The sequence below is a fragment of the Carcharodon carcharias genome, chromosome 10, assembly GCF_017639515.1.
Source record: "Carcharodon carcharias isolate sCarCar2 chromosome 10, sCarCar2.pri, whole genome shotgun sequence".
In the NCBI taxonomy this organism is placed as follows: domain Eukaryota; kingdom Metazoa; phylum Chordata; class Chondrichthyes; order Lamniformes; family Lamnidae; genus Carcharodon; species Carcharodon carcharias.
The window spans coordinates 143,542,497-143,797,650 of record NC_054476.1 but is presented as its reverse complement, the minus strand read 5'-3'; the positions used below and the strand labels follow the sequence as shown (position 1 = coordinate 143,797,650).

The window sequence follows — 255,154 nt, the reverse complement described above, 5'->3', positions numbered from 1 at the left end:
ATTCACGAGACTCATTCCTTTGGGGGGCCGTGGGCTGTCCTGTGAGGAGAGACCAGGCTAGTATTTCCAAGCATTTACAAGAATCAGAGTTGATGCCGCTCAAACATTCAAAGAGGGTTTATCGGGTGGATGCTGAGGCTGTTTCCTCTTGTTGGGGAATACAGAACATGGGGGCATGGTCTCAGAGTGACAACCATTTTGGACTCCGATGAGAAATCTCCTCACTGCATTATCATTGAGTATTGCCATTGATAGATCAATAGATTTGAAAATACTAAGGGATTAAGGGAGATGGTGATAGCATGGGAAGGTGGAGTTGAGATAGGCAGGCTGAATGGCCTCTTCCTGTACCTGTGTAACTGGCTCAAGGGGCTGAATGGCCTCTTCCTGTACCTGTGTAACAGGCTCAAGGGGCTGAATGGCCTCTTCCTGTACTGTGTAACAGGCTCAAGGGGCTGAATGGCCTCTTCCTGTACCTGTGTAACAGGCTAAAGGGGCTGAATGGCCTCCTCCAGTGTTTTACCCTTGTCGAGCAAAAATCTATTGATCTCAAATTTAAAATAGTTAATTCAGCTCCCATCTACCATTTCCTTTCATACCTTCAACAGAAACCATCTGCTCCTGGGGATTTACCTGTCTTTTTACTGCATCACTGTTTCTATAGGCTTTTTTGCTATGTTGCCAAGAGTGAGTTCCACATTTTGGTTCAGGTATATTATCCTGTTCATCTTGTCCGAAGATTGACACAGTGCCATTATTCAACTTATTATTCAACTTGTTATTTCCTTATCCTCATTAGCTATGTTAGCGACAGCTGATTTTAAAGGACCCAAACAGCCTTTAAAAAGCTTTCGTCCTCTATCTCGAGGGCGATGGATAAATGCAGAAATGGGGAGGGGAGGACAACTGAGGGGGGGTATGGGAAGGAGAGAGAGAGAACATTCTGAAATGAGGGTGAGTTTTAGGGGCAGACGAGGACAGTGACATTGTCAACAAACCCAATTAGATTGTTCAACGGATATTTAACCCTTGAGGAACAGGGGAGGCCATTTGGCCTGCTGTTGCTGTTCTGTAACTCCATACACTCTCCTGATCCCAGGTGTGGTGGGCTGCTGGGGTCCGGGGGCTGCAGATTGAACCTTCAATCCTCTCTGAAAACTAATCACTCTCTGGTTATAGCTGGAGCCTGGAGTTCCAGAAAACCCACAGTCTGCAAGTTTATCTCCTTTTATTGAACTGACCATTATAAATATGTTTTTAAATCTTTGCACTATCCCTGAGTTGTATTGTTAGTGATATATAAATGTAATTTTTGAAATAGTATCAGAGCGTCTCTGTTATAAAGATTAATTAAAAAAATTGCAAACAATTCCAAAATTTGTTTTCTTTCTCTCTATATTGTTCTAGACGATGACTGTCTGCTCTGCCCGGGCGTCTGCTCTGTGTCCGCTCTGCCCGTGTGCCCGCTCTCTGCCCGGGTGCCTGCTCTCTGCCCGGATGCCTGCTCTGTGCCCTCTCTGCCCGGGTGCCCGCTCTGTGCCCTCTCTGCCCAGGTGCCTGCTCTGTGCCCTCTCTGCCCAGGTGCCCGCTCTGTGCCCTCTCTGCCCGGATGTCCGCTCTGCCTGGGTGTCCACTCTGTGTCCTCTCTGCCTGGGTGCCCGCTCTGTGCCCTCTCTGCCTGGGTGCCCGCTCTGTGCCCTCTCTGCCCGGGTGTCCGCTCTGTGCCCTCTCTGCCCGGGTGTCCGCTCTGTGCCCTCTCTGCCCGGGTGTCCGCTCTATGCCCGCTCTGCCCGGGTGCCTGCTCTGTGCCCTCTCTGCCCAGGTGCCCTCTCTGCCCGGGTGTCTGCTCTGCCCGGGTGTCCACTCTGTGTCCTCTCTGCCCAGGTGTCTGCTCTGCCCGGGTGTCCACTCTGTGTCCTCTCTGCCCGGGTGTCTGCTCTGCCCGGGTGTCCACTCTGTGTCCTCTCTGCCCGGGTGTCTGCTCTGCCCGGGTGTCCACTCTGTGTCCTCTCTGCCCGGGTGTCTGCTCTGTGCCCTCTCTGCCCGGGTGTCCGCTCTGTGCCCTCTCTGCCCGGGTGTCTGCTCTGTGCCCTCTCTGCCCGGGTGTCCGCTCTGTGCCCTCCCTGCCCGGGTGTCCACTCTGTGCCCTCTCCGCCCGGGTGTCCGCTCTGTGCCCTCTCCGCCCGGGTGTCTGCTCTGCCCGAGTGTCCACTCGGTGTCTGCTCTGCCAGGGTGTCTGCTCTGCCCGGGTGTCTGCTCTGCCCAGGTGTCCGCTCTGTGCCCTCTCTGCCCGGGTGTCCTATCTGTCCGGGTGTCCACTCTGCACCTGCTCTGCCCGGGTGTCCGCTCTGCCCAGGTGTCTGCTCTGTGCCCGCTCTGCCCGGGTGTTTGCTCTCCTTGGAAGTACAGGACTGAAGGTGTTGTATCTGAATGCACGCAGTATACGAAATAAGGTAAATGAGCTTGTGGCGCAGATTGAAATTGGCAGGTATGATGTGGTGGGCATCGGGAGACATGGCTGCAAGGGGATCAGGACTGGGAGCTAAACATCCAAGGATACACATCTGATCGAAAAGATAGGCAGGTTGGCAGAGGGGGTGCGGTTGCTTTGTTAGTAGAAATGAAATTAAATCGATAGCAAGAAACGATGTAGGGTCAGATGATGTAGAATCTGTGTGGATAGAGTTGAGGAACTGCAAAGGTAAAAAAACCATAATGGGAGTTATGTACAGATCTCCAAACAGTAGTCAGGATGTGGGGCACAAGATACACCAGGAAATAGAAAAGGCGTGTAAGAAGGCAAGGTTACAGTGATCATGGGGGATTTCATTATGAGGTAGACTGGGAAAATCAGGTTGGTAGTTGATCCCAAGAAAAGGAATTTGTGGAATGTCTACGAGATGGCTTTTTGGAGCAGCTTGTGGTGGAACCCAGTAGGGAACAGGCAATTCTAGATTTAGTGATGTGTAATGAGGCAGATTTGATAAGAGAGCTTAAGGTGAAGGAACCCTTAGGAGGAAGTGACCATAATATGATAGAATTTACCCTGCAATTTTAGAGGAAAAAGCTGAAATCAGGTGTAACTGTATACAGTTGAATAAAGGCAACTACAGAGGCATGAGGGAGGAGCGGGCCAGAATTGACTGGGAGATGAGCCTAGCAGGAAAGACAGTGGAACAGCAATAGCAGGACTTTCCGGGAGTAATTTGGGAGACACAGCAAAAATTCATGCCTAGGAAGAAGAAGCATTCTAAAAGGAGGACGAGGCAACCATGGCTGACAAGGGAAGTCAGGGACAGCATAAAAGCTAAAGAGAAAGCATACAATGTGGCGAAGAGCAGTGGGAAACCAGGGGATTGAGAAGCCTACAAAGACCAACAGAGGACAACTAAAAAAGAAATGAGGGAGAAGATTAAATATGAGGGTAAACTAGCCAGTAATATAAAAGAAGATTGCAAGAGTTTTTTTAGATATATAAAGAGTAAGAGAGAGGCAAAAGTGGACGTTGGGCCGCTGGAAAATGACGCTGGAGAAGTAGTAGTGGGGAACAAAGAAATGAGGAACTGAATAGATACTTTGCGTCAGTCTTCACAGTGGAAGACACGAGTGACATCCCCAAAGTTCAAGAGAGTCCGGGGGCAGAGGTGAGTATAGTGGCCATTACCAAGGAGAAGGTGCTAGGAAAACTGAAAGGTCTGACATTGGATAAATCACCTGGACCAGATGGATTACACCCCAGAGTTCTGAAGGAGATAGCTGAAGAGATAGTGGAGGCGTTAGTCGTGATCTTTCAGGAATCACTGGAGTGAGGGAGGGTCCCAGAGGACTGGAAAATCGCTAATGTAACCCCCCTGTTTAAGAAGAGAGTGAGGCAAAAGACGGGAAATTACAGGCCGATTAGCCTGACCTCGGTTGTTGGTAAGATTTTAGAGTCCATTGTTAAGGATGAGATTTCAGAATCCTTGGAAGTGCATGGTAAAATAGGGCAAAGTCAGCATGGTTTCATCAAGGTGTGGTCATGCCTGACAAATGTGTTAGAATTCTTTGAGGAGGTAACAAGTAGGTTAGAGAAAGGAGAGCCAATGGATGTTATCTACTTGGACTTCCAGAAGGCCTTTGACAAGGTGCCGCGCAGGAGGCTGCTCAGTAAGATAAGAGCCCATGGTGTTAGAGGCAAGGTACTAGCATGGATAGAAGATTGGCTGTCTGGCAGGAGGCAGAGAGTGGGGATAAGGGGGTCCTTCTCAGGATGGTGGCCGGTGACTAGTGGAGTTCTGCAGGGGTCAGTGTTGGGATCACAACTGTTCACATTATACATTAATGATCTAGATGAAGGAACTGAGGGCATCCTGGTTAAGTTTGCAGATGATACAAAGATAGGTGGATAGACAGGTAGTATTGAGGGGGTGTGGAGGCTGCAGAAGGATTTGGACAGGTTAGGAGAATGGGGCAAAGAAATGGCAGATGGAATACAACATGGGGAAGTGTGAGGTCATGCACTTTGGCAGGAAGAATAGAGGCATAGACTATTTTCTAAATGGGGAGAGAATTCAGAAATCTGGAGTGCAAAGGGACTTGGGAGTCCTAGTCCAGGATTCTCTTAAGGTTAACTTGCAGGTTGAGTCGGTAGTTAGGAAGGCAAATGCAATGTTGGCATTTATTTCGAGAGGACTAGAATATAAAAACAGGGATGTGCTGCTGAGGCTTTATAAGGCTCTGGTCAGACCACATTTAGAATATTGTGAGCAATTTTGGGCCCCATATCTCAGGAAGGATGTGCTGGCCCTGGAGAGGGTCCAGAGGAGGTTCACGAGAATGATCCCAGGAATGAAAGGCTTAACATATGAGGAATGTTTGAGGACTCTGGGTCTATATTCAATGGAGTTTCGAAGGATGAGGGGGGATCTGACTGAAACTTACAGAATACTGAAAGGCCTGGATAGAGTGGACGTGGGGAAGATGTTTCCATTAGTAGGAGAGACTGGGACCCGAGGGCACAGCCTCAGAGTAAAGGGAAGACCTTTTAAAACAGAAATGAGGAGAAGCTTCTTTAGCCAGAGAGTGGTGAATCTATGGAATTCATTGCCACAGAAGGCTGTGGAGGCCAGGTCATTGAGTGCATTTAAGACCAAAATAGATAGGTTCTTGATTGGTTACGGGGAGAAGGCGGGAGAATGGGGTTGAAAAACTTATCAGCCATGATTGGATGGCAGAGCAGACTCGATGGGCCGATTGGCCTAATTTCTGCTCCTATGTCTTATGGTTATGGGTGTCCCCTCTGCTGAGGTGTCCATTCTGTCTGTGTGTCTGCTCTGCTTCCAGACACCGGGCACCATCCAGCCCTCTATGTGTTGTGAATGAAGCTGATTTTCCGCCTCCTGCAGTTTTGTTTTCTCACTCTTCGTGTCTAACCTCTCCATCCCGCTGGGCATGGTGGCGGGAGGGCACATTGTAGAGTCACTTGAGTCCTGTGCCTGGTTTAACACCAGGGGTGCAGCATTGTCATTGGGATTGCGCCTATCCTGCACTATCTCAGAGCCAGACAGGGAGACACTTTGACCCTCAGAGTCAGCAGCAGCGCTGGGGAAACTCCCTCCAAGTTTGTTTAAATTTTTGGATTAACGAGCACCAAGAACTGGAGAAAATGAAAGTGAAAATAAAAGTGAAATAGAGCCCGAGAGAGACTGAGAGAAAGACAGAGAGAGAGAGACTGACGGAGAGAACAGAGAGAGAGATCCTAATCTAAAGGTAAGATATTGAGGCATCAGAAATTCAGTCCCTGGACTGGGGATGGGATTGGATTATATTTTAAATGTTTAAGTACAGAACCCTCTACAGGAAGTGGGCCTCATAGTGACAACAATGAGCCTAAACTCCGAGATCTCTGAACTGTGTTGAAGAAACACAGTAATCACATTTTAAAAATTCTTTCTTGGGATATGTGGGTGTCACAGACGAGGCCAGCGTTTAGTGCCCATCCTATCTGTGCAGGGCACAGGGTGGCTGTGCGCCACTTTCTCAAACTGCGAGCAAGTTTGTCAGGCCTAAGAGAGTAGTTCAGAGTGAAACATGTTGGTGTGGGCCCGGAGCCACAGACCGGCCCAGGCAGGGGAAGGACAGCAGGTTTCCTTCTCTAAAGGGCATTAATGAACCATTTGGGCTTTTACAACAATCTGACTTCACAGCCACTTTGACTGAGAGCAGCTTACATCCAGAATTTTTTAAAATGGAATTTGAATTCACAGTCCGCCCAAGTGCTGTGCCCTCACGCCTTCCAGATTATAGTCGAGATCTCCAAATTAGTTCAGCAACCTAGCTGCTACACTTCATACCTTGTTATTGTGTGTGACTCTATAAGTTTATATAAGTGCACACAGTTATACGAGTGTGTGTGTGTGTGCGTCTGTGTGAGACATCCTGGCTATGAGCAGATGTGCAGTTCAGTGTGAATAGTGCACGAGTGTGAGTATTAATGGTAATGTATGGGTGTGCGTGAGTATATGTATGTGTCTGTGTCAATGTCTATATGTGTGTGTGTGTGTGGGTGTGTGTTTTTATACACTTGCATCCTGCTATGTCCTGATATCTGCTCATCCTGTTTTGTGCTGTTTGGTGTCAGGTTCTGATTGTGTGACCAGTGCCTCCAGTGTGTCCCACAGTGCCTCCAGTGTGTCCCACAGTGCAGCTGAGAACGATGATGGTGGTGGAGGATAAGGAGACAGTTTTCTGCAGCAACTGGTAAGGAGGTGGATTGATTCAAGCTCTCACCCATTACCTGTGACACTGTGCGACTCTAATATCCCCTCACAGTGTTGCCTGTGAAAACCAACCAGACCTTTCTCATTTCCCCCTCTCAGTCAATAATATCACTGCCAACATCTGGAGACTGGATTCATCAGTTCGATGATGGCACAGATTATCAAATGCTTTGAAAACCTGGAATTGTGTGTGTATTGAGAGTACCAGAATAGGAACGTTGTTGAGTTAGAATTGTCAGGCGGTGTGATGCTGTTTCTGTGTCATAACCTCTCCCTCCGACTTTCTGCTGCCTGTATCCTAACTCAAACCAAGTCTCATTCACCCATTACCCCTGTGCTTGCTTGACCTACGTTAAATCCCAGTTAATCGATGCCCCAATTTTAATATTCTCATCCTTGTTTTCAAACCCCTCCATGCCCTCACTCCTCAGTATTTCTGTAATTTCCTCCAACCTCTGAAATCTCTGCGGTCATCTAATTCTGGCCTGAGCATCCCTGATTTTAATCACTCCACTGTTGGCGGCTGTGTCTTCAGCTGCCTGGGTCCCCGCTCTGGAATTGTCTCCCTAAACCTCTCCTGCTTTATGTCGTTCTTTACATTCTATCTCTCTGACCATGCTTTGGGTCATCTGTCCTAATATTACTTTACGTGGCTAGAGATTTTGCTTTATAGTGCTCCTGTGGAGCATGTTGGGACATTTATACATTAGAGGCGCTATATAAATGCAGCATGTTCTATGAAGCAGTGATTGCCTGTCAATGGGCACTTGTTCCATATTCTGTCTCCAAGAGATTAACAGTTCCCACAATTACAGCCAGAACCTTTACACCGTCTTAACAGACCAGAGGGGGAGATGAGAATTATTTTTACAGCGAGTTGCAGTGATCTGGATCACGCTGCCTGAAAGGGCGATGGAAGCAGGTTCGTTAGTAATTTTCAAAAGAGAATTGGATAAATTCTTGAAGGGGAAATATTTGCAGGATTATGGGGAAAGAGCTGAGGTTTAATTGGACCGTTCTTTCAAAGAGCTGGCACAGATACAATGGGCTGAATGGCCTCTTTCTGTGCTGTATCATTCTCTGATTCTTAATACTCCGGGACATTCTGAGAAACATATTGACTTAATTTTGAATTGTAGTCAGTGTTGTTATGTTGATCAATGTGGCAGACATTTTGTGCACTGCAAGCTCCCAGAAACAGGAAATGAGTGATCAATCATTTTTCAAGCACTTGGTCAGGTGAACTCTCTATTCAATGAGCAAGAGCTCGAGATCCCTATTGTGAACTGGAGCCAGTATTACTCTGACCAAGAGCCAGCAGAGTCATAGAACAAAAACAAAAATGCCTGGAAAAACTCATCAGGTCTGACAGCATCTGCGGAGAGGAACACAGTTAACGTTTCGAGTCTGAATGACTCTTCATCAGAGTCATGAATGTTGGCCTCCCAAGATTGACATCACTGTGTTTACTCTGTTGTTCTGTCTCTCACTCTTCCTGCATGTGTATCTTTGTCAATATGGTTCTACCCTGTCTCTCTTTCACTCTTTCTGACTGTCTCTCAAGCTCTATCTCTATATGCTTCCCTCTTTATGTCTTATGTCTGTATCTTCTCCCTCCCTCTCTCTCTGTCCTGCTTTCTCTCTCTGTCTGTGTCTCTCTCGCTGCCTGTCTCTCTCTCTCTCTCTCGCTGCCTGTCTGTCTCTTGCTGTCTGTCTGCCTGTCTCTCTCGCTGCCTGTTTTTCTCTTTCCTTTTGTCTCTGTGTGTATGTATGTGTGTGTGTCTCTCTCTCTCTCTCTCTGTGTATCTCTTTCCCTCTCTCGGTCTCTCTGTCTGTCTCTCTCTCTCCTTTTGGTCTCTGCGTGTGTGTCTCTCTCGCTGTGTCTCTGTGTGTATGTGTGTGTCTTTCTCTCTGTGTATCTCCTCTCTTGCACGCTCTCTCTCTCCACGGACACGCACTCACTCTCACACGCACTCGCTCTCTCGTGCTCTCTCGTAGGTGTTCCCCTTTGCCCTCAGAGCACCTCCCCATACTCAAATTTGTGACACCAGAAATTCACACGTGTATGGCTTGAACGGAATGACCAGCGAGACAAGTTTCTTCTGATAATTCACAATTGCTTTACTGAATCACCCACAACCCCACAGTACAAAACCCAAAATTTAAAACAACCTGTTCCCAGTACCCAACACAAAGACACCACGACTCGGTTAAACTTAGAAAAACACCACATCCTGTCCTGAAACCTTAAGAAAAAATCTTCAGAACAACATCACCCAAGGAATGGCTGAAACAAGTTACAAGGTACTAGCAAAAAACACCAGATTTCTGCCCCAAACCTTCACAAAACCCTCAGACCAATATCACTACGATTTGGATGAAACTTACAATCCACAACATGGCTGGTCTGTCCAGTGTTGACTGTAGGACTGTTTTTTTTTGAAAAATATACTTTATTCATAAAATATCTGGAAGAACATTCCAAAACATTTCAAAATCATCGTCACAAAAGTATAATCAGATTCAACTTTTACACATGGATTGTGAGGTGCATCAATACAATCTGTAGGACTGAGTCAAAGTGACCAACCTCAACCCTTCTTCCAACTGCAGCCCAGATGCTCAGATCTGCTCTCTATAATAATTTAACTCAGACATGTCAAAACATATTTCCTGTTGTTCCAATATCCATTCAGCTGATTCCATGCAAAGTCCAGACAAATATAATCAGCTCCTGCTGGTTGAAACAATACAGGGTTTTCCATGGAAGATGTATCCAGAAGAATATTATCGGTTCTCATTACATGAGCAATTCTCCTGCTGCTTGAAGTGGCACAGTAATAGCACAGTAACAGCACTTGGCTCCAAAGTTAATGAGGGTTTGAATGACCCTATTCCAGTTCTATTGTCTGTGGTGGTTGAATAATTCTTTGAGTGTAAAAGCAAAAAACTGCGGATGCTGGAAACCCAAAACAAAAATAAAAATAAAAATACCTGGAAAAACTCAGCAGGTCTTGCAGCATCTGCGGAGAGGAACACAGTTAACGTTTCGAGTCCATATGACTCTTCAACAGAACTAAGCAAGAATAGAAGAGAAGTGAAATATAAGCTGGTTTAAGGGGAGGTGGGACAGGTAAGCTGGACAGAGGGCCAGTGATAGGTGGAAGTAGACAAAAGGACAAAGAGGTGTTGAAGGTGTGTCGCATTGATAATATGCCCTTTGTGCCATTGTATTGTGTAGTCAGACTTTCTTCATTGCATTAGTCAATGTTCAAACCCTTTTGATGAGTCACTGTGTTTTCACTAAATATCCAAATTAACCTCTTGCTGCTCAGCCCTGTACTGCTGACTGCAGCTTATCTTTTTATAGTTCCAATCATGAGGTCAACACATGTCCGTGGGTTTGAAATGTTGTTCCATAAATTACCCAGTTGGAGGGGATTTTGATCCTACATTCTCTCTGTGTGTCTCTCCCGCTCTCCCTCCCTCTGTTCCTGCCTCCCTGACTCTTTCTCCCTCACCCTCTTTCTCCCTCGCCCTGTAGGTATGTCCCTGAGAGTGTTACCAGACAGAAGACAGATGCTCTCTCAATCAGTGGGAGATTCAGCTCAGGGTCCACAGATGCTGATGGTCAGTTGCAGGGTGTCTGGGTCAGTGTCGCACATAATTCCTGCCCGAGTGCATCTGGGAGTTTCACAGGAGATCGAGCTGTACCAGAATACGATGACCAGTTAACCTGTGTTTTCACTCTGCAGTAAGAAGGATGTGGCCGCCTCGAATTATCCCATTCACGAGATTCACTGCAAGCGATTCATCCAGCTGTGTCCACTCTGCAATGAAGCAGTGCCGACAGCAGAGTTACAGGAGCACAGAGAGAGAGAGCACAGACAGGTCAGAGACCAATAACACACGCACAGGTAGCGAATGACGGCTGACCAGTACTCAGGCCAGAATTTTATGTCTCGTGGCCAGGCGGGGGGGCACACGCCCTGAACAGATGTGCAATAGCGTGAGAAGACGTTGGGCAAGCGTCCTGATGTCATCCCATGTGCAAACAATCTTCAGGTCGGTGGGCAGGCCTGGGTGTCAAAGCTGTGCCCGCCAACAATTAAAAGGCCATTAAAAAGCCAATTGTACTCGATTTTAGGTTGCCCGCGCAGTTTCACGCTCGTCTCATGGGCAAAACAGGCAGGCAGGCAACCCGCTTTTAACAAAACCTCATCCAAGCGCGGGATAAAAAGGGTCAGCAGCATTGCTATTGTGAGTAGTGAGGAGTCTGGGAGATAGTTTGCTGCTGGTTACTTATTTGAACTTGACAGCTTCTTCTCTGTTTTGAGCTTCATTCTTAGCATTCCTAGGCTTCATTTCAGGACTCATTGGTGTCTCCAAGCCCCCTGGAGAATTTTGACCATGTGGATCCTTCCAGGTATCAGACACCCTTCTGTTATCCTGGTAATGGGGATTGTGGCACCTCCCCTGAGGAGGAAGACAGGGGCAGAAGGGAGAGGAGGCCAGGTGCCTCTATGCACCTGAATGGACAAGGCCAGCCAGGCTGAGCGAGCAGAGGATTTGCAGTGATCGCTGGGTTCCCCAGCGTCCAGGGTGCGATCGACTGCACAGATGTGGCCATCAAGGCGCCAACGGGTCAGCCGGGTGCCTTCGTCAATGGGAAGGTCTTCCACTTGATGAACAAGCAGATAGTTTGTGACCACAAGATGCAGATTCTGCACGTCTGTGCAAGGTACCCTGGCAGCTCCCATGACACTTATGCCCTAAGACACTCACAGGTGCCAAGGCTGTTCTCTGCTCCAGCCCGACTGGATGGATGACTGCTGGGTGACACGGGTTATCCATTGAAAAGGTGGCTTATGGCGCCTCTCTGTCACCCAAGAACAGAGGCAGAGCAGCGTTATAATAAAAGTCATACATCCACAAAGGCGGTGATAGAGAAGACCATAGGTCTTCCGAAAATGTGCCTCCGACATCTGGACCATTCGGGGGAGCATTACAATACCCCGTAGAGTGGGTATTACTGATAGTGGTTGCATGCTGTGCTCTCCACAATCTAGCTGTGGAGGAAGAGGCAGCTCCACAGGCCACACAGGATGAATCCAGTGGTGAGTCAGAAGAGGAGCATGGTGAGGAGAACACTGAGGGCATGGAAGCAGTCCTCTGGATTCTTCAAGGAGGCAGGGAAACCAAGGATGCCTAGATCCAATGCTTCTTCAGCTAGGCTGCCAAAGATCTGCTTCCACCTCATGCCAGGGTGCCGTCTCCATCCCAAATGTCTGAAATGACCCTTTCATTTGAATCCAAAGTCCACTCAGTGCCTGTGCAATAAAGTTTAGAGCCACTCATGTCTAGCATTAGATACTGGCATGCCCTGCATCTACAAAACAAGTGAAGCATGCTCAGGCCATTAAGACAAAAGCAAATTCATATCAAATGAACAGAACCATATATGGTGTTAATGGCCACACCAGTAAACATATCTACAAAACATGGCAGAACAGAAGGTCACCTATGACCAATCCCTCTTGTGCACATGGTGCCTTAAACTTGCATTTGCGAGTGCTGTGTCTTGGTGACCCCGACACCCCCTCACCGGCAGCGGCATTGGAGGCAGCCTGCTGATTGTGCTGTCCTGTTGGCCTTGATGACTTTGGCAGTCGTCCTCTGGCCAGTGGAGCCTGTGTTGGCCCTCCCTGGGAGGGAGCAGCCAGTGCCATGGCTGGTATCTCCCCAGTCATCGCAGCTTCATCAGATGCCACGGTCACTGGCAGAGGGGTGGAGGAGCTACTGCTGTCATCCAGGGCATCCTGAGAGGAGCCTGCAGAGATGACAAACAACTTGTGCACCAATGTGAAGTTGCTCTGGACCTCCCTGCTTGCCATTGATGGACAGGCACCTAGCTGGGATACTGGGTGCCTCATCCATCTCCCACACTGGCACTGACCACCTGAGGTCATTGCCTGTGTGAGGACTTGCAGGTTTGAGTACAACCCCAGGAACCCCTGATTCTGTCCCTCGAGCTGCCTCTCCATGAGTGTCATCACTCTCTCAATGAAGGAGGCAGTGCGCTCGGCCATGAGGGTCAACACAGTGCTCATGCTCCTCATGGACTCCTCCACAACAGGGACCATGGTACACATACCTTCATGGACCTCCGCAGATCCTCCCGCACATCTGCTGGATATCCAGCATCTGCCACCTAATGGATGACTCCAGAGGCTCATCATCTGCCTTCGGTTCAGCATGGTCCTGGTCTCCAGCAGTCCTCCTACTGCCGGCATACTGGGCACTCACTGCCTTTGCCTGCTCCTTGAGTGAGTGTGAACTGCCCTCACCGCTGTGCAATGACATTCTAGCCGACAATCAAATGTCTACTGAGGTACTGGCGTCTGCGCTGGTGCCTGGTTCAGAGAAAGGGTGTGATGCGGGTGCGTCAAAAGCCCTGTGGTCCTCTGGCGTCAAGGGTAGCTCTTCGGGGTCCTGCTTTTGAGTGCATACTGGCGAATCTAAGGGAGAACAATGACATGTAATTAGTTTAAGTCATCACACTGTCACTGTGCATGCCAGGCATCTTGGTGGCACAATGGTGATCTGCATCATGGTGCCATCATCTTTCAATGATCAATGGGGAATCCGGGTTTCAGGCTCCCATTGATGATGAGATTACAGAAGAATGTTTGCACAATCCGACACTCTCACCTCTGTGCATTGCACTGTTACCTTCGTCAGGGAGCCCTGCCTCTCTACGACCGGCTGAACAAGGTGGGTGGTGGATTTCCAGCTCCAATGCATCTATTTCATACCTCATCGGGCTTAGGAGGTTTGGGGAACCTCCACTTTATCTTGACCTCTCGATGGTGTTATGGCTCTTGTCCTAAAAGGACAGAGGAGCATTGATTAGTCTACTCTCTACCTGAAGCGCCATTGCAGCCTGGCCAACTCCACATGAGGAATACCTTGCAAGGCACCTCCAAGTCGTGACCCTCAACCCGAAAGGCACTCAGTCCAAGCAGCCAGAGCTCACCTCTTTGGCTGGCGCCAGTGTCTGTGACAGTTGGCACTCAGACTCTTAACAGCCCTGAGCTCCACTGGGGGGGGCCTCTCCACACTGATCCATGCCAACTCGCAGCCGATCATTGAACTTTTGCAGCACTGCACCCATGTGCGCTGCACAGCATGTGCCTGCTGGCCTCAGCTGCCACCTCCTCCCAGGCTTTTTTGATCAAGTGCGGTGGCCTCCTCCTGCCATCGCTGGGTATGCGAGAGTCCCGCCTGACACCCACCTCCTCCATGAGGACCGTGAGGCACTCGTCCAAGAAACGGGGGGGGCGGGGGGGGCAAAGTGCCCACTCAACTTGCCCTCCCGCCTGATGTCTTCAGCCACCAGTAAATGAAATGATTTCCTGCACAGACACCACAGATTCTCCCCTGGCAGCCTTCAGGGAGCTGCCTCTGCCAGTTTTAAAGCACCCACCGGGTCGCCAATGGACCCGGCACCCGACAGGCCCCCTCCCCTTCCCGACCATTGAGAAGACACGTTTCACGCTGGGCGGACCTTAATTGGCCACCCAACGTGAAATCACGTTTTCAACGCAGCTGTGGCCCAGGAGCAGATTCCACATCCACTTCCGCTCCCGCCAACTTGGCGCACACGCCAAGTGTGAAATTCAGACCCCTCTGGGTCTGGGATTGGCAGCATGTGCATCCATGTCTCATTCTGATTTCCTTCTTCACTGCAGGTTCAATGCTCCCAGTGTCACAAAAAATTGGAACACTGCAAACTGAAGACTCATGAGGTGAGGGATGGTTTTCTTGTCTCTTTATCTGTGCTGTACCTGTCCTGGGAGTGTTTGATGGGCCAGTGCAGAGTGAGCTTTACTCGGTATCTAACCCCGTGCTGTACCTGTCCTGGGAGTGTTTGATGGGGACAGTGTAGAGGGAGCTTTACTCTGTATCTAACCCTGCGCTGTACCTGTCCTGGGAGTGTTTGATGGGGGACAGTGTAGAGGGAGCTTTACTCTGTATCTAACCCCGTGCTGTACCTGTCCTGGGAGTGTTTGATGGGGGACAGTGTAGAGGGAGCTTTACTCTCTATCTAACCCTGTGCTGTACCTGTCCTGGGAGTGTTTGATGGGGATAGTGTAGAGGGAGATTTACTCTGTATCTAATCCTATGCTGTACCTGTCCTGGGAGTATTTGATCCTCAGTACTGAATGGTATCTGGGATCTAAGTGCAGAGCTAGGTGTTAGAATTGTGTATAAATTGGTGTAAGATACAGTCTGATGCCCAGGTGGGAGGAGAGCCTTCCCTAGCTTGTGTCTAGCCCTCGGTGTAATTGCCATTTATATCGTGTCTTAAATGTTTTTTCACGTCCCAAGTGATAATCGCTTCACTGGAGTGATTATCAAATAAAATTTGACACTGAGTCACAGAAACAGATATTCGTACAGTTGACCAATATCTTGGTCAAAGAGGAAGTTTTATATTGTTACGATCGGTCCCCGGGCGAGGTCTTCCTGAATGGGACCCCAATTTCGTTATGTTCCCAGCTGAGGAGCAATGAACTGACGACCCTTCTTTATTCAAATCAACCCCCCCACCTGCCCTTGGTTGGTCACAACAAGGTTAATTTAAAAGATCCCTTCCCCCTTGGATACCTTTTCCCAGTCCATATGTATTTTTTCTTAGGAGGAGTCAATTTAACCAGGTTTTCTTGAGTCAAAGAAAGAGTAAGTTTATTAATTATTAAAGACCCCAGAAAGATCATAAAAACACAACACACATATACACAACTCAGAAATGAGAAGTTAATAGTCCAAATAAAAGTCTTTTAAAAGATATACAAATCAGTCTTTGGCTTGTTCGTGAGGCTTAGATGGCAAAACGCTGTGGCTGCTAAGCTGGGTGATTCCAGCAGAGCTGGCTTTGGCAGTTTCACAGTGGGTTTGGAGACATTTGGTTCTGCAGGTTGGCTGAAGAAGCTGTCCTGTTTTCTTTCTGATTGTAGCTTCTGCTGCCTTGCCTCCAGCAACAGACAAAGAGAGAGAGAGACTTCAGCTGCAACTGCCGGGGTGATTAGTTGATCTTCTCCTTGCTGTCACACACACAGCACACCACCACTTAGCACACTAGCACTGCTCTGCAGATAGCTTTTTTACCCATTTTTCCCTGTGTATTCCCATAAGAGAAAAAAACCACGTCCTGCTGCCAGAATCTGTTTCCTTTGATCTCTGACCATTTTACACATTCTGAGATGTGAATCAACAGGAGATGGATTTTAGATGACTGCTGAGATATAGTAATCAGTCTTTTGTCTCTGCAACCACAGGAGATTAAAGTTCAGTCTTTTGTATCTTTTCTATCCCCCCTTTCAACTTTCTCTGCTTGAAGAAGGCCATGACACCTTTTCAGTTGTGACATTCCATGCTCTGTCAGGACAGGTCTGTCAGTATAATCCACATAGGAATTTTACAGAAAGTGGTCACTTTACATTATCAGCCACCTTTAGCTCTGTGTCCTTGCTTATATTTCTTTAAAAACACACACGTCTTCCTTAAAAGCTCAATATGCTCATTTGTGGCTGTAATCGGCTTTCCCTGACAGTATCTTAAAGGAAGAGAGAGTTGTCTGCAGGCTTAGGAAAGGAATTCCAGAGCTTAGGGCCCAGACAGCTGAAGGTACAACTGCCGATGGTGGAGTGATTAAAATCAAGGATGCAGAAGAGACCAGAATTGGAGGAGTGTAGAAATCTCAGAGGGTTGTGGGGCTGGAGGGGATTACAGAGATAGGCTGGGGTGAGGAGGGATGACCAGGTGTCTTGCTTCCTCAGGATGAAGAATGCACCGAGCGACTGCTGAGATGCCGCTTCTGTGATCTGGAGACTCCATGTCGCACTTTACCTGAGCATGAAGAGGCATGTGGGAGTCGGACTAATCGCTGCCCAGACTGCAGCAAGTACATCATGTACAGAGACCAGGAATCACATGAGCAAAGTTGCCCGAGTGTGCAGAACGCAGGACAGGGTACGCAGAGAGTTTACATTTCTATAGCGCCTTTAACAACTAAGGGACATCTTGAAGCATTTTCCAGCCAATGAAGTATTTTCAAAGTGTAACCACTGTTGTAATGTAGGAAACACAACAGCCAGTTTACTCATAGCAAGCTCCCACAAACAACATGTTAAGCACTGACCCTCCGACAGTGCGGCGCTCCCTCAGCACTGACCCTCCGACAGTGCGGCGCTCTTTCAGCACTGACCCTCCGACAGTGCGGCGCTCCCTCAGCACTGACCCCCCGACAGTGCGGCGCTCCCTCAGCACTAACCCACCGACAGTGCGGCGCTCCCTCAGCACTGACCCACCGACAGTGCGGCGCTCCCTCAGCACTGACCCTCCGACAGTGCGGCGCTCCCTCAGCACTGACCCTCCGACAGTGCGGCGCTTCCTCAGCACTGACCCTCCGACAGTGCGGCGCTCCCTCAGTACTGACCCTCCGACAGTACGGCGCTCCCACATTACTGCACTGGGTGTGTCTGCCTAGGCCATGGGCTCAAGTCACTGGAGTGGGATTTGAAACCACATCGTTCTGTCACAAAGCTGAGACACGCTACCCACTGAGGCCTGGCTGTCACAGGGAGATGCCATCAGGGTCTGGGGAGCTTGAATGCCTCCTGTTCCACTAGGAAGCTGAAAGAGCCACTTGCCTTGTGGAGCTTGAGGCTCCCACCGGCCTGTCACTGCCCATTTCAAACACAGTAGCAGTAGATTTCAGTGAATTTGAAATGCAGCTCCTAATTGTCCTGCGGGTATCCCATTTGAAATTAAGGTTAAGTATCCTGTCTGCCCACGGCGAGACACGCCAATTCTCACTGCTGTTAAATCGGACTGCGCTCATGCGGTAGATTGTAGCCACTGTCTATCCCACTCAGAGCCTCTCCTGACCACCGCCACAGGCGTCAGTGTAACACAGAGGGAGAGCAACAAAAGTTCACCTGACTCTTTCCTGAGATGAAGGGATTGTCCTCTGAGAATCACGGAATCTTAACGGCACAGAAGGAGGCCATTCGGCCCATCGTGTCTGTACCGGCTCTCCAAATGAACATTATGACTTAGTGCCGTTGCCCTGCCTTTTCCCTGTACCCCTGCACGTTGTTTCTATTCAAACAATCATCTAACGTGAATACTTGGAATTCTGTAGCCCAGGGAGCTGTGAATGTTCAATTGTTGAGTATATTCAGGGGAGAGATTGATGGGTTTTGGACATTAAGGGAAGCAGGGATAGCGAGGGAAGGTGGAGCTGAGGTAAAAGATCAGCCCTGATGTTATTGAACGGCGAGCAGACTTGGGCTGAATGGCCTCCTTCTGCTTCTAATTCTGATGTTTTTACGGCTTCTGCCCACATTTAATTTGTCTGTGATAAAAGCAAAAGACTACAGATGCTGGAAAAAATAAATAAATAAATAAAAGAAGGGTCATACGGACTCGAAACGTTACCTCTGTTTCTCTCTCCACAGATGCTGCCAGACCCGCTGAGTTTTTCCAACATTTCTTATTTTTATTTAATTTGCCTGTGTTTCCTCTGTTTTTAGTTTCTGCCTCTCTGACGGGGGAAACCTCCAAAATTCCATGCGAGTTCTGCAGAAAGATGTTTCCTAAAGATAAGATCCTACATCACCAGGTGAGAGAAGCTACAGCCAAATAACAGGGCCAGAATACAGGGGGAGTGAGACTGGACAGGGCCAGAATACCGGGGGAGTAAGACTGGACAGGGCCAGATTACTGGGGGAGTGAGACTGGACAGGGCCAGAATACTGGGGGAGTGAGACTGGGCAGGGCCAGAATACCGGCGGAGTGAGACTGGGCAGGGCCAGAATACAGGGGGAGTGAGACTGGGCAGGGCCAGAATACCGGGGGGATAGTGAGACTGGACAGGGCCAGAATACCGGGGGGGGGTAGTGAGACTGGACAGGGCCAGATTACCGGGGGAGTGAGACTGGACAGGGCCAGAATACCGGGGGAGTGAGACTGGACAGGGCCAGATTACCGGGGGAGTGAGACTGGACAGGGCCAGAATACCGGGGGAGTAAGACTGGGCAGGGCCAGAATACCGGCGGAGTGAGACTGGGCAGGGCCAGAATACAGGGGGAGTGAAACTGGACAGGGCCAGAATACCGGGGGGGTAGTGAGACTGGACAGGGCCAGAATACCGGGGGGTTAGTGAGACTGGACAGGGCCAGAATACCAGGGGGGTAGTGAGACTGGACAGGGCCAGAATACCCGGGGGGTAGTGAGACTGGACAGGGCCAGATTACCGGGGGAGTGAGACTGGACAGGGCCAGAATACCGGGGGAGTGAGACTGGACAGGGCCAGAATACCAGGGGGGTAGTGAGACTGGACAGGGCCAGAATACCGGGGGGGGTATTGAGACTGGACAGGGCCAGATTACCGGGGGAGTGAGACTGGACAGGGCCAGAATACCGGGGGGTTAGTGAGACTGGACAGGGCCAGAATACCAGGGGGGTAGTGAGACTGGACAGGGCCAGAATACCGGGGGGGTAGTGAGACTGGACAGGGCCAGATTACCAAGGGAGTGAGACTGGACAGGGCCAGAATACCGGTGGGGGAGTGAGACTGGACAGGGCCAGAATACCGGGGGGGTAGTGAGACTGGACAGGGCCAGATTACCGGGGGAGTGAGACTGGACAGGGCCAGAATACCGGTGGGGGAGTGAGACTGGACAGGGCCAGAATACTGTGGGGGGAGGAGTGACATTGGACAGGGCCAGAATACCAGGGGGGAGTGAGGAGTGAGACTGGGCAGGGCCAGAATACCAGGGGGGAGTGAGACTGGACAGGGCCAGAATACCGGGGGGGTAGTGAGACTGGACAGGGCCAGATTACCGGGGGAGTAAGACTGGACAGGGCCAGAATACCGGGGGGGTAGTGAGACTGGACAGGGCCAGATTACCGGGGGAGTGAGACTGGACAGGGCCAGAATATCGGTGGGGGAGTGAGACTGGACAGGGCCAGATTACCGGGGGGGTAGTGAGACTGGACAGGGCCAGATTACCGGGGGAGTGAGACTGGACAGGGCCAGAATACTGTGGGGGGGGGAGTGACATTGGACAGGGCCAGAATACCAGGGGGGAGTGAGAAGTGAGACTGGGCAGGGCCAGAATACCGGTGGGGGAGTGAGACTGAGCTGGGCCAGAATACAGGGAGAGTGAGACTGGACAGGGCCAGAATACCGGGGGCGTGAGACTGGACAGGGCCAGAATACCAGGGGGGAGTGAGACTGAGCTGGGCCAGAATACAGGGGGAGTGAGGCTGGACAGGGCCAGAATACCAGGGGCGTGAGACTGGACAGGGCCAGAATACCAGGGGGGAGTGAGACTGGACAGGGCCAGAATACCGGTGGGGGAGTGAGACTGGACAGGGCCAGATTACCGGGGGGGTAGTGAGACTGGACAGGGCCAGATTACCGGGGGAGTGAGACTGGACAGGGCCAGAATACTGTGGGGGGGGGAGTGACATTGGACAGGGCCAGAATACCAGGGGGGAGTGAGGAGTGAGACTGGGCAGGGCCAGAATACCGGTGGGGGAGTGAGACTGAGCTGGGCCAGAATACAGGGAGAGTGAGACTGGACAGGGCCAGAATACTGGGGGCGTGAGACTGGACAGGGCCAGAATACCAGGGGGGAGTGAGACTGAGCTGGGCCAGAATACAGGGGGAGTGAGGCTGGACAGGGCCAGAATACCAGGGGCGTGAGACTGGACAGGGCCAGAATACCAGGGGGGAGTGAGACTGAGCTGGGCCAGGATACAGGGGGAGTGAGACTGGACACAACCAGAATACCGGAGGTGTGAGACTGGACAGGGCCAGAATACCGGGGGAGGGTGGGTTGGGCCTAACAACAGGATAAGATTTGTCAAAACTCCAGATTTGTCCTGGAGTCTCCAAATATTGAAGGTTAATCTTCAGGACTCTGAAAACAACCCAGGAGAAACATGGTAGGGGCTTTAAAAATATTTTTAAATAGTTTAATTTTTAGTTACTAAATACTAGCACTGGGAGAAGACTGAGAGTGGAGAGTCAGTCAATCAGGGAACGAAAAGTCTGTCGACAATTGACCCTGGGAAGTTGGAGCAGAATGATCAGAGATTTGAGGCAAGGGCAGGCCAGCAAGCTTTAGTGAGAAGCTATGGATGGCGTGACCTGAGATCCAACTCTCTCTCTCTCTCTTCACAGGATGGATGCCAGCCTCTCTCAGGGTTGGTGGAAAGGTTTCGAGCTTCCCTATGCCAAGACCCTCCACCCTACACCCCCTCTACCTCCTACTCCCACCTCCCCTCTACCTCCTACTCCCACCTCCCCTCTACCTCCTACTCCCACCTCCCCTCTACCTCCTACTCCCACCTCCCCTCTACCTCCTACTCCCACCTCCCCTCTACCTCCTACTCCCACCTCCCCTCTACCTCCTACTCCCACCTTTTTGATCCCCCTTTCTTTAGCCCCTTGCCCCCTCACCAGCTGGGTGCTCTTCCCCTCTCCTCACCAGGAAGCACCACCTTTGGCGAGAGTGAAGATTTGGATGAAATTGGTTGCTGTCAGATCTGTGACTGTGCTCTCCCGTTGGAGCTCCTTAAACAACATGAGGTAAACAGTTATCGGGGCTCCTATATCACTTTGATACCATTTATAACTCTACCTTAGAGGAATACATTTAATCTCCAAAATTACTCAAATCCCTGAAAACTGGTAAAGGTGAAAGAAAGATTAGCATTTTTATAGCGTCTATTGCAAGCTTGGAATGTTCCAAAATGCGTCACAGCCAATAAAGTACGTTTGAAATGTAGTCATTGTTATAAAGTAGCAAAGGCAACAGTCAGTTCGTATAGAGCAAGATCCCACAAGCTGCAATGTGTTAATTACCAGCTAGTGTTGTTCTCTCAAGGATAAATATTGACCAGGGAGATCTCCCCGCTCCCCCTGCTTTTCTTTAAAATTGTAACCATGGGGTTTTTACTGACACTTTAACAGTGCGGCACTCCCCCAGTACTGACTCCCTGACAGTACAGCACTCCCTTGGTTCTGACACTCCGACAGTGCAGCACTCCCTCGGTACTGACCCTCCGACAGTGCAGCACTCCCTCGGTACTGACCCTCCAACAGTGCAGCACTCCCTCGATACTGATCTTCCGACAGTGCAGCACTCCCTCGGTACTGACCCTCTGACAGTGCAGCCCTCCGTCAGTACTGACCCTCCAACAGTGCAGCACTCCCTTAGTACTGACCCTCCAATAGTGCAGCACTCCCTTAGTACTGACCTTCCTCCGACAGTACGGCACTCCCTCGGTACTGACCCTCTGACACTGCAGCACTCCCTTGGTACTGACCCTCCGACACTGCAGCATTCCGTCAGTACTGACCCTCCAGCAGTGCAGCACTCCCTTAGTACTGACCTTCCTCTGACAGTGCGGCACTCCCTCAGTATTGACCCTCCAACAGTGCAGCACTCACTCAGTTCTGCACTGGAAGGAATCCCAGTCACCCAATAACTAGGAATTTCTTCAGTAGGTTCAGGGCAATGAATTTCTGGCTCTGATTACCTGTCACAAATTCACTTCATATTTTCTCTCTCTCTCTTTCTTTCATGAAGAAAAAGTGTCGATTTTTTGATCAACAGCGGAAGAAAGGAATGAGACAAAAACCGATTAACGAAAGCGACCTCCTTTAAGGTTGGACCGTTCTCTGCATCAGCTCAGTATTATTGCTGCTGTTGGCACTTTTACCAAAATACATCATCTCTGCCCACATCTTATCAACATCTCTCTGGATTCTTGGGGATGAGCCAACACATTCCAGGGGATTCTCCCTGTTCAGTCATCCCCACTTTCTGGGGTCATTACTGGGTGTGTTTGTGCTATAACAGAGTTGGAGCAGCTCTGTAGGCGAGCTGTAGATTTTGGAGAGCTCTGTATCCATTGATGACAGTGCAACTTCGAGAAATTGTAGATGTTAGAAACGCCAACGGGGCAAAGGGGGTAAAACTTTAGAGGCAATTAAGGCCAATGAGTTCTTAGTTGGAAAGACTCAGCCTACGAAGAATAAAATCCAGGGAAGTGGATGACTTGGGGAGTGGAGTTTGGAGAGTTAGAAGGGAAAGGCTGGTACCCGAGTCCTGATACTAGTTCATTAATGCACTTAAACATACTCCGCCTTGGGTCAATAAACCTCATTTATTTTAAGCACTGGTCGCCCTGTCTAATTGACCACTAGGAACAGGTGGAGGCCATTCAGCCCTTTGAGCCTGTTACACAGAAACAGGAGACCGCCATTCAGCCCCTCAATGGCTGTTACGAAGGAATAGGAGGAGGCCATTCAGCCCCTCAAGCATGTTACACAGGAACAGGAGGAGGCCCATTCAGCCCCTTGAGCCTGTTACACAGGAACAGGAGGAGGCCATTCAGCCCCTCCAGCCCACCATTCAATAGGATCAGGGCTGATCTTCTACACTCAATAACAGCTTCCCACACTATCCCCATATCCCTGATTCCTCAGTCTCCAAAAATCCATCGACCTCTCAGTCTTGAATAGATTCAGTGACTGAGCATCCATAGCTGTCTGGGATAGAGAATTCCAGAGATTCACAACCCTCTGTATGAAGAAATGTATCGTCATCTCAGTCCAAAATGGCTGACCCCTTATCCTAAACTGTCCAGCTGAGGGGAAATGACCTCTCAGTACCTACCCTTAAAACTCCTTAAGAATTTTACATGTTTCAATGAAATCAGCTTACCTTCTTCTAAACCCTAGGGTATATAGGTCTTGTCTCCTCAATCTATTAACATATGAAATGGGAGCAAAAATAGGCCATTCGGCCCCTCGAGCCTGCTCTGCCATTCAATAAGATCATGGCTGATTTGTTTGTTTTTCGAATTCCACATTCCTATCTACACCCAATAACGTTTGATTCCTTTGCCTAACAAGAATCTATCTACCTCTGTCTTAAATACATTCGCTGACCCAGCCTCCACCGCTCTCTGGGGAAGAGAGTTCCAAAGACTCTCGATCCTCTGAGAGAAATTATTCTTCTCATCTCAGTCCTAAATTGGAAACCCCTTATTTTTAAACCATGACCCCTAGTTCTAGTCTCTCCCACACGGGGAAACATTCTCTCAGCATCCACCCTGTCAAGCCCCCTCAGGATCTTATAAGTTTCAAAAGAATCACCTCTCATTCTTCTAAACTCCAGTGGACACAGATCCAACCTGTCCAACCTTTCCTCGTAAGATAACTCCCCCATCACCAGTGTCAGTCGAGTGAACCTTCTCTGAACTGCTTCTAATGTAATTATGTCCTTTCTTAAAAAAGGAGACCAAAACTGTACACAGTGCCCCAGATGTGGTCTCACCAATACCCTGTACAACTGTGGCAAAACTTCCTTGTGTTTATATTCCATTTCCCTTGCAAGAAACAACAATATACTAACTTTTTGGATTCATTTACCAGACACCCAGATCCCTCTGTACTGCAGAGTTCTGCAGTCTCTCGCTATTGAAGTAATATGCTGCTTTTCTATTCTTCCTGCCAAGGTGGACAAGTTCACATTTTCCCACATTATACTACATCTGCCAAATTTTTGCCCACTCACTTAACCTATTTAAACGCTTTGTAGACACTTTATATCCTCTACCGTAACTTACTTTCCTATCTATCTTTGTGTCATCGGCAAACTTAGCAAAAATACATTTGATCCCTTCATCCATGGCATTTATATAAATTGTAAAATGTTGAGGCCCCAGCACTGATCCCTGTGGCACGCCACTTGTCACATCTTGCCAACCTGAAAATGACACAGTGACACCCAAGTCCCTCTAAATGCCAACATTTCCCAAACTCTCAGCATTGAAAAAATATTCTGCTTTTCTATTTTTCCTACCAAATTAAATAACTTCACACTTCTCTGCCTTATCCAGCGTTCCTGTCCACTCCTGTAACCTCTTTGCAAGCTCCTTACAGTTTACATTCTCACATAACTTTGTTTCATCAGTAAACATAGATACATTACTTCAGTCCCTTCATCAAAATCATAGATATAGATTGTAAATAGCTGACGTCCCAGCATTGATCCTTACAGTACTTCATTGATTCCAACCTACCAGCCTGAAAATGACCTGTTTATTCCTATTCTGTTTTCTGTCTGTTAACCAATCCTCAATCCTGCTTATATATTACCCCCGATCCCATGAGACCTAATTTTGTGTAATAAACTGCTGTGTGGCACCTTATTGAATGCTTTTTGAAAATCCATGTATAGCACATCTACTGATTCCTCTTTATCTACCCCATCCTCAAATATACTCTAATAGATTTGTCAAACTCACTTTCCTTTTTATAAATCCACACTGACTTTGCCTGCTCACACTATGATTTTCTAAGTGCCAATCACCACGTTACTAATAAAATATTCCTGCATTTTCCCCGCTACTAATGTGAAGTCAACTGGCCTCTAGTTCTCCATTTAGTTTCTCCCTCCTTTCTTGAGTAACATGATTACATTTGCTACCTTCAATCCACAAGGATCATTTCTAGAATCTAAAGAAATCTGGAAGGTCACATCCAATGCATCCACTTTACCTGCATTTACCTCTTTCCAACATCGTGAAGTAGGCCATCAGGGTCCCAGGGACTTTGTCAGCTTTTGGTCTTGTTAATTTTGCCAGTACTGTTCAGTTATTTATACTGATTATTCCAAGTTCCTCAATCTCACTAGACCATTAGTTCCCCACTATTTTCGAGATGTTTTCTACCATGAAGACTGATACAAAAGTATTTGGGATTTTTTAAAATAACACTTCTATGAAGCCTTGGAATGTTTTAACATGTTTAAGGCACTAACTGTGTAAATATAAGTTCTTGTTATTTAATGTCTGCCATTTCTTTATTCCTCATTATGATTTCTCTGGCCTCTAAGGGACCCACATTTATTTCCACTAACATTACATACCCGTAGAAGCTTTTACAATTTGTTTTTATGTTTCTTATTAGTTTACGTTCATATTCTCTCCCTTTATCAATTTCTCAGTCATCCATTGCTGAATTCTAAAACTCTCCTGAATCAATTACTGACCTATCGATTACCCCCAATGCAGGGTTACGATGTGGAACTACGCCGAACACTATCAGAACTACTCACCAATTGTAGAACGTGGAAAAACATTTGTACAATGCAAAAAAAAGATGATGGAAGGTCTAATGTTCCATATTTAAAACCGTAGCTGCAACATTAGTGAAACTTTTCATTATTGAAAGATGAAGTTGCAGTTGTTAATTTTGTCCAGAGTGATTCTAACTCTGTTGCTACTGAATAGATTCTGATCACAATGTTTTGCATTCCAATGCTCCCCTGGTCTGCCTCCCAGCCTCCATTAACTTCAGCTCATCTGAAACTCTGCTGCCCCCACCCTAACTCACACTGAGTCTCATTCACCCGTGACACTCTGCTCACTGACATACATTGGCCCCTGGTCTAGCCGCAACTTAATTTAAAAATTCTCAACCTCGTGTTCAAATCCCTCTATGACACTTCCTACCTTGTAATCTCCTTCAGCCCCAAGACCCCTCCCCAAGATCTCAGCGTTCCTCCAATTCTGGCCTCTCGCATATCCCCCACCTTCCTCGCTTTCCTACTGGTAGCTGTGCCTTCAGCTGCCTGGGCCCCAAGCTCTGGAATTCCCTCCCAAAACCGCTCCACCTCTCTCTCCTCCTTTAAGATGCTCTTTAAACCTGCTGCTTTGACCAAGCTTTGATTGTCTGTCCTAATCTCACCTTGTGTGTCTCAGCATCACATTTTATTTGATGTTGCTATGAAGCGCCTTGGGACTTTTCTTCTATGATAAAAATGCTATATAAATACAAGTTGTTGTTTGCCATTGGACTGACTGATGTAAGGGGCACTGAATAATGGAAATCTTGAAATGAATGTGAATACTTCCTGCTCTTCCCTAATCGTTTTAACTGAAGGATAGACAGGGATTTGAATGCCTTTACAAATTGCAGTGAAGGTAATGGGGGGAGAAAAGTCAAGAGAAGTCAGACACTTGCCTGGGATGTAGTAGGTCCAACTGGCGAATAATTCTCACCCGATCTATAACATTTCTGGAACTTAATATAATGTGTGAAAATGTAACCTGTTGATTGGGCGAAAGTGTTCTTGTGTCTAAGGGACAGTTAGTTTGTTCAGATATCTTTGTCATCTACTTGATTCCACTTTCTTCAAAGGGGAAATTAAATGCGAGCCCAACTTGAATCCAGCCATTTCCTGCCAACTGAGGTGGGTTAAAATGGTGGGGTGGGGACGGGGTTGGTTTTGGAGTGATTATGGCATAAAAGGAGACTCTGTGTCAGAAGATCATTGCTGCTTTCAGTGTACCATTTTTCATCACTTGTAATGAGTAATCCTAAATTCAAGAGAGGGAGAAAGCTCCAAATAAAACAGTTCCAGTCCCATGATCACTGAAGGATTTAGAAAGAATTGAAAATAGAAGGAAGCTACAAGGAAGTGGAAATCTGTCCATGTAGAATTCATCGTGTCCTTTGTGTCCTTAGATCACTAAGATTTTTTTTCTCTGAAGAAAGAAATTCAATCACACCAGGCTAGGACTTTAAGGGATCTTTAATAGACATAATTTCCTACATGGATGAAAATATTGTTGGCTGCATACCTTATCCTGTGTATTTTTTAAAGCTAAATAAATACAAATCGTGATTTTAGCCTGAATCAGTTTGGTTCTCAGTTATATTTCAGGAGTTGAATGGACAGGTGATGTGGTGGGAATCCTTCATAAACTCCAGCCAATGGAGCTACTGCACTCTAGGGGACCTTGCGAGCCCCTGGAATATTGAACTGTGCAGCTGGTGATGTGGCTGACCGGCTGATACAGATGTCAAATGGAAAATAGTCAGGAAAACAGGTCACCAAATCATTTTCCTGGGATCCATCCATAGTTAAATCGGACAAGCAGCAGAACCACCAACAGAAATTAGCTCCTTGGGTAACGTTGTCACCTCTGAATCAGAAGGTTGTGATTTCAACCTCCACTCCAGAGCCTCAAGCACAAAAACTAAGATGACGCTTCCAGTGCAGTACTGAGGGAGTTCTGCACTGTCGGATGTGCCATCTTTCAGATAAGATATTAAACTGAGGCCCTGCCTTCCCTCCCAAGTGGACGTAAAAGCTCCCTTGCTCACTATTGGAAGAAGAGCAGGGGAATTGGTCCCCAGTGTCCTGGCTAATATTTATGCTTAATCAACAGAGAAGGTGGTACTGTCACTGGACTAGTACACAAAGGCTCAGGCTAATGTTCAACTGAACAAGGGTTCAAATCCCACCACAGCAGCTGGTGCAATTTAAATTCAATTAATAAATCTGGAATTGAAAAGCTAGCCTCAGTAATGGCGACTATGAAATCATTGTCGATTAACATAAAAACCCATCTGGTTCACTAATGTCCTTTAGGGAAAGAAATCTGCCATCCTTACCCAGTCTGATCTACATGTGACTCCAGACCCACAGCAATGTGGTTGACTCTTAACTGCCTTCTGAAATGGTGGGGTAAGCCACTCAGTTCAAGGGCAATTAGGGAAGGGCTACAAATGCCTACATCCCAGAAAAGAATAAAGAAAAAATCATAAAAAGAGATTTTCTGGGCGTTATTACATTGCTATTTGTGGGATCTTGCTGTGTGGAAATTGGCTGCTGTGTTTCCTACATTATAAAAGTGACTGCACTTCAAAAGTACTTCACTGGCTGGAAAGACCTTTGGAATGAGTTGTAAAAGACACTATGGAAATGCGGATTCTAATGTATTTGCTATTCTAAATTCACCCACATGGTTTCAGAGTTCCCCGCGGTGTAAAGGTCATTTCACTTCTCTGGGCAGGTTTGGAAGATTCTGTTTGTGGGAAGAACAAAGTTCCTCATTGCCATATTGATGTCACAGTGACTAGCAACCAGAGGAAGTCTTACCTGGTTTATCTGCTGGTTCTACTAACTGTGAATTCAGACTGGCATGTTTGTTTGTGTATTCATCTGCACTGAGTATCCCACAGAACATTATGCTGTTCCCCAAGTAACTCTCTCTGTTCTTAAGAGTCCAAATTACTTTCTTCTCTCTGGTCTAAAATAGGGTTAAATATTGGCTGGCCCAGTTTAAAACACTTTGTGCACACTGGATTTTCCAGTCACATTATGAGTGGGGTAGCGCAGGGTCATGGAGGGTGGGGGACAGAGGGGTAGTTGTTGGCTGGAAGCCCAGTGATTTCCTATGTGAGAGTATTGGTCAGGTTTTTTTTTGTGGGGGAGTGGGGGGGCAGAAATTAAATACTGAGAACACTGCTGGGAACAACACCTGGGAGAAATATTTCACAGGAGGGGAATTAAACAAAGCCTTTCAAAAAATTTCTTTGAATAGTTTTGCTTATTCATTTGGACAATATCAGAGATGGGGGAGAATTACTGGTTGACTGCATTAAAGAATCATCCAATTAGGACAGCTTAAATGTGCAGGCTGTGCAGCCACTGGTGAGATTGTGGAGACAGGCCTCCATGTGGAGTGGCAGGTCAGATGACCAATAGCAAGAGTGAGGGCGGGGTAGTCGGAGGCAGGAGGTCATGTGATGACAAAAACAGAACTACCTCCTATTTTTACTTAGTTCTGTTGAAGGGTCATGAGGACTCGAAACGTCAACTGTCTTCTTCTCCGCCGATGCTGCCAGACCTGCCGAGTTTTTCCAGGTATTTCTGTTTTTGTTTTGGATTTCCAGCATCTGCAGTTTTTTGTTTTTAGGTCATGTGATGAACTCCACCTCTCCTGCCAGACAACCAGAGTTGCCAACTCTTCTACACAGGATGGAACCATCCCAGATTTGTTCTAGGTGCAGTCGTGAGTGGGAACTGCCGGCCGCAATGGCGGCTTTTCACATTATATCGTCCCAAACCCGCCGCATTAATTATGCATTCCCGGGAAACACACCGATTCCATGGCGGGCAGGCTCCAATTCCCCCACCATGCCATCACCTCGTCGCTTCATCACGCCAGGTGGCGTATTTAAAACACAGCCGCATTCAGCGCTCCCAGCCCAGGATCGCAGCAAAGACTGCAGCCCTTGAGCGCCTTTTGGATACCCTGGAGGCTGCTGCGATATCCTCTACCCCCGCTCTGGCCACAGGAGGGGCAGCAACGTTATCACTCCATCACTCCACGTCATCACTTGGTAAGCAATGGTAGTGGGATCAGTACTAATGCTGCACAGAAGAGGCTGTCCATCCAATGCAGAAAGAGGATGAATGATCTCATCCGTGCAGCCAAGGTATAACAACCATCTCATCACTCTAAACTAAAATCACTGGCATCTCACTCACTGCCAGCTCAAGGAACATCACTATCCATTTCCACACACATACCCTCACATCTCCATCTGGCCTCATCTCCTCTGGAGACTGCTTTCTCAGCCCTCACCATCTTGAGGCCACTTGCACAGATGAACATGTGCCCCCACACCTACCCTGAGATACCCCCCTTCCCCAGTACGGCTCTTGTCCTGCAGCCTCTTCCCTTGCCTGAGGCCACTTCTCCCCTTTTCCCAAGCAAGACCTAGCCCTGCAGCCATTGAAAAGCCACACATACACGCGCTGATCTGGTAGGTAGAGACCTGCCCGTGAGCCCCCCTAAAAGCGATGTGGTGCTGTCTGTGAAGCCTGGCACTGATGACTGAGTTCTGCCCGAAGCAAGATAGGCAAACAAACCTCAAAGTCCCGAGTGAGGTACAACCAGCCAACTGCGTGCCTTCGATATACTGTTGTGAAACACATCAGCGTGTTTTCCTGGATGAGTCCAGCGGGCTGGCCTTATAATAAAATTCTGATGTTTTACAATGAGGTTCCCAACATCTGACACCAGGAAATGCAGCCCGACATCGGTGGGCAGAACGGACCATCGCTAACTGGTTTTACAATGTCGTGAAACTGATTTTGGGCCTTCTCGCCATATTGTCTGCTCACACCACTCAACACGCCCAACGCTGACGGGCACAGAAAGTCCCTGCCACAGTGTGAGTTTGACTGGAGACTATGGCCACGAACAAGAATTAAAAGTCGTGAATTAATTTTATTTTAAATGGATTTTTAATATTTCTGACAGTTTTACATAGATACATTAGGAAGTGGTGTAGCCAACAAGCAAAGGTAAAGAAATTAAAGTAAAAGCCAACCTCACTGTGTTATAAAGTGTTATTTATGGTACATTAAAGCAGTTTGCTTACACAAGCAGTCCCGACAATCTCACAGAGCTGTGCGGTTCTGTATTGCTAGAAGTGATTGATGGAAATGGAGTTCCTCAGATTCATACACTGAACATCATCGATGTACAAGCTGTTAGTCTTGACTTCAATCTCCTCCTCTAAAGCCAACTGATTCCGTCTCAGGCCCCTCAGTTCGGCCTCAGCCTGTGCCAGAGTCTCTCGTAGCCTGTACAGCAAAACACTCAGTCCCACCATTGTGTTTTAAGAAAGTGAGTAATTCCTTCCCAAAACAACACCTCAATTCTCAAAATTAAATCCTGATCCACTTTAATTCCAGCACAGGGTTAGAGAAGAGCAAAGCTCCCTTTACACTGTCCCCATCAAACACTCCCAGGGCAGCTACAGCACGGGGTTAGATACAGAGTAAAGCTCCCTCTACACTGTCTCCATGAAACACTCCCAGGACAGGTGCAGTACGGGGTTAGATACAGAGTAAAGCTCCCTCTACACCGTTCCCATCAAACAGTCTCAGGACAGGTGCAGCACGGGGTTAGATACAGAATAAAGTTCCCTCTACACTGTCCCCATCAAACACTCCCAGGACAGGTAGACACGGGGTGAGATACAGAGTAAAGCTCCTTCTACATTGTCCCCATCAAACACTCCCAGGACAGATAGACACGAGGTTAGATACAGAGCAAAGCTCCCTCTACATTGTCTCAAACACAGGAAACATTTACAGCATTATGGAGAAAGTGCACAGGAGAACAGGACTAATAGGAAAGCTCTTTCAAAGAGCTGCTGCATACAGGAGCGGCCAAATGGCCTCCTTTCTGTGCTATATGATTGTAGCCGTCTACCAGTAATGGTGCAGAGCTTTTTATGTTTCACTTCTGTTTCTGCAGTATGGGGGTGAATCAGAATGTTCTCTCCCCCTCTGAACGCCATGCCTATACTTTCAAATTCAACAAATCTTCATCTGATGCTTGCTCCTCAGTCCCCCACCCACCCCACCCATAACCAAAGTTCTGTAACTCACCTGTTCACATTATCCGTGATCTCTTTCACCTCACTGATCAGCCGATACTGTGCTGAGTCTCGGACTAGCTCCACATTCGGCCGTTTAGTCCGTGTGTCCAGGCGTGTCTGAGCCACCATCATGGGTCCTTCCTCATCCATGATAGCCTTTTTCAGCAGGTCAATGTTCTTTTCCTGAGATGAAATCTCATCCAGCACCTGTGGAAGAGTGAAAGCTCCATAAACACAAATAGCACGGAAGCTCAGAAGTGAATAAAATTGTTCAGAACATCACTGCATATCTATTAATGACCTGCACTTGGTCCCGCATCACTTCAAAAGTTTGCAAATAACTCAAAACTTGGAAACATAGTAAACCTCAGGAGAACAGAGACAGACTGGGGAAATGGGCAGACACATGGCAGATACAGTTTAACACAGAACTGTGAAGTGGTACATTTTGGTAGGAAGCATGAGGCTACAATGTTAAAGGGGTGCAGGAACAGAAAGACCTGGGGGTGTATAGCCACAAATCTTTGGAAGTGGAAGGACAAGTTGAGAAGGCTTTTAAACAAGCAAACTGATCCTCAGCTTTATTAATAGTGTCACAAACGTGTATTTGTGATATTATAGGTATTATAAAAAAGCTAATCTTTCTCATAAATGGACAGTTTGCAGCCTTAGAAATTGCTGCCAAAATTCACCTGGCCTTCTATAAATGCAATGTGGTCAAGCTTGTAGAAGGCTCCAAGCGGATTGCAAGCAGACATATCCAGACATTTGAAATTCAGTGAGCATGATGCTGTAATGGTATCATCGCTGGACTAGTAATCCAGAGACCCAGGGTAATGCTCTGGTTTAGCTTGACCTGGGTTCGAATCCCACCATAGCAGATGGTGGAATTTGAATTCAATAAAAATCTAGAATGATGAAACAATTTTGTAAAAACCCATCTGGTTCACTAAGTCCTTTAGGGAAGGAAAACTGCTGTCCTTACCTGGTCTGGCTTACCTGTGACTCCAGATTGACAGTACTGTCTCTTAACTGCCCTCTGAAATGGAGACTTTGTATGCCATCAAATGAAACCGGATGGACCTAGGCACTGGAAATAACAATGGCAAACTCAGCTTTGTCGACCCTGCAAAGTCCTCCTTACGAACATCTGGTGCCAAAATTGGAAGAGCTGATTCACAGACTAGTCAAGCAACAGCCTGACATATAGTCATCCTCACAGAATTATACCTCACAGATAATGTCCCAGATACCACCATCACCATCCCTGGGTATGTCCTGTCCCACCAGCAGGGCAGACCCAGTAGAGGTGGCGGCACATTAGTATACAGTCGGGAGGGAGTTGCCCTGGGAATCCACAACATTGACTCTGGACCCCATGAAGTCTCATGGCATCAGGTCAAAGCAGGAGCAAGGAAACCTCCTGCTGATTACCATGTACCGCCCTCCCTCAGCTGATTAGTGCTCCTCCATGTTGAACATCACTTGGAGGAAGCATTGAGGGTGGCAAGGGTGCAGAATGTATTCTGGGTAGGGAACTTCAACGTCCATCACCAAGTGTGGCTGGCCGAGTCCTAAAGGTCATAGCTGCTAGATTGGCTCTGCAGCAGGTGATGAGGGAACGAACAGGACAGAAAAACATACTTGACCTTATTCTCACCAACCTGCCTGCCACAGATACATCTGTCTATGACAGTATCAGTAGGAGTAACCGCCGCACAGTCCTTGTGGAGATGAAGTCCCATCTTCATACTGAGCATACTCTCCATCGAGTTGTATGGCACTACCACTGTGCTAAATGGGATAGATTTCGAACAGATCTAGCATCAAGACTGGGCATCCATGAGGAGCTGTGGGCCATCAGCAGCAGCAGAATTGTACTCAACCACAATCTGTAGCCTCATGGCCTGGCATATCCCCCACTCTACCATTACCATCAAGCCAGAATATCAACCCTGGTTCAATGAAGAGTGCAGAAGGGCATGCCGGGAGCAGCACCAGGCAAAAATGAGGTGTCAACCTGGTGAAGCTATAAAACAGGGCTACTTGTGTGCCAAACAGCATAAGCAGCAAGTGATAGACAGAGCCGAATGATCCTACAACCAACAGATCAGATCTAAGCTCTGCAGTCCTGCCACATCCAGTCATGGCTGATGATGGACAATTAAACAACTGACTGGAGGAGGAGGCTCCACAAATATCCCCATCTTCAAAATTGGCAAAGCCCAGCACATCAGTGCAAAAGATAAGGCTGAAGCATTGGCTACGATCTTCAGCCAGAAATGCCGAGTGGATGATCCATCTCGGTCTCCTCCAGAGGTCCCCAGCATCACAGTTGCCAGTCTTTAGCCAATTCAATTCACTCCATTAGCCAATTCAATTCACTCCACATGATATCAAGAAACAGCTGAAGGCACTGGATACTTCACAGGCTATGGGCCCTGACAATATTCCCGCAATAGTACTGAAGACTTGTGCTCCAGAACTTGCTGCATCCCTAGCCAAGCTGTTCCAGTACAGCTACAACACCGGCATCCACCCGGCTATGTGGAAACTTGCCCAGGTATGTCCTGTACACAAAAAGCAAGACAAATCCAAACCAGCCAATTACAGTCTACTCTCCATCATCAGTAAAATAATGGAAGGGGTCATCAACAGTGCTATCAAGCAGCACTTGCTGAGCAAAAATTGCTCACTGACACCCAGTTTGAGTTCCACCAGTAACTCAGTACAGTCTTGGTTCAAACATGGACAAAAGAGCTGAACTCCTGAGGTGAGGTGAGAGTGACTGCCCTTGACATCATGCAGCATTTGACCGAGTGTGGCATCAAGGAGCCCGAGAAAAACTGTAGTCAATGGGAATCAGGGGACAACTATCCACTGGTTGGAGTCATACTTAGCACAAAAGAAGATGGTTATGATTGTTCGAGGTCAATCACCTCAGTGCCTAGTCATCGCTGCAAGAGTTCTTCAAAGTAGTGTCCTCAGCCCAACCATCTTCAGCTGCTTCATCAATGACCTTCCTTCCATCATAAGGTCAGAAGTGGAGATGTTTGCTGATGATTGCACAATGTTCAGCGCCATTCACAACTCCTCAGATACTGAAGCAGTCCATGCCCAAATGTGATCTGCTAAAAGGAAGTTCTGTCGAAGGGTCATGAGGACTCGAAACGTCAACTCTTTTCTTCTCCGCCGATGCTGCCAGACCTGCTGAGTTTTTCCAGGTAATTCTGTTTTTGTTTAAGACCTGGACAATATCCAGACTTGGGCTGATAGGTGGCAAATAACATTCACGCCACACAAGTGCCAGGCAATCACCACCTCCAACAAGAGAGAATCTAACCATCGCCGCTTGACATTCAATGGCATTACCATCACTGAATCCCACACTATCAACATCCTGGGGGTTACCATTGACCAGAAACTGAACTGCACTAGCCATATAAATACTGTGGCTACAAGAGCAGGTCAGAGGCTAGGAATCCTGCGATGAGTAACTCACCTCCTGACTCTCCAAAGCCTGTCCACCGTCTACAAGGCACAAGTCAGGAGTGTGATGGAATGCTCCCCACTTGCCTGGATGAGTGCAGCTCCAACAATACTCAAGAAGCTCAACATCATTCAGGACAAAGCAGCCTGCTTTATTGACACCATTTCTACAAACATTCACTCCCTCCACCATCGACATACAGTAGCAGCAGTGTGTGTACCATCTGATGCACTGCAGGAATTCACCAAGGCTCCTTAGACAGCACCTTCCAAATCCACGATGACTACCATCTAGAAGGACAAGGGCAAGAGAAAGATGGGAACACCGCCACCTGGAAGTTCCCGTCCAAGCCGCTCACCATCCTGATTTGGAAATATATTACCATTCCTTCACTGTCGCTGGGTCAAAATCCTGGAACTCCCTTACTGAAGCACTGTGGGTGTACCTACACCACATGGACTGCAGCAGTTCAAGAAGGCAGCTCACCTCTACTTTCTCAAGGGCAACTATGGATGGGCAATAAATGCTGGCCCAGCCAGCAAAGCCCACATCCCAAGAATGAATTTAAAAACAGGTAAACTGCAACTCAATTACAATGGCTTCCCAGGAGGTGTGGATAGCTCTTTCCTATCTTACCTAACCTGGAAGAATGGGAACCATTAATTTAATGGCTGAGACATTGAGAATGTTAATGACCTTGGCTAAAAGACAATGGATGGGACTATGCCCCCAGACCTGGGCTAACCCAATACTTAATATGGAGGTATGATTTGATAGTTTAGGATAGCAGCCATTTTGAGCATAAAGTCTGGCTGAGAACAGCAATTTTGTGCAGAGAACCCAGGGGGCCTCCAGAAGACAGTTCCAGCCATAGCTCTCAGCTGAACTGATTGTGAACAGCATGTGAGAGCTGGGTTTCTCTCTGCCACCGGGAGTCACAGAGGAAGTAGTCCAGAAATCATCACTGTTCTGCTGAAGAAGAAAGCCAGTTCGTCTTCAAGTGTCGTGCCGGCAGAACCAGTAAAAAGGGGCCTTCACTCGCTCCCCAAAACTGCTCTACTGACTGAGCCAACCTCAAGAGGCAAATACTGACTAATTACTACAGAAGCCATTACAGCTGCTGAACCAACTCTTCAACTTCGACCCTTCACTACAGACAACCAAAACTTCAACTGCAAGCTACTGAGACTGATTTAAAATCTCACCTTTATAAGTATCTTTTATCCTTCTCTGCATTTGTATTTGTATCTCAGTTGATAACTTTATCGCTTTTACTTAAGTCACTTACAGCAGTCTATTTGCAATGAATGAACATTTATCTTGTTTAAGGGTAAAGCTTTGCTACTGGTTATTTCAAAATGTAATCACTTGCAAGTTAAACAAGGGGCTACATGTAAACACACACAAATATTTGGCTCACAGACCATTTTGAAGCAATGCCTTTTATGTGGTCATGACAAGAGGCCTAGAATACAAAAGTAGGAAGTTGCACAAATAGATACCTGCCTGAGCTCAGCAACCACATGGTGTAAAGTGTAAAGTGATCTGCCTGAGGGCACCTCCCTGCTCATTTCTCCTCTCCTCGCAGTCTTGGGCTTTCCTCTTCAGTTGCTTGCAGGAGCCTCCTACTTTCAATTTCAAGTTGTTTAACACCATCATTCCCTTTCTCCGTCTTGGTCTCCATCCCTCTAATCTTCCTTCAATCACCTCCTTCAGCAAGTCCCCATGCCTTAGAAATGGCCAATCGAACCTCGTTGCCTGTTCTTGATGATGTTTCACTGATGATCTTTCCTCCTCCACCATCCTGAGAATTTCTTCATTGCTCTCATGTTCTGGCCAAGTGACCCGCCCCATCCTGGCGCGGGTCAAGGAAGTAAACCATTGGTTAGACCTCAGTTATTGTGTTCAACTCTGGGCATTGCACTGTGGAAGGATGTCAATACCTTAAAGAGGATGCAGAAGAAATTTACTAGGATGGAGCAGAGATGAGATTGGAGAAGTTGGAATTGTTCACTTCAGATGGAGATGGTTAAGAAAAGATTTAATAGATGTGTTTAAAATGATGAAGGATATTGATAGAGTTTAGAGGGAGAAGCTGTTTCCACTGGTTCAATGGAAAGTGCAGGAGGGCATGCTAGGAGTAGCACCAGGCACGTCGGAAAATGGGGTGTCAACCTGGTGAAGCTACAACACAGGACTACTAATGTGCCAAACAGTGAAAGCAGCAAGTGATAGACAGAGCTAAGCGATTCCACAACCAACCACCTGGAAGTTCCCCTCCAAGTCACTCACCATCCTGACTTGGAAATATATTGCCATTCCTTCATTGTCGCTGGGTCAAAATCCTGGAACTCCCTCCCTAACAGCACTGTGGGTGTATCTACAGCACATGGACTGCAGCGGTTCAAGAAGGCAGCTCACCACCACCTTCTCAAGTGCAACTAGGGATAGGCAATATATGCTGGCCTGAACAGCGATGCCCACTGGGGTGTCAATTAAGTAGCATAGTGGGGTTGTTATGGAACTAGTAATCCATAGGCCTGGATTAATGCTCTAGAGGCATGAACTCAAATCCCACCATGGTAACTGGGGAATTCAAATCAGTATTGCTAAAAAAGTAGACAGGCTGTTGAAACTTTTTGGCTCATCAGGACAGATGCAAGAATGCCAAATCTCAAAGGGAACAACAATTTATACTGCATGAGAAAAAGGTACTGAATAGTTGACTCTGATTGGCCGAGGCATTGTCATGGGGAACGAAAATTGAAATTTAGTATTCCTGTGATTCTGTCCTGATGAGTGCAAGATAAAAAGCTTTGACAGCATGTGTCTTTTTTCAACAATGCTCAAGTTCTTTATTACCAAAAAACTAAACTAGTCAAATCTGGAGGTGACAAGAAAGAATGGATGAGGATTTCAGGTAAGCTGAGGCAAAGCTGTTTATAGACAATGTTACAGAGGTGGAACTGGATGGTCGTAGCGATGGAGAGAATATGAGCTGCACCCTCCTCACCCCCACTGAGTCAGGAGTTGCCATGATTGGTGTCTCCATGACAACAGAGACGTTACAGGCACCTGCCTTATTGAGATGCTTTTCCAGTTTGCATTTTGCATCTCTTGTTTCTTGAATGCGGAATTTAAAGGCACGATTCACGGCCTCCACTTGTTTCTGCATATCGTCTGTTGTTTGTGATAAGATGCCATCAATCAGGGAGCGCATTGTAGTTGAGTTATTTTTCTGTTTGTCAGCATTCACGATATTTGTGTTGGTGAAATCTTGCCACTCCTGAGAGGTGACCGAGCTGTAAAAACAGAGTAAAGATATTGAGGATGGAACACCAGAACAGAAGGCAGCCATTCAGCATCTCGCTCCTGTCATGTAAGGACAGGTGGAGGCCAATCAGCCCCTCAAGCCTGCTCCATCATTTGGTTAGATCATGGCTAATCTGTCCCTCAACCCCAGCCTGCTTGCTCCATGTCCTTTGATACCCTTGCCGAATGAAAATTTAATTTAATTCAGTTACTTTTATTATCTATACAGGGATTTGTTTTGGATACGTAATTTTTAAAAAATCAGTAATTTTTAAAAAATGTAAATTAATAATAACAATAAAAGAAAGAAAGTTACCCTATCACAGAGATCTAGCTTTAATTAAACATATGTGTTAAAAACTATTTCAATGCATTAAAATAATCAGTCAGTGAGTCCCATCCTAACTGCCTATCTTCATCCATACATCAAAATCCTCTTCAAAATTCTCATATAGAATGGCACAAACAAGTTCAAGAAGCAATTTGTCCTGCATCTGAGTGATTGTAGCCTTTTCTCTGAACACATCCAACAGTGATACTGAGACAAGGAGTGACCCTCATTATTCATGACCCTCTCAACTTTCATCAAAATTCTTAGAGAGCAGGTTTTGTCAAGATCTGCTCATCAAATACCCTTCCCAATCTTAAAATCTGTCTTAAAAGCCTCAGCATCCACAGAGAGTTCCAGGTTACCCCTTATGTGAAGAAGTGCTTCCTGATTTTGCTCTTGAATGGCTTGACTCTAATTTTAAGATTTTCCCCCTTGTTCTAGATTCCCTCACTATTATCCCACTTTACCCTTACTTCCTTGAAGATACTGACAAGTTGGGGTAATGAATGCAATGAGTTATAGAATTGTACAGTGGTGAAGGAGGCCATTCAGCCTACCATGCTCCGCTGGCTCTTTGACAGAGCTATCCAATTAGTTCCACTAACCCCTGCCCTTTCCCCACCCCTGCAATTTTTTTTCATTTTCAATTATTTATCTAATTCCCTTTTGAAAGTTCCAATTAAATCTGCTTCTACCGCCCTTTCAGGCAGCACATTCCAGATTGCAGCAACTCGCTGTGTAAAAAAATTGTACCATCCCTCTGGTTCTTTTAGCAATGATCCTAAATCCATGTCCCTCTGGTTACCTACTGATCCTTCTGCCATTGAAGATAGTTTCTCCTAATGTACTCTGTCAAAATAAATCTTCAATGTCCTGCAATACAAGACAAACAGTAACCTGAAAATGGGGCCTTTCATGAAATTTGCATCTTGCTTCAGTTGAACACTCACCTCCAGCAGCAGCAGAACACCCACCATTACCCCTGTGTCTTTGTCAGGAAGATATAATAATGTCCATAGCAGCTGGTTTGAAGGCTTTGATGTAAACATGGTAAATATGGGGAAAATTTAGAATGTAGCGTATAAAAGGAAATTTGCATTTTTTAATAAACTAAACTAGATTGTTTTCAAAGGAAGGGTGAAATGTGTCACCTAGCCAGGTGAAGTTTAGAAACAGCATGTTTATTTTTCCCAAAGATTACTGCTAAAACTTAGTGCTATGAGAGATTTTTATTATCAGGGAGATAAAGTCCAAAGACATAGTGAAACAATGGGTATTTGCATTCAAAGAGGAAAATATGTATAAAGGAGTGAAGGCTGTGTGTAAGGGTAGGCAGTCTATGATTCAACAAGTGTGAAACATCTTCAGCCTGTACGTATCAAACTGCTGCCTTCAGGGACTGAAGGTAAGAGAACACACTTTGCATTCGATTGTTCAGGGTATTGTTCACTTTGCCTGGGTCTTTTAAAAATGTGTCTTACTGTTGCCTTAACAAAAGTATAACTGGAAGTCAGATTAAGTAGGGGATTTCGAAATTATCAAACTAGTAATTTTTAGATCTACGTATGTATTTAAAGTCATTCTTCTATTAATAAATGTTTAATCTAGTTTTGTATAAACCTATAAGACCTGGTGGTCTTATTAGTACTGAATTTAAGGCATGCACCTCGAAATTTATGCAATTGGAAAACAGGTTGTGGCAGTTCTTTCAAGTTTCCCTTTGGGATTTGAACAACTCAGCATTTACCATCGGTTGTGCCATAACAGTCATGCCAATGACCAGTGCATGTGACTGAGAGTAATGAGCTGGTAATAGGTTTTTTAGTGGTTAACCCACCTTAGGTTAATCAGGAAGGTATTCTGTCTGATGCCACCTAAGAGACATTTGTCAGGAGGAATCATCCCTCCTTTCTGTTGCAGAGCTGGCAACTCCACATTACTGGAAGGAAGGGATCATTCCAGCTGCTGGGGGAAGCAACACCTCTGGGCACCAGTGTTTCTGGCCTTTTCCAGGCACCTGTGTGGAATGTAGAGCTTGGTATCAATGGGATGGATTCCACAGCCTAGATCCCCTGAACACCAGATCAAATACAAGTCACCCTCCAATAACATAGTTATCACAGTTATTACCACACACCATCCTGCCTTGGAACTATAATCACTGTTCCTTCACTGTCATCGGGTCAAAATCCTGGAACTCCCTCCCTACACCACATGGACTGCAGTGGTTCAGGAAGGCAGCTCACCACCACCTTCTCAAAGGCAATTATGGACGGGAAATAAATGCTGGCTCAGCCAGCAAGATCCAAAGAATAAAAACGGTCACTCTGTCTAGAGTTCCAGCTCATTAACATAGGTTTATATTTCAGGCTGTTGCACAGTGAGAACATTAAGCATGCTTACTTGCCCTCGATCCTGACCACATTAGGCGAGTAGTCAATGTTTGGAGAGTTGTTGGTCAGATTGGCAGTGAATTTGTCCACTTTCAGAGCAATGGACTTGTCTTTCAGATCCTTCTCCAAGTAAAACTTAGCGGAACGATTTAACCTGGAGGTTGAATGAAAAGAGAGTTTAGCAGAATTTTTTGCAAGTTATTACAGATGCGGAAAGAAAGGACTCATTAGGAAACAAGGCAGCCAATTTTTATTCAGCAAGATCTCACTAACATAATGCTGATGATCAGATCATTTGTTTCTTGTGAGGTTGGTTGAGGGATAAATGCTGGCCACAGGACTGTGGGGGAACTCCCCTGCTCTTCTTCCAATAGCGGCTGTGGAAACTTTGACGTCCACCTGAGAGAGCCAAGGAGCCTTGCTTTAACAGTTCACCCAAGAGGCAACACCTCTGACAGTGCAGCACTCCCTCAGTACTGCACAGCGAGTGCCAACCTGGATTATGTGCTCAAGTCTCTGGAGTGGGACTTGAACCTATGACCTCGTGACTCGGAGGTGAGAGTGCTAACCATTGAACCACAGCCAACACCTTCAAAACATTTTGGAGGCAAAACTTTTTGCTTCCTGCCCACTTCCCCAATTATTCTTTTGTCAATCCCAAAACCTACTAGCCTGAAATGGAGAAGAATTTCCAATCAGTAATCAGGCCACTGTTTTTGACCAACACATTTCTTGAATAACCCCTCTGGGTTATTATGTTCTCCCGGGGGCCCTCCCTCTCTCCCTCTCCCCCACAATATGGCCTGTAATTCCAGAACATCCTGTCACAGGCCACTGTTCATCGACCAGCAAGAGTTCACTGACCTGAGCTGCTCCTCTGTTTGATCAATGGTGCGTTTCAGCAAAGCCATGATACCCTGGATAACCTCAACTTCCTTCAGCAGTTCCCTCTCCACCTCATCATGCACCAGATCGATCCCAACTCGCTTCGCTCTGCAAAAACCATCCAAAAAATATACAGCTTATTGGGAAAGTTGAATTAGAAAATTCATGCCCTCTACCAGCTCAAGGATCTGGAGCTACACCAGTCCCAGGCCAGACCCGGGATTTCATTCGTATTGTATCTGAATGAGTGCAGCTCCAACGACATCCAAGAAGTTCAACACTATCCAGGACAACGCAGACCACTTGACTGGCACCCCATCCACTACCTTCAATATTCACTTCCTCCACCACTGACATATAATAGTACCAGTGTGTCCTATCTACAAGATGCACTGCAACAACTCACCAAGGGTCCTTAGACAGCACCTCCCAAACCCACGACAACTACCATCTAGAAGGACAAGGGCAGCAGACACATGGGAACACCACCACCTGGAAGTTCCCCTCCAAGTCACTCACCATCCTGACTTGGAAATATATCACCGTTCCTTCACTGTCGCTGGGTCAAAATCCTGGAACTCTCTCCCTAACAGCACTGTGGGTGTACCTATACCACATGGACTGCAGCAGTGTAAGAAGGCAGCTCACCACCACCTTCTTAAGGGCAAATAGGGATGGGCAATAAATGCTGGCTCAGCCCAGCGACGCCCATATCCAGAGAATGAGTAAAAAATACCTGGCAGGAGATCTAACCCTCACTGCTCCTGATCCTGAATATCATTCAACACCTCCACTAAGAACTGTGTCTGTGGACTTTGGATATTGAGTGAGAGTCTAAGAAAGGAAGAAGTGATGACTGATCTGTATCTTTACTCTATCTGCACTCTCTGGGGTCCATAATCCTAAACCTCCTTAACCAACAAAAATAAGTCTTGGTTTTGAAATTTTCAATTAACCCCCAGCATTAACAATATTTTCAGGGAGGGAGTTCCAGATTTCCAGTCCCCTTTGTGCGAACAAGTGTTCCCTGACATCACCCCTGAACAGCCTGGCTCCAATTTTAAGGTTCTGCCCCTGATTCTGAAACCCAGCCCCAGAGGAAATTAGTTTCTCTCTACCTACCCCACTGAATCCTTTAAGCATCTTCAACAGCTCAATATGATCACACCTTAATCTTCTATACTCCAAGGAATAAAAGCCTAGTCTATGAAACCTGTCCTCATAATTTAACCCTTTTAGACCCAGTATCATTCCCCCAAGTCCATTCCATTAGCTTTTTGAATTATTGTCCACCAGTGATTTCTGTACTTGGATCCCTAAATCTCTCTCTGCTCCTCCGTAGTTATTAGCTTTTCATCATTTAGAAAATATCCTTGAGCTATCTCTCTTAGGCTCAAAGTAGTTAAGAATTGGCTGCAATCGCCTCATGGTAAGAATATTTTGCTAAAACAGCCTGAGCCTGTCTGTAAAAGAATGGTAACCAGTGCTAAGCATGGGGTGGGTGGGGGTCTGAGGCTGCAGCCCAATTCTGGGACACGAGACAAAGGGAGAAAGGGATGGGTACAGGTTTTGTTTGTGGTCTCCAGATCGGCTGAATATTTCCAGGATCCAGATTAGGTTACGGTCTTACAGCTCTCCACCTCCCTCACCAAACACATCCTCCATTCCTCCGGCTGATTATGGGCCAGCTGGCAGTCCGTACCGATTGAGAAGACACTGCTGAGCAATGCAGAGAAGAGCATAGTAACTGTCCAGAGCCTTTTCTAGACGTGTCTTTTGTCCCTGTAGGAGTTCTGTCTCATCTGAGAGCTCTTCGAGTTTGGTGTTGAGCTCTTTCTCCCAGTAAGTGATCTCCTCAATCCTCTGATCTACAGCAACAACAACAGTGTGTATTTATGTAGCACCTTTACATCATAAAATGTCCCAAACTGCTTCACAGGAGCATTAATCAGACAAAATTTGAACCGAGCCACATAAAGAGATATTAGGTGAGAAGACAGGTGACCAAAAGTTTGGCTTTAAGGAGTGTTTTAAGGGAGGAGAAAGAGGTGACGTGGTTTAGGGAGGGAACTCCAGAGCTGAGGGTCCAGGCAGCTGAAGGTGTGGCCGCCAATGGAGGAAAGATGGAAATCAGGGATGCTCAAGCAGTCACAATGGGAGCAGTGCAGAGATCTGGGAGGATTGTGGGGTTGGAGGAGGTTACAGGCTTAAGAAGGAGTGAGGGCATGGAGGGATTTGAAAACAGGCTGTGAATTGTAAAATCAACGCACTGCCGGAGAGTGAGCCAATGTAGGTCAGTGAGTGCAGGGTAATGGGTGAACAGGTCAAAAGGGATGAAGACACATGAGACTCAGTCCCAGGCAGTCCTCAGGCCCAAGGTACTCAGAATGAACTCAGAGTTAACTTAATCCCACACAGAATTGTGATAACGAGAAAGGGAAAACATTTCCATGCTGTACAGAGCAAAGTGTCCCACATCAGGATGTAACAGAGCTGAATTACCTGGAAAAACTCAGCAGGTCTGGCAGCATCGGCGGAGAAGAAAAGAGTTGACGTTTCGAGTCCTCATGACCCTTCGACAGAACTTGCGTTCGAGTCCAAAAAAGAGTTGAAATATAAGCTGCTGATGCTGCCAGACCTGCTGAGTTTTTCCAGGTAATTCTGTTTTTGTTTTGGATTTCCAGCATCCGCAGTTTTTTTTGTTTTTATTTTTGTTTTTATGTAACTGAGAGCTCCCTGGTCTACTGATCAAACAAGCCACACTCATTGGTGCAATGCTGCAGTGGCTGTTTTACTGGAATAATAATCAAGAGAATGTGAGTTCAAAGCCAACCATGGCGGTTTGAGAATTAGAATTCACTTCAATAGATTCTGGAAATAAAAAGCTGGTCTCAGAACAAGTGACAATGAAGGTGTTGTAAAAATCCATCTGGGTCACGGATGTCCTTTAGGGAAGGAAACGTGCCGCCCTTACCCTGTCTGGGCCGATATGTGGCTCCAGAGTCACACTAACATAGTTGAACCTGAAGTTGCTTTGCTACGCGATAAGATTGGAAATACTAGGAGACTGTCTATGGGTCTGTACTTGCCCGCGGGTCAGTGGACATACAGAATGCAATATTGCTAAAAAATTATCAAAAGGGACATACCGAGCTTTTTGTTGACATCTCGCTGAGTTTTCCTCGTGGAGTTCTCGATCTGGTCCACCAGCCTCTCGCTCTCCAAGACCAGGCGCTCCGATCGTGAGCGCTGAACCTCTGCATTGTTATAGCGGCTTTTGTTTGACAAGTGCCATTCTTGGGGCAGGAACTTGGTTCGTGTCTGGACCAGTTTGGCCATTGTCCCCTGCTGTATGCTGAAAACAAGCGATTCGCTCTCTAATTATTATTCAATCAACAATAATCATTCTTTACATTTATTATTTATCCATGGTTTTATTTTTGGTGAATGGGGGGAGGGAGATGTCATGAACCTTCTGCTAGAAACACCAACAATAACTCGCATTTATATAGTGCCTTTAACAGAGTTAAACATCCCAAGGCATTTCGGAGATGTAATTATTAGCCAGAGTTTGACAGCGAGAGACATTAGGAGAGATCAGGACAAGAAGTAACTCGTAGCACAGCCTGAGGGTCAGGGGTTTAGGCCAGGCGCTAGGGTGAGAGGTCATGGGCAATCACAGTGGAGGGGGTGGTCCCCAGGTGTAAAGGGAAAGAGGCAGCCTCTCTGGTATGAGGGACTGTCCCGGGGGTCAGGGACAGCGAGTATCAGTCTCCAGGGTGGAGGAGCGCTTGTCCCTGGAGGGGGAGGGGGAGGAACACCTGTCCCTGGGGGTGGGGGAATCACCTGCCCCGCGGGCGTGGGGGTGGTGGAATCAACTGTTCCAGGGGGGGGGGGAATCACCTGCCCCGCGGGCGTGGGGGGTGGGGAGGGAATCACCTGTCCCCGGGGTGGTGGGGGAGGGACTCACCTGTCCCCGGACTGGGTGTTCCCCCCAACCCCCTGTCCCCGGGCCTGGGTAGCCCCCTGTCCACGGGCCTGGGTAGCCCCCTGTCCCGCTGAAACTTGCCTTGGGAGCCGCTCTCCTCCTTCTTTCCCTTCTCCAGGTTCGCGCAGCCGTGGTCGCCACCGTATCAACAAAAAGTGTCGCCTGGCAACCGTATCCAACGCCGCAACCGCCGCCATGATAACCGAGCAAAGCCAGTGGGCGGGGCCTCACCATCGACCAATAGAGATGAGGGGGCGTGACTTGTTGACAAGGTGGGAATTTTGAATCTGAAAGGGACGGAGTTCAGCTGAAAGTCTTTGGGACATTTTTATTTTCTATTTGTGATTGTCCCCAGCATTGCAGCTTTACTCAGCTCACAGTAGCTTCATCTCCACTTCAACTCTCAATCAATTAATGATGATTACTCTGACTCCAGACTCAACCATTTTAATTCTCTCCTGACTGAGATCCAGCTGTACGATCTCTAAATATGAGGACATCCAAAATTCTGCAGCCCTTGTTCTGACTCACATTAAGACCATTTCACCAATTAATCCTGTACTTACTGACTTGCACAGCCTCCCAGTCTGGCAACCTCACAATTTTAATATTCTCACCTTCACGTCCAAATTCCTCTATGGCCACGCCCCTCCCATCTCTTCCATCCCTACAACCCTCCAAGATCTCTGCGCTCCACCAATTCTCACCACTCAAGCATTTCAATCACACCACCATTGGCAGCCATGCCTTCAGCTGCCTGGGCCCTAAGCTCTGGAATTCCCTCCCTAAATCTCACCGTCTCTTTCCTCCTCCTTTAAGGTGCTTCTGAAAACCTGCTTCCTGTCCACCACCCCCCTTCTCCACCCTGAACTCATTTCAGATTAAAGAAAACATTTTTGGAAAGATGTGGTTGATGCCCAGCCTTATGATCAATTGTCGTGTAACAAGCTGGAATGGTTCTGCATATGATTCAACCACCAAAAATGTTACTAGCCATCGCTGCATCAGATATTTTGAGCAGGAAGAAGTTCCAGTTTCTTTTTTTTAAAGTTTGTTAAACAGAACCCAACTTCATTTCGTTATTGAATTGAATTGATAAAATATGCATTTAATGTTTGAAATTAATTTAAATTGGAAGATAACAATTAGAACTACAAGTAAGAAACTTCTGAATAATTTCAGTAAAGAAAGCTTTCATAACAATGGCAAAACACTTTTTGGTCTGGTACCAATCTAGAACAAACCATCATCTGTGCTAAGTTAGCTGCCTGAACATCAGTGGGCTTACCAGCATTGCTAATCAAAGTTGCAACTTTCATTATTACTATGGCTTCCTGAGCTACAGGGGAACTATGTTAAGAACATAAGAAACAGGAACAGATTTGACTACTTGGCCCCTGGACCCTGCTATTCAATATGATCATGGCTGAACTTGGGCTTCAACTCCATTCCTGCCCAATCTCCATATCCCTTAATCCTCTGACAGACCAAAAATCTGTCTCTCCCAGCCTTAAATGTATTCAATGATGAAGCATCCACAACCTTCTGGAGTGGAGAATTCCAAAGATTCACAACCCTTTGAATGAAGAAATTTCTCATCTCAGTCCTAAATGATCAGCCCCTTATCCTGAGACTGTGCCCCCGTGTTTTAGATTCCCTGACCTAGTGGAAACAATCCCACAGCATCCACCCTATCAAACTCCCTCAGAATTTTGTATGTTTCAATGTGATTGCTTCTCATTCTTCTAAAGCCCAGAGAATATAAACCCAGTTTACTCAGCCTCTCTCATAGGACAACTCCCTCATCTCAAGGACCATTTTAGTGAATCTTCACTGTACCACCTTCAATGCAAATTTCTTAAATGAGGAGACCAAATCTGCACAAATTATTCCAGATGTGGCCTCATCTAAACCCTGTACAACTGTAGCAAGAATTCTTTATTCTTGTACTCCAACCCCCTTGCAATAAAGGCCAACGTGCTGTTTGCCTTCCTAATTGCTTACTGCACATGCATGCTAACTTTCTGCATTCCTTGCACCAGCACACACAAGTCTCTTTGAATGTAAATGCTTACAAGTTTCTTAATTAAAAAATAAAATTCTGCTTTTTTATTCTTACAACAAAAGTGAATAACTTCACACTTCCCTACATTATACTCCATCTGCCATCTTGTTGCCCACTCACTTACCCTGTCCATATCTCTTTGCAGTCTCTCTATGTCTTCCCCATAGCTTACCTTTCCACCTAGTTTAGTATTATCAGCAAACTTAGATACATTACTCTGTCTCTTCACATTAGTCATCAATATAGCTTGTAAATAACTGAGGCTGCAGCACTGATCCTTGCAGCACTCCTCTATTCACTGCCTGCCAACTTGAAAAAGCCCTGTTCATGCCCACTCTCTGCTTTCTACCCGTTAATCAATCCTCTATCCATGCTCATATATTACCCCCAACTCCATGAGCCCTTATCTTGCCTATTAACCTTTTGTGCAGCACCTTATCGAATGCCTCTTGGAAATCCAGGTACACTACATCTACTAGTTCCCCTTTATCTACCCTACTAGTTACATCCTCAAAAAACGAATAAGTTTATCAAACAGGATTTCCTTCAGTAAAACTATGTTGACTTGTTCTAATCATACTAAACTTTTCTAAGTGCATTGTTAAGACTTCCTTAATAGTAGATTCCAGCATTGTTCCAGCAACTGATGTTAGACTAACTGGCCTGTAGTTCAGTGTTTTCTCTCTCCCTCCTTTCCTGAAAAGTGGTGTAACATTTGCCAACTTCCAATCTAACGGGGCCATCCTGAATCTAGAGAATTTTGAAAAATCACAGCTAGCACATCTCTATCTCTAATATATTTATTGCACCTTGCATTATCTTGTATTGAAATAACCTATTGCAACTTGTATTGTTGAAATTATTGATTAAACTCTCCATTGTTTTGCACTATATTTATTTATTTAACTCACTCAGCTTTGTGTTATGTTGCTTTAATTTATTACATGATAAGTTCACCTTTATCTTAAACGCTCTACATTGCACTGTGTTGCACAGAATTATAACACTGGTATGGGCTATTCAGCCCATTTGGTCTATGCAATAGACTGCATACACAAATTACGTCTTTTTTATTCATTTACAGGATATGGGCATCGCTGGCTAGGCCAGCATTTATTGCTCATCCCTAATTGTCCTTGAGAAGTTGATGGTGAGCTGTCTTCTTGGTCCGCTGCAGTCCCTATGGTGTAGGTACACCCTTATCCTTCTCTACCTATATATATCCATATCTCCTTCATATATGAATCAAACCTCCCGTTAAATGGGTCATTACTCTCTGCTCCAACCATTCCACCTGGCAGCAAATTCCACATTCTCATTACTCTCTGGGCAAAGAAATTCCTCCTGAATTGTTCCCAGCAAAGCCTCTTTAATAGAGAAAAGAACTCCAGCCTGCTCAAATAAAAGCAAAATACTGCAGATGCTGGAAATCTGAAACAAAGCTGAAAATTCTGGAAAAACTCAGCAGGTCTGACAGCATCTGTGGAGAGAGAAACTGAGTTATCTTTTCGAGTCCGTATGACCCTTCTCCAGAGCTGTTTTTCTCTCCACAGATGCTGTCAGACCTGCTGAGTTTTTCCAGTGTTTTCTGTTTTGTTCCAGCCAGCTCAAGCTTTCCTGACGCACTCAGTTCTGTTATCATACTTGTGAATCTTTTCTGCACTTTCTCCAGTGCTTCAAAATCCTTCTCTGCATTATGGAGACCAGAACGGTGGAGACTGAGTACTCCAAATGTGGTCTAAAAAATTTTCCATCTAATAATGCCTTCACTGCATTGTGTATATATTTTCCACCCTGCATTGTGTATATATTTTTTAACTGCATTGTGTTTATTTACTGCACCCTACATCGTGTTGTTTTATTGCATCCTATTTTGTGTATGGTTTTTGCAGCCTGCATTGTAAACATTTTTTGTACTTCACATTGTGAATACTTTTTACACTTTGCATTGTGACTATTTTTTGCACTTTGCATTGAGTATTTTTTGCACATTTCATTGTGAATATTTTTTACACATGGCATTGCGAATATTTTTTGCAATTTGCATTGTGTTATGAGCCTTGACCAGATCCTGGGATGTGAGGGGAGATCTGGATAGGGGCCAGTAACATTTTGTTTCAAGTAGGTAAAGGTTGAGATTCAAGACCACATGCTTTTGGAATAAAGCCACAAGAATCCATGGGTTTTGAACAAACAAAAGCGAAGTCCATGGATTTCTCAAGAACCCACCCAGACATCAGTAAAGACCAACTCAAACAATTTTATTGAAACTCTGCTTCACTCTGATTCCCAGCTTCACTTTCAAAGATCTCTCCTTGGAATTCTCTCCAAAAGTCACTCACACTCCGAAAGCTTTAACAATGGCCCACCTCAGAGGGTTTCAATCTCGCCTTCCGAGATTCCTTCTCCCTGGATTCCTGAGTACACTCAACACTAGCTTACAAGCACACTTTCAGATATATGGCCATGCCAAGCAGAATACCACTGCTTCAAAGAGGTACCTTTTCCCAATGGCCCTCTTTACTTAAAATCTGCTCCCCACAGCACTTTCTCTAACTTTTTAACCAACTTAACTGGGAACTTTGCCTGTCCCTGACTCTGTGACACTTATTGGCTGGCAGACTGCCTCAAACTGGCTGACTGCCTTCTTGGGTCTTCAGGGCTTCTTATATTTGGTTACTTGAGCTTCCCCTGAGCTCTCTTCTCAGCTCTTCCGAGCTAACAGCAGCAATTTGGCTGCCTGGAACTTCCTTCCCCTGCTCCTGACTCCCCCGAAACTGAATGATTCAAAGAAGAGCTGTTCACTGACCAGTGAACTGATCTGGGGAGTTATCAAAACACTCCCAGAGGGTCCCACCCTTGTAACTAGCCAGGAACCAATGTAACAAGCATTGGAACATCCTGTACCTTAGATGTTACAATCTCCACAGGCTGCGAACTTTTTTCACTTTACATTGTGGATATTTTTACACTTTGCATTGTGAATAATTATTGCAGTCTGCATTCACTATACTTTTGCACCCTGCATTGTGAATTTTTTCGCATCCTGCATTGTGAATATTTGTTGTACTTTACATTGTGAATATATTTTGAACTTTGCATTGTGGATACTTTTTTTACACTTTGCATTGCGAAAAATAGAGTTAACGTTTCGAGTCCGTATGACCCTTCTTTAGAACTGAAGAATTTGCACTGTGAATGTTTCTCCAATTTGCACTGTGAATGTTTTTCCAATTTGCATTGTGAATGTTTTTCCAATTTGCATTGTGAATATATTTCCAATTTGCACTGTGAATGTTTTTCCAATTTGTACAGTGAATGTTTTTACAATTTGCATTGTTATTGTTTTTCCAATTTGCATTGTTATTGTTTTTACAATTTGCACTGTGAATGTTTTTCCAATTTGCACTGTGATTGTTTTTCCAATTTGCACTGTGAATGTTTTTATAATTTGCATTGTGAATGTTTTTCCAATTTGCATTGTGATTGTTTTTCCAATTTGCACTGTGAATGTTTTTATAATTTGCATTGTGAATGTTTTTCCAATTTGCACTGTGAATGTTTTTCCAATGTGCACTGTGAATATTTTTCCAATTTGCACTGTGAATGTTTTTACAATTTGCATTGTGAATGTTTTTATAATTTGCATTGTGAATGTTTTTACAATTTGCATTGTGAATGTTTTTATAATTTGCATTGTGATTGTTTTTAAAATTTGCATTGTGATTGTTTTTATAATTTGCATTGTTATTGTTTTTACAATTTGCATTGTGAATGTTTTTCCAATTTGCACTGTGAATGTTTTTCCAATGTGCACTGTGAATATTTTTCCAATTTGCACTGTGAATGTTTTTACAATTTGCATTGTGAATGTTTTTATAATTTGCATTGTGAATGTTTTTACAATTTGCACTGTGAATGTTTTTATAATTTGCATTGTGATTGTTTTTATAATTTGCATTGATTGTTTTTACAATTTGCATTGTGAATGTTTTTATAATTTGCATTGTGAATGTTTTTACAATTTGCACTGTGAATGTTTTTATAATTTGCATTGTGAATGTTTTTATAATTTGCATTGTGAATGTTTTTACAATTTGCATTGTGATTGTTTTTATAATTTGCATTGTGATTGTTTTTACAATTTGTATTGTGAATGTTTTTACAATTTGCATTGTGAATGTTTTTACAATTTGCACTGTGAATGTTTTTATAATTTGCATTGTGATTGTTTTTAAAATTTGCATTGTGATTGTTTTTATAATTTGCATTGTTATTGTTTTTACAATTTGCATTGTGAATGTTTTTCCAATTTGCACTGTGAATGTTTTTCCAATGTGCACTGTGAATGTTTTTCCAATTTGCATTGTGATTGTTTTTACAATTTGTATTGTGAATGTTTTTCCAATTTGCATTGTGATTGTTTTTCCAATTTGCACTGTGAATGTTTTTCCAATTTGCATTGTGAATGTTTTTCCAATTTGCATTGTGATTGTTTTTACAATTTGCACTGTGAATGTTTTTACTGTTTCTCGGTGACTCCACTTCTCAGGTTATCTCTCTCCTTATCCTCGTCAACCAATCAGATGTCGGAGACAGTCAATCAGATGTCGGAGACAGCCAATCACATATCGGAGACAGCCAATCAGATGTCGGAGACAGCCAATCAGATGTTTCATATAGTACACAGGCATTAACCAATCATAGGTCCCGGATCTAGCCAATTGTATCGCAGGCTTTCAGGAGCCAATCAGACGAGAACTGGGATTGGCCAATGGAGAGCGGCGGAGGGCGGGGCCGATCTGTAATTTTCTTTCGGCGCCGAATTTGAGGCGAATTTTACCCCGGCCTGAGGCCCGGGAGCGGCCTCCGCGCCGCCGACATGTCATCGAGAATCGGGCCTTTCGCTGTCAGCGACTCTTGTCCCGCCAGGACGAGGCGGCTAGGCAGCGGCTCCGGAACGGTCAGGACTTCAGACCCGGAGGCGGAGAGGCAGAGGCCGCTCTGGGCGGCAGCGGCACCGGCACCGGCAACGGCAACGGGAGGCGGCTCCAAGAAAATCACTCACCCGGCGAAAGCCATCCTGGCAGGTGAGGCGGGGGGAGGGTAGGAGGGGAGGGGAGGGGGGGAGAGCGGTGCATGGAGAGGAGAGGGAGAGGGTGCGGGGAGGGGAGGAGGGGAAGGGGGAAAGGAGTGGGGGAAGGAGGCGAAGGGGGATGTGGCAGAGGAGAGGGAGCGAGGGGAGGCGGCCGTGGGAAGGGAGGGGAGGGCGTGATTGGAGGGGGCACTGGGAAGGGAGGGAGAGGAAGGAGAGGAGATGGGACAGAGGGAAAGGAGGAGGGTAGAGGGAAGGGAGGGAGGGGGGTAGAGGGAAGGGAGGGAGGGGGGTAGAGGGAAGGGAGGGAGGGGGCAGAGGGAAGGGAGGGAGGGGGGAAGTGAGCGAGGGAGGGATGAAGATTTGTGGGTATGGTAGATGTAACAGGACTGGGAGTTGCTGCTGAAGGAGGAGTGGTGGTGCTTAAGGGGCTTTGAAGGCTGGGAAAGGGGTGTGAGGATGGGGCAATTTGGGCTACAAGGCTGTAGGGAGTGTGCGAGTACTTGGGGGTGTTAGTTGAGATTACCTTTAATTTGTGTGTGGTCACATCAATGAATCGTCTTTGTGTGGTGTAGGTGGACTGGCTGGTGGAATTGAAATCTGTATCACGTTTCCGACAGAGTATGTGAAAACACAGTTACAGCTTGATGAACGAGCAAATCCTCCACGCTATAAGGGCATTGGTAAATACAGTTCCTTATTATCAAGAAATAAAGGCTATATGTTATAGGGAATAGGCGAGAGATGCCTGCAAATTTTTACTGGTACAAAGACTCCCCCTCCCCTGTACTATGATGACACTGAAAATTAAGCTCTCACTTTGTGACTGGAACTCTGAAGGTTGTATGTGTGGCCACAGACTCCACATTAATATAGAGCTGTACATTCTACAGGGCCATCAGGAAGTAATGCTCACATTCCCACGCTACACAGGGCAGCCTGGTTAAAAATCCTGACGCTGGCAGGTTACTTTGAGTTCACCGAGACAGGAGATGTACAGATTGTGGTTTCCTCTCTGATCCCTGCCCAGTTCCCTGCAGGGGAGCATTTGGAATGAATAGTTGGAATCCACTTCTCCCGGAGGGTGGGGGGGATGGGGGAGAGGGACTTGTCAGTCTGTGGTATGATCATGCACTCAAGTAGCTAACTTGAGCAGTTAGTGAACCAGACAATGGTAAGTAGAACTGGAAGTGACATCAGGAGGCAGGGATTGTCATTTGATAGGGATTGACCAAAAACAGACTGGGTGACCGCTTTGCGGAACACCTTCGGTCTGTCCGCAAGCATGACCCAGACCCTCCTGTCGCTTGCCATTTCAACACACCATCCTGCTCTCATGCCTACATGTCCGTCCTTGGCCTGCTGCATTGTTCCAGTGAAACGCGACACAAACTGGAGGAACAGCAACTCATCTTCCGACTAGGCACTTTACAACCTGCCGGACTGAATATTGAGCTCAACAACTTCAGACCTTTGAACCCCACCCCTTTTTGAGCCCCTTTTTTCTAATAATAATTTTTTTTTATATATTTTTTTCTTTTCCCACCTATTTCTATTATTATTTTTAAAATTTATTTCTATTTATTGTTTTATCCCCACCTTTTAGCCTATTTCCATCCCCCACCCCACCAGGGCCATCTGTCACTTGCTCTTCCTGCTTTCCACCCTTAATGTCACCATTAACACATCCTTTAACTAAGATCACCACCGTCAACAACCCTTTGTCCCTTTGTTTATGACATCTTTGGCAATCTCTCCTTTGCCTCCACCTATCACTGACCCTCTATCCAGCTCCAGCTGTCCCGGCCCACCCCCTTAAGCAGCTTATATTTCACCACATTTCTATTTCTCTTTAGTTCTGAGGAAGAGTCATACGGATTCGAAACGTTAACTCTGTCTTTCTCTCCACGGATGCTGTCAGAGTTACTGAGTTTTTCCAGCAATTTTTGATTTTGTTTCAGATTTCCAGCATTCGCAGTATTTTGCTTTTATATTATTGTCATTTATAAAACTGTGCGCAGGGAGTAGATTGATCGGGAGTTGATTGCCCACTTATGAGCTCCAGGAGCTAACAATCTGCTCTCTTGGCAGCTGACTGTGTGCAAGTGACTGTTCGGGATCATGGAGTTAAAGGATTGTACCGAGGTCTTAGCTCTCTGCTGTATGGTTCCATTCCAAAATCAGCCGTCAGGTAAGGGGATGAAACATCAGTCCAAGCAGGAAAAGTTAAGAGATGGAAAATAAAGGCCAGAAAAGGAGGTGGATAAAGAAGGAGCATGCTTATGGGCAAATATTTGAGATCAATGATATTGTTCAGTTTTATGAAGAGTGGGGGTTTTCTGCTGCTATACTTGCTGTGCAATGCTTTGCTTCAACATACTGAGAAATTCTTGAGTGGGTACCACTGCTTTCTGCTCAAATAGGAAAAGGAGGAGGTAGGCCATTTGGCCCCTCAAGCCTGCCCTGCCATCCCATAAGAACATGACTGATCTGATTGTGACCTCAACTCTACTTTCCTGGCTGCAGCCCTACACCCACCTCCCGGCCCCCATAATATTGTCGGGCAGTTTGATTCCATTTCTCTCTTTTCCCCCTCCCACCCCCATATTTCTCTCTCTCTTCCCCCCACCCCATATTGCTCTCTCTCCCCCCCCATCCACCCCCATATTGCTCTCTCTCCCCCCCACCCCCATATTGCTCTCTCTCTCCCCCACCCCCATATTGCTCTCTCTTCCCCCCCACCCCCATATTGCTCTCTCTCTTCCCCCCCACCCCCATATTGCTCTCTCTCATCCCCCCACCCCCATATTTCTCTCTCTCTTCCTCCCCCACCCCCATATTGCTCTCTCCCCCCCACCCCCATATTGCTCTCTCCCCCCCACCCCCATATTGCTCTCTCCCCCCCACCCCCATATTGCTCTCTCCCCCCCACCCCCATATTGCTCTCTCCCCCCCACCCCCATATTGCTCTCTCCCCCCCACCCCCATATTGCTCTCTCCCCCCCACCCCCATATTGCTCTCTCCCCCCCACCCCCATATTGCTCTCTCCCCCCCACCCCCATATTGCTCTCTCCCCCCCACCCCCATATTGCTCTCTCCCCCCCACCCCCATATTGCTCTCTCCCCCCCACCCCCCATATTGCTCTCTCCCCCCCACCCCCTATTGCTCTCTCCCTCCCCCCACCCCCATATTGCTCTCTCCCCCCCACCCCCATATATGCTCTCTCCCCCCCACCCCCCATATTGCTCTCTCCCCCCCCCACCCCCATATTGCTCTCTCCCCCCCCCACCCCCCATATTGCTCTCTCCCCCCCACCCCCATATTGCTCTCTCCCCCCCACCCCATATTGCTCTCTCCCCCCCCACCCCCATATTGCTCTCTCCCCCCCACCCCCATATTGCTCTCTCCCCCCCACCCCCCATATTGCTCTCTCCCCCCCACCCCCCATATTGCTCTCTCCCCCCCACCCCCATATTGCTCTCTCCCCCCCACCCCCATATTGCTCTCTCCCCCCCACCCCCATATTGCTCTCTCCCCCCACCCCCCATATTGCTCTCTCCCCCCCCACCCCCCATATTGCTCTCTCCCCCCCCACCCCCATATTGCTCTCTCCCCCCCACCCCCATATTGCTCTCTCCCCCCCACCCCCATATTGCTCTCTTCCCCCCCACCCCCATATTGCTCTCTCTCTTCCCCCCCACCCCCATATTGCTCTCTCTCTTCCCCCCCACCCCCATATTGCTCTCTCTCTTCCCCCCCACCCCCATATTGCTCTCTCTCTTCCCCCCCACCCCCATATTGCTCTCTCTCCCCACCCCCACCCCCATATTGCTCTCTCCCCCCCACCCCCACCCCCATATTGCTCTCTCTCTCTTCCTCCCCCACCCCCATATTGCTCTCTCTCTCTCTTCCTCCCCCACCCCCATATTGCTCTCTCTCTCTCTCTTCCTCCCCCTGCCCCCCCCCCCACCCCACCCCTTTCACATCTTAAGTACATCCCAAAGTGCTTTACAACCAATGTGGTACTAAGTGTAGTCAGTGTTGGATTGTAGGCAAGTGTGGCAATCACTGTGCACAGCAAGCTCCCACAAGCAGCAAAGAGATAAATGGCACTGCTGCCAAGCTTGGCACTGTCTAAATGATCTTATTTGTCTCTCCTTTATTTTGTCCTCAGGTTTGGAATGTTTGAATTTCTGAATAATCGGATGATTGATGAGAAGGGGGTGCTGACTATGTGGCGGAGCTTTCTGTGTGGCCTGGGAGCTGGGGTGGCTGAAGCTGTGTTGGTTGTATGCCCCATGGAGACAGTAAAGGTAATGTCACATCCTCACACTGTGCCCAGGAGTGAAAAAGTCCCATCAGAGAACAATGGCAGAGTATTTATGTGGAATCATTAACAAAAGAACATACCTTAACATTTGGATTATTTCAACTGAACTCATTTAGGTAAATATTTTAGAGCTTGTGAACCAGGCTTGGTTTTGGTAACCAGTGAATCTCTTATATATTTTGTGCAATATAACTTTTTTTTATACATTCATGGGATGTTGGTTTCGCTGGCTGGGCCAGTGTTTATTGCCCATCCCCTAATTGCCCGTGAGAAGTTGGTGGTGAGCTGCCTTTTTCTCAATCCCTTTGTTCATTGTTGAAATTGATTTGAGCTCTTATCATTGTTTTTTCTCTTTGTAGGTGAAGCTTATTCATGACCAGAGCTCACTTAGTCCGAAATACCATGGGTTTTTCCATGGTGTCCGGGGGATTATTCGAGAACAAGGTAGGCCAGTCAGATGGGTTTTTCCATGGTGTCGGGGGGATTATTCGAGAACAAGGTAGGCCAGTCAGTCTGACCTGAGTGGTGGGGAAACTATTGGAAGCAATTCTGAGGGACAGAATTAATCTACACTTGGAGAGGCAGGGCTTAATCAAGGACAGTCAGCATGGTTTTGTTAAGGGGAGGTCATGTCTTAGCAACTTGATTGCATTCTTCCATGAGGTGACCAGGTGTGTAGATGAGGGCAATGCATTTGACGTAGTCTACTTGGACTTCAGCAAGGCTTTTGATAAGGTCCCGCATGGGAGACTGATAACAATGGTAAGAGCCCATGGGATCCAAGGCAAATTGGATCCAGAATTGGTTGAGTGGCAGGAAGCATAGGGTGATAGTCGAGGGGTGTTTTTGTGACTGGATGCCTGTGTCCATTGGGGTTCCACAGGGATCGGTGTTGGGTCCCTTGCTGTTGTGGTATATATAAATGACTTGAATGTAGGAGGGTTGATCAGTAAGTTCGTGGATGACATGAAAATTGGTGAGATGGTAAATAGTGAGGAGGGTAGCCTTAGATTACAGGAGGGTTTGGATGGGCTGATCAGTGGCAAATGGAATTTAATCCAGATAAGTAAGAGGTGATGCAATTGGGCAGGACAAACAAGACACGGGAATACACTTTGAATGGTAGGACCCCGGGAAGTACCAAGGATCAGAGGGACTTTGGTGTGCATGTCCACAGGTCCCTTAAGGTAGCGGGATGAGTAGATAAGGTGGTTAAGAAGGCATATGGGATACTTGCTTTTATTAGCCGAGGCATAGAATATAAGAGCAGGGAGGTTATGCTGGGACTGTATAAAATGCTGGTTAGGCCATAGCTAGAGTATTTTGTGCAGTTCTGGAATCCACATGATAGGAAGGATGTGATTGCACTAGAGAGAGTGCAGAGGAGATTTACCAGGATGTTTCCTGGGTTGGAGAGTTTTAGTTATGAGGAGAGATGGATAGACTGGGGTTATTTTCCTTTGAGCAGAGGAGATTGAGGGGGGACATGATTGTGGTGTATAAAATTGAGGGGCATAGATAGGGTAGACAGGAAGGAACTTTTCCCCTTGGTGGAGGGATCAATAACCAAGGGGCATAGATTTAAGGTAAGGGGCAGGAGGTTTAGAGGAGATGTGAGGAAGAATTTTTTTACCCAGAAGGTGGTGGGAATCTGGAACTCACTGCCTGAAAGGGTGGTAGAGGCAAAAATCTTCATAACATTTAAGAAGTATTGTGATGTGCACTTGCAATGCCATGGCATACAAGGCTATGGGCCTAGTGCTGGAAAATGGGATTAGAATAGTTAGGTACTTGTTTGACCTGTGCAGACTTGATGGGCCGAAGGGCCTTTTTCTGTGCTGTAGACCTCTATGACTATGACTTTGCATGCAGTCTGATACCTCCTGAGAATATAGGCCTGTCAAATGCCAAAATCAAATAATACAGTAAGCACTATGAGAATTTCCTACTGTCTCTCGTTATTATTCATTCTTGAGGTGTGGGTAGTACTGGCACAGCAGCATTCCCTGCCCATTCCTAGACCCTGGGACTAAAGGCCAGTATAATGTGTGGCTGTAATCATTAATAGGGGCTGAAGGATTAATGAGCTAGCTGATGGGTTTTGATGAGTGGGTTCAGTTCCATAGCTTGTAATGGTGAGTTTTGAATGTGCACCCTCTGGATTTCTAGTCCTGTGCCAGCGCCATTGCATTACTATAATAAAAGCAAAAAACTGCAGATATTGGAGATCTGAAATAAAACCAAGACAGGAAAATCTCAGCAGGTCTGGCAGCATCTGTGGAGAGAGAAAAACATTTCGAGTCGAATATGACTCATCTTCAAAGCTTAACTTCTGAAGAAGAGTCATATATTGGAATCGAAACAGTAACTGTTTCTCTCTCCACAGATGCTGCTAGACTTAGAGTTTTTCCAGCACTTTGTGTTTATACTGTTGCATTACTGTCTCTCGACCCACCCCAGACACCTGTCATAAGAACACAAGAATTAGGAGCAAGAGTAGGCCACTTGGTCCTTTGAGTCTGCTCCATCATTCAATAAGATCATGGCTGATCTAACTTTAGCTTCAACTTCATGTTCCTGCCTAACCCCTATAACCTTTCACCCCTTGCCTATCAAGAATGTATCTGTCTCTGCCTTAAAAATATTCAAATAATAAAATAAAAATATTCTGTCTCCACTGCCTTTGAGAAGAGTTCCAAATATTCTCAACCCTCAGAGTGAAAATTTCTCCTCATCTGCCTTAAATGGGTGATTCCTTATTTTTAAACAGTGACCCCTAGTTCTAGATTCTCCCACAAGAGGAAACACGCTCTCCACATCAACCCTGACATGATCCCTCAGGATCTTATATGTTTCGACAAGTCACCTCTTACTCTTCTAATCTTCAATGGATACAAGCCTAGTCTGCCCAACCTTTCCTCATAAGACAACCTGTCTATTCCTGGTATTAATCTAGTAAACCTTCTGTGAACTGCTTCCAACGTATTTGCATCCTTTCCCAAATAAGGTGACTAATACTGTACACAGTACTCCAGATGTGATCTCATCAATGCCTTGTATAACTGAAGCATAACCGCCCTACTCTTGCATTCAATTCCCCTCACAATAAATGACTTGCTTCCCTAATTACATGCTTTACCTGCATATTAACCTTTTACAATTCATGCACTAGGACATCCAGATCCCACTGCATCTCAGAGCTCTGCAATCTCTCACCATTTAGATAATGCTTTTTTTATTCTTTCTGACAAAATGGACAATTTTGCATTTTCCCACATTATGCTCCATTTACCAGACCTTTGCCCGCTCACTTAACCTATCTATATCTATTTGTAGCCTCCTTGTGTCCTCTTCTCAACTTACTTTCCTCCCTATCTATGTCATCAGCAAATTTAGCAACCATGCCTTCCCTTCATCCAAGTCATTTATATAAATTGTAAAAGGTTGAGGCCCCTGCACTGATCTCTGACACACCACTCATCACATCCTGCCAACCAGAAAATGACCCATTTATGTCAACTTTGTTTCCTGTTAGCTAGCCAATCATCTTTCCATGCCAGTGTGTTACCCCATACACCATAAGCTTCTATTTTCTGCGATAACCTTTGATGTGGGACCTTATCAAATGCCTTCTGGAAATCTAAGTAGAGTACATCCACTGGTTCCCCTTTATCCACAGCATGTTATTTCAAAGAACTCCAATAAATTAGTTAAACATGATTTCCCTTTCACAAAACTATGTTGACTCCTTAAATTTATCCAAGTGCCCTGTTATAATGTATTTAATAATAGCCACTAATAATTTCCCTATGACAGATGTTACGCTATAGTTTCCTGCTTTCTGTCTCTCTCCCTTTTTGACTAAGGAGTTACATTTGCTACTTTCCATTCTAATGGAACCCTCTCCAAATTTAGTGAATTTTGGAAAATTAAAACAAGTGCATCAACTATCTCACTAACCACTTCTTTTAAGACCTCAGAATGAAATCCATCAGGTCACAGGGACTTGTCAGCCTGCAGCTCCAAAAAATTGCTTAGTACTGTGAGTAACTAAGTTTCTGGTGATTGTAATTTTCCTGAGTTCCTCCCTCCCTTCCAATTCCTGATTTACAGCTATTTCTGGAATGTTACTTGTATCCTGTGTAGTGGAGACCGATGTAAAATACCTGTTCAATTCATCTACCAGCTCCTTATTTTCCATTATTAATTCCCCTGGCTCTCTTTTTATAGGACCAAATGTTAACTTTTTAAAAATATCTGTAGAAACTCTTACTATATGTCTTTATATTTCTAGCTAGCTTTCTCTTGTACTCTAAATTTTCCCCTCTAGTTAATCTTTTAGTCATTATTTTTGCTGTTTTTATATTCTGTCCAATCTTCTGACCTGCCACCCATCTTTGAGCGATTTATATGGTTTTTCTGAGTTTGATTCTATCTTTAACTTTTTTATTAACCACGGATGGTGGGTCCTCCCCTGGGAAGTTTACTTTCTCGTTGGAATGTATCTATTCTGTGTTTTCTGAAATATCCCGTAAATGTCTGCCACTGAATCTCTACTGACCTACCCCTTCATTTGCAAGTTCACTTTAGCCAGCTCTGCTTTCATGCCCTCATAATTGCCCTTATTTAACTTTAAATATTAATCTTAGACCCACTCTTCTCTCCTTCAAACTGTATGTAAAATCCAATTATATTAAGTTTGTTGCTACCTAGGGGGCGCCTACATGGAGGTCGTTAATTAATCCTATCTCCTTGGTCAGTACCAGGTCTAGTATTGCCTGCTCTCTGGTTAATGCCAGAACATGCTGTTCTAAAAAACTACCATGAGAACATTGTATGAATTCCTCATCTAGGCCACCTTTAAATCTAGATTTAAACTCAATCATCAAGTTCCAAACCTAGTTCAGAGTCTTGGTCAGTGTTGTCCAGTAGAAATTGCCAATGAACCCTCACATAATTCTAGCTACATGCGCTAATTTCAGTAGAAAACACCTCTCGCATACTCACAATAAATTGATTCACACTAGGTCATGTTCCAGAAATCTAGGTGGTAAAGGATGGAACTGGAGCCAATCTTTACACACTTTCATTAGCCTTTTTCTCAGATTTATGCATTACAAGCATGCAGCTCCTCACCCAATGACCACAGTTATTATCCACCACCTCCATACAATTAAATATAATGGATATACAATTAACACACTGCTTTTCTTGTTGTTTTACCAGCAAATGCACAAACAGGTTAAAGTTCATACACATACTGAGTATTTGTGCCTGTTGCCCATTTTCCTATTCGGAAATGCAGTTAGCCACACCTGGATTCTCAGACAGACACATGTGGCTAACATATTGGATATCTCTGGTCTCGTGTCCAATGGACAGGGTACTGAGGACCAGTGAGCCTCATCGAGTCACTGCCTTTGTGGTGGGGAAAGGAATGGCATTGAGAGGAAGAGGGAGGGTCTCCCTACCACCCCCACAGAATCCCTGTTTATTCAGAGATAATTGAGGAAATTCTCACTGAGGTATTTTGTTATCTCTCTCAGGTCTTCGAGGAACATACCAGGGGTTGACAGCCACTGTCCTCAAACAGGGCTCGAACCAAGCAATCCGCTTCTTTATGATGACAACGCTACGCAATTGGTATAAAGGTGAGCGGTCAGCGAGGGACATCATCCCATCCCCTTTACCCATTGGGAGTTAGAGGGGGAGGGGAGGAGTCTGGGGCATTACTTCCTGGGGTTGGCACTGGGTGAGAGCCCATTCCCCAGGTGAGGAGGATGCTGAATTTCTGTCCCTTTTACATTGCAGGCTTTGGGTCTTTGTGGAAAACCTAGGGCAGTTGGTACAGATAAAGCATTACTGTGGAAATGAGATGGGTGGGAGCATTCCCAGCCCCCTTGCCTCACTTTTCTGCTGTTGTCCTGGAAGTTGCTCAGACCTAGGGGGGTGCCCGAGGAAGCCAGCATTGGGTCTTGGACCAATGGTACTTTCTGAATCTGATCAAAAATGTGATGCATGTTGGCTCGATAATGCAATTGGAATTGAATTACTGAGAGGTTCTGTGTTTTCAGGTAATGATCCAAATAAACCAATTAACCCATTTATCACGGCTGCATTTGGAGCTACTGCTGGTGCAGCCAGTGTCTTCGGGAATACCCCACTGGATGTGGTGAAGACGAGGATGCAGGTGAGACGCAGGGCATTGTAGTGGGGGGTGAGATCAGTGCTTGATGCAGATTAAAATGCTTAACTGCGTGTGCTGCAAATAAACAAAGACTTGCATTTCTGTAGCGCCTTTTGCCATCTCAGGATGTCCCAAAGCACTTCAGACAAAATCCTTTTGCAGTGCGGTCACTGTTGTGATATCGGAAATCTTAGATAAAGACAGAGGTGGGGTTGGGACCCACTCTGCCCTGTGGGAAGGAACCGGGCGTGCTGGTAAGACTGGTTCCTGGAACTGACTCCCATGTTCCCATTTGATTGCTGCCACCCTAATGGGGCTGTTTCCTTATGTGACTGAGAGTGCTGCCTGACTCGAGTGGGAGCCTCATTAATGAATGCAAATTGGGCACCTATAATTTCTTCCAGACCCTGAGGGAAATTTAACTGCTGAGTGATTTGGGTGCCTACCACTTTGTAACCTGGTGAGGAAGGAAGAGGATAAATCAAATATCTTACAATGAGTTCTCAGTCCCAACAAGAAAAGTCTCTACTGCCCATCTTTTTCCCCCACCAACCCTGTAGCACGAACCATGAATGGTCCCTCATGCCCCCCTCCCGTGACATATCGCTGACTCTGACCATGCCTGAATCTGGTCAGCTCGCTCCTTTAGCCCCTTGCGGTTGGGCAGCTTTTGCTGCAGGAGGCAAACGAGATCCAGGTAAGGATTATTCTTCCTCATCTCTTCAAGGAGAACCTACAGTCCCCACATCACAGTGCCTGTTTTTGTTAGCTGATTCCAGGGCTTTCTCCGACTCTGAAATCTGTCCTGGGTTTTCATCGTGCTTTCTGTGAATAATGTCTTGTGTTCTAGATCTTACCTTTTCTGCACTGTTTATTGTCGAATATACTTCAATGAGGGACCCTCTCAGCCACCTCTCAAGATTCTTCTTGTAACTCTGGTGCCAGGGTTCAGCCTTGTCACTGCCTTCTGGTTTAACTGTCTCCCTGTGTCATGCTGACCTGAGCTGGACATAGTGTTCAACGTGGTTCGACTGGACCAGAGCCCTCTGCTGCTTCAACAAGAGCTCTGACACTTACCCTGCCATTGAGAGTAATAGAGGTCAACTTCCAATGGAGGGGGCCGGAGAGCAGCTAGCAAGCAATTTCCCTCAAATATTTCAATTGTTTTCACAAAGCTTTATCTATTTGTGTACTCTTCACCGTGCACCACCACCACCAACTGTCGATGCCCACTGTGCAGTACTGAGGGAGTGCAGCACTGCTGCAGGTAGCACCTTTTCAGATGAGCTACTAAACTAAATCTGCCCTTTTTGTGTATACGAAAGATGAACAAGGAAGTTATTCATCGACCAACGTCATTAAATACAGATGATCTGGTTGTTTATCACTGCTGTTCATTGGCTGTTTGAGTGCCCATTGGCTGCTGCATTTCTTACGTTAAAACAGTGACTTTATAAAGTGTATTAGGGCGCCCTGAGATTGTGAAAGGTGCTAAAGAAATAGCCTTTTCCTTCGCCATGGTGTGTACTGCAGCCTGGTGTATTTGGGAAATTACTATGTTCTTATTTTCATACCCCTTTTCATTGTAGGGTCTTGAGGCCTCCAAGTACAAGAACACACTGGATTGTGCATATCAGATCCTTAAAAATGAGGGATTATTTGCGTAAGTATTGACATGTTAAATTTTTCTGCCTGTTCTGGACTCGGAGAGTCCGAATGCCCTTGCATTTTTCCTAAAAGGCCATCCCCTTGTGTGCTGCAGGTTTTACAAAGGAACGGTTCCACGTTTGGCCAGAGTGTGTCTTGATGTGGCCATTGTCTTCGTCATTTATGAGGAGGTTGTCAAAATTCTCAACAAGATCTGAAAGACTGACTAAGGAGAGTCAGCATCTGCACAGCGTAGCCTCTGTCTTACATCTGTCTGTTTCTCTGACGTTCAGTAATGCACAATCCAGACCAGCTTTCCTATCAACTCCAGTTGCCAACGAAGTGCATCACAACCAAGTTAAAATGGACTCATTGTCAAAACTGCCTTAGTGACTGCGGACATTTGGGGAGGTACTCAACACCCTCAGCTGCTTGTTTCTGAAAGGAGTGCAAATGGGCCACTTATTCCCTCTTGCTACCTCTTTTGACGGTTTCAATGCCATGTCCTGTTTCCAGTGGAACACGTTTGCAGAGTGTCCGTTCTTTAACCCTTTTTGGATACTTTGCTAATCACAGAGCTTGATCCCAGGAGCTGGGGGTGAGATAGCATGTCAATCCATGCTGAAACAGCTCCACTAGGATTAAGCTGCTTTTCTCTTTAACACACAGTGCCAAGCCTGTTACCTTTATTTAAAAAAAAGCCCAAAATAGTTTTTGGATAATTGTATTCTTAATCTCTTTGTAGTGTTTGTTTTAAATGTTGTTTTCCCGGATTCTCAGGTTACTGTTCGGTTAAAATACATATGAATATTTAATTTTGTTTCTAGAATTGGAGTGTTTTGTCTCTGAAGGTCCAGCCTATCCTTTGCCACTCCCCACCCCTGGTGTTTCAGGCTGAAATGTCTCATGTGATGCATGCCTCCAAAAATGTAGAACCTCGAGCCTTATTCTGGTATCTGGATGTGAGCTTTGCAGCTGGGATTACCAGCAAGAGGTCAGGATCAGGAACCCTGTCCGACTCTTATCTTTCCCCTTCTCCCTTGTTTTTACGCTGTTGATTGAAGCTACCGTGGTTGAGGTCAGCTTACCAGGCACAGATGAAATGCAAGCATTCCCTGAAAGGCACAGGCTCAGGTGGCGCTGTGCTTGCCTGGCTAAGTCCCATGGGGGAGCCATGGCCTTGTCTGAGGCAGTGTTGTGCCCTTTCTCAATCGGGTGTTGGGCGATGGCAGGAATTGGAATTCCAGGGACGGTAAACACTCCCCTGAATAGTTGAAATGCTCACTGCTGTAGAGATTGTGTTATCTGCACTGTTTACAAGCCACAGTGGGTTGCGAGGGATACCCAGTGTTGTCAGAATAGCACCACTGAGTGCCATGATTCTGCAGGGTTTGACCAATAGAAATCAGTCTATCTACAGTGTTGCTATGGTAACGATGTTTTAGACAAGTACTAATTTTAGATGAAAATGCCTCTCAATTCGGGTGCATTTAATTCATACATGAATATTTACTAAATAAATATCCCTCACTATTCAATAACTACACAAATAACTATTGATCAAAATACATAGAATGTTCTTCACAGAAACGGGCCATTCGGCCCAGCTGCTCCATGCTGGTCTTTATGCTCCACACGAGCCTCCTCTCATCCTACTTCACATACCCCTCTCTGCATATCCCGCTGTTCCCCTCTCCTTCCTGTATTTATCTAGGTTCCCCTTAAATGTATTTATATTATTCACCTCAATCGCTCCCTGTGGTAGTGAATTCCACATTCTCACTGTTCTCTGGGTAACTTGTACACACTCCTTTTTATCTCACACACTGTCTATCTGAGGATTGCAGTCACGTGACATGACCCAGGATGGTGTCTATTAGACGTTTTTTCCTTTGTGAATGTGGCTAAAACTGTCGCTGCCCTTCCCTGGGACTGGTCAGTGATTTGGACTGGAGAATGGACCTGGATGATGGTAGCTTTCAGAAATTTGTCACTCTGGTTTTCAGATCCCCCGCCACTTTTCAAAAACCTCAAGTTCCATGAGTTGCACAAAATACCCACCGACTGACAGCCAGTAAGCAGCGATTGTACAATGTGCTGGAAGGCACTGGGACCTGTTTGAGTCTATAACACACCAATTCCAATGAATAATTTGCCCTGAAAGTTTCTCAATGGTTTTAGCAGCTAGGGCTCTGAGATACTGTGGCTGAGAACTGAATGGCAGAACTTCCAATGCATCAAAGAGAGAGACCGGGTGCAGAAGGCTTAACTTCCGCAATCTCAGAATTGCTAGAACAGGTTCAGGTAAACCTCCCCCTCTCTCCTTCCCCGCCCCCGCTCCGAATCAGGAGGTTGAGAGTTTGAGCACCGTTCCACAGACTTGAGTGCACAATCCAGTCGCTTCGGATGAGATGTTGAACTGAGACCCTGTCTGTACTTTTAGGTGGATGTCAAAAACCTCATGGCAAAATTTGAAGAGCAGGGGAATTATGCAGCACCCAATTAACAGCTGACTAGATCAGCTTCAGCAGCGAATTGCAGTGTTAGCTATGATGCCCTGGCCAATATTTATCCCTAGACCACATGGCCAGAGAAAATCGGAGAAAAACTCTGGGCTAATTTGGGGAGAAATAATCTGGGAAATTTGAAACGAGTGCAGGTGATTGTTCTGGCCCTGAGTTTCCTGTAGTACCTCCCAGCCAGAAACTGGTCTAAGCCTCATTTGGAGGAATTCAGTGAATCAGCACCCACCACACGAGACAGCAGTGATTCATTATTGTCTGGAGAAAAGAACAACCTCCTGACATCTAACCTGGATCTGGCCTGGTGCATCCCAGGTCCTCCCTAATCGATTTAATTGGAGTTGGTGACATAAGTTGAAGAGGCAACTGTCTGGACTTTACAGCACAGAAACAACCACCGCCCTCAGCCCTGATCCCTCCGGCCGCGCCGCTCTGGGCCCTGCCCTCGGCCCTGCACTGGGAGTATCTGCCTGGATTATGAACTTAAGTCTCTGGAGTTGGACTTGCCTCTGAAGCAGAGGGTCAGGGGTTGGGAGTTCCCCGCTGCCCACTGACCCACAGCTGACAACTAGTTACATTCATCATATTGAATTTCGACGCTGAATCTGGATTCCCTGTGAAAAGCTGGCCTCTTAAGAAAGATTCTTCCACAATACAGTTAAACTCTTTTTATTTTAATCTTAAGTGAGCTGCTACATCTGTGTAGGTGGCCTTTATTTTTCTGCTGTGAGCACTGAAAATGGTGTGGTTTATATTCGCTCAGGGTGCCTCCTCTCTGCTGCAAAACGTTGGTGCTGCCACCTGCGATGCTGCTCTTTGACTCTGCCAGGCTGGGAGAGTGGGCAAGGCATTGAGCCCACTGTGCCTCTCCCTCCCCAGTCTCGACAGTCGTGAGGAAGGGGGATTTACTCGTAACGCCGCAGGTGGTTGTAGAGCGACTGGACGTAGGTGAACACGCACATGGGATCCGGTTTGTTCCCCATCACCATCATGTCCTCCACTTCAATCAGCCTGTCACATTGGGCCATCTTCCTGTAACATCAAGAACAAAGATAAAACTTGCATTTCTATCGTGCCTTTCATCACCTTGCTACTTCAGAATGCTGCTTCGTGGGCAATGTTGCGCTTATGTCAGAAATGCAGCAGCCAATTTACACACAGTAAGTTGTTGGCCAGGGCACTGGTCAGATCTCTCTTCCTAGGAATGGGGGCCATCGGTTAACATCTGATCTGAAAGGCAGCACCGTGAAAGAAGTTGACCGATTGAGATCTGTAAGTGTGCACAGGGACCTGGGATCTGTGGAACTGAAGATACTGCTGCCCTGTGCCATTTCCTGCGGCCTCCAGGCAATCAAACTCTCAAAGCTTTATTTTTTAAAAAATATTCTTTCTGGGGGATATGGATGACCCTGCAAGACCGTCATTTATAAGCCCAGCCTTCCCAGTTAGCCTTGAGCTCTCGGCCTGCTGCTGTACACAGGCGCAGTTCAGAGAAGGTTCACTAGGTTGATTTCCTGGGATGAAGGGGCTTGTCTTATGAGGAAAGGTTGAGAAGGTTGGGTCTGTACTCATTGGTAGTCTAGAAGAATGAGAGCTCTTATTGAGACACAATATTCTGAGGGGATTTGACAGGGTGGATGCTGAGAGGATGTTTCCCACACGTGGGGAGAACCTAGAACCAGGGAGTGCGGTTTCAGAATAATGGGTCTCCTGTTTAAGACTCAAGATAAGGAAGAATTTCTCCTCTCTGAGGGTCATTAGTCTGTGTGGAGTTCTCTATCCCAGTGGACAGTGGAGGCTGAGTCACTGCATGTTTTCAAGGCCGAGTTAGAATTTTGATCGACGAGAGGATCGAGAGTTTGGGGATCGGCAGGAAAGCGCAGTTAAAGCCACAATCAGATCAGCCATGATCTTATAGAACTGTGGAGCAGGCTCCTAATTTGTATGCTCTTACATAAAAGTAACATGGAACCTGCTATACTGAGGGATCCTCAGTTCAGGCAGCTGTACCTATTGTCCATCCTGGACATTGATTTCTCTTCACCCTCACCCCAGCCCCCCTCCCAAGATCTCCATGTTCCTAACAGTGACAGGACCTTGTTATGGATGAGCTGTTTGTGGAAGGGTCGTACTCACTCAGCCGTGCCGAATGCGAGCTCAAAGTTCTGTTTGCGGTTACTGGGGCTCAGCTCATTGTAATCGAAGGCTTCAGGGAAGAAAGAGTGGACGAGAGCACAGAACGCCATCCCATTGCTCCAACTCGAGGAGAAATTCTGGATATCAATCAGCTGCAAGGAACAGAGAGAGAGATTTACAATCTGGAGGCACAGCAGCTTTTCCCCTTTATTGGTGAATTCATGCCCCTAAAGTGATAAACATTAAATTGCTCCCAAAACAGGCTTAGATACAGAGTAAAGCTCCCTTTACACTGTCCCCATCAAACACTCCCAGGATAGGTACAGCACGGGGTTAGATACAGAGTAAAGCTCCCTCTACACTGTCCCCGTCAAACACTCCGAGGACAGGGTATATTTCTATCTTGCCTATAATGAACTTCAGAACATCCCGAAGTGCTAATAAAGCATTTTTGAAGTGTAGACACTATTGTAGGAAATGTGGGTGCACAGCAAGATCCTGCAATGAGTTGCAGCTTTTGTCTGACCAACTTTTTTGATCGGAAAGTTTAAGGGACGAATCTATTGGGTTTATTGTTGGGCAATGCCTGGTGCTCGCTGAGACACGTTACATACCTGCTGCTGCCAGTGGTTCAGTGGTTACTGGGTGGGTGTTGTGGGGCTGGTGTTGGTGGAGAACAAAAATAGCAGAAGCTAATGGGAGCCTAACAACAAGTTACCCTGGCTGGAGAGATTGTTTGGGATGGGAATGCCATGAGGAGGAGGGAAGGCATAGGAAGGGTAGATGAGATGATGGAATTGGTTAAATGTGGTAAAATGGTAGGGAAAATTATTTGATACAACTTATTTTTTGAAAGCTATTCTTTTGCTAAAAATGAAGATTCACTAAATTTGAATGAAAATGTATTAGAAAAGCTGTCAGGTGAATTAACAAGAGCACATCAGATAACAGAATAGAGCCTGCAGAACCCTTACACAGTCTCAATTCAATGTGCATATCAGGGCGCAAGCTTAGACTCGAGGAAGATGCTGTTATAATGTTGCTACAAAAGTTGAATCTTAAACAAGGAATCATGGAACAGGACCGGTATTTAGGAAGCTGTTTTCTTCGATGCTGAAATTAGAAGAGGCAGATCTTAAGGAAATCGAGTGTTGGCTCAAATTAATGAGCAAATCAGGTGTAAATCTGCCTTTTCAACACAGGAGAATAGTCTCCAGTTCAACGTTTCTATTCTCTGACCATAAACAAGTCACAAGATTGTGTTTGACAAAGTTTGTATTTATACTCCTAGGACATATGGACAAATTTATGTAGTTATTTCCAGAGTGAGAAGACTGTTCAAGTCTTTGGTGAGAGAATAGTTAGAAATCCTGTATTTGAAGAAGTATTTTTGCAATAATGATACTTGACTCCAAATATTCTGACTGAGGTACTGTTACCAAGGCTGCTCTTCAATAGGCCACCAGGAGGCACACACGAGCTGTCCAGTGTGGGTAAAAATGATGGGCTACAGTTCTCTGCCTTTCTTTCTGATATGGTAGCTGCTAGCCTTAACTTTCTGCAGAATACAGCTGAGATCAGAAACTGTGCAAAGTGAGGGATCAAACCTGCTCCCCACCCCCCACAACATCCCATTCTATCTTTTTTTTTCTCTGCCCTCTAATTTTCACAGTCATTCCCTTTTTGAAGTACCAGTGGTGTTTCCATGTGAGTATTGTTAGCATATGCCATTATGGAAAGTCAGCCTAGTTCTAACCTGTCCTCACCCAACATCCCCACATGATTATGGCTCATTTGGAGTGCAAACCACAGGATGAACTCCCCCCTCTAACTAAATATAGGAACAGGAGTAGGCCATTCAACCCCTTGAGCCTGTTACACAGGAACAGGAGAAGGCCATTCAGCCCCTCGAGCCTGTTCTACTATTCACTGAGATCATGGTTAACACCATAGAGCTGACTCCCCTCCCCTTTGTATCTTTCATAGTTTGCCGTTGTGAGATTTGAACTCTTGATCTTGGGGCTACAAGCCCAGTACCATAACCACTTGGCTATTTAGGCCAAGCCCCCCTTTGTATCTTTGGTTAACAAAAATCTATCAATCTTAGATCAAATATTAAGTTTAAATCCAGCATCAATTGCCGTTTGTGGAAGAGTGTTCCAAACTCCTCCCACCCTTTGTGAAGAAGTGTTTCCTAATTTCCCTCCTGAAATGTCTTCCTCATCTTTAGACTCTGCCCCCTAGTCCTAGACTGTCCAACCAGCGGAAATAGTTTCTCAAATCCCCTATCTGTTCCCCTTAATATCTTGGAACTGATCTAATCACCCCTTAACCCGCTAATTCCCAGGGAATACAACCCTAGTTTGTGTAATTTCACCTTGTAATTTAACCCTTTGAATTCCTCCTCCAGCCCTGATGAAGACTAGCTAATTAAACACAGATTGAGTTATGGACCTCGGCCTATACATCAGTAAAGTTTGTTCTAATCATCACCTTTGACAGCTGCTCACTCCCTCTGTCTCTGGGTAGGTCATTAGGCATTAGCCCCTCACTTACCTTGTATCCTATTGTCTTGGAGCGACACCACTCCAGAAGGATCTGCTTGATACTACTTGCACTGGCAACGCCGAAGCTTTGGGATCGTTGGAGCTTTCCTTTTGAAGCTCCAACTTTGCCCCTGAAAGAATGGGTTAACACATTGTAAAACATCTGTCCTGGGGTTAGACTGCAAACCACAGTCATCACCGTACTCAGAAACACACAGTGAAAATAAAGATTTTAATGAATTGGACAGACAGACCCATAGGAGGCTATTCAGGTCATCATGCCTGTGTTGATATTTGAAAGTTATTCAATTAGTCCCCCATTTCTTCCAACAGTCCTACAAATTTTTCCTTTTCAAATATATGTCCAACTTAATTTAAATTTCTTTCTAATTGGCAGACGCCCCCACTGGTTCAGTGGGTTAATGTATCACTCAGGGCAAGGCTTCAGAATCAATTCCAGGTGGCTGTGCTGAGCTGAGACACCACACTTGGCCTCAGTGCCCTGGGACAGAGAGGGAGATTTAGCCAGGGATTCACATCCTGAATATCATCAGTGCTTCAAAAGCTCACGGTGGGGTCATTGGGCAGAGTTGGGGCTGAATGTAGCTGCAATGCCCTCAGTGATGGAATATTCCAGAAACACTCACTGTGCCTGCTTCAAAGATGGAGAATGAGTTCTTGGGTGAAGTAACCAGTGGAACTGTACCGCAGCGAGAGTTCACAGCATAAGGGAGAGGAAAGGGAGGGGACGAAAGAGGGATTAAAGTATCTTTATTGGAAGCAATTAAGACTTCACATTTCTACATTTCTGTCATACCTTTCATAAACTCAGGATGTCTCAAAAGGGCTTTACAGACAATGATGTACTTATGAGGTGTAGCCACTGTTGTAATGTAGGAAACACAACAGCCAAGTTGGACACAGCAAGATCCCACAAACAGCTATATTATATGGCTGGATGATCAGTTTTTAGTGTTGATTGAGGGATAGATATCGGCCCTAGGACACTGGAAAGAACTCCTCCACCCCCCCCCCCTGCCCCACCTCCAAATCTGTTCTTCATTGCACTGTGGCAATGGGGCCTTTTTATGTCCATCTGAGAGGGCAAGCAGGGCCTTGGTTTACCATCTCATTGGAAAGATGGCATCCCCGACAGTGTGGCCTTCCCAGTGCTGACCTTCTGACAGCGCAGCGCTCCCTCGGTGCTGACCCTCCGACAGTGCAGCGCTCCCTCGGTGCTGGCACTGGGAATGTCAGCCTGGATTTTGTGCTTAAGCCTCTGGAGTGAAGCTTGAACTAATTAATTTTTGACTGAGTGCAGAGTGTGCTGCCCATTGAGCCATATCGGAAATTGGTTTGTGCCATCAGTGTGGATAATCCCTGTCCTCTCATAGTCTGTAAGATACAGGAATCAGAGGGATGGCCTTACCTTGTGCCTTCCTGTTCAAACTTTTCGAAGAGAGCCTTCCTGGATTGGGGTCCAGATGTCCGGGGCAGTGTCTGTGACCTCATCAGCAGAGGGCGCTTCTCGCCCTGGCGAGGCAGGGTAGGAGGGGGGGATTGGGATTTGGTGGCTGGGTCTGGATAAAGATTGAGTACACTGCAGGGAAACAGGGTTACAAGTAAGTAACAGCATGGAAAAACAGCAGATATTCCAATATGGTTACAGCACTAAAGGAAACCATTCAGTCCATCGAGCCTTTGCTGACTCTCTGCAAGAGCAATCCAGTTAGTCCCACTTCCCCGTCCTTTCCCTAGAGTCCTCAAATTCTTCTCCCTTAAAGTAATTATCCAATTCCCTTTTGAAAGCCGTGACTGAATCTGTCTCCACCACACACTCAGGCAGTGCACTCCAGATCCTAACCACTCGCTGCGTGAAAACTTTTTCCACATGTCACCATTGGTTCTTTTGCCAATTACCTTAAATCTGTGCCCTCTGGTTCTTAATCGTTCCGGCAATGGGAACAGTTTCTCCCTATTTACTCTGTCCAGCCCCCTCATGATTTTGAACACCTCTATCAAATCTCTTAATCTTCCCCCAAGAAAACAGTCCCAACTTCTCCAACCTACCTTCATAACTGAAGTTCCTCATGCCACAAACCATTCTCACGAATCTTTCCTGCACTCTCTCTAATGATGCCACATTCTTCCTACCTTCCTAAAATCTGCCTGTAGGATGTACGGGATGCTTCTTTATTTTATTCATTCATGGGATGTGGGTGTCGCTGGCTAGGACAGAATTTATTGCCCATCACTAATTGCCCTTGAGAAGGTGGTGGTGAGCTCCCTACTTGAACTGCTGCAGTCCATGTGGTGTAGGAACACCCACAGTGCTGTTAGGAGAGAGTTCCAGGATTTTGACCCAGCGACAATGAAGGAATGGCGACATATTTCCAAGTCAGGATGGTGGAGTGGCTCGGAGGGGTACTTCCAGATGGTGGTGTTCCCATCTGTCTGCTGCCCTTGTCCTTCTAGATGGTAGCGGTCGTGGGTTTGGAAGGTGCTGTCTAAGGAGGCTTGGTGGGTTCCTGCAGTGCATCTTGTACATGGTACACATTGCTGCCGCTGTGCCTCAGTAGTGGAGGGAGTGAATGTGGATGGGGTGCTGATCAAGTGGGTTGCTTTGTCCTGGATGGTGTCCAGCTTCTCGAGTGTTATTGGAGCTGCACTCATCCAGGCAAGTGGGCAGTATTCCATCACACTCCTGACTTGTGCCTTGTAGATGGTGGACAGGCTATGGGGAGTCAGGAGGTGAGTTACTCACCACAGGATTCCTAGCCTCGGACCTGCTCTTGTAGCCACAGTATTTATATGGCTAGTCCAGTTCAGCTTCTGGTCAATGATAATCCCCAGGATGTTGACAGTGGGGGATTCAGTGATGGTATTGCTATTGAACATCATGCGGCAATGGTTAGACTCTCTTGTTGGACATGGTCATTGCCTGGTACTTGAGTGGTGTGAATGTTACTTGCCACTTATCAGCCCAAGCCTAGATATTATCCATGTCTTGTTGCATTTGGACATGAACTGCTTGAGCGTTTGAGGAATCACGAAAGGTGCTGAACATTGTGCAATCATCAGCAAACATCCCCACTTCTGACCTTATGATGGAAGGAAGGTCCTTGATGAAGCAGCTGAATATGGTTGGGCCTACCACACTACCCTGAGGAATTATTGGTTGTGTCCTAGAATATTAAGCTACCTGAAAAATCTCTGCAAGAGTGAGCTTTCTAGCTGAATAGTTTAATGTGCCAGATCTGTGCCCCTCACTCCACACAGGTGCCAGCTTTCATTCCTGGTTGTAGTATAATGGGTTAATAGAATAGTTATGCTTTTGAGTGATGAAGATCATGCTGTAGCAATGACATCGCTCATGTGTGTGAGATGTACAGCAGATGGAATATTCAAAAGAGGTGTGCCTACCTAGTCGCTCATCCTGTATATAGCATACATAACATAAATAAACCATCTGGAAGTAACAACCTGATTCAGACCACAAGTTGCTCCAGATAAGATAGGCTCTTTAACCAGTATAGAAAAACACTGGTCTCTGGGCATTTAACAAGACAGAAGGCAGCCGGTCCTATCAAAATCGGTCCTGGTGTCCCATAGAGCCAGGATAAATGAACATATGAATTCGGAGCAGGAATAGGCCCCTCAAGCCTGCTGCGCCATTCAATAAGATCATAGCTGATTGAATTGCAATTTCAAACCCCATGATCCTGCTTACCCCTGATAACTGTTCACCCCCTTGTTAATCAAGAGTCTATCTAGCTTTACCTTAAAAATATTCCACGACTCTGCTTCCATTGCCTTTTGAGGAAGAAAGTTCCAAAGAGTCATGACCCTCTGAGAGAAAAAAAATCTTCTCATCTCTGTCTTAAATGAGTGATCCTTTATTTTTAAACATTGATCCTTAGTTCTAGATTCTCCCATGAGAGGAAACATCCTCTCCATATCCACCCCTCAAGATCTTACATGTTTCAATCAAGTCGCCTCTTACTCTTCTAAACTCCAGTAGATACAAGCCTAACCTGTCTAGCCTTTCCCCATAAGACAACCCACCTTTTCCAGGTATTAGTCTAGTAAACCTTCTCTGAACTGTTTTTAGCACATTTCCATCTTTCCTTAAATAAGGAGACCAATACTGTACACACTACTCCAGATGTGGTCTCACGAGTGCCCTGTACAACTGAAGCATAATCTCCCTATTTTTGTATTCAGTTCCCCTCACAATAAATGATAACATTCTATTAACTTTCCTAATTATTTGCTGTACCTACATACTAGCCTTCTGTGATTCATGCATTAGGACATCCAGATCCCTCTGAATCTCAGAGCTCTGCAACCTCTCACCATTTGCATAATAAGCTTTTCTTCTATTCTGGAAAAACTCAGCAGGTCTGGCAGCATCGGCGGAGAAGAAAAAAGTTGACGTTTCGAGTCCTCATGATCCTTCGACCAAACTGAACTCAGTTCGGACGAAGGGTCATGAGGACTCGAAACGTCAACTCTTTTCTTCTCCGCCGATGCTGCCAGACCTGCAGAGTTTTTCCAGGTAATTCTGTTTTTGTTTTGGATTTCCAGCATCCGCAGTTTTTTTTGTTTTTTTCTTCTATTCTTCCTGCCAAAATAGACAATTTCACATTTTCCCACATTATACTGCATTTGCCAGATCTTTGTCCACTCACTTAACCTATCTATGTCCCTTTGTAACCTCCTTATGTCCTCTTCACAAATACCTATCTTTGTGTCATCAGCAAATTTATTAACTATATCTTCAGTCCCTTCATCCAAATCCTTTATATAAATTGTAAAAAGTTGAGGCTCCTGCACCAATCCCTGTGGCACACCACTCATTACACCCTGCCAACCAGAAAAAGACGCATTTATGCCAACTCTGTTTCCTGTTAGCTAGCCAATCTTCTATCCATGCCAATATGTTACCCCCTGCACCATGAGCTGTTATTTTCCGCAATAACCTTTGATGAGGCACTTTATCAAATGCGTTCTGGAAATCCAAGTATAGTACATCCACCAGTTCCCCTTTATTCACAGCACATGTGACTATTCAAAGAACTCCAATAAATTGGTTAAACATGATTTCCCTTTCACAAAGCCATTTTGACTCTGCCTGATTCCCTTGAATTTTTCTAAGTGCCCTGTTATTACATCTTTAATAATAACTTCTAGCATCTTCTTCAGGACAGATGTTAGGCTAATTGGCCTGTAGGTTTCTGCTTTCTGTCTCCCACTCTTTTTGAATAAAGGAGCTACATTTGCTATTTTCCAATCCAATGGAACTTGCCCCGAATCTAGGGAATTTTGGAAAATTAAAGCCAATGCATCAACTATCTCACTAGCCACTTCTTTCAAGACCTTCAAAATTCAGGTCCCAATCTATGTCATCCTGTAGCCAAATCTCTGTAATGGCTATCAGATCGTACTTATTTATTTCTATTTGCCCTATCAGTTCATCTGTTTTGTTTCGAATGCTACGTATGGTTAGATACAGTGCCTTTAGTTTTGTACTTTTATTATTTTTAGTGTCTAGCCTTATCTGTTGACTTGCTCTTAGATTTGTATTCTGCTGATTTACTCATGGATTTATACTCTCTGTCCCTTCCTGTTATGTTCTGTTTATCATTTCCCATATTAATACCTTTCCCTCATGCCTTGTCTCTACTCTTTGGTTTACCACATCTCCCCTAATATGATTCCTTGCCCCTCTATTCAGTTTAAAATCCCCTCCACTTCCCTAGTTATGCAACTCGTGAAGATACCAGCCCCAGCACGGCTCAGGTGTAGACCATCCCAACAATACAGATCCCACTTTCCCCAGTATTGGTGCCAGTGCCCCACAAACTGGAACCCACTTCTCCCACACCAGTCTTTGAGCCACGCTTTCGTTTCTCCAATCTTATTTGTCCTATGTCAGTTTGCATGTGGCTCAGGTAATAATGTAGAGATTATTAGTACCTGTGAGGTTCTGCTTAATTTGGTGCCTAGCTCCTATACAAAGCCTCCTTCCTCATCCTGCCTATGTCGTTGGTATCTACATGGACCACGACCACTGGATCCTCCCCATCCCACTGTGGGTTTCTCTCCAGCCCTGAGTAGATGTCCCAAACCCTGGCATCGGGCAGGCAACATAGACGTCTGCACTCTCGTTGTTTGCTACAGAGAACAGTGTCAACCCCCCTCAGTATACTATCCCTTACTATCATTACATTCCTTTTTGCTTCTCCCCACTTGAATGGCTTCCTGTACCACAGTACCATGGTCAGTTTGCTCATCCAGCCTGCAGCCCCACTCTCATCCAAGCAAAGTGAAAGAACCTCAAACTTTTTGGATAATTGCAGAGGCTCACACTCCTGCCCTCTGGGTCTTTTTACCTACCTCAGCAACAGTCACACCCTCCTGTCCATGACCACCTTCCAAATCAGAATATCCTATCCTAACGGGTATGACTGCCTCCTGGTACAAATTGTCCAGGTAGCTTTCCCCCTCCCTTATTTGTCGCAGTGTCAGCAGCTCAGCCTCTCGCTCAATGACTCTGAGCCGAAGCTCTTCAAGCTGCACACACTTACTGCAGATGTGCTTGTCCTGGACAACACTGGATACCACATACCACATGCCGCAGCCATGACACATCACCTGTCTTGTCATACCTATGTGCTTTAATTAATTACCTAATTATTTTATTCAATTATTTATTTTCTTTTATATATTTATTAATATTATCACAAATTTCTGTACTATTTTCAACCTTAGGAATAGAAAAGATCTTGACCACTTACCAGATATTCACCAAATGTCTAGTTTCTTCCCCTGTAGTAGACCCAGTTCCTCAGGGGTGAAAAAGAAAAAGTGAAGGAGCAACTCCCTCCCCTCCTCACAGAACTCCCTCAGCTCACCAAACCCTCACTGGTCGCATAGAGAATGTCTGAATTTATATGTTCTAAACAAAGAGACTAGCTGAGCTCAGGTACAGCAAGACCAGTTCAACCTAGTTTCCTTAATTAACTATTTCAGCTACTGCCAGTGGATAGCTTCTATCTCCTTGCTTAGGCCCCTGGATGAGACTTCGAATTTGAACAGTACTTGCAGTTAAATGGGTCATTTTCAGATTGGCAAGCTATAACGAGTACTGTGCCACAGGGATCCGTGCTGGGGCATCAATTATTTACAATCTATATCAATGATTTTGATGAAGGGAATATATGGTAGCTAAATTTGCTGATGACACCAAGATAGGCAGGAAAGTAAGTTGACAAGAGGAGGTTAAGAGCCTATGAAAGAATTTAGACAGTTTAAGTGAGTGGACAGAAATTTGACAGATGGAGTATAATATGGGAAAATGAGAACTGTCCACTTTTTAGGAAGAATAAAAAAGCATATTATTTAAATGGAGAGACATTGCAGAACTCTACAGTACAGAGGGATCTGTTGTCCTGGTACATGAATCACAAAAAGTTAATATGCAGAGACACCAAGTGATTAGGAAGGCAAATGGAATGTTGGTGTTTATTGCAATGCGAATGGAATATAAAAATAGGGAGGTCTTACTGAAGCTGTACAGGGCCTTGGTAAGACCACATCTGGAATACTGTGTACAGTTTTGGTCTCCTGACTTGAGAAAGGATATAATTGCATTAAAAGCAGTTCAAAGAAGGTTCACTTGACTGATCCCTGAGATGAAGGAGAGATTGAACAGGTTGGGCCAATACCCATTGGAGTTTAGAAGAATGAGATGTGACCTTATTGAAACATATAAAATCCTGAGGAGACTTGACAGGGTAGATGCTGAGAGGATGTTTCCCCTTGTGGGGGAATCTGGAACTAGGGGACACAGTCTCAGAATAAGGAGTCTCCCATTTAAGACAGAGATGAGGAGAATTATATCTGAGGATCGTTGAGTCTCTGGAATTCTCTTTCCCAGTGAGCAGTGGAGGTTGGATCATTGAATATATTCCAGGCTGAGTTAGATTTTTGATCAACAATGGAGATAGGCAGGAAAGTAGAGTTGAAGCCACCATCAGATCAGCCGTGATCTATTGACTGATGGAGCAGGCTCAAGGGGCCGAATGGCCTACTGCTCCTAACTCTTGTGTTCTGACCTCTGGAGGATTCTGAGGTCAAACAACAGCCTTGGAAGTGAGCGTATGGATGTTGCATTAGGACATGATGAGGCTCATCAGGCACGATGTTTCCCATCTCCATCTAACCCACTGACAGAGTGGTGAGTACCTGGGGAGCTGCACCCAGCAAGAGTCAGCTCCATCGGAGAGAAAGGGAAAATAGAATATTTCCCATATTTCTGCAGCAAGCAGCGGGTGTTAATGTCTGTGCTAAAGTCCCATCGTCTATAAGCAGGATCCCCATTTGGCACAGCCCATCCAAGCCTTTAATATCCCACCCAGTCTAATCCTACCCTCCCCTCACTCCCATACCCTTTAATATCCCACCCAGTCTAATCCCACTATCCCCTCACTCCCATACCCTTTAATATCTGTTCCGATGATGCTACCTTCAAAAACAGTTCCTCTGACATGTCCTCCTTCTTCCTTAACCGAGGTTTTCCACCCATGGTTGTTGACAGGGCCCTCTACCGTGTCCAGCCATCTCCCGCGCATCCGCCCTCACGCCTTCTCCTCCCTCCCAGAAACACGATAGGGTCCCCCTTGTCCTCACTTATCACCCCACCAGCCTCCGCATTCAAAGGATCATCCTCCGCCATTTCCGCCAACTCCTACGTGATGCCACTACCAAACACATTTTCCCTTCACCCCCACTGTCGGCATTCCGTAGGGATCGTTCCCTCCGGGACACCCTGGTCCACTCCTCCATCACCCCCTACTCCTCAACCCCCACCTATGGCACCACCCCATGCCCACGCAAAAGATGTAACACCTGCCCCTTCACTTCCTCTCTCCTCATCGTCCAAGGGCCCAAACACTCCTTTCAAGTGAAGCAACATTTCACTCGCATTTCCCCTAACTTAGTCTACTGCATTCGTTGCTCCCAATGCGGTCTCCTCTACATTGGAGAGACCAAACGTAAACTGGGTGACCACTTTGCAGAACACCTGTGATCTGTCCGCAAGAATGACCCAAACCTCCCTGTTGCTTGCCATTTCAACACTCCACCCTGCTCTCTTGCCCACATGTCTGTCCTTGGCTTGCTGCATTGTTCCAGTGAAGCCCAACGCAAACTGGAGGAACAACACCTCATCTTCTGACTAGGCACTTTACAGCCTTCTGGACTGAATATTGAATTCAACAACTTTAGGTCTTGACCTCCCTCCTCCATCCCCACCCCCTTTCTGTTTCTTCCCCCTTCCTTTTGTTTTTTTCCAATAAATTATATAGATTTTTCATTTTCCCACCTATTTCCATTATTTTTAAATATTTTTAAATCTTTTATGTTCCCCCCACCCCCACTAGAGCTATACCTTGAGTGCCCTACCATCCATTCGTAATTAGCACATTTGTTTAGATAATATCACCAACTTCTTTTGTTCTGTTGTCTGTGACATCTTTTGATGATCTGCTTCTATCACTGCTTGTTTGTCCCTACAACCACACCACCCCCCTCCACTTCTTTCCCCCACCCAACCCACTCACCCCTCACACCTTAAACCAGCTTATATTTCACCCCTTCCTTGGATTCACTAGTTCTGTCGAAGGGTCATGAGGACTCGAAACGTCAACTCTTTTCTTCTCCGCCGATGTTGCCAGACCTGCTGAGTTTTTCCAGGTAATTCTGTTTTTGTTTTGGATTTCCAGCATCCGCAGTTTTTTGTTTTTATCCCTTTAATATCCCACTCAGTCTAATCCCACTCTCCAGTCACTCCCTGCACTCTTTAATATCCCAACCAGTCTAATCCCACTCTCTCCCTCACTGCCACACCCTTTAATACCCCACCTAGTCTAAACCCACTCTCCCCTCACTCCCATACCCTTTAATATCCCACCCAATCTAATCCCACTGTCCCCCTCACTTCCATACCCTTTAATATCCCACCCAGCCTAATCCCACTCTCCCCCTCACTCCCCGTCCCCTTTAATAACCCACCCAGTCTAATCCCACTTTCCTTCTCACTCCCTGTACCCTTTAATATCCCACCCAGTCTAATCCCTCTCTCCCCTCACTCCCCGTACCCTCTAATATCCCACCCAGGTTAATCTCGCTCTCCCCTCACTCCCTGTACCCTCTAATATCCCACCCAGTCTAATTCCACTCTCCCCTCACTCCCTGTACTCTCTAATACTCTAATATCCAATCCAGTCTAATCTCACTCTCCCCTCACTCCCCATACCCTCTAATATCCCACCCAGTCTAATCTCACTCTCCCCTCACTCCCCATACCCTCTAATATCCCACCCAGTCTAATGCCACTCTCCCCTCACTCCCTGTACCCTCTAATATCCCACCCAGGTTAATCTCACTCTCCCCTCACTCCCTGTACCCTTTAATATCCCACCCAGGTTAATCTCACTCTCCCCTCACTCCCTGTACCCTTTAATATCCCACCCAGTCTAATGCCACTCTCCCCTCACTCCCTGTACCCTTTAATATCCCACCCAGTCTAATGCCACTCTCCCCTCACTCCCTGTACCCTCTAATATCCCACCCAGTCGAATCCCACTCTCCCCTCACTCCCTGTACTCTCTAATACTCTAATATCCCATCCAGTCTAATCTCACTCTCCCCTCACTCCCCATACCCTCTAATATCCCACCCAGGTTAATCTCACTCTCCCCTCACTCCCTGTACCCTTTAATATCCCACCCAGTCTAATGCCACTCTCCCCTCACTCCCTGTACTCTCTAATACTCTAATATCCCATCCAGTCTAATCTCACTCTCCCCTCACTCCCCATACCCTCTAATATCCCACCCAGTCTAATGCCACTCTCCCCTCACTCCCTGTACTCTCTAATACTCTAATATCCCACCCAGTCTAATCTCACTCTCCCCTCACTCCCCATACCCTCTAATATCCCACCCAGTCTAATGCCACTCTCCCCTCACTCCCCATACCCTCTAATATCCCATCCAGTCTAATCCCACTCTCCCCTCACTCCCTGTACTCTCTAATATCCCACCCAGTCTAATCTCACTCTCCCCTCACTCCCTGTACCCTTTAATATCCCACCCAGTCTAATCCCCCTCCCCCCTCACTCCCTGTACCCTCTAATATCCCACCCAGTCTAATGCCACTCTCCCCTCACTCCCTGTACCCTCTAATACTCTAATATCCCATCCAGTCTAATGTCACTCTCCCCTCACTCCCTGTACCCTCTAATATCCCACCCAGTCTAATGCCACTCTCCCCTCACTCCCTGTACTCTCTAATATCCCACCCAGTCTAATCCCCCTCCCCCCTCACTCCCTGTACCCTCTAATATCCCACCCAGTCTAATCCCCCTCCCCCCTCACTCCCTGTACCCTCTAATATCCCACCCAGTCTAATGCCACTCTCCCCTCACTCCCTGTACCCTCTAATACTCTAATATCCCACCCAGTCTAATGCCACTCTCCCCTCACTCCCTGTACCCTCTAATATCCCACCCAGTCTAATGCCACTCTCCCCTCACTCCCTGTACCCTCTAATATCCCACCCAGTCTAATCTCACTCTCCCCTCACTCCCTGTACCCTCTAATATCCCACCCAGTCTAATCTCACTCTCCCCTCACTCCCTGTACCCTCTAATATCCCACCCAGTCTAATCCCTCTCTCCCCTCACTCCCTGTACCCTCTAATATCCCACCCAGTCTAATGCCACTCTCCCCTCACTCCCTGTACCCTCTAATATCCCACCCAGGTTAATCTCACTCTCCCCTCACTCCCTGTACCCTCTAATATCCCACCCAGTCTAATGCCACTCTCCCCTCACTCACTGTACTCTCTAATATCCCACCCAGTCTAATGCCCCTCTCCCCTCACTCCCTGTACCCTCTAATATCCCACCCAGTCTAATGCCCCTCCCCTCACTCCCTGTACTCTCTAATACTCTAATATCCCATCCAGTCTAATCTCACTCTCCCCTCACTCCCTGTACCCTCTAATATCCCACCCAGTCTAATGCCCCTCCCCTCACTCCCTGTACTCTCTAATACTCTAATATCCCACCCAGTCTAATCCCACTCTCCCCTCACTCCCCATACCCTCTAATATCCCACCCAGTCTAATCTCACTCTCCCCTCACTCCCTGTACCCTCTAATATCCCACCCAGTCTAATCTCACTCTCCCCTCACTCCCTGTACTCTCTAATACTCTAATATCCCATCCAGTCTAATTTCACTCTCCCCTCACTCCCCATACCCTCTAATATCCCACCCAGTCTAATCTCACTCTCCCCTCACTCCCTGTACTCTCTAATATCCCACCCAGTCTAATGCCTCTCCCCTCACTCCCTGTACCCTCTAATATCCCACCCAGTCTAATCTCACTCTCCCCTCACTCCCCATACCCTCTAATATCCCATCCAGTCTAATGCCCCTCCCCTCACTCCCTGTACTCTCTAATACTCTAATATCCCACCCAGTCTAATCCCACTCTCCCCTCACTCCCCATACCCTCTAATATCCCACCCAGTCTAATCTCACTCTCCCCTCACTCCCTGTACCCTCTAATATCCCACCCAGTCTAATCTCACTCTCCCCTCACTCCCTGTACTCTCTAATACTCTAATATCCCATCCAGTCTAATCTCACTCTCCCCTCACTCCCCATACCCTCTAATATCCCACCCAGCCTAATCCCTCTCTCCCCTCACTCCCTGTACCCTCTAATATCCCACCCAGTCTAATCTCACTCTCCCCTCACTCCCTGTACCCTCTAATATCCCACCCAGTCTAATGCCACTCTCCCCTCACTCCCTGTACCCTCTAATATCCCACCCAGTCTAATCTCACTCTCCCCTCACTCCCTGTACCCTCTAATATCCCACCCAGTCTAATGCCACTCTCCCCTCACTCCCTGTACCCTCTAATATCCCACCCAGTCTAATGCCACTCTCCCCTCACCCCCTGTACCCTCTAATATCCCACCCAGTCTAATGCCACTCTCCCCTCACTCCCTGTACCCTTTAATATCCCATCCAGTCTAATGCCCCTCCCCTCACTCCCTGTACCCTCTAATATCCCACCCAGTCTAATCCCCCTCCCCCCTCACTCCCCCTACCCTCTAATATCCCACCCAGTCTAATGCCCCTCCCCTCACTCCCTGTACTCTCTAATACTCTAATATCCCACCCAGTCTAATCTCACTCTCCCCTCACTCCCTGTACTCTCTAATATCCCACCCAGTCTAATCTCACTCTCCCCTCACTCCCTGTACCCTCTAATATCCCACCCAGTCTAATGCCCCTCCCCTCACTCCCTGTACTCTCTAATACTCTAATATCCCACCCAGTCTAATCTCACTCTCCCCTCACTCCCCATACCCTCTAATATCCCACCCAGTCTAATCTCACTCTCCCCTCACTCCCTGTACCCTCTAATATCCCACCCAGTCTAATCCCACTCTCCCCTCACTCCCTGTACTCTCTAATACTCTAATATCCCACCCAGTCTAATCTCACTCTCCCCTCACTCCCCATACCCTCTAATATCCCACCCAGTCTAATCTCACTCTCCCCTCACTCCCTGTACCCTCTAATACTCTAATATCCCACCCAGTCTAATCTCACTCTCCCCTCACTCCCTGTACCCTCTAATACCCCACCCAGTCTAATGCCCCTCCCCCCTCACTCCCTGTACTCTCTAATACTCTAATATCCCACCCAGTCTAATCTCATTCTCCCCTCACTCCCTGTACCCTCTAATATCCCACCCAGTCTAATCTCACTCTCCCCTCACTCCCTGTACCCTCTAATATCCCACCCAGTCTAATCTCACTCTCCCCTCACTCCCTGTACCCTCTAATATCCCACCCAGTCTAATGCCACTCTCCCCTCACTCCCTGTACCCTCTAATACTCTAATATCCCACCCAGTCTAATGCCACTCTCCCCTCACTCCCTGTATCCTCTAATACTCTAATATCCCACCCAGTCTAATCTCACTCTCCCCTCACTCCCTGTACCCTCTAATATCCCACCCAGTCTAATGCCCCTCCCCCCTCACTCCCTGTACCCTCTAATATCCCACCCAGTCTAATCTCACTCTCCCCTCACTCCCTGTACCCTCTAATATCCCACCCAGTCTAATCTCACTCTCCCCTCACTCCCTGTACCCTCTAATATCCCACCCAGTCTAATCTCACTCTCCCCTCACTCCCTGTACCCTCTAATATCCCACCCAGTCTAATCTCACTCTCCCCTCACTCCCTGTACCCTCTAATATCCCACCCAGTCTAATGCCACTCTCCCCTCACTCCCTGTACTCTCTAATATCACACCCAGTCTAATCTCACTCTCCCCTCACTCCCTGTACCCTCTAATATCCCACCCAGTCTAATCTCACTCTCCCCTCACTCCCTGTACTCTCTAATACTCTAATATCCCACCCAGTCTAATCCCCTCCCCTCACTCCCTGTACTCTCTAATATCCCACCCAGTCTAATCCCCATCCCCTCACTCCCTGTACTCTCTAATATCCCACCCAGTCTAATGCCCCTCCCCTCACTGCCTGTACTCTCTAATATCCCACCCAGTCTAATGCCCCTCCCCCCTCACTCCCTGTACCCTTTATTATTCCCAATTCCTTTTCAAGTACCAATGTGAAACTCTTTTACAAGAGTCTACTGATTCTAGTTTAACAGAAGTTTGTCATCAAGAATTTTATACACTAATTACCCTCAGTGTCGACCTTTTCCTAACCCTCTCCTTCAATTCTTGCAGCGATTATCCTAATCCTTTTAGTGGCCGGGCAGTGAAGTGTGAATGGGTTTCATGCTTCAAACAGATTTGGGATCAGTTTAATAACAACTGACAAGGCATTGCGTGGGAGTAGGGTTCAAATCTTCAGAAAAACTCAGCTCTCCTGTTCTGTTGTGGAGCTGAATTAAAAGCAGCCCTTAAAATTCTGCTCAGTTAGAAGCAGGAAAAAAGCCCATCTCTTGTAAGAAGCAGTAAATGTGGAGAATTAGTTTTCATTCTTTGTGGAGATATTTGTGGCTTTCTCTTTATTTTTGTGTCCACTCTGGTCTTTTCCTTTACGGTTGTGAAGTTTATGAGCTCAAACCGAACTTCCAGGAGGTGCCAGGAATTTCTTAATCCTCCCTCTTGCCTACACCTCTTTTTGGACCCCAAAGTGATCCGGAAACCACCACTCTTAAATTTGTGTAGGGCCTTGAACATAGTCCCAAAGCACTTCACAGAAACATTATCAAACAAGTTTTGCCACATAAAGGAGAACCTAGGACAGTTGAACAAAAACCTTTAAGGAGTGTATTAAAGGAGGAGAGAGAGGTTTAGGGAGGGAATTCGAAAACTTGGGGCAGCTGAAGGCACGACTGCCAATGGTGGAGCCATTAAAATCAGGCTTACTCAAGAGGTCAGAATTAGAGGAATGCAGAAATCTCAGAGGGTTGTAGGGCCAAAGGAGATTATAGAGGGAGGGGGAGGTCATGGAGTGATTTGAAAACAAGAGTGAGAACTGTAAAAGTGGCCAGGTCTTGAGCCCAGTGTCGGTCAGTGAACACAGGGGTGATGGGTAAAAGGGACTCGGTGCGAGTTATGACGTGGGCAAGAAGGTTTTGGATGAGCTCATCTTTCCAGAGAGTGGAAGGTGGGAGGGTAATCAGGAGAATGTGGACAAAGAAAAATCAGAAGGTTGGAGCAGACCTGAGTGGTGAGTCTGTAACAAGTAGGAGTTTAGATCACAGGGGTCGAGTTGATCAGAACGGAATGTGTTCGATTGCTTGGGATGTTTTCCCCGAGTCATTACCTGGATGGAGATTGAGCATCACTGGACATCGAGTAACTGATAGAAGAGGCGGTCTTACTGACACTGACATTCTTGTCTGAAAAAGAGACAATGAAGTAGCAGCAATGAGGATCTGCAGAAACACATCACAAACACGCGGCTGTACTCTCCTTACCCACCATTCATAGCCTCAGAGAGCTTTGTAGCCGGTCTCCAGGTGATGCATGTGCAATGTCACTGATTCGATTTGCATCTCAATGTGAAGAGTACAGCAAATGCAACAATGGTAGCAGAGTGGCTCTGTTACTGGACTCGTAATTGAGAAACCTGGATGAATGATCCAGAGACATGAAATTGAATCTCACTGTGGCAGCTGGTGAATTAAAATTAATTAATGTGGAATCATCTCTGTAACATTGACCATAAAACTATAGGATTCTTGTAAAAACCCATCTGGTTCACTGATGCCCTTTTAGGAAGGAAATCTGTCATCCTTACCCAGTCAGACTACAGACCCACATCAATGCGGTTGACTCTTAACTGCCCCCTGAAATAGCCACTCAGCTATATTGTAGTGAGCTATAGTGGCTCACCATCACCCCTCAAGGGCAATGAGAGATGGGCAATAAATGCTGGCCCTTGATAGCAACACCCACATCCCATGAATGAATAAAGATTTCTAAGTCACCTCCAGTGTACCTGGAAATCAGGCAGTGTGTCCCTGATCTGAAACAATTGACATTGCTTCACTCATTAACTGAGTTTAACCTTGTGAAACACGAGTGAGCAGGCTGCCAGCATCTGCTCCCTGCAGTGAACCCATGCCAATGAGAAGGGGACAATTTTCCTGAACATGGTTGCCTCAAGTGCCCCTGTTGCTGGAATGTGGCAGCTGTTGTCTGTGTCTGAAACTCAATGAAGGGATAAAAATCTCCCAGTGTCCCTCGGGATCAGCAAGGCCTTTCTTCCCTGGAGTGTGGCAGATTTCAGGGAGGGAAAAACACTCGCGAGTTACTGCGCCATTTCCCAGTGTTTGAAGTAAGGCTTAGAATCCAAACTAAACAGCTATCAGTGCAGCACTGTCTAAATCAGATGGTCATAGATTCAAACCCTAAAGCATTAAACCCCATAATCTGGGCAGACGCTCCCAGTGCAGTACTGAGGGAGTGCTGCACTGTCGGAGGGTCAGCACTGAGGGAATGCTGCACTGTCAGAGGGTCAGTATTATGAGAGTGCCGCACTATCGGAGGGTCAGTACTGAGGGAGCACTGCACGGTCAGAGGGTCAGTACTGAGGGAGTGCTGCACGGTCAGAGGGTCAGTACTGAGGGAGGGAGGGCTGCACGGTCAAAGGGTCAGTATTATGGGAGTGCCGCATTATCGGAGGAACAGTACCGAGGGAACGCCGCACAGTCAGAGAGTCAGTACTGAGGGAGAACTGCATGGTCAGAGGATCAGTACTGATGGAGCGCTGCACAGTCAGAGGGTCAGTACTGAGGGCTCGCTGCACGGTCAGAGGGTCAGTATTGAGGGAGCACCGCATTGTTGGAGGGTCAGTACTGAGGGAGTGCTGCACTGTTGGAGGGTCAGTACTGAGAGAGTGCTGCACTGCTGGAGGGTCAGTACTGAGGGAGTGCTGCGCTGTTGGAGGGTCAGTACTGAGGGAATGCCACATTCTTTGGACCATCAGCATTGAGGGAGTGCCGCACTGTCAGAGGGTCAGTACTAAGGAAATGCTGCCCTGTCGGAGGTGCTGCCTTTCAGATAAGACATTAAACTGTTTCTTAGGTCAATGTGAAAGATTCTCTTTCACTTTTTTAGAGGTGCAGGAGAGTGCTGCTTGGTGAACTGTTCAATATCTATCCTTTAACCAAAATCACGAAATACAAATTATCTGGTCATTAACATATGGGTGTCTGTGGGATCTTGCTGTGCTCCGATTAGCTGCTGTGTTTCCCTTTTACAACAGTGGCCACAATTCAAAAGTACTTCATTGGCTGTAAACAGTTTGGGACGCCCTGAGGTTGTGGAAGGAGCTTTCATGAAACAAGGCCCAGAACAGGACGAGGCAGGTGCGATTAGCGAATATTTCTGCCTGTTGAACCCGTGTCACTCGCCTGATTGGTGCACAGTTTGACTGATGCTCTCCGTCTGGTGCCTGTTTTCAGCCAATTGGCTGAGATTTTCCGATCGCGAGGTCGTGCTCGTTGACATTTCCGCGGAGAATTTCTCCCCAGATTTGGTAACCGCGGTGATGGGCAGGTGAGCGAGGCCCACTGCTGCAGGCTCATGTTCCTGTAACGCAGTGGCTGGGCCCTGCCGGCCTGTTGTCAGTTCCTTCCCTGCTTTGGGTGAAAAGTGAAATTTTATTCAAGTTGTGTTCCATTGTAAATAAGGGACAACCCAGAATTCGGGGTCCCTGATCTCACACCCACCCCCATCTCTTCATAGAGAAAGCAAGTCCTACATTTTGGCAGCAAGAATGAGCAGAGGCAAAGTAAATTAAATGGTCCAGTTTTAAAGGGATTGGAAGGAAAGGTTGAGAAGATTGTTAAAAAGTACATGGGATCCTGGTTTTTATTACTAAAGGAATAGAGTAGAAAAACAAGGAAATTATGCTAAACTTTTATCAAACATTGGTTGTAGCTGGAGTACTTTGTCTAATTCTGAGTTTATGCGAAGACTGGAGGAACTAGGGTTGTTCTCGTTCAAGCAGATGTACTAAGGGTAAAGTTAACTGAATGATTATGAGGGGTTTTGATAGAGTAAATAAGGAGAAACTGGTTCCATTGGCAGGACAGTCAGTAACCTGCGGAGATTTATCTATTAAACAGTGAGTTGTGATCTGGAATGTGCTGCCTGAAAGGCCACTGAAAGGGCAGTGGAAAACTCAATAAAGGAACTTCCAAATTTGCAGGGCTATAGCAAAAGGGCAAGTGGAATGGAACTAATTGGTTAATTCTTAAAAGGGCTAGCACAGGCATGATGGGCCAAATGGCCACCTTCTGTGTTGTATCATTCTATGAAGACTGGAATGGAGCTGGTGTATGTCTCTCCATCCACATTGACTCTGATTGATCTCGCTCAGCTTCAGGCAACAGCTCACTGCCTGTGGTTAGAGTAGTCTTCGATTCTGCCCCAAGGCAGTGTACATAGCATGGGCCAACTCTCCAGTGCAGTGCTGAGGGAGAGCCAGATTGTCGGAGGTGCTGTCCTTTGGGTGTGTTGCTTGCTTCCGCTTGCCTGTTCAACTGGGCTAAAGACTTCCCCATGGCCCCTATTGGAATTTTCTTACTAACCTGGTCCAACTTTCACCCCTTAATCAACACCAATGAAAAATAAGGAACATTCGTCTTATTGTGGGATCTTCCTGTGCAAATTGGCTGCCATGTTTGCTGCATAGCAGCAGTAAATGTGCTTCAAAGTATAATCACTATACGTAAAGTGCCTTGGGACATTTCTAGATAAATACAAGTTCCCCTCAGTCTCAACTATAAACTGGAACACCCCGAGCTCCATCCATCAGCTTCACTGATTCCCTGTTGGCATTTCTATAGCACCTTTCACAACCTTGGCACATCCCAAAGCAGTTTACATCCAATGAGGTACTTTTAAAATCTAGTCACTAGAGGAAACGCAGCAGCCGGTTTGCGCACAGCAAGATCCCACAAACAGCACTGTGATAATGACCAGTACATCTGTTTTTAATGATGTTGATTCAAAGATAAATATTGACCCCAGGGAACGAAGGATAACTGCCCCGCTCTGCTTCGGGATAATGCTGTGGGTTCTTTTCTGCCCAACTTGAGAAGGTTTAACATTTCATCCAAAAGACAGCACCTCCAGCCACGCAGTACTCTCTCAGTACTGCACTTGGGAATGTCAGCATGAACTTTGTGTTCAAATCTCTGGCGTGGGACTCGAACCCGGAACTTTGTGACTCTGAGGTAAGAATGCTACACCCCAGACCACAACATGCAGCTGGAAGTGAGGTGCAGATGGAAGGAGGGACAAACCGCTCCTCCAGTCGACGGGCAGAGAGGAAGGGGAAAAGGACTGGAAATCACCTTAGAAAACCCAAGAAATGAAAACATCCACATGCAAAGAATGCTGTTAAAGGGGAAGCATTATCTCCTGTCTTGCCTCTTGTGGAGTGCAGCATGTTCACTTCTGCACTGAGTTTTGTTAATTTGCCGCCTTGTGCCCCATTCTGCTCTGCCGGCTGTTCATCGGGCTAAAAGAAAGAGAAAGGAAATGGGTTAAACTTCAGAAACCCAACGAGTCAAACACTTCCCATCTCCTTGGATTCAAGGAGTGGGGAAATTCAACCCCTCCTAAAACATAGATTATCGAGAAAATGCAACTGAGAACAGGTCATTCAATCGGTCGTCACTTGTATCATCTCCCGCCTGTTTTATCAACCGGGAAAGAAAGTGGTTAATGCAGCTCCACATTGAGACACATCAAATATGAACTGGTACAGAGGGGTGGGGCCAGAACTATCTCTCCAACATATGCCAGCTCAGCAAAACAAGAGGATTTAAACATAAATGTGTAAGTTTCCAAATAAATCAAAGGAAAAACTTTACATAATGAATGAGAAAAGCTGAATTTCCTGGGGTCATTAAAAATGGAGCTTAATGCGAATTGGAGGGATGGTCAGGAACTGGGTAAAGAGAGCTCCCACCCAATTCTCAGTATCCAGCCCGGTACATTCCCAGTTAGTGTTGAGGTCACTGAACCAAACTGAGATGGTGGCTGAGTTGGGTTGAGGAGGGGCTGGCTTTTTGGGGGAGGGTGTGAGTAGGTGGGGGTGCTGGCTGGATGTGGTTGGGGGAGGCCGAAGGAGGGAATAATTACACAGGACTCCTACCTCTGACTATTGGTGCAACCAGCCGTGTGGCTAGGATCGGCCTGTGGCACTAGGCTCACAGCCGAAGATTAGCGTTTGGTTAATCTACAGGAGAGCAGATGAAATCACATACGTGCCAGCCGTGGGCAGCGCTCTCATCTCCCAGTCAGAAGGTTGTGTGTTCAATTCCCACTCCAGAGACTTGAGCACAAAATCCCAGCTGAGGGAGTGCTGCATTGCTGAAGGTGCTGCTACTCAGATGAACATAAAAGATCCCACAACCATTAATTGGAAGAAGAGCAGGGGAATTGTCCCCAGTGTCCTGGGCAATATTTACCCCTCAATCAACATCACTAAAACAGATTATCTGGTCATTATCGCATTATTGTTTGTGGGATCTTGCTGTGTGCAAATTGGCTACTGCATTTCCTACATTACAACAGTGACTACACTTCACAAATATTTGATTTGCAGTAAAACGCTTTGGGACACCCCAAGGTTGTGAGAGACAATGCAGTTCCCGGCACGCTATAGTTCAGTAAAAGCCTCTTCCAGCTGCAGTGAAGAAACTCAAACCGGTGGGATACCCCCGTGTGATACTTCATTAACAAGTTAGGAACAAAAGGAGGCCATTCAGCCGCTCAAACCTGTTCTGGCATTCTGTTTGATCGTGGCTGATCTGTACTTCAGCTCCAGTTAACCCGTCTTTGATCCCATTTCACTCAATACCCTTACCCAACAAGAATCAGTTGATCTCAGGTCACAGATTTCGAGCTTTGCCAACTTTTAAAAAGATTACTTTGAAGCGATGAGGTTGATGCTAACTCCAGGGTGCGGAGCCTCACCCACACTCCCTGTCAATGTTTACTTTCTAACACTTTCACTACAGCATCGAAAGCTCTCAGTTTTGGTCTGTACTGTGACCTGTTTATAATGTGTCCTGCGTGATGACAGAGCGAGAGAGAGAGAAAGATGAGCTTGTTTTAAGTGCTGATCCCTGACAGATGGAGCATAAACAATGATCTTTAAATAGAATGACACCATGAGGCCCTGAGAGCTGAGCTGTGAGGCCCCGACAAAAATGGAATTAAGGTTAGAGGGTGAGCCTGCAGAATCTGTTAGAGAGGCCAGCTCAAACTGAGAGACTGGGGATTCCATCTTCATCCCCACAGCCTGGCTGGTAATCTGGAGGGGTCGGTTAACACATGCCCTTTACAGGAGCTGCCTGGTTTTCATACCGTGACAATTAATGGGAGGAATAGCTGGCTGATCCTGTAGCAGAGTGTGTTCCCTTCTCCCCTCCATTAGATTAGTGACGTGGGGTGGGGTAGGGTAAGGTTGCACTGGGAGGGAAGACAAAAATCTACCCCCGTTAAGTCTACAAAATTTCAGATACTCTTCAGAGATCATTGGGCAAGATCATTGGGTAAATCCATCATCCGCTGTGGTGCTGAGCAAAACAGAGCTGGGAAGATCGCAAATAACGACAGAAAATGCTAGAAATATTCCCAAACTTGCTAAGCAGAGCAATCATCAAGGTGAAATAGTCAGTCTCACATGTAGTATTGGTGGTGTAGTGGTATTGTTGCCAGGCTAGTAATCCAGAGACCTACATTGATGCTTTTGGGGACCTGGGTTCAAATCCCACCATGGCAGATGGTGAAACTTGAATTCAATAAAATTCTGACTCTGAAACCATTGCTGATTGTTGTAAAAACCCATCTGGTTCACTAATATCCTTTAGGGAAGGAAATCTGCCCTCCTTACCTGGTCTGGCCTACATGTGACTCAGCAATGTTGTTGACCTTTAAATTAGGGATGAGCAATGAATGCTGGTCTAGCCAGCATGAACAAGCAAAAAGAAAGCACAAGTATGGAAACTGGACTCCAGTATTGTTCCCCAGAGGAGACAGAGTAACAGGAGAGGATGGGAATGATATGTACAATAAGGTGATTGGGAGTAAATTGTAGAGAGGTGTTTCCCTGTTTGAAACATTTGTTATGATTTGGAATTCTTTGTTGGGAGAAGGAAGGAAATTTGGGGGTGATTGACAATAGGATGAGGAACCTGTAAAAAAAATATACCCATGTGCTAACTCACTGACCTAAGTTAGCTCCTGGTCCAGTAACACCTCGATTTTAAAATTCTCTTCCTTCTTTTCAAACCCCTCCATGGCCTCACCCCCTCCCTATCAATGTAATCTCGTCCAGCCTTATAACCCTCCGATCACTTCACTCATCTAAATCTGGCCTCTTGTGTCCATGGCTCCACTATTGGCAGCCATGCCTTCAAACGCCTGGGCCCTAAGCTCTGGAATTTCCTCAACTTCTCCATCTCTCTACCTCACTTTCCTCCTTTAAGACACTCCTTAAAAGCTACCTCTTTCACCAAGCTTTTAGTCACTTGACCTAATATCTTCATATGTGCCTCAGTGTCAAATTTTGCTTGAATCGCTCCTGTGAAATCTTGGGAGGTTTTACTATGTTAAAGGGGCTATATATATGCAAGTTGGCATTGTTGTGAACATAACTTAAGGCATGACAACATCACAACTTTTCCCTAATGGATTAGTGGGTGAATCGACCAGGTGACATTATCCTAATTAGAAAGCTCTGGATGGGATTCCTGGTCTGTCTTAAGTTTGGTTATTTGGGTCATGACTAGCAGTTTAGGTACCACAATTAGTCAGATGGTCCTTGGTTTAGGGAAGGCAGACTGGCTGCTCCAGATTACTATTCAATCATCCCTAACTAGCTGGTGGGTGGGGATATATTCAGGCTCAGTTATGATTCCCAACATGGCAGCCTAGAATATCCCCTTGGATGATGACCATAAATCCAATGCTATCTACTTCCTGTCACAGCACCCCATCTTAAATTATAACTGATCAATCTTCTTGACTCTTTTTCCATTAACCAGGGTTCCAAGGACCAAGAGCCCTCTCACACTCTCCCTCTTCACCAGGTAAGGATCTCCACCTCTCTTCATTAACTCTATCCAAGCTTTTGCTGATGGTTCACTCATCACCTTTCTTCAGATAACAATTCTCACAAACTCCAATCCTCAGGGTAATGGTTGAATCACTGAATCTTCACCCCTTCATTGAATGGTGAAAACTCCTCAGCTTCTTTCAATTCTCCAAAGACAGTTTCATTGTGTCATTCACAAGTCTCACCAACAACTTCCAATTTCTTACCTCTTTAACCTCTCAATCCTCTTGTATCTAATGATTGACATTCCTGGCCTCATCTGCCCTGGTTTTAAACGGAGCTCCCACAACTTGTCCATCAGCCCCAGGAAACTGTCCCTTTATTGCTCTCAAACTTGTCTTCTTAACAAGTGTAAAACAAGGCCATGCTGTTTAAAACTTGGACACAGTTCCCATGACACTCCTTGAATGCCGCTCATATTCCTGGTAACAGAAAACAGCTTGTTGCCTGATAAGCAATTTCATTCCCACCTGTAAAGAGACAACTTGCATTTATATAGCACCTTTCATGACCTCAGGATGTCCTAAAACATTTCACTGCCTTAGATTGAAGCCTAGTGCCTGGTGAGAAACGTGACAGATTGCCTTCAATCTCTTTCTCTTTGTCGCAATCTTGTTTTCTCTTTATCAATATTACTATTGTCAATTAAAGCAAAATACTGCGGATGCTGGAAATCTGAAATAAAAACAAAATGCTAGAAAAGCGCAGCTGGTCTGGCAGCATCTGTGGAGAGAGAAAAAGAGTTAACGCTTCAAGTCTGTTAACTCTGTTCTCTCTCCACAGATGCTGTCAGTCCTGCTGCGTTTTTCCAGCATTTTCTGTTTTTATCGCTGCTGTCAATGCTCTCTCGTGTTCCTCCTGAATCCAGACCCTCAGTCCCACACCGTTTTCTACCTCCCTGGATTGTGTGAAGTTCAAGATTCACCACACCATCTCCTACATTCATCCCATCCTGAAACTGTTGAATCTTCACCGTCAGTAATCTTCTCTTTCTCCCTCTAATCTTCAGACTTTAAAACCCAAGCTGTTTCCTGACTTATCTTGTTTTGTCCTTTCTGCTCTTTGGTCTCAATGCGGTCTTACATCCTAAACAAAAACAAAAATACCTGGAAAAACTCAGCAGGTCTGGCAGCATCTGCGGATAGGAGTACAGTTAATGTTTCGAATCCAAATGACCCTTCAACAGAACTAAGTAAAAATAGAAGAGAGGTGAAATATAAGCTGGTTTAAGGTGGGGGGTGGGACAAGAAGAGCTGGATAGAGGGCCAGTGATAGGTGGAGATAACCAAAAGATGTCACAGACAAAAGGACAAAGAGGTGTTGAAGGTGGTGATATTATCTAAAGGAATGTGCTAATTAAGGGTAGAAAGCAGGACGAGCAAGGTACAGATAGTCCTAGTGGGGCTAGCCCTAGCCTTGCTCGTCCTGCTTGCTACCCTTAATTAGCACATTCCTTTAGATAATATCACCACCTTCAACACCTCTTTGTCCTTTTATCTGTGACATCTTTTAGTTATCTCCACCTATCACTGGCCCTCTACCCAGCTCTTCTTGTCCCACCCCCTCCCCCCTTAAACCAGCTTATATTTCACCTCTCTTCTATTTTTATTTAGTTCTGTTGAAGGGTCATTCTGACTCGAAACGTTAACTGTGCTCCTCTCCGCAGATGCTGCCAGACCTGCTGAGTTTTTCCAGGTATTTTTGTTTTTGTTTTGGATTTCCAGCATCTGCAGTTTTTTGCTTTTAGCTTCGGTCTTACACCCTGCCTTTCTCACCTTGGCTTTGCAAAAAGGAATGCACCTTAATAAGGAGCAGGAGGCCATTCAGCCCCTTGATCCTGCTGCACCATTCAATAAGATTATGGGTGATTGTCTGCCTCAACTCCATGTTCCCACCCACTCCCCATATCCCTTGATTCCCCTAGAACCCCAAAATCCATCACTGCCTGTCCTGAATGTACTCAACAACTGAACACCCACAGCTCTCGGGGTAGAGGGTGCCAAAGCTTTACAGCCCTCTGAGTGAAGAAATGTCTCCCCATCCCAGTCTTTTATGGCCAACCCCTTATCCTGAGACTGTGACCCTGCATTCTAGCCTCTTTTATCCTGAATAAAATATGATAAAAAATAAAAATAGAAGAGAGGTGAAATATAAGCTGGTTTAAGGGGGGGAGGGGGTGGGACAAGAAGAGCTGGGTAGAGGGCCAGTGATAGGTGGAGATAACCAAAAGATGTCAGACAAAAGGACAAAGAGGTGTTGAAGCTGGTGATATTATCTAAAGGAATGTGCTAATTAAGGGTAGCAAGCAGGACGAGCAAGGCTAGGGCTACCCCCACTAGGTCTATCTGTACCTTGCTCGTCCTGCTTTCTACCCTTAATTAGCACATTCCTTTAGATAATATCACCACCTTCAACACCTCTTTGTCCTTTTGTCTGTGACATCTTTTGGTTATCTCCACCTATCACTGGCCCTCTATCCAGCTCTTCTTGTCCCACCCCCCACCTTAAACCAGCTTATATTTCACCTCTCTTCTATTTTTACTTAGTTCTGTTGAAGGGTCATTTGGATTCGAAACATTAACTGTACTCCTATCCGCAGATGCTGCCAGACCTGCTGAGTTTTTCCAGGTACTTTTGTTTTTGTTTAGGATGTAAGACCGCATTGAGACCAAAGAGCAGAAAGGACAAAACAAGATAAGTCAGGAAACAGCTTGGTTTTTAAAGTCTGAAGATTAGAGGGAGAAAGAGAAGATTACTGACGGTGAAGATTCAACAGTTTCAGGATGGGATGAATGTAGGAGATGGTGTGGTGAATCTTGTACAGTTGCTGAGCAGAGGTGAAGGGGAGATTAAAGTTGTTCAAAATTATGAGCGATTTTGATAGAGTGAATAGGAAGAAACTATTTCCACTGGCAACTGGTTAACAGCGGGCACAGATTTAAGATAATAGGTAAAGAAACCTGAGAGGAAATGTATTTTTGTTTCACACAGCAAGTTGTTGTGATCTGGAACGCACTGAAAGGGTGATGGAAGCAGATTCAATACTAACTTCCAAAAGGGAATTGGAAAAAGAGAAATGTGGGGAGGGGATAGAGTGAGAGACTGGGACTAATTGGATAGCTCTTTCAAAGAGCCAGCACAGGCATGATGGACCGAATGGCTTCCCTGTGCTGTGTGATTCTGAGAGTAAAAGGACTTCCATTTACATATACCCAATAGGAAATAACAGTTCGGACCAGTCAGTACTCTTATTTCCAAGTTTTTACTGTTCTGGGTAGCTGTCTTTCACCCTATAGTCAGTAACTTGGCAAAATTAGACAGCAAATAATTCTACCCATGAGAATTGGAAGAAAAATATTCTTGCAATAAAAGATCCCACAGCTGGTGTTCATGATGGGGTGCACTGTTGACAAACTGGATCTTGCTTTTAAAAAAGCACAACTGTGAAATGTGATTTTATGTGAGGCAGCTGTGAGTTGGGGAGGGGGAGGGGGATAGGGTAGAGGTGATGGTGAGGGCGAGGAATAGGGTGAGGGGCTCGAGCCAGGAGTTGGGAGGAACGCAGAAACAGAGGAAACTGCAGGAGAAAAGCTGCTGGAGCAACCGGTGACATCAGCTACTCAGAATGTTCCGGCAGCTCTGCGGGGGAGGGGTACAAACAGCCGCCACAGGCTGATAGACATGGATCAGCAACAGATGGTTCAGTCAAACAGATTGGCCAAAGGGTTACATCCTGGTTCTTTGACAATGCTGAACTCCCATCTCTGTCTCCCTATCTGCCTCTCCCCCTGTCCCTCTCTCTGTCTCTAGCTATCTCTTCATTTCTGTCTTTGTCTCTGGCTCTATGCATTTGTCACTTCTTCTTCCTCTCTCCTTTTTTTCCTCTCTCTCTCGGACCTCTCTTTCTCTCTAGCCAACCCCTCCCCCCTCTCGTTCTTGTCTTCCTTCTCTCACTATATTTAGCCTCCTCCCTTGACCATTTGTTCCATTGACTTCCCCCAGTCAAGTTTGTTAACAACTGCAAACTGTGAATCCATTTGGACAGATATCCCTGTCCTTCCTTTGGGAATTTGGGATCAGCTCTGCAGTTTCCACCTTCACAAGGAAAAAGTTTGTTCACTGAGTTGGAACTACTTTAGAAATTTTCCCAGGATAGGAGGAGGCCATTTAGCCCCCTGTTCCACCATTCAGTTAGCTCATGGCCGATCTCTATCTTAACTCCATTTACCCATCATGGCTTCATATGCCTAAACACCCTTACCCAATAAAAATCTAGGTCAGTTTGAAACTTTCTTGCTCACCCTCAGCCTCAACAGGTTTTTGGAAGTGAGAGTTCCAGATTTCCATTACCCAACATGCAACAAGCCCATTTGAAGCCTGTTCCTTATCTCTGTCATCTCCTCCGACCCTAACCCTCTGAAATCTCTGCCACCCTGACCCTAACCCTCCGAGATCTCTGTCACCTCCTCCAATTCCTGCTTCTTGTATGTCCCCCATTTCCAACGCCCCACTCTGGGGGCCATGCCTTCGGTCGTCTGGAAATAACTCAGACTCTGGAAACCCCTCTCCCCTTCTCCACATCACTTTCCTCCTTTAAGACACTCCTTAAAACCTACCTGGCTGACTAAGTGTTTGGTTGTCTGCCACAATATCTCCTTATGTGGCCCGGTGTTGAAATTAGTATGATTACATTCTTGTGAAGCGCCTGAAGATGTTTTATTATGTTAAAGGCACCAAGAACATAAAAATTAGGAGGAATTGTAGGCCACTCGGCCCCTCAAGTCTGCTCCAAAATTCAATAAGATCATGGCTGCTCTGACATTTCTGTCTGCCCCCCCCCCCCATAACCTTTGACTCCCTTGTTATCAAAATTCTTCCTAACTCAGCCTTGACTATATTCATTAACCCAGCCTCCTCTGCCCTCTGGGGAGGAGAATCCCACAGACTAACGACCCTCTGAGAGAAAAAGAATTCTCCTCATCTCTGTGTTAAATGAAACTGTGCCCCCTGGTTTTAGATTCCCCCACGAGGGGGAAACATCCTCTCAGCATCCACCCTGTCAAATCCCCTCAGAATCTTACCTTTCAATAAGATCACCTCTCATTCTTCTAAACTCCAATGGGCACAGGCCCAACCTGCCCAACCTTTCCTCATAAGATAAACCCTTTCATCCCAGGATTCAGCCTGGTGAACCTACAGTGAACTAATGCGCTATATAAATGCAAATTTTTATTGTTATTTGGGCCATGACCTATGGTACGGACCATATCAGGCAGAATCGTTCCATTAGCCTTTAATCATTAACAGTCTGTGGCTCCTCTCACTTTCCTGCTTGTTCCCTCATGTTCCTTTTCCTCTTCTACTCCACCCTCAATCCCTTGTTTGGGTCCAGCTCCCGCCTACACCATTACCAAATGGCTATTCCTCACAGCAGTGTGTTGTGACACTGAGAGTCGACAGCTATTCGGCTGTGTGGACCAGCATTTCAAATTCCAATCCTATCCTCACCCAACTTTCTCACCCCTTCAGAGGAGGTTTACCAGAATGATTCCAGGGATGAGGGGATTTAGCTATGAGGGTAGGTTGGAGAATCTAAGATTGTTCTCCTTGGAGAAATTAAATTGAGGGAGATTTGACACAGGTGTACAAGATTATGACAGGTTTAGGTGAGGCTGATAAGGAGAAACCATTCCCATCAGTTGATGCTACAAGGACCAGGGGACATGGATTTAAGGTTTTGGGCAAGAGATGCAGGGCAAATGTGAGGAAGAACTTTTTTTGCCTAGTGAGTGGTGATGAGCTGGAACTCACTGTCTATGAGGGTGGTGGAAGCAGAGACGATAAATAATTTTGAAAGGAAATTTTATATTCAGGGAAATAAATTCACAGGGCTACAGGAATAGAGCGGGGGAGTGGGACTGACTAGATTGCTGGCTATGGGCCAAAGGCTTCCCTCTGCGCCCTAGAGATTCTATGTAGGAACCCTAAACAGAGATTGGGAGGAGGAGCCTTCATTTTATGGGACATGCGCATCACAGGATGTGAAGGCCAGCATTTAGTGCTGTCAGGGAGGGAGTTCCGGGATTTTGACTCAGCGACAATGAAGGAACGGCGATATATTTACAAATCAGGATGGTGAGTGGCTTTGAGGGGAACTTGCAGGTGGTGGTGTTCCCATGTGCCTGCTGCCCTTGCCCTTCTAGATGGCAGAGGTCATGGGTTTGGAAGGTGCTGTCGAAGAAAGCTTGGTGAGTTTTTTTCCCAGGGTCACTGCAGGCAATTATAGAAAGGATCGCATTTCTATAGCGACCTCGTGATGTCCCAAAGCCAATGCAGAACTGTTTGAAATGTAGTCGCCATAGTAACATAGGAAACAGGGCAATCAATTTGTGCACAGCAAAATCCCACAGACAGCAACGTGATAATGAGCGGATCATCTGTTTTTATGATGTTGATTGAAGGATGAATATTGGCTGCTGGACACCAGAGAACTCCCTTGCTCTTCTTCGAAAGAGTGACTATGAGATCTTTTCCATCCACCTGGGAGGGCAAACAGTTTTAACATCACATCCAAGAGATGGATGTACAGTGGCCCAATTGTTAACCCTGGACATGAGCGGCACAGGCTGGCTTAGGGCCGCCCATTCTGGCCCACTCCCAACCACATTGAATCACCCAATGAATAACATGGGCTTAAGTTACTGTCCATGCTGCTGGGATTGGGGTGCATGAGGTGTCAGGGCAGCCAGAAGAGATTGGGAGCTGGCAAGCGTGGAGCTGTAAACCTGACCACTACATTAAACATTAACCCTCACTTTATCCACCGCAGTTTGAAAGCACTGGCCTGTTACCCAAACCACGGCCTCTCCCTTGCACCCCTTGGACACTTGCTTCAATGTCCAGTCAGATGAGATGATTAACTGCTACCTTATTAAAGCATTGGATAGTCTATGGCCTGAAGTCAATAGGGGAGGCTGCAGACAGGGATCAGCCCAATAAACAGGGTGTTTGTGAAATCAGCTTCTCTCTTTCTCTCACTGTCTGTCCTCAGTGACTGCATCTGTTCCCACTTGTCAGGATCCGGTTCCCAGCTCTTTCCCCAGAGTCTTGTTCCTGTGGTGTAAACTCGGCAATATTATCAGGATAGAATCTACAGCAAAAATACAAACCCAACCACAACAACCTGTCAGTACAGATCACCACAAATATAGTGAAAATGCTCCAAGATGCTATCAAATAAATGTTGACACTGAGGCAGAAAAGCAAATTTTAACATAGATGTTCAAAGTCCCGGTGCAGCGCTCCCTCAGTACTGACCCCCTGTCAGTGCGGCACTCCCTCAATACTGACCCTCCAACAATGCAGCACTCCCTCAGTACTGACCCCCCCGTCAGTGCGGCACTCCCTCAGTACTGACCCCCCCGTCAGTGCGGCACTCCCTCAGTACTGATCCTCCAACAGTGCAGCACTCCTTCAGTACTGACCCTCCAACAGTGCAGCACTCCCTCAATACTGACCCTCCAACAGCACAGCACTCCCTTAGTACTGACACTCTGACAGTGCTGCGCTCCCTCAGTAGTGACCTTCCGACAGTGCAGCACCCCCTCAGTACTGACCCTCCAAAGGTGCAGCACTCCCTCCATACTGACCCTCCGACAATGCCGCACACCCTCAGTACTAACCCTCCAACAGTGCAGCATTCCCTCAGTACTGATCCTCCGACAGTGCGGTGCTCCCTCAGTACTAACCCTCTGACAGTGCGGCACTCCCTCAGTATTGACCTTCGGACAGTGCGGCACTCCCTCAGTGCTGACCCTCCGACAGTGCAACACTCCCTCAGTACTGATCTTCCGACGGTGTGGTGCTCCCTCAGTACTAACCCTCTGACAGTGCAGCAGCCCCTTAGTACTGACCCTCCAGCAGTGCAGCACTCCCTCAGTACTGACCCTCTGACAGTGCAGCACTCGCTCAGTAATGACCTTCCGACAATGCAGTTCTCCCTCAGTACTGACCTTCCAACAGTGCGACACTCGCTCAGTAATGACCTTCCGACAACGCAGTTCTCCCTCAGTACTGACTCTCTGACAGTGCGGCACTCCCTCAGTACTGACCCTCTGACAGTGCAGCACTCCCTCAGTAAAGACCCTCCGACAATGCAGCTCTCCTTTTAATACTGACCCTCTGACAATGCGGCACTTGCTCAGCACTGACCATCCTGCAGTGCAGCACTCCCTGAGCACTGACCCTCCGACAATGCAGCACTCCCTCAGCAGTGTCTGTCCAACAGTGCAGTACTTCCTCTACTGACCCTCCGTGAGTGTGGTACTGCCTCTGTACTGACCATATGAAAATGTAGTACCCTTTCAGTACTGACCCTCCAACAGTGCAGCGCTCCCTCAATGCTGACTCCATCTGTGCCTGTCCTGCGAGTGTTTGATGGGGACAGCATAAGGGAGCTTTACTCTGTATCTAACCCCGTGCTGTACCTGTCCTGGGAGTGTTTGATGGGGACAGCGTAGAGGCAGCTTTACTCTGTGTCTAACCCCGTGCTGCACCTGTTCTGGGAGTGTTTGTGCTGACCTTGGGTATGAAGTGAGTGTGTTCTCATTCCCAGCAATGACATTATTCACCTGAAACGGCCTGACCTATTTTCACTCATATCCAGCCTGAACTGAGATGTCTCCCAGACAATCAGTAATTCACTCTGGATTCAGGTTGGTCACTCCTGTAGCTGCAGCACTTCTGAGAATGCCTTTCTATGACTGAGGTTTTATTGCTGTGAAAATGTACTCTGTTTGCTGAAGTTTAGTAAGCTTTGAATTTGAAACAAAACCATCATTACCCCTTCCATCCTCTGGGACCTTGTCTCAGTCTGTCTCTCTGCTCCTCTCTCTGTCTCTGTCTTTCATCCTCCAACACTCTGTGTGCCTTTGCACTTGTCGATATCTCCTTCAGCCTGTCTATGTCTTACTGTCTCTCTGACTATCTCTCTGTCTCTCACTGTCTCCCTCCCTCTCTCCAGGAGTAGGTCCCTGTGTGATAGTGTAGAATGAGTGACGATGAGTTGAAAGCCAGTTTTACATCTCTCCCCATGTTACCAGCTTGAACAATGTTTATCTCACATCCCAAGGACCATTCAGCCCAGTGATGTCAAACACTCCGTTTTTTTTTAATCAAGTATGGGCTATTTTCCCTAAATAAGAAGAAAGACTTGCTTTCATTTGGCACCTGTCATGACCTTAGCAGGTCCCAAATAAGGTGATAATGATCAGATAATCTGTTTAGTGATGTAGTCCAAAGAAAAGGCTCTTTGCTCTTCTGTGAAATGGTGCCATGGGATCTTCACTCCTCACAGACTGGAACCACCCCCCCCCCCCCCGCCCCCCGCTCACCCTAAATACTCCTGTGCCTCCTGCTCTGATGTCACTGCCATCCTGGCTGAGCCTGAACTCTGACGCCACAATCCCCCACAGTCACAAGATAACATGGCTCCGGCTCACCAAGCAGGCAGAGAAGGGAGTAAAATGGGAGGGCGGTGGAAAAGATTGAAGCCTCAATCCTGATAATTGCTTCGCTGCAGAAAACACTAATCCTTTACAGACTGCTCCACAATACAACAATGAGAGATTGTGTGGGTACAGTACTGGTGGGGACAGGTCTGTCACTGTATAACACTGGGGTACAGCATTGGTGGGGACAGGTCTGTCACTGTATAACACTGGGGTACAGCACTGGTGGGGACAGGTCTGTCACTGTATAACACTGGGATACAGCACTGGTGGAGACAGGTCTGTCACTGTATAACACTGGGGTACAGCACTGGTGGGGACTGGTCTGTCACTGTATAACACTGGGGTACAGCACTGGTGGGGACAGGTCTGTCACTGTATAACACTGTGGTACAGCACTGGTCTATCACTGTATAACATGGGTACAGTACTGGTGGGAACAGGTCTGTCACTGTATAACACTGGGGTACAGTACTGGTAGGGACAGGTCTGTCACTGTATAACACTGGGGTACAGTACTGGTAGGGACAGGTCTGTCACTGTATAACACTGAGGTACGGTACTGGTGGGGACAGGTCTGTCACTATAAAGGACGGGGTACAGTACTGGTGGGGACAGGTCTGACACTGTAAAGGACTGGGGTACAGTACTGGTGGGGACAGGTCTGTCACTGTATAACACTGGGGTACAGTACTGGTGGGGACAGGTCTGTCACTGTCTAACACTGGGATACAGTACTGGTGGGGACAGGTCTGTCACTGTATAACACTGGGGTACAGTACTGGTGGGGACAGGTCTGTCACTGTATAACACTGGGGTACAGTGCTGATGGGGACGGGTCTGTCACTGTATAACACTGGGGTACAGTACTGCTGGGGACAGGCCTGTCACTGTATAACACTGGGGTACTGCACTGACGGGGACAGGCCTGATTTTATTTTCTCTATTGTGCCTGTTGCTATATTTTATCATTTTTTCTGCTGTCACTGAATCTTCAGGTTATTTTTTCCCAGTTCCTGATCAGGTTTGTTTGGTGACATCATATGAGGGCCTTATGAAAGCTGCATTTCTATCAGATCAGATATAAATCAGCTACTTCATATTGTGCATTACCAGAATCCATGTGTGAGAGCAAATAACTGCCAGTGCTGGGAGTCCCTGAATGAGGGCCAGTGTCAGATTTTTAGGGCTGGAATGGCGATGGATGTGGGATTGTTGCCGGTGTGTAGGGTTGGGAGGGACGGTTGGTGGTTGACAGCCTCTGTCTCCCCCACAGGGGTCAGTGTTACCAGACTATTTCACTGTGGGGCATCAAGGTTTCGCTTTCTGTCCACACCCACGCACCATGCAGGCAGGATGCTGGGTTCTTGTGGTGGAATTGCTGGGAGGTGAGCAGGAGAAGGAAAGCAGGTAATTTCCTACTGAAGCTTGCCTCAGACTGAGGGCAGTTTCAGTTCAGCAGCCACAGCTGCAGCTGAGGACAGTTCCCTCGGCACAAACCAGACACCGAACCCTTCCCCAAAGTTACCTCATCGAGCATCCGGAATAACCTGAGGTTGTAGGCACACAGCCCAGCTCCAGGTGGAGTTAATGCAATGTTCCTTGTGGCATTGAGCAACTCATAGTCTGCAGCAGGTTACAGCACAGTCAGGACTCCAGTGTCTCGAGTTGCTGGAGTTAGCATGTGTGGAACCCGTACCTCAGTGAGAGTCAGTGTGTGTGGGACCCGTACCCCAGTGAGAGTCAGTGTGTGTGGGACTTGTACCCGAGTGAGAGTCAGTGTGTGTGGGACCCGTACCCCAGTGAGAGTCAGTGTGTGTGGGACCCGTACCCCAGTGAGAGTCAGTGTGTGTGGGACCTGTACCCCAGTGAGAGTCAGTGTGTGTGGGACCTGTACCCCAGTGAGAGTCAGTGTGTGTGGGACCCGTACCCCAGTGAGAGTCAGTGTGTGTGGGACCTGTACCCCAGTGAGAGTCAGTGTGTGTGGGACTTGTACCCCAGTGAGAGTCAGTGTGTGTGGGACTTGTACCCCAGTGAGAGTCAGTGTGTGTGGGACCTGTACCCCAGTGAGAATGTTCCGCCCCAGCAGGACCAGGATTCCCAGGAAAATTCCTGTGCTGCTGAGTTTCCTTCACAGCGAGATTTTAAACAGTATGTGTATGCCACAGTTCCCAGCAGCCCTATGCATTACTTACATTGATTCTAGTCGAGGATCTGAGGGGAGCTGACCAGATTGTGGTTCCATCCGGAGCTTGCTGGCTAGTCTCGGCTCTTTCACCTGGCCACTGATTGCCGCTGGCACTGGCTGTCGTTGTCAAGCGTTCTACCTGTTGGGAAAGCTGTTGCACCTGGTCCCGCAGCTCTTGGTTCTCCTGCTGGAGGTGGTTCAGTGTCTGCGAGAGGGGGCTCAGCATTTTTAACATGTCCTCAATGCGCTGTTTGACCTCCCTCTTCAAAGCACTAATGTCCACGTGCACCTCCTTGATCGCCTCTTGCAAAGTCCCCTCAAAGTAGCCCACTGCCTGCCTGAGAGACGCAGGCTCAGAATCCAGCGAGGTCTTAGACTCCATGGAGTTGTCTGTGAATGCCCGTGGAACCCAAAGAGCCAGAACTTACTTGTACAAATTGTTGGTGTTTTGTATGGTGGAAGCTTCTCTGAGATATTCGAGCTCCTCTTCCCTCTCCTTTCTCGGACTCTTATCTAGATTATCCCTTCATGCAATCTCTGCAGATTGATCCTGACTGACTCTCACTGTCTCTCCTGCTCTCTCGCACTCTGCCTCTCTCTCTCTCTCTCTCTCTCTTCCTCCTACTCTCTCCACATCTGCTGTCTAATCTCAATTAGAGAAGAATAGAGTCAGAGGCACCAGGAGAAAGGCTGCCAAACTCTGTCGTGGAGCTCGTTTGTGTGAGTGGAGTGGGGGGGCTGGAGAGAGCGGGGGGGACGGTTGGTTGTAGGGAGCAGCTGGACCAGAGCTGTCTGTCAGAGGGTGAGAAGGATAGGGGGAAGGGTGACTGTTGATTGGTGAGGGGGGACGGTGGTGTGGGGGGGTGTGGGAGGTGTTTCTGTAATCAGACACTGTCACTGTACTCTGAAGCCGTTCAGGCATTCCTTATCACTGTAGCTGGAGGCGTGGAGATCGATCTGTGCTGGGAGACGGAGTTACCTCAACACACACACGCTCACACACACACTTTCACACACACTCTCACTCTCACACACACACTCACACACATGCTCACACACACACACGCTCACACAATCTCACACACACACACATGCACATTCTCTCACACACACTCTCACACACACACACACACGCTCACATACTCACGAACACACAAACACACAAAATATCTCACACACACATGCATTCTCTCACACACACTCACACACACACACACACGCTCACACACTCACACACACACACAGACTCTCACACACACACATACACTCTCAAACACACACGCTCACTCTCTCACGTACACACAAGCACACACACATACACACACATACGCTCACACTCTCTTACATATACACACACACTCACACACACACACATTCTCACACATACATACACTCACACACATTTTCACATTCTCACACACACTTTCACACAAACACTTTCACACTCTCACACACACTCTCACACTCTCTCACACACACATACACTCTCACACACACTTTCACACAAACACTTTCACACTCTCTCACACACACTCTCGCACTCTTTCACACACACACACTCTCTTACACACACTCTCACACACACTCTCACACTCTCTCTCACACACACACTCTCTCTCACACACACACTCACACTCTCACACACACACTCTCTTACACACATTCTCACACTCTCTCACACACACTCTCACACTCTCTCTCACACACACATACTCTCACACACACACACTCTCTTACTCACACACACATACTCTCTTACACACACACACTCTCTCACACACACACACACTTTCTCACACACACATATTCTCTTACACACACTCTCACACTCTCTCACACACACTCTCACACTCTCTCTCACACACACTCTCACACTCTCTCACACACACTCTCACACTCTCTCTCACACACACTCTCACACACACTCTCACACACACACACTCTCACACACACACACTCTCTCACACACACACACTCTCTCACACACACACACACTCTCTCACACACACACATTCTCTTACACACACACTCACACACTCTCACACTCTCTCACACACACACTCTCTCACACACACACTCACACTCTCTCTCACACACACACTCTCTCTCACACACACACTCTCACACACACAGGGACATGGAGTCCAGAAACTTTGAGAAATCAATTTCTCATTTGCAGTGTGCGCTGAGTGATCCCTTCAACCGGGGATGTTGGGGAGTGGGGCAGCAGAACAAGGGGGAGCCCAATAGCTCCGAAGAGTGTGGTCTGTATTCTCTCTCTGTCTCCTGCCCACCTTCCTGATTCTCTCTTCTTTACTAAGCGCATTATCCACTGGCACTGATGCCCTGATGACCAGCTGGCCATTCTTGTGTGTTGGTTGAATGGTGTACAGGCAGGAAGGAAAGGGGGCCAGGGGTTTCTCTCAATATTTTGCCAATGCTTCTTCTCTGGGAGGTCTGCAGCTCCCATATGAAAGCCTCACCTCCTCACTTTCGTCTGAAAATATCAGGCATCGCAGCCAAACCCAATCCCTGACTCGAATCATGACCAGGAGCAGGAATCCAGATTTGTTTTCGCCTGCTATTAACCCGGGTCTCCCAAGGCTCTGGCACTGCACCCCAGTGATAGTCCATGCAGGGGCTGGGGCACTGCACCCCAGTGATAGTCCATGCAGGGGCTGGGGCACTGCACCCCAGTGATAGTCCATGCAGGGGCTGGGGCACTGCACCCCAGTGATAGTCCATGCAGGGGCTGGGGCACTGCACCCCAGTGATAGCCCATGCAGGGGCTGGGGCACTGTATTCCAGTGATGGCCCATGCAGGGGCTGGGGCACTCTAGCCCAGTGATAGTCCATGCAGGGGCTGGGGCACTGCACTCCAGTGATAGCCCATGCAGGGGCTGGGGCACTGCACTCCAGTGATAGCCCATGCAGGGGCTGGGGCACTGTATTCCAGAGATGGCCCATGCAGAGCTGGGGCACTGTATTCCAGTGATAGCCCATGCAGGGGCTGGGGCACTGTATTCCAGAGATGGCCCATGTAGGGCTGGGGCACTGTATTCCAGTGATAGCCCATGCAGGGGCTGGGGCACTGTATTCCAGTGATAGCCCATGCAGGGGCTGGGGCACTGCAGTCCAGTGATAGCCCATGCAGGGGCTGGGGCACTGTATTCCAGTGATAGCCCATGTAGGGGCTGGGGCACTGTATTCCAGTGATAGCCCATGCAGGGGCTGGGGCACTGCAGTCCAGTGATAGCCCATGCAGGGGCTGGGGCACTGTATTCCAGTGATAGCCCATGCAGGGCCTGGGGCACTGCAGTCCAGTGATAGCCCATGCAGGGGCTGGGGCACTGCAGTCCAGTGATAGCCCTTGCAGGGGCTGGGGCACTGTATTCCAGTGATAGCCCATGCAGGGGCTGGGGCACTGTATTCCAGTGATAGCCCATGCAGGGGCTGGGGCACTGCAGTCCAGTGATAGCCCATGCAGGGGCTGGGGCACTGCATTCCAGTGATAGCCCATGCAGGGGCTGGGGCACTGCATTCCAGTGATGGCCCATGCAGGGGCTGGGGCTCTGCATTCCAGTGATAGCCCATGCAGGGGCTGGGGCACTGCATTCCAGTGATAGCCCATGCAGGGGCTGGGGTACTGCAGTCCAGTGATGGCCCATGCAGGGGCTGGGGCACTGCATTCCAGTGATGGCCCATGCAGGGGCTGGGGCACTGCACCCCAGTGATAGCCCATGCAGGGGCTGGGGCACTGTATTCCAGTGATAGCCCATGCAGGGGCTGGGGCACTGCATTCCAGTGATGGCCCATGCAGGGGATGGGGCACTGCACCCCAGTGATAGCCCATGCAGGGGCTGGGGCACTGCATTCCAGTGATGGCCCATGCAGGGGCTGGGGCACTGTATTCCAGTGATAGCCCATGCAGGGGATGGGGCACTGCATTCCAGTGATAGCCCATGCAGGGGCTGGGGTACTGCAGTCCAGTGATGGCCCACGCAGTGGCTGGGGCACTGCATTCCAGTGATGGCCCATGCAGGGGCTGGGGCACTGCACCCCAGTGATAGCCCATGCAGGGGCTGGGGCACTGTATTCCAGTGATAGCCCATGCAGGGGCTGGGGCACTGTATTCCAGTGATAGCCCATGCAGGGGCTGGGGCACTGCATTCCATTGATAGCCCATGCAGGGGCTGGGGCACTGTATTCCAGTGATAGCCCATGCAGGGGCTGGGGCACTGTAGCCCTGTGATGGTCCCAGCCTCTCATGGCGGTGGGACTATACCACAGGAAGTGGCAAAAACCCTCGTTTGTGTTATTCCACAGCACACAGGGATCTGCCCACAACCCATTCCCCATACACGAATCCAGGACCAAGACTACTGCCAGTCCTGATGAGTAGCCGGCGCACACCAGCAGCATGGATCAGCCAGTCACAGATTGTATTATTCCTTCCCTCAGGCTGTAACAACAATAACTTACATTTATATAGTGTCTTTAACGCAATGAAACATCCCAAGGTGCTTCACAGGATCAGCCTAAAAGATTGACCCGGTGTCACATAAAGAGGTATTAGGGCAGGTTACTAAAAGCTCAGTCAATGAGGTTGTTTTAAGGAGTGTCTTAAGCAAGGAGGGAGAGGTGGAGAGGTTTAGGGAGGGAACTCCAGAGCTGAGGGCCCAGGCAGCTGAAGGCACACCTGCCAATGGTGGAAAGATGGAAATCTGGGATACACAAGAGGCCAGAATTGGAGGATTGCAGAGATCTCGGAGGGTTGTGGGGCTGGAGGAGATTACAGTGATAGGGAGGGGCGAGGACATGGAGGGATTTGAAAACAAGAATGAGAATTTTAAAATCAAGATGTTGCTTAACTGCGAACCAGTGTAGGTCAGTGAGCATGGGGCTGATAGGGGAACCAGACCTAGTGTGAGTTAGGAAACAGGCAGCAGAATTTTAGATGAGATAAGAGTTGCAGAGAATTGACTTATTCTTATTCTTTCATGGGATGTGAGTGTCACTGGCAGCTGCCTTCTTCAACCACCATCTTCTTCAACCACTGCCGTCTTCAACCACTGCCTTCTTCAACCACTGCCTTCTTCAACCACCACCTTCTTCAACCACCGCCTTCTTCAACCACCGCCTTCTTCAACCACCGCCTTCTTCAACCACCGTCTTCTTCAACCACCACCTTTTTCAACCACCACCTTCTTCAACCACCGCCTTCTTCAACCACCGCCTTCTTCAACCGCCACCTTCTTCAACCGCCACCTTCTTCAACCGCCACCTTCTTCAACCACCACCTTCTTCAACCACCACCTTCTTCAGCCACCACCTTATTCAACCACCAACTTCTTCAACCGCCGCCGCCTTCAACCACCACCTTATTCAACCACCACCTTCTTCAACCACCGCTTTCTTCAACCACCATCTTCTTCAACCACCGCCTTCTTCAACCACCACCTTCTTCAACCACCGCCTTCTTCAACCACCTTCTTCTTCAACCACCTTCTTCTTCAACCACCATCTTCTTCAACCACCATCTTCTTCAATCACCATCTTCTTCAACCGCCATCTTCTTCAACCACTGCCTACTACAACCACCACCTTCTTCAACCACTGTCTTCTTCAGCCACCACCTTATTCAACCTTCGCCTTCTTCAAGCACCACTTTCTTCAACCACCACCACCTTCTTCAAACACCATTTTCTTCAGCCACCATCTTCTTCAACCACCATCTTCTTCAACCGCTGCCTTCTTGAACCCCTGCATGTGGTGTAGGTACACCCACAGTGCTGTTAGGGAGGGAGTTCCAGGATTTTGACCCAGCGACAGTGAAAGAACGGCAATATGTTTCCAAGTCAGGATGGTGAGTGACTTGGAGGGGAACTTCCAGGTGGTGGTGTTCCCATGTGTCTGCTGCCTTTGTCCTTCTAGATGATAGTGGTCGTAAGTTTAAAAGGTCGAAGGAGCCTTGGTGAATTCTTCCCAATGCATCTTGTAGATGGAACACACTGCTGCTACTGTGTAACAGTGGTGGAGGGAGTGAATATTTGTGGAAGGGGTGCCAATCAAGCGGGCTGCTTTGTCCTGGATGGAGTCAAGTTTCTTGCATCTTGTTGGAGCTGCACTCATCCAGGCAAGTAGAGAGTATTCCATCACATTCCTGACTTGTGCCTTGTAGATAATGGACAAGCTTTGGGGAATCAGGAGGTGAGTTACTTACCGAAGAATCCCCAACCTCTGACCTGCTCTTGTGGCCACAGTATTTATATGGCTAGTCCAGTTCAGTTTCTGGTCAATGGTAACCCCCCAGGATGTTGATGGTGGGGGATTCAGTGATGGTAATGCCACTGAATGTCAAGGAGTGATTGTTAGATTCTCTCTTGTTGGAAATGGTCATTGCCTGGCACTTGTGTCATGTACATGTTACTTGCCACTTGTCAGCCCAATTCTGGATATTGTCCAGGTCTTGCTGCATTTGGACATGGACTGCTTCAGTATCTGAGGAGTTGCAAATGGTGCTGAACATTGTGCAATCATCAGCGAAAATCCCCACTTCTGACCTTATGATGGAAGGAAGGTCATTGATGAAACAGCTGAAGATGGTTGGGCTGAGGACACTACACTGAGGAACTCCTGCAGTGATGTCCTGGAGCTGAGATGACTGACCTCCAACAACCACAACCATCTTCCTTTGTGCTAGGTATGACTCCAACCAGTGGAGAGTTTTTGCCGATTCCCATTGACTCTAGTTCTGCTCGGGCTCCTCAACTCCACACTTGGTCAAATGCGGCCTTGACGTCAAAGGCAGTCACTCTCACCTCGGGAGTTCAGCTATTTTGTCCATGTTTGGACCAAGACTGCAATGCGGTCAGGAGCTGAGTGACCCTGAGTGTCAGTGAGTAGATTATTGCTAAGCAAGTGCTGCTTGATAGCACTGTTGATGACACCTTCCATCACTTTGCTGATTATCGAGAGTAACTGATGGGGCAGTAATTGGCCAGGTTGGATTTCTCCTGCTTTTTCTGTACAGTACATAACTGGGCAGTTTTCCACATAGCCAGGTAGATGCCAGTGCTGTAGCTGTACTGGAACAGCTTGGCTAGTTGTGTGGCAAGTTCTTGAGCACATGTCTTCAGTACTATTGCTGGAATATTGTCAGGGCCCATAGTCTTTGTAGTATCCAATGCCTTCAGCCGTTTCTTGATATCACGTGGAGTGGCATCTGTGACGCTGGGGACCTCCAGAGGAGGCTGCGATTGATCATCCACTTCTCTGATGATTGTTGCAAATGCTTCAGCTTTATCTTTTGCACTGGAATTCCCTCCCTAATAGCACTGTGGGTGTACCTAGCCCACCTGGACTGCAACGGTTCAAGAAAACAGCTCACCACCACCTTCTCAAGGGCAATAGGGAAGGGCACATCCCAAGAACGAATAAAAAAAAACTGCTGTACTGGGCTCCCCCATCATTAAGGATGGGGATATTTGTGGAGCCTCCTCCTCCAGTGAGTAGTTTAATTGTCCACCACCATTCATGACTGGATGTGGCAGGACTGCAGAGCTTAGATCTGATCCATTGGTTATGGGATTGCTTAGCTCTGTCTATCACTTGCTGCTTATGCAGTTTGGCACACAAGTAGTCCTATGTTATAGCTTCACCAGGTTGATACTTCATTTTTATGTATGCCTAGCGCTGCTCCTGGCATGCCCTCCTGCATTCTTCATTGAACTAGGGTTGATCACCTGGCTTGGTGGTAATGGTAGAGTGGGGGATATGCCGGGCCATGAGGTTACAGATTGTGTTCAAGTACAATTCTGCTGCTGCTAATGGCCCACAGTGCCTCATGGATGCCCAGTGTTGAGTTACTAGATCTGTTTGAAATCCATCCCATTTAGCGCGGCGGTAGTGCCACACAACACGATGGAGGGTATCCTCAATGTGAAGGTGGGACTTCACCTTCACAAGGACTGTGTGGTGGTCACTCCTACCGATACTGTCATGGATAGATGCATCTGTGGCAGGCAGGTTGGTGAGGATGAGGTCAAGTATGTTTTTCCCTCTTGTTGGTTCCCTCACCACCTGCCACAGACCCAGTCTGGCAGCTATGTCCTTTAGGACTCAGTCAGCTCAATCTGTGGTGGTGCTACAGAGCCACTCTTGGTGATGGGCATTGAATTCCCCCACCCAGAGTACATTCTGCACCCCTGCCACCCTCAGTGCTTCCTCCAAGTGGTGTTCAACATGGAAAAGCACTGATTCACCAGCTGAGGGAGAGCGGTACATGGTAATCAGCAGGAGGTTTCCTTGCCCATGTTTGACCTGATGCCATGAGACTTCATGGGGTCCAGAGTCGATGTTGAGGACTCCCAGAGCAACTCTCTCCCGACTGTATACCACTGCGCCGCCACCTCTGCTGGGCCTGTCCTGCCGGTGGGACAGTGACATACCCAAGGATGGTGATGGTGGTGTCTGGGACATGATCTACAAGATACGATTCCATGAAGGTGACTGTCAGACCAATGCTTGACTAGTCTGTGAGACAGCTCTCCCAATTTTGTTAGTAAGGAGGACTCTGCAGGATCGACAAGACTGAGTTTGCCGTTGTTGTTTCCGGTGCCTTGGTCAATGCCGGGTGGTCCGTCCGGTTCCATTCTTTTTAGACTTGTTTGCGGTTTGATACAACTGAGTGGCTTGCAGAAGGCATTAAAGAGTCAACATGTAACCCAGACCAGGTAAGTACGGCAGATTTTACGACAATGGGTTATCGATAATTGATAATGGTCATCATTAGACTTTTCATTCTAGATTTTTATTGATTGAATTTAAATTCCATCATCTGCTATGGTGAGATTCGAACCCAGGTTCCCAGAAGCTTGGGCCTCTGGGTTACTAGTTCAATGACAATGCAACAACACCATTGCCTCCCACTATTGGTGCAAATGTGTTGCCAGAAGATGATCTCAGGGTCAAATATAACCCCCAGATTGTAAACAGACTAGTTTGACCTCAGCAGGTCATCAGGGAGGAGGATGGAGTCAATGGTGAGGTAGATGGAGTCAATGGTGAGGTAATGGACACAGACTGACCCACACTGACACACATGTACTGACTCATACAGACACTCACACATGCACTAACACACACACACACACACACACATACACACACACACACACACACACACACACACACACACACACACACACACAAACACAAAAGTAAAATACTGCAGATGCTGGAAATATGAAATAAAAACAGAAAATGATGGAAAGGTTCTGATGAAGTGCCACAGATCAGAAACATTAACTGTTTCCCTCTACAGATGCAGCCAGACCTGCTGATTACTTCAAATATTTTCTGCTTGTTTTTCACACACTCAAACACTGATAGACAGACACATAGATACATAGAAAAAACTGCATTTCTAAAGCACCTTTCTTGACATCAGCATGTCCCAAAGTACTTTACATCCAATGACTGCCACAGAAGCATACAGAAACTAACAAATGCAAAAACTATTGACTGGGATGTTATTGGACCTACAGGGGTGATGCACAATGGTGGGAGGACCAGTGAGGCCCCCCATCAGTTCCATGGGGGTGGTGATGGGGGGAGCTATGGGCCTGACAGAATCAAGTTCCCAGAGCACTGAACTGACCGCCATCAGCCCTTCCCCACATCTAAAGACCCTAGCAGCAGAGGCCTGTTATGAAAACGTAATAAATTTCATAATATTATTGTAATTTATTGTAAAGGTGGGTTAATAGTGGGGTTTGGATTAGTTTCTGCATAGGTGTTTGTGTGTGTGTGTGTGTTTTTTAATTGAATTGCAGACAGCTGGTCTGGGTGTTTTGATGTATCAGAAGAGAAGTTAGATTTGAAATTATAAATACGTAAACATGGCTGAAGTTTTAGAGCGGGAGGTGTGAAGAACATCTGCGTTTTTAGATAAACCCGAGTCGTGTGTTTCAAAGAAATAGTAAGATGTTGCACCTAGCCAACAAAAGCTAAGCCAAACAGTGTGTTTATTTTTCCCAAAGATTACTGATAATGAGTGCTATGAAAGATTTATATTAAGGAAAAAGTAAAGTTGCAAAGACATATTGGAACAATGGAGTTTACATTAAAAAGGGAGAAACCTGTACAAAGGAGATGAGGTTGTGTGTAAGAAGAAGGAATTCTAAGATCCAACAAGTGTGAAAAGCCTCCAGCCTCTACGTACCAAGCTGCTGCCTCCAGGAACCGAAGCAAAGAGAATTCACTTTAAATATCACTGTCCAGGGTACTGTGTGCTCTGACTGGGTCTGTTGAAATCTATTTGGTTTTACTTTTGCCTTAACAGGGGTGTAACTAGGAGCCACATTAGTTAGGGGATTTAGGAGTTATCATAGTAGTAATTTGTAGACCTATATATGTATTAAAATTATTCCTTTTATTAATAAATCTTTTAGTTTTGTTAAAAACCTCTAAGACTCAGTGGACTTATTACTACTGAATTCAAGGCACACATTTCGAGATAAAAAATACAAATTGCAAAAGAAATTGTGGCATCTGTTTCAAGATTCCCTCTGGGATTTGAGCAGCCCAGCATTTACCATCTGCTGTACCGTAACAAGGTTCCACCCGCCAAGAACTGGTGGCCAAACAGGGAGTGCTGCACTGTCAGAGGGTCAGTACTGAGGGAGTGCTGCACTGTCAGAGGGTCAGTACTGAGGGAGTGCTGCACTGTCAGAGGGTCAGTACTGAGGGAGTGCTGCACTGTCAGAGGGTCAGTACTGAAGGAGTGCTGCACTGTCAGAGGGTCAGTACTGAGGGAGTGCTGCACTGTCAGAGGGTGAGTTCTGAGGGAGTGCTGAACTGTCAGAGGGTCAGTACTGAGGGAGTGCTGCACTGTCAGGGTCAGTACTGAGGGAGTGCTGCACTGTCAGAGGGTCAGTACTGAGGGAGTGCTGCACTGTCAGAAGGTCAGTACTGAGGGTGTGCTGCACTGTCGGACGGTCAGTACTGAGGTAGTGCTGCACTGACAATGGGTCAGTACTGAGGGAGTGCCACACTGTCCGAGGTGCTGTGATGTTAACCTGAGGCCCCATCTGCCCTCTCAGGTGAACATAAAGATCCTACAGTCACTATTAGAAGATGAGCAGTGGGATTCTGGCTGCTGTTGTGGCCAATATTTATCACTCAATCGATAATGCTGAAACAGATTCACTCATTACTGTTCATGGGATCTTACTGTGTGCAAATTGGCTGCCCTTTTTCACTATTATGCAACACTTCAATGGTACTGTAACGGCTGTAAAGCACCTAGGGACATCTCAAGATAGAGGGTAATTGGACTCTGGGTTTGAACCTGGCCTTTTCCAGCTCCGCACAAGCAGGTACATTTCTCCACAGAGACACTGTGGAGTTGCTGGCAGTGAAGGAGTTAATAGCTACAGGTATGACTCAGTGTGCTGGCATCTGACAGAGGCACAGAATGGCTGAGTATAAATCTTCATCTGTTTGACAAGATCAGACACTCAGAGCATTTGTGCCAGTAGGCTGGAACGGGGGTGGGGAATTGGGGGAGTGGAGGGGGAGATTGACCTCACATCTCGGCTCCTGCACCAACCTGTTCCACATCTGTCAAAAGAAAATATATTCAATACACTGTGGAACACAAGCAAGACACCAGGCACATCACTGCTCTCTAATCCTTGTCACACTGCCCTGCAAAAGCAATTTTACATCCAAAAATCCATCCTCATTCTCAACAACACTCTCATTGGTGTACAGGTCTCACACACACTGACTCTCATTGGGGTACAGGTTCCCACACACACTGACTTTCACTGGGGTACGGGCTCCACACACACTGACTCTCACTGGGGTACGGGTCCCACACACACTGACTCTCACCGGGGTACGGGTTCCACACACAATGACTCTCACTGGGGTACCGGTTCCACACACACTGACTCTCACTGGGGTATGGGTCCCACACACACTGACTCTCACTGGGGTATGGGTCCCACACACACTGACTTTCACTGGGGTACGGGCTCCACACTCACTGACTCTCACTGGGGTACGGGTCCCACACACACTGACTCTCACTGGGGTACGGGTTCCACACACACTGACTCTCACTGGGGTACGGGTCCCACACGCACTGACTCTCACTGGGGTACGGATTCCACACACAATGACTCTCACTGGGGTACGGGTTGCACACACACTGACTCTCACTGGGGTACGGGTTCCACACACACTGACTCTCACTGGGGTACGGATTCCACACACAATGACTCTCACTGGGGTACGGGTTGCACACACACTGACTCTCACTGGGGTACGGGTTCCACACACACTGACTCTCACTGGGGTACAGGTGCCACACACACTGACTCTCACTGGGGTACGGGTACCACACACACTGACTCTCACTGGGGTACGGGTACCACAGACACTGACTCTCACTGGGGTACGGGTCACACGCACACTGACTCTCACTGGGGTACGGGTACCACACACACTGACTCTCACTGGGGTATGGGTACCACACACACTGACTCTCACTGGGGTACGGGTACCACACACATTGGGCAGAATTTTTCACTCGTCGGGCGGGTTTGTGCCTGCCCCAAATTAGTGTAAAATGAAGCGCAATGATGTCGGGCGAGCGTCCAGACATCATTGCGCAGTCACGCGATATTTCACTTGGCGCGTGCAGGAATCAGGGCCTCGCCCACCATTAATTAAGGGGCCAGGGAAGGACCTTGGCAAACCAACTGACAGCAATTTAACTTTGCCCATGCGATTTTTCACTCATTGCATGGGCAAAACAGGCAGGCGGGCTGCCCACAATTTGCAAAACCTCATCCACAGGCAGGATGAGGAGGGTCAGCAGCATTGCCAATGTGAGTAGTGTGGAGTTTTGGAGATAACTAGCTATTGGTGGCCTGTTGAGACTTGGCAGCTTAATCTCTGACCGGGGCTTCATTCTTAGTATTTCCAGGCTTTATTTCAGGACTCCTTGGTGCCTGCAATATCTCCTGAGGATTCAGACCATGTGGATCCTTCCTGATACCAGACAGCCTTCTGTTACCCTGGTAATGGGGATTGTGGTCTCCACTGGTGGCACCTCCTCTGAGGAGGAAGAGAGGGGCAGAAGGGAGCGGAGGCCAAGTGCCCCTATGCAGCTTCCAGGGGAGCGACCTGTGGGAGGAGAGGCGCAGGCACAAGGGGTGCAGGGCCAGCCGGTAAACCAAGGCAGAAGGGACCGCAGAAGACGCCACTATCCTGCTGCCAGGGTTTACATGCAGTGATGCAGCTACCTCAACATGTCTGAGATGCAATGCTGAAGGAGGCTCCACCTCTCCAGGGAGACTATAGCCTCCATTTGTCAGATGACTGGGCCTGAGATCAGCTCTGACTGTGTGGGTGGACAGTTGTCCACAGCTGCATCAAGCTGGTGACAGAAGCTCTGTTCAGGTGGGTACTGATCTTTCAATTCTTTACCATACGGATGAGGCCAGCCAGGCTGAGCGAGCCGAGGATTTGCAGTGATTGCTGGGTTCCTCCACATCCAGGCTGCAATCGACTGCACAGATGTGGCCATCAAGGTGCCAGCGGGTCAGCCGGGTGCCTTCATCAATGGGAAGGGCTTCCACTCAATGAACGTGCAGGTAGTGTGTGATCACAGGATGCTGATTCTGCAAGTCTGTACAAGGTGCCCTGGCAGCTCCCATGACGCCTACATCCTGAGATACTCCCAGGTGCTGAGGCTCTTCTGTGCTCCAGCCCGACTGGATGGATGGTTGCTGGGTGACAAGGGCTATCCCTTGAAAAGGTGGCTCATGACCCCTCTTTGCCACCCAAGAACAGAGGCAGAGCAGCGGTACAATAGAAGCCACGCCTCTACAAGGGTGGAGAGAACCAACGGTCTTCTCAAGATGCGCTTCCGATGCCCGGACCAATCAGGGGGTGCACTACAATACCCCCCAGAGCGGGTGTCACTGATAGTGGTTATATGCTGCGCTCTCCACAATCTGGCACTGGCAAGGGGGGAGCCACTGGAGGAAGAGGATCTTGCCACAGCTGCACAGGCCACAGAGGATGAATCCAGTAGTGAGTCAGAAGAGGAGCACAGTGAGGAGAATGCTGAGGGCGTGGAGGCAGACCTCAGTAACCTCCAGGAAGGCAGGGACACCATGGACACCTTGATCCAATGCTCCTTCAGCTAAGCTGCCAAATAAGAACTACCCCACCATGCCAGGGCTACTGCCTCCAGCCTGAATTGCAGAAATGACCCTTTCCTTGGCCCCCAAGATACAGTCAGTGTCTGTGTAATAAAGTTTCGAGCCACCCACAGCCAGCATTACATAATGGCCTACCCTGCACCTACAAAACAAACAAAGCATGCTCAGGCCACAGACACAAAAGCAAATGCATTTTAATGTTGGAGCTCACATAATATTGAATGGAACAATATCTGGTGTTGGTGATCACACCATTAAAAAAATAAAAAGAAAATGGGGCAACAAAAGATCACCTGTGACCAGTCCCTCTTGTGGTTAAGGTGCGTTAAACTTACGTATCCGGGTGCTATGTCTTGGTGCTCCCCCGTCGCTGGCAGCGGCATTGGAGGCAGCCGGCTCACTCTGCTGTCTTGTTGGCCTTGATGACCTTGGCAGTCATCCTCTGGCCAGTGGAGCTTGTGCTGGCCCTGCCTGGGAGGGAGCAGCCAGTGCCACACCTGGTATCTCCCCAGTCACCGCAGCTTCATCAGATGCCAGTCACTGGCAGAGGGGCGGAGAAGCTGCTGTCATCATCCAGAGCGCCCTGAGAGGAGCCCGCAGAGACGACAGGCAGTTCATGTGCCAACATGAGGTCGCTCAGGACCTCCCTGCTTGCCATTGATTGATGGGCACCTAGCTGGGATACTGGGTGTCCCATCCATCTCCCACATGGACACTGACCACCTGAGGTCCTTGCCTGTGTGAGGACTTGCAGGTCCGAGCGCAACTCCAGGAACCCCTGATTCTGTCCCTGGATCTGCCTCTCCATGAGAGTCACCACTGTCTCAATGGAGGAGGCAGTGGGCTCAGCCACGAGGGTCAACACAATGAGCTCCTCCACAACAGAGACCATGGCATACAGACCCTCATGGATCTCCGCAGATCCTCCCGCACATCCTGCTGGACATCCAGCATCTTCTGTCTAATGGACGACTCCAGAGGCTCATCATCTGCCTTCGACTGAGCATCGTCCTGATCCCCAGCAGTCCTCTGACTGACTGCGCCCTGGGCATTCTCTGCCTCCGCCTGTACCTAAAGTGAGTGTAGAATGCCCTCACCAATGTACACCAACTTTCTAGTTGCCGAAGTAATGCCCACTAAGGTGCTGGTATCTGCTCTGGTGCCTGGTTCAGAGAGTGGGTGTGACAAAGGTGCTGGGGCAGCATGGTGGTCCTCTGAGGTCAAGGGTGGCTCTTCAGGGTCCGGAGAGAGAATTACTTCAGTGACTAGAGTGTTGGTGTACATTGGTGAGGGCATTCCACACTCGCTTAAGGTACAGGCGGAGTCAGAGAATGCCCAGGGCACAGTCAGTCAGAGGACTGCTGGGGATCAGGACGATGCTCAGTCGAAGGCAGATGATGAGCCTCTGGAGTCGTCCATTAGACAGAAGAGAACCTAAAAGGGAGAAGAAGGACATGTCATTAGTTATAGTCATCACACTGTCACTGTGCATGCCAGGTATCCTGGTGAGACAATGGAGATCTGCATCATGGTGCCCTCATTTTTCAATAATCAATGGGGACTCCAAGTTCAAGGCTCACATCAATGAAGAGACTACACTTGAATGGTTGCACAATCTGAAACTCTCACCTCTGTGCGCTGCAGTCTTTCCTTCATCTGACACCCCAGCCTCACTGCGGCCAGTTGACTGATGTGCGTGGCACCTCTTGAGCTCCAAGGCCTCCTGCTTGTACCAGGAGAGGATGAGGAGGTGAAGGGACCCTCCGCCAATCCGCCACCTCTCAATACTCAATATTGTTATGGGATGTGTTCTGAAAGGACACTCTCTACCTGCAGCGTCATTGCAGCCTGGCCAACCCTACCTAAAGAACACCTCCCAGGGCACATCTGAGTTGTGGCCCTTGAGCTACAAGGCACTCAGTCCAAGCAGCCAGGGCTCACGTCCTTGGCCAGTGCCGGTGTGATTGACAGTTGGCACTCAGACTCCAACACACCAGTGCTCCACAGGGGAATGGCCAGCCCTTAACACTTCAACACACTGACCCATGCCGATACTCACCCTTCCTGAGCACATCAGGTCATTGAAGCGCTCCTGGCACTTGACCCAGGTGTACTACATAACGTCGTGGGTGCTCGCCCGGGCTGCCACTTCCTCCCAGGCTTTCTTTGTGAGGTGCGGTGGCCCCCTCCTCCCATCTCTGGGGACATGGGTGTGGCTTCTGGCAGCCACTCCCTCCAGGAGGGCAGTGAGTCATTCGTTGGAAGAACTGGGGGGCCAAGTGCCCACCCAACCTGCCCTCCCACCTGGCGTTTGCTGCCACACTTGAGCCCATCTTTACAACGGCAGACTGATGCCCTTCCCTGTCAGCCTTTCTGAGGCTGCCTGGGCTGTTTTAAAACCGGTCTCCAGGTTGCCATTGGACCCAGCAGCCAACAGGCCCCTGTCCCCACTTGGTCCTTCCCGGCCAGTGATGAGCCATGTTTCACGCTGGCCGGCCTCTATTGGTTTGTCAGGGTGAAATCGCGGTGCGGCCCCGATCGTGGTCTGCAGACGGCTTCCTGACCACATCAGCCCACCCTGGCTGAGCCCACACAACGAGGGGAATATCCTGCCCAATGACTCTCACTGGGGTACGGGTTCCACACACACTGACTCTCACTGGGGTACGGGTCCCATACACACTGACTCTCACTGGGGTACGGGTCCCACACACACTGACTCTCACTGGGGTACGGGTCCCACACACACTGACTCTCACTGGGGTACGGGTTCCACACACACTGACTCTCACTGGGGTACAGGTTCCACACACACTGACTCTCACTGGGGTATAGGTCCCACACACACTGACTCTCACTGGGGTATAGGTCCCACACACACTGACTCTCACTGGGGTACAGGTCCCACACACACTGACTCTCACTGGGGTACGGGTCCCACACACATTGACTCTCACTGGAGTACGGGCTCCACACACACTGACTTTCACTGGGGTACGGGTCCCACACACACTACTCTCACTGGGGTATGGGTCCCACACACACGCTGACTCTCACTGGGGTATAGGTCCTACACACACTGACTCTCACTGGGGTACAGGTTCCACACACACTGACTCTCACTGAGGTACGGGTTCCGCACACACTGACACTCACTGGGGTACGGGTCCCCACACACTGACTCTCCCTGGGGTACAGGTCCCACACACACTGACTCTCACTGGGTTACGGGTCCCACACACACTGACTCTCACTGGGGTGTGGTTATATTGTACATAATTCAAATAGATTCGCATACATTTCCACTCAATGAGGTAACTGTGTTTAAGTTACCCATTCCTGGCCAAGGGACATCAAACACACTACCCCGCCGAGGAAAGGAAATGTAGGTAACATGGAACTGAGTTACCCGTTGGATGTAGCTGAGTGCACCTGGCTGCAGGCTGTAAGTGAGCACATCACCTGGTTGTGTTTGGGAAGGATCAAGATGGAACAAGATTCTCTGTTAACTACCTTGATTCCGAGTTTACCCACCATGAGCAGAGAGATTGACATATAAGGTGGGAACAGGAGAGGAAAAGCCGTGTGCGATTTTGGAACAGTGGACTGGTGATTTCAGGCTCTGCAACAGGACACACGTTAATATCTAGTGTGTGTGAACGGACTCAGGGCTTTAACAACAGCAACCTGACAAATTGTCTGTGGATACAAATGTTTTATCATGAATTTGGATCAGAGGCTGCTTACTGTGTGGAACAAAGCAGACTCTTTAACTCAAACACACTGCCAGCTGATAGACAGCTCTGTTCGTCTCACTCTCTCTCTTTCTCTCTCCTAAAAGCTTTAACCAAGCTCTTGCTAACCTTTTTTTATTTATTCATGGGATATGGGCATCGCTAGCTGGGCCATCATTTATTGCCTGCCCTAATTGCCCTTGAGAAGGTGGTGGTGAGCTGCCTTCTTGAACCGCTGCAGTCCATGTGGTGTAGGTTCACCCACAGTGCTGTTAGGGAGGGAGTTTCAGGATTTTGACCCAGCGACAGTGAAGGAACGGCAATGTATTTCCAAGTCAGGATGGTGAGTGACTTGGAGGGGAACTTCTAGGTGGTGGTGTTCCCATCTACCTGCTGCCCTTGTCCTTCTAGATGGTAGTGATCATGGGTTTGGAAGGTGCTGTTGGAGGAGCCTTGTTGAGTTCCTGCAGTGCAACTGTAGATGGTACATACTGCTGCTGCTGTCCGAATATCTCCCTTATGTGGGCTCAATATTAATTTTTGTCTAATTCAATGCTTGTCAGGAGCTTTGGGGTGATTTACTATGTTAAGGGCGCTATGTAATGCAAGATGTTGATGCATATGGAGTGTAGTCACCTTCTCTTGCTCCACTCAGCTCTCTGGGTACTGGCCACTGCCCCGTGTCCCAGGCTCAGCTCCAAGAACTCGCTGTGCCTCTCAGTGCAATGTAGGAATGGTGTGTTGGTTTCTAATTTTAATACAATTCTATTTCACCTTTCTTTTAATCCCCTGTTCAACACTTACTGTTACCTGATGAATTTTTTGGCTAATTTTGTTGCTACATAATTGTTACATATTTGCATGTTTTTATCCTGTATTATTTATGGCATTTCAAAGAATTTTTCAATATAAGTCATACTGCAATTCAGCTCACAGCTCCCAGCTTCCTGTTTGTTAGCCACTCTCCTCACTTGCTCAAAGTGACCCTGTTGTTGGGGGCAGGGTAGGGGTTCAGGATTCCCTGGACCCCTGCTCCCCATCCAACCCCAGTCCAGTTTCAACCCACCTTTCAAGACAAGGTGCCCCACTTGCGTGCAGAAGTGACAAGACATTGAAAAATCTGATGGCACAGAGGCCGCTTTTGTCAAGGGCATGGGCATTGCCCACCATGTTGCTTGAGTTGCTCTGTAACCCCTCTAGATCATGCCTAACTGGGGTTGACAATAGTGAGGTGTGGGGTTAGGCCTGGTGATGGAGTTGGACCTGGTGAGGCCTGGGGTTTGGTTGGTGATGGGGTTGGGCCTGGTGAGGCCTGGGATTTGGCTGGTGATGGGATTGGGCCTGGTGAGGCCTGGGATTTGGCTGGTGATGGGATTGGGCCTGGTGAGGCCTGGGGCTTGGCTGGTGATGGGGTTGGACTGGTGAGGCCTGAGGCTTGGCTGGTGATGGGGTTGGGCCTGGTGAGGCCTGAGGCTTGGCTGGTGATGGGGTTGGGCCTTGTGAGGCCTGAGGCTTGGCTGGTGATGGGATTGGGCCTGGTGAGGCCTGAGGCTTGGCTGGTGATGGGGTTGGGCCTGGTGAGGCCTGAGGCTTGGCTGGTGATGGGGTTGGGCCTGGTGAGGCCTGAGGCTTGGCTGGTGATGAGGTTGTATGTGGAGTTGATGTGAATCTGGGAGCCTAGTGCCTGTTTTCAGCTGCTTTCGGAAATTGGTTTCTGATTGGCTGGCAGAGTTTGGTGGGACCAGGCCTGGCACAGGGACAAACAGCCAGTTGACTGCAGGCGTGTGAGCTAGGCCTACACAAGAGCTAGAGGTCAACCAGATAAGAAAAACGTGAATCTTTACAGCACCTTTCACAATCTCAGGACCTGCCAAAACTCTATATAGCCAATGATGAACTTCTTTAGCGCAGTTATTGTTATAATATAGGAAGCAGAGCAGCCAATTTTCACACAGGAGGATTCCACAAGTTTCGATAAAATAATGGCTGGATCAACTGTTTTAGTGACATTAGCTGAGGGATAAATATTTTCCCCCTGCTCTTTTCCCAATAGTGGTAAAGAAATCTTTTGCATCCACCTGAGAGAGCAAATGGGGCATGATTTGAACATTTTGTGAGAAAGATGGCACCTCTGACAGTGCAACACTATGTCAGTAATCACACTACTATAGTGCATGGCTCCCTCAATCCGGACTCTCCAACAGTGCAGGACTCCCTCAATACTGACCCTCCGACAGTGCAGCACACCCTCGATACTGACCCTCCGACAATGCAGCGCTCCCTCATTACCGACTCTCTGACAGTGCAGCTCTCCCTCAGTACTGACCCTCCGACAGTGTAGCGCTCCCTCAGTACTGACCCTCCGACAGTGCAGCACACCCTTAATACTGACCCTCCAACATTGCAGTTCTCCCTCAGTACTGACCTCCTGGCAGTGCATACTGCCTCAGAACTGCACTGGGAATATCAGCTTGGATGTTTGTACTCAAGTTTGTGGAATGATCTTCAAACCCACAATCTCTGACTGCATTGAAAAAGATGGAGAGACAAAGACTTCCACCAAATGATGGCTGATAACTAAGAAGTGAAGTGGGACTGTTTGCATGAGCTGGGGCAGGAACAGTTGGGTGATCTGGACACTGTCCATGTATCTTGCCAAGGTGAATGAGGAATAAGTGTCAGGACTCACTGGGGATAGTGCGCTGTAATATCAAGCCCCACTGCTCCCCGAGCCATGACAAATATGAAAACAATTGATCAACCTACCAGATTGTCCCAATTCTACCTAGCTGTCTCATTTAGGCTAACAGAATACGAGCACCAGATTGTAAACTTAATAAGTAAATAACTGTTTATTGAACAAGCTGTTGTTAACCAGTGGCAAAAGAAAGAAATATGAACTGCTAATTGCTAACTCCATAACCTAAACTCTATCCCTTTCTTAAATCCCCAAACACATACATACAAGACACATAAGACACACAAAAACATGGATCTTAAGGGTGGGATAACACAGTTCAATAGCACCAATTCCAGAGAACAGGATTCGATGGGTTGATTTTGATCAATGTCTGCCAAATTCCTTTCAGTTCTTGTTGATGATACAAGGTAGTCATCCAGCACTTTCGGTATTTAGTTCACTGGTTAAGCACTTGCCTTTCAATGCCTCTGACAGTGATTTTCTCCTTTGCCTCATGACAGGGGTTTTCAGAGAGAGCAGGTTATGGAGATATGAAGGGAAAAAAAACAGCCATTATTGTGGAATTACTGTAATCTTCCACACACAGAAGAGAGAGGTTTTAGGTCTTGTTCCTTACATGCTAGGAGCTATTCGGCTGCCTTGCTCTTCACACAAACCGTGGTCACTTAAGAACATAAGGAATAGGAACAGGAGTAGACCATTTGGCCTCTCAAGCCTGCTCCACCATTCAATAAGATCATGGCTGATCTTCTTGTGTTACGATTTCCACGTTCCCATCTAACTCCGATAACCTTTGATTCCCTTGCCTAACAAGAATCTATCTACCTCTGTCTTAAAAATATTCAATTACCCACCTCCACCATTTTCTGAGGCAGAGTTCCAAAGCCGCACAACCCTCTGAGAGAAAAAACTTCCTCATCTTTGTCCTAAAAGGGCAACCCCTAATTTTAAAACAATGTCCCCTAATTCTGGACTCACCCACAAGAGGAAACATCCTTTCCACATCCAGCTTGTCAAGACCGTTCAGGATCTTGTATACTTCAATCAAATCACCCCTTACTCTTCTAAACTCCATTGGAAACAAGCCCAGTCTGTCCATCCTTTTCTCATAAGACAACCCACTCATTCCAGGTATCAATCTAGTAAACCTCTTCTGAACTGCCTCCAATGCATTTACCTGCTTCCTTAAATAAGGAGGTCAAAACTGCACACAATATTCGAGGTGCGGTCTCACCAATGTCCTGTATAACTGAAGCATAACATCCTTACTTTTATGTTCAATCCCTCTTATAACAAAGGATAGCATTCCATTAGCCACCTTAATTACTTGCTGTACCTGCATACTAACTTTTTGTGGCTCATATACTAGAACACCTAGATCCCTCTGCACTTCCGAATTATGCAGCTGTTCTCCATTTAAATACTCTGTTTTTTTGTTCTTCCTGCCAAAGTGAACAGCTTCACATTTTCCCACTTTAAACTCCATTTGCCAGATTTTTGCCCACTCACTCAACCTATCTATATCTATCTGCAACCTCCTCATGTCCTCTTCACAGCCTACTTAACTACATATCTTTGTGTCGTCTGCAAATGTAGCTACCATTTCTTCACTCTCCTCATCTAAGTCATTGATGTAAATCATAAAAAGCTGAGGCCCCAGTACAGACCCCTGTGGGACTACACCCATCACAGGAGCCAACTAAAATGTTATTGTCAGGCAGCTTCCTTGGTCCAGGACTCCTTTCTGGCACCATCCTGTCTTTTATGGCACAATCTGTTCCAGGACTGCAACATTGTATATATCTCTCATCCTGTTCCAGTGGACATGTCTTTCAGCCTGCGGACATTGTAATTTAATCCACAATCCAACAGAAAATGAAAAGATATGTTCCTTACATTAGGAAAAATGTAACTTGATGACCTTTTCCTAGAGAAATGTCAGTGCTAGGAAGAGAGGTCAGGGGTCAGAATTCCAATCGAGTAAATTACATCATCTCCTTGCCCCCCTTCAAAACCCCTACTCCAACCAAAAACTGAAACTTGGAAACTTTGACTGATTAAGAAATCAGAAAATAATTGTACATTAATAACATTTAGTCTCTCTAGTCACACAGATTAGATTCCATTATTCTGGGAGCAATGCAGCTGCAGTTACACAGGCACCTGATACTGAAACACAGGCAGAGTTCTCCATCTTTAACTCTTCCTCTGCCAGTGGAAGAAACCCAACTACTGGCCACTATTCAATGACACCCCTACCCCACCTTGCAGCCCTCCCCCACCCCCACCCCCAAACCCCCAATCAGCACCCTAACGAACACAACACCCCAACCCCTACTTCCTGCACCAACACCCCCACCTCAGCCCCACTTCCCTTCAACCAACACCCTACCCCCCCACCCTTCCCACCCCCTCACCCATCCCATCTTCTCCACACCCAACACCCCTCTCCACCCCGACACCCCCCCCACTTCTCCTCAACAACATATACCCCCACCCCCTCACTCAATTCCCCAGCCCCTCACCCTCACGCAACACCACTCCCTCAACCCTTTACCACCCTGCCCCACCCTCTCTCTACCCTGCTAATGAATGTGATTGGGTGAGACAGTGTCCAGTTGTGATCCTCACACAACGCATATCCTGCCCTCCCCCCTTCTGTAATCTTAAAATCTGTTACGCCTCAGCTTCTTTTTTCTATTGAAAAGAGTTCCAGCCTGTTCACTCTTTCCTGGTAGTTATAACCTCTCAGTTCTGGACTCATCCTCTTGAATCTGTGGTGCACATTCTCCAGTGCCATGATATCCCCTCCATGGGGACCAGAACAATGCACAGTGGTCTCTGTGGATCTCCAAGCGGGATCTTCCAGTGTGATCTCCCAGTGGGGTCACTGCATGGGGTCTACCAGTGGGATCTCCCAGTGGATCTCCAAGTGGGATCTTCCATTGGGATCTCCCATTGGGGTCACTGAATGGGGTCTACCAGTGGGATCTCCCAGTGAAGTCTAACTAACTTTTACTGGTCTCATTTCAATAGTTTTGGTGCCATTCTTGACTGGTCAAATATTCACCAGACATTTCACTGGAAATCCTTGATTCCTTATACAGAAATTGACAGGGTCCATCTTCCACTCCACAGTCGCCTCAATCAAACCACTACCCCCATCCCCATCACCCACTCTGCCCATAACAACCCCCACTCCCCTGATCCCCCAAACCCCATCACCCACCCTGCCCATCACAACCTCCGATCCCCAAAGCCCCATCACCCACTCTGCCCATTACACCCCCCGATCCCCCAAACCCCATCACCCACTCTGCCCATCCCATCCCACACCCCCGATCCCCCAAACCCCATCACCCACTCTGCCCACCACACCCCCACTCCCCCGATCCCCCAAACCCCATCACCCAATCTGCCTATACCAACCCCCCATCCCCCAAACCTCATCACCCACTCTGCCCATCACACCCCCCCATCCCCCAAACCTCATCACCCACTCTGCCCATCACACCCCCCCATCCCCCAAACCTCATCACCCACTCTGCCCATCACACCCCCCATCCCTCAAACCTCATCACCCACTCTGCCCATCACACCCCCCAAACCCCCAAACCTCATCACCCACTCTGAACATCACACCCCTGATCCCCCAAACCCCATCACCCACTCTGCCCTTCCACCCCCACTCCCCCAATCCACAAACCCCATCACCCACTCTGCCCATCCCACCCCCACTCCCCTGATCCACAAACCCCATCACCCACTCTGCCCATCACACCCCCACTCCCCTGATCCCCCAAACCCCATCATCCACTCTACCCATCACACCCCCTGATCCCCCGAACCCCCAAACCCCATCACCCACTCTGCCCATCCCATCCCCCACCCCCCAATCCCCCAAACCTCACCACCTCTCTGTCCACCTCCTACCTGGAAATTACCCTCAAGCCAATGTTAGTTATCCTGCTCTCAATCCCTCCATCATTCCTTCTCTCTAATGTCCCTCACACTCTCTCCTTTCCTCTCCTTATTGCCTCTTCACTTTGTCATTCCCTCTCTCGTTCCCTGTTTGTCACACTCCTTGGGCCCTCTCTGATACTCTGGGTTGTGTTTGAGACAGTTAGTGAGCAGCCACCTTATCTGATGTCAGTCAGCGTTCCACAAATGGCTCCAATTCTTTCCAGATCAAAAATTGATCTGTCCACAGATGAGGAAATTTGACCTCACCACTTGCTGCCAACTGTGGGGGATGGGAAGGGGAGACAGCCTTAGGACAGCCAATGAGGAAAAGGCACAAGGGCAAGTTCTGTATGATTGTGTGTGTCGGGATGTGTGTGCGTTTTGATGTTTGCGTGTGTTTGTGTGTGTTGGGGGATGGATGTGTGTGTGTGTGTGTGTGTGTATGTTGTGGTCTGTGTGTGCAGGGGGGGAGTGTGTTGGGGTGTGTGTGTGCATGTGTGTTGGGGTGTGTGTGTGTATGTTGGGGTGTGTGTGTGTGTTAGAGTCTGTGTGTGTGTGTGTCTGTGTGTGTGTGTGTTGGGGCGTATGTGCATGTATTGGAGTGTAGGTGTGTGTTGAGGCGTGTGTGTGTGTGTGTTGGTGTGTGTGTTGGCGTTGTGTCTCTGTGTGTCAGGGTGTGTGTGTTGGGGTGTGTAGCACTCAATCAGTACTGAACCTCCGACAATGCAGCACTCCCTCAGTGCTAGCCCTCCAACAGTGCAGCACTTGCTCAGTGCTGGCTCTCTGACAGTGCAGCACTCCCTCAGTGCTGACCCCCCTGACAGTGCAGCACCACCTCAGTACTGACCCCCTGACAGTGCGGCACCCCCTCAGTACTGGCCCTCCGACATTGCAGCACCCCCTCAGTACTGACCCTTTGACAGTGCAGGACTCCCACAGTGCTAGCCCTCCAACAGTGCAGCACTCCCTTAGTGCTGACCCTCCGACAGTACAGCACTCCCTCAGTACTGACCCTCCGACAGTGCAGCACTCCCTCAGTACTAACCCTCCGACAGTGCAGAACTCCCTCAGTACTGACCCTCCGACAGTGCAGCACTCCCTCGGTACTGACACTCCGACTGTGCAGCACTCCCTCAGTACTGACCCTCCAACAGTGCAGCACCCACTCAGTACTGACCCTCCGACAGTGCAGCACCCGCTCAGTACTGACCCTCCGACATTGCAGCATTCCCTCAGTGCTAGCCCTCCAACAGTGCAGCACCCGCTCAGTGCTGGCTCTCTGACAGTGCAGCACTCCCTCAGTACTGACCCCCCCGACAGTGCAGCACCACCTCAATACTGACACCCTGACAGTGCAGCACTCCCTCGGTACTGACCCTCCGACAGTGCAGCACTGGCTCAGTACTGACATTCCGACAGTGCAGCAGTCCCTCAGTACTGACCCTCCGACAGTGCAGCACCCCCTCAGTAGTAACCCTCCGACAGTGCAGCACTCCCTCGGTACTGACACTCCGACAGTGCAGCACTCCCTCGGTACTGACACTCCGACAGTGCAGCACTCCCTCAGTACTGACCCTCCGAAGTGCAGCACTCCCTCAGTACTGACCCCCCGACAGTGCTGCAGTCCCTCAGTACTGACCCTCCGACAGTGCAGCACCCCCTCAGTACTGACTCTCCGACAGTGCAGCACCCTTCAATATTGACCCTCCGACAGTGCAGCACCCCCTCAGTACTGACCCTCCGACAGTGCTGCACCCCTTCAGTACTGACCCTCCGACAGTGCGGCACCCCCTCAATACTGACCCCACCGACAGTGCGGCACTCCCTCAGTACTGACCCTCCGACAGTGTGGCACCCCCTCACTACTGGCCCTCTGACATTGCGGCACTCCCTCAGTTCTGACCCCCCGACACTGTGGCACCCCCTCAGTACTGACCCTCTGACATTGCGGTACTCCCTCAGTGCTAGCTCTCCAACAGTGCAGCACTCCCTCATTACTGACCCTCCGACAGTGCAGCACCCATTCAGTACTGACCTTCCAACAGTGCAGCACTCCCACAGTACTGTCCCTCCGACAGTGCAGCACTCCCTCAGTACTGACTCTCTGACAGTGCAGCACTCCCTTAGTGCTAGCCCTCTGACAGTGCGGCACTCCCTCAGTGCTGACCCTCCAACAGTGCAGCACCCACTCAGTACTGACCTTCCGACAGTGCAGCACTCCCACAGTACTGTCCCTCCGACGTGCAGCACTCCCTCAGTACTGACTCTCCGACAGTGCAGCACCCCTTCAGTACTGACCCTCTGACAGTGCAGCACCCCCTCAATACTGACCCCCGACTGTGCGGCACTCCCTCAGTATTGACCCTCCGACAGTGCGGCACCCCCTCAGTACTGGCCCTCCGACATTGCGGCACTCCCTCAGTTCTGACCCTCCTAACTGCGGCACCCCCTTAGTACTGACCCTCCAACATTGCGGTCCTCCCTCAGTGCTAGCTCTCTGACAGTGCAGCACTCCCTCAGTACTGACCCTCCGACAGTGCAGCACCCCCTCAGTGCTGTACTGGTCTGTCAGCCAGGATTATTGGCTATAATTTTTGCAGTCGGTCTTAGTCCTCGTCTCACAGTGAAGAGGGAGTGTGCTATCCACTGAGCTGCGACTGGCTGTGTATGAATGAGGTGGGATTTCATGAGACACACGCACTTGACAGTCAAGGATTTGGAAGTGAAAGCTTTTTAAGACGGTTCAAAGTATTTGAGCAGATGCGGAGAGACCTGATCGTACTGAAGTGTGATTGCATCAATGATCATGTGCACAATATTTCACTTCACCAAAAAAACACATTCCATCTCAATGCTGTCATCATTTCCCTCGGCCACAGAATGCTTGTCTACAGAGAGTCCCTGGAGGGAGGTTATCTGGTGTCTCTCTCAGGTGTGGGGCCATCTCTCTCGGTGTTTAGGATGGGGGACAGGCTTCCCCATTCCCCTCCCAGCACTGGGGGCAGTGTTCCCACACTGCACAGAGTTTGGACTCTAACAGGTGGGGAGTGGGGGGGTGGGGTTGGGCTTTGAAGGTGATTACAGGATCCACCCTGTTTGAGCTTCATTCATACGCGAGTATCCTTATCCTGTGATAATAGGTAACTCACCTGTGACCATGAAGGGACTGAGAGGGAATGTGAGAGGGAGAGTAAGACAAGGGAAGAGGGAATAAGAGAACTGAGTCATGTAAAGAGAGGGAATGAGAGAGGAAACTAGAAAGTGAGTATGCAAAGGAATGAGAGGGAGTACGTCAAGAATCATGGGATCAAGCCCCTCCCTAACCCAGTACCAAATGGGTCCAGTTAATTGAGCACAAACTGGGGGTTGGGGGTTGGATGTTGCTGGGAGAGAATCTCTAATCTGGTTCAGCAACACTTCAGATGTTGCATTTGATCCTCATTGGCCCTTTGCCCATTGAGACGTTCACCTCGGTAAACATCACAAGGACACCTAAAAAGGGGCAAGTGAAAGGTCATGCCATCTGAAGCTGCTGTAATTGCTCTGGTTAACAGGGAAGTGTATACATCACTGAGTGAGCACACTCATGAGGAATGGATCCCAGGCAGGAACTGGGTCAGGTCATAGCTGAGCGGTCAAACAGCTGGTGACAGCTCGGTTATACCTCATCCCTGTGTGACCTGATCTATGCCCAGAAAACTCACTACACAACATGAGCTGAAAACCAAGGGCCAGGAGTAGAGAAGGAGAGGGAGGAGGAGGGGGGAGGGGAGGGAGGAGAGGGGAGGAGGAGGGGGAAGGGGAGCGAGAAGAGGGGAATTGAGGAGGAAAGGAAAGGGGAGGGTAGGAGAGGGGAGGGAGGGGGCAGAGGAGAGGGAGGGGAGAGGGAAGGGAGGAAGAGTGAGAAAGGATGGACAGAGAAGAAGCAAAGAAAGAAGGAAAGGGGAGAAGAGGAGAAGAGAAAAAGTGCATTCTTATCTGTTACCCCCAGACTTGACTATTCCATTACCCTCTTGGTCAGTTCTCATCTTCATCACTCCTATAAACTTCAGCTTATCCAAACGTCTGCTGCCTGAATCCTAACTTGCATTGAGTTCTGTTGGCCGATCATCGTCTGTGCTCACTGGCCAACATTGGCTCCCTGTCTGGCAACACCTCAAAGTTAATATTGTCATCCCGCCATGGTCTCACCCCCTCCCTATCTCTGTAATCTCCTCCAGCCTCACAACCCTCTGAGAACTCTGCATTCCTCCAATTCTGGCCTCTCGTGCATCCCCAATTTCCATCGCTCTACCATTGGCAGCTGTGCCTGGTCCCTACGCTCTGGAATTCCTTCCATAAACCTCTTCACCTCTCTCTCCTCCTTTAACACATTCCTTAAAATCTACCTCTCTGACCAAGCTTTTGTCACTGTAGTATAAGGGTTTGGCACATATAGGGTTAATGTGGGACTCAGTACAATGCCACCAACACATGATGTAAGAGAGTACATGTTCCATACCCAGGGTCAATTGAGTGTTGGACAGAGCCGTGTGTACCAGCAAGCACGGAGACAGCTCCCAGCTTGTACCCTTTACTGTTTATTTGTAAATAGTTCTCAGTGTCAATAAAGACTTACAGTTAACCGAAGTATGAATCCAAAGACTTCTTCAAATTTACTGAAGTGGGATCAACACCCTACAACAGTGACCTGTCCTAATATTCCCTTATGTTGCACACTGTTAAATTTTGTCTAAGCTCTGGCGAAGCACCTCGGAATGTTTTACTCACTTCAGAGTGTAATATAAAGGAAAGTTGTTGATAGATCCATAAGCTCATACCAGTTTTATTCTGACACTGAATGAACTCGAAGGGTTAAGGAGATGTGGGAATGGGACAGGGTTTAGGCCGTTAATGGAAAAACTAGCAAAGATATCGGTGTGATAGCAGCTGGAAAAGAGCTTGCATTTCCTGGGATTCTGGTTGGAGCTGATATGAGTATAATGACCGGGACTGTGAGGCTGGGGTCTGTTATCGGGAACTCCTGTGAGAAAGGCGGAGAATTTCAGTCTTCAAAGATAATGACATGACATCAGTGGAGACTAAGCCTTCCTTATTATCGCCAGTGAATGACATTGGAGAAATAAAGCTGCTTGATCACTGGTAGCTGCTAGCAATACAAATTAATGGCATTGATGATGTGCTGTAAAAACAGGAAACAAAAGGCAAAAGAAACACTTGCATTTATATATTGCCTCTCACAACCTCGGGATGTCCAAACTGCAAAGTATTTCAGAAGCATAGTGCTTGTTTTTATGCAGGAATCCAGCAGCCAATTTGTGCACAGCAAGTTTCACAAACAGCATAGTGATAAACAGCAGATAATCTATTTTTCTGATGTTTATGAAGGGAAAATATTGGCAATGGATAACAGGGAGAACTCACCTGCTCTTTGTGGAAATAATGGCAGTCCCAGGTTAATGATTCATTCAAAAAACAGCACCATGGACTGACCATCCAACAATGCAGCACTCCCTCAGTACTGACTTTCTGACAGTGCAGCACTTCCTCAGTACTGACCCTCTGACAGTGCAGTGCTCCCTCAGTACTGACCGTCTGACAGTGCAGCACTCCCTCAGTACTGACCCTTTGACAGTGCAGCACACCCTCAGTACAGACCCTCCGACAGTGCAGCACTCCCTCAGTACTAACCCTCTGAAAGTGCAGCACTCCCTTAGTACTGACCCTCCGAGAGTGCAGCACTCCCTCAGTACTCACCCTCTGAGAGTGCAGCACTCCCTCAGTACTGACCCTCTGACAGTGCAGCACCCACTCAGTACTGACCCTCCGATAGTGCAGCACTCCCTCAGTACTGACCCACTGACAGTGCAGCACTCCACGGTACTGGCACTGGTTATGTCACCTTGGATTTTGTATTCAAGTAGAATTCAAACCCAGATATTTCGGGTTCAAAAGTGAGTGTCCTCCACAAAGCCGTGGCTGACATGCGGTAAAACGCTAAGTGGGTCATTGTGACCTTAAACATTCACTCCCTCCACCAGCAACGCACAGTAGCAGCAGTGTGTACCATCTACAAGATGCACTGCAGCAACTCAACAAGTCTCCTTAGACAGCACCTTCCAAACCCATGGCCACTATCATCTAGAAGGACAAGGGTAACAGATAGATGGGAACACCACCACCTGGAAGTTCCCCTCCAAGTCACTCACCATCCTGACTTGGAAATAAATCGCTGTTCCTTCACTGTTACTGGGTCAAAATCATGGAACTCCCTCCCCAACAGCACTGTGAGTGTACCTACACCACATGGACTGCAGCGGTTCAAGAAGGCAGCTCACCACGACCTTCTCAAAGGTAATTAGGGATGGGCAATAAATGCTGGCCCAGCCAGCAAAACCCACATTCAGGGAGGTAAGTCTCACTCACACTATTGGTCAATTACTGACCATTCATCTCTTTAACCTCCAGCTGGATGGAAGGAGATCTTCCTGAATCGATGCTGACATCTGGATAACACAGTCGAATATGTTTGTATTCAATCCAGAGTTCCATCTGTTTGGATAAGTTCCCTCCCTTCTGTTAACTGCAAAGGATGTTGTAGCTGTAATGAGTTGGGTTGTCACAGCCCAATAGCTTGACAGTGGACAATAAATCAAAACTCCCTCATAATACGACAAATAAATGAGATAATAGCAACAAAAACCAATCCAACACAGAGCGTTGTATCTAACCCATGCTGTACCTGTCCTGGGAATGTTTGATGGGGACAGTGTGGAGGGAGCTTTCCTTTGTATCTAACTCCACGCTGAACTTGCCCTGGGAGTGTTTGATGGGGACAGTGTAACTCTTGAGTACAAACATGTTTCCATCTGTTCCTATTCAGATGAAGTTATATTGTTTCATAGATTGCCATTGTGAGATTTGAACTCTTGATCTTGGGGTTATAAGCCCAGTACCATAACCACTTGGCTATTTAGGCCAAGCAGAGGGAGCTTTATTCTGTATCTAAGTCTGTGCTGTACCTGTCCTGGGAGCGTTTGATGGGGACAGTGTAGAGGGAGCTTTACTCTGTATCTAACACCGTGCTGTACCTGTCCTGGGAGTGTTTGATGGGGACAGTGTAGAGGGAGTTTTGCTCTGCATCTAACACCGTGCTGTACCTGTCCTGGGAGTGTTTGATGGGGACAGTGTAGAGGGAGCTTTACTCTGTATCTAACCCCGTGCTGTACCTGTCCTGGGTGTGTTTGATGAGGACAGTGTAGAGGGAGATTTACTCTGTATCTAACCCCGTGCTGTGCCTGTCCTGGGAGTGTTTGATGGGGACAGTGTAGAGGGAGCTTTATTCTGTATCTAACTCCGTGCTGTACCTGTCCTGGATGTGTTTGATGGGGACAGTGTAGAGGGAGATTTACTCTGTATCTAACCCTGTGCTGTACCTGTCCTGAGAGTGTGTGATGGGGACAGTGTGGAGGGAGTTAATTCAGCAAACATGGCTTTCGCAGAATTGTTATTCAGAAATATTAGAGTTTGATTTTTCCAGTGGAAGGGGTCATTGTGTATTTGAGTCACATGGACTGTGGATGGTCTAACCCTCAGCCTCTGCTGTGTTCCCAGAAATGGGAGAAAGGGAGCTGCAGTTTGGGATTGTAATCAGCAAATCTGGGATTTGGAAGAGAAAATGCAGTTCTGCGTTCAGTAGATTCCAATGCAAAGCATAGGTTTGGGTGCCAGCTGAGAGCAGGGTGAAATTCAGCTGTGACGACCAGCATTGCCCCCCAGTGAGAGTCAGCACCTTCAGGAACTGCACCCCCAGTGAGAGTCAGCACCTTCAGGAACTGCCCCCCAGTGAGAGTCAGCACCTTAAGGAACTGCCCCCCAGTGAGAGTCAGCACCTTCAGGAACTGTCCCCCAGTGAGAGTCAGCACCTTCAGGAACTGTCCCCCAGTGAGAGTCAGCAACTTCAGGAACTGTCCCCCAGTGAGAGTCAGCACCTTCAGGAACTGTCCCCCTGTGAGAGTCAGCACCTTCAGGAACTGTCCCCCAGTGAGAGTCAGCACCTTCAGGAACTGTCCCCCAGTGATAGTCAGCACCTTCAGGAACTGTCCCCCAGTGATAGTCAGCACCTTCAGGAACTGCCCCCCAGTGAGAGTCAGCACCTTCAGGAACTGTCCCCCAGTGAGAGTCAGCACCTTCAGGAACAGTCCCCCAGTGAGAGTCAGCACCTTCAGGAATTGTCCCCATGTGAGAGTCACCACCTTCAGGAACTGTCCCCCAGTGAGAGTCACCACCTTCAGGAACTGTCCCCCAGTGAGAGACAGCACCCCCAGTGAGAGTCAGCACCTTCAGGAACTAACCCCAGTGAGAGTCAGCACCTTCAGGAACTGTCCCCCAGTGAGAGTCAGCACCTTCAGGAACTGTCCCCCAGTGAGAGTCAGCACCTTCAGGAACTGTCCCCCAGTGAGAGTCAGCACCTTCAGGGACTGTCCCTCAGTGACAGTCAGCACCTTCAGGAACTGTCCCCCAGTGAGAGTCACCACCTTCAGGAACTGTCCCCCAGTGAGAGTCACCACCTTCAGGAACTGTCCCCCAGTGAGAGACAGCACCTTAAGGGACTGTCCCCCAGTGAGAGTCAGCACCTTCAGGAACTAACCCCAGTGAGAGTCAGCACCTTCAGGAACTGTCCCCCAGTGAGAGTCAGCACCTTCAGGAACTGTCCCCCAGTGAGAGTCAGCACCTTCAGGAACTGTCCCCCAGTGAGAGTCAGCACCTTCAGGGACTGTCCCTCAGTGACAGTCAGCACCTTCAGGAACTAACCCCAGTGAGAGTCAGCACCTTCAGGAACTGTCCCCCAATGAGAGTCAGCACCTTCAGGAACTGTCCCCAAGTGAGAGTCAGCACCTTCAGGAACTGTCCCCCAGTGAGAGTCAGCACCTTCAGGGACTGTCCCTCAGTGACAGTCAGCACCTTCAGGAACTGACCCCAGTGAGAGTCAGCAACTTCAGGAACTGTCCCCAAGTGAGAGTCAGCACCTTCAGGGACAGTCCCTCAGTGAGAGTCAGCACCTTCAGGAACTGTCCCCCAGTGAGAGTCAGCACCTTCAGAAACTGCCCCCCAGTGAGAGTCAGCACCTTCAGGAAATGTCCCCTAGTGAGAGTCAGCACCTTCAGGAACTGTCCCCCACTGAGAGTCAGCACCTTCAGGAACTGTACCCCAGTGAGAGTCAGCACCTTCAGGAACTGTCCCCAAGTGAGAGTCAGCACCTTCAGGAACTGTCCCCCAGCGAGAGTCAGCACCTTCAGGAACTGTCCCCCAGTGAGAGTCAGCACCTTCAGGAACTGTACCCCAGTGAGAGTCAGCACCTTCAGGAACAGTCCCCCAGTGAGAGTCAGCACCTTCAGGAATTGTCCCCATGTGAGAGTCACCACCTTCAGGAACTGTCCCCCAATGAGAGTCAGCACCTTCAGGAACTGTCCCCCAGTGAGAGACAGCACCCCCAGTGAGAGTCAGCACCTTCAGGAACTAACCCCAGTGAGAGTCAGCACCTTCAGGAACTGTCCCCCAGTGAGAGTCAGCACCTTCAGGAACTGTCCCCCAGTGAGAGTCAGCACCTTCAGGAACTGTCCCCCAGTGAGAGTCAGCACCTTCAGGGACTGTCCCTCAGTGACAGTCAGCACCTTCAGGAACTGTCCCCCAGTGAGAGTCACCACCTTCAGGAACTGTCCCCCAGTGAGAGTCAGCACCTTCAGGAACTGTTCCCCCACTGAGAGTCAGCACCTTCAGGAACTGTCCCCCAATCAGAGTCAGCACCTTCAGGAACTAATCCCAGTGAGAGTCAGCACCTTCAGAAAATCGCCCCCAGTGAGCGTCAGCACCTTCAGGAACTGTCCCCCAGTGAGAGTCAGCACCTTCAGGAAATGTACCCCAGTGAGAGTCAGCACCTTCAGGGACTGTCCCTCAGTGACAGTCAGCACCTTCAGGAACTAACCCCAGTGAGAGTCAGCACCTTCAGGAACTGTCCCCCAATGAGAGTCAGCACCTTCAGGAACTGTCCCCAAGTGAGAGTCAGCACCTTCAGGAACTGTCCCCCAGTGAGAGTCAGCACCTTCAGGGACTGTCCCTCAGTGACAGTCAGCACCTTCAGGAACTGACCCCAGTGAGAGTCAGCAACTTCAGGAACTGTCCCCAAGTGAGAGTCAGCACCTTCAGGGACTGTCCCTCAGTGAGAGTCAGCACCTTCAGGAACTGTCCCCCAGTGAGAGTCAGCACCTTCAGAAACTGCCCCCCAGTGAGAGTCAGCACCTTCAGGAAATGTCCCCTAGTGAGAGTCAGCACCTTCAGGAACTGTCCCCCACTGAGAGTCAGCACCTTCAGGAACTGTACCCCAGTGAGAGTCAGCACCTTCAGGAACTGTCCCCAAGTGAGAGTCAGCACCTTCAGGAACTGTCCCCCAGCGAGAGTCAGCACCTTCAGGAACTGTCCCCCAGTGAGAGTCAGCACCTTCAGGAACTGTACCCCAGTGAGTGTCAGCACCTTCAGGAACTGTCCCCTAGTGAGAGTCGGCACCTTCAGGAACTGTTCCCCACTGTGAGTTAGCACCTTCAGGAACTGTCCCCCAGTGAGAGTCAGCACCTTCAGGAACTGCCCCCTGTGAGAGTCAGCACCTTCAGGAACTGTCCCCCAGTGAGAGTCAGCACCTTCAGGAACTGTTCCCCACTGAGAGTCAGCACCTTCAGGAACGGTCCCCCAGTGAGAGTCAGCACCTTCAGGAACTGTCTCCCGGTGAGAGTCAGCACCTTCAGGAACTGTTCCCCACTGAGAGTCAGAACCTTCAGGAACTGTTCCCCACTGAGACTCAACACCTTCAGCGGAGTTGGTCTGGAGTAAAACAATCTCCTGTCTGTACTTTGTTGGCTGGAAGCCACTCATAAGTGCTGGTGAGTTTTTAGCTGTTTGTGTGTGGCGTGCTGCCATGACTGGTTTGGATGGAGTAAGTTTATGAGGTTCTGAATTGTGAGCTGTCATAAAATCTCTCTGTCAGAGATCTATGCTTAGAGTCAGGGCTTCTCAGTTTATTTCAACCTTTATAGCTGTAAGAGCATTTCAGCAGCAGCCCAAACATATCGTGTGCCAGGAAATTGCAAACTTTCCTCAGCATTGTGTAGAATTAAAAGCCTGCATGGATCAGGACCATGTCTGGATCAGGACCATGCCTGGATTGGGGCAGAGCCTGGATGGGGACGGCATCTCGATCGGGACCAAGTATGGTTCAGGACTGTGTCTGGATCAGGAGTACATCTGGATTGGGACAGTGTCTGGATTGGGACCGAATGTGGTTCGGGACCATGTCTGGATCAGGAGCCATCTGGATCAGGACTATGTCTGGATCAGGAGCACGTTTGGATCGGGACAGTGTCTGGATCAGGACCATGTGTGGATTGGGACCAAGTGTGGTTTGGGACCTTGTCTGGATCAGGACCACATCTGGATCAGGACCATGAAAGGATCGGGAGCACGTCTGGATCAGGACTGAGTGTGGTTCAGGACCACGTTTGGATCGGGAGTGCGTCTGGATCGTGACCAAGTGTGGTTCAGGACTGCATCTTGACTGGGAGTCATCTGGATTGGGACAGTATCTGGATCAGGACTGTGTCTGGTTTGAGACCAAGTCTGGGTCAGGAGCCGCCTGGATCAGGGCAGTGTCTGGATCTGGACCGTGTCTGCATCGGGGCAGTGTTTGGATCAGGAACGCATCTGGTTCGGGGCTGTGTGTGGATCGGGAGCTGTATGGATTGGGACAAAGTCTGGATTGGGACCGCGTCTGGATCAGGACCTTGTCTGGATCGGGACAGCATCTGGATTGGGACCGAGCCTGGATTGGGCCACACCTGGATCTGGACTGTGTCTGGATCTGGATCTGGACCTGGACCATATCTGGACCTGGACTATATCTATAACTGGACTGTGTCTGGATCTAGACAGTGTGTGGATCTGGACTGTGCCTGGATCAGGACCATGTCTGGATCTGGACTGTGTCTAGGTCAGGGCTGTACTGACTCTCGCTGAGGTGTTGGGGGGAACGATATAAAGGGCTGCGGTTTGAGTGTGGAACCAGCGTGGAATTTGCCTGTTTAGCTGAAAAGGCACAAGTGCTTTCTGCAGCAGCTGTAAGTGGTTTGAAGCTGTTGAAATGCCCCCACCCTCCCGATCCCTGGGAGCTTGTCACATCCCCCAGCCTGGCACTGAGCCCAGAGAATCTCACTCTGTCCTGCAGTGCCCCCTGGTGCTGCAGTAATCAGTCATTCTGTCCTTTGTTAGACCCAACATACAACCATTCAGAGTGCAAAAACCCAACGATACACCCACTCAAACATCCAAACACTTTGACAAATCTTTCTGACAGAGACAACATGGGCTCGGAGCTCAGCTCAGCACAGAATGGCACACCATGACAGTGATAGTGTGCTTCAATAGCTGAGACAGTAGCTGGGAAGCCTCTACAATGATGACAATGCCTTGGAGAGAAATGGAAATTGAGTTTACAGGTGTGATGGATTTGCTGGGGCTAGGTTTCTGTTTCTCCTCTTCCCTCTTTTCTTGAAGATACTGATTTTGACTGGGGCTGGGATTCCGCAGGTGCCGACTTGCTTTCCTGTTCCTCACGCATTGGCTCGTTGTTTGGGAACTCAGTGAATGTTGACAGGAACTTCAACCTAAGGAGTGCATCACAGCTGAATTTGATTAGGTCCTTCCCAGACATTGTACAGATGAATTTTCCAGAGATTAGGAGAGGTAACCTGGGCTTTCACTTTTCCTCGGTCTGGAGGTATTGAGGCAACTGACAGCCTGAGGCACTGTTGCTGCTCAGACACCAATCTACATTTATAAAGCAGCCAAATATCCTAAGGTGCTTCACGGCAAATGTTTAAGAGAAAAACTGACAGCAAGTCAAAGAAAGAAATATTAGGGCTGGTGAGGAAAAGCTTGATCAAAGAGGTAGGATTTAAAGGAGTGTCTGAAAACAGCAGAAAGGCCTGGAGAGATTCCGGGGGGTAATTTCAGAGCTTTGGGCCCGGGCAGCCGAAGGCACTGCTGCCAAAGTTGGAGCCATTAAATTTGGGAATGCTCAAGAGGCCAGAATTACTGGAATGCAGAGATCTCGGACAGTTGTAGAGCAGGGGGAGATTCCAGAGATTAGATGGGACAAGGCCATGGAGTGGATTTGGAAAAAAGGATGAGAATTTGCCAGACTGGGAGTCAATGTAGGTCAGTGAGCACATTGCGGGGGGATGGGTGAATGGGACGTGGTGCAAGTTAGGACTTGGCCAGGCAGCAGAATTTTGGATGAACTTAAGTGTACTGGGACAAAAACAGAATTACCTGGAAAAACTCAGCAGGTCTGGCAGCATCGGCGGAGAAGAAAAGAGTTGACGTTTCGAGTCCTCATGACCCTTCGACAGAACTTGAGTTCGAGTCCAGGAAAGAGCTGAAATATAAGCTGGTTTAAGGTGTGTGTGTGTGTGGGGGGCGGAGAGATAGAGAGACAGAGAGGTGGAGTGGGGGTGTGGTTGTAGGGACAAACAAGCAGTGATAGAAGCAGATCATCAAAAGATGTCAACGACAATAGTACAATAGAACACATAGGTGTTAAAGTTAAAGTTGGTGATATTATCTAAACGAATGTGCTAATTAAGAATGGATGGTAGGGCACTCAAGGTATAGCTCTAGTGGGTTTTTTTTTTATTTATTTTTTTTTATATAATGGAAATAGGTGGGAAAAGGAAAATCTTTATAATTTATTGGGAAAAAAAAAGAAGGGGGAAACAGAAAGGGGGTGGGGATGGGGGAGGGAGCTCACGACCTAAAGTTGTTGAATTCAATATTCAGTCCAGAAGGCTGTAAAGTCCCTAGTCGGAAGATGAGGTGTTGTTCCTCCAGTTTGCGTTGGGCTTCACTGGAACAATGCAGCAAGCCAAGGACAGACATGTGGGCAAGAGAGCAGGGTGGAGTGTTAAAATGGCAAGCGACAGGGAGGTTTGGGTCATTCTTGCGGACAGACCGCAGGTGTTCTGCAAAGCGGTCGCCCAGTTTACGTTTGGTCTCTCCAATGTAGAGGAGACCACATTGGGAGCAACGAATGCAGTAGACTAAGTTGGGGGAAATGCAAGTGAAATGCTGCTTCACTTGAAAGGAGTGTTTGGGTCCTTGGACGGTGAGGAGAGAGGAAGTGAAGGGGCAGGTGTTGCATCTTTTGCGTGGGCAAGGGGTTGTGCCATAGGAGGGGGTTGAGGAGTAGGGGGTGATGGAGGAGTGGACCAGGGTGTCCCGGAGGGAGCGATCCCTACGGAATGCCGATAAGGGGGGTGAAGGGAAGATGTGTTTGGTAGTGGCATCATGCTGGAGTTGGCGGAAATGGCGGAGGATGATCCTTTGAATGCGGAGGCTGGTGGGGTGATAAGTGAGGACAAGGGGGACCCTATCATGTTTCTGGGAGGGAGGAGAAGGAGTGAGGGCGGATGCGCGGGAGATGGGCCGGACACAGTTGAGGGCCCTGTCAACGACCGTGGGTGGAAAACCTCGGTTAAGGAAGAAGGAGGACATGTCAGAGGAACTGTTTTTGAATGTAGCATCATCGGAACAGATGCGACGGAGGCGAAGGAACTGAGAGAATGGGATGGAGTCCTTACAGGAAGTGGGGTGTGAGGAGCTGAACTTACTGCACTCCATTCTCTCAGGTCCAACCCTGACATTGTCATCAAACCTGCTGACAAGGGTGGTGCTGTTGTTGTCTGGCGCACTGACCTCTACCACGCGGAGGCTGAGCGTCAACTCGCAGACACTTCCTCCTACCTCTCCCTGGACCATGACCCCACCACTGAACATCAAGCCACTGTTTCCAGGACTGTCACTGACCTCATCTCCTCTGGGGATCTCCCTCCCACAGCTTCCAACCTGATAGTCGCCCAACCTCGGACGGCCCGCTTCTATCTCCTACCCAAAATCCACAAACAGAACTGCCCCGGTAGACCGATCGTCTCAGCTTGCTCCTGCTCCACAGAACTCATTTCTCGTTATCTTGACTCCCTTCTCTCTCCCCTTGTCCAGTCCCTTCCCACCTACATCCGTGATTCCTCTGACACCTTACGTCACATCAACAATTTCCAGTTCCCTGGCCCCTACCGCTTCCTCTTCACCATGGACGTCCAATCCCTCTACACCTCCATCCCCCACCAGGATGGTCTGAGGGCCCTTAGCTTCTTCCTCGAACAGAGGCCCGAACAATCCCCATCCACCACTACTCTCCTCCGTCTGGCTGAACTTGTTCTCACGCTGAACAATTTCTCCTTCAACTCCTCTCACTTCCTCCAAATAAAAGGTGTGGCTATGGGTACCCGCATGGGCCCCAGCTATGCCTGTCTCTTTATGGGGTATGTGGAACATTCCTTGTTGCAGTCCTACTCCGGCCCCCTTCCACAACTCTTTCTCCGGTACATCGATGATTACTTTGGTGCTGCTTCATGCTCTCGTCAGGACTTGGAAAAATTTATTAATTTTGCTTCCAATCTCCACCCCTCCATCATTTTCACGTGGTCCATCTCTGACACTTCCCTTCCCTTCCTTGACCTCTCTGTCTCAATCTCTGGTGATAGACTGTCCACCAATATCCATTACAAACCCACCGACTCCCACAGCTATCTCAACTACAGCTCCTCACACCCCACTTCCTGTAAGGACTCCATCCCATTCTCTCAGTTCCTTCGCCTCCGTCGCATCTGTTCCGATGATGCTACATTCAAAAACAGTTCCTCTGACATGTCCTCCTTCTTCCTTAACCGAGGTTTTCCACCCACGGTCGTTGACAGGGCCCTCAACTGTGTCCGGCCCATCTCCCACGCATCCGCCCTCACTCCTTCTCTTCCCTCCCAGAAACATGATAGGGTCCCCCTTGTCCTCACTTATCACCCCACCAGCCTCCGCATTCAAAGGATCATCCTCCGCCATTTCCGCCAACTCCAGCATGATGCCACTACCAAACACATCTTCCCTTCACCCCCCTTATCGGCATTCCGTAGGGATCGCTCCCTCCGGGACACCCTGGTCCACTCCTCCATCACCCCCTACTCCTCAACCCCCTCCTATGGCACAACCCCTTGCCCACGCAAAAGATGCAACACCTGCCCCTTCACTTCCTCTCTCCTCACCGTCCAAGGACCCAAACACTCCTTTCAAGTGAAGCAGCATTTCACTTGCATTTCCCCCAACTTAGTCTACTGCATTCGTTGCTCCCAATGTGGTCTCCTCTACATTGGAGAGACCAAACGTAAACTGGGCGACCGCTTTGCAGAACACCTGCGGTCTGTCCACAAGAATGACCCAAACCTCCCTGTCGCTTGCCATTTTAACACTCCACCCTGCTCTCTTGCCCACATGTCTGTCCTTGGCTTGCTGCATTGTTCCAGTGAAGCCCAACGCAAACTGGAGGAACAACACCTCATCTTCCGACTAGGCACTTTACAGCCTTCCGGACTGAATATTGAATTCAACAACTTTAGGTCGTAAGCTCCCTCCCCCATCCCCACCCCCTTTCTGTTTCCCCCTTCTTTTTTTTTCCCCAATAAATTATAAAGATTTTCCTTTTCCCACCTATTTCCATTATATAAAAAAAATAAATAAAAAAAAAACCCACTAGAGCTATACCTTGAGTGCCCTACCATCCATTCTTAATTAGCACATTCGTTTAGATAATATCACCAACTTTAACTTTAACACCTATGTGTTCTATTGTACTATTGTCGTTGACATCTTTTGATGATCTGCTTCTATCACTGCTTGTTTGTCCCTACAACTACACCAACCCCCGCCACCTCTCTGTCTCTCTATCTCTCCGCCCCCCACACACACACCTTAAACCAGCTTATATTTCAGCTCTTTCCTGGACTCGAACTCAAGTTCTGTCGAAGGGTCATGAGGACTCGAAACGTCAACTCTTTTCTTCTCCGCCGATGCTGCCAGACCTGCTGAGTTTTTCCAGGTAATTCTGTTTTTGTTTTGGATTCCCAGCATCCGCAGTTTTTTTGTTTTTATCTTAAGTGTACTGGGGGCGGAAGATTGGAGAGTGTTGTAATCGTGATGGAGGGGATGTGGAATTGGGAGTTTAGCTCAGGCTCAAAGTTGGCTACTTGAGCAGAAAGTGGGGTTTGAATCTGTGACTTTCCAGCTCTGTGGCAGCAGTTACTCTCTGAGCCACCAGGTGGTGGGGGGAGGCCTGTTCCTTTCTTCTGTATTGGGCCTTTGTTTTTTTGCAGGGTTGCCTCTTGTCGCTTTGCCCACTCGTTGGCTTTGGCTGGTCCTCCGGCTGCGGCGCCAGCGGGTGGCGGGGGCTCCTCTTGCCTCCGGTCGGCTTCTCCTTGGTTGGAATGGCGGCGGTGCGGGGCCTGCGGGTCTGTTTGGAACCTGGGGCCGAGGCCCAGGAGCCGGGCTCCGGCTCCGAGTCCGAGCGGGACGACGAGCCCATGGAGGTGGAGGAGGGAGAGATCGAGCCCGAGAAACTCGACTCCATTTCGGTGCGGCGGTCGCTTAAGGACCTGATCCCGGTGAGGAGGCGGCGGCGGGGGAGAGGCCGAGGCCTCGGGCGGGGCCCAAAGGGAACCCGGGAAGGTGTGAGGGTGAGCTGGTGAAACCAGAGCAGGAAACCCTCCCGGGTCTGAGCCTCGGGCAACACGGGGGCGGGGGCGGGGTAAAAGGGTCAGTACTGAGGGAGTGCTGCACTGTCGGAGGGTCAGTGCTGAGGGAGTGCTGCATTGTCGGAGGGTCAGTGCTGAGGGAGTGCTGCACTGTCGGAGGGTCAGTGCTGAGGGAGTGCTGCACTGTCGGAGGGTCAGTGCTGAGGGAGTGCTGCACTGTCGGAGGGTCAGTGCTGAGGGAGTGTGCACTGTCGGAGGGTCAGTGCTGAGGGAGTGCTGCACTGTCGGAGCTTCAGTGCTGAGGGAGTGCTGCACTGTCGGAGCTTCAGTGCTGAGGGAGTGCTGCACTGTCGGAGCTTCAGTGCTGAGGGAGTGCTGCACTGTCGGAGGGTCAGTGCTGAGGGAGTGCTGCACTGTCGGAGCTTCAGTGCTGATGGAGTGCTGCACTGTCGGAGGGTCAGTGCTGAGGGAGTGCTGCACTGTCGGAGCTTCAGTGCTGAGGGAGTGCTGCACTGTCGGAGCTTCAGTGCTGAGGGAGTGCTTCACTGTCGGAGGGTCAGTGCTGAGGGACTGCTGCATTGTCGGGTCAGTGCTGAGGGAGTGCTACACTGTCGGAGGGTCAGTACTGAGGGAGTGCTGCACTGTCTGGGGGGGTCAGTACTGAGGGAGTGCTGCACTGTTTGGGGGGGTCACTGCTGAGGGAGCGCTGCACTGTCTGGGAATCAGCACTGCACTGTCTGGGGGGTCAGTGCTGAGGGACGCTGCAGTGTCAGAGGGTCAGCACTGAGGGATTGCCATGCTTTCGGAGAGTCAGCACTGAGTGAGTGCTGCACTGTCGGAGGGTCAGTACTGAGGGAGCACTGCACTGTCGGAGAGTCAGTACTGGGGGAGCGCTGCACTGTCAGAGGATCAGTACTGAGGGAATGCTGCACTGTTGGAGGGTCATAGAAAATCGGAAGAGTAGGTCATTCATCCCATGAAGCCTGCTCCCCCATTCAAACAGATCATGGCTGATCACTATCCCTATATCCCTTGATGTCGTTAGTATCCAGAAATCTATCAATTTCTCTTTTGAATATGTCAATAAGTGAGCTTCCCCACACCTCTGGGGTAGAGAATTCCAAAGATTCACCATCCTCTGAGTGCAGAAATTCCTCCTCATCTCAGTCTTAAATGTCCTGTCCCTTATTGAGGCTGTGCGCCCTGGTTCTAGACTCAGCGGCCAGGGTAAACTTCCTATCCACATCTAACCTGTCACACCCTGTAAGAATTTTGTAAGTTTCAATGAGATCACCTCTCATTCTTCGAAATTCTAGACAATACAGGCCCAGTTTCCTCAATTTTTTCTCATAAGACAATCTCACTACCCCAGGGATTAGACTGGTGAACCTCTGTTGTACTTCCTCTATGGCAAATATATCCTTCCTTAGATAAGGTGACCAAAGCTGTACACAACACTCCATGTGTGGTCTCTCCAAGGTTTTATGCAATTGCAGCAAGACATCTTTACTCCGGTACTCAAATCCTCTTGTGATGAAGGCCAACATACCATTTGCCTTTCTAATACCTTGCTGCACCTACATGCTAGCTTTCAGTGACTTATGAACAAGGACACCCAGGCCCCTTTGGACATCAACACATCCCGACTTCTCACCATTTAAGAAATACTCTGCCTTTCTGTTTGTTTTTCTACCAGAGTAGATAACTTCACACATATTCACATTATATTCCATCTGCCATGTTCTTGCCCATTCACTCAGCCTGTCCAAATCCCCATGAAGCCTCTGTGCATCCTCCTCACAACTCTCATTTCCATCTAGTTTTGTGTCATCAGCAAATTTGGAAGTATTACATTTGGTTCCCACATCCAAATCATTTATATAGATTATTAACAGCTGTGGCTCAAGCACTAATCCTTGTGGTACCCCAATAGTAACAGCCTGCCATCCTGAGAATGACCCGTTGATTCCTACTCTCGGTTTTCTGTCTGCTGACCAAATCTCAATCCTCAGCAGTATATTCCCCCCAATCCCATGTGCTTTGATTTTGTTTACTAGCCTTCTGTGTGGGATCTTCTCAAAAGCTTTCTGAAAATTCAAATACACCACATTCACTAGTTCTCCTTTATCAATGCTACAAGTAACATGCTCAAAAAAACTCCAACAGGTTGTCAAGCATGAGTTCCTTTTCATAAATCCAAGTTGACTTTGCCCAGTCATACTATAATTTTCTAAGTGTCCAGTTATCACATCCTTTATAATAGATTCTAACATTTCCCTACTACTGATATCAAAATAACAGCTGTCTAGTTCTCTGTTTTCTCTCTCCCCCCTCTCCTTAAATAGTGGGGTTACATTTGCTATGTCCCAGTCTGCAGGAACCTTTCCATAATCTATAGGATATTGAAAGGTAACCAACAGTACATCCATTATCTCTCTAGCCACCTTCTTCAGTACTCTGGAATGTAGCTCATCAGATCCAGGGGATTTATCAACCTTCAATCCAATGAATTTTCTGAGTACTATCTCTTTACTAATAATTTCTTTCAGTTCCTCATTTTCACAAACCCCTTGGTTTCCCGTATTCCTGGGAGATTTTCTGTATCTTCCTCCGTGAAAATAGACACAAAGTAATTGTTTAGTTTCTCTGCCGTTTCCCTATTCTTCATTACAAATTCTCCTGTCTCCACCTGTAATGGACCCACATTTGCCCTTGCCAATCTTTCCTTTGCACATACCTAATGAAGCTTTTACAGTCTGCCTTTAATTTCCTCACTAGTTTGCATTTGCTTTCCCCTTTCTTTATCAGTTTCTTGGTCCTCCTTTGCTGGATTCTAAATTGCTCCCAATCCTCGGGTTTACCACTTTTTCTGGCAACTTAATAAGCCACTTTCTTTGATCTAACACAATCTTTAACTTCTTTTGTTAGCAACGGTTGATTCACCTTTCCTGTTGCGTTTTTGTGTCTTCGAGGAATGTATATTTGTTGTAGACCGTGTAGCCATTGCCTGTCTACTGCCTATTCTCCCTAAATGATGACTACCCCTGAATATTCAGTTCCCAGTCTTGGTCACCCTGTAACCATGTCTCGATAATGGCAATTAAAAAATACCCATTTACCTCTATTTGTGCCTTCAAATCATCTACCTTATTGCGAATGCTGCATGCATTCAGATAGAGTACTCTTAACATTGTCTTTTTAACATTATTCTGCATTCTGATTCTATTTAATGCTTGCCTTCACTTCATCTGTCTTCTAATTTCACTTACTACTTTTCTACTTTCTGTCACCAGTTTTGCTTCCCTCTAATCTGAGCTCCCTCTCAGGTTCCCACCCCCTGCCAATCAAGTTTAAACCCCTCTCCAACAGCAATAGCAAATCTCCCTGCAAGGATATTAGTCCCAGTCCAGCTAAGATGCATCCCATCCATCTTGTACAGGTCCCACCTGCCCCAGAACCTGTCCCAATGCCTCCGAAATTCGATGCGTTCCCTCCTACACCAGCTCTACAATGTGTTCAATCACTCAATCCTCCTATTCCTATGTTCACTAGCACATGGCACTGGGAGTAATTCTGAGATTGCCGCTTTTTAATTTCCTTCCTAACTCCCTAAAATCTGCTTTCAGGACCTCATCCCTCTTTCTACCTGTGTTGTCGGTACCAATGTGGACAATAACCTCTTGCTGTTCACCCACCCCCCCGAAGAATGTCCTGCAGCCACTCTGTGAGATTCTTGACCCTGGCACTAGGATGGCAGCATACCATCCTGGAGTCACATCAACAGAACCGCCTGTCTGTTCCCCTAAATAATGAATCCCCTATCACTATTTCTCTTCCACTCTTCCTTATCCCCTCCTATGCAGCTGAGCCACCCGAGGTGCCGTGGACTTGGCTGTTGCTCCAATCCTCTGAGGAACTATCACCCTTACCAGTATCCAGAATGGAAAACCAGTGAGCAAGCAAGATCGACTCAGGACACTCCTGCACTACCTGTATGGATGTCTTAGAGTACTTGGCAGTCACCCATCCCCTCTCTGCCTGCATGCTCCTGACCCTGACCTGTGGTGTGAGCACCTCCCTAAACGTGCTATCCGTGTAGTTCTCAGACTTTCAGAAGCACCACAGTGACTCCAGCTGCTGCTCGAGTTCTGAAATCCAGAGCTCAAGCTCCAGCAGCCGGTGATATTTCCTGCACAGGAAGTGTCTCGGACACATGGTGCATTTGCAACTTCCCACATAGCACAGGTGATAAATTTCACTTGGCCAAACTGCCCTACTATACCTTAACTTTATAAATTATTTATTATAAATAGAACAGCTTAACAGTTACTCATCAGTCAGCTTCTGCTGCTGCTCCAACGTAAGAACCAAATACTGGAGGGTGGAAAAGGTAGAAAAAAAAAGGAGCACCCTGTCCCCAGCCACACTTCACCAAACTCCGTCACTCACCAAACGCCTCACTTCTCACTCCGTTCAAGCCGCACTGTCGGAGGGGCAGTTCTGAGGGTGTGCTGCACTGTTGGAGGGGCAGTTCTGAGGGTGTGCTGCAGTGTTGGAGGGGCAGGTCTGAGGGTGTGCTGCACTGTTGGAGGGGCAGGTCTGAGGGTGTGCTGCACTGTTGGAGGGGCAGTTCTGAGGGTGTGCTGCACTGTTGGAGGGGCAGTTCTGAGGGCGTGCTGCACTGTCGGGCAGTTCGAGGGCGTGCTGCACTACCAACTAACCCTTCATACCTTCATAATTTCACTTGTTCAGATTTAGGACCCTAGTTTCAGAGTGAACTATATCACTTTCAAACTTAATATAAAGTTCTATCATATTATCGTCACTTTCCTAATGGCTCCTTTACAGCAAGATTATTAATTGGCCTTCTTTCATTACATAATACTGAACCTAAAATAGCCTGATCCCTGGTTGTTTCCTCAACGTACTGCTCCAGAAACCCATCTCGTATACACTCCAGGAACTCATCCTCCACAGCATTAGTGCTAATTAGGTTTACCCAGTCTGTGTGTAAATTGAAGTTGCCTATTATTCTGTATTACCCATGGTACATGCATCTCTAATTTCCTGATTCATACCGTGCCTAACATTGGCTCTACAGTTTGGTGGCCAGTAAACAACTCCCACCAATGTTTGCTGCCCCTTGCTCTTTCTAAGCTCCACACAAACTGATTCTACATTGTGATCCTTCGATCTAAGATCCTCGCTCTCTAATGTACTGATTACGTCCTTTATTAACCGAGACAGTGCTGCACTGTCAGAAGAGCAGTACTGAGGGAGCGCTGCACTGTCAGAAGGACAGTACCAAGGGAGCGCTGCACTGTCGGAGGGGCAGTACTGAGAGAGTGCTGCACTGTCGGAAGGGCAGTACCAAGGGTGTGCTGCACTGTCAGAGGGGCAGTATTGAAGGAGCGGCTGTCTTTCAAATGAGACCTTAAACTAATACCCTGTGTGCTGTCTGGGATGGATGTATAAGATCCCAAACCTGCTATTTTGATGAAGAGCAGGGGAATTCTCCACCGTGTGCTGGGGCCAATATTTATCCTGCAGGCAGCATCACAGAAACAGATTTTCTGGTCATTATCACATTGCTGTGTGTGTGATCCTGTCCACAAATTGACTTCTACGTTTCCTACATTACAACAGTGACTTTGTTTTAACGGTGTCCTGCAGTTGCTTCATGGATTTGGCGAACATCACTCTGTTCATCGCATATTTCCCTAACTTCAAAGCTTTGCATTACTGATTCAGTGGCTGGAGGGGCTGTGTGGGAATGAGCAAAGATAATACCAGAAATCTAAAAAGTGCAACAACAAGTTAATGTCTTGGTAGATTCTTTGTGAAGCAGCCCAAGTATTAATACACATCCTTATGAACTTCCAGTGTTTATGATATAGCATACAATTAATTTGAAACCTGACCTGTTGGGAATATAATGTAGTTTGGAAGGAGCAGCTGATTTTAGACTTGTGGTTCCCAAATCTTCCAATTATTGGACTTTTCCTCACTTGATGTCCAGATCTGTTGTCAACTCATTGATAGAGATTAACTCACACCAAGTCCGGTTCCCCTATCACCCCTGTGCATGCTGACCTACATTGTCTCCTGGTCAAGCAACATCTTGAAAAATTCTCATCCTTGTTTTCAAATCCTTTCATGGCCTCGCCCTGCCCCGCCCTCTCTAATCTCCTTCAGCCCCACAACCCTCTGAGATCTTTGCGCTAATCCAATTGTGCATCCCTGATTTTAATCGCTCCAGCATTGGCGACTGTGCCTTTAGCTGCCTGGGCCCCAAGCTCTGGAATTCCGTCCCTAAACCTCTCCGCCTCTCTACCTCACTTTCACCCTTTAAAACACTCCTTAAAACTTACCCCTCTGACCAGTCATCTGCCCTAATATCTCCTCCTGTGGCTCGGTGTCACGATTGTTTTATAATGCTCCTGTGAAGCACCTTGGGATGTTTTATTGTGTTAAAGATGCTATATAAATGTATGTTGTTGATTGCTGTGACCTAGTTAACAACTCCATAATTCTTGTCATCTACCAAGATGAGATGTATCTTGGTCTTATTTTATCCAGCAGCTCACATGTTAATAGCTGTTTTTATACATGTGAACTAGTCGTGTGTATCCAAACTCCAAATTCCACTTGTTCTTCCACTGTCCAAGTGTTTCTACAACAAGAACATAAGGGAAGGGAAGCAGGGTTGGTAAAAAGCGAACCAGATGAATCTTTATGTTTTTACAATCAGTAAATCTCGTTCCTATTTTCTGGTTTTCTTGTATTCACATACTTCCTCCTGCCTCACGAGTGTGACTTAAACCCCACAAATTGTGCTGAAGCTGCACAGAGAAACTGGCATGTAAGATACAGGAAGCTCCATGTAACTAGGTCGAGTCATAGAATAACAAGCATTTTCCACAGAGAAAAGAACATGGGATAGGAGGTAATATACTGGCATGGATTAAGGATTGGCTGACAGGCAGAAAACAGAGTAGGAATAAACGGGTCATTCTCACGTTGGCAGGCTGCGACTAGTGGGGTACTGCAAGGAACAGCCCCAGCTGTTCATAATACATATCACTGATTTGGATGTGGGGACCAGAAGTAATATTTCCAAGTTTGCAGATGATACAAAGCTAGACAGGAACGTGTGTTGTGAGAAAGATGTAAAGCAGCTACAGGAGGATTTGGACAGACTTAGTGAGTGGGCAAGAACATGGCAGATGGGATATGATGTGGTGGAAAAATGTGAGGTTATCCACTTTGGTAGGGGGAGCAGATGTGCAGAGTATTTCCTAAATGGTTAGAGATTAGAAAGTGTAGATGTACAAAGGGACCTGGGTGTCCTTGTCCATAACTCACTGAAGGCTAGCGGCAGGTGCAGCAGGCAATTAGGAAGGTTAATGGAATGTTAGCCTTTATCGCAAGAGGATTTGAGTACAGGAGTAGTGAAGTCTTGCTTCAAATGTATAGAAGCTTGGTTAGCCTGCACCTGGAGTAGTGTGTGCAGTTTTTGCCACCTTACCTCAGAAAGAATATTATTGCCATAGAGGAAGCGCAACAAAGGTTCACCGGACTTGTTCCGGGGATGGCGGGACTGTTTTATGAAGAGAGACTGTGGAAACTGGGCCTGTATTCTCTAGAGTTTCAAAGAATGAGAGGTGATCTCATTGAAACCTACAAAATACTTAAAGGAATAGGTAGATGCAGGTAAGGTGTTTCTGTGGTTGGGGAGTCTAGAACTAGGGAACACAATTTCAACATGAGGGGGAAACCACTTACAACTGAGATGAGGAGAAATTTCTTTACTCAGAGGGTTGTGAATCTTTGGAATTCTCTACTGCAGAGGGCTGTGGAAGCTCAGTTATTGAATATGTTTAAGGGAGAAACTGAAAGATTTCTGATTAACAATAATGTAAAGGGTTATGGGGATAGTGTGGGTAAAAGGCATTCGATTAGCCATGATCATATTGAATGGTGGAGCAGGCTCGACAGGCTGAATGGCCTTCTGTTCCTATGTTCCCACATGTAATGAGGAGATGCGTTTGAAAAATACTGGCTCAACAATGATGGACTGAATGGCATGAGAAAAGCTAATAGAATGTTATCATTTATTGTGAGGGGAATTGATTACAAGAGTAAGGAGGTTATGCTTCTGTTGTACAGGGCACAGATGAGGCCACACCTGGAGTAGTGTGTACAGTATTGGTCTCCTTATTTAAGGAAAGATGTAAATGCGTTTGAAGCAGCTCAGAGAAGATTTACTAGACTAATACTAGGAATGGGTGGGTTGTCTTATGAGGAAAGATTGGACAGACTAGGCTTGTATCCACTGGAGTTTAGAAGAGTACGAGGTGACTTAATTGAAACCTTTAAGATCCTGAGGGGTCTTGACAGGGTGGATGTGGAGAGGATGTTCCCTCTTGTGGGAGAATCTAGAACTAGGGGTCACTGTTTAAAAATAAGGGGTTGCTCATTTAAGACAGAGATGAGGGGAATTTTTTTCTGAGGGCCATGAGTCTTTGGATCTCCCTTTCTCAAAAGGCGGTGAGCAGAGTCTTTGAATATTTTTAAGGCAAAGCTAGATAGATTCTTGATAAGCAAGGGAGTGAAAGGTAATTGGGGGTAGGCAGGAATGTGGGGTTGAGATTACAGTCAGATCAGCTATGATCTTATTGAATGGAGGAGCAGGCTCAAGTGACCTCCGCCTGCTCCTAATTTGTATGTTCATATATTCCTCTGCTGTAATTATTATGGGAATGTTTGGATCACCATTGCAAACAAGTTATTTTTAAATTTAAAAAAATGTCTGACAGTGAGTGAATGAATGAATTAAGTGTTTGCAGTCATGAGGCATATTCTTTCATCACACTGTAATTGCAGATTCATCCAATCAGAGCAGCTCCAGCCCACAGGAAGAGCTGTCAGCCAATCAGCCCCTCAAGACTGTTCAGCTATTCAGTTACATCATGGCTGACCTTCAGCTTAATTTTATTTTTCTATCTTTATTCATATCTCTGCATTGCTCAAGAAAAATCAGTTCATCACAGTCTTGTGCCCCAGCATCCACAGCCTGCTGTGTGTGTGTCCACGTGTGTGTGGAGGGGCAGGGGGACAGTGAGAATTCCAGGTTTGTGTTGTCTGGTTTCACTCCTTAGTGGCCTAGCTCGAATTTTGTGACATAAAAACAAAAAATGCTTGAAATACTCAGGCCAGGCAGCATCGGTGGAGAAAGAAACAGTTAATCTTTTCGAGTTGAGATGACCTTTCATTTTATGAGCCCTTGTTCTGGATTCCCTCACCAGAGAAATAGTTTCTGTAAAATGTAACATCTGCATGAGGCCTTTTATCCAGTTGGGTTAGATTCCAATATTGCTGACTGATTCAGGCATTCGCCAGCTCTCTGTACCAGCTTCATCTCTTACTGGCAGTTTCCTTGTGTGTAACGTGACTGCAAAAGTGGATAGAGCCAGTAGTGTACAGCAGCACTGTATAAAATGCTGCAGACCAGAGTCCCCAGGCCCATCTCCAGGCTTCCACAGCAGCTGTTTACAAGCTGAAGGGAACTTGCTGTCTCTCCACATGCCTGTGCTTGGAGTTAACACTGAAGGTCTGGCTCAAGCTGAAGAATATTCCTTGCATAATGTCATCCACCCTCGATACACATTCAGTTCACCAAAAGCTCTGTGTTCTCACTTGCAGCAAGCACCATTCACCCACTTCCCCCTGTGCCCACTGTGTGGCAATGAGACACATTTAAAATTCTTATCCTTGTTTTCAAATCCCCCCCCGTGGTCTTACCCCTCCCTATCTCTCTAATCTCTGGCAGTCCTACAGCTGAGATCACAATGCTCGGCTAATTCATGCCTCCCAAGCATTGCTGATTTTAATCACTCGCCATTGGTGGCAATGCCTTCAGCTGCCTGAGCCTTAAGCTCTGGAATTCCCTCTCTAAAACTGTCCTCTCTTCACCTTTAAGACTCTCCTGAACACCTGCTTCATTGACCAAGCTTTTGGTCACCTGCCCTAATATCTCCTTACATGGCTTGGTGTCAAACTTTGGTTAGATAACCCTGCTGTGAGAAGCTTTGGAATGTTTTACTTTGTAAAGGTGCTGTATAAATACATGTTGTTGATTTAAATGTTGAAAGGTACACGGTGGTCTGAAGGGCTCAGCCTGTCACCACTCACAGCAAACTCCCGAGGAAATGAAGTGAAAATCAAAACGGCTTCTGTATACATAAAAGTGAAAGATTTGTATTTTTATTGCATCTTTCACAATCCCAGCTTGTACCAAAGCTCTTTGCAGCCAATGAGATTTAGTGATTGTTATAAAGCAAGTGGACTGTTGTGATATATTATGAAATTGTTTCCATTGTGGGCAAGGCTAATCTGAAAGATAGCATTTCTGACAGTGCAGCATCCCTCAGTACTGTTCCCTCAGTAGTTCCAGAATTCCACCTTGTTTGTAGTGGCCCTTTAATCCTAGTCGGTAGGGTAAGGGCATAGTTGGATTTTCTGCTTTACATCCAGAGTGATAAGCCTGGAGGAATTCCCATTCCACCTCATGGGCTTTCCATAAGCTTCACACAGCAGAGAGCTACTCTAAATCCTGCTGGGGACATTGAGGAGTTCCAAACCTTTTATTTGGGAATGAAAATCGTGGAAGCTGGAGGATTAGGGAACACCAGTTCATGTTACAGGGCTGACAATCCAGACAGCAAGAATTCAGATTCCACCTCTGGCAGTTTGAGAATTTGAAGTTGGGCTTAAAAAAAACTCTTAAAAATCTCAGATCAGTAAAAGTGACTGTAAAACTGTTAGATTGTCACTAATGTCCTTCAGGAAAGGTAACCTGCTGTCCTTACCCAGTCTAGACTTATATGACTCCAGTCCAACACTGCCAACTGGCCAATCAGGCCCTCAATTCTATCAAAACTGTTAGAAAGAATTAGATGGCAGTGGTTCAAGAAGGTGCCCCCACCCTCTTCCTCTCTCTCCACACACACACACACACACACACACACCACCACCTCTTTCCGCGCCCCCCCCCCCTCCCCCCTCCCCCCCAGGGACTCAGCTTTCAGCCCTGCTGATTTCAGCCAAGAAAGCAGCTGGGGCTTCGGGACTGACCTTGATTGAGGATAGGTGCTCATGAGCATTGTCCAGCATTGCCTGCTGCAAGTACAGGGATTAAAGGGCTAGATTATGAGGACAGTTTGCATAAACTTTGTCTGTACTGAGAGTTTAGAAGGCTGAGGGTAATCTGATCAAGGTGTTTAACATGTTAATAAGATCAATAGGTAGGGGAAGTGTATCAAGAAAGATACTGAGCTAAGGCAGGAAAATACAGATGCAATACAGATCAGCCATGACCTGCTTGAATGTTAGAACATGCTCAAGGTTCTGAATGGCCTCTTCTGGTTCCTTTAAAGCATCAATAATGGTTGAGGAGAGGACAGGACTCCTGTGATAATTCAAAGTCAAATGACCTGTTGGTGCCCATTGTCGAAGCTCATATTTGGAGATTGGCAACATGAAGAAGGAACAGAGAGAACTAGATACCCTAGTGAGAGTCAGCCCCTTCAGGAACTTTCCCCAGTGAGAGTCAGCCCCTTCAGGAACTTTCCCCCAGTGAGACTCAGCACCTTCAGGAACTGCCCCCCATTGAGAGTCAGCACCTTCAGGAACTGTCCCCCAGTGAGAGTCAGCACCTTCAGGAACTGTCCCCCAGTGAGAGTCAGCACCTTCAGGAACTGTCCCCCAGTGAGAGTCAGCACCTTCAGGAACTGTCCCCCAGTGAGAGTCAGCACCTTCAGGAACTGTCCCCCATTGAGAGTCAGCAATTCCAGGAACTGTCCCCCAGTGAGTCAGCACCTTCAGGAACTGCCCCCCAGTGAGAGTCAGCATCTTCAGGAACTGTCCCCCATTGAGAGTCAGCAATTCCAGAAACTGCCCCCCAGTGAGAGTCAGCACCTTCAGGAACTGCCCCCCAGTGAGAGTCAGCACCTTCAGGAACTGCCCCCCCCAGTGAGAGTCAGCACCTTCAGGAACTGCCCCCCAGTGAGACTCAGCACCTTCAGGAACTGCCCCCCAGTGAGAGTCAGCAATTCCAGGAACTGTCCCCCAGTGAGAGTCAGCACTTTCAGGAACTGCCCCCCAGTGAGAGTCAGCACCTTCAGGAACTGCCCCCTAGTGAGAGTCAGCACCTTCAGGAACTATTCCCCATTGAGGGTCAGCATCTTCAGGAACTGCCCCCCCAGTGAGAGTCAGCACCTTCAGGAACTGCCCCCCCCAGTGAGAGTCAGCACCTTCAGGAACTGCCCCCCAGTGAGACTCAGCACCTTCAGGAACTGCCCCCCAGTGAGAGTCAGCAATTCCAGGAACTGTCCCCCAGTGAGAGTCAGCACCTTCAGGAACTGCCCCCTAGTGAGAGTCAGCACCTTCAGGAACTATTCCCCATTGAGGGTCAGCATCTTCAGGAACTGCCCCCCCATTGAGAGTCAGCACCTTCAGGAACTGTCCCCCAGTGAGAGTCAGCACCTTCAGGAACTGTCCCCCAGTGAGAATCAGCACCTTCAGGAACTGAACCGCACTAAGATTCTGATTTGAAGTTAAGGCTGTGAATCTATCTGTGATGGTGTGCAGGGACTCTGCCAGTAGTGCTTAATAATATGGGATTTCAAAAAATCTGGGTCGATAATCACTATGAAGTGACTTGATCTTTTTTCTCTTTCATTCCTTTTACACAGGACACAAGTAGGCGTTATGAGAACAAGGCTGGTACTTTCATCACTGGCATTGATGTTACCTCAAAGGTACAGATCACTTCCAACTTTATCCCAGGTTTGAGATGTGGTTCAACAATCTTGGTGGGGGGTGGGTGGTGGGGAGGAATGTTTATTGTCATGACTGACAAATGGTATGGGTTGTCGCCGTGGATCTCAGGGAGGCAGTGGTTCAGTTCATGTGACATTATCTGTCACATGAAATTTAGCTGGAGGAGAGGGATCTCACTCCAAGCATTCGGTCGTGGTGAGAGGTCCAGTCCTTGTGGCTTGCTATGATGAGATGGCAGATAAGCAATTTGTCGCAATCGTGGAATTGTTATGCCCACTGAAAGCAGCTGAACCTCCATCCTGCAGCTTACAAAGCAAAAGTAAATTCTTCAATGAAATTGTGGAATAGGTGTGTAATTGACAAATGAACTTGAACATTGAGAAGTGTGAGGTGGTGTCTTTTGGTGGGAAGAATTAGGGGGGGCAGCTAATTCTTGGAAAATCGGAGTTAAAATAAGGTAGAGGAGCAAGACAATCTGAGTTACAGATTCACAAATCATGAAAGTAGCAACTCGGCTTATTGGACCATTGGAAAAAAGCAAACCCAGCATTGCTGTTCATCTCTAGAGCAACAGAATTGAAAACCAGAGAAGTTAACTTGTATAGAATCTTGTTTAGATCACACTTGGAGTACTGTGAACAGTTCTGCTCCCCATATTGGAAAGAGGATATTGCAGCACTGAGAAAATGCAGAAAGGATTCACAAGGATGATACCAAAACCAAGAGGTTATAACCATCTATAAAGATTGAACAGGCTGGAACTCTTTTTTTTCTCTAGAAAGAAAAAGCTGAGGGGTCACCTGCTAGAGGTCTTAATAATTATAAAAGGACATTTTCACTTGTGCCGAGAACAAAACTACAGCCACAAATATAAATCAGTCACTAACTAATCTAATCAGGAATTCAGGAGAAATTCCTTTACCTAGAGATTGGGGAGAATGTGGAGCTCACTCCCACAGGGAGTGGTTGAGGTGAAGAGTATAAATACATTTAAGGGGAAGCTGGATAAACAAATGAGGGAAAAAGGAATAGAAGGATATGGAGATGGGGTGGTATGAAGTCAGGTGAGAGGAGGTCCATGTGGAGTATAAACAATGGCAAAAAGTCTTGTTTCTGTGCAAAACCAAACGCTCAAACCAAATGTTACATTAAACACTGGCAGTGTGCATAAACACAGAGGAGGCAGTATATTGATCACAGTAGCCTGGATAAGTTGGTTTTGAATCTCTGAAATCAGTGCAACTAGGGGCGGGGGACAGATATTGTGGTTGTGGTATAGCCTCTCCAATTCACTGCCCCTCACTGTCTCCCACTGCCACCAGTTCCCAGAATGGCTGCCTCTCAACACCATCCCCTCACCCTAGTGTTTATCAGTTCATTTAATTCTACAGGAAGCAGTGGAGAGGAAGGAACAACGAGCAAGGAGATTTCACTTCCGGGCAGAGGTGAACCTCACTCAGCGGAAGGTGGTGCTTGACAAGGAGATCTTGAAGGAAGGTGACAATTTGATTTTGTTCTGTTCTAAAAAGTCTTTGTGGACTGAAAGCAAGAGGTTACTTTTGGAAGTTTTATGAAGTCAGCTTGCATCCCTGTCCTTTGCTAGCCCCTTGGGCATGATGCAGAGTGGCACACTTAATCTAACATCTAACTAGTTGCACAATCGTATTAACTTTTACTAGTTAATGAGTTACCCAGAGTGTAGAGGCAGCAGTTCCAAAAGTGCACTGATATAACATAGTCTGTAGCTTATATAATACTTATTTAATTAAATGTTATTTATTAAAGATTTTTGCTGCACTGGATGCACTTAGCTTTTTGTCAGATTTTTTCTGTCACCTTTTCACTGTCACACTCTGTTGATTGACTAAAAGTAAAACCACAGCAAATTAGCACTGAAGAGCTGGTGAATGTGTGAATCGAAAGCTTAGAGAAGGGCTAATGAGAAACTTACGAAAACATCTAATCCTCAATTGATGTAGAAACAGAACTTGCCAATTTAAAAAAAAGACAAATAAACAGTGAACCAACTCAATTGCATAAAATACTTATTCAGAAAAAAAGATTAGATGTCATTTTATTTCACAGTAACTGAAATTTCTGATGTCTAAAATAAGGTTTTGATTGTCATTTAGTAACCTAGTTTTGTTTTTACTTGAAGTTTGGGCTTAATATTTTTGTCTAGACCTTTGACTGTCAGTCCAAGCATGTGCAATATCCTCAGTTTCCTATGATGAACCTTTAATATGCAGTCAATCATACTGTTAAATGTCTCTCTTTAAATTTTAGTAAAATGTGCTCAAGCTGTTTTTCAAAATTGTTTGAAGAAAAGTTGTAGGGTAAATTTTAACCTAAATTTTTTTTTTTGTGTGTGTGTACATATATATATATATATTATATATAATATATATATATATATATATGTATATATATGTATGTATGTATGTATGGAGAGAGAGAGACAGTATGTGTGGGAATGATCCGCTTCAAATATGACAGACAGTACTTATTACACATTTGTACATTTGTTCATGTTTCAGTTATAAGCTAATTTATTTCTATCTGCTGAAGTCAGGGTGTGTCTCTAATAACATGTCAGCGTGCATATATTTGAAAATGATTTGAATATGAACTGGGTGTTAAATATGAGTAGATTTTGAAGTAAACTTTTAAATAAAAGCTTTTTATTTTGTTACATCACGTGAAGAAGGAAAGGAACAGCATGTCTTTCTTCCATCTAATTTGATTTGATTTTATTTTCCCAAAATTAACATCAAATTCATTACCTTTTAAAAGCTCAGATTAGCTGTTCCGGTTATAATGACTTATGTATTAAGAGCTAGAAAGTATAAGTATTTTAATTATTGACAACAGAGAGACAAAGACTGAGAAGGAAATAAAAGACAAGAGTCACCTGTCCAAGAATCAGTCATAAGACACAGACCTCCACAAAATTTGTAAACCATGGCTGCCAGTCATTTGCAAGTGCTCCTGGAGTATTTGTTCTTATTTTACACATCTGAGACACACTGGGATTCCATTGGTGAACTACAATCCATCATGCTCCTTCCAGTTCTGCCATACCTCAGGTTCCCCATCTAGCTAACATAACTCCATTTTACCAACCTGATTTACCCTAGTTCTGCCAGATCCCCACCCCTGGCACTGTAGTCTAGGACCACACCCATTGCACCTATAGGCACTTTATCAAAGCAAACAATTGCTGCTGTTAGCCAAGGTACATCGGGCATTGTTTCTCCATCTTTGAAAATGAAATTGACTAAGAATTATATATAATAAAGGGTTTTTTTTCTTTATTCTTTCATGGGATGTGGGCGTCGCTGGCAAGGCCAGCATTTATTGTCCATCCCAAATTGCCCTTGAACTGAGTGGCTTGCTGGGCTATTTCCAACCCACAACTGCTACCATCTAGAAGACCAAGGGCAGCAGACACCACCTGGAAGTTCCTCTCCAAGTCACTCACCATCCTGACTTGGAAATATATCGCTGTTCCTTCATTGTCGCTGGGTCAAAATCCTGGACCTCCCTCCCTAACAGCACTGTGGGTGTACCTACACCACATGCACTGCAGCGGTTCAAGAAGGCAGCTCATCACTATCTTCTCAAGGGCGGTTGGGGATGGGCAATAAATGCTGGCCTAGCCACAGACGCCCACATCCCATGAATGAACAGAAAAAGCATTCAGAGGGCAGTAAAGAGTCAACCACATTATTGTAGGCTAGACCAGGTAAGGATGGCAAATTCCCTTCCTCAAGGTCATGAGTGAAATGGCTGGGTTTTTACACTGAGACTAGCTTTATATTCCATATTTTATTCATTGAATTTAAACTTCAACTGCATGGTGGGATTTGAACCATTGCCCCCAGAGCATTAGCCTGGGCCTCTGAATTACTAATACAGTGGCACTACCAATATGCCACCATCTCCCCTCAAAGTGAATGATATTTATATATAAAATAAAGATTTCACAGAATTGTACACAAATATCAGTGTGATATAAAAACTTCATGTCTGTTTCCTGTATGACGCCTTTTGGGTCTATTGCACGTCAGATGCCACACGTTATTGAATTCTTTCTTTAAACAGTGGCTGATGTCATTCAGAGATCAATTGTTTCATTATTTATGGAAGGTCCCTGGATATTTATTCGTAGTGTTTATATTGTACGGTCACCGTTGGTATGCTGAGCTGGGTCTTTGTGAAGTTCATTTAGTCCAAAATATACAGTTCACACCCCTCAGTGGCTTTGGCCCTCCCAATTTCTGTAATCACCACCAGCCTTACAACTCTGAGATCTCTGCACTCTTCTGATTGTGGCCCCTTGCACATCTGATTTCCATTGCCCTACTCTTGGTGGCCATCTGCCCTAATATCTGTTTGTGTGACTTGATGTTGAACCATTATCCAATTACTGTCCTAGTGAAATACTTTGAGATGTTTTCTCTGTTAAAGGTGCTATATAAATGCAAGTTGGTTGTTGTTGAAAGTTGTCCTGTCTGTTGCTGCTGTGTGTTTTGCAGCCATTCCCAAGGTTCGCCTGGAGGCCCTCCACGTGACCGGAGTTGATGAGATGAGCACTGAAGAGATCTTTGCGTATTTTAAGGAATACCCTCCATCTAGCATCGAGTGGATTGATGATTCCTCCTGTGAGTGAACTTTAGGAGCTCTTGGCTTCTCAGCTTTGGAGACTGAGAATGTGATGTTCAAACTCAGCATGGAACTTCTTCCTCAGTTTAATGTTTTTTTTGCTTTTCATCTCTTGCCTCTTCTCCAAGTCAGTTTTCTATCCTGGTGTCATCACTTTCCCATCAAACACGAGGTTTCAGCCCCAGGAATTTGTGATTCAGATACACTGCTCCGAAAGAGACTGTGGGTTATTCAGCTACTCCCTCCATAATGGAGCTGGAATGTGAAAGAAGCTTAAACACATTGCTGAATATAAAACAAAGCTGTCATGAACAGCTGATACCTCCGTCCAGCCCCTCCTCCATCTACTGCTTTTCTGAAGCTTTAACAGATTTCTACAGCCATTCTGACCTCTAAATCCAGGCTGATACTCCCACTGCAGTACTGAGGGCGTGCCGCACTGTCGGGAGGGTCAGTACTGAGGGAGCGCCGTACTGTTGGAGGGTCAGTACTGAGGGAGCGCCGCACTGTTGGAGGGTCAGTACTGAGGGAGCGCCGCACTGTCAGAGGGTCAGTACTGAGGGAGCGCCGCACTGTCAGAGGGTCAGTACTGAGGGAGCGCCGCACTGTCAGAGGGTCAGTACTGAGGGAGCGCCGCACTGTCAGAGGGTCTGTAATGAGGGAGCGCCGCACTGTCAGAGGGTCAGTACTGAGGGAGCGCCGCACTGTCGGAGGGCCAGTACTGAGGGAGCGCCGCACTGTCGGAGGGCCAGTACTGAGGGAGCGCCGCACTGTCGGAGGGTCAGTACTGAGGGAGCGCCGCACTGTCGGAGGGTCAGTACTGAGGGAGCGCCGCACTGTCGGAGGGTCAGTACTGAGGGAGCGCCACACTGTCGGAGGGTCAGTACTGAGGGAGCGCCGCACTGTCAGGGTCAGTATTGAGAGGGCACTGCACTGTTGGAAGTGTCTATTTCAGATGGGATGTTAAACCAAGGACCCTGACTGGTGTCTCAGGTGGACATAAAAGACCCCATGGCCACTATTTCAAAGAAGAATGGAGGAATTCTCCCCACTATTCTGGGGCAAATACTTATCTCCTCAACCAGCTTCACTGAAACAGATTATCTAATTATCACAGTGCTGTTTGTGTCAGTTTGCTGTATGCAATTGGCTTCTGTGTTTCCTACATTGCAACACTGCATTACAAGGCACGTCAAAAGTACTTCATTGGTCCTTAGAGATGTCCCTGATGCTGTGAAAAGCCAAACTATGAGCAGTGAGTTTCTGCTGATTAAACTCAGGTGAGCTGAAGTATGCAAGTGAACCAAGTGTAAATGTTAGTGCTATTTTGTTCTTATTCTGAAAGTCTCATTGCTTGGATGTTTCCTAGGTAACGTGGTATGGCTGGATGATGTCACAGCTGCCCGTGCCATGATTAACCTCAGTGTCAGGGCAGATGTGAATACTAGTGCTCGCTCACAGGCTGCAGTAAGAGGCAAACTCAACTCTGAGAAGCAAGGTAATTCCTGAATGCTGCCAATTAAACAGCTACTTCGCCTCCATCTCAGGCACCTGAGGAAAGGCTGTTAAAGCTGCAGTGTAGTGCTAGTTTTCTGCTGTAGTGTAAATCACTTTTACCATGAGATGATATTTTGACCTGTGCCGTTCTTTGATTCAGGATTGTTTGCTGTAAACATTCTATTGTATGTCACAGCCGATAACCCTGGGGATAACGCCACACCCTACAATGCATAGTATTTACAGCACAGTAATAGACCATTTGGGACTGTGCCAGAGTTTATGCTGTATAAGAGCCTCCTGTTCTTTTCTCTAAGGCTACCCTATGAAACCCCCAACATACTTTTAATGACCTCTTATCAAGTCACTTTCTCTTTTCTAAAATAAAGAGCCCCAGCCAGTTCCTCCTTACTGGATAATTTGAATTTTCTATCTAAAAATATTTCTCCTCAAGTATTTGGAAGGAAAACATTAGTGGGCTAAGAGGAAAGAGCAGTGAAGTGGGGCTAATTCAGAGAGCCAGCACAGACGCATTGGACCAAATGGCCTTGTTCTGTGCTGTATCATTCTGTGACTGAGTAAAAGAACCATTCAGCACTTTGCCCCAAGTGTCAAGTCACCTTTTCTAGAAAGTGAATGTCAGCAGGATATTTGACTGAAAAGTATCACAGCTGAGTCTGTTGCTGACCCTCCTCACACTTTCCAACATGGGGTTGGTTAGTCATTCAGAGCGGGGAAACCCTAGTCAATTGCATTTTATCCCTCTCCCTTCTCTCAGGGACTCTTCCTGGGGACTCTGAAGTCAGTTGTCTTATCTGAAACACTGCCTCAGCTGCGATTAACAAACTCAACACAGAGCAGGAAGTAGAACATTGGGGCATCCTGATTTGTGTGGCTTACAGCTACACCTTGGTATTGCGTTTCCCCACTGAGAGAGCTCCTTACATGTTTATGTTGTGACCGTGCTTTCAGTTGCTGTCTCGGTATGTTTAATGTACTGGTATCATTTTTAAGCCAGTGTGCTTTCGTAATGCAATGTGCTTCTTATGTGACGCTCCTAATTTATTGTCTTCCCTCAGTGATGACACTTCACCCAATGTTACAGAGCTCAAATTCACTCTCTTGTAAATTTGATTTCCCTTGTTTTAATCCACTTGCAGCCAAGCACTGGAGAGAACCAGGCCTAATCTGCCAGGTGTCCCAACCTCTGTTTTATGTAATCTGTATGATCCACTTGACGTCATATTTATTGCCAATTGCTCTCCATGAATCCTGTGCACGTTTATTGCTTCGCTGCTAAATAGTTTGTAATGATTTTCTGCAGATAGCTCCAATGAGCATGAGCCAGCTGAGAGGGCCGATGATGAAGAGGAGGAAGAGGGGGAGTTAGAGAAGGAGCCCAGGGACTCTGAAGAAGTAGAATGCAAAGCAGCCACAACAGACAGTGAGGTATGACTGAGTATGGGAGATTGGGTTACTGATTGTTGAGTATATTCAAGTCAGAGATACTTAGATTTTGGGGACTAAGGGAATTAAAGGATATGTGGCTAGGGCAAGAAAGTGGAGTTCAGACTGAGGTTGAAGATCACTACTGAATGCTGGAACAAGCTCAAGGGGCTGAATGGCCTCATACAGCTCCTATTTCTTCTGTTGTTATCTTCATAGAATCTCCTTCACACCCCATATCTCCCTTCACTCAAGGTGGTCTCCAAAATTTGTCAAATATGTTTCAGACACCAACCTTGCCTCTTTGTGTTCCCCCTTCAGGTCTATAAATCACCTCATCATTGATGGGCATTTCTCTTCACCCTCTGAGCTTTTCCTGTTCAGCACAGGAACAGCAGCGGTCTTTAGGGAGCTCATGTTTACCTGACTTCTTCCCTTCATCGCCCAGTTCACTAGTCATTATTACCGACACCCACCCAGAGTCCTGTAGGGACAATGGCATTGCGTGTTTCCTGTACTGAGCTCAGGCCCAACTGTACTCGAGGCTTTCAGTCTCTCTGTCTTATCATACAGCCTGTGCTAGTGCTGAGCAACGATAAATTAGCTGTTGAGTCATTTTTTTCTCTCTCTTTGGCTAGTTGGACACGCTGTCGCAGGCTGAACAAGCCTCAATCCTTCGAAATGATCTGCGGCCAGCAATCAGGGCGCCACAGGGAAACAAGTTGCAACTGAGATTCGCCACCAAAGGTGAGTGGGGTCCAGTTCCCCACCCCTGCAGGTACCGGACCACCTGACTGAGTGAAGATTGGCAGGGAATCTGACTGTGGTGAGCATCACAGTCTCCCCAATCCTCTCCTGGTTTAGTGTCCTCTGTGTGACAGTCAGGAGCAGGAACCCTGCTGGTTTGCCTTTCCCTATAATGGTGGGAGTCTAGGGGTTGTGGAGGAGCAAAGGGATTAGGGCAGGCTTGTTCAACTTTTTTGTGGGGGCATATTTCAATGTTTTTCTCACTTGAGGGGCCAACGAACAAATTTCATAAGGATAAGGCTCGGCACAAATTAAGCTTGAATTTTTTAAAAAGCTGACGTGTGTAAAGAATCAACTTACTGAGCAAAAAAAAATGTCAAAGCAGTAAATTGATTTTTAAAAAATGAGTAATAAATAAAGATGACCATTAGAGTGTGAAAGGGTGAGAGTGTGTGTGTCCGGCTCACTCCCAGTCTTGGGGGGGGTGCTCACTCACTCACCCTCACCCAGTGTATGTTGGTGTGTGTGTGCAGGGGAGGAGGTGGGTGAAGGTGAATGAGAACCTTGATACTGGAAGTGAGCCAGACACGTGCACACCCCTCTTCACACACACATTCTCCTCTCTCACATGCACACTCTCGTCTTTCACTGATACTCTTTCCTCTCACTCGCACACACTTGCCTCTCTCTTTCACACACTCACACTTTCCCCTCTCTCTCACACTTATAATTGACATTATAAGAATGGTCAGTCCTGTATTTGGATGGATAATAACAGTAAACATTAGGTCGGTCAGGTATCTGGATTGGATATTTACAGTAAAAATGTCAGTAATCCATATGGATAGGTGTCAATGCTCCAGTTTTGCTAAGACAAATTGGATTTTGCTGCAACAAACACTGCCCACACACTCTCGCCCACTCTCTCTACCCCCCACCGGCAGCACTCTCACCCAGGCACAGGACCCTCACTCATTCACTCCAAGCCTCAGACATCCCACAGCCTCGCCCACCGCCGTCCACCCTAACCCACTCATCCCTACTCACCCACACAGGCTCACCACCCACTCAGTTCCAGGCACACCCCATCCCAAACATGCCCCACTCACCCCCCCCAGTCCTTCCCCTATCCGTGCTTGCCCAGCCCTTCTCTTCCACCCCCCCCCCCAACATTCACCCAGTGCTGCCTATCAGTAGCAAATGTGAGAGGAATAGCTTTTTTTATTGATTTATGGGATATGTGCATTGCTGGCTAAGGCATCATTGATTGCCCATCCCTAATTGGCCTTGAGAAGGTGGTGGTGAGCTGCCTTCTTGAACCGCTGCAGTCCATGTGGTGTAGGTACACCCACAGTGCTGTTAGGGAGGGAGTTCCAGGATTTTGACCCAGCGACAGTGAAGGAACAGTGATATATTTCCAAGTCAGGATGGTGAGTGGCTTGGAGTGGAACTTGCAGATGGTGGTATTCCCATTTGTTTGTTGCCCTTGTCCTTCTAGATGGTAGTGTTTGCAGGTTTGGAAGGTGAGTTCTTGCAGTGCATCTCGTAGATGGTACATACTGCTGCCACTGTTTGTTGGTGGTGAAGGGGGTGAATGTTTGTGGATGGGGTGCCAATCAAGCGGGTTGCTTTGTCCCGGACAGTGTCAAATTTCTTGAGAGTTGTGGGAGCTGCACTCATCCAGGCAAGTGGTGAGTATTCCATCACACTCCTGAATTGTGTCTTGAAGATGATGGACAGGCTTTGGGGAGTCAGTAGGTGAGTTACTCACTGCAGTGATTCCTAGCCTCTGACCTGTTCTTGTAGCCACTGTATTTATATGGCTAGTCCAGTTCAGTTTCTGGTCAATGGTAACCCCCAGGATGTTGATTGAAGGAGCAGTTCCTGCAGAAATCTTCAACTTCATTTAAGGGTCTTACTGGCATTTTGAACAATGGCTCTGGGGGCCACATGGAGGGGCATCATGGGCTGCAATCCAGCCCATGGGCCGCAGGTTGGAATAGTCTGGATTTGGTTGTCTGTAGACAAATCATTAAAAGCTAATAAGAGAAAAAAATAATAGGAATCACTGGACAAAACAAACCAAGGTCTGTCTAGTTCACGTTCTACCATTGCGTAATCACATAACAGCAATAATGGAGTTTTTAACCAACCAGAGTGTTCAATCTCTATCAATGAGTCTATAACAGACCCAGAGGTGAGGTGAGGAAAAACCCCAGTGGGGAAGAGATTAGGAAAATATAGATCCAAACTCACCTGTTCCTCAAGAGCCACACCACGTCACGTCTCAAATGACTCACTAGACTGGGTCCCAAACTTATTTTCTGAAAGACATCTGTCATGTCAACGGATCAATATTAATTGCTTCCACTGTCTTGCGATGGATGTCCATTCCTCAGAGTGACCACTTGCTCACTGAAATATAGTTTCCACAATTTCAAAAGCTCCAACAATGTCAGTCTTTACCTCAATGGAGCTGGAATACAAAGGAGAGGAACTGATGTTACAGTTTATATGAAGCTCCAGTCAGACCCATCTGGAGTAACTGTGTTCAGTTCCGGGCATCACATCTCAGCATTGCCTCTGGAGGGGGTGTGGTGCAGATTCATCGGAATTATACTGGGGCTAAAAAGGTTAAATTAGGACAGTTTTCATAGACATGGCTTTTATTCCCTCTAAGTATTAGGTTAATATAATTAAGGCGTTTAAGATGATTAAAGGAATTGATAGGATAGAAAGAGAGAAACTGTTTCCTGGGAGATGGGTTGGTGAGGGAGAGGGAGAATCCAGAATCAGGGGCAGAATCTTCAAATTGGAGCCAGGTCATTGAGGGGTGATGTCAGGAAGCACTTGTTCACAAGAAGGGGACTGGAAATCTGGAACTCTCTCCCTGCAAGAGCCCATTGAGGCTGAGGGTCAATTAGAATATTAAAGATTGAGATCAATAGATTTTTATTGAGTGAAGCATTAAAGGATATGTAGCTAACAAAGGTTAAAGGAGTTGAGATGCAGATTACTGTGATTCAGTAGAATAGTGGACCAAGCTCCAGGGGCTGAATGGCCGCCTCCTGTTCCTGCGAAGCCTCAGGAAACTGAAGTCAGTTTGATAATTCCTCTATTACTAACCCACTGATGCAGCATAAGGCAGGGCTTGAACTTGGCACACTCATCTCTGTGGCTCTGGGCGTTTTACTCCTTGGCTTGGGGTGAGGGTGGGCATTCCTGTGTACCCTGTAAGGTGGTCAGTTGTCAAAGCTTTCTCCTGGGACGCCAGGCTGCTAGTGACAGTTTGTGCTGTCTTGCAGATGATCGGAAGGAATTGGGAGCAGCGAGGCGGAGTCAGTATTACATGAAATATGGGAATCCGAATTATGGCGGCATGAAGGGAATCCTGTCAAATTCCTGGTGAGTAACACATGTAGGGGCTGGACTGGTGAGTAATATTCATTCTATAGTGTTCTCACAAGCGAGTTTAGCATCAGCAGGGTCAGGGTGTGTCAGCGGAGCCCCATGATGCACTCTGTTGTGAGTCAGCCAGAAATGGGCTGCTGCCTTTACCTGATCCTGACTTTATTCTCAGAATGGGACTATTTGTTGCCCTTCCCTCGTTTCTGTGAGGAGCTGGTGGGGATGGGGAGAAAGCGCAGGGTCCCACCTTGAACTCTGTTGTCCATGCGGTCGTGTTACTTGTGGTTTTGATGCATCTGACTGTTTTGCTGGGCCATTTCAGAGGGTAATTAAGAGTGAAACACAGTGTGGGACCGGAGTCGTATATTGGCCCAGACCAAGTAAGGACAGCAGGTCTCTTTCCCCAAAAAAACAATAATGAACCAGTTGGGTTTTTCCGACAATCTGACAGCTCATGGTCACTTAGAGAACAGATTTTTATTTCCTTTTATTTTTAAAAATTGAATTCAAACTCTTAAGCAGCCAGGGTAGGATTTGAACTCAAAACCACAAAATGATGAGCAATTTGTTTTTGGTGATGCTGGTAAGAAGGAGACATTGGCCAAGGCACCAGCTGAACAACCTGATCCTCTTCAAGTAATGCCATGGGATCATTCACATTCACCTGCACAGACAGCTGAGACCATCGTTCAACACCTTATCTGAAGTGCAGTGCCTCTGGCACTGCGACACCCCCGTCAGTGTGGGTTGTGTGCCAGAGAGGGCTGTGAAGTCACAGTTCCTGATGCAGAGGAAAGCCACAGCTGAAAGTTGTGGAACTCTGCCATGCTTCCTTTTGCTGTAGTCACTGAGATTCAGTATCTCCACTACTTGTGCTGAGAATCACCCCAGTCCTTCCATAGGTTTTTGAACAAGGGCCTGGTTTGTTGCTGATTTTTGTCACATTGCCTTTCTGCAGGAAGCGACGATATCATGCCCGACGGATCCAGAGAGACATTCTAAAGAAAAAATCTTTCCTGCCTGATGATGTGGGACTAGCATCCCGTTATAAACACCATCACTCTGGTCAGTCAGCACTTGAGAGGACAGGGGTGGAGGATTGGGGGGGTGGTTGGGTGGGAGTATCTGTGGCGAGAGAAACACGGTTAATGTTTGGGCATTTCTTATAACTGGATGATATTAGTGAACAGGTTTAAAACACATGCAGAACAGGGGGAAAGAGGACAGGAAGAGATTGTGTGGAAGGTGGTAGTGATTAAAGATAAAAGGGATGATGCTGCAAAGCAATTAGAGGTGATTGAAAAAAACAAAACATGGGTCCACAGGAGGTGGAAATGGTTGCAGAATGCCTGAGAGAAAATGGAAGTGACAGTTAATATCTCAAGTTGTTAAGCTCAGAAAGTTGTAAAAATAAGGTGCTGTAACATGAGCTTATTTTGTGCTTCATTGGAACGTTGCAGAAAGCCAAGGGCAGAGTTTGAAGATTAAAATGACAAGTGACTGGAAGCTCAGGATCAGGAGCTCAGGTTCACGAAGTAATCACCCAATGTGTAATTGGGCTCCCAGTGTAGGAGCAGTGGATACAAGGCACTAATTTGAAAGAAGTAAAAGTAAATCACCACTTCAACTGGGAAGAGTACCTGGGGTCTTAGTGGGAAGAGAGGAAGTAAGAGGCCAGCTATTGCCTTGCTGCAGTTCTGTGTGAACATGTCATGGGAAGTGGTGCTGGGAGGGGGTGGTGCAGTGTGGGTAGTGGAGTGTATAATTTGAAGATTAAAAAGTCACAGATTTACTATCACTGCTCACTTGTTGAAAGTTTTGCATCGTGCTCGATGCCAGGCTAATGGGTTTCATTGTTCGCAGGTCTGGGGAATGTTCCCGAGGAGCCGATCCAGGAGGAGGATGAGGATGAAGATGATGCGGAGCAGGATATGGAGGCAGACGACCGGGTGGTGGTCGAATATCGCAATGAGAGCCGCACAGGTGGGCACTTCAGCCCCCGGGGTTCAGACTCTGATGAGATGGACTATGATCTGGAGCTGAAGATGATCTCGATGCCGTTGCCCAAGAAGAGTCTGAAGATGACTATGTATGCAGACGAAGTGGAGGCCCAGCTGAAGACTATTCGGTGAGCATTACCCAAAAGCTCTCCAAACTGCCTCACTCCTCTCCTGAGGCTATGGATCCTTGCTGAGTTTGGTTAGTATTTTACCAAAGTCTGTCCATCTCTGAACAGTGAGAGTCGCCAGGTCAAATGACCAGCTGGAGGGCAACTCAACAACTCCTGACTCTGCCCTTGTCCAGTGCCCACACTGTCCAGCAGCAACCATTGGATGGAGGTCAGGAGTGAATTAGTATTTTGGTAGGAAAAATGGAGAGGCATTATAAACTAAATGGTAAAAGTAAAATACTGCGGATGCTGGAAACTTGAGATAAGAACAGAAAATGCTGGAAAAACTCAGTAGGGCTGACAGCATCTGTGGAAAGAGAAGCAGCAGGGTGAAAGGTTATTGGGGGTAAGTGGGAATGTGGGGTTGACGTTACATTCAGATCAGCCATCTTATTGAATGGTGGAGCAGGTTCGAGGGGCTGAGTGGCCTACTCCTAATTCGTATGATCTTCTTCAAAGCTTGTTAATTCTGTTTATCTCTCCACAGATGCTGCCAGACCTGCTAAGTGTTTCCACAACTTTGTGTCTTTATTTTGTATTATAAACTAAATAGTACAATTGAAAGAGGATGCAGGAACAGAAAAACCTGAGGGGGGAGGCGGCGGGGGGGGGGGGGTGTTGCTGTATAGAAGTCTTTGAGGGTGACAAGCCTTTTTTTTTAAAACTAAGCATACAGTATTCTTGACTTTAATAGAGGAATAGAGTACAAGAGCAAGGTAAACCTTTCAAACACTGGAGCCTCAACTGGAGAATTTTGTCTAATTCTTGTCAAGGTTTGGGGAGTTTTACTAGAATCGGACCAGGGATGAGGGACTTCAGTTAACGTGGAGAGACTGGAGAAGCTGGGATTGTTCTCCTTAGAGCAGAGAAGGTTACAGCGAGATTTAATAGAGGTGTTCAAAATCTTGAAAATTCTGATAAATTTTGTTTCCAGTGGCAGGAGGGTCGATAACCAGAGATTGAAAAGAATTGGCAAAAGAACCAGAGGGGGAGATTGGGTGAATCTTTTTTATGCAGTGAGCTGTTGTGATCTGGAAGGCGCTGCCTGAAAGAGCAGTGCAAACAGATTCAATAGGAACTTTCAAAAGGGAATTGGATAAATCCTTGAAAGGGGAAAATTTGCTGGGCTATGGGAAAAGAGCAGGGAAAGTGGGGGCTAATTGGATAGATCATTCAAAGAGCTAACAGAGCCACGATGCACTGAGTGCTATAAGATTCGAAGTCCCAGCAGTTGTACAGTTTGAATCTTCCATTTTGCATGACCGCTCGTAGCTATTTCAATCCATTAGGAGCAAGCAGGGGAATCCATTCAACCCCTTGAGCTTGTTTTGCTATTCTATTAGCTCATGATCCATATCTTAACTCTATCGACCCATCTTGATTCCATAATCCTTAAACCCCTTGCCCAATGAAAATCTATCACTTCCAGTCTTGAAATTTTCAATTGGCCCTCAGCATCTACAGCTTTTTGTGGGAGAGAGTTCCAGATTGTCACTCCCCTTTGTGTGAAGAAGTGCTTCCTGACAGCACCTCTGAACACCCTGACTCTAATTTTAAGGCTCTGCCCCGCTGTTCTGGAACACCCTCCCCCACCAGAGGAAATAGTTTCTATCGACCCAGTCAAATTCTTTAATCATCTTCAACACCTCAATATGATCGCACCTTAATCTTTTATGCTTGAGGGAATGCAAGCCTAGTCTATGCAACCTATCCTCATAATTTAACCCGTTATATCATGCTGGTGAATCTGTGCTGCACCCCTTCCCAAGACTAAGCCTGAGATGCAGTGCCCAGAAATGAACACAGTTGCTCCAGATGGGGTCTGACTAGGGTTTCGTATAAACTTTAAAGAACTGTTAATGCAAAGTGTTTGCTGAATTTTCCTACTGACTGTGTGTTTATTATCCACCCCTCTCTTCCCTTATGCTTCTCTAGGAACTCGATGAAGCCGGAAGCAAACATGACGATTGTGTCTAGCAACGTGAGGAACCGGATTGGTGCCAGGCTTTCAACTGAGAAGGTTTCTGATGTGCGGCTACTCCTGGAGGAGAAACGGCAGCTGGCGGAGAGGCAGTTGCCCACGGCAGCTGGCAGCAGCTCAGTCACCAGCACAGGTACCAACACATGCCAGTCTAATTATAGAAACATTTAACAAACCACTTGCTTTTGGGGGAAGAAATGAATTAAAATCATTTTGTTGAAACTTCAGTTAATGTGGAGAGACTGGAGAAGATGGGATTGCTCTCCTTACAGCAGAGAGGGTTCAGGGGAGATTTAATAGAAGTGCTCAAAATCATGAGGGGTTTTGCTGAAATAAATAGAGTGAAATTGTTTCCAGTGGGCAGGAGGCTCAGTAACCAGATTTAAGAAGATGGGTTTAATTTAATTGGCAAAAGAACCAGAGGGGAGATGAAAACAATTTTTGTTGTTGTGATCTGGAAGGTGCTGCCCGAAAGGGTGGTGGAAGCAGATTCAGTAGTTAGAAGTGGGGATGTTTGCTGATGATTGCACAATGTTCAGCACCATTCACAACGATTCAGATACTGAAGCAGTCCGTGTCCAAATGCAGCAAGACCTGGACAATATCCAGGCTTGGGCTGACAAGTGGCAAGCAACTTTCATGATACACAAGTGTCAGGCAATAACCATTTCCAACAAGAGAGAATCCAACCATCGCCCCTTGATGTTCAATGGCATTACCATCACTGAATCCACCAATATCAACATCCTGGGGGTTACCATTGACCAGAAACTGAACTGGACTAGCCATATAAATACTGTGGCTACAAGAACAGGTCAGAGGCTAGGAATCCTGTAATGAGTAGTTCACCTCCTGACTCCCCAAAGCCTGTCCACCATCTACAAGGCACAAGTCAGGAGTGTGATGGAATACTTTCCACTTGCCTGGATGAGTGCAGCCCCAACAACACTCAAGAAGCTCAACACAGTCCAGGACAAAGCAGCCCACTTGATTAGTACCCCATCCACAAACTTTCATTCCCTCCACCACCGACGCACATTGGCAGCAGTGTGTACCATTTACAAGATGCACTGCAGGAACTCACCAAGGCGCCTTAGACAGCACCTTCCAAACCTACAACCACTATCATCTAGAAGGACAAGGGCAGCATTTAGATGGGAACACCACCACCTGGAAGTTCTCCTCCAAGTCACTCATCATCCTGACTTGGAAATATATCGCCGCTGGGTTAAAATCCTGGAACTCCCTAACAGCACTGTGGGTGTACCTACACCACATGGACTGCAGCAGTTCAAGAAGGCAGCTCACCATCACCTTCTCAAGGGCAATTAGGGATGGGCAGTAAATGCCAGCCCAGCCAGCAAAACCCACATCCCCTGAACGAATAAAAAAAAGTAACTTTCAAAAGGGAGTTGGATAAATACTTGAAAACAAAACATTTTCACGGCTCTGGCAAAAGAACAAGTAGAAGTAGAGAAGTGGAATTAATTGGATAGCACTTTCGCAAGGAGCTGGCACAGGCACAATGGCTGAATGCCACCACCCCCGGTGCTGTATGATTCTGCATGACACCAGGAATGCAACCTCTTTAATCAGCATGTTTGATGGTGACACTCGGTGCTGATTCCGGGATACTCTGCACTGGGTGACTGATGGTGTACTCCTGTGTTGGTTTCAGGTGTCAGACAGCGACTTGGGAAGAGGCCACACTCTCCACAGGCCAGCAGCATCTCCATCACCCGAAGAGAGCCACAGACAGATGTCCACAGCAGACTGGGGTTCCCTAAACAGGACAGCAGGAGCTTCACGCCTGACAAGAGCAAGAAAATGGGTAAATGTTTGCAGGTTTGCACTCTATCCAGCTGCCCCTCCCCTATCTCGGCCGAGTGGCCAGTCATTGAGACGCCTTGAGTGAGATGTTGGGAGAAGGTAGAAAGACATAGGAATGAGAGCCAGCTGTTAAGCAATCTGCTCAGGGTAATTAGGGATGGGCGTTGGCCTTGTCAGCTATGCCCACATATCGAGAATGAATTGATAAAACAAAATCCCATGATTCTAGTCAAAGAAGTGTAGGGGAATTTTGCTTTGTGTCCTGTCAATATTTATCACTGAATCAACATCACTTTTTTAAAAATTGTAATCTGGTCATTACTACATTGCTATGTCTGGGATCTTGCTGTGTGCAAATTAACTGCCCTGTTGTCCACATTACAACAAGGACGACACTTCAATGTAAAGTGCATTGGAACATACTGAGGTTGTGAAAGGTGCTATAGAAATGTAAATATTTCTTTACCTATTCTGCATTGAGACTGAGAACATTTCTGATGTTTGGATCGGCAATCTGTCAAAGACTTTATTTAAAAAATATACATTAAAGCATAGGAGCTAATTTTTATTCCACTGGTTTCTTCCCAACAGGGAGTTTATGGAGTCGCCTTGGCAAACCCCCAGTAAAAAGCGAGAAGATACCAGAGAAAGAGGCAGAGAAGGAACCTGCTGCAGAGAAAGAGGAGGAGGTGGTAGCAGTGAAAGAGGAAGAGAAGGATGAGGATGATGACACAGAGCTCCAACGCGCCTGGGGTGCTCTGATCAGAGAGAAGGAACGTTCGCACAAGAAGAGTCGTTTAGACAACCTCCCGTCACTACAGATTGAAATCAGCCGGGAGAGCTCCACCTCGGACAGTGAATCTTGACCTCTTGAAGCCCTGACCACGAACTCTGACCCACCATGGAGAAAAATGGCAGCTCCCTGGGGCACACGGGGACAATTTGCCAGCCCTGAGCTGAAAACAGGCGCCTGTGTTTGGAACAAACTCAACCCGAAATGTTACTGTTTACCTTCTGACTGAATTAAATTTAACCTTGAAGCCAAATTGTCGGCTGAATTTATTTGTATTTGCCTGCAAAGGAATCCTGGCTAAACCCCCTCTCTCTCCTCCTCTTCTCTCTTTCCTCCCCCAGTTAGCGATACAAGGAGCTTGAACCCAATAGGAATTGGGGCAGCCAGGTTCAAGGAGGCTGGGCAGGAGATATAACCTGCTGTTGCATCATTCTGTTGTGGTTTGTATTTGTCTAAATTCAAAAAGAAATGTGGACTTGAAGTAGGAGCCTCTTTCCATTGTGGAGTATGCTTTAGTACTCTGCATCCTCTTTATTACTCTGTGCAGTACTCTGTGGTGCTATATCACACTGCCCAGTGCCCTTGACCATTCTGCTTGACCAGCTTTTGTACTTTGGTGTGCTTGAGTTACACTGTGTGCTGTGTCCTAGTACTGAGCCTAATTTGTTTTAGAAATCTACTGTAATGTTAACTGCTTCAATTGTGTGAAAGCCTGCTGAATAATTTGGGTTTATTTAGCGCTTTTAATAAAATGTCCCAAGGTGCTTCACAGGTGTGCAATAAAACAAAATTTGACATCAAGCCATATCAGAAGATATTAGTCAAACTGCCAAAATCTCAGTCAAGGTGATAGGTTTTAAGGTGCATCTTAAAGGAGGCAAGAGAAGTGGAAAGCTCGGGGTGCAAACAGCTGAACACCAATAGAACAATCAAAATCAGTGATGCCCAAAAAGCCAGAATTAGAGATGAGCAGATATCTCGGAGTGTTGTGGGGTTGGAGGACATTAGAGAGATAGGGAGGGGTGAGGCCATGGAAGAATTGAAAATAAGGATGAGCATTTTTAAAATGGAGGTGTTGCTTAACCAGGGGCCAGTGTAGATCAGTGAGGACAGGATATTATTTCCCAACAATGGGGATAGGATGGTGCAGAGTATAAAGGCACTTTGCATTCCCAGTGTACAACCAACCTTCAGGTTTGAGAAACGCTTGTTCAGCTTTTCTCGTGTACTCGTGACCCATCGATCTGGGTTCCCTTGTACTGTAGCCTAAACTTTATTGAGCACCTGCTAGGATCGGCGCTATTCTTTCAGTGTTTAGATGCTGTTCCCGAAATACTTGTTTATGTGTGGGGTCTGTTCAGCTCGCTTGACACCTGAGGTTTGATTAGATCATCGGGGCAGCTCAGGAAGGAACACTATTTCAGGTGAACTTAGTGCCTTGTTCCCAACTGCTCGGGCCCTTCCTACGAAGAGCACAGTGATCCTCTCTGTTCATAATAGATTCACTGCTCTGTAAAGAGATGAAACCAACCTGAGTTTCACTGATATGTGGCATCAGTTGAGGCCAGAAATCTCAATCACTTTCCCAATTTAATCCATGCTGTATTGGAGGTGCTGGGGTCCATGGGACCTGTACCACCTCTTAAAGGAACCCATGGTGAGTGGGCTGTTTGACTGCAGAGGGCATCACAGCCAAGCCTTATCTTTCCCTCTCCTGACACCCATATGCACTTTTCAGCAGGAGCTGCTGCCTAGCACTATTGTGTGGTAACCCTGAATGTATTTCCCATTTTTGTGTCCCAGTAGTTTAAGGCTTTAATTAAGGTTTTAATAAATTTTTGCATTTCTATAGCACCTTTCACTACCTCAGGATGTCCCAAAGCACTTTATGGCCAATGAAGTGCTCTTGAAGCGCAGTCACAGTGGTAATGTAAGAAACATGGCTGCCACACAAAATAAAAAATGTGACTGATCAGATGACCAGTTTTAGTCCTGTTTGAGTGATAAATATTGGCCCCAGGACACTGCGGAGCACTCCCTTGCTCCCTGAATAGTGGCTTTGGGATCTTTCTCATCCACCTAAGAGGGCTTTGGTTTAACATCCCATCCAATCCAAAAGCACTCCCTTGGTTTCCTACTTTACGATGGTGGCTACACTTCAAAAGTATTTCATTAGTTGTAAAAAGTTTTGGGACAGTCTGAATGTGACAGATCACAGAATCATACTGCAGAAGAGGACCTTCAGCCCTTGAGTCTGCATCAACACGTGAGAAACACCTGACCTACCTACCTAATCCCATTTACCAGCACTTGGCCCATAGCCTTGAATGTTATGACGTGCCAAGTGCTCATCCAGGTACTTTTTAAAGGATGTGAGGCAACCCACCTCCACCACCTTCCCAGGCAGTACATTCCAGACCGTCATCACCCTCTGGGTAATAAAGTTTTTCCTCACATCCCCCACTAAGCCTCCTGCTCCTCACCTTGAATTTATGCCCCCTTGTGACTGGCCCTTCAACTAAGGGGAACAGCTGCTCCCTATCCACCCTGTCCATGCCCCTCATAATCTTGTATACCTCGATCAGGTCGCCCCTCAGTCTTCTCTGTTCCAACGAAAACAACCCAAGTCTATCCAACCTCTCTTCATAACTTAAATGTTTCATCTTAGGCAACATCCTGGTGAACCTCCTCTGCACCCCTTCCAGTGCAATCACATCCTTCTTATAATGTGGCGATCAGAACTGCACACACTACTCCAGCCATGGCCTCACCAAGGTTCTATACAACTCCAACATGACCTCCCTACTTTTGTAACCTATGCCTCGATAAAGGCAAGCGTCCCATATGCCTTTTTCACCACCCCACTAACATGCCCCTCCACCTTCAGAGATCTATGGACACACACGCCAAGGCCCCTTTGTTCCTCAGAACTTCCTAGTGTCACGCCATTCATTGAATACTTCCTTGTCAAATTACTCCTTCCAAAGTGTATCACCTCACACTTCTCAGGGTTAAATTCCATCTGCCACTTATCTGCCCATTTGACCATCCCATCTATATCTTCCTGTAGCCCAAGACACTCAACCTCACTGTTAACCACCCGGCCAATCTTTGTGTCATCCGCAAACTTACTAATCCTACCCCCCACATAGTCATCTATGTCGTTTATATAAATTACAAATAATAGGGGACCGAGCACAGATCTCTGTGCTGCGCCACTGGACACTGGCTTCCAGTCACTAAAGCATCCTTCTGTCATCACCCTCTGCCTCCAACAACTAAGCCAATTTTGAATCCACCTTATCAAATTACCCTGTATCCCCTGTGCCTTTGCCTTCTTTATAAGTCTCCCATGTGGGACCTTGTCAAAGGCTTTGCTGAAATCCATATAAACTACATCAACTGCACTACCCTCAACTACATACCTGGTCACCTCAAAAAATTCAATCAAATTAATTAGGCATGACCTCCCTCTGACAAAGCCTTGCTGACTATCCCTGATCAAACCTTGCCTCTCCAAGTGGAGATAGATACTCTCCTTCAGAAATTTCCCCAAGTTTCCCTACTACTGATGTGAGACTCACTGGCCTGTACTTCCCCGGCTTATCTCTACAACCCTTCTTAAATAGCGGAACCACATTAGCTGTTCTCCAGTCTTCTGGCACCTCCCCCCTGGCCAGAGAGGAATTAAAAATTGAGTCAGAGCCCCTGCGATCTCCTCCCTTGCCTCCCTCAGCAGCCTGGGACATAAATCATACCAACCTGGAGATTCGTAAACTTTTAAGCCTGCCAACACCTCCAATACCTTGTCACTCCCTGTATCAATTTGCTTAAGAACCTCGCAGTCTCTCTCCCCAAGTTTGATACCTTCATCCTCATTCTCTTGAGTGAAGACAGACGTGAAGTATTCATTCAACACTCTAGCGATGACATCTGGCTTCATCCATTGATTGCCCCCTTGGTCCCTTATGGGCCCTACTCTTTCCCTGGTTATCCTCTTCCGATTGATATACTTATAGAATATCTTGGGATTTTCCCTACTTTTACCAGCCAAAGCTTTCTCATATCCCCTCTTTGCTCTCCTAATTGCTTTCTTAAGCTCCACCCTGCACTGTCTGTACTCTACTAATGCCTGTCGAAGGGTCATGAGGACTCGAAACGTCAACTCTTTTCTTCTCCGCCGATGCTGCCAGACCTGCTGAGTTTTTCCAGGTAATTCTGTTTTTGTTTTGGATTTCCAGCATCCGCAGTTTTTTTGTTTTTATCTACTAATGCCTCTGCTGATTTGCTTCCCTTATACCTGCTAAAAGCCTCTCTTTTCCTTCTCATCATAACCTGAATATCTCTGGTCATCCATGGTTCTCTGGGCTTGTTACTCCTTCCTTTCACCCTAGAGGGAACATGTTGAGCCTGTACGCTCCCCCATTTCCTTTTTGAAAATTCCCCACTGTTCCTCTGTATATTTCCCCACAAGTAACTGTTCCCAGTCTACCCTGGCCAGATCCTGTCTTATTTTACTAAAATACACTCTCCCCCAAGCCAAAACATTTTTTTGCAACTTGTCTATTTCTTTGTCCATAACAAACTTAAACTGTACCCTGTTGTGGTCGCTATCGCTAAAATGCTCGCCCACCACCACCTCAGCCACCTGTCTGGCTTCATTCCCCAGAATTAGGTCCAGCAATGCACCGTCCCTTGTTGGACCCTCTACATATTGACCTAAAAAGTTCTCCTGTACACATTTCAAGAAATCCACTCCATCCAAGCTCTTAACACTATGTCTATCCTAATTAATGTTGGGAAAGTTGAAATTACCTAATATAATTACCCTATTGTTATTGTTTTTACACACCTCCACAAATTGTGCACATATTTGCTCCTCAATTTCCCACTGACTATCTGGGGGTCTATAATAAACACCTAATAATGTGGTTGCCCCTTTTTTATTCCTAAGCTCTACCCATAAAGCTTCATTCGATGCCCGCTCCAAGATATCATTTCTCCTTACTGCAGTAACGGACTCCTTAACTAATAATGCAACGCCTCCTCCTCTTTTACCTCCTACCCTGTCTCGCCTGAAGATTCTATATCCCGGAATGTTGAACTGCCAATCCTGCCCTTCCCTCAACCACGTCTCAGTGATGGCTACTATATCACAATTCCACAAGTCAATCCTCACCCATAATTCATCCATTTTACCTGTAATACTCCTGGCATTAAATAGAGGCCATCCAGCCTTGTCTTACTCCCTTGAAGCTTATTGCAGCTGTACTGCCTCTGACTTAATTGTTTTACTGTATTATGATGTGCTTTACAAATGCAACTTTTTTCTAATTTGCACAGTTCAAATTAAATCTTTAATATATCAAATCAATAGGCTGGCGGATGGGAAGCTAGCTTACGTTGAAGATGTGTGTTGAGTACAGGCTAGGAGGGGAAAGATGGATTTAAGAATCACCATTAACCACAGGGCAAAGTTTCAGCAGTTTAGGTTCCCTGCCTAACCCTCCTGGGATACACTAACACCCATAATAACTCTTCCCATTTAAATGGCATCTTTAACCCATCCCATGGCAATTCACAACATTATCAAACAAAATGTGATACCAAACCACAAAAGCTGTTGGGACTCATGCTCAAAGGGAGCATCTTAAAGGAGAGAGAAGCAGAGAAGTTGAAGGAAGGAATTCCAGAGGGCATTCATTTGAGTTTATCATATCCCTTTAAACAGCAGCACCACATATTAAGTGTGGATCAAAGAACCATATGAGGCAGAGGTTTTGGGAGCCATGCCTGAATTGTCTTGTGGGTTGCTCGAACTCTCAGCCAACTGGTTAGCGTTAGAAAACAAAGCACCATCCTAAACTTTTAACATCTTCCCACTGCTGCACTGAGACTGGAAAATACTGCAAAATACTGCATGAGCCAGTTTGACCCTGGGAACTTTGTTTGCCGCTCTCCACAGTGTAGGTCAGCTCCCAGTCGACAAAAGCCTTGGTTGAATTTCACTCTCCAAAGTGGCAGCTCTGAGCTCAGTGTTAAGAGAGGATTTAGAAGTGAAGCTGAACAGTTCCTGGTCTGTTGCTTCCAGGCCACTCCCTGTGCTTTGTTTATTCTTCCAGTCAGTAACTGCCTCATGCTTAGCAACCAGACAGCCACTTCATACTGAGTCAGGACTTCGGTCAGATAGTTCAAGACCAGGTGTCAGGTAGTTCAAGATCCAGTTGAAAGAGAGACCCACAAGAGAGAGATTAATCTCACACAGAAACCTACAATGGTTCATAAAAGAGCCAGAAAATGGACGATTCAATCCGGAGGAAAGAGGTAAGTTGTGTCAAATTTCCCAAAGAAGAAATCTCTAATCAATTTTCATCAGGTCCCTGACCACAGCTGAATAGGAGATCATACTGAGGCAAACAAGACACTCAAGTACATACTACGCTGTTCCCCAAAAAATAATAGGACAAATGACCGAAGGCTCGGTGAAAGAGGGAGATTTTAAGCACAGTCTTAAAGGAGCAGGGAGGTGGAGAGGTTTAGGGGGGGAATTTAGGGAGCGAAAATTGGAGGTCTCCAGAAATTCCAGGTGGTTGTACAATTGGAAAAGGTCACAGAGATAAGCAGGCTGTTTGAAAACAAGGATGAGAATTTGAAATGACATTGGTGGACTGAAAGACAGTGTAGGTAAGCAAGCAAAGGAATGAACGGGACTCGGTGCGAGTTAGGGTTGCAGGCAGCAGAGTTTTGGACAAGTTGAAATTCAAAGCACGGAGTAAAAATAAAAAATGCTGGAAACACTCAGCAGGTCAGGCAGGATTGGGAAGGAGAAATAGAGTTAACGATTTGGTTCGTTGACCTTTCATTTAGAATGGGGAAAGTGGGAAGCCAGCCAAGAAAGCCCTGCAATAGTCGAGTCTGAAGATGACAAAACGATGTATGAGAATTTCATTAGCAGATGATTAAATGTAGATAGTGGGGATGCAGTAGCTTCCAGTCCTAATTGCAATCCTGTGACTGTAGGCTTCTCCATACTGACAAGGAATCAGCCCAACGGAAAGCTGGGGAGGCACTTTTGAAGGTGTTGGAACAATTTAATGAAACTTGTGTTCCCTTAAAGCCAGGTGATACGAACCCAGAAATCAGGGAAAGGCAAAACAAAGAGAGTGAAGAGGAAAGTTAAATCCAGAACTAATTTTAAACCATCCAGTCAGAGCTTGCTCCTGTACGACCCACAGGTATGGTTTTAAAATTATCAGGAAAGTGATGGTCTACATTGACAAACCTCAATCCACTTTGGCCATTTTTGACTTCCTCCCTGTAGATGTTGACCTCAGGTTGGGGGGTACAATCCCTGGGGAGGTCATCACTCTCCATGGGCGGTCTTGGCAGGGACATTGACCAGTCTAGGCTTACGAGTCAAGAATGGCCACTTGGGACAAGGTCCTGGATGATAGCCAGCAGCAATGGAACTGAAGACCCCTCCCAGGGAGGGGAAGGGAGGAAATCCCAAGAGACATCTGTTAATGTGATGGTTCCGTTGTAGATCAGTCTTTCTCCACCAAAATGACTGCCCATCAAGGCTGAGCTTTAGGCCTCACTCCAATGTTCTGCTTCTCCATCCCATTATGAGGCCATCGTGAAATGAGGTACCTCATTCTTATAATGCATGGGGTCATTGAGTTTGCTCAGTGAAGTACCTGAACAATGGTGTCTTGAGAGGGAAGAGAGGGGCCAATGCAGTCGCTTTCTGAGCTTTCAGGGCAGTCTGGTGCTGAAATGTGACTCAGCTGTAGGTTGATGGATGGCAGATATTGAGGGGAGATTTTATTGGATGACAGATATTGAGACAAGATATTCCAGGGTTAGATGCTGTTGGATATTTGAAGAGAATCACGTTTGCCTTGCTGTGTTGTTCCCTTTCCAAGGTTGTGCTGCAGGAGTTGAAGTCACGACATCCGCCAGCACCAAAGGAGACTGGGCTAACCAACATCATCATGGAGACAGCGAGCTACCAGGCCTCTGTGAGTAGCCACGGCTATAAGATCAACCACATGTCTGCTTTTAAATTAAGGTGGTTACTCCCTGACCCTTCATGCATCAGTTGGTAAATTTTCCCGTCAGGCTAGCACAGGCTTATTGGGAGCAAGGTGAACTCAGATTCCACCCTGTCTGTGCTCAGTGAGCTTAGCCCTCGCAGAAGTGGGTGGGTTGGAGAATCAGCCTGGTTCACCGTTCCCCTTCAATGTCCATGGAGCCCTGATTGGACAGTGCAGACATGGGAATGTTGAGTGAGGTTGATCAGGCTCAATATGAAGTCCCTTGTGTTTGAATATCCTACATCCTTAGGTCAGGGGTAGCCATGGCATCTGTACAAGGGGAAACTATCAGCAAAGATTGAACTGGCTGGAACTCTTTTCCCTAGAAAAAAGTGAGAGGTGATCTGATTAAAATTATAAAAAAGGGTTTGACAGGGTCGACATAAAGATGATGGCTCCACTTGTGGGGGATTCCAAACTATGGGTCATAAATATAAGATGGTCACTAATAAATTCAATTGGGAATTCAGGAGAAACTTCTTTATCCAGAAAGTGGTAAGAATGTGCAACTCGCTAGCACAGGGAATGATTGGGGTGAATAGTACAGATACATTTAAGGGGAACCTGGATAAGCACATGAGGGAGAGAGGGATAGAAGGATATGGTGATAGGGTGAGATTAAGGAAGGTGGGAGGAGGCTTATGTGGAGCATAAACACTGGCATCAAACAGATGGACTGAATGGTCTGTTTCTGTGATATAAATTCCAATTACAGTAAGTCCTCACTTAAAGTTGTGGTTGTGTTCCTGAAAATCACAACTTTAAGTGAAGCGACTTTAAATGAAAAATTGGTTCCCAGATGAATCAATGTTATAACTGTGCTTAGGTTCTGTATCAGAAACAAAACAAATATTAAAACATTATACCCTCTAAGTTGAAATATTTTACATTGCTAAATTCCTACATTGGTAAACGAAATAACTTTAAAATAAGTTTAAAAATATAAAAGAAAAGTATAATTTTCTACTTACAGTACTTCCTGCTCGCTGCCAATCCTGCTTCCTGAACCTCCCTCTCCCTGATCCTCTTGGTTGCTGCAGATCCTCCCCCAATCCAACCCTCCAAGTTGTGGCCTCTCCCAGTTCCCAACCCACCCTCTTACCGAACCTCCTGCTCCCTGACTCACCTTCTAACCGCTTCCCTCTCCTGGAAGGAGAGATCCAGATCCGATCTGAAGCCGAATCCCCAATGTTGTGGAAGTGCGGGTCTCGATGGTGGAGGATTGGCAAGCCGGAGCTGCTCAATCCATGTTTTTTTTTGCTGCTGCCTCAGGAGGGGAAAGGTCACAACTCTGAGGTCAGGGAGGGGAGAGGCCGCTTCAAAATGGCATCAATCAGGTCACGCAGGAAACGACGATAAAACGAATCTCACGATGCGCATCAAGATTACAGACCCCAGTAACTTACCGAAATTAAAGCGAAACGTTAAATGGGGCAACATTAAACGAGAACTTGCTGTAATTCATGTAAAACCAAGCTGAATCTAATGAAGTTTCAGTAAAAGTTTCTGAAGCAGTGGCCGATCTTTTGTGAAACCCTAGAGTGTTGGACATCGCTCACTGTGCTGTTTAATAATTCGCAGAAGAAGAAATGCAACCTAATCCAGTCCCATCTCGCGCTCTCCAAGCAGGTCAGCAGGTTCAAGTTGCCGGTGGACGTGAGATTGTTGGAAGGTAGGTCTCCACTCAACTCTTTAGCACCATAGTCATGGATAAGGAACACACATCAGCAGTTTCTAAGCATCTTCACCTGCTTATTCACTGTGTTTTGTGCATTCTCCAGAAAATCATCATTGTCTTGTCAGCTTCACTCAATGGAAGCATCATCACCTTTTCAGGCGGTGGGCACAAGACGGGGTTAGATACAGAATGAAAATCCCTCTACATTGTCCCCATCAAACACTCCCAAGACAGAAACAGCACAGGGTTAGATACACAGTGAAGTTCCCTCTACATTGTCCCCATCAAACACTCCCAGGGCAGGTACAGCACGGGGTTAGATACAGAGTAAAGCTCCCTCTACACTGTTCCCATCAAACTCTTCCAGGACAGGAACAGCACGGGGTTAGATACAGAGTAAAGCTACCTCTACACTGTCCCATCAAACACTCCCAGCATAGGTTTAGGTACAGAGTAAAGCTCCTTCATAGACTCATAGATGTCTACATCACTGAAGGAGTCCATTCGGCCCATCATGTCCACGCCGGTCAGCAAAGATCTGACTACACTAATCCCATTTTCCAGTGCTTGGATCATAGCCCTGGAGGCTATTGCAACTCAAGTGAATATCTAAATACTTCTTCAACGTTACAAGAGTTTCTAACTCAACCACCCTTTTAGACAGTGAGTTCCAGACTCCTACCACCCTCTGGATGAAAAAATTTCTCCTCAACTACACTCAGCCTTCTACCTCTTACCTTAAATCTATGCCCCCTGGTTATTGATTCCTCTTCTCATGGAAAAAGTCCCTTCCTACCCACCCTATCTATGCCCTTCATAATCTTATACACCTCTATCAGGTCCCCTCTCAACCATCGCTGCTCCAAGGAAAACAACCCCAGCCTGTCCAATCTTTCCTCATAGCTCGGATCCTCCAGCCCAGGCAGCATCTTGGTAAATCTCCTCTGCCCCCTCTCCAGTGTAATCACATCCTTCCTATAACGTGGTGACCAGAACTGCACACAGTACTCCAGCTGTGGCCTGACCAGCGTTTTATACAGTTGCAGCATAACCTCCCTGCTCTTGTACTGTAAAGGCAAGTATCCTACATGCCTTATCTACCTGTCCTGCTGCCTTCAAGGATCTGTGGATATGCACACCAAGGTCCCTCTGATCTTTAGTACTTTCTAGGGCCCTACCATTCATAGTGTAATCCCTTGCCTTGTTAGCCCTCCCCAAGTGCATTACTTCACACTTTTCTGGGTTGAATTCCATTTGCCATTGCTCTGCCCACCTGACCAGTCCATTGATATCCTCCTGCAGTTTATGGCTATCCTCCTCACTATTTACCACACAACCAATTTTCATGTCATCCATGAACTTCTTGATCATACCGCCTACATTTAAGTCCAAATCATTTATGTACACCACAAACGACAAGGGCCCCAGCACTGAGCCCTGCGGAACCCCACTGGAAACAGACTTCCAATCACAGAAACATCCTTCGACCATCACCCTCTGCTTCCTGCCTCTCAGCCAATTTTGGATCCAATGTGCCACGTGGATCCCATGGGCTCTTACTTTCTTGACCAGTGGCATGAGGGACCTTATCAAAAGCATTGCTAAGTCCATGTAGACCACATCAAATGCATTACCATCATCAACAGTCTTGCTTACCTCTTCAAAAAATTTGATCAAATTTGTCAAACATGACCTTCCCTTAACAAATCCATGCTGACTATCTCTGATTAATCTGTGTCTCTCCAAGTGCAGGTATATTCTGTCCCTCAGAAATTCTTTCTAGTAGCTTCCCCACACTGAGGTTAGACTGACTGGCCTGTAATTTCCTGGTCTATCCCTTCCCCCCTTTTTTAATAATGGGACAATGTTGGCAGTCCTCTGGCACCTCACCTGTGGCCAGAGAGATTTGAAAATTACTGCCAGGGTCCCTGATATCTCTCCCCTTGCCTCCCTCAACAGCCTTTTTATCATTTGTTCATGGGATGTGGGCATCACTGGCTAGGCCAGCATTTATTGTCCATGCCTAATTGCCCTTGCTCAGAGGGCATTTTTAAAGAGTCAACCACACTGCTGTGGATCTGGAGTCATATGTAGGCCAGACCAGATAAGGACAACAGATTTCCTTCCCTAAAGGACATTCGTGAACCAGATGAGTTTTTGGACAACTGACAATGGTTTCATGGTCATCATCAGATTTTTAATTCCAGATTTTTATTGAATTCAAATTCCACCAACTGCCTCGGTGGGATTCGAACCCAAGTCCGCCGGAGCATTACCCTGGGTCTCTGGATTACCAGTGCAGTGACAAAACCACTATGCTACCATGGGACACATGTCATTCAGGCCTATGGATTTATCCACTTTTAAGGCCACTAAACTACTCTTACCGCCTCTCTATGTTAATTTCCTCTAATATTTCACAGCCCTTCACCCTGATGTCTATACCTGCATCGTCCTTTTCTATTGTGAAGACCGACGCAAAGTATTCATTGAGGACTGTACCCATGTCTTCTGGGTCCACACACACTTTACCTCTACGGTCCCTAATTGCCCCTACTTTTTCACTCGTCATTCTCTTGCTCTTTATATATTTAAAAAACCCCTTTGGGTTTTCCTTTATTCTACCCATCAATGCTTTCTCATGTACTCTCTTAGCTTTCCTAATTTCCTTTTTAAGTTCCCGCCTGCACTTTTTATACTCCTCCAGAGACTCTACCATATTGAGCCCTTGGTATTTGCCATAAACTTCTCTTTTTTTCTTAATCCTAACCTTTATGTATCCAGGATTCTCCAAACTTGGTAACTCTAATTGTCTTTATAGGAGCATATTTGCCCTGTACTGTCACCATTTCCTCCTTGGATGCCTCCCACTGCTCTGACAGTTTTATCTGCAAGTAGCTGCTCCCAGTCCACTTGGGCCAAATCATATCTCAGCTTAGTAAAATTAGCCTTCCCCAGTTTAGAACTTTTATTCCTGGTCCAACCTCATCCTCCGCCATTTCCACCAACTCCAGCATGATGCCACCAACCAAACACATCTTCCCTTCACCCCCCCGGCAGCATTCCGTAGGGATCGTTCCCTCTGGGACACCCTTGTCCACTCCTCCATCACCCCCTACTCCTCAACCCCTACCTATGGCACCTCCCCATGCCCACGCAAAAGATGCAACACCTGCCCCTTCACTTCCTCTCTCCTCACTGTCCAAGGGCCCAAACACTCCTTTCAAGTGAAGCAGCATTTCACTTGCATTTCCAACTTAGTCTACTGCATTCGTTGCTCCCAATGCGGTCTCCTCTACATTGGAGAGACCAAACGTTAACTGGGCGACCGCTTTGCAGAACACCTGCGGTCTGTCCGCAAGAATGACCCAAACCTCCCTGTCGCTTGCCATTTTAACACTCCACCCTGCTCTCTTGTCCACATATCTGTCCTTGGCTTGCTGCATTGTTCCAGTGAAGCCCAACACAAACTTGAGGAACAGCACCTCATCTTCCGACTAGGCATTTTACAGCCTTCCGGACTGAATATTGAATTAGATCTAGAACTTGTTCCTCCATCCTCACTCCCTTTCCGTTTCTTCCCCCTTCCTTTTGTTTTTTCTAATAATTTATATAGATTTTTCTTTTCCCACCTATTTCCATTATTTTTAAATCTTGTATGCCCTGCTAGTCTTTCCACCCCACCCCCACTACAGCTGTACCTTGAGTGCCCTGCCATCCATTCTTAATTAGCAATTCGTTTAGATATCTCCACCTTCAACACCTTTGTTCCTTTGTCTGTGACATCTTTTGATTATCTGCTCCTATCACTGCTTGCTTGTCCCTACAACCGCACCACCTCGCCGCCCCACTTCTCTCCACCGCCCCCCCCCCACCAATCCCCCCACCCCACCCCAAACCAAACCAGCTTATATTTCACCCCTCTCCTAATATTCACTCAGTTCTGTTGAAAGGTCATGAGGACTCGAAACGTCAACTCTTTTCTTCTCCGCCGACGCTGCCAGACCTGCTGAGTTTTTCCAGGTAATTCTGTTTTTGTTTTGGATTTCCAGCATCCGCAGGTTTTTTGTTTTTAATCTATCCAACTTGCACAGGTCTCACTTCCCTCAGAAACAGTCCCAATGTCCCAGGAATCTAAAGCCCTCCCTCTTGCACCATCTCTCCAGCCACACATTCATCTGCTCTATCCTTCCTATACTCACTAATGCGTGGCACCAGCAGTAATCCCGAGATTACCACCTTTGAAGTTCTACTTTTCAATTTCTTACCCAACTCCCTAAAGTCTGCTTGCAGGACCTCATTTCTCTTTCTTCCTACATCATTGGTCCCAACGTGGGACCACGACCTCTGGCTGTTGACACTCCCCCGTCAGAATGCCCTGCAGCCATTCAGTAACATCCTTGACCCTGGCACACAGGAGGCAACATACCATCCTGGAGTCATGTCTACAGCTGCAGAAGGGCCTGTCTACTCCCCTTGCTAATGAATCCCCCACCACTATTGCCCTTCCACACTTCTTCTCCCACCCCAAGCAGCTGGACCACCAACAGTGCCAAGGCCTTGGCTCTGGTCAGTCTCCACAGAGGAACCGTCACTCTCCAAGGCCAAGAAACGGTTTGTGAGTGAGATGCACTCGGGAAATTCCCTCACGGCCTGCCTGGTCCCCTTCTTCTGTCTGGCAGTCACCCATTCCCTCTGCTTTTTATTCTTTCATGGGATGTGGGTGCTGCTGGCTAGGCCAGCATTTGTTGTTCATCCTTAAAATTGTCCCTGTTCAGAGGGCATTTAAGAGACAACCATATTGCTGAGGGTCTGGAGTAAGGACAGCAGATTTCCTTCCCTAAAGACCATTAGTGAACCAGCTGGTTTTTACCAGATGGATTTTTACAACAATCGGCAATGGTTTCATAGTCATGAGACTTATAATCCCTGATTTTTATTGGATTCAAATTTCACCATCTGCGTTTTGGGATTCAAACCCAGGTCCCCATTACCCTGTGTCTATGGAATGCTAGTCAGTGACAATACCACTAGGCCACCGCCTCCTTCAATTCCTTAAGCTGCAGGGTGACCACATCCTGAAACATGTTATCCGTGAAACTCAGCCCCTTGAATGCACCGTAGTGCCCCCAGCTGCCGCTCAAGCGTCAAGAACTGGAGCTCAAGTTGCTCCAGTTGGAGACACCTCCTGCACACATGGTCATCCAGACCACCAAGAGCATCTAGGATTTCCCACATAGTGCAGAATTGAAAATCACGGGACTGCGCTCCCCAGACATATCTTAACTAAATAGAATATGGACCCATGCTTTTATTTTACCCTTACGACTACTTGAATATAGACTATATGCTAGGTCCTCTAGATAGACTTAGGTCCTCTAGGTGCTGCTGACTGCCTGTCCCAGGGACCTCCTTTCACACTCTCCTCTACACTATCCCCATCAAACACTCCCAGAGCGGTACAGCATGGGGTTAGATGCAGAGTCACGATCCCTCTACACTATTCCCATCAAACACTCCCAGGACGAGTACAGCATGGGGTTAGATAGAGTCAAGCTCCCTCATCAAAAGTCCCAACCTTGAGCATATTGTTGAGGGTAACATATCACTACAGCACAGAGTGCTGCATAGAATGACTGATCCTTCTGCTGGTTATAAGGATATTCCACATTCACAACAATTACTATGGGGGCATTCTTCTCTAATGCTTCAAGTTGTAGAGGGAGCTTCACTCTATATCTAACCCTGTGCTGTACCTGCCCTGGGAGCGTTTGTTGGGGACAGTGTAGAGGGAGCTTTACTCTATATCTAACCCCATGCTGTCTCTGCTTCAGGATCAAGGGAAGAAAAAGAAAAAAAACTTGTGGACCTCAACATTCATGTGACAATTGCAATATTTGCTGAGTGCAAAGGTATTTCAAATGCCTTTTTTGTGTGATTGCAGCTCTTTCACCTCAGGTCTACATCAAGAAATATTGCTCCATCTGCAAGAGGAGACAAGCTCTGTACAAGAAATCTTTTGATAAATTTGACAGAAACCGAGAGGGAATCCTCTCATTCCAGGTAATTCTGAAAATCCAATGTGGGTTTGCTTGGCCTTGAGATTGCAGGAGTGAAGTGTAGTGAACACTGTTTCTCAGCTCTCCCAGGATAACTATTTCCTTCCTTATTGGCACTCCCAGTGGCAAGGGGAGGTACTGATGGAGCATTGCACTGTTTGGGGTCAGTACTAAGGGTGTTGCACTGTTGGAGGTGCCTGACAGTGCAGTGCTCCCTTGGCACTGACCCTCCGTCAGTGCAGCACACCCTCAATTTTGACCTTCCAATAGTTGCAGCACACCCTCAGTACAGACCTTATGTCAGTGCTGCACTCCCTCAGTACTGACCCTCCAACAGTGCAGTGCTCTCAATTCTGACCCTCCAACAGGAAGGCACTCCTTCGTACTGCAATGGGACAGTCAGCTGGATACTGTGCTTAAATCTCTAGAGTGGGGCTTGAACCCATAACTTCATGACTCAGAGGCAAGTGCGCGCTACACAGAATCCTGGCTGACAATATAATGTTTTCATTTCTAGGAAATGGAGAAAGCGCTGATGGACTTGTACTGCAACACCATCAGCTCCCAGCACATCCGCCAAGTGACAGGCATCCTACTGGTTGATGAAAACACCAAATTCACACACAAACCGTTCTTTCCACTCTGTGCTCTCTCCGAGCGTCTCTACTACAATCTGTTTGAGTGAGTAAATGTTTGTTTGTTTCCAAAGTGTTGAATTCATGTCAGGTGGATTCTCGACCAGAACTGGTTAGTACTTCACAGGGCTGAAACTGGACAGATGCCTTTGGGATAGGGAGGCACTGAATGGCCACCTTCTGTGCTGCACGTTACATTTAATTCATATCTCAAGCAAGAGTTTGAAGCCATAGAGCCCAAACCTCAGCAAGATTTGGTTCTGTTGGAGAGGCAGCACTGAGGGAGGGGTGCTTACGAAGGAGTGCCTCATTGTCAGAAGGATGCTACTGAAGGTGTGCTGCACAGTTGGAGTGTCGTTTCCCTAGATCTATTACTCAAAGAATAGAGGAGTTCTCTCCAGTATCCTGGTCACCACTTATCCTTCAATCAATGTGACTACAATAGATTATTACATTGCTTGTTTTTGGGATCTTGCTGTGTGCAAATGACTGCCACATTTACCTACAACAGTGACAACACTTCAGGAAGTACATTAATTTTAAAATTCTGAGATTTCCTGAGATTATGAAAGGTGCTGTAGAAATGCAAGTCTTCCTCTTGTAACAAAGTCTTCAAGTTCACAGCTTATGCTGCACGAAAGCCACTACAAAAAAAATAGCAGCCTGCCAGATAGCAGCCCTTCAAAATTCCCCATTGTCTGATCCCCACTACTGCTGATCATAACAGAAGTTGTGTCTTGCACTTCACTCCCATCAATTGGGCCCTACCCCCACCCACACCCCCGAGATTCCAGGGAATCAGCACTCATACCTCAGCGAGAAGCAGCACTTGAGACGTTAAGGGAAATGAAGATCTTTCTTCTCTTCAATAAAGCACATTTAATGCTGTTCACCAACTCCTTGAAAAAACTCATTACAAAAGGGAATGAAGATTAGCTCCTCCAATGTAGTCTCACGTGGTGAAACTGAGATATATTACACTTGCCGAGAGCAAGAACAGAAAACTGCCTACATCCCTCCAACCAACGCAGAGAACTCTACCGTGGCTTTATTGGTGTGGGCTGAAATGAGTTTACAACAGAGAGTTAGTAAAACTCAGATACAAAAATGAATGCCAATTAGCAAATTTAGTGAAAAAGTTTCTTTCCATTTCCCAGGATGAAAGACAGGCAGCATGATGAACACCGGGAGAAGGACAAAGTGGAGGAGGCCGATTTCAGTGGTTTGAAATGGAAGTTTCAAGGCTGCCATGTGAATGATGAGATGAAGAAACTAATCTACCTTCTGTAGATGCAGTGTCTCCCAATGGAGGGCACTGCCAGCTTAGGGTCCCTACAGAGTACTGTTGTGGCATCAGTAACTAGGTCAACTGAGCTTTTACTGTCAGCATCAAGAACAGTTGCTGTTTTGAACATTCCTCATCTGCACTACCCACTTGTCCTCCACTCCTGCACTGAAACCAAAACTCATTACACTGGTTAACAGAATGCTTCAATCTCCCTGCTTCCTATAACACAGATTGCTAAACAGCAATGCACAACTGCCTTCATCTCAATCTTCCTAAACTTTGATTGGATCCAGTGCAATAGATCCAACTCTGCACTTAGGCCTAAGCAGTTACAACAAGGTGCACTCTGTACTGGGATTCATAGTTTCAATGGTCTGGCAGTTGCTTCAAAGTATAATCTGTATTAAGGTTTCATTCAATTAAGCCTATTTAATTGTACTGTCACTAATCTTTATATATGCTAAACACTTTCCATTAATAAAGACTGTTACGCTAACTGACACCATTACCTTGGATTACTACTTTCATTAGCCTCAAAATGCTGGGTTTTAATAGAATAAGGTTCGCATTGCTTGCCTGATGAGATCTATACATGTTCAGAAACAGGCTCCGAGAGAACCACACATTTCAAGGGTGAGGAAGATCCTGTTGAAGTAACCTTGGCGATAGGTAGAATACAGGCTGTACTGAACTTGCAAAATTCTGCACTTGCAAAACCCAAAACCTCTGTTGTGTGATTCTACATTTGGGCACCACATACTGAACAATCCCGAGTGCGCTAATAGCTACACTGACAACCAATTTAAGACAGTCAGGTTCGTAGCATGGCTCATTTACCCTTGCTAGAAGCGACGTCCTTTCATAAGCAGGGACCCATCTCTACAAACAAAAGGAATACGCTCAAGCCTTGCACCTTTTTTTGAAACGTGTGGGATCTTGAGGAGCCTATAGTTCAATTACTTTCTCCATGGCAATGCATCAACCAGTCGACTTGCCAATGAATCAGCACCCTTTTCTGTAGTATAAATTATCGGAGATTTGCCATTCTTGTAATTGTCCCAAGTTCAAGACAAAAGGCTTCAACAACACACCTCTTTTCAGCAATGTCGGTCAGTTGTTGTGGTTACCTTTAGTTTGTATATACTGTAACCAGTGTGCTGGTTAAGGGAGTGGATATTAGATGGTATCAAACTTAGTGTATTGTTGAGGTTGCGCCCACCTAGGCAGTCAGTATTGCAGCACTCCATTCTTCTAGGGTGGGAGAGGCTTTGAACAGTTGGGTGTTACAGAATATCCAAGCTAGGCCCTACTAATGCAGCCAGTGTCAATCAACTGCTTCTCAAGTTTCTGGGTAGAAGGAAACCCAAAATGTGGGGGAAATCACCATATCCTTCAAAACACTCCTCTCTAGAAACACATCTTAACCCTCATTCGTATTATTCACTTTACTGATACCTTATTTCACCACCACTGAAGCAAAAAAACTTTAATCTTGCCCCCACGCTCCTTCAGAGGTGAACAGTTTGCCTGAATCAGTTCTCCATTTAGTCTCCTTTTCCTAAAGAATTAACTACGCTACCTACTCCAGTACCCCATTAAGGGCAATAACATCCCTTGTGGGTGGTTTCGGGGAAGTAGGAAACTTTAAAAGCAAATTAAACTGTTGCCTATACCAGCTAGAGTAGAAATGCACATTAGTTGCATTATTACAAGAGAACAAGCACATTGCTTAGACTCTAATAGTACTAGGTTGGTTAAGAACAGCATAATTAAGAAGCTCTGTTTTAAACTTTAAGAGCAAATTACAACCTCAGCATTGTATAGTATTCCCAAGCGGTCCAGAAACAACATAATCCCTTAACCTATAGTCTATTCCACTGTAAACATCTTTGTCTTACAGTTTCTCACTAACTGAAAAACATGCTCAAACTTAGCACTCTAGATCCCATTCCTGGTCCAAATATTGTTTAATATATAATGCACTTCTTTGCTTCCTTATAAATCTTAATGTTAGCATTTTGTTTGCTATTTTGGCACCTGTAAATTTATTTATAGGACTACACATATACAAATAATCTCAGCAATGTGCACAAGAAGTTGGAGCATATGCTGTTTAATTACAGAACATGCTACAGTGGATCTACAGTGGCACTGCTCATAAAGCCGCAAGGATTGGGCTATTTGCTTTATGTTGCAGAAGGCCTTCCTTGTGCGGCCAGGGGCCGAAAAGAATTAAAACAATTGTGATCAATATCGCTGACAGATCATGCCAGAAAAAGGAACAAGTAAAGGGAAGGGATCAAGGTGGAAAAACAAAGTGAACAGGAGCTCAGGTCAGGAAAATAAGTGATCAAACAACTGAGAGAAAAAGGAAACAGAACTAACTGGACAGCTGATAACTGGCAAAGACATAACAGACTGAATGAGTTCCTCCTGTGGTGTGAAATTCAAGTGGGAGGATCTAGCCTGGGTGAAGTGGAGAAAATTCACAGACCCGTATTCAAAGACAGTGAAGCAAGTGGTCTTTAAAAGTTTTTGGGAAATCAGAGCAAAGCAGCACATTTTACAGAAGCAAATGTTAATAGCAAAAGTCTTGAAATCAAACTCTTTCATTGCCTGAAAGGTTCTCATTTAAACTTTTATCTCCCCAATCTACGTCATCATCTGGGCCATAAATCATGTGGATCCTTAAGTTCTCAAAACTAAATATTCCAGCCACACTCCCCTGATCTACACATCAATATCGTCAAACATCAGCAATTCAAATGTGACCCCTCTCCTGTAACAATGTTAGCTGTCCCTTTCGAGCCTTGCTTTACTCCCAGGGTTACTTTCCAAATGAATCCTTTAAACATCATACTTTGATATTAATTTTGGTCTATAGTTTCCAGACACAACTCAACTCTTAAAATAACAAGTCACTTAATTATCCATCTTAAAAGATGCATGTCAATTATACCTAATCTTCATAACAATATCACTTTGTCTTTACACACTGTTCCCTCCTCAGTTTTGAATAATTCCTCATGAGAAGCACTTTGGAAGCTTTCCGAGAGGTGAAATCAAATGATCTATAGCTGAATTCTTCCTGAAAATCACTAACCCTGGTGCTGCTCCCTCCACCTCCAGAATATTTTAATGCTTTTTATGCCTATTACTCAGTTTAAGTAGCTCAGATTATTACATTTTTGACCTCACTAGCTGAGATTCTCAGGTGTCTTTTAATGCTCTAGATTTGCTTCAATCTCTACCATCCTTCAGCTCTGCTGTGTCAAAACATCCAATTAACATTACCCTTGCCGAGTACCCTTCAGCCTCAAAACTATATACGTGCATTTCGCCAATTAGTTTCATTTACAATTTCAGAAAATGCTGGAAAAACTCAGCAGGTCTGACATCTGTGGAGAGAGAAAAAAAACAAAGTTAACATTTCAAGCTCTGAAGGGTCATAAGGACTTGAAACGTTAACTTTTTTTTTCTCTCCCCACAGATGCTGAGAAACCAAAGTTTTTCCAGAATTTTTCTGTTTTTGTTTTGTATTTCCAGCATCCACAATATTTTACTTTTATCATTTACAATTTGGCTGGGCTCAGGGAATTCTTAAGTGCGTTCTCTATAGTCTTAGTTGATTGAGTTTGCTCCATTTTTCTCATGCTGCACTCCCATCCACTCATCAGGAACAGGCTTATTCGTTAAAACTAACAGTAAGCAAAAGGTCTCCAACCATCAAATGACCTACTCCCTATTGAAGACATTTTTGCTCACAATTGAACATAGCTCTAGGTGCTGCACTCAAAGTATCATTCCAAGGCTTGTCTTACTTGTCCCTTATAAGTTATTACTTAGCCTTTTCCTCTCAATGGATTTATTAGGTGGAAGAACAAAGTCCCTTTACAATTCAACATTTATTTTGTGATATGCTTATAGTGTCTGATTTGGTAGTTTGGATCCATGAACAATTCCTGCAGAGAGGGGGTCAATTATACCATATTAAGCAGTTACAATGCAGACAGAACAAGTCATGTTGAAGGACTCTGCCAAACCTTCTAATTGTCTGAAGAGATAATGACCTCAGATGTCTCTCACATGTAGCAGGGTTCAACGGATATGGAACAATAGGTTCTGGCTAAGGTGCTGAAGCCAATAAGTTTCCTAAGCTAAGGAAACCTCTAAATTACTTTAAATGTACTTGTACAAATGCAGAGGTCTGAGACGAGGGCAGAACTGACTCCATCTGTTCAAAAATCATCTTTTCAGCAAAGTGAAGGGCTGCTTACAATGACTGATCAGTGCTGCTTTTAGTTCTATGGCTTCACGAGGGGAAAATGATTGACAAAAGCTGCTGGAAAAACTCAGCAGGTCCGACAGCATCTGTGGAGAGAAAGACAGAGTTAACGTTGAGTCTGTATAACTCTTCTTCAGAACAAAAATAAAAACAAAAAAACTGCGGATGCTGGAAATCCAAAACAAAAACAGAATTACCTGGAAAAACTCAGCAGGTCTGGCAGCATCGGCGGAGAAGAAAAGAGTTGACGTTTCGAGTCCTCATGACCCTTCGACAGAACTTGAGTTCGAGTCCAGGAAAGAGCTGAAATATAAGCTGGTTTAAGGTGTGTGTGTGGGGGGCGGAGAGATAGAGAGACAGAGAGGTGGAGGGGGTTGGTGTGGTTGTAGCGACAAACAAGCAGTGATAGAAGCAGAATATCAAAAGATGTCAACAACAATAGTACAATAGAACACATAGGTGTTAAAGATAAAGTTGGTGATATTATCTAAACGAATGTGCTAATTAAGAATGGATGGTAGGGCACTCAAGGTATAGCTCTAGTGGGTTTTTTTTTTTATTTTATATAATGGAAATAGGTGGGAAAAGGAAAATCTTTATAATTTATTGGGAAAAAAAAAAGAGAAGGGGGAAACAGAAAGGGGGTGGGGACTCACGACCTAAAGTTGTTGAATTCAATATTCAGTCCGGAAGGCTGTAAAGTCCCTAGTCGGAAGATGAGGTGTTGTTCCTCCAGTTTGCGTTGGGCTTCACTGGAACAATGCAGCAAGCCAAGGACAGACATGTGGGCAAGAGAGCAGGGTGGAGTGTTAAAATGGCAAGCGACAGGGAGGTTTGGGTCATTCTTGCGGACAGACCGCAGGTGTTCTGCAAAGCGGTCGCCCAGTTTACGTTTGGTCTCTCCAATGTAGAGGAGACCACATTGGGAGCAACGAATGCAGTAGACTAAGTTGGGGGAAATGCAAGTGAAATGCTGCTTCACTTGAAAGGAGTGTTTGGGTCCTTGGACGGTGAGGAGAGAGGAAGTGAAGGGGCAGGTGTTGCATCTTTTGCGTGGGCAAGGGGTTGTGCCATAGGAGGGGGTTGAGGAGTAGGGGGTGATGGAGGAGTGGACCAGGGTGTCCCGGAGGGAGCGATCCCTACGGAATGCCGATAAGGGGGGTGAAGGGAAGATGTGTTTGGTAGTGGCATCATGCTGGAGTTGGCGGAAATGGCGGAGGATGATCCTTTGAATGCGGAGGCTGGTGGGGTGATAAGTGAGGACAAGGGGGACCCTATCATGTTTCTGGGAGGGAGGAGAAGGAGTGAGGGCGGATGCGCGGGAGATGGGCCGGACACGGTTGAGGGCCCTGTCAACGACCGTGGGTGGAAAACCTCGGTTAAGGAAGAAGGAGGACATGTCAGAGGAACTGTTTTTGAATGTAGCATCATCGGAACAGATGCGACGGAGGCGAAGGAACTGAGAGAATGGGATGGAGTCCTTACAGGAAGTGGGGTGTGAGGAGCTGTAGTCGAGATAGCTGTGGGTGTCGGTGGGTTTGTAATGGATATTGGTGGACAGTCTATCACCAGAGATTGAGACAGAGAGGTCAAGGAAGGGAAGGGAAGTGTCAGAGATGGACCACGTGAAAATGATGGAGGGGTGGAGATTGGAAGCAAAATTAATAAATTTTTCCAAGTCCTGACGAGAGCATGAAGCAGCATCGGTGCTGCTTCATGCTCTCGTCAGGACTTGGAAAAATTTATTAATTTTGCTTCCAATCTCCACCCCTCCATCATTTTCACGTGGTCCATCTCTGACACTTCCCTTCCCTTCCTTGACCTCTCTGTCTCAATCTCTGGTGATAGACTGTCCACCAATATCCATTACAAACCCACCGACACCCACAGCTATCTCGACTACAGCTCCTCACACCCCACTTCCTGTAAGGACTCCATCCCATTCTCTCAGTTCCTTCGCCTCCGTCGCATCTGTTCCGATGATGCTACATTCAAAAACAGTTCCTCTGACATGTCCTCCTTCTTCCTTAACCGAGGTTTTCCACCCACGGTCGTTGACAGGGCCCTCAACCGTGTCCGGCCCATCTCCCGCGCATCCGCCCTCACTCCTTCTCCTCCCTCCCAGAAACATGATAGGGTCCCCCTTGTCCTCACTTATCACCCCACCAGCCTCCGCATTCAAAGGATCATCCTCCGCCATTTCCGCCAACTCCAGCATGATGCCACTACCAAACACATCTTCCCTTCACCCCCCTTATCGGCATTCCGTAGGGATCGCTCCCTCCGGGACACCCTGGTCCACTCCTCCATCACCCCCTACTCCTCAACCCCCTCCTATGGCACAACCCCTTGCCCACGCAAAAGATGCAACACCTGCCCCTTCACTTCCTCTCTCCTCACCGTCCAAGGACCCAAACACTCCTTTCAAGTGAAGCAGCATTTCACTTGCATTTCCCCCAACTTAGTCTACTGCATTCGTTGCTCCCAATGTGGTCTCCTCTACATTGGAGAGACCAAACGTAAACTGGGCGACCGCTTTGCAGAACACCTGCGGTCTGTCCGCAAGAATGACCCAAACCTCCCTGTCGCTTGCCATTTTAACACTCCACCCTGCTCTCTTGCCCACATGTCTGTCCTTGGCTTGCTGCATTGTTCCAGTGAAGCCCAACGCAAACTGGAGGAACAACACCTCATCTTCCGACTAGGGACTTTACAGCCTTCCGGACTGAATATTGAATTCAACAACTTTAGGTCGTGAGTCCCCTCCCCCATCCCCACCCCCTTTCTGTTTCCCCCTTCTCTTTTTTTTTCCCCAATAAATTATAAAGATTTTCCTTTTCCCACCTATTTCCATTATATAAAATAAAAAAAAAACCCACTAGAGCTATACCTTGAGTGCCCTACCATCCATTCTTAATTAGCACATTCGTTTAGATAATATCACCAACTTTATCTTTAACACCTATGTGTTCTATTGTACTATTGTTGTTGACATCTTTTGATATTCTGCTTCTATCACTGCTTGTTTGTCGCTACAACCACACCAACCCCCTCCACCTCTCTGTCTCTCTATCTCTCCGCCCCCCACACACACACCTTAAACCAGCTTATATTTCAGCTCTTTCCTGGACTCGAACTCAAGTTCTGTCGAAGGGTCATGAGGACTCGAAACGTCAACTCTTTTCTTCTCCGCCGATGCTGCCAGACCTGCTGAGTTTTTCCAGGTAATTCTGTTTTTGTTTCTTCTTCAGAACAGTCTGCTACATGTGTGAGACATCTGAGGTCATTATCTCTTCGGACAATTAGAAGCTTTGGCAGAGTCCTTCAACATGACTTGTTGTCTGCATTGTAACTGCTTAATATGGTATAATTGTCCCCCTCTCTGCAGGAATTGTTCATGGATCTAAGCTACCAGAGGGGAAAATTATTGGTTTCTCTCAAAAATCAACCATGTACAACAGCCAGAATATAATATGGAGAGGCTAGGCTGGACTGGATTCTTCAAAATATGCCAATATCCAAACTACGGATAAAGCACTAATTTTCCAGCAGAATATTTGCTGTAAGTCAGTTTAACAAACAGGCTTTGAAAGAAAGTTCTCTAACTTTCCTTACTCCCCACAATCTTGCTTCAAACTCTGGCACCAAAAAAACCAACACATGGAGGATATTGAACAGCAAATACTCCTCCCTTCAATTAATCTGCCTATATACTCTCTCTTCTCAATATCTGCAAAACAAACAGGCGACGCAGAGTCACAGACAGGATAAACAGCAAAAGAGATCTTAATTTAGGTTCGTTTATTTAAGTTTAATATTAATCCATGCTGTGTTTCAGTAAGAAGGATACAGATCTGTATCGGTGGCTCCAGTCAGATATATCCAGTAGTACAAATTAGCTTCAAGTTACACATACTGAACAAAGAGAGAAAGAGAAGGGAAGGGGGAAGGAGGAGGAGTGGGTAGGAAAAAAAAACAAAAACTTGTTTTAAAGCATGCAGGCTTCAACAGCAGCTCAAACACGACCTGCTCTGCCAGGATGGACAAAAAATAACAGCAAAGGACTATCCATGGATTGTAACTGCCATCTGCTATCTTCAGGATTAACGCACTGAAGGAAAACACTGTGCACATCAGGCTCACAGACTTTCAGAGCAAACTATTTAACGGCTCACAAAGAATACAGTTTTATTTGTTTAGCCACACCGGTTGATGCAAGTACATTTTTGGGGGAATAAGAGAAAAGCAAACCAAGAGCATGCAGTCGCTAAGAGGGATATGATGGTTTGGTGCGTTGTAAACACACAACACATTTAAAAGGGTCACAGCACACCAAGGAGCTGGGCTCAGTTGTCAATCATTGCGATTCATGACCGACCACCAATTCAAATTCACTGCTCAGATCTCAATTGGGGAAAGGGTAGAGGCGTCAATTATTCACAAAGCTGTATTAAGTAGAATTAAACATTTATTCAAAAAGATTTCCAAAGAATTGTGGTATCTAGTCAAGAAAGCAGGTCCCAGTTAAACATCCATAGAGAGCCAGCATTGCTTTTAGATTTTATTTTAAACAAGTAAAAAATAAAAATAAAAAAAAACAAAAATAATCCTCGGAACCCAAATGGGCACATAGCTAATTCTGAGGTCCAGCACCAACATCAAATTTACTGGTTCTCAGCTTGGACTAGGACTGTGGGAAGGGACAGGAGAGGGGCAGACAGGGTCTTCTCATTCGCCATGTCTTCTCACTGATTGTCGTCATCAACATCTTGCACCACATCTTTACTCGGTTCTTCACCTGCGCAGAAAGGAATGAGGCAAGAGGAAAGGCAATCAATTTACTCATAGCAGCACATCTAAACACACCAGCTACAGCATTCTCAGCAGCAGCTTTCAGATACATGCAGCTTTCTAAAGATTAGCTGTTGCATTCCAGCCACTGAAGCCATGGGCAATATGCCCCAATCCATCTTCCACTTATGACCTCACTGTTCTTCAATCCTGAGAAGCGAGCCAGATTCCAAGTCTGCTCAGCTGACAAGCAAACTTAATGATCAGACAATTGACGTCTCTCCACCCAGCCCCCCAACCCAAAACCCAAAAGGAGGAAGAAAGAACAACTGCATGCAGGGCCTGGTCATGGAATAACAGGGTTAGTTCTGCAAATGACGCAGACAAACATTTGACAGAGAGCCTCAGTTGGAAGAGCATGTGAAGGTATTACTGAAAATGAACAGGGTCTGATCAGAGTTAGAATTTATGCTTTCAGCATAATTTATTGAAAACTACCATCCCATAGAAGGTTTTGGAGAGGCTGTATTCAGCAACACAAGAAAACAAAGAAGAAAGGGAACCAATAGGTTATAAATTCCTGGCACTATGTCCATGTTCGGACCAGTAACAGATTACGTGGCTGGAGCATCTGGTGAATGCTACACTTCAAGCATAAGCAAATATAAGATACAATAATGGGACTAGAGGCCACAAATCACTAACATATAAAAGCTTAACCTGTTTGCATGTTACTTTAACATGGGTATTAGCCAGCTTACTGTAGAATGGATTAATACCAGTTAAAATAGCACAGGGTGGAATTTCACAAACACAGTAGCCAGAACTTTCCAGCCCCTCACGCCTGCGGGATCTTCTGCTCCTGCCAATGTGAATGGAGATTTCAATGGCTTGCTAGCCCTGCCGCATGGGGGGTGCTGGAAAAACCCAGACAATGCGTTCTCAATCTGGTGTTTCACACAAGCCAAAGCGGGTTAAAACTATCTTCTAGAGGGTCACTCATTACCTTTGGGAAACATTTCCTGTAGTTCATTATATTGGCTCAAAAGTCCCAATTATTCCAGCCAGATATACAAATGGTGAGACATCAGGACTAGCAGCTCCTCAAACTATTTCATGAACTGGATTCTAATCAACCTACGCATTCTGGAAGTTTATCTGGGAGCAGGGGAGACATCAGGATTACTATATAGGAAGAATTTATCTGGCTGTGAAGGTTGAGCAGCTTAATCAGACAGCTCTCTGACCTCAGCTTAACTATTGTTAGGATGCCTGACTGCAGAGTGAAATAACTGATTGTTTCAAAAGCCTTAAAGACAAATCATGCTGCCGGAGAGGGAAATATTACTTGCATCAAGAATTCAAATTGCAACTAAGCATGTTTTCACCAATTAATCACCCAGCAGCTGTATGACAACAGTGAAAAGCAATGGTGGTTGGAATTCAGGTTAAGCAGCATCAAGTCTGGGTTAATTGGCGATTGCACTATTCTGCAGAATGCACCAAGCCATTTAAGTCCTGAGGTTGATCAATGTTGCACTATTCCACTCCCACCAAAAACACAGCACTCAGATGTAGAGGAGTGGATCAGGTTAGAGCAGTGATCATTTTCTTCCGAGTGAAAGCAATTGGATTGCTGTAATACACAAGTTATTGCCGTGGTTTAACTCCAGTGCTGCTAAACTGCACAGCTTTAATGTAAATACTTTAGCAGAATTTTAGCCAACCTTTAGCCACAAAAGGAAATTAGCCTAAAATTAGGTCAGAGGTACCAGAAAGATCAGACAAACTAAAAGGACCGTAGCTTTAAAAGTAAATATATTATGCGCAGTGCATTACTTCTTGCACTATACAGGTCCAATGTTCAAACCAAGTGTCAATTGAGGGCAATGCATGGGCTAAAATTACTTTTTAATTTGTATTGGAAAGACTGAGGAAATGATGCAAAGGAAGACCAACTCTTGCACCATCAGAATCTACAAGTTTCAGGACAACTGATAGAAAAAAGTCTATACACCAGTAAGTTAGTGCTACTCTCTCGCCTCAAACTGGGATTCAAACTAATCTATGGAAATAATAGGTCTTGCATGTGAAATTAATTATTGGTAGCCTCACTATTGGTAAGTGCAAAGCACAAGACTCTTCACAATTTCAGGTTAGCCAGACCATCTAATGATGGCTGATGCAGGTAGACGGTGTCAAATTGATGCTGTAAAGTTGGAGAATTAGGACACGTAATTGATCCAGCGTAGATGGAGCCTGCTGTAATCCATGCTGCAACACACTGGGGGTTACTCTCAGAATTAAGGGAAATTAAGTGTATGGTTTTAATTCACACACTTAAAGTTGGTGTGGAGGGTGCCTGATTACCTGTCTCCATTTACAACTCCAGCATGCATCCAAGCGACCATCGAGTACAAGTGCTCACCAAATGCTTTTGCAAGCGTTACATCTTTAAGGCTGGAGTGCATTATAAATATCATTTAAATTAATCATCATTGGTTTTAGTAAAAGGCTGTTTAGACAATCTATTTCAGTGTATTGGCAGCAACCTCCATTTGGCAGGGATTAGGTGATTAAATAGTTCTGGTGGGATTGGACCTACCTGAGATACTTCATCCAATCTCCAAAATCGCTAGTCTGTATGAATTAGGATAAACGCAAGACTAGTTTGTAGAAATACTACAGCTTTAGGAACAGCAAGCACACCAACAAGCCCAAGCAAGGAGTGAGCAGATTAAACATAAACACAACCACTTGTCTTGAGCATGCCCAGATTCAGGTCAAAACTATCCTCCCTACAACACAATGAAACTACTGGATCCCCAAATGAAGACAACTGCCTATGATGCAGGGCTACAGATTTTCCAAACTGATTTGCCCCGATTGTGACGATAGATAGAACGACAACACTATAGCAGAAAACCACGAGCCACTGAAACCACAGACAGAAAGAAGTCCAAGCATGCCCACATATTGAAATGCAGCTCCTCAAACTATGTCCAATTCTAATAGAGTGCTGAGACAAACCCAGCTGAGACGAGCCACACAGAGGTTAATGCAAGGATGGGACAGATGTCACAATACCAGACAAATATGAAAACCACAAATCCAAGCTTCCATCCCCTTACTGGCCCAGGTTTCTATAGATTAACAAATGAGTGATAAAATGCAGTTTTGGTTTTCTGTAAATTTTGTAACAGTTTTCTCTCCCAAATCTATGTGCCACCTGCAGCCAAGAGCACAAGCACATGCCATCCCCCCCACTCCCTCTCACCACCTTGGCTGTGCCATTTTGAAGCTGCTAAGATGGAGGGCACAAGCAGAGATATCTGATCTTCATTAGCTAACTCCAAACAATTTGCCAAGATGAGGTATAAAATAGGAGGGAGGCTGTACCTGGTCTCAACTGCCCCAATATGAGCTAATTACCTCAGGTCACCAAAGCTTACAGCAAGAATCTCAAAATGGACCAAGATCAGTCACATGATATGCTCCCCCAACACGCCTGCTGTTTGCTCCAGAATAAGGCCCTAACAATGCATTAAAAACAAGTTCTAAAATGGTATTGTGACATCTTGGAGATATGACAATTGTTTGGCATTTTGAATGACTTACAAAGTACAGATTACAGGGGGAATGAATGGTTCATATCCTTTAGGAATCTATTCAGGAGAAAGGAATAGAGGAAAAAAACAGGAAATGTGAATGCAGAATCCAGAGGGAAATTTAATAGTATTTAACAAAGGGCACATAAAAAAATAAAACAAGAGATTCCTCAATGAAATGGAAAGAGGCATGATTATACTGAGTGACTGCTTTCTTCACACCAATTAGTACCACCTAGACTCAAGTGATCATTCGTCCAGCAACCAACAGTGGAGGAACCAAGAGCAGACAGTATATTAGACAATACCATTAAAGATTACACCCAGTGTTATACTCGCAACAGACCAGGCTACGACATTGGACCCAGGGAGAGAGGGCAAGAGAGCCGAGATAGAGAGCGTGTGTGCAAAAGAGAGAGCACAAGAGAAAGTGTACAGGACACAATGAAAGGAATGCCTGACAAGAAAAAGCACACAACATATGGCTGGACTTAAATCTACACACTAACTCCTAGTTACCTTGACTTAAATCTACACACTAACTCCTAGTTTACCTTGGGAGTGAAATCTCAGAACTGAAGATTGAATTTAAGAATTTAAACAGACCAAAGAAAAAATGATTTTTGTTTTAAAAAAGTTACAATTGGTCCCATAATCAACATGCTATAAAAACTATCTGTACTATCTCAGTTATCCCAGAGGAGGCAGAGGTGAATTAAGATTTGATTTTTTTTTTGGCTTAAATGTTTTAGTCCAAGAAGTAACCACACAGGGCATTAGAGGTTTGTTGCTGCTGGATATAGCTACAGCCAACATCCTTACTGCAACCTATTTTGGTAAATGCTCACATCCAACTGTAAATGATACTGGGTATGAAGCAAGGTTGGGAGCTCCCCAAAGTACCATTCAGCAGATTAATCAAAAGTACACCATTAACTCCATACCTATCAGTCAAGCTTTTTCTTGGCTGGTCTGAACCCACAATATCCTGATTAGGGTGTACCAGCGCATGGCAGCAAAGTGATGTAACCTGGCCATAGTCACACATCATTGTGAGGAGACTCCCTGGAGCATAAGTCTTGTGCAGCTCATAAAAGCAACATCAAAAGGGGCAACCTGTGTCAGGGACACATGGTTGTGGGAAGGGGAGAAGTCCCACCCTTGTAAATATTGATGGGTCGAGTTGGGCCAAGTTGTCAATTTCAAATGATCAAGAGTCTGTGGTGCAAACTAGAGTACAGTTCCCTGCAACTGAACTGGGATAATCAGCTGATAAAATGTTTGGTGAGGCAGCAGGCAAATGCAGAGTTAAAGCTTACCTTAGGAAAGACCCAGTAGCTCGTCTTTTTATTTCCTTCCCATTTCCCTTTGAATGCACTCATGAAATATTCCAGATAGGAAAAAGGCTTCCACCATTCCTTTGGTTGCAGTAGTTTGGGGAATCTTCAGTACAAATCCTGCAAGGATCCCTTGAACCCACTTGTCTACACCAAAGTTGCTGGATCATGGATTTAAACATCTTAAATGAACATGACCTGCCCTCCCCAACTCTGCTTTCAGTGGGGTGAGGCCAAGAACATTGAGGCAAAACAAATAGGGAATTTACTGCATTCATTATATGAAAATAATAAGGTTCCCTGGAAATCAATAACTTTTGCAGATTACGTACCATCTCCCTGCATGTCTGAAGTCCATAGTGTCAAGTTGTCACGTAACAACTGCATAATGAGTGTAGAGTCCTTGTAGCTTTCTTCACTCAAGGTGTCCAGTTCTGCAATTGCATCATCGAATGCTGCCTTTGCCAATCTGTGGGGGACAAGGATTTTTATATTTGTTGCTGCAGCCAACTTTAAGATCTCACAGCCCAGACTGGCACTTCGCATTTCAATCTCAAACGGCTGACATTCAGTCTACAAATTTCAGTAGTGTGGTTCATGGCTAAAATCAGCCATTCTATGCTAGCTAACTCCCAAAAACAGCAGAAATGAATGACCTGTTCAGCTGTTTTGGCAGCACTGTGCGATGAAGAACGTTATCCAGGACACTAAGAGAAATCCCTTGAAAATGTGCCACAAGATCTTTTATTATCTACCTGAACCACAGGAACAAGTAGATCAGACCTTAGTTCAAAGGGACAGCCTCTGACACTGCAGCAATTCCTCATAACTCCACTGAAGTATCAGCCTGAACACTTCTGACTCAGAGCTGAATGTGCTCAATTGAGCCCTGCTGACATTTTGCCCTCCACAGCTGAAAGACTGACTCACTGTTCAGCCTGTACGAGGGGTCATTCAGATGAGGTACCAGAGGGTACCAGTAACGTGGATCAGCAACTTTAGTAGAACTGTAAGCCTGAATACTACTTGTTCCAGTTTGTATATGCTGTACATACCTACAGGCACGGTCAGGGGAATTGAGGATTTCATAGTAGAATACAGAGAAATTCAAAGCAAGGCCTAAGCGGATGGGGTGCGTCGGCGGAAGTTCTGTCATTGCAATATCGCTAGCCGCCTTGTATGCGACCAGGCTGTTCTCTGCTGCCTCCTTCCTGTCATTCCCTGTTGCAAACTCTGCCAGATACCTGTGGTAATCACCTTTCCTGTAATCAGGACAAAATTAAATAAGTAAATCCCGACAAATTCACAATAATGGTTTCAACTCTAACAAATGGCTCCTTCATTGTAACACAGCTTTAAAGTTAATTTTACCGAAAACAGAGCAAGGGCCAGCAACACAAATCACTCATGTAAATACTGTTGAACTTTAAAGAAACATAAAACAAGGCCTCAGCTAATCAGTCACCCATTCCCCTTCTTACCTTCTATTAACCCCACCTTCTGAAAAACAATGAACAGAGTATTGAGAAGCATGCTGATACGAAAAAAAATTACTACTGTAAAGAAAGAACTTGCATTTGCTTTCTTCCCTGTCTCTGACTCCTAATTGGGGTATAGTTTGATAGGGAATAGCAGGAGGCCCTTTTCCTATCAGGGGTCACTGGGTAATGATCAGAAGCATGATTCTTGGCCAATTTGTTCATTCCCCTCTCTCAACCAGGACACTTGGCTAATTGCACATAGTACCCCCAAAAGCTGCTCTGATCGAGGTCAGCTGACACAGCACAGGTCAGTAATTCAATCTGGGGCCTTACAGTCAGTATGCCTCACTACCATACTAAGCAGTTTATCTCCCAGGCTATTCTGAGAACATTACTTTCTTAGTTAACTTTTCTTTGGCTGACAGAAAAAGTTGAAGCTCTTGCCCATGAACTCAGCTATGGTACAACAGCACCGCCATACACAGTGGCACGCAAGCAACAGCTATCACTGTCAGTTGAACTCTGATGAGTTAGAGGTCACCATACTTCAGCATGGAAATGTACAATGGTAGACAGGCAATGGCTAGCATTTAAAGAATACACGGTTTGCAACAAATTTACATTCCTTTGAAGTGCAAAAAGCCAGTAGAAAAAGTGATTCAACCATGACTAACAAAAGTAGTTAAGGATTCGATCAGATCAAAGGAAGGGGCATATAAAGTTGCCAAGAAAGTAGTAAGCCTGAGGATTGGGAACATTTTAAAAACCAACAAAACAGAACCAAGAAATTGATAAAGAAAGTAGAAAGTGAAATTAAACTGGCGAAGAACAAAAAACCACACTGTAGAAGCTTCTATAGGTATGTAAAAAGGTTAGTAAAGATAAATGTGGGCCCATTTGAGACAGAATGGAGAATTGATGAGTATTAAGGTAATGGCAGAGAAACTAAACAAATACTGTGTGCCTGTCTTCACTGAAGATACAAGAAGCCTCCCTGAAATACTGAGGGGGGGCCAAGAGCCTAGTGAGATTGAGGATCTAAAAGAGATTAGTATTAGTAACAAAGTAGTGCTGGAAAAATTAATGGGGCTGAAAGCTGATAAATCGTTTGGGCCTGACGATCTACATTCCAGAGTGTTGAAAGAGGCGGCTGTAGAGATAGTGGTGATCATCTTTCAAAATTCTATAGATTCTGGAACGATGCCTACAGATTGGAAGGTAGCAAATGTGACCCTACTCTTTAAGAAAGGAGGGAGAGAAAAAAGGGAACTATAGAACTGTTAGCCTGACATCGAATAATTAGAATTGAATATAAAGGATGCAATAGCCAACATTTGTGGGATTGGGGGAGGTGGGAAGAGATATACTGGCATGGGTTGAGGATTGGTTAATGGACAGAAAACAGTAGGGATAAACAGATCACTCTCAGGTTGGCAGGCTGTGACTAGTGATATCAGAGGGATGAGAGTTTGGGCCCCAGCTATTCACAATCAATACCAATGATTTGGATGTCGGGGACCAAAAGGTAATATTTCTAAGTTTGCTGATGACACAAACTTGGTGGGAATGAGAGATGGTGGCAAAGAGGCTTCAAGGAGATTTAGACAAAGTGAGTGGGCAAGAACATGGCAGATGGAATATAATGTGGAAAAATGTGAAGTTATCCACCTTGGTAGGTAGATAAAACAGAAATGCAGAGTATTTCTTAAACGAGGAAAGATTGGGAAATGTTGATGTCCAAAGAAACCTGGGTGTCCTTAGTCATATGTCACTGAAAGCTAACCTGCAGATGCAACAAGCAATTAAGAAGGCAAATGGTACGTTAGCCTTTATTGCAAGGGGATTTGAGTAAAGGAATAAGGAAGCAGCTGTATAGAGCCTTGGTGAAACCGCACCTGGAGTATTGTGTACAGTTTTGGTCTCCTTATCTACAGAAGGATATACTGACCATAGAGGGTGTGCTATGAAGGCTCATCGCGCTAATCCCGGAGATGCCAGGATTGTCCTATAAGGAAAGATTGAGGAGACTGGGCCTGTAATTGCTCTAGAGTTTAGATGAATGAGAGGTGATCTCATTGAAGTGTATTAAATTCTTACAGGGCCCGACAGGGTAGATGCATGAAGGATGCTCCCCCTGGTTGTTGGAGCGGGATGGGAGGCAGTCTAGAACCTGGGGAGTGTCTCAGAATAAGAGGTAGGCTATTTAGGACTGAAATGAGGAGGAATCTCTGCAGTCAGAGGGGGTTGAATCTTTGGAATTCTCTATCCTAGAGGGATGGAGGCTCAGTCATTGAGTATGTTCAAAGCACAAAGAGGTTGATAGATTTTTAGAAACCAATGACATTAAGGGGTACGGGGGCAATGTGGGGAGATGGCACTGAGGTAGAAGATCAGCCATGACAGAATTAAATGGAGGAACAGGCTCGAGGGGCCAAATGGCTTGCTCCTATGTTCCCAGCTATACCCTGAAATGCCCAGTACATACATTTTATAGTAGAAAACCTTTGACTCTCCAGAGTTGGCAGCAGGAATGAGGTGTTTATCCAGTACATCCAGAATGTCATTACAAATTGATTTCAGCTCATCCTCAACCTGAAATTACAACAATATTTAAAATGACAAATCAGATCAAACTCTCACAACAGACCAAGGTTATTTACTGCAAACTTATCAGTATGGTTACTGTGACAACATAAATTAGTGAGGTACATGAATTCAAAGGTGAACACCACAAATCACCCAGATACAAGAGTACCTCAATTGTATGTGGGTGAAAATTGCCCTGAAATGTCTTGAGTTTCATCATGTGTCTGTAAATACGTATAGAAAGCCAGAGAAACATCACAAGCCATTGAACTCAGACTTGTCAATTCCATGCAACACAGCAGCAAAGTGCATTCGGTTTACTTTTGTTCACATGCAGCCATGAAGCTGCATCAGCACTACTCTAATCCATTTTATGGGGATGTAACAAACATCCTAGACTTGTCCTTTCTCATCTCCAATTAATGTGGCTAATAGATATCCAGACTGACATGAAGATCAAAATTCACCATGTGCATTTTTAGATCAGAGACAAAAAAAAAATTCATAGCTTACTGCTAACACTAAAACATTATTTTGAGGGAAAAAAAGCACTCCTAGGCATAAGGAATTTTATCTCAGCAATTTCCTGGGTCAACTGTTGCACAAAATGCCTGATGCACCATGTGTCACATTCCTAAGTGCAAAATGTTGAACTGACTGCTTCAATGACACTACCAGGCAAAGTTCCAAGTTTGAGCTTAGATTAATGGAAAAAAAAGAGCCCATGAAACCAGCTTTCAATCACAGAGCAATTTGGGGATTGTGTTTCTTCTTCCCAGAGGAGTAATACAATTCTAGAAAAGCTATTCACTTGATTTGAGCATTAACTGAAAATTCAAAACTAGCTGCATGAAGAGCCTGCCATTCAGTAAAGTTAAGATTTAGTACTTTGCCTGCACAAGCCATTTGTCTTCACAAGTATACCATAATCAGTTTTATTACAGTTGGTTCATTACCCATATTTACTCCTCCCTTGTGTACAACCCAAAGCACATTTAGAAAACTGCTTCATATTACAAATGCAGGGTCTTGTGCAGTTTCTGAAATAAAAGGTGCTTTAGAAACATTTCAGTACAGTATAACCTAAGATGTACTGTTTAACACACACAACTCACCTTAGCGCAGACTAACTCCCAGCTGGAATGCAGGGAAGAGGAGCCAGGCTTTTTGCCTGGAGTTGCCACAGGAGGCCCAACTGATGTTTGCCCCAGCCACTAACATTTTGCAGCTTAAATGCTGCTGTTCAGCACTCATTTAAATCACAAGGTATGCATGTGCAAGTGCACATGCCAGCAGGTTTCTCTGGTTGAGAAACCAGGGGGCTGCAGACTTTCCTTGAGGTCTTTTACTTTTTAAAACTTAATTTTTCAGGGCTGGGTCTGTAGTTCAAGAACAGTAGTCACCACAACCCATAGACCATTTAAATCACCCCAGCATACTATCTGAGCAACAAGGTTCAAATTAAAATGTATTAACAAGGTCCCCACTTGACACAGGTGGATGTCTCACCAACTAATGTAAAATCCACACAGTTATCAAAACTACTCAATTGCAACTTTTGTTCCACTTAATTTCTACCTGGCAGAAGGGGTTAAATTCCACACCTCCATAAAGCACAGGAGCCTCAAGCTGGGTTTAGATGGATTCCAATCCTTTTAGTATTTTCACATTTACTGGACATGAAATTAGAATAAAATTCCTAAACTGCATTCCAAAGGGAAACAAACCCTGAGAAGTTAGGAATAATTTCCAAAGCTGAAGCGTGCAAATAACATTTTCTCCCTTTCCCGTTCCAAATAGAGTCTGATGTCATGAATTGAATCTCAGCCGAGCTCCTGTAATACCATTCTAATTAGCGAGTGACTTCTCATTCTGCAATTTCAATCTCCAACCCAACCCTTGTTCTCTTTCCAGAATTTAATGGAATGCTGTCTTTTCCTCTCTAAATCTCTTCCCTCCATATAAATACTCACACCCATCCCTTAATCTTACCATCTCATTTGGCTTCTCTACTCCCATCATGACCGTTTTCTTGCATGACACTCTGTCCATATCCCCCTTCCCACTCCCAACCCAACTTGTGCTCACCCTTGCATAAAAATCTCCCTCAAGTCACTTACCACTGTGCTTTCAATTCCCAACCATCAAATCTTAGGTTCACAATTCATGATATTTAACAACTACCGATTTGCTAAGTCACACCCTCTCCATCACCTTTGATGCCCTTGTCCCATTAAAACCATTATTCTCCCTCATCCCCATCATTCCCCTTAGTATATTCATCTCTGCTCTCCTCAGTCCAAAGAACATAGATTAGATTGCTTTTGATCATAGTGTGGTTTAACGAGCCATCACCAGATCTGGCTGGATCACACAAAGCATTATCGGGTGCTGCTCTCCATCATTTAAACTGCTCACTATTCAAAGGTCATCCAGGAACGCAAAGAGAACAAACTGTTTTCTTAAACTACTCTCACCTTCAACCAAGAGGAGCATATGGATAACTTTTCCAAAGATGGAATCCAATGGTTCAGCTGCCTTTGCTACTTCCCTTCATTCCCTTGGCTCACTGAATCAGACTTCCCCTAATCTTCCCCATTGCCCTAGGCTTGAATGCACACCGTTCTCTGGATTCTGCCTGCCTTGCTCTCTCCAGCCCATCTTGTCCACTGGACCCACCATCTGCTTCCTTGATCCTATTCCAACCAAACTGATCAGCACCCAACTTTCCTTCCCAGCTCCCACATTAGTAGATATGTAAACTGCTGTCTCTCTTCAGGTGCTTATCTCCATCCCTTCAAATCTGCTGTCATCACCGACCTCCCAGAAAAACCACTTGGTTTAATCATTTTAAGGCATTCCAGGCTGGCCTCCCATGTTCTACCCTCTGTAAATTTGGTCATCCAAAATTCTGCTGCCCATATCCTAACTTGCACCAAGTCTCATTCATCCACCACCTGTGTTCACTGACTTAAACTGGTTCTGCCAATGCTTCAGTTTTAAGATTCCCATCCTTGTTTTCAAATTCCTCTGCAATCTTGCCCCTTCCTATCTCTGTAATCTCCTCTAACCTCACTAACTGCCAGGTTATCTGCGATCCTCCAATTCTGGCCTCTTGAGCACCTCAATTTTAATTGCTCCAACACAGGCAACTACGCCTTGAGCTACCTAGGCCCAAACCCCTCTCCACCTCCAACTCACTCTCCTCCTCCATGAAGCACTTTAAAATCTATCTCTAACCAAGTTTTTGGTCATCAGCCCTAATATCTGCAAGGTGGCTTGGCATTAAAATTGTTTGATTCCATTCTTGTGAAATGCCATGGCAAGTCTTATTTACATTAATGATACTATATAAAATTGTTATTGTGAATCAACTCTTCAGTGTGTACAACAACTGTAGAAATCAGTCTCATTCTCGCACTCTCTCAATCAGCAACTAGTTTATGACATTGATGCAAATTTCTTACATACTAAGATTCAGAGCTTAACCAAGTAGTAGGATGCTACAGAGTAGAAGCAACCAGTTTCATTTTAGCATGAAAAAAGGCACTGACAGCATAAGCCATTCAATATAAAAACACACCCAGAACACCACATGGCTGGAAAACATGGTGCACACTGAAGAAGGAAGAAAGTCAGGATTTTTAAAAAATGGGACCCATTATTTGACTCAAGTTCAGATGAACATGGCAGCTTGGTGAATAAGGTGCTTAATTGAGAGAGTTGGGAATGATAAATTACAAAAATTAGCAACATTTGTTGGAAATTAATGAACTATTATTCTCTGATTATAAGAGGGCTCATTTGTGATGTCAAAACAGCACTGCTTCATCCAAGATTCCAAGAACACAAGGACAAAGACTTCCAGACTGCATAACAATGTAATAAAATCCAGAAAATGCTGGGAATACTCTACTGGTCAGGCATTATCTGGAAAGAGGAACCACTTTAATGTTTCAGGTCAATAATCTTTTCAGCAGTTGTGACGAAAGGTCTTCACCCTGAAAATGTTATCACTCACGCTCTCCAGAGATGCCATCAGGCCTGCTGAGTGTTTGCAACATTTTCTGTATTTTATTACAATTTGTAGCATCGGTTGGTGTTTTACTTTTCCGTCCTATTAATTAAATCCATTGGCATTTGAAGTCTCAGCTTTTACTTTGCAATGATTGTATAAATTTGATTTGTTTTAGAAAAACGCCAATAAGACAGTTATCACACTAACTGCTTCCATTAGAACATAATTCAAGGATAAGAAAGTCTACTGTATCTCCTTAAAAAATCTCAGCTTTGTGAATACCAGCAAGACTGCTTTTATTACCACTTCCAGTTACCTGGAAAACTGATGGCTTAGGTCACCTCAGAGGGCAGCAAGAGTTGACCATGTAGTGTGGGACAGGAGTCCCATGTACATCAACCGTGCCTGGACGGTGCACTCCCTCTATCACCTTACTTGGTAGGGTACTGCTTCTCATATTTGCACTTTCTCCAATGCATGTTTTTGGGGGATGGTGACGGCAACATTGAATTGAACAGATTTTTTCCCCAAAAAGATATTGAAATATGAAAAGCCACCACCATAAACTCTCTGCCAGTTTCTTTGGAGGTTCAGTGATCACACTACTGCCAAGAAACACAACTGATTTATTGTCTGTTTTATCTATCTCTATAATTTGCCAGGGGGTGGCAAATCTTTTGACCTTACCGTTTTTCTGTATTCACGAATCATTTTTAGTTTGTCCTCGCCACCCTTGTTTTCCTCCTTTTGCTCAATACTGCTGATTATCCTCCAGGACGCTCTCCGTGCTCCGATCACATTTTTATAGGCCACAGACAGTAAATTCCTTTCTTCAACTGTCAACTCTACGTCCATGCCAGCTACCCTTTTCATTGACTCCACCATTTCTGCGTAACAGGAAAGAAACATAAATCAAAGTAACTAGTGATGATCAATGCATTATGGGCTAATCCTTAAACTTTGCAATTTTCAGGCTTCATTATTTTCAGCGGAAGTAGGAAGATTAATAGAACCAAAGTGCAAATGGTATTCAAACCCCAACTTCTGACTTCCTACAGTCAGAGTAACAAAGTAGATTTAGAGTAAAACCAAATGCCATGCTCACACAAACTCCTAAACTCAAGAAGCTAAACCAATCCATTTGTTGTTTCTCAGCTCAAATTTTGTTTACTTCCCAATATACCATTTTAGTAACTCACACCATCTATGGTCCAGCTGCTACTCCATTTTAAATGTTAAAACATAATCCAATCCTTACTTTTCATTTCATTTAACAGAATTCCTATGTGACACTAATTAGACTTTCTTATTAACTTGCACTAGCAGGAAACTTGGTTTGCATTGGTTTGAACTAAACAAAATGTACAGAAAATCAGCAGGAACTAATCTGTACCTGACTATCAGCCCACAGTAAAGAATTACCTGCGCAGTTTAAGCAGCAAGTCCAATCTTTACCCGTAATTTAGTTCCAGAATGGACAGACATGGCACAATTGACACCCCATAAAAGAGGGCTGAGTGCACCACACCACATAGTGGTCAAATGCCTGCAGTTACTTTGCTTCAGTGCACAACAGCTCCACTATTATAATCTCAAGGCTCCTTCTTCAGGGAATGAGGTTACACTTTCCACCTATTCCTCCCCAAATCTCCACCCAGACTATATTTACATAGTAATATTCCCACATAAAAGGCTCTTCCCCAGCAAATACAGCTGGAAAGGTTAGACCTACCACTTAAAACATACAGCACCAGATCTTATCCATTGCGAGCAGTTTTAAAAAAGCTATTAAATGCAGTTTGAGAATTGGCGTAAACATAATATACAAAAAGTGTAGATAGCCACGCCACTGAGCAATCAATCACTCCCAAAATCTTCTAAACAGAAAAAGTCACACTTTCGACTCCCAATACAACCACCCAGCTCCACAGCTTTTAGTACTGAAAAGGAAGATGCTTGAAGTCTAGAATGGGCTAGCCATTGACCTCTAGACTGCACACGGCTAAGGAAGAAGTGCTGAAAAGCACTTCAAAAGTTGTATTTAGGACCAATAATTTTCCATGAATTAAGACAAATTTGTTTTATAATTGCCATTTTATAACTGGTTTCATTCATTGCTTTCTAATGGTGAAATAAGTAAAACTCATTACATAGAATTGAGATTTTTAACCAATATTCTGAAAGTAGAATTTAGTTTCTGTCTGGGAAAAACATAAATCAGCAGCTTCAGTGTTGTCACAATCTTTATTGATGATACTTTTATGCCCTTCCATATCAAGGAACTTGGTTTTAGAGTAGTCTTTCTGCAAATGTTTGATCGGATTATCATCTTGATTCTGTCTACATGAGACCAGAAACTTTGAGGCCACCCGCACAGATCAGACAGGTGCTTTATTGCCTTGTATGAACCTTCCATTTGGAAAAAGCTCTTAACCAAATATTGCACTGTGGTCAAATTTGCTCCACATTACAAGCAAGGCCAATTCAGAACAAAAAGAAACAGATTAGAATTTAGGACAAGCTATGCCCGTTTTGCTACTGGTACCAATGTATATACAGCTACAGGATGATCCAAACCGGAGTCAAGTCTTGAGCTATCTACCCATTTGTTTCAAAGACAAACTGGAATCAGCTTTAGTGAACTTCTTGCAATGATATTTTTAACAGCTAGTGAAAAACACTCAAAGATAGTTGGAATCAACTCAATATGCTAGAACCAGAGATAATTTACAAGCTATCAAAAATCAGCAAAAGAGAGTATGGTGCCTGGAATTTTCTTTCATATTGTACAAAGACTTGCGTCAACAGTGGCAACTCTTACTACACAGGCCTCAAAACAATATAAAACTTTTTAACATTCAAATGTACACACCAGAAAAATAACCAGTAATTCTAAGCCACTTCACATACCAGCCATCAAAGACAGCCATTCCAGTTAACAGGATTATAACTTAAGGACAACAGAAAAGTGACTAATGAAGAGACATTACTGGGTCCAAGTCTGATCCAATAATGGCCTATTCGACTGAGTACTGATTAAGTGTGAGCACATATATAGCCCTTTAGGATAAAGCAGATCTTCAACTGAGAAGTAGCAGAAATCAGATAAGGGAAACAAAGCAAGTATTGCACAGGCCAGACCGCAACAGTAAACAAATGTGCAAGTTCCAAAAGACATTCAGTACTCAAAAGGATTAATCTGTATTTTTTTACTTCAGTGATGTGTGCCCAGTGGCAAAACATATGCTTCAGCTTTTTTTTAAATTTGCTGTTGCAAATAGTTTACTGATATCGTGATAATCAAGGCAATGCTGCACATTCCCTATCTTCATCAAAGCAGTTGGACTTTCCAACACAAACTGAAAATTAAGTTAAATTTTTTTTCCTCTATTGATCACAGGTGTATGTGAATAGCAAATCTTCATGTATGATCTTTTGACATTTGTGTCAGCATGCTATTCTTGCAGCAGGGTACATCGCAGGCCAGCCTAACCATATAGTTACCAGCATACACCCAGAATTTTACAGTAAAATAGACATTCAGTTCATCCCATCTGTGCCAGCTCTTAAACAGCTATCCGCCATCACATTCCTCTCCATATTCTCATTTATTTCCTTCCCTTTTATAAATTAATAGATTCTTTCCACCATTCTTTTGGGTTAATGCTATGTAAAAAGGACTCCTGCCTAATCCTTCCCCCATTCTTTTAATGTTAAATTTTTGCCTAATAACCAACTTACTAGTTACAAGAAAGCTTAATTTTGATTAACTTATTAAAATCCTTCATAATTATCAGGCCTGCTCTGAACCCCAAACATTAACGAAAACAGCCCGTTATTCAAGCTTCTCGTAACTAAAGACCCACCTTATTTCTACCTTCTTCACAGCCTTCTTCAATAATAATCAGGAAAATTAATCTTGAATGCTTGATTCTCCTCTTGCCCCTACCCTCCTGCCAAGCTCACCGAACGTCAAGCCCAGATGTTGCTATCTCTGCTGCCAAGACAAAGCTGGTTCAGACCTGGCTCAATATCATACCATGCAGTATATATGCAGCTCTTATTTCTAAGATTACCTATTCGACAAGCATTTTAGATGAGACACAGCTAGTTACAACTTCTAGAAAACATGAAATCTCAAAGGCAGAGGTAAAAGTTACAGGGGAAAATATTATAGTCTATATAACTCACCACAAATTTACTTCATGAAACCAATTATATAAGTAAGTCAGGGAGAAGGCATAGCTAACCCAAAAATGATCAAGGTGGGAATAGCTACTGTTGCAAATTCATGTACCAGACTTTAATTGCCACTTGGTGTCACCAGCACACCAAATATTTAACAGATCAGTATTTACAAAACATGATTCTAGAACTATATCAGAACCAAAAAAGGTAGCTGTGCGTATAATGACGTATTGTCATAAATGCTTTAATTACAGAAAATAGTTCATCTTCAAGGACTAAGAACATTCTGGAAGAATGTGTGTTTTATCAGACATTGTCCTTTAAAGAGTTAATGCAAGGACTCCGGCTGCTGCTGTTCCTGGAGAAGACAGCATTTTACAAGAAAAGGTAATTAAGCAGCTTTAAAGAAGCTAGAAACCTCTTGACCCTGCTGGACTGTTTACGAAAGGGTCACGTGGTGGTTTATGGCCTTAAAAAAGAACATGTCTGGAAAGCTGTTTTAAAAGCTGGCAGGCTGGTTTTGCTTTGGGGGGGGAAAAACGAAGGATCAACTGTTTGAATAAAGACGACAACAGCTCTTGCAGCTCCAGGCCCAGTCAAAAGCAAAAAGCGAATGGAAGTTGCTCTGAAGGCACTCTACGTTCTGAAGTCGACTGATTGCAAGTTTTCTGCAAAGTTCGCCTGGAAAATAGTGCAAGAGTTATCAATTGTTTTGCAGACCAGTGCTGAGATACCAACTATACAAACAGGGACACCATCATCTATCCTTTTCCTTTGAACCACTGTATTTAACAGAATTCCTCTATTTTAGCTGAGGGTGCACAGACGCATGCAAGTTAGAAGATTTAGAAAGTGTAATATACTCTCATATTTCATACGGTTTGTAAATAAACTTTGCCTCCTATTTGACAAATCTCCTTTTATAATAAACTAATCATTTTGTTGCTTAGTGAAGAAACCTGGGCATTGAGTGGCCATTCTGAGATTATAAAGCACATATTTGGCCATAAAGCTAGCTGGAGAAAGCATTTAAATATATGTTGTGACCCATGAAGTAGTGGAACTCGGACAGTGCACTGCTCCCACCTCAGTCGTAACATTATCTAGAAAACGTGGCTAAAGTTAACTTTGCATTTAAGCCAGAGACATTGTAGCAGACCCAGCCGGCCTGCTACCCAACCTGTGAATTCTTCCACAATTCACGTGGTTCTCCAATGGAGGGTTGCAAAGAAGCAAAAAACAATTATGGAAGCCTTGTGTATGCTCATTTTGAATGTATTCCTAAAAATTACTGGAGACAATACATTCTGTTGAGCTCACTTTAACTTTGTTACGCATAGGAGTGTGCTGTTCATAATCACTGGTCCCATTCATATTGGTACACAGGAGACAAATTGTTTGTTCCAGATCACAGCTAAACATGTTTACATAGGGCATGGAGGGAACAGCTACATTAAAATGTACAGGTAACAAGGTTCTGGAGAAATTCAGTGGATAAGTTTCCTTGGAGTGCAACAATCCTAAATTGAATGCGATCAGACAAAGTGTGACAATTGTAGGCTCGTCAGTCACAAAGAGAAACAAATAATCAACAGGAATACAAATACAACTACACCCTAGTTTATTAGTGCATTCTATAGAAACAAATGTCACAAGAGATCTGCATAGCTGATTCATAACCACTCACTGCGTCTGTGAATGCCCCGCCCTATGACTCAGTGCTAACAGACGGAATTAAAGTAATCCAACAGGCCAGGCTACTTCCTCATTTTACTACACTGTAATCTGCAAATTGCCCAGACAATAATTGTATTGCTAATGCAGCAACTTTTTCCTTGTCCCAATACTCTATACTAGGATACAATGCAGTCTTCAGTTTAATACTCAATTTCCTACACTGTGAACCAAAACGGCTAAGTCTGAGTTGTTCCAACAGACAAATCAATAAACAGAACTATCAAGAAGCAAAAAGCCCATAAAATCATGTTAGTTTAAGAAATGTTCCCCATCCCTTGTCTGTCTCTCTCCGCTGCTCTCTTGAAACATTTAACTCTTGTTGTATAGAATTCCAGATTGTCCTCCTGTAGCATGCACCTAATTTCTGTGTATGAGCACTGTCAGGATATTCAATCCCATATCACAGCAAATCCAAAATTCAGTATTTACTCCATTTGTAAGAAAATGCCTTTAAGGAAGATTTGTAGCTTTATAAAACCTCAGCTAAAAGACTTGACCCAGGACATCACCTTTTAACTGAAAGCCAACAAGTGATGTGGCAACAGCTGAAATTTGTATTTCTAAGTCATCAAGGAGAAGAAAAACCTGTGGCCTCACTCAAGAGACACAACACACACTGAGCACTAGGAGCTCCCATGTAGTAGATTCAAAGCTTTACTCAATTTTCTCCTTTCCTAGCCTAAAGCTAGAAAGCAGCCACTCCCTAACATCTGTAGAACTCCAGTTCCAAGCTTGTATCTTACCACTCCCTGTAACAGGAAAATTGGGTTTAGAAACCACCCTCAAACTCTCCATTTTAACAAGCCACTCCAACAGTCCTCACACAAAGCTTATTCCAAATCCAATTTGGCTTTATACTGCGAGACGAATAAAAAATACGAGAGAATATATTGGAGTACCAAGTAAATTGCATGCTGATTTTGGGCTGCATCAGTACAGATGTAATCATAAGCCACAAACTTAAACCAAGAAATATCACCCATCACACTGCAAAAAAGAGAAATTCATCATATCCTACAGTAAGAACCAACTTCAGTTGGTGATATGGCCACATCACCATTCAGCATTAATGGGGATTCATTACATTCCTGAAAAGGCCAGTAACGTAAAAAGCTGCAACAGTTTATAGGAACAGCTGGTCATTTAGCCTGCTCGGCTATTCAATGAGATCATACTTGACCTGGCACCTAACTCCATATCGTTGGCCTTTGCCAAAGGGGAGGCAGTGGGGTAGCAGTATTGTCACGAGACTGGTAATCCAGAGACCAAAGGCAATGCTCTGGGGATCTGGGTTTGAATCCCACCACAGCTGATGGTGGAATTTGAATTCAAATAAAAATCTGGAATTAGAAGTCTATTGATGACCATGAAACCATTGTCAATTGTCATAAAAACCTATCTGGTTCACTAACGTCCTTTAGGGAAGGAAATCTGCTGTCCTTACCTGGTCTGACCTACATGTGACCCCAGATCCACAGCAATCTGGCTGACTCTTAAATGCCCCCTGATCAAGGACAATTAGGGATGGGTAATAAATGCTGGCCTACCTAGCAACGTCCACATCCCATGAATAAAAAAACACCTTTGGTGAATAAAAATCTACCAATGCCATCAAATGTGCAAGATCCACTCCTTGCCAACCTGTTTCTGCACCAGATGAACTTCAGATATCATACACTTGCAAAATGAGTGTTCAGGGTACAGTTGGTTGAAACAGCAGCAGCTGTCAATCCTTACACTTCTGAAATGTTTTCTACAGCTGCAGCCAAATACATTTCTTTATTTATGCGTATATTATTTTACTTAATCAGACTTGACAGCAGATTGGCAAAATTAGGTGTTCTATCACAAAAACCCATCCTTGGTTTGATGCAGGGATTAAGTTATTATCTCATCTTGCACCTTACAGTAGTAACACCTGATTCCTTCCTTCTTGTTTCCTAGGCCTTTATGCATAGTCACAATATCCCTGGTTCCAACTTGGAAATCAAGTTTTTAGCAGACCCTAAAGAGAGACAAGTCCACAGATCCTTCCTCCAAACCAGCATAAAGTGCAGGCTGACACCACCAGTATTTCTTGCAACACTGCACAGCTCAGACTAAGGAAGGAAATGACAGTTGAAAACGAGTGCTAAATCCCCAGGCACTCACTCGCCTCAGGACAAATGCAAACTGCCTGTGATGGGCTCAACTTCCCCAACTGATAATCAGCAGGGTAACTGCAGTCATTCTTGGCAAGTGAAGAAATTTACATTTGCTGTAAATTTCACAACTTAAACTAGACCCTCATTTGACTAGCACATGGTGGAAACCTGTCACTTTTGACCCATCTATTTCAACAGATAGTTCTCCCATTTCAATAATGGGTAAAATGTTCATTTTTCAAAGCAAGTTCACCTTGTCTATGCATTTCATTTACTATTGAAGGGTCATGAGGACTCGAAACGTCAACTCTTTTCTTCTCCGCCGATGCTGCCAGACCTGCTGAGTTTTTCCAGGTAATTCTGTTTTTGTTTTGGATTTCCAGCATCCGCAGTTTTTTGTTTTTATCATTTCATTTACTTCCCTTTCTCATCTCTTTTAAAGCCAGCAAGTCCTTGCTGGGATGGGCCCAAATAGCCACAGTTCAGACTACAGACTTCAACAATGAGTGTTAGAAGGCTATTTAACTGTAGGAGGTAACAGAATACATCACACTTTGAGAGACTGGGAGATATAGCGATCAAAAATGGGAAACTGCATCCAAGGCTCCAAAGACGAAGTGAACCACTACTGCTATCACTACTACTATTCTGGTTAACTCAAATCTGGGAACATCTTTACATACAGTGAAACATTCACTGAATCAATAGAAGATCCTTGCAGGCAGATTTTAAAAGTGCACAGACTGACATTTATAGTTTGGTCAATTTCATTTTTGTTCAGGCAAACTGGGATGTGTTGGTGCCTTTGGTGTTATCAAGTCTCTTGCTAGCTGTGCAAACTATGGGGACTGAATGTAATTTCTCATTTATTACAAAATTAATCATGCCTGAGTTACACAAAGCTGATCACACTAAAAGGAGAAATAGTCCAACTTTTCCCAAATGGTACCAGTTTCTGACAGTTTACCAAAGAACATTTCCACTGTCATCCAACTGCTTGATGTCATAATTAAGAAAACTTGTATATCAACCGGTCATGAAACTAGCATGCTATGCAAGACTGCAGTCATGACATTTGGCCTTCTGCAAAAGATTGTTGCAGTGGGGTTAAGCCTGATAAATCAGACAGATTTTACACTGGAATCAGAATTTCACAATGCTTTCACAAAGGCCCAAACTTATAGAGAGTTAAATTTGTTTTCTGTTCAGTCGAGTAGCAAAATATAAATTTAAACCCTAAAAAGGGTGAAACTCTATACTACTGGTTATCACTTATTGCAGCCAAACCTGCACTTTCATTCGATGTATTCTATCCTAGGGACTTCAACTATCCAAATGTGATTCCCAGCAATTAATGGGCCTGATACTGGCACAACTATTAATTTAGTCTTTTCACCCAAAAGAAACAGCATGTAAAGGATCATTGCAGTAAGTAACAAAACTCTCAAATGTAAAAAAAGTCACCATTATATCTGCATTAATGACTATCAAAACTAAATACAAGCTGGTCAAGAATACAATGGGGAGACAGAATGCAGAATGATTCAGACAAGAATGACTCAACAAGGCAGATAAATTTAACAATGATTTGCTTTTGCATACAAAACGAAGAGAATGATGCAAGTATAGAACAAATGAGATTGAACTGACAGGAAAACTAAAAAAAGGCAGTGATGGTTTATTCAGCACAATTTCTGGAGTAGGAGGTGGGGTTAAAGCAAATCAGGAATATTTTAAAGTCCTTGTACATATTAGCTGTTTCAGGAAGTACATGCATACCTCATGAAAACAGCATCATACCCCCTGACTCTGAACATTATTATTAACATCTGTTGGTCATTGAGAACAATAAAACACAATAGAACTATCTCCCTGTCCAACAGCAGCTAATAATGAATAGTTAGAGACTGATTTTCAGCAGCTGTAGCACCTCAGTTTCAAATAATGTGTACTGCCTGTAAGGAATATACCTTTTTATTTTCTGTTGGATTGTGGATTAAAATTACAATGGCTGCAAGTTGAAAGACTTGTCCACTGGAACAAGATGAAAGATATATACAATGTTGCAGCCCTGGAATAGAATGTGCCATGAAAGACAGGATGGTGTCGGAAAGGAATCATGGACCAAGAGAGCTGCCTGACAACAGCATTTTAATTGGCTCCTGACCAGATGACCAGGTTTTGAGAGTGAAGCAGGGGAGCTGAATAGCTCCTAGCCTGAAAGGAACAAGACCTAAAACCTCTTCCTCCTGCGTGCGGAAGATTCCAATAATTCCAAAATAGCTAGCCAGCTTTTTCTTCTCATATCTTGATAGCCTGCTCGCTCTCTCTGAAAACCCCTGTCAAGAGGCAAAGGGGAAAATCACTGTTGGACATTGAAAGGCAAGTGCTCAACCAGTGAATTAAATAGTGAAAGTGCTGGAAGATCACCTCGTGTAATCGACAAGAACTGAAAGGAATTTGGAAGACATCAAATCTTGTTCCCTGGAATTAGTGCTAATTAACTGTTTTATCCCACCCTCAAAATCCATGTTCCTGTGTGTCTTGTATGTGTGTGCGGGTGGGTGTGTGTATAGGGATTTATGGGGAAGAGTTTAGGTTATAGAGTTAGAAATTAGCAGTTTATATTTCTTTCTTTTGCCTATGGTTAACAACAGTCTGTTCAAAAAAGTTATGTATTTATTAAGTTTACAAGCCTGGTGCTTGTATTCCGTTAACCTAAATTAACCACACAGGTAGAAGTGGGCCAATCTGGTGGTTTGATAAAGCTTTTTCACATTTGTCACAGCTCAGGGAACAGTGGGGCTTGATATTTCAGTGCATAGTGCACTGTATTCCCCGGTGAGTCATGACAAAGTTTGGGGGCCTGACCAAGATATTTTGGAACAAAAGACAGTGACGATTGGGGTGTAGATTTAGTAATTAAGCTAAAAGGAAACACCACGTTTGTACTGTCAAAAATAAGATGGCACTGGAAACTGCTAAAGCTTTCCTTCAAGTGGAAGAGATGTCCCTGATGATTTTACAAGGGACCCCAAAAGCCAGGTTAATCAAATTGGCAAGTTAGTTAAGAGTAGGATTGCCTGCCAAAGCAAGGATGGCAGAGATAATCAAAGAGATAGCACAGCATTTGAAACTGGAAAGAAGACCTGAGAGACCAAGTTCTTCAAGGTGTGGTTCAGTTGCAATTAAAAAAACTGGAAATAGAGGCAGAAGAAAAAGACAAGGAAAGAAAGGGAATTCCAAAGCGAACAGGCAGAAAAGCAGAAAAGAGAAAGAAAATGAGAGGGAATTAGAAAAGAAAAGGAAAGGGAAACGGAAATGCAAATGCAAATGCGAAAACTTGGTCTCCAGAGGGAATTAGAAATGCCAAGGTTAGAAATGGACAAACAAACTTGAACAGGAACAAAGCGAAAGACAGAATTCATGCTTAAAATGCTGGCAGTTAAAAAAAAAACCAGATGGTGAGGCAGGACTTGTTTCCAGATCAGAACCCAGTGGGGAGATGTTTAAATTTTCCGAAGTTTGAGGAAAGGGACGTTGAAGCATTCTTTATTTCATTTGAGGAGACAGCTAAACAGATGAACTGGCCATAAAGCAAAACTGAACATTGCCCATGCAGAATAAACTGACAGAACACAGGAAACTGATGCTTCTCTGTCAGAGGAGGTTTCTAGGGATTATGATGTGAGGAAAAAAGCCATTTTGAGTGCATATGAGTTGATCCCTTAAACACAAAAGTTTTGAAATTTAAGGAAACAGCCTGGGCAAATTTACATTGAATTTGAAAGGATTAAGCAAAATAGTTGTGACAGGTGGATATGAGCATTAAGAGTTGAAGCTATGTATGAGGTTGCCAGTGAGTCGTGACATGACCTAGGCAAGCAAGAGCAAATACAACTCGAGTATGCCTGATAGTTCCTTTGAAAGTCTAGCAATGCATGGACACTTCATGATGTAGCATTATGCCACATAAATTGAGTTTAATTTCAATTTGTAGACTCTGCTGATCTCAACTGAGGCAATATTGAGGAGTCTACAAATGAGCCTCAGTGCCTTCAAGGTGGGCCTGCTCAATTTCCATAGTCACACTTGCTCAAAATGCACCTTAATATCAGGTTCAGCTGTGATGCCCTGAACAATTGAGCAGTCTGCAATTATTTTAACTTTACACACGGAGTGGCTACAAGGAAGAGGTAACTGAAGGCTGATGGTAAACATGTAACTGTTTGCTAGCAACAACCACCACCTTCATGGAGAACAGTTGAAAAATATCAAAACAAATAGGATACTTCACAATGTGAAATTAAAAAAGAATTCTCCGCCTTCCCCCTGCCTCAAATGCAAGTTTCAAGATATCATCTCCTTTTCAGTAAACACCAGTTATAAAAGTGCTATACTGAATGAAAGCAGCACATATCCTTGGGAGACAAAGTTGCATTTCCAATATTTCCCTGATGCTTGGCTCAAAAGCATTATACAATAGTTATATAATTCTGTTGACATTCTATATGAAATTTGTCACAAACTGGAAGTTCAATTCTTTTTGACTACAGATGGATTTAGTCTACTGGCCCATCAATACCATAATGATTTCTATGATGACTGACCTTTGGGGTGGATAGAGGGAACATATCAGTTTCAAAGCTTTCAAATGAACATTACCACCTTGAAATGTCGATAATGACAATCTGCAGGGTGCAAAGCCAAAACATTAATATTAACTTTACAGATGAATTTAAAAATTAATTCTTGGGTTTTGGGCATGTTTTATTGCTATCTCCAAATGCCTTCAAGAAGAGTGGTGGGCTTTCTTGGAACCGTTACAGTCCTTATGAAAGTGCTTCCACAGAACTGTTAGGTAATTAATTCCAGGATTTTGACTTGGAGGCAATAAAGGACTTGACTAATTTGCTGTATTTTTTGCTTTTTAGTTCCACCATTGTGAAATATTCCTAACTACTGGGTTAACACTCCAACCAAGAGGCCATTTGTCATTGGAAGATTTTAAATTTTAACAAGTAATGGATTAACAAAGATTCACAAAGTTCAAAACACACATCAAACAAACTAGTAGATAATAAAATATATTAAGCTAGAAGTTAACAGGTTTTACAGAAATTAGTCTGCCATTTTATTTCCAAGCCTTTGATGAGATCAAAACTTAATTATTATTACCAGCTGCTGAGTTTCACAACACAATTCTTAGCTGTTTTATGAGAGTATTTCTGATCTTAGGTTTCCATTCTCCCAATTCCCCATTCCCATAACATGTTAACTCTCTTCACCCATTCAGATATCCTGATAGGCACACAGCCTGCGCTCAGACAAACCATCTGTGGGGGCTGGGCACCTGGAACTGGAAAAGCATGATTCGCCTCTTTTTAATTTTGCCAATAATCTGTCCTTACACTAGCTCTTGTGATGGGAAGTTGTACACCATGAGCAGACAGATTCATTAATGTTATCGTGTTAAAGGTGTCATTTTCAGGCATACTATAATTGTGGCCAAACTTATATCAGTTAGACTGCCGGGTGTTTCACAACTTTTGCAGATTTCTGAAAATCTCAGATCCATTATACTTCATTGAAGGCCTAAGGAAAAAAGTCACAGAAATTTTGCAACTTTTCTGTGCAAAGTATCTCAGGGAGAAAAATGGGTGCCAAAGGTGGGATTATTTCTGAACAGAATATTTCAAGCAATTCATCACTACTGCAATATTGGCAACAAATTAGAAGTAATCCACAGCTTTCGAGTATCTGGCTTTAATGTTATTTCTGCCATTAAAAAATCCTAGTGGCATTGACTGAAATAACTTACCTGCAAGGCCATTGGGGCTGGTTTCAAATGACTGTACCTGATTAAATGTATAACCGCAGGATGTTTGCATACAATTACAAGTAAATACGTTGAGGCTGCTGAATGCTAAAGACCCAGATGTATTAGTTGTAGTTTTTACAATCAGAAATAGGCGTTGTTTAATCATGCTTTTTGAATAGCCCTCTTACTGTGCATGAATAAACTTACAATTACACCCAAGCATTGCTACAAAACGGAACCATAAAACTCTGCACCCTTTATACAGAACAACAAATTTACAAAAGCAACATCTAATTCAATGATCTGGTTTTGAATGCACAGGATTTTACTCCAAATTTCTCTGAGGATCATGAGTCTGAGAAATTCTCTTCCCCAGAGTGTTAGAGGCAGGAACATTGAATATTTTTAAGACAGAGTTAGACTGACTCCCTTGTAAGTTGAGAATCTGAGGGTTTGGGGTGGGGAAGGGGGGTAGGCAGGAAAGTGAGTTGAGAGCACAATCAAATCAGGCATGATCTTATCAAATGGCAGAGGAAGCTTGAAGGCCTGAATGACCTTTTCCTGCTCCTAATTCATACGTTTGTACATTCGTAAATATTCATCCTTAAACAAGATGGTATAGTTAAAACAGTTGAAGAGCACAACAAGAATTTTTGAAAAAAAAAACACTGGGTTTGGTTGGAATAAAAGTTTTGCACTTGTGAACTGCACCTGAATTTTGCTCAGAGGTGAGGTGAGAGTGACTGCCCTTGACATCAATGCAGCATTTGACTGAGTGCAGCATCAAGGAGCCCTAGCAAAACTGGAGACAATGGGAATCGGGGCAAAACTCTCTGCTGGTTGGAGTCATAACTAGCACAAAGGAAGGCAGCTGTTGTTATTGGATGTCAACATCTCAGTCCCACATGGCTGTAGGAATTCCTCAGGGTAGTGTCCTCATCCCAACCATCTTCAGCTACTTCAAGACCTTCCCTCCATCACAAGCTTAGAAGTGGGGATGTTTGCTGGTGATTTCACAATATTCAGTGCTACTCATGACTCCTCAGATAGTGAAACAGTCCATGTCTAGATGCAGCAAGATCTGGACAATATCCAGCCTGGGCTGATAAGTGGCAAGTAGCCTTCGTACCATACAATTCATACCAGACAATGACCATCTCCAACAAGAGCATCTAACCACCTCATGTTGACATTCAATGGCATTACCATCACTGAATCCCCCACCATCCAAGACAAAGCAACCCGCTTGATTGTTACCACAACCTTAAATGTTCAATCCCTCCACCTCTGACATAGTGACAGCAGTGTGTACCATCTACAAGATGCACTGCAGCAACTCACCAAGTCATCTTCCAAACTCATGAGCTCTACCATCTACAAGGACAAGGGCAACAGGGGCATAGGAACATAATCCACCTCCAACCCAAGTTCCTCTCCAACCCACACACCATCCTAATTTGGAAATATATTGCCATTCCTTCACACTCACTGGGTCGAAATCCTGGAACTCCCTTCCTAACAGCACTGTGGGCGTACCTATAGCACATGGACTACAGCAGTTCAAGGCGGCAGCTCACCACCACCCTTCAAGAGCAACTGGGGATGGACAATAAATGCGGGCCTAGCCAGCGATGCCCACATCCCATGAAAGAATAAAAAAACTGCTAGACTAGATTTGTTTGTTAGCTGTAAGGGTTGTTGACATTGTAAAGATGCTCAGCTGGAAAATTAATTACACAGATTGTAGAGATTCTTAGGCTTGTATTAAAGCAAACTTAAAACTGAGTGTCTGAAGCATCTGACATACACATTCAAAAAGCAGGAAGCATGAGTATCAACATTAAAGGAAATACAAGTTGGTTTTTAATCAGTTTAACACATGTTCACCAAGTGTTTGGATCATACTGGAGTCACAGAAAAGCTTAGTCAGAATGTTTTATCAGTAACTTGGAAGACTTACACACTAAAAGCAAACTTGAAAAGCAAACTACACCCAGGCTTGAAAATTCACTCCCAAAACATTCCAGTTTGTGAGATCCTACCACTCAAAAGCTGTTTCTAATGACATACACTTCTCATTTCAAATAAAAAGCCATGCTTAGTACCAGAAGGTTAATGCTTAAAACCTCAATTCCACAATGCCCAAAACCATTTCAATTAGACTATTAGATTTCCTTAAGCTGTCTAATTACTCGGTGTACATTGTTTTCATTAGGTAGATTTTTGCAATATTCATAATCAATGCATTTATAAAAGGTAGTCAGTCACTAGTTAAAGCCGAATCACACTGAATTTATATATCTTAAATGCATAATACAAAGTTCACATTTAAATACCTGTAGTATATAGGATCCAAGAGCAAATTTAAAATGACTGGGCTGCATTTTGTAAACTTTCAAAACAAAGGAACATGAAGGCACAGTGAATTCTGCATAGAAAACCAAGAGTGGGGAGATAATTACAAACAAATTTTAAAAATCCACATCTAATTGCAACATTTCTTAATAATGTATCATTTCAAAGGGAACCTCAGACATTGCACTCCCTTTTATAATCATAGCTCCAAATACTTGCCAACTTTCAGATTACATGTGGTTGGTATTGTCAGGAAATGCCTTTAACCAAATTAATAAAGTTTAGTCACTTATATAAAAGGTATCCATTTCCACAGCTCTAATCAGTACCTCTGGATCTAAGTTGAAAAAAAGCTGCCTCTTCCTACCATCTCCATGTTAATCTGATGGGCCATCTTAGAGCTTAGAAGCTAACAGAGCTGAATAATTTGAATTCCCAGGAATACAACTGCAGAGATCAGCAAAAGGGAATAGGCTTACAGCTCGTGGCTCACCTGCGTTTTATCGAAACTTTATTGATGTCCTGCCTTCCTTTTTCACCCACCCTACTACTTGCAATTTTCTGAAAGCACTAACAACTATTATCTCTGACCAGTAGCACATCATTGGGTTTCCTTCAAATTGAAAAACAATTTGAATAATGATTAGAAATTGCTACAGGAAAAGAAACTGCTTCATACAATGTTAGTGTATATAACACTAGTACAAGCTGTGCAGTAGAAATTAATGAGATATTCAGGACCAAAAAAAGGTCTTGACTGATGACCTCAGGGAAAATGCAAAATAGCAATAAGATTAACTATGCATCAGAACTGAAAATTAATGGCTGAATCTTTAAACAGACTAGCCCAGTTAATCCTAAATGTACAAAGATTAGGTGGGAGCGTGAGGGCAGTTTTCCTAAACTGGATATTAAAAAATCTCCTGGTCTCAGAGTAAAGGCACTCCTAATATGGCATGGAAGAAATGACAGCAAGTTGGCAATTTCTCTCAAACTTGTAATAACCACAGACTCCAAATAGCAAAGACCTAAAGGAGCAGTGTGTTGTGGTGGTGGCCATAAATACAAAAGGCTAAAACTTTTTAATTTTTCTTTCATGGGATGTGGGCATCATTGGCAAGACCAGCATTTGTCATCAATCCCTAATTGCCCTGGTTGCGATGAGCCATTTTCTTTAACCACTGCAGTCCATGTGGTATAGGTCCAACCAGTGCTGTTAGAAAGGGTTTCCAGGATTATGACCCAGTGACAACTGAAGGAACTGCACTGCATCTGCTGCCCTTGTCCCTCTAGGTGGTAGGGATCACAGGTTTGGAAGGTGCTGTCAAAGAAGCTTTGCCAGGATGCTGCAGCACATCTTGTAAATGGCACAACTACTGCCAGTGTGCCAGCAGTGGAGGGAGTGAGCGAAGGTGGTGGATGGGGTGCTGATCAAGTGGACTAATTTGTCCTGGACTGTGCAAAGCTTCCCAAGTGTTGCTGGAGCTGCACTCATCCAGGCAAATGGAGAGTATTTCATCACAGTCCTGACTTGGCTTTGGGGAGTTGGACAAGTTAATTGCTGCAGAATTTGCAGTCTCTAACCTGCTCTTGTAGCCACAGTATTTATATGGCTTATCCAGTTAAGTTTCCGGACTTTGGTGGCCTGCACAATGTTGATGGTGAGACATTCAGCAATGGTAATGCCACTGAATGTCAAGGGAAGATGGTTAGATTCTCTTTTGGAGATGGTCTTTGCCTGGCACTTGTGTGATACAAATGTCACTTGCCACTTATCAGTCCAAGCCTGAATGTTGTCCATGGATATGGATCTGATGAGTTGAGAACGGTACTGAACAGTGCAATTGCCAACAAACATTCCCCACTTCTGACCTAATGATGGAGGGTAAGTCATTGATGAAGCAGCTGAAGGTGGCTGAGCCTGGTACACTACCCTGGGAAATTCCTGCAGTGATGCCTGGGGTTGAGATGATTAGCCTCCAACAAGTATTATTGACATTGCAAATATTCGTACGTCAACTCAGCCCAAAAGTATCCCCCAGAGAAGTATTTAATAAGATGCCTCACCTCAAAGTAATGTTGAGGCAAGTTTCAAAATAGAACAAATCCCGATTCAAAAGTTGGCGTGATTGTAATTTCTGGAATGATTTAGTCTAGAAATACCATCATGGGTAAGTAACTATATAAAAACTAAAACACTGTTACATTGTAACAATTTAACATTTAATTTGGTGTAGCATCACTTTGCATCCAACATTTCATCTATAGCGTGATCAGTGTTGCCTGTAACTTGGAAAGTTACTCTATCACTACAAAAATAGCTGCCTACATCTGTAGGTGGGATAAATTTAACAGTAGCAGAATTTCTAGTGGTAAATATACTTGAGCATCCAATTTGTCTGCAACAGTTTCCGAAGGGTGTTTTATAACAGGGAATGTTGGCCTCAATTCTTATCTTCTCGCTGCTCTTAAGTGGGACATTGTAACCACATTCTGCCTTTTTCTAATAAAAATTTGGTCTACAGGTCATACCCAAGTCTCTCCTTCCTAAATTATTAGCTTCCAATGAGACAATTGCTCTCAAGACTGAGTTTCCAAACGAGCTATTTTTTAGAATTGCTGAAAAAAGACATCTTGTTGAAGTTGTTCGTCTTGCGCTCATCAGGACAATCGCAAGAATACCAATGTCAGGGGAAGCAACAAATTCATGCTGTACGAATAGAGAGTGCAAGCCCAAGAGCTTCACTTGCCTTGAAAAGTGCCCAGTCTACCTCACATTATCCTGGAAGGGCAAGGTATACCAAAAAATTTGAGCAACGGGTGAAGCTAGCTGTTTCACGCTGCTACTAAACAGTAGCAACACGAGTGGCATTCGCCACTAACAGGATGCTGCTGTCAAGCCAAAAAGACGTTCTGCCTATCGCACAAATGAGTAATGTGGCATATGAATTTCATTGCCAGTGTGATACTGGGTATGTAAGCCGTACATCCCAATGACTGGCGGATCATATCAAACAGTATGTCCCTTCCATTGTTCGCAACGGGCAGGGTACAGGCCGTACCCAACCAGCCCGTGTTTGCAAAACTCAGAAGTGCCCAACATTAGATTGTGCAATTCGACATTCGCTAAATAATGCTATGTGCTAAAAATTACGCTGACAACCAATTTAACATTGTTAGTCGGGCACGCGCATTTGCATGTACTGGAAGATACATATATTGATACACAGGGCCTTGTTCTTTGCAGACAGAAAGAACACATGTACACAGTGCACCTGTTTCAGCCAAACTAAATAAGTGAGACAGCCATTAAAGTAACAGAAAATGCTGGAAAAACTCAGCAGGTCTGACAGCATCAAATGCAAGTGATCGCTTTTCGCTGGTTCATTCCTCGTGGCAACGCCTTGACCAGAGTCAAGCTGGTTTAAATTTCAAACAATGCTTGGTAGTTAACTTCCAGTCACCATTAACTGGTGCATTGTCCATGGCAATGACTCTCCCAGAGTCCACTTGCCAATCAGCACACTCTCCTCATGCAGTATAACATTGTTGCTTCCCTGACATTGGGATTCTTGAGATGCCTGCAACCATCAGAGCACTTCCCAAGCCCCCACTGTGAATAAAGACCACTGGTATAGCAACTGTGTAACGGACCCTCCTTCAGCAGATACTGATATAAAAGAAATAGGCAACTTCTCATAAAAAATGCAATGATGCAGCCAATAAACAGCATTCTATATTAGACCACAAACAGCATTCTATATTAGACCTCAAACAGTTAAACCACCATGGGCCTGAAGCCACTGGTCGTGCTTCATGAAACTGACCCATCAAAATTATTTTTCTGCACTACCTGTTCATCAAAAAGCTTTTTAGACACAGTAATTTAACAGGCAGGGCACGTGGCATGGTTACCGACCAACACCTATCCAAGTTACAAAACTAACAGAACGTCTTTCTTTTACAACAGTTGACTCACTGCCTTACTTAGGCAATGGAAGAAAATCACTAGATGGGATATTTGCACACTTCATAGGTATACTACTGCAATCATTCTGATGACAGACCATGTCATCAATAGGTGGCACTCACAAAGCAATTTATGATCAACTTCACTTAGTTCCATTAGTAAAACTCATGTTTAGGTTATGATATAAAAATAGTGAGCACCCTACCCAACTTCAGTGGGTCATCTTATATAAAATAGAAGATCGCTTCCAGATTCTGAACTATAGCCCAGGGCAGGACACATCTCCCTGGCTGTCTTGTGCAAGATCCAGTTACCCAGAAAAGTCCTCTTTCTCTTTTTTAAAATCTCTCCCCTCAGAAATAAAGTTTTCCAACAGAATGAATGGGAATGAGGAATCCTCATTTACCTAAATGAGTAAACAAGTTACATAGTCACAAGGGGGAAAACAAAATTCCAATCAGCATATCAACCACGTCTCATCTTGAAATCCTTGTAATCAACTTTAGGAGGACAAACAGATCTGACACTGGACAAAAAAGATGTCAGATGAAGTTGTATGCAGAAAGGTGAAGTGATACATTTTGGGAGGATGGGGAGAGCACATACACGACTTGGCAAAATCTTGGGCTTAAAACACATTTTTAAGGGTGGGAGCAGAAGGTGATCAATATAAATTGATAAAATATAAATGGAAGTTAAATAAATAACAATAGGATCCTATCTTCTATAAATAGCAACACATGCTAAAGAAGAGAATATTAATCTTATACTAATCAGAATAACATCCAGTTCTTGGTATCATACTTGGATTATTAATACCATGGCAAGATTCATAAGAGGTTCACTACAATACTCGGAATGACAGTTTAAAAGATTATAGAAACTAGAACCCCAAAAGAAAATAAAGCAGCAGATATGAAGCAGAGAGGCTAGTAGCAAGAATTATGGAGTTTTGATAAGGTCAGGAAAGTGATTATATGGCATAAATTTACCTTCAGAATAACAGATGGGAAAAGTTAGCTTTTTTTTGCTTAAAAACTTCTAGGTTATTGTATGTCCAATCAAAAGTATTGTCGAAAGCAGAATCCATAATGCAAAAACTGGCCAGATCGTGAAAAGCACGTGGTCAAATCGATAATTCGGAATTCTCCACATGTATACTGGGCCAAATGGACATCTTTGTAAAATTCTGATTCTAGGACTCCACACCCCTCCTGCCAAACTAATACAGTTGTTTGCTTTTAACCCACGGAAAACACGAAGCAGTCTCTTTCAATCACTTCTTCCACACTAACCTATCTCCATTATTCCATCTGTTCACCCATGACCAAGTTCATCAGCGTTCAGACTGCATGTCCTGTGTTCACAACTTCCAAATTCTTGTAAAGGCCGAATCACAACAGCTAAATTTCAATTCCCTTACATAAACAGGAACACTTTGTAATCTCCCGGCTCTCCAGAGTCTCTTCACAATTCAAGAACAGCTCCCACCTGTTACTTTTGATGACTATTCTAGTGCCACACCCCATGCCACCTTATTACTGATTCATCATCTCCTCCGATCTCAAGCAGAAACAAACTCCCTTCTTCCTCAAGATTTAAAACTGAGAAATTTATCTAGCGCAATCTTTCCTCTCTACCGTAACCTTCAAACATTTAAAATCTTACAGATCATTTCCTGATTTACCTCCTCCCTTTCAATGACCTGTGCTATCAGCATTGATACTTACCTACTTGATTGCTAATCATGGCTCACCAGGACTCACTGTTAGCTAAAAGGCAGAGGCCAGATCCTAGTCTCCCTGGAGAGAATCTGTTTATATTGCACTTATAATAATCTAAAGAGTTGTGACAAATATTTAACTGGAATGCGAACAGGTGAATTGATTCTCATTAAATTAAGCACTGGCAGGGTACAGAAACCGGTGATTTATAATACGGATCAAAATGACCCAAACTTGATTTGGAAACTTAGCAAGGTACAGTAGTATAATTTGTATGTGTATGCAAAAAAGTAGTGATAAATGAATAACGATCACTTAGCCATTGAACTAGAAAACTGGCAAAATCCACTATACAACCGACAACTTGTATTTATATAGCACCTCTAAAGTAGAAAAAAGTCCCAAGGCTTTTCAGGAGGGTCAAAAAATTTGACATTGAACCATAAGGAGATATTAGGGCAGATGAAAAGGCAGCTTTTTTTTCTTACAGGAGAGAGGTGGAGGAATTTAGAGATAGAATCCCAGAGCTTAGGGCCTCAGCAACTAAAGGCACAGTTGCCTTTGGTGCAGCAATTAAAATCAGAAGTCAGAATGGGAAGGAGGCAGAGATGTGAGCGCTGTTGGGCTGGAAAAAAAGGAAAGGGCCAGGCTATGGAAAGATTTGAAAAGAAGAATGAGAATTTTAAAATTGAGGCGTTGATCAGGAGCCAATGTAGATCAGCAAGCACTGGGGTGATAGGTGAATGGGGCTTTGCGCAAGGACATGGGCAGCAGAATTTTGGACATTTAGTTTAGAGGGAAGAATGTGGATCACTGGCTGGGGTGCTTTGAAATAATCAAGTCTAGAGTTAACAGGCATGGATGAGGTTTCAGATGCACGGAGGCAGTGTCGAGCAGTTACAGATGTAAATAGGCAAGTTTATATATTAAGGCACAGATGTGTGATCAGAAGCTCATCTCAGGATCTAAAAAGACACCAAGGTTGCAAACAGTCAATTCAGCTTCAGGCAATGGCTGGGGAGAAGATGGAGTCAATGGCAGGGAAGTGTGTTTTGGGGGCGGGGGGAGAGACACCAAAGACCATGGCTTCCTAATAGTTAGTTAGGAGAAACTTCTAATCATCCATTATTGGATATAGGGCAAGCATTCTGACAATTAAGCAACAGTAGAGGGGCCAAAAGAGATGGAACATAGGCCTTAGAGCCAAATGGCCTACTCCGCCATTCGATAAGGTCATGGCCACTCAGATTGTGGTCTCAATTCCAATTTCCTGTCTGTCCCCATAAGCCTTGGCTCTCGTCAAAAGGCTAACTAACTATGCTTTGAATAAATTCAATGACCTAGCCTCCACCTCTCTCGGGGAAGAGAATTCCACATACTGCCAACCCTCCGAGAACATTACTTATCTCAGCTTTAAAAGGCAGACCACTTATTCTTAAACTGTGTCCCCTGGTTCTCGTCTCCCTGACAAGAGAAAAATCTTCCTGGTATCCACCCAATCAAGTCCCCTCAAGATCTTATGTTTCATTCAATAAGATCACCTCTCACTGGAGAGATGTTCAAGGACGACGATGTAGTCAACTGTGTAAAAGAATGCAGAAGGGTGAAACAGGATAAGGAGGGCCTGTTTACTTTTAGCAGTAACATAGGTTGGTATTGAATAATGGATTGAATAACCCATTCAATCTTTCTTCATAAGATAAGCCCTTCATCCCACCAATGAGTTGAATGAACCTTGAACTGCTTCTAACAGTTATATCTTTTTTCAAAAAAGACGACCAATACAGTGTGCTCTCCCCAAGACCCTATACAGCTGCAGTAAAACTTCCCTACTTTTATATTCCATTCCCTTTGCAATAAATGCCAACATTTCCTTTGCCTTCCTAATCATTTGCTGTACCTGCATACTAACTGAGATTCAAATTTTGTAGGACAGTGAGGTAGAGCTGGGTGTCATCAGTGGAAACCACCACAGTGCTTTTAGATGATGTTGCTGAGCGGCAGCAGGTAAATGAGAAACAGCAGGAGCCAATGATAGCTCCTTGAGGAACACTGGGATAACAGTGTGGGAATGCTAAGAGAAGCCATTGCAGATGATTCTCTGGCTACAATTCCATAGAAAGCAATGAAACTAGGCAAGTGCAATTCTAACCTGGACAACAGTGGAGAGATGTTCAAGGAGGATGATGTAGTCAACTGTGTAAAAGACTGCACAAGGGTGAAACAGGATGAGAAGGGCCTGTTTACTTTTAGCAATTACATAGGTTGGTATTTGAGGCTTTGATAAAAGCCATACTGTGGCTGGGACAGAAACCTAGTGGGAGAAATTCAAACATGAATTTGTGGGAAAGATGGGAACGGATTTGGTAGGTGACAGCACATTCAAAGGGCTTGAAAGAAAAAGGGTGGCAGTTTGCAAGAACTGAGGGAGGTCAAAGTACTGCTGTTCCTCTAAGAAAATATTAAGTAAATGATCCAAATCATTTATTTAAGTGGCAATGTTATAATTAAGTCCTAGAAAACATTCCAAATTGAAAACAGATTTGTAGTTTTATCTAAGGGATCACTACTCCAAATTAGTTCATCATCTGTATTATATCATTTTCCAACTAAGACTGCTGCTTTTTAGCTCCCTTGATGGCTTATTTGGTAAAGGCAACAGCTTGGTCCAGTTGGGAGAATTTCTAATATCAGACAGAAGGGTGCCAGTTTACACCTTGCCGCAGACCTGTTCTGGATTCGGCTAGGCCAGATAGCCAGTTCTGAGCTCTGGCACCATGTATGATGGGCCAAGTGGACATCTTTGTATAATTCTGATTCTAGAACCTCACACCCCTTTTACCAATCTAACAATACAGATGTTTGTTCTCCTCCTACAGAAAAAAAAATTGAGCTGGCAAGCACTCCAATGCAGTGAGTTATGGTTGGAAATGCCATCATTTGGATGAGACCTTGAACTATGGCTCCACCGGCTTGTTCAAGTGAACGCAATACGATTGAAGTCGGTGTTTTTCCAGTGTCTGAACTAATTCTTCTCAACCACCACAACCAAAAACAGATTAACTGGTCATTTATTTATTCAAGAGCACTCATTTATTTGCTGATTGTGGAACTTTGCAAGCAAATTGCCTATCCCACTTACCTACATTAATGGAGGCCACACTTCAAAATGTAATTAGTTGTAGAGCTCTAGAGTATGCAGAGGCCAGTCAAAGATCTGACTACACTAATCCCGTTTTCCAGCGCTTGGCCCATAGGCCTGGGGGCAATGGCAATGCAAATGAATATCTAAATACTTAAATATTACGAGTGTTTCTGACTCAACCACCCTTTCAGGCAGAGAGTTCCAGACTCCCACCATCCTCTGGGTGATAAAATTTCTCAACTCCCCTTTTGGCTTTCTACCTTTTATCTATGCCCCCTGGTTATTGACCCCTCTGCTAATGGAACAAGTGCCTTCCTATCCACCCTATCTATGCCCCTCAAAATCTTATACACCTCTATCAGGTCCTCTCTCAACCTTCATTGCTCCAAGGAAAACAACCCCAGCCTATCCAGTCTTTCCTCATAGCTCAGACCCTCCAGCGCAGGCAGCATCCTGGTAAATCTCTTCTGCACCCTCTCCAGTGCAATCACATTCTTCCTATAATCATTCTTCACTAAACCACATAGGTAATAGGCAAAAGGTGCCAACTGCAATTTCCAGCCTGCACTTAATTAGCTGATCCTAGTCATGGCAGACATTGGGTGCAACAATTGACTCTCCTCCCAGCCCACCCCCACAGCAACGTACATTCCCAATAGTCATCACTGTTTCACGTCTCTGTCTAGAAGTGCAGCATGTGGACTTAAATGACTAATGGAGGAAGGGGGTCTGCTAGCATGCAGATGTACAGGAAAACTGTAATTGTATTTTTAAAAAACTTGTTTCAAATTCCACAGTTGTTGAGGTTCCATGTCATCCACAAACCACACCCAGTGATATACTTCAAAGAGACCCTGTACTCCTGAGCACCAAATGAGTCAACGACCGAAATGAAATTGCAGAAGTCTCACCCACGTGACTGGTGGGCAGCAGTTGAGGATGACTTAGTCACACAGTTAGTGGCATCTTTCAATCTGTCGAGCCGTCACAGCCTGCCAACTCCAATCAACAGTCACACCTCCTAAATGGCCTCGAGTGAACAGTTGGACAGGTAAAGGGCATGGAGCACAATCAAAACAAAGAAAATGAGTAAGCAAATAAGACAAACAGAAGAGACAATAGATTAAAGTCTACACAGATTAGGAAGATCTGTACTGGCTGGTCCAAGATTTGAAGTAACCAAGAAATTATTCCACAACAAACAATTCAACCTTCCACTCCATGATCTCCTCTTATAATGGAGTATTTGGTTGAAGTAACAGTTGGTTCACAGACCAATTAACAACAGGATTAATCACACCAGAGATCAAATACTGAATCTTCCTGATCTGCATGAAAATGCCATCGCATGCAACACATCAATAACTTGAGCCACTGAATGTTTTAACACTGAAAAATTCAAAAGAGTGACAATGCCCTAGTGACAGCTTTATTGCTACTAGAGATAAAAAAAAACACATGGAAGACTTGTTTACAAATCAGTTTTATTTGTTGCAAAAATGGGTTTATCACACAATTGTTCCAGTTCTCTACTCCCCATCATTGCGCACAGGTTATTCAGCCTACATCTATGACAACTGTTAACAGGGCAGAGATTAGTTTCAGAAAGAGAAACTGGAGGCCATCTTGACATTGGAGGGCGAGGCCTGGATTTAGTTTGGCATCTCAGCAGAGAGAAAGTGCAAAAATGCCACCAAGTTAGATTGCTTTTAAACGCAGTTCCTGCTGAAAAAACTAGCATTCCTTCTGTTAAAAGACCTTATTTAAATCACATTTATAGATTAAGATTTCCTTCAGCCACTGAATACTCAAACAGGTCATGTCTGAAGCACTGCAATCTTATTAGTCTGGTCAGCATAATGCACCAAGATGGGAAGGACTTAACTGTTCAGGTATTCTCATTCTTTCAGAAGGCATATCTTCGAAGAATCTTAAACTGATTCCATTTCCTGGCCATTGTACCACACACTGCCTGGGAAACAGTGGCCTGCCTGGTAGATGCATCTGGACTCTGCTTGTGCCACCCACGTAGCAGAATGTCAGCAATGGCAAAGATTATACTGCATTTCTACCAACAATGCACAATTAAATATTTGCGAAAAATCATTTTAGTGAAACCAACTGAAATGGCTAAAATTTGAGAAAAACACAATGCAAATCCCTCAGCTTGCAGTCAGAATATTTGAAACCAGCCCCACCACTTTACTGCTGACAGTCTCTTAAGAGGTTTCAATGCCCAACTACAGGCCAGCACTGAGGGAGTTTCACTCAAAACAAAGTTACAAGGCACAGGTCCCTGTTACAATTAAAAAATGTGATCCCTTTCACTTTGGATTTACAATATATCATGCAGTTACTTCAATAACATTTGAAAACATGTCACGTCATAAGTGCACCAAATCACAATAATCTGCTAAAACCTCCCTATATCGTAACTGCAAAGGAAGAATAGCCACCCCCCAAAAAAAAGTTGGCCATTTACCACAGTCACAATTGAATTTATTGCAACAGTAGCATGACGCTGCTAGATTTATAACAATTATTAGTAATTTGACAGTTTAGCTTCAAAAAACTGATTTTAAAAATGCCAATGGCAGGAAATGTGCTTTCTCTTAATTATTAGCAGAATTCATTAACAGATAGCTTTTAGGTAAGCAAGCTAGTTCAGGTTCTTGGGTGGGGCAAGAGATGCGGAATAGTATTAAAAAATAATGTTCTATACTCAAATAACTTGAAGTTGGCTTCATGTTAAAGGATTGAATTTTATCACTTTACCCCACAACTATACACATCCAGGATTGCAACTGTAGAACCCAGGCCAACCCTTAAATTAAAGATCAAAGAAAAGCAAATAGACCACGAAACCTTCATCAGATAAAAAATTCCACCTGACACAGGATGAGCCAAAGGAGACAGGAAAAAGAGACCTTTACAATGAGAAGCTGGGTTTGAGACGAGAAATTCCTTGCCTCCACCCTTGCCTTATTTCTCAGCGTGTGCGCGCTAAGGGTGACCTGCAACTTCCGCCTCAGCAGAATGAAAGAGAAAAAAAAACCACCCTCAATCCTACTGTACAAGTCATAAAAAAAAATTATAACAACATAAGATTAAAATATCCCAATTCTTGTAGTTCCGACCAGAAATTTTATTTTACGTAAAATAAAAATTAAAACAAGGTTGGCCCATTCGGTGGGTGGTGGGTCCCCATTAAAAATCTTTCCAAAAAAATTTAAAAGTATGCGAGAGAGGGGTAAAAACACCACGACCCCCTCCATTAACCCTAAATTCCACCCTTCACCCAGGGGCAATTCAATGCCTTTCTGTAAGGTGGTGATTGGTGCGTTTTTTTTTGGGGGGGGGGAAAGAGTCAGATATAGCATTTTGAAACAGAGGCCATAAAGAACATAAAGAGGGAAATCATAAAGAAAACAAATGGGGGTGAAGAATCTATGAAGGAGATCTTCCTCTCCATGATGTAAAAGGGAGGGGTCGATGTGAATAAAGAGGCTAAGGTCTTACTGTGTCTCTCTCTGGAGAAGCAGCACCCCCACCACCACCCGCACCCCCATCCTCCTCAGACGGGGATGAGGGGGGAGGTGGTCATATGGACCCCGGGGAGGGTGTGTGTGGGGCTGGGGTAACGGGGGTGGGAGGTGGGGGGGAAAGCTGGGGGAAGGAGAACACGGGCACCGAGCGGCCGCCGGGCGCCATTTTGTGAAGCCGGCGGCCGGGGGAGAGAGCGGGGGAGGGGAGGAAAGAGCGGGGGGAGGGGAGGGGAGGAGAGGAGAAACCCCCCCACCTCCCCCCCATCACCCTCCAGGGAAAAAAACCCCAAAATATCCCCGAACCACCCCCCACCTCAAAACATCACTCACCGTCGTAGCGCTCAGCCTGCTCGGCCAGCTTGGCTTGGTAGACGAGGTCCTCGCGGTCCTCCATGTTCTCCGGCGGGGGAGCTGAGGCGCTCGATGGACGGAGTGGGAGTTGGGGGGGGGGGGGGGCGGGGGAAGGGTTTTTTTTTGTTGGGTGGTTTTTGGGTTTTTTTAGGGGGGGAGGGAGAAGGATGTAGAGGTTTTTTTTAAAACCACTGGAGCTTTTTCCTTTTTTCTTCCTCGCTAAAAGCGTGAGAGGGAGGTGATGGAGAAGAGGCGACAAGCAGACACCGAGGAAGCGACCGCCGTCCTGAGGAAGCAGCTGAGCCGCCGACACACGAAGCTCGCACCCGCCGCCGAGCAGCTGCCAAAATGGCGGACGGACAGGGTATAGTTCCGGGCCCGGCTGCCCGAGCGCTTGCGCCTCCTCCCACTTAGAGCTCCGGTGGTGATGCGGTCGGCGCACTCATTTCCCCTTCGCCGCTGCCTCTAGCCTGTGGATGAGGTGCGCGCATGCGCGGCGGCGGGAAAAAAGGAGCGAGGCGGAAGGATACTCGGGCGCGGACCTCGGCTCCGTCAGAGAAAAAAGGCACAAAGCACAAAGCGCCGGGCACCGCGCCTTCAGCCGAGCGCTCCGCGCGGGTACAGCGGCTCAGCGGAGCGCAGACACAAAGAGAGACGAAGGCCACTGTGTCCAGTCACACTGGAAAAGTAGCACCAGGAGAGACTGTGGGAGCATGGAGCACAGAATGTACACGTAGATATTAAATATTACACACTGTTACTAAACCATCATTATTAGATGCATGCATAAATTATATATGTATATTCAAAAAAGAAATTGCTCCATGCCTTCCACTGAGAGGAAAGATATGTTCCATTAAACCATTTGAAAATACACTTTCGCCTTCAAAGGACAACAACAATTTATATAGCTCCTTTAAAGCAATGAGGCATCCAAAGGCACTTCACATGAGCATTATAAAATAAAGTATGACCCCAATCATCTCAGCTCCAGGACATCACTGCAGGAGTTCCTCAGGGTAGTGTCCTCGGCCCAACCATCTTCAGCTGCTTCATCAACGACCTTCCTTCCACCATGAGGTCAGAAGTCGGGATGTTCGCTGATTACACAATGTTCAGGATCATTCACAACTCCCCAAATACTGAAGCAGTCCATGTCCAAATGCAGCAAGACCTGGACAATATCCAGGCTCGGGCTGACAAGCGGGCAATTAAAACATTCATGCCACACAAGTGCCAGGCAATGACCATCTCCAACAAGAGAGAATCTAACCATCTCCCCTTGGCATTCAATGGCATTACCCCCACAATCAGCATCCTGGGGGTTACCATTGACCTGAAACTGAACTGGATCAGCCATATAAATACTGTGGCTACAAGACCAGGTCAGAGGCTGGGAATTCTGTGATAAGAATTTCACCTTCTGACTCCTCAAGGTACAAGTCAGGAGTTAGATGGAATATTCTCCACTTGCTTGGATGAGTGCAGGTCCAACAACACTCAAGAAGCTCCAAACCATCCAGTTCAAAGCATGCATCTTGATTGGGACTCCATCCACCACCTTAAATGTTCACTCCCTCCACCACTGATGCACAGTTGCAGCAGTGTGCACCATCTACAAGATGCACTGCAGGAACTCACCAAACTCCTGCATCAGCAACTTCCAAACCCGCTTGAAGGACAAGGGCGGCAGACACATGGGAACACCATGACCTGCAAGTTCCCTCCAAATCACACACCATCCTGACTTGGAAATATGTCGCCATTCCTTTAATATCACTGGACTAAAAAGATGGAACCCCCTCCCTAACAGCACTGCTGGTGTACCTACAACATATGAACTGTGGTGGTTTAAGAAGGCAGTTCACCACCACCTCACAGGCAATTAGAGAGGGCAATTAGTGTTGGCCTAGCCAACGGTATCCACATCCCATGAAAGAATAAAAATACATTCATTCAACATCCCAAGTACATTCCCCAGTGTGGGAATGACCGAACAGAGACCCACATCACAGATCTGATCCAGCTAATATTCCGATAGGAGTTGATGTAATCCTGGCTGACACTCGCAGTGCAGCACAGAGGGAGTGTTGCACTGTCGGAGGGTCAGTACTGAGGGAACACTCCGCTGTCGGAAGGCCAGTACTGAGGGAATGCTGCACTGTTGGAGGGTCAGTATTGAGGGAGCGCTGCACTGTTAGAGGGTCACTACTGAGGGAGTGCTGCACTGTTGGAAGGTCAGCACTGAGGGACCGCTGCGCTGTTGGAGGATCAGTGTTGAGGGAGAGCTGCACTGTCGGAGGGTCAGCATTGAGGGAATGCTGCACTGTCAGAGGAGCTGCCTTTCAGGTCAAACATTCAACTGAGACCCTACTGGTCCCTCAGGGGGACGTAAAATTTTCCACTTCGTTTATGTTGAAGAACAGGGAAGTTCCCCCCATTTCCTGACTAATATTTATTGCTCAACTAACACCCAAAGTAGGTCATCTGGTTACTTATTTCATCGCAGTTTGTGCGAGCTTGCTGTTGGATTTCCTACATTAAAACAGTGAGCACATTTCAAATATTCTTCATTGGTTGTTAAGAGCTTTGGCACTTCCACAAGTTGTGAAAGGCACTATGTAAATACAAATACTTTCTAGGATGCTCTGCAGCATCTTAGGTTGGGGTGAGGATGATTAGACCAGGTTCTGGTCTTGGTCATTCTCTAGTACACCCTATTGGAAGGAGCATGTGAACAGACATTTGCTGAGGTTAGGCTGGAGCTGAGCTATGATGTCCCTCTGTGATCCAACAACACCCAATCCTCAATGACTGAGCTCACACACAGAGAATGCCCCCCTTTGTGGGTTGTTAAGGGGAACTGTTCCCTTCAGAACGTACCCTGCATCAGTCAGAGTCCTCGGAAGAGCAGATCACGGTGAGAGAGAAAAGATGTAACTGCATCTGCTTGTGTGTAAGATCCATGGCAACAAAGAGACTGCATCATCACCAAGCTGTTTGCTGTTCTCAAAAAGCAGGCCAGTGAGAGGTAGGTGTTCAGTAGATTATTTCGCATGGAATTTCCAGCACAGAAACAGGCCATTCTGCCCGTCAGGTCTGTACTGGAGTTTCTGCTCAGCAGCACCTCCTCCCAGCCTCTTTCACCTCACCGCATCAGCATATCCTTCTATTCCTTTCTCCATCATCTCTTTATCTAGTTTTCTCTTAAATATATCCATGCTATTCGCTTCAATCTCCTCTTCTGATAGTAAGCTCCACATTTTACACTCTGATGGGATTATAGGATCAATTAATAACTGAAATGCATGACACACATTTAAAAAAGTATTTTGGAAGCAAGTTATTTTCCTTTGCTCTCTCTCTCTCTCTCTCTTGCTTTCTCCTTGTTGATGCGATCTCAGATGGTAGGGCAGTGTCACTCAACAACCCAAGGGGACATTGAAGAGAACTTCTGCAGGGCCTGGACAGATGAGTAGTACAGTGTTTATGTTACTGGACTAATCATGCAGAGAATAGGAGCTCACATCTCCAGCCTGGCCATTTGAGAATTCCAATTCAATTTGAAATAAAAAGAAAAGGTAGTTGTAAAAGTGAAGCTGTTGGATTGTTGTAGAAACCCAACTGGTTCTTTAGGGAAGAAAACCCGCACTCCTTACCTGGCCTGGGCCTATATGTGACTCCAATCCCACACCTCCTGGTTCATAGTTCTCAGTTCTAACAAACCTGCTACCAATGCTTTAAGGAGAAGGCCTGCTGAGAGCTTCTGAAGGGGCAACTAGGGACAGGCAATAAATGTCAGCCTTGCTAACAAATCCTTGGGAGACACCAGAGAAGATGCAGGGGACACATAATGGAGGTATTTAAAATTATGAAGGGTTTATTATGAGAATTGATTAAGTCAGGAAAAACTGTTTTCTCTATCAGGTGGGCTGAAAACAGAGGTCACAGATCTAAAATAATTGGCAACATGAATACAGAGGTGCAATGAGATTTTTATCCACACAGAGGATCATCGGGGTATGGAAGGCACTGCCTAAAGGTATGGTGGGAGGAGATTTCATAGGAACTTTCCAAGGACAACTGGACATTTGCTTGAAGAGGACTAATTTACAATTAGTAAATTAGTTTTAGGGATAAAACTGAGGTTTGGGACTAAATC

The 255,154-nt window shown here is 45.9% G+C and overlaps 7 protein-coding genes across 10 annotated transcripts; 3 read left to right on the top strand and 4 right to left on the bottom strand.

The window, feature by feature from the left end:
- The first annotated feature begins 2,254 nt into the window (after positions 1–2,254).
- On the top strand, positions 2,255–27,553 carry LOC121283377 (XIAP-associated factor 1-like). 2 transcript variants are annotated; one of them, XM_041197880.1, is made up of 9 exons: positions 2,255–2,453; positions 6,620–6,738; positions 10,514–10,649; positions 14,510–14,566; positions 16,601–16,793; positions 18,359–18,447; positions 21,019–21,426; positions 22,430–22,508; positions 25,926–27,553. In XM_041197880.1, exons 2-8 carry the CDS (start codon positions 6,695–6,697, stop codon positions 22,505–22,507), a joined length of 1,005 nt encoding a protein of 334 aa, XP_041053814.1. In that variant the 5' UTR covers positions 2,255–2,453; positions 6,620–6,694; the 3' UTR covers position 22,508; positions 25,926–27,553. The 2 variants fall into 2 exon arrangements, with proteins under 2 accessions (XP_041053814.1, XP_041053813.1); XM_041197879.1 differs by lacking the exon at positions 2,255–2,453 and adding an exon at positions 5,387–5,748.
- A 3,587-nt stretch (positions 27,554–31,140) lies between these two features.
- On the bottom strand, positions 31,141–45,853 carry tekt1 (tektin 1). Its single transcript, XM_041198355.1, has 7 exons — positions 45,664–45,853; positions 44,217–44,382; positions 42,494–42,622; positions 41,640–41,783; positions 38,673–38,895; positions 32,114–32,310; positions 31,141–31,300 (listed from the first exon to the last, which is right to left on the bottom strand). Exons 1-7 carry the CDS (start codon positions 45,851–45,853, stop codon positions 31,141–31,143), a joined length of 1,209 nt encoding a protein of 402 aa, XP_041054289.1.
- Positions 45,854–53,419: 7,566 nt separating this feature from the next.
- On the top strand, positions 53,420–66,617 carry LOC121283351 (tricarboxylate transport protein, mitochondrial-like). 2 transcript variants are annotated; one of them, XM_041197829.1, is made up of 9 exons: positions 53,420–53,657; positions 54,238–54,345; positions 55,754–55,853; positions 57,839–57,977; positions 58,354–58,438; positions 63,541–63,645; positions 64,069–64,184; positions 65,771–65,844; positions 65,944–66,617. In XM_041197829.1, exons 1-9 carry the CDS (start codon positions 53,450–53,452, stop codon positions 66,044–66,046), a joined length of 1,038 nt encoding a protein of 345 aa, XP_041053763.1. In that variant the 5' UTR covers positions 53,420–53,449; the 3' UTR covers positions 66,047–66,617. The 2 variants fall into 2 exon arrangements, with proteins under 2 accessions (XP_041053763.1, XP_041053764.1); XM_041197830.1 differs by lacking the exon at positions 55,754–55,853 and having other exon boundaries at positions 53,643–53,657.
- A 2,389-nt stretch (positions 66,618–69,006) lies between these two features.
- smtnl (smoothelin, like) lies at positions 69,007–109,216 on the bottom strand. Its single transcript, XM_041197814.1, has 8 exons — positions 108,456–109,216; positions 93,052–93,142; positions 91,026–91,250; positions 88,931–89,006; positions 74,462–74,632; positions 73,043–73,163; positions 70,487–70,638; positions 69,007–69,382 (listed from the first exon to the last, which is right to left on the bottom strand). Exons 1-8 carry the CDS (start codon positions 108,828–108,830, stop codon positions 69,256–69,258), a joined length of 1,338 nt encoding a protein of 445 aa, XP_041053748.1. The 5' UTR covers positions 108,831–109,216; the 3' UTR covers positions 69,007–69,255.
- Positions 109,217–127,632: 18,416 nt separating this feature from the next.
- Positions 127,633–139,099, bottom strand: LOC121282892 (leucine-rich repeat extensin-like protein 5). Its single transcript, XM_041196702.1, has 2 exons — positions 138,992–139,099; positions 127,633–128,109 (listed from the first exon to the last, which is right to left on the bottom strand). The coding sequence occupies exons 1-2, from the start codon at positions 139,097–139,099 to the stop codon at positions 127,633–127,635; spliced, it is 585 nt and encodes a 194-aa protein (XP_041052636.1).
- An 11,349-nt stretch (positions 139,100–150,448) lies between these two features.
- Positions 150,449–182,397, top strand: ncbp3 (nuclear cap binding subunit 3). Its single transcript, XM_041198003.1, has 13 exons — positions 150,449–150,680; positions 163,526–163,591; positions 165,005–165,110; positions 168,152–168,277; positions 169,648–169,776; positions 171,100–171,224; positions 171,860–171,968; positions 175,274–175,373; positions 176,335–176,441; positions 177,240–177,504; positions 179,482–179,660; positions 181,206–181,358; positions 181,949–182,397. Exons 1-13 carry the CDS (start codon positions 150,504–150,506, stop codon positions 182,221–182,223), a joined length of 1,917 nt encoding a protein of 638 aa, XP_041053937.1. The 5' UTR covers positions 150,449–150,503; the 3' UTR covers positions 182,224–182,397.
- Positions 182,398–207,977: 25,580 nt separating this feature from the next.
- On the bottom strand, positions 207,978–251,368 carry ywhae1 (tyrosine 3-monooxygenase/tryptophan 5-monooxygenase activation protein, epsilon polypeptide 1). 2 transcript variants are annotated; one of them, XM_041197056.1, is made up of 6 exons: positions 250,972–251,365; positions 222,700–222,899; positions 217,894–218,000; positions 214,983–215,189; positions 214,260–214,396; positions 207,978–208,989 (listed from the first exon to the last, which is right to left on the bottom strand). In XM_041197056.1, exons 1-6 carry the CDS (start codon positions 251,033–251,035, stop codon positions 208,937–208,939), a joined length of 768 nt encoding a protein of 255 aa, XP_041052990.1. In that variant the 5' UTR covers positions 251,036–251,365; the 3' UTR covers positions 207,978–208,936. The 2 variants fall into 2 exon arrangements, with proteins under 2 accessions (XP_041052990.1, XP_041052991.1); XM_041197057.1 differs by lacking the exon at positions 207,978–208,989 and adding an exon at positions 212,625–212,647 and having other exon boundaries at positions 250,972–251,368.
- Between the last annotated feature and the right edge of the window lie 3,786 nt (positions 251,369–255,154).

Bases quoted from the DNA above. Each gene is read 5' to 3' on its own strand.
- tekt1 (XM_041198355.1), bottom strand. From the start codon at position 45,853: ATGGCCAAACTGGTCCAGACACGAACCAAGTTCCTGCCCCAAGAATGG. The intron at 44,383-45,663 runs GTATGTCCCTTT...TTGTTGCTGTAG, and splicing joins AGATGTCAACAAAAAGCTCG to ATCAGAGGATTGAGGAGATC. The intron at 31,301-32,113 runs GTGAGTTACAGA...TTTGCTGTACAG, and splicing joins ATCACGGATAATGTGAACAG to GCTACGAGAGACTCTGGCAC.
- LOC121283377 (XM_041197880.1), top strand. From the start codon at position 6,695: ATGATGGTGGTGGAGGATAAGGAGACAGTTTTCTGCAGCAACTG. The intron at 6,739-10,513 runs GTAAGGAGGTGG...TTCACTCTGCAG, and splicing joins ACAGTTTTCTGCAGCAACTG to TAAGAAGGATGTGGCCGCCT. The intron at 21,427-22,429 runs GTAAACAGTTAT...TCTTTCATGAAG, and splicing joins AGCTCCTTAAACAACATGAG to AAAAAGTGTCGATTTTTTGA.
- LOC121282892 (XM_041196702.1), bottom strand. From the start codon at position 139,099: ATGACCCACTTAGCGTTTTACCGCATGTCAGCCACGGCTTTGTGGAGG. The intron at 128,110-138,991 runs GTGACATAACCA...AGCTGAAAACAG, and splicing joins ACTTGAATACAAAATCCAAG to GCACTAGGCTCCCAGATTCA.
- ywhae1 (XM_041197056.1), bottom strand. From the start codon at position 251,035: ATGGAGGACCGCGAGGACCTCGTCTACCAAGCCAAGCTGGCCGAGCAG. The intron at 215,190-217,893 runs GTATGTACTGGG...TCCTGATTACAG, and splicing joins AAGGTTTTCTACTATAAAAT to GAAAGGTGATTACCACAGGT. The intron at 208,990-214,259 runs GTACGTAATCTG...CTTTCTGCGCAG, and splicing joins TTCAGACATGCAGGGAGATG to GTGAAGAACCGAGTAAAGAT.
- LOC121283351 (XM_041197829.1), top strand. From the start codon at position 53,450: ATGTCATCGAGAATCGGGCCTTTCGCTGTCAGCGACTCTTGTCCCGCC. The intron at 53,658-54,237 runs GTGAGGCGGGGG...TGTGTGGTGTAG, and splicing joins GGCGAAAGCCATCCTGGCAG to GTGGACTGGCTGGTGGAATT. The intron at 54,346-55,753 runs GTAAATACAGTT...CTCTCTTGGCAG, and splicing joins TCCACGCTATAAGGGCATTG to CTGACTGTGTGCAAGTGACT.
- ncbp3 (XM_041198003.1), top strand. From the start codon at position 150,504: ATGGCGGCGGTGCGGGGCCTGCGGGTCTGTTTGGAACCTGGGGCCGAG. The intron at 163,592-165,004 runs GTACAGATCACT...TTAATTCTACAG, and splicing joins GCATTGATGTTACCTCAAAG to GAAGCAGTGGAGAGGAAGGA. The intron at 175,374-176,334 runs GTGAGTAACACA...GCCTTTCTGCAG, and splicing joins GGAATCCTGTCAAATTCCTG to GAAGCGACGATATCATGCCC.
- smtnl (XM_041197814.1), bottom strand. From the start codon at position 108,830: ATGGAGTCTAAGACCTCGCTGGATTCTGAGCCTGCGTCTCTCAGGCAG. The intron at 93,143-108,455 runs GTAAGTAATGCA...TCTTTCTTTTAG, and splicing joins GATCCTCGACTAGAATCAAT to CCCGATGAACAGCCGGCAGA. The intron at 73,164-74,461 runs GTAAGGCCATCC...CCATTCTTTCAG, and splicing joins TTTGAACAGGAAGGCACAAG to GGGCAAAGTTGGAGCTTCAA.